At 40.3% G+C, this 282,156-nt stretch overlaps 4 protein-coding genes across 24 annotated transcripts; 1 reads left to right on the top strand and 3 right to left on the bottom strand.

Moving 5' to 3' along the window:
- Window positions 1-3,058: 3,058 nt before the first annotated feature.
- Window positions 3,059-117,196, bottom strand: CLIP1 (CAP-Gly domain containing linker protein 1). 4 transcript variants are annotated; one of them, XM_040250611.1, is made up of 26 exons: window positions 117,088-117,196; window positions 84,846-85,040; window positions 81,076-81,647; window positions 70,316-70,440; window positions 68,870-69,092; window positions 64,975-65,172; window positions 64,020-64,123; window positions 62,017-62,077; window positions 60,545-60,577; window positions 57,009-57,113; window positions 52,477-53,421; window positions 50,363-50,479; window positions 48,131-48,188; window positions 46,851-46,934; window positions 45,765-45,921; window positions 43,763-43,928; window positions 43,462-43,677; window positions 37,462-37,578; window positions 35,293-35,399; window positions 29,966-30,086; window positions 15,377-15,429; window positions 8,870-8,987; window positions 8,639-8,789; window positions 8,065-8,114; window positions 5,642-5,766; window positions 3,079-4,782 (listed from the first exon to the last, which is right to left on the bottom strand). In XM_040250611.1, the coding sequence occupies exons 2-26, from the start codon at window positions 84,928-84,930 to the stop codon at window positions 4,557-4,559; spliced, it is 4,317 nt and encodes a 1,438-aa protein (XP_040106545.1). In that variant the 5' UTR covers window positions 84,931-85,040; window positions 117,088-117,196; the 3' UTR covers window positions 3,079-4,556. The 4 variants fall into 4 exon arrangements, with proteins under 4 accessions (XP_040106548.1, XP_040106545.1, XP_040106546.1 ...); XM_040250614.1 differs by lacking the exons at window positions 57,009-57,113; window positions 60,545-60,577; window positions 117,088-117,196 and adding an exon at window positions 38,681-40,948 and having other exon boundaries at window positions 3,059-4,782; XM_040250612.1 differs by lacking the exons at window positions 60,545-60,577; window positions 117,088-117,196.
- A 26,859-nt stretch (window positions 117,197-144,055) lies between these two features.
- On the bottom strand, window positions 144,056-170,247 carry ZCCHC8 (zinc finger CCHC-type containing 8). Of its 3 annotated transcripts, XM_040250658.1 has the most exons (14): window positions 169,660-170,247; window positions 168,385-168,427; window positions 165,003-165,077; window positions 162,959-163,064; window positions 161,731-161,805; window positions 159,458-159,561; window positions 159,277-159,342; window positions 158,655-158,715; window positions 158,045-158,187; window positions 156,989-157,131; window positions 154,166-154,287; window positions 152,383-152,469; window positions 152,012-152,129; window positions 144,056-150,225 (listed from the first exon to the last, which is right to left on the bottom strand). In XM_040250658.1, the coding sequence occupies exons 1-14, from the start codon at window positions 169,856-169,858 to the stop codon at window positions 149,444-149,446; spliced, it is 2,124 nt and encodes a 707-aa protein (XP_040106592.1). In that variant the 5' UTR covers window positions 169,859-170,247; the 3' UTR covers window positions 144,056-149,443. The 3 variants fall into 3 exon arrangements, with proteins under 3 accessions (XP_040106592.1, XP_040106593.1, XP_040106594.1); XM_040250659.1 differs by lacking the exon at window positions 162,959-163,064 and having other exon boundaries at window positions 169,660-169,799; XM_040250660.1 differs by lacking the exons at window positions 159,277-159,342; window positions 159,458-159,561 and having other exon boundaries at window positions 169,660-169,961.
- A 5,249-nt stretch (window positions 170,248-175,496) lies between these two features.
- On the bottom strand, window positions 175,497-191,865 carry RSRC2 (arginine and serine rich coiled-coil 2). 16 transcript variants are annotated; one of them, XR_005722936.1, is made up of 12 exons: window positions 191,623-191,757; window positions 187,494-187,650; window positions 186,377-186,420; window positions 185,496-185,573; window positions 183,759-183,971; window positions 183,086-183,289; window positions 181,949-182,071; window positions 181,141-181,219; window positions 179,504-179,583; window positions 177,966-178,198; window positions 177,530-177,619; window positions 175,497-176,479 (listed from the first exon to the last, which is right to left on the bottom strand). XR_005722936.1 is itself a non-coding variant. In XM_040250694.1 (11 exons), exons 4-11 carry the CDS (start codon window positions 185,501-185,503, stop codon window positions 176,300-176,302), a joined length of 1,131 nt encoding a protein of 376 aa, XP_040106628.1. In that variant the 5' UTR covers window positions 185,504-185,573; window positions 186,377-186,420; window positions 187,494-187,650; window positions 191,623-191,778; the 3' UTR covers window positions 175,497-176,299. The 16 variants fall into 16 exon arrangements, 6 of the variants coding, with proteins under 6 accessions (XP_040106628.1, XP_040106629.1, XP_040106624.1 ...); XR_005722939.1 differs by having other exon boundaries at window positions 177,966-178,195; XR_005722938.1 differs by having other exon boundaries at window positions 183,759-183,949.
- A 2,485-nt stretch (window positions 191,866-194,350) lies between these two features.
- On the top strand, window positions 194,351-260,617 carry KNTC1 (kinetochore associated 1). Its single transcript, XM_040250779.1, has 63 exons — window positions 194,351-194,525; window positions 197,909-198,029; window positions 199,493-199,608; window positions 200,456-200,534; window positions 201,291-201,368; window positions 202,869-202,903; window positions 203,141-203,251; window positions 204,228-204,321; window positions 204,690-204,742; window positions 204,955-205,070; window positions 205,565-205,619; window positions 206,149-206,247; window positions 207,356-207,399; window positions 207,505-207,570; window positions 207,666-207,741; window positions 212,653-212,778; window positions 212,869-212,958; window positions 213,385-213,438; window positions 214,722-214,783; window positions 217,691-217,802; window positions 218,507-218,650; window positions 218,836-218,892; window positions 218,995-219,090; window positions 220,558-220,674; window positions 220,765-220,908; window positions 221,337-221,435; window positions 222,123-222,226; window positions 222,375-222,474; window positions 222,916-223,050; window positions 223,863-223,982; window positions 225,551-225,623; window positions 226,720-226,787; window positions 230,721-231,001; window positions 232,149-232,321; window positions 232,945-233,042; window positions 233,594-233,732; window positions 234,318-234,374; window positions 234,876-235,039; window positions 235,711-235,815; window positions 236,112-236,240; window positions 236,879-236,995; window positions 238,038-238,147; window positions 239,492-239,699; window positions 241,100-241,189; window positions 242,812-242,983; window positions 243,070-243,128; window positions 243,259-243,475; window positions 244,655-244,728; window positions 245,766-245,976; window positions 246,096-246,205; window positions 248,508-248,554; window positions 249,952-250,030; window positions 251,845-251,963; window positions 252,341-252,476; window positions 253,132-253,227; window positions 253,609-253,665; window positions 255,431-255,485; window positions 255,806-255,869; window positions 256,236-256,365; window positions 257,445-257,534; window positions 258,011-258,156; window positions 259,169-259,259; window positions 260,383-260,617. Exons 1-63 carry the CDS (start codon window positions 194,397-194,399, stop codon window positions 260,398-260,400), a joined length of 6,615 nt encoding a protein of 2,204 aa, XP_040106713.1. The 5' UTR covers window positions 194,351-194,396; the 3' UTR covers window positions 260,401-260,617.
- The last annotated feature ends 21,539 nt before the right edge of the window (window positions 260,618-282,156 follow it).

Raw genomic sequence — 282,156 nt, 5'->3', positions numbered from 1 at the left:
CCAAACATATTTAATTTTAAAATAATATATGGAATATATTAAGAAAAGGTGGCAAGAATTCACAGAACTATACAAAAAAGATCTTCATGACCCAGATGATCATGATGGTGTGATCACTCACCTAGAGCCAGACATTCTGGAATCAGAAGTCAAGTGGGCCTTAGGAAGCATTACTACGAACAAAGCTAGTGGAGGTGATGGAATTCCAGTTGAGCTATTTCAAATCTTAAAATATGATGCTGTGAAAGTGCTGCACTCAATATGCCAGCAAATTTGGAAAACTCAGCAGTGGCCACAGGACTGGAAAAGGTCAGTTTTCAGTCCAATCCCAAAGAAAGGCAATGCCAAAGAATGCTCAGACTACCACACAATTGCACTCATCTCATATGCTACTAAAGTAATGCTCAAAACTCTCCAAGCCAGGCTTCAACAGTATGTGAACTGTAAACTTCCAGATGTTCAAGTGGGATTTAGAAAAGGCAGAGGAAATAGAGATCAAATTGCCAACATCCATTGGATCATCGAAAAAGCAAGAGAGTTCCAGAAAAAACATCTGCTTTATTGACTACACCAAAGCCTTTGACTGTGTGGATCACAACAAACTGTGGAAAATTCTGAAAGAGATGGGAATACCAGACTACCTGACCTGCCTCTTGAGAAATCTGTATGCAGGTCAGGAAGCAACAGTTAGAACTGGACATGGACCAACAGACTGGTTTCAAATTGGGAAAGGAGTACACCAAGGTTGTAAATTGTCACCCTGCTTATTTAACTTATATGCAGAGTGCATCATGAGAAATGCTGGGCTGGATGAAGCACAAGCTGGAATCAAGATTGCCAGGAGAAATACCAATAACCTCAGATATGCAGACGACACCACCCTTATGGCAGAAAGTGAAGAAGAACTAAAGAGCTTCTTGATGAAAGTGAAAGAGGAGAGTGAAAAAGTTGGCTTAAAATTCAACATTCAGAAAACTAAGATCATGGCATCTTGTCCCATCACTTCATGGCAAATAGATGGAAAAACAGTGGAAACAGTGTCAGACTTTATTTTTCTGGGCTCCAAAATCACTGCAGATGGTGACTGCAACCATGAAATTAAAAGACGCTTGTTCCTTGGAAGAAAAGTTATGAACAACCTAGACAGCATATTAAAAAGCAGAGACATTACCAACAAAGATCTGTCTAGTCAAAGCTATAGCTTTTCCAGTGGTCATGTATGGATGTGAGAGTTGGACTATAAAGAAAGCTGAGCCCTGAAGAATTGATGCTTTTGAACTGTGGTGTTGGAGAAGACCCTTGAGAGTTCCCTTGGACTGTAAGGAAATACCAGTCCACCCTAAAGGAAATCAGTCCTGAATATATTCATAGGAAGGACTGATGCTGAAGCTGAAACTCCAATATTTTGGCCACCCGATGTGAAGAATTGACTCATTTGAAAAGACCCTGATGCTGGGAAAGATTGAAGGCAGGAGAAGGGGAGAACAGAGAATGAGATGGTTGGATGGCATCAGTGACTCAATGGACATAAGTTTGAGTAAACTCTGGGAGTTGGTTATGGACAGGGAGGCCTGGTGTGCTGTAGTCCATGGGGTCACAGAGTCGGATACAAGTTAGCAACTGAACTGAATGAGGCTTGAAAAGTTTTGGTCTTGCCTGGCTCCCTTCAATCCTCTATACACTGTTATGAAGAAAGGATGCACTAAGCAATTACCTTGGTGGTGCTAATGCTAAAGCATCCACTTGCTAAGGCAGGGGACTTAAGAGAGGAAGTTTCAATCCCCGGGTGGAGAAGATCCCCTGGAGAAGGGAATAGCGGCTACATACCCAGTCCATCCTAAAGGAAATCAGTCCTGCATATTCACTGGAAGGACTGGAAGGATGCTGAAGCTGAAACTCCCAATACTTTTTAGCCACCTGATCCAAAAAACTGACTCATCTGAAAAGACCTGATGCTGGGAATGATTGAAGGCAGGAGAAGGGGACGACAGAGGTTGAGATGGTGGGATGGCATCACCGACTCAATGGACATGAGTTTGAGTAAGCTTCGGGAGTTGGTGATGGACAGGGAAGCCTGGTATACTGCTGTCCATGGGGTCACAGAGTTGGACACGACTGAGCGACTGAACTGCAATATTCTTGCCTAGAGAATCCCAGGGACAGAGGCACCTGGTAGGCTACATTCCAGGGGTCACAAAGCATCCACCACCACTGAGCGACAAACACTTTCACTTTTTTTTAACATATGAATAAGCAGAGTGGAATTTGGAGGTAATAATCAGTTACACATATTTACATACTTCCACTCTCAACTTGACTCTATAAAAAATACTTGACTCTCAAAACTTTTTGGACTCAGCACGTATCATCAGGATCCAACCAGGGATGGAACCTGTGCCTCCTGAATGGAAAGCACTGGGCCTCAACCACTGGGCAACCAGTGAAGTCCCAAACATATTTAATTTTAAAATAATTTGTTTAGTGTTAGAAACTTTTCTTTTTTAAATGTATTTTTTATTGAGATATGATTGACATTTAACATTCATTTTAGGTGTACAACATGATTTGTTGTATATATATATATATGGAGAGAGAGAGAGAAATGATCTCAGTAAGTGCAGATTAATAGTTTGAGTCTTCATCAGTTCTGTCAACGCTGAAGTCCAGGACTACTGTCAGGGTACTTTTTTGGTCATGTTCAACTGGTCCCTCTGCTTTGGAAATATCTACCTGTGGGGGAATCAGAGCTCATAAAACCAGACTGCTTGGTTCAGTCATCATTTTGGTAAACATCACAGCAGCTTTCACAGAGTTTCTTTCCAAACTTCATTCTTTAATAGGTAGTTGGTACTGCACAGTTCCACTTACATTTCTGTGAGGTAATATAGTGAGACAAAGCAATGGATAACCACCTTGGTATTTATTTTATGCTGAATGGGTCACAGAATGCTTTGAGATCATTTCTTAAAAGCGGTTTCTCAACACACTGCAGTAGAAATTGCTATTTGGACCTCTGGTGCTTGTTCATTTAAAGAAAAACCATTAGGACAAATAAACCTGAGAATAATACCAGTCTACTACACTGGCAAAAAAGAATAACCATTTATTAAAGTAGATACAGAACACTTGTTTGCTTGGATTTTAATACTGCTTTACATTTTGTATTTGTGAAACAGTTCCTATTATGATATGTTTGTTTATAATCCCAAATTTCAACTGATTACATATTTATTTTTCACTTGTCAAACACATAGTTGATAATCTGGAGGGGAAAATACATCAAAGGCATATGTACAATTATAGAAGTTTTTATTATACATGTCTCCTGGAAGATACATTTATTTATTACTTTTTACATATTCTAAAAGACATTCAAATGAAGATAAATAGATTCAAACTGGTTGCTAAACTCGTGGTTGAGGTCCTTCATTTTATTTTTTGTGATAAGAAAATCCAAAACTATTAATGTTGAATTTCTCATAGTACATTCATCTAAAAACACAGTTTTAAAAAAAAAAGTTGTAAAGATTGTAGATTGGTTCATTTAGGTGTTTTAGAGTGGCTTTTTATCTAATTAACCGACTGCTGGGGATATTTGTTGAAGAAGAAAACAAAATCTGGAGAAAATTCTCCCAGTTATTTATTCCTGATAAAGAAAGAAAATGAAAACAGAGAACACACAGCCGCAAAGCCATGTGATGTTGATCCTGGCCTAGCGCGTCATGTCCTGATGAACATTTTAAGGGTTTCCTTTTTCATAAAGATAAAAATCTGAAAAGAAAGACATACTGTATAGGTTTTTTCCCCAAAATATAGATTTTACAAAAATATATACATATAATATATAGAAGCTGAAATTATGCAAAACTGATAAAACACCACAGTAGAGTAAAGTGGGTGCAGCATCGAGATTATAATAAAACGTTCCCACAGCAGTTTGGGGGCTTCCCCCTCCCTTTACCTGTTTCATGATTTTATAATCACACCTAGAAGTATCATCAAGCCTGAAATAAAGGCACTACTGACATTGGGTAGTGCAAAGAACTCAGCTATTTCTTTGACTAAAAATAAAATAAATGAGTAGATGAAAATGCAAAGTGGCGTACTTTTTTTTCAACTCATTCCAGTGTCAAAGCTTAACCCAAACATCTAAATACACAAATGCAGCCTGGAAATATTTTAGTGCAAATATGAAGAGGAACGGCATAATTTAAAGTTAACTTAAATAAGGTCCTGGAAGGGTAGGGGTCATTCTGTGAGGGTCTCCCTCATAAGGACGATGAGTGTAATGGCATCTGGTGCAATGGAATAAGTTTTAAAAATCAAGAAGACAAAAATCAGAGGTGAAAACCCCCCTTATTTATTAGTTTAACTTATAAACTTATACGGGGAGACTAAAAGGGCGCTTTTGTGGAAGATCAAAATATTTTCTTAGATTTGTTGATGGGGGTCAAAAATAGCGTGAGTTCTCCTGAAGTCTGCACGCAGAACGCTGGTGGTCAGTTGCCTACACGCCAGTGCATCGGAGAGAGCCCAGTTCTGGGTGGAAGGCTTCATCAGAAGGTCTCGTCGTCATTGCAGTTGGTAGCCCAGTGCCCAAACACCTCACAGATTTCACAGTAGGGGCGTTCCTCGCTCCGACTGCCGTGGTGTGTGGAGTGGGGCGGGTCCTCGGACATCTGGGCCTGGGTGGGACAATCCTCTGTGTCGTGGAGATCAAAGCAGTCACATATGTCACAGAAGAGGCGGGGTTTCTTCTTGGACTGTTTCTCCTGGTCATCGCTGCAAATGTTACCAATGTGTATGATCAGAAACTCATCTCCCTCAGAAGAAATTCAAGAGACAGTTATCGTTTGTAAGGGATAAAACATAAGCAAGGATTCTGGTGCAGTCTGCGGAGCCTCAAGTACAAGTACTAGGGTCTGCATTTAAAATCTTCAGATCAAACCCTTTCCACTCTCTTGCCAGATTTGTGGAAGTCAGTTTATGGCCAAATAATCACAAAGCAATTGTTTCTCCAATCCACTGGAGAACCTAACTTTTTAAAAAAATATTGAAGTCAGTTGATTTATAATGTTTCATTAATTTTCTGCTGCATAGCAAAGAGACTCAGTTATATGTATATTTTCCTTTTTTTTGTTTTTATTGAATTATAGTTGATTTACAGTGTTGTGAAACCTGCTGTACAGCAAAGTGAACCAGCCATACACATACGTATAGCCCTCTTTTTATAGATTCTTTTCCCATATAGTTCACCACGGAGTACTGAGTAGAGTCCCCTGTGCTGTAACAGTAGGTCATTATTAGTTATCTATTTTATATATAGTAGTGTGTATATGGCCATCCCAGTCTCCCAATTTATCCCTCCTCCCCTTACTCCCTGGTGACCATAAGTCAAGACTGTTTTCTACATCTGTGACTCTATTTCTGTTCTGCAAATAAGTTCATTTGTACCATTTTTTTTTTTTTTTTTTTTTAAGATTTCACATAGGAGCCATATTTGTCCTTCTCTATCTGGAGAACCTAACTTTAAAACCACACACGTATTTAGATGGAGCTTGTCTGGAGAACCTAACTTTAAAGCCACACGCGTATTCAGATGGAGCTAAGGTTCCACTCAGCTTGGTTGAGCATGAAATACCTGTCATAATTGTTCAGGTCGTCCCCGTTCCCATTCAGGGCTGCTTCTGACATCATCTCCACCTTCATCTTGAGGTCCTGATTCTTCCTCTGAAGGTCCACTATTACTGAATTGAGGAAGTCAATCTAATTTGTTTGGGGGGAAAAAAATGTGTAAAATGCCTGAAATATGTCCCCTGGAGCATCAAGAAGTCAGCAATTATACTCAGGCTGTGGATGCAGTGTGCTGAAGTCACAGGGGCCGGCAATGGCCGTGACTCAACCCTTTTTAAATATGTTTATACACACACACACACACACACAATTGTACAAAAAGCACAACTAATGACTTGTTCAGCTAAACTGCAGAACCAATCCAGGACTTTCACGTTCTGTAGATTTGAATAAGCTTATGTAAATTCTCCTCAGACCACAATTTAACATTCACTTATTAGTTATGGTGGGATGGTAAGTGGGTCTTCAGAGAAAAAGGAAGGAGCTGTTTTGGGCCACACCCCATGGCATGTGGGATCTTAGTTCTCTGAGCAGGGATTGAACTCGTGCCTCCTGCAGTGGAAGAGAGGAGTCTTAACCACTGGACTACCAGGGAAGTCCCAAAAGAAAGATTTTAAAGGGAAGACTTAAGCTCCCTTTCAACTGATGCAGGCACACACTGAGAGGGCAGCGTTCAGGGGACTGGGGCCCAGACTCGGGGAAGTGGGGTAAGGAGATGACTGACCACCAGGAGGAAACACTCCTGTCCGACGTTTCAAAGTAAGGGCACTTTAATTTAAAACGGTTTCTCCTCTCTTCTACAAATAATGAAAAGGTCTCATTTCTCTAAATGTCCATCAGGAAAAAAAAAATCCTACTTTATAATTTTAAAAAATATTATGTGTGTCTGTGTGTGTGTACACTCATACATACATATTGGGTTGGCCAAAAAGTTCATTTGGGATTTTTCTGTAAGATGAAAGATCTGAACAAACTTTTTGGCCCATCTAGTATTTATTTTTCAAAGAAATATTTGGCCTTTTTCTCCCACTGGGGCAGTTATGAAACAAAGCTAGAAATCACTGGCTTTGTTATTCTCTGCAGAATATCCCTTCTGACATTGGAGGCAGACCCACTGACTCTTATCTCACTTCTCAAACTGTATTTTGTAAGACTATATCCTGTTGGGAGCTACATATCATATCAGGAAGGGAAAAAAAAAGCCATAAAATGGGAAGTACAGTGGGAAGCCACACATATACACACACTCACATACGTGCTCACAAATTAGGAAACATAAAACAAACCATTTGCTGATGGGAAGAGAAGTGTTGGCAGTGGCAGATGAAACAAACGGAAGCAGAAAGGAAGAGGGGGGAGAGAAAACATTGTTAATCTTGTGCTCATTAGACATGGAAACTAAGCACAGACAACGCTAGCCAGGGTTAAAGGCAGGCTGTTGGTTGAATTCTTACACGCCCTTCAAAGGAGATGTCATAACAATCAAATCACCAACTCACTGAGTTTCTCTTTTATTTAAAAGTGAAAGATGGCTGTTGTACCTTTGAATTTTGAATGGGATAGATATGTCCAAAATATATAATTAAAACTGAAAATACATGTTTATTACTTCTGGGCTATCAGTTCCGATCAGTTGCTCAGTCGTGTCCAACTCTTTGCGACCCATGGACTGCAGTACGCCAGGCCTCCCTGTCCATCACCAACTCCTGGAGTTTACTCAGACTCATGTCCATTGAGTCGGTGATGCCATCCATTTCCAAAAAATAGAACAGTTTATCTCCATGTAATCCCACTTTTACAACTAAAGCTATTTTGATAATTTTGGCTTTAGGAAACAGTTTTCAAGAGCTGTCTTTTTAAGGTAAAGATGAGGAAGGAACCTTTAACAGAGTAATTCTACTTCTAGGAATTAATCCTAAAGAAATATTAGTATAGCTGTAATACGATAGATGTCCAAGACAGTACACTATAGCATTGTTTATAATGCACCTAAAAGATCAGAAACGTCCTAAAAGTCATGTCAACCAAGAAGGACTGATTAAATTATGGTGTGTGTGTGTGTGTGTGTGTGTGTGTGTGTATATATATCCATATAATGGAATACTATACACCTGTAAAAAATAAGAGGAGATCAGTTTATATGCCATTTGTGTAACAAAGGAGGGGAAAGACTGTGTTAGTCTTGGTTTGTATATACATTAAAAAAAACTCTGAAAAAATTTAACAAGATAGTAATAACCCTGATTATCTGTTTAGGGGGTTGGAAACTGAGCAGGAGAGGGATGGTGTTTGGAGGGAGAGTTTTTTTTTTTTAACAGCGTATATATTTTTAATACTGTTCAATGTTCAGACCATATGAATACATTACCTAGTCAAAAGATTAAATGATTAAAAAAAAAAAGTAAGCAAAGCAAAAGGAAGGCATATTACCTGACTCTCCTGGGCTCGTTCATCCTCTTCTGCCTGAGTATCAGTATTACCTTATGTTGAAAAAAAAAAAAGTGGAGGGGGGATATTTTAAAAAATTGCCATCCCATCTTGTTTCCTTGTTCTTACAACGTAAGGGCCAGTGGGAGAAACTCATTCTGGTGTGGAGCCCCCAGAGGCGCCTGAGCCCACGCCTGGAGCTCCGGCCCGCATCTGCCCCCTAAGGCCCGGCGGCGCTCTGGCGGGCGGGCCCACCGTGGGTGGCCTATCACGTCCGTCAGGTTCTCCTCCGGGCAGCGCACTTTCAGAACCCACGGTTGCTCCCGCTCCCGACAGGGCAGCGGTCACCTACTGCCTTATATACATTTCTGCCAATGCTCAGGACCGCGGGAAGGTCCGGAAGTGCGGAGAGGCAGGCGAGGCAGGCACGCCCCCTTTGAGTGGGGTCTCCCTGGATGAAAGCGCGGGAGAGCCCAGGCCAGGGGGGGCCCCCCGGGGGGCGGCGCAGGTGCCTCCTTCCAAGGGCAGCTCTACCCCGGGAAGAGCTCCTCCCTGGAGGCGGCGGTGGTCACGTTACCTGAGGAGCTGCTGAGCTGCCTCTTGTTTTCTTTGAGTTGAAGCTCCAAGTTCTTTACCTTGAGCTCAAGCTTCACCTTATCAGACTCTAGAGACTGAACAACTGAATGCAAGGACTTGGCGGACGCGTTCTCTCCCCTGAGCGCCGTGACCTGAAATACACGGGCTGGCTTAGGCTCGGGGTCCGCGCACAGACAGGCCGCGGGAAGGCTCCCTCAGGAGGGTACCCTACCTCATTTCTCAGTTTTTCCAGCTCGGCATCCTTTTCTGTGAGTAAGGCACTAGTGATACTGATGGATTTCTGCAAGGAAGCTTTTTCTTCATCTGCGTCTTTTATTAACTTGGATTCTCTAAAAGACCAAAGAGTTCAAAAAAAATTCCAGAAATCAACTGGGAGGGTGGTCAGTGTACATGGATCGGAGAAAAACAATTAACTTTAGCTTAATGTAAGGGGAGAAAGTATCACAGGGAAGTTTTACAGGGAGTTTAAGGCTATTATGCTGGCGAAATTTTACTTGAAGTTTTACTTACTGTGAGGGGAGAAAAAGTTTACCTATGCAGAGATATACCAGAATCTGCATATCATTGTATCCGTTTGAATTTAAAGAAACAAGTTAATAACTTCGGAAGATGAATTTAAAAAACAAGACTGTTGCACCCCGCAAAGAATTATTAAAAACAAAAAATCTAACCCCCCTCCCAGATGAATTCTGTTATTTCTTGATTACCAGGCAATAACAACAATTAAAATACACACATGCAAAGCGATTATACAGACATCATGCAGAGCGATTTTATGCTGGAAGTATCGATTGGTTCTCACTAATTTCAGTAACTTTGAGCAAGTTCCCAGAGTGTGTTTTGGAGATCTTATGGGCCAAAACAGTAGTAGAGATTATGACCACTATTCAAACTGAAGGATCATTACTTTTCGTCCATAAAGACTCTGAAGATGACTTTCGCTTGCTCATAGAAATGAAAGGTAAATTACAAAAAAAGCTAGGACAGAAATGTGAAGATGGATTTCCAGCTGCAGAATGGAAAGCTGGGGGGACACCTGGAGGGAGCAGGTCAGTGCACAGGGAGTCTGTTCTCAGGCCAACTCAGCGTCTGGTTATCAGCACAGGGAGGGGCACCAGGCTTTCCAGGAGAGGGAGATGTTTCTTGGAGTCAGGAGAGTGGGAGAAGAAAGGGAGAGATGAAAGGAAGACAGGGAAGGAGGGGACACAACAGAGACGACCCCAAAGGGCAGGAGGCTACTGTGTGTTTATAAATGTGTCTGCTTTTATTTACATTTTTGTGGTGAAAATTCAAAAGTGCCAGCGTCACGAAAGCCGAGGAAAGACTGAGGAGGTGTCACAGATTGGAGGAGACTGAGGAGAGGTGACAACTGAAGGTGATGGGGTCTCCTAGATTGGATCCTGGGAGAGGAAAAAGGACATGGAGTGGAAAAACTGGGGAAATCTTAACGCCTAGAGTTTGGCTAAGGGGACTGGACCAATGTTACTCTCTCAGTTTGGGTCAAAGGACCAGGGGTGCTAAGATGGACATGTGAGGGGAGATGAGAGAAGGGAATGTAGGACTCTGTACTATATTTGCGGCTCCTGGAAACCTCAAATTTTGAAATAAGTTTTTTTAAAAAAAAAATTACATGCAGTGTGAAACAAGAGGAAAAAAGACCTTATATCCCAAAAATATTTGGGGAAAAACATTACTGGTGGAAAATTTCCTAGGTAGCCCTCGGGTCTTACAACCTAAGGCACTGCCTTCACATGGGTAATCATCATTGAGAGTTCACGGTGCAAAGAGAAAAATTGCTCCCGGTTCTGTTGGGAGGAGCTGGGTGAACGTGGAGCACGCAGTGGTTTGGTCTGTCTTAGAACTGACTGGAGGGATCAGAAACTGAGGCCCAGGTTAGAAATGGCAGAATGTATGTCTGGTTAGTGAGACCCAAGATATCCGGCACACGAATTACAGAATTCTCATGGTTTATGGTAAATTGAAGTTCTACACAAAGATGGAAAATATAAGTGTTGTATTTATCTCAGTGTGTGGCTTACACTTATACCCCAGAATAAATAGTAAGAAAAGAATCTGAGACTTAGAGAAAATGTCTTGAATTCAACACCCAAGTGTTATCTGAACACTTGGTGATGTTAAATTACTAATTGCATGACACCTCACTAGGAAAGAGGATCATGCTTATGTAAAGCAAAAAAACAAAAGAACCCCAAAGATTTAAATGAAAGGAATGTATAGGCATCTTTTTCTATCTGGAAAGTAAACATCTATTTTTATCTGAAGATTCAATCAATCTTCTGCTCCTTATGTTTCTATTAAAGGATATTTGGTAGTTCATTCTATTGTAAAATCTATTTCAGTTCCTTGCTGTATACAGCACATTAGGTAAAGTGTAATAAGGCCATTAAAAGTAAGAGCTTGTATTTCCATGATTTGGCCATTTTTACTTTCTGATTCTTTGTAAAATAATAAAGGAATTATTTCAAAGCAAATAATTGAGATTCACTTATAAATTCAACTCAAATTTGAACAATGTGATTTTAAATATTTTTACTGAGAAATACCAGGGTTAGGGGATTAGCAGATTTAGATTCTTCTAAATCTTTGTGTTAGGGAGGATAAGGACGCCATCAGCTGGCAGAAGAAAAAGGTACAGGTGTCTTTTTCTGCTTATCCCCACATACATATGGCCTCTAAGTGAGGCTGCCTTCTAAGAAGATAGCAAACAGTTATTTCTTGGACAAAAGTCATCAAAAGGTGGGTGGTTAAGAAAGGGATCTGGCTTGTGATTTGTATACCAAATTCTGAAGGGACAAATAGACCTTGGCAGCTCCTCTTGGTGACAGGTCTTCAATGTCAGCATCTTAGGCAATTCCTGAGCCCAAATCCCACTGTGCAAACCAAGATGGTCTAAACTAAACTAGTTCTGCCAACATTACTGACACCTGAGTCACACATCACATTGACAAGAGGGCCTGTGTTACTTTAAAGCCACTCTGGCTCGGGTGACTTGGCCTTACTAAAAATATCAAGGAGGGAAGATAAACAACATGAAAGAAGGGCTTCAGGGGCCAGAAATCTTTCCCCCAAGAGAACGTATAACCCAGATTCTTTCCTTACTACTTACATAAGAAATAAATTCCGGTAATGAAGGAAATACCTTAAAGTGTTACGGGGCAGGCTTTAAAAACGCAAGATAACAAGAACCAAATATTAGGAACACGAAGAGAACTGCAAATACAGCAAGGAGAACTAAATTTGCACTAAAGTTCTGTGCTGTATATAGAGATATAAAAAAGATATGTGCGTGTGTGTGTGTGTACTGCTGAGGATATTTTTCAAAACAAAAGCAAGACACAGAGGGACAAAGGCAGCCAAAAAATATATACGACAACTTGGTTTACTAAAAAATATATGAAATTTATTTATTATAACGTGGATAGACTTTCTTTAGTCTTACCATTAAAGACACACAGATAGAGCAAAGGAAGCAAGTGTAGGAAAGGGAAAAGAGAGGGGGTGAGATGAGCATTGATAAGCAGCGCAAGCTAGAGACAGTCAGACACTTAGCAACCCACAGTGAGCTGAGTGAGCTGGAGGGGCAGTGACCTCTTCAGAACGGGCAGGTGAGCCGCCCACCAGTCTTCCTTCCTGACGGGAATCTTGCGGGGGTCGCCTGCAGAATTAATCCTGACTCTACAGTCCGCATCTAAGATTCTGGCTCTGGGCTTCCTTCTCTGACCTCAAAGAGCCTAGAGAAGGGAGGGAAGCCAAACTGGTTCCCAACTCTGCCATAGGCTTTCTGGCCAGAGGAACATGTTTCTCTCCTTCTGTCAGTTAGAGCAAGTCGAGGTTAGCTCTGCTTCATCTACTGGATGCCTTGGAAACTGCTTTGAAAGAGGTCTGCCTAACTCGGAGTCTGGTTTTCCAAAGAAATGATTACATTTTTAGGCTAAGAGAAAAAATTTTACTGCATGTTGCCTGCGATTCAATGTTAGATAGCAAAAAAACCAGAGCAAAGACAAGAAGGAGATACTAATGTCTTAATGATAAATATTTAGTTTCACCCCATGTCAGGAGTAAGTACTGCACTTCAAAATAATGAACAATATAGTCTGAATGAAGCAATTATATTCTTTCTTGGCTATGTATGTTGACTAAGATCTCAGTTCTTGCTTGAACAACCACATTTCAAATATCTTTTGTGATTTTAAGTACTTTCCAGATTTTTTTTCAGGTTTTTTTTTTTTAATGTGGACCATATTTAAAGTCTTTATTGAGCTTTCTACAATATTGTGGTTTTTTTTTTTTTTTTAATGTTTTGGTTTTTTGACCACAGGCATATGAGTGGGATCTTAGCTCTCCAAGCAGGGACAGAACCCCCACCCTCTACACTAGAAGATGAAGACCTAACCACAGGACTGCCAGAAAAGTCACTCCAGACTTTTAAATTAAGGAAGTATCCAGTTTTTTTTAGTACTCTATGCTACATGTACTTATCTGTTACCTACTTAGATCTACATACAAATCCTTTACAAAACTGACTTTCAGAATGCATTCATGGTCCCCCAAAATTAGCTAAAATATATTTGCATCCAGACTTCTCAAATAGACCTAATTTTCCATAAGGGTTAATTAACAATTTGAACCCCTCCCCCACCAAAGTTCTAAATATAAGAAACCATGTTTAAAATTTTTTCACTCCCAGAAAAAATTATCTTTATCTGCATTTTTCAATTAAGAGAATAATTTTCAAGAGAGATTCTCTTAAACATACACAGGACCTAACACGGGAGCAGAAAAATAAGGAGAGAGGGACAGACAAGTATCCAAATTTGTTCTATCTTTTAAAGCTGGGAAAAAAAGTCACATGTCTAATCACACTTGGAGAGGCATGTAATTTAGTCAAAGTCACAAGGAAAGGACTAACAAAGCCTCTCATCTTTCTTTTTAAAAAATATTAAAAAGTAAAAATAAACAAACATTAAATGTACAGTGAGAAAAGACCCCGTGTAAAAAGATCTGAAGTCCTGGGTCTTGTGCCTGCATCTGAGTTCTTAGCCAAGTTGCCCAAGTTTGGGTGTTTGGATTTCATCATTTTTAAATGCAAGCCCCAATATACATTTCAATGATTTGTTTGGAGATATGAGGAATCTGTGAATTACAAGTGCTACATAAATGCAAAGGGATTAACTACATCAGTACTCACATCTGCTGATTTTTATACATTCCCTTACCAGAATGCTTCAGGAGTAAGTGCTATTATATTTTCACATACCCTTGATAACTGCGTATATGGGGTTCTTTTTAAAGAAACAAAGCCTTTTTCATGTAAAATTAAATATCCCAAGGCCCCCATGGGCAGAGCTGAGCTTGTACTCAGGCCCCAGGGTAAGTCATAGCAGGCCAGTCACCACAGCTCAGGAGGGGCACTTCGTGGACACCTGGCTGGACCAGGGGTGTGGCGGTTGTGAAACACATATGCAGTCTGATGTGAAACTTTAAAGAAGAAAGAGTTTAAGGATGTCTTAAAAAAAAAAAAAAGGAGGAAGGCACCCCTGGACTGAGGCCTCATTTCCTTCAGAATGCAGCTTACAGAACCCGCATATCTTTGCGGGCTAAATAAGGCCCTAGATTCTGCAGCAACTACCATGCAGGGAGGAGGAACACTGTCAGCGTAAACGCCTGTGTCGGTGGTCAGTAAGGGAAACTTCCTCTGCCCTGACAATCGAGAACAAGGTGCTCTGCAAGACTGTGAAGGAATTTTTCTTCCCTATTTTATTTTCTTATGTTTTTTAAATTTAGGTATACAGGAATTCTTTTCAAAAAACTTATTTACTTATTTTTGGCCGTGCTGCACAAGCGCCACGTGGAATTCAAACTCGTGCCCGAAGCGAGGAGTCTTAATCACTGGACTGTTCAGGGAAGCCCCAGGAATTCTTGATTGTACTATTTCTAAAGGTTTATTATTTTTCTTTTCACATTTAATAAGACAGAAAAGCACATCACTGTTGTGATGTACTCTACAGCAAACCACTGTACAGCAACGCACAGGCTGTGGGTCTTAAAAACAGTGCACGCTAAACCTGCTTGGCATGCAGAGTAAAGCAGAGAGTTTCTCTAGACACAAACTGCATGTTTTAAAAGAGCAGACAGAGACCGTCAGAAAGCGTAAGCATCAGGCTTCTAAATGATTATTCCTGGGGGCCCATTTATCCTTACTCAAAAGTCCTGGAAACTTCCATTTGAATAGCATTTGATCATCAAAGAATAACAAATAACAAAGCTCTTTTTCAGAAAATAAATAGAAATGTTTAAAATGGTGCTTCCCATTATTGTGAAAAAATTAAACTTTTTATATAACTGAAATTAGTATTTATATGCAGATCAATTACTCTAGGTAAAATGGCAGTATTTTTAGTTACTGAAACTAGGAGGTACAGCAATATGTAATATGAGACAATCTGACTTTAGGATACTTCTGAATAAATGCAACTGAACATGACTTAAAAATCAAAACTCTTCTGTTAGTAATAATTCATACTGAAACTTTGCAAATTTGTCAACTATGAGTACCAAACTATCACAATGCAATTTTCTGAGTATAAGAAGGTCGTATGTTTTCTACAAGTCACTTCACACGGCATGTTCCAACATTTTCCTTATTAAACACGCACACACACACACACACACACACAAATATACACGAAAAGCCTACCTCTTTTTCATTTCTAACAACTGATTATTGAGCACCGATCTCTCTTCTTCAAGCTGGAAAAAAATACACACAGGAAAAAAAAAGTTCAGTTCATAACAAGCCCTCAGAGAGGCTGATTTCTCATCCTGCAGGTCACATTCCCACGCTCCAGTGAAGCTAAAGCAACTGGCTTTCCTGAGAGGCAGTGAGAAAAGACCAAGTGTACATCACCATATGGATTGAACCCCTACCCCTTGCATTCGAAGGGTGGAGTCTCAACCACTGGACCACCAGGGAAGTCCCACAGTTACTAATTTACAAATCACTTATGATCTCAATGACTCCTCTTCCTCGGGGACCTGAGAGTTGAAGTATTAAACAAGACTGTGTACGTGCCCTATCTTAAACATTCAAAAATGTTTCCTTTACTTGTTAGATGTATGAGGGGAAACTTCACTATTAGCACTCTGGTTCCTTTCCTGAAATAATAGAAGGCAAATGTCACTAACTTGGGTAGGGCTAAGAACAGGTAATTTATTTTACAAGGGCCTCATCTTAGGCCTATTATATTCCACTCATTTCTTTCTCACCTATAAAATAAAGTTACAAAAGAATTTCCAGTGGCCCATTAGTTCTAACATTCTGTTCTTCTATGAAGGATGAAAAAAACAAAAGATTCAGCTAGTCAACCTTGTGATGGAGACACACCTCTACTCCCAAACTACACCAGAGTTTAGCCAAATACAGTCACACTGTTAACAACACAAAAAGGTGAACAAACTCTTACAGTTAAAACAATTATTTCTTTTTTGGCTGTACTGGGTCTTGTGGCCATGGGCTTACTTGCCCCGCAGCATGTGGAATCTTCACAGATCAAGGATTAAACCCAGGTCCCCTGCATTGCAGGGCAGATTCTTTACCACTGGGTCACCAGGGAAGTCCATTTTTTTTGTTTGTTTTTTAATCAAAGGATAACAGCAAAGACTCTGTAACGGTTTCCATTTATTTAAGAATTTATGGATTCTAGGATTTAAGATTCTAGGTTCCTAGAATTTAAGCTGCTACTCACAGTAAGTAGTTGTGGTCTTATTTCTGATTACGTGTCAGTTATGTATGTGCTTTGCTATAAAGGTCTTTATACTTTAAAAATTCTTAAATTAAAAAAAAAAAAATCTTAAATAGAAACGTGTATGTTTTGAACATGAGTCTATCAAGAAATCTACAGAGGTTAACATACAGGTTTTTTTTCCCATTATAGACGTTCCTTTCCTAGTCCATTAAGATAAATCCTTCTGGTGCATGAGTAATTCATTTCATGGAAATATTTAGAAATTTTTAAAGAGTAAAAGGAAGGAAAAAGAGTGGGAGGCAAACTTTAAAAAATGAAATGAGAGGGAGAACAACATCTGGAGAGTGGGATATGGTGAGGAGAGGGGCTCTCATTCTCTCTACATCCTTTTATGTGGTTTGTATTTATTTTTTAAACAAGGAAGACTGTTTTATAGTTATAAAAACTGAAACAAAGGAAAAAAACAAGACTGCAAAATGACTACAAGGCAGATACAAATACATAAGTGACATGGCAGGTAATTCACAGCAGAGAAAATACAAGTAATCAGTAAACACTTGGAAAATCATTCAACACTGCAAAGAACAGCATGCAGAGATTCTCCCCGTTTCTTGGCGGATGAAGTTCTTGTGCCTGAATTTCCATGGAACAGAAATTTAGGGTACTTACTGTACTGACTCTTTTATTTATTTTTTGGCTGTGCTGGGTCATCGTTGCCATGTGGGCTTTCTCTAGTTGTGGCAGGTTGGCTGGCATTACTAACTCAATGGCCATGAATTTGAGCAAACTCCAGGAGATAGTGAAGGGCAGTGCTGGAGAAGACTCTTGAGAGTCCCTTGGACAGCAAGGAGACTAAACCAGTCAATCGTAAAGAAAATCACAACGATTCCTATCGCAACTCTTTGTTGCGATATGTGGGTTTCTCACCGCAGTGGCTTCTCTAGGTTCAGAGGACGGGCTCACGGGCTCAGTAGTTGTGGTGTACAGGCTTAGCTGCTCCTCAGCATGTGAGATCATCCCAGACCAGGGATCGAACCCCTGTTCCCTGCACTGGAGCGGGGGTTTCTTAACCACTGGACCACCAGGGAAGTCCTGTACCAATTCTTCATCGGAAATAGTTTTTTTTTCCTTCTGGTCCAGGATCGAATCCAGGATAACAAGTTTCATTTAGTAGTCATATTTCTTTAGTCTAGCTGTTTCCTCATTCTTTCCTTGTCTTCTGTGACCTTTTTTTTTTTTGGCTGCACCACTCAGCTTGCAGGATTTTCGTTCCCCAACCAGGGACTGAACCGGGTTGGCAACACAAATGAACTTCTTGGCCAACCCAAAAGAGAGGCAAAACTATAGCAGCATAGAAGAGGGAAATGGTGTTTAGAGTTGGGAAGTGACTGACTATAAAAAGAGTATGGGAACTTCTTGGGGAGAAGAAAATCTTGATTGTAAGGGTATATCATATGACTGTATATATATGTCAAAACTCACCGAACCACATATCTATGAAAGGTGAATTTTATGTATATTTTACCTTAATAAATATAACTTTGCGGGGAGGGAGGCAAACCTAGACAGTACATTAAAAATCAGAGACATCACTTTGCCAACAAAGGTCCATATAGTCAAAGCTATGGTTTTTCCAGCAGTCATGTATGGATGTGAGAATTGGACCACAAAGAAGGCTGAGACTGAAGAATTGATGCTTTCAAACTGTGGTGCTGGAGAAGACTCTTGAGAGTCCCTTGGACTGCAAGGAGATCAAACCAGTCAATCCTAAAGGAAATCAACCCTGAATATTCATCAGTGGGAATGATGCTGAAGCTGCAATACTTTGGCCACCTGATGCAAAGAGCCAACTCATTGGAAAAGACCCTGATGCTGGGAAAGATTGAGGGGGCAGGAGGAGAAGGGGGCAACAGAGGATGAGACGATTGGATGGCATCACTGACTCACTGGCCATGAATTTGAGCAAACTCCAGGAGATAAAGGACAGGGAAGCCTGGTGTGCCATGGGGTCACAAAGAGTAGGATGCGAGTTAGCAACCGAACAACAACAGGCAAATTTGAGTAATATATACAATATAGGTTTTGTAAAAAACAAAAACAATTATTATATATAGAGAGACTGTTACACAAATGAAGAGCACTATGGAAAGAAACACTCAACCATTTATAATGTTGCCTCAATGAAATAACAATAGAAGGAATGGTAACTTTGAAATGGTATGTATTTGTATTGTTTCATGTTACAAACATTTCAGTTAAGTTCAGTAGCTCAGTCCTGTCTGACTCTGCGGCCCCATGGACTGTAGCACGCCAGGCCTCCCTGTCCATCACCAATTCCTGGAGCTTGCTCAAACTCATGTCCAATTATTTCTAACTGTAAAATAACATTACAATTTAAAAGAAATGAATAATTTTATTTTTTAGAGGTATTAAGTTGTTCACAGATAAAATGATAGTATGTCTAGGATTTACTTCAAATTAATCCATGAAAGAGTAGAAGGTCAATGAGAGTAAAACTGAAACAAGAGTGACCAACAGGGACTTTCCTGGCGGTCCACTGGTTAAGACTTCACCTTCCAGTGTAGGGGGCAGCAGTTCTATCTCTGGTTAGGGAATTAAGATCCCACATGCCTCGAGACCAAAACACCAAAACATAAAACAGACACCAATATTGTAATGAAGATTCAATAAAGATTTTTAAAATTTCTTTAAATTTAAAAATCATAAAAAAAAAACTTTACCAAAAAAAGAATGACCAAGAGCTGACTGTCTTTGGAGTTGGATATCCAGGAATATCTCTGAACTTGTTTGTAATAAAAGGTTAAATAAAAGGCAGGGTTATTTTACAGAAAACTATTAAGAATACAATGTTGCAGGGAAAATATATATTTTCCTGATACAAATGATCATGATTGGAGGGAACAGTGGACCAGAAAACCTCAAAGAGCTCATCTGTCCACAAAACTGTTCTATAATGTGATAAACATGGTGGGTAATTTGTTTAAAATGTATCATTTAAGAAAATACTAGCTTGTGTGACATGAAGGATGTGCTGAAGTTCAGAATCAAGACACACTTCTGCTTCTGCAGGTCCAGTCGAACTACTTTATAATTTGTTTTATATGTAATTATTCTTTTCTTTTGAATTTCATTTCAAAATGTGTATTTTCTGATTAGTATCATGAGCTCTAAAAGGATCAATATCTGAAATTCTCCCAAATAATAAATTTTCAGGATTCAAAAAACAAAAAAACCCAAAAAGCTACTTGAATAAAAATTTTCCTGGAGGGACTTCCCTGGTAGTCCAGTGGCTAAAACTCCAGGATCCCAATACAGGGTCCAGGGTTCAATCCATGGTCAGGGAACTTGATCCCACATGCCGCAACTAAGGGTTTGCTTTCCTTAACTAAAGATTCTGCATTCTGCAAGTAAGACCCAGTGTAGCCAAATAAATAAACAAATGTTTTTTAAAAACCTTCAGGGAGGAGAAGCAACGTGCTGTTTTGTTACTGGCAGGCACACAGTAGGCATTCCCAGGTGGCACAGTTGCTAAAGAATCCATCTCCCAATCCAGGAGAGGTGGGTTAGGTCCTTGGATTGGGAAGATTCCCCAGAGAAGCAAAGGGCAACCTACACCAGTACTCCTGCCTGAAGAAGTCCATGGACAGAAGAGCCCGGCGGGCTGCAGTCCATGGGGTCACAAAAGTCGGACACGATGGAGCACACACGCATGGGCACACGGCAGGCACTCGAGAACTACGTGGCACGTGAACAACTGTGTCAGAGAGTCGGTGAGCTGGCGCTGTCCTCGGGTGTCAGTAGCACTGGCACCGAGGAGCCCGGGTCCTCCCAGAGGGAGCTCTCTGCTCAGCTAGTCCGAGGGAGCCAGGGCTCAGCGGCTGCGACTGTCACTGACTTCCCCAGGGAAGTGGTTCACGCGTGGGCGACTCCAGCCTCTTCTCTAAGCTAGTGTTCTGAGGCCTAAAATAGCGGCTCCACCTTGACGGCACAAGACAAGGCCCCAGCCCCAGAGTCTGAAGACTTCTAGTCTGGCCTCCCACACACACAGACTCCTGCTCTCAGAAGTGGAGAAGGTAATGGAGGGGGGAAGGAAGAGGAGGATTTGGCAATTTCTGTCAAACAGCCCTTTCAGAGAAGAAACAATTAATATTAGCTGTCTTTCCACACACACACACACACACACACACACACTTCTCTTTGTATACAGAACAAGAAGGACAAAAAGAAGAGAAAAAAGCAAATTTAGGAGAAAAAAGCAAATTTAACTTTATACGAATTTAACAGAAGAAATAAAAAAGCAAAGTAAATATAAAAAATGATTGAGCACAGAAAAACGTCCTTTTTTAAAAAAAATCTTTTGGCTGCAACACATGGCATGTGGGGATTCTAGTTTCCAGACCAGGGATTGAACCCCACCCTCTGCACCGGGAGCTTGGAGTCTTTTAACCGCTGGACCACCATGGAAGTCCTAGAAAAATGTTCTTTACCACAAAGACATATTCTTTTCTAAGAACTCCTACTAGGTTTATACTGTACATTTATTTTGTAAAACTTTAAAGTAGAATATATATATTTTTAAAAACCTAAGATGTTAATATCATTTTCTTACATATAAGCAAATTTTACTTTTAAATAATATCAAACATCATCCTGATGTAAAAGAGGAGGAAGTTTGGATACTTCCACTTGCTTTCAACTCTGTCACCTCAAATTTGGTTAGTCATATGCTCTGTGTGTTTTTCTTATTTTTCCTTTGTCTTTGATCTTTTTTTCTTTTTGACTTGCAAATATTTTGAAGTTGCCTCCACTAAATGATCAGAACTGATACCACCAATAATGGGATAAAGCAATAATGGGTATCACTTATGCTATTTTTCTGCTAAAAATGAGTGATCCAAACATCATCATGAGGAAACATTTGAGAAAACCAAAATGAAAGATTTTATATGTACAGGCCTGTTTTGGGGGTTTTTTTTTAGTCATAAAAGACAAAGGCAGAGAACCATTCCAGATAAAGACGACTGAAGAGACCTGAGTCAACTGGGTCCTGAATCAGGAAAAGAAAAAACCCACAAAAACTACAAAGGACACCACCACCAACTGCCTAAACAGGAATAGGGCCTGTACATTAGATAATAGCGTTCCATTTCTTGAATTTGACAATCGCACTGTGGTTAGGTAGAAAAAATTCCTTAGCCTATATGAGTATTCTGTGTTTTGTTTTCACAACTTTCCACAAAGCATGAAATGATTTCCAAATAAAAAGTTGAAATCACAACTCTATTCCTCATCTGTAGTTCCCTAAACTGTCAGCTTAGCTGTCTATTTACCTGGATTTATTACTCACCTCCAGTCCCTTTGCCCAGCTTCCCTCGATCTAGTAAGTCCTGGTTTTTTTTTTCTTTTCCCTTTAATGTTTTGGCTGCATGACATGTGGGATCTTAGGTCCCCAACCAAGGATTGAACCTGCATCCCCTGCACTGGAAAGTAGGTTAACCAGTGGACTACCTGGGAAGTCCCAAGTCTTGCTTGGCTAAATTTTATCAGCAAGTAGCTACTTTCCAGAAGGACTCACAGATGCTGCAGCTTCCAAGTTCTTTCATGTTTGGAAATATCTGCTTTCTTACCTGAATAATAACTGCCTGTATATGATGCTCGTGATCATTTTTCTGTCCATTAGAACTTGGGAAACAATGTGTTACGTTGTTTTTCCTTTTTTCTGGCATTGAATGCAGCTGCAGTTGGCTGTTTTTTCTCCCTTTTTTAAGGAATCTGCTTTTTCTGCCTGGGGACCTGAAGAATCCTCTGTATACTTCAGAAACATCTGTTAGGTCCCTGTCTATTTCTGACATATTTAGCAGTTCTGATACTGTATGGCTTTGGTCCTCAGTTTGTCTCCTTAACTCTTCCTTATCTCCACTCAGCTTGTATTATTTCATCCTTGTCTCTTTAAACAGTTGTTTTATTTATATCACTAAAGCTCTTTTTTTTTAAAATATTTATTTATTTGGCTGTGTCAGATCTTAGTTGAAGCGTGCAGGGTCTTTAGTTGTGGCATGCGAACACTTAGTTGTTGCATGTGGAAATCTAGTTCCCTGACGAGGGATCAAACCCTAGCCCCCTGCATTGGGAGTGCCCAGTCTTAGCCACTGGACCATCAGGAAGTCCCTACATCATTTAAATTTTTATATAACACACAGCAATATTTTACTCTGGGTAATGCTTTCTCATGGCCTGAATTCCTCATCACTCTTTGGATTCCTAGGTTCCTTTCTTTACTTTGTTTCTCTTTTGGTACAGTATGTTTTCAGTTGCTCATCCTACCATGGGCAGCTCTACTTAGACCTTCTATTTGCTCACATGTAATGTCAATGAATTGTCCTTTATGTCCTTCCTACTTTATCTGAGCCCTTTCATCTTCATGTTCAAGCTACAACTGAAAATGGGGTGCTGTGGTCTATACTTTCTGTAGTAGGAGGGCCTGGGGCAAGGATGGGGAGAGTGCAATTCAGTTGATGCGCAGAGTTTGCTATAGGTCTCTCTCTGAGCTTTCTCCTCCAGATCCTGCATCTCACTCACTGTGTTGGGATAGAGGTAACTCTATTACCTGGCAGGTATTACAAGTTGGAAGGACTGATGCTGAAGCTGAAGCTCCAATACTCTGGCCACCTGATGTGAAGAGCCAACTCATTGGAAAAGATCCTGATGCTGGGAAAGAGTGAGGGCAGGAGGAGAAGGGGGCAATAGAGGATGAGATGGTTGGGTGGCATCACTGACTCAATGGACATGAGTTTGAGCAAGCTCTGGGAGAGGACAGGGAAGCCTGGCGGGCTACAGTCCAAGGGGTTGCAGAGTCAGGCACAACTGAGCGACTGAGCAGCATCATAGGTTGGCTCTTTCAACATCTGCTCTCATCTCCTCTGTGTTTCTGTCCCTTTCTGCAGGAATCCAGACTCATCTCTGCAACTGGTGACACTATTACAGAGATCTGGAGGGTCCTCTCCAAATGAAGAGATAAACGCCATGAAGAGGAACCCTCTGCTTGTCCTTCCCCCTGCTTCCTTCCAGAAAGTTCAGCAATGTCTGCATGTTTAAGTCATTGAAAAAAAAAAAAAGACTCACTGAGAGTGAGAGGATGAAAACTACATGCTTAAGGACAGCAGCAGAGCCAAGAGGGAGGGTAGGCTTCCCTGAGGAAGTTCTGGAGTGGCTGGACCCACTGGGACTACCTACCCGTGCATTTATCATCATTTGAAGGGGGAAAAAAAAAAAAACTCCACCCATTCCCATCCAACCCGCATTTACTTAAGCCATTCTGTTGGCTGGACTTGCTGTGGAAAATGACAACTAGCACTTTCTTCCAGGTCTGGTAGAATCCTGAGTGGTAGCAGAGGGCTCCTTAGCCTCAAAGATCTTTCCTTGGCTGCCTAGTCTCTCCCTTCAGTCTAGTTTTCTCCAAACTGGGGCTAAGGGGAGTTAGAGTGAAATTCTGGGAATTTTGCTATCTGCTTTCCTTTCTGTTACCACTATGAACAGAGTTAGGCCACTGTCAATTTCAGTGTTTACAACAGGAAGCTGGTTGGCTTTGTTGGACTTTCCTGGAGCTTTTGTTATTTATTCTTTATTATTTTAAAAAATTATTTAATTTGTTTGTTTACTTATGGCTGAGCTGGGTCTTTGTTACTGCAAGTGGACTTTCTCTGGTTGTGAAGCATGGGCTCTAGGCACTCGCGGGCTTAGTCAGCCTGTCGCATGTGGGATCTTCCCAGACCAGGGATCAAACCCGTGTCCCTTGTATTGGCAAGTGGCTTCTTAACCAGGGAAGACCCTGGAGCCCCTTTTAATAGTTGAAAAAGTGTGTGTCTTTCATTAGCTATTGAGGGAAAGAGATTCTATGATCAACCTTTACTCACGCCCTACTTGCCCATGAGCACCCCCACTTCAGCCCAGATTAAAATTTGATGGCTGATGATCACTACTTTTCCAAAATGAAACATGACAAGCTAAAAATAGTGCTTCCTTCCTAAACATTCAGGTCTGGGAATGCAGGCTTATGTAAAAGGCAGGTAATTATTCATGGATCAGTTGAGACGATAGCCCCTAGTCTTTTGTTTACTGCATCTGTCATATCCTCTAGGAGGAAGAGCTGTTGATGAAACACCGTGACTGAGTCATCTAATACCTGTCCCGTTTCCATAAGCCAACTGCGACCTCATTTTGCGAATAACCAGGGGGAAAAAATCAGCACTGTTCCCATAGTGACAGTTCAGTGTCTCTGCAGCCCTCCTGCGGGGAGAAAACACGTGCAGTTTGGGAATGATAAATCAGACATTCCAAAACTGACTCCCTAAGGTGACTGCCTCTATAGAAGAACTCACATCACTTGGATTATTTTTAGTATTTTCTCTATGAAAAGAAATAATGCACTGCATGGTTTCCTTAATCCTGAAACCACATGACCCTGCCTGAATCCACTGTACGAATCTACCATCCACACGGGGCGCATGGCCCGCTTATGTTGTGGCTGGATTTCCATGAGCTCTCTGCAACAAAGTCAGGAGACTGGAAGTGAGTGGACTCGTGTGAGAGAAGTGGAAGGGGCAAGTCTCACAGTCTGCATCGTCTTCTGCAAAACAGGACCAAAGGGCCTGGCTGAAGATGAGAAACTTATTTCATCACCCGTTGACTCCTTCATTCACTCAACCTGCATGTCTTGCTCTAGGAGTCCTACTGTCTCAGCGCTGGGTGGGGAGAGAGCCTGAGTTCCGAGTGTCACACACAGAGAGCCAAGAAAGAGACTGTGACCCAAACCAGGGAAGGCAGAGGCCACCTGGAGAGCAGAGATGACGACCAGCAGCGAGGCCAAGTGCACCGAGTGGGGGACGAGGAAGAGGACCTGGAAAAGCAGACACACAAATAGCAAGTGATGCGGTGTGGTGGGAGAGGCAAGAGAAACATGAGCAAACGGTGTGGAGGAAGCTGGAGGAAGAGAGTCAGAACGTCCACAGAGGGCGGAAGGAGCCATCCCAGTGTGCAGACACCACAGAGAAGCCATCCTTCACGCCAGAGTGCACTGGGAACGGCAGAAAGCAGACTGGAGGGGGCGGGGAAAAGGGGGGGAGGTGAGAAACAGGGCAGAAAACAGACTATTCAGTCTGGAAGTAAAGATGAGGAGAAGATAGGGCTGCGAGTGTCAACAGTGTGGCTAGGCTGAGCCCTGATTTTAGGAAAACCCGCAGAAGACCCGAAGGGGCAACGAGAGGTAGCAGCTCCTGTCACGGATGGAGGCTTCAGGAGGGATGCGAGGCAGTCTGAACGGAGGAGGAGCCTAAGACACCCGAAGCAAACAAACAAAATGCGGTCTATCCCTCTAGTAAAATACAACTCGGCCACGAAAAGAAATGAAGTCCCGACACAGGCTACAGCATGGATGCGCCTCAATACGCTATGCTCAGTGAAAGAAGCCAGATGCAAATGGATACACACTGTCTATTGCCACTTATGTGAAATGTCCAGAATAAGCAAATATGCAGGGATTAAAAATGGATTCATGGTTGGCAGGGCTGGGAGGATGGAGGAATGGGGAGTGGCTGCTTACGTGGAGTTTTCTTTGGAGGGGGGCGCCGGTGATGATGTTCTAGATAGAGGTGATGGTCACACAGCGCTGCAAATGAACTAAGTGCGACTGAGTTGCACTCTGTAAACTGAAAACAGTACATTTATGCAGTGTGTACTTGGACACGTGCACACACCCAAAACCCGAAGCAGCATGAAACCAGTCGGCCATCAGGCGGGAAATAATGTGAGAGCAAACCGTCCACAGCAATTATAATGACAATCCTCAGAACCGTCCGTCGTAAGAAAGGGTAAATTACGTTATCTAGTCGGTTGAGTCATATGAAATTGCAAAACAACAGCAATTCCATATGTCCAATCTAACATAGCCTCTTTGAAAAGAGGAGGCACTCTGTGACATTTTGTAAGGATCTCTGTTACAGGTGATGCCAGCTAATGCCAACACTTCCGCCTCTCACAACCCTAACTGATCTTGGTTATCACTCCCCTCCCCTCTTAAAATGAAAATCCTGCTTGGGAAAGGGGACTTAAGAGACCCATTTTTCACTGGAAGGGACAATGTCTGATGCAGCAGACCACAAAAAATGCTCACATGTGGGTTCTGCTTCTGGCTTGGTCAGCTGGGTTCTCAAGGGCTACGAGCCAGAGCAGGTGAGCCTGCCAACTGTTCCAACACTTCTTCCAGGGGGGAACATGGCGCCCACGTGTCAATCAAGGCAGATGTGGGTTCTAATGAAGGACAGAGTGGATCATCTCTCTACCTTCCATCAGCCAGTCCTGCTCTCTGTTAGCCCTTGTTATTTCAGAGCTTCCTATATCAGCTTTTAAGACAACAAAAGGAGAGGACATTCTACAAAACCACTGTCACAGGGACACAGGGATTCCTTTATTGCAACAAATCTCACTACCAAATAACACACAGGAAATGAAATAGTTCTCGTCACGAATGGCTTCTTGAGGAAATCAAAACCCTTGGCCAATATTCCCAGTGAGAGCCTTAAGATACAGAACGGATTCTGGGATCCCTTGGGTTTTCTGAGCAAAATAAGTATTTGAGGCAGAAAGAAAAAGTAATGGTAGGATTGAAAGTGCATTTTTATAGTACTATTTGACCCCACCTACTCCATTCCTAGTTCAGAGGGTTTTTCTTTTTTTCTTTTAATCTTAACACTTAATGAAGTACAAAGAAATAAGTTTTATTCTCAGCAAAGGATAGTAGCAGGCCAATGGACTTACGAGTTAGTCAGACATGAGTTCTGATCTTGGCTCCTCCGCTGCCTGGCTGTGTGTCCTTGGTGAATTGCTTCATGTTTGAGCCTCAGCTTCCTTCCTATAATGTAACCTCACTATTGCAGGTATGAAGATTCTATGAAACAATGGCAGAGCAATCTGCTCAGTGATTGAAACACAGTCAGCGAATTGTGGCGCCGCTGAGCAAAGGGAACAGGAAGGAACTCAGGTCCAGGTCAGTGTTTATCTGTCCCACATTCAGTCTTTACTGCCTTCACTTTAGCATGAAATGCTGGATAGTCCTACAGCACAATTAAAATTCTTTTTTTTTTTTAATTTATCTGGCTGCGCTAGGTCTCAGTTGCAGCATGCAGGATCTAGTTCCCTGACCAGGGATCGAACCCAGGCCCCCTGCATTGGGAATATGGAATCTTAACCACTGACCACCAGGAAGTCCCCACCGCCTCAGTTCTTCTTCTGAAATAGGGTTTCTGCCCAACTCTGTAGTATATTTCTGAACAAAGCTGATGGATAGTTTGGCTCAACCATAGCAAGCAACGAAGTGGAAATTCGTCATTTTACACAAGTAAGCGGCTTGTGTAGACTGCTGGAGCCTAGATCTCTGGACTCTTGGAGATTATGTAGTAAGAGTAATAAGAGCCGATGAATGAGTCAATCTTCTTTAGCCTAAGGTTGCTTCTAAGTTACTTTCAATGGGGAGATTCTCTCCACTCTTTTGAGACGTATGCACATCAAGTGAAGTGTTATCTGCAGTCTTCCTCAGTGCTCACCAAGAACAGTCTCGCGTGTCACAGCCTGTCATGGTTTGGTTCCCAGCCGCCTGCCTCTCTCTCCAGAGTAAAACCCAAAGGACAAAACCATCCCCTGTTTAAACGGAAGTCACTGCCCCAGCTGCTGCTTGCAGGTGCTGTTTCCTAACACTCTTCAAAGTCTCCAAGTTTCAAATTTTTAGACACAAAACCTTTTCAAAAGGAAGGTAAATTTGAATCCCAAGGCAAAAGAGGAAGAGCTGGCAGATGGAGAGGAGCCCTGAAAACCTCTGCCTGAGGAACTGTGAGGCGTCCCTCCTAAGTCTTGCCGGTTCTGAGTGACAGACAAGAGAGACGTAACAACGGTCCAGTCAAGGTCACAACATAAGACGAGAAGCTGACCTCTTTGCGTTCCTCCCACTGGTGGGATCCACGCTCTCCACCAAAGATGTTCCGTGAGATGAGACAAAAGGAGACAAACAGACTCAGCACTTGGCTGAGATCCTTCCCTTGCAAGTCCTTACAGACACGCTGATGTCAGAGGTGCCCAGTGTTTCACACACTGGTTTGAGCCAGGAAAAGAACCTTGTCCGGTCCAAGGGCTTCTGTTTTTCATGAACCCTACTCTCTCACATACTGACCAAAGCAGAGTGCAGTGACCCCGTTTAAGTCAACCCACTCTGATTATTTCCCTGACCCAAGTCAGAATCTGACACGCGTCTCCGACACTACCGGCTGAAAGAGGTTGAGCACGTGACTCCCTTCTGGTGCTTCCGTTTCCTCTTTAACACATGGGAGTGGTGACAGTACCGGTTCATGGGAAGTACTGTGAAGATGGGGAGGACAGCTGTCAGGTATTTGTGCCTGTCTCACAGTAAGGTAAGAGCCATTGAGTGTGAGTTATAGTCACCAAGAGCGTCACTTGTCATCCTGGAGTCTGGAGAGGTGGGCCATTTCTCCCACGAAGGAGGGTCATTGTGGAGAGCTCTAATGAAGACTTACAAGTCTGAAATCAACTCTCCAAAGAGTGCTTTCACCACAAATGACGCCATATCAATGGACAGTCAGTACAAATTACTCCAGAATACTCCATCCAAATGAGAATTAATGTTTGCAAAGTATGCTTGGGGAAAAAAAAAGTTCCCCTTGACATGCAAAGCAAAGAATAATGACCACGTGGTAAAATCCTCTTTAAAATGTCTTTTTTTTTTTTTTGAGTTTCTGTTCTGAGGCCAGATGTGGCTAACAGTCCAGCATTTTGATTCAAGAATTAAAAAAAAAGAATAGGGCATTCTTTAAAATCAGTTTTGCTTCACTGTTTAATGAACTTATCAGAAACCTTTATAATTTAAATAGGGAAACAAGTGGGTTGTGGTTAGCTTCTAGTTCATTCCAGGTATAACACACATTTCATAAACCAATGCATCAGTGCACAGGTATACATAGATCCCTTAGGAGCTATTTAAACGTTGTTTTTTACTTAAAAGAAAAGCAGAGTTCTATTTAAAAACAGCTTCCAACCTTCACACCAAATCTGTATTCTTGGAACCTTCTTCTTAAAATCAATTTTGACGAAAGAAAAAAAAAATCTTAGAGAAAAAAAACAAAACTGAAACCAAAGCAAGAGGCAAAACATACTGTCCCTTTCCATTTAAATGCATTGCCATAAGATCATCTGATAAAAAATCTTATTTTCTCCTTGCTTGCAAATTCCCGGTGGTTTTTTTTTTTTAAAAGGACCTGTCAGCTCACTCCTACCCAAGTGCTACAGCAGCATGCTTGAAAATGAGGGGACATAAAACATAGGTGACTTGAGATTCCACTGGAATGACCCAACCACATCAAGCACAGTCTCCGAGGAGCCTCCACGAGCCCTGCCCAAGGCAGCAGCAGATGCTGGCCTGGCAGGGCCGGGGGTGCCCACCCCAACGGACGCCCACTGACCTTTTGGTGACTGGTGACTTCGTCCCTGCTCCTCCCCAGCTCCTCGTTAAGTTTCACGTTCTCTTCTTGCAGCGCTGAGAGCTGCTGGGACTTCTGAGCTGCTGCCTGCTTTAGGGTTTCTCTGCAAGGACAGCGAGTGTGGGGTTACCATAGAAACAAGACAGGCAAGGAAACTGTGGGAGAGGACCAACTCCACAGCACTGGGGAAAATATATCTGGGTCACGTGCCTGATAGGATCTGTAATAACAGGAGGCAGGATTGTCTACCTGCAGGAGGGGCCAAACGGCTTTAACCTCTCAGGGGGAGGACTGCTGCCTGCAATTATTACATTTTTTTTTTTCCAAACCTAATCAACACTACATCTACTCTGTCACCACCCACACTTACCCCACTTCTAAATACTTCCCACACAAAAAAGCAATGTTACTCTCTAAAATAAATGACAGATGAAATGGCCGGTATTCCCTTTGTTTCCATTAGAAAATTAAATTCACTACGTTGATAGTGATTTCCATTGTTGCCACAGTATTCTGCTCTAACTGTACAAATCTTTTTTTTTTTTTTTTTTTAAGGAAGAAATATAAAGCTGATAGTTCCATTTGCTAGCATTTATCAGAATCAAGTGTTGCTGTGAATCTGGGTATATTTTCAGGATGACTAAAGGTGAAATGACCAAAGGAAATGTAGTTTTCTAATTACAGAACAAGTGTTTAATTTTAATTGTATTCTTTCCATACTGTTGACTTGTAATTAAAAGAAGCAAATAAAAATACAGCTTGCTGACCATACATATCATGAATATCAGCATATAAAATGTGAACAGGGTAAACACATGTATTAAACCTCTTCCCATTATTAAACTTGACTAAAAATATACATCCCAAATTATCCTTTACATGTGGATATTCAAAATAGTTTATTGGATTGTTGGATTTTAGTTTTAAACCATAGAAGGTGGTTTTGATGCAATTATGAATTTTAAGTCTGGGCTGGCCACACTCCATTTAGTGAGCTGTCATACGTGGCTGAATTCTGAATCAAGTCATCTGGGTATGATTCCATCTGCTGATGCATGAACACGTCTATTTTTAACCTCAGTTGTCTAATGGGTGGCAGTACTTGGTACCTGCAGTTTTCCTGATTTTTAATTCTCCATGTACCTGTAACATACCTATAGGGCTGACCTTGTGAAGATATAGGGGAATATGTCGACATGAAAATTCTCTTAGCACATTAAATTTGGCATCTGACAGAGATGTTTATTTAGCAAGTGAAGAAAAACTAAGAAGGAATTTTAGACTCAAAAGCTGGGAGGCTTGATTTCAATTATGGATCAACACATACACACACACACACACACACACACACACACACACACACACATACACACACTACAAGTAAAGTTTATCTTCTGGCTAAAGTCTATCAATTCTTGATAAATTCGAGGATTTTACTTATGATGAAATCATCATAAGCCAAACCTGTTATTCCCAAGTGGTCAAAACCTTCATTAGGAGCTATTTGGTCTCAGCATTTGTGTGGCCTGTCAGTGGTAAGTTCTTGATCCTGTTCTTTCTCTCTTATAGATTTTCATCCTTTAAAAAAATTTTAAAACCTTGGTTTCCATTAAGAGCTCCCAGTAAGGAAAATTAAAACAAGGAGTCAGGAAATATCAAGATGCCTTAAGATTTGTACAAATGATATATATTCAATGTTTTAAAATCTACAGTATGATCTCATGTATATTTTCTCATTTCATCCTCAAAGCCCAAGGAGGCTCACGTTATTATTTATATTTTAAAGATGACAAAATTGTAGCTCAGAGAAGTGAAAAGATTTGCCCCAGGTAAATTGTAGAATCAAGAGAACTAGAGGTAGAACTGGGAGACAGACCTCAGTTGTGATCTGAATATAGAAACACTTTTCAACTTTTCTTTAGACCAGAGGAGATATGTACATTTCATAGATGGAGGAGGCTCCTACAGCCCAACTCCTGGACGTACTCTAAGGAATAATTCTGAAAATACCTACAAATATATTTTTCACAATTTTATAAGTTGCTTTTTTTCCCCTATATATATAACAATATCTTGCAAAACAAAAGACTCACTGTTTTAAAACTGAGATGCAAAGTAAACCCTGCTGATACTGACTTGCAAACATTCTACTGAGGAATCTATCATAAATTTAATAATTACCATGCTAAACATATTCTACTTTTTAAAAATATTTATTTATTTGGTTATACCAGGTCTTAGTTGTGGCATGTGGGATTTAGTTCCTTGGCTAGGAGTTGAACCTGGGCCCCATGCATTGAGGGCCTAGTCTTAGCCACTGGACCACCAGGGAAGTCCTAGTATATTCTAGTTTTACTACTGAGCCAGGTGAGTAATTAAAGGCAAAAATTAGATTGCTTATATCATTTTCCCTCAGAGTCAAAAATTACACACCAGAGATACACAATTTTGTTCTCTTTCCAACTAAAAATAGGATCTGGCTAGCCAAAATCAAGAGTTTTCCTAAAACCAGTTTAGGAAATGGCATAGAGGAAAAGGAACGTTTAGTTGCAAGGGCTGGCTGAGTTTCCAGGCCCAAGGGCAAGATCCTTACGGCTAGTTCCCATTAGAACTCGTGGGTTTGCAGAGGTGTCCCTTTTCCTCCAGGAACTCCAGTCCTGGCAGGTAATGAGAAATATCTGAAAAGCTCCGGCAGCCATGAAGATCCCAGGTATGTGGTCACAAAACACAAAAAGCTGCCCCTTCTCTAGCTCAGAGCACAGTGAAATGACTGCGGGTCTCTTTTTGAGCAGCACTGTTCTCATGACACAGTACATTTATATCAGCTGGTCCCTGAAATGTGGCCAAGTCTCAGGCAGGGAACAATGAGTCACTGGGGGTGTGTTTGCGGGGGGTGCTTTCAACCCACTCCTCACACCTCCCTCCCGCGGCTTCTCACGAACGTCACCACTGTGTCTCCCGCTGCCCGTGTCCCGCTCTGAGTCCTGGCCATGCTGTGCCAAGCTACTGACACGAGGCAAGGTTCTCGTAGCCCTGGTGAGCCGGGAAAAACGGCGGACTATCAGTAGCAGCCCCTCCTCGCATGAACTACTCCCCTTGGGGAAGGGAGACACAGGGACCCAGCCCTGGGAGGAAGGCAGGCCTAGGTGAGGTGGGCGGCAGTACGGCCCAGGGGTTTTTGCTCCCGTGGGCCTACAGGCGCAGGCTCAGCTTCTGTTATTCAATGGGGTCTTTCAAAGAGGGGCACACAGAGTAAGCTGCTCTCTTGGAAGGAGTGAGACCACCCCATGCTGACTAGGGGTGGAGACAGAACAGAAAGACTTGAGTGAGGACGGGGACACAAAAACTCTACACCAGTGTGGCGACCCTTACAGTAGGCTCCTGCATGGTGCTGCAGGACAGGGGGATTTTATCTGACTCCCTGGGGCTCTCTGATACGTCCGCTCTGGCCCTGCCCCTCCATTACCTAGTGCAGCCCAGGGAGCTCAGAGGTGGGATTATGGCAGAGGGAGGTTGGTGAGGGAATCTTCTCCTGATGCTCAGATCCTCCCTCACCAGATGCCTGTGTGACACAAATGAGCTGAAGTCAATGTAGTGCTCCAGACCCTCAGGCCAGCAGAGCTACTGTGTCACGGGGCGGGGGCAGATCCGTAACTGTAGCTGAACCTCCCCCATCTCAACAGCTTTGAATTTTTTTCCCCCATCATAGAAAAAGCAATGGCGGCTTCCATTTATGCTGTTTAGCCTTGGCAGACCAGGAGAGTCAAGCCTCTCCCAGTGGCCACCACAACTCTACACATATACATCGGTGTAAATGGAACCGTTGGGAGCTGTTTAAATACCGTCTAGAGAAATATCATTAAAACTAAGGCTGGACGAAAGGATCCACTGTCAGCGTTGTGAGCTGTCCATCTCAGGTAAGTAGCCCAGAGAAGAACTCTTCTAGGAGGATTTTAGGAACTCACAGAAGAACTAGAGATAATATACTAATTTAACCCAAGCTTGATCAACAAGTAGTACTGAGGATGGCAACTTGGAAAGAGGAGTTTGGAATTGATGTTTTTGTCTCTGTTTGAATCTCATCTATTTGTTTGATCAGAACTGGAAATAATTAATACAAACCCTTGAAGGGCAGAGTCCACATACAATTCATTTTTGGATCTTTCCTAGCTCAACTGTACCTAGCAGAAGGGGCTTACTCAAACGTTCACCAGATTAACTGGCTTTAAATGTTCGGTTCACACAGTTGATACAGAGTAGTTCTCAGAACAGATAAGCAAAATGAAATCTACTCTGTAACTATCACTTACAGCGCCAGATAAATAACCATCTGCAGTGGTTATAAGAACCAAACTCGAAAGGCGGTATTGACAAAGGAAACATGGGCAGCCTGTCTGCCTAAAATACAGGCAGCAGACTCATGAGTAAACTTGGATTAGAAAGAGGCTTTCAAAGTTCTGCTCATTTAACGTCCATGCCAGAAGATTAGATTACTCTTAAAATCAAGACTATTTGATACTCTTCAAAGTGTATCTTTCCCCCACCCCCTATTGAAAGAATTTTAAGGGATTAATTAATAGAGGGTCTGATGTTTCCTAATGTTGAAATTGCTACCACATAAGCATACTATTTTTCTTAAATGTTATTATTGGGGTATAGTTGCTTTATAATGTTGTATTAGTTTCTGCTGTACAACAACATGAATCATATATATATGATTTATACACATATCCCTTCCTTTTGAGCTTCCCTCCCACCTGACCCCCATCCCACTCCTCTAGGCCATCATAGAGCACCAAGCTGAGCTCCCTGTACTATACAGCAGCTTCCCACTAGCTATCTGTTTCACACATGGTAGTGTGTATAAGTCAGTCCCAATCTCCCAGTTTGTCCCACCTTCCTCTTCCATGTCCATGTGTCTGTTCTGTTTCTATTCCTGCCCTTGCAAATAGGTTCATCTACCATTTTTCTAGATTCCACATACATATAAACATACTACCTGAAAAAGTTCTACTTCCCCTTGTATTTGCAAAAGGTTTTATCAAGTCACATTTGAATTCCAAGTGTTGTAACTCACCAGCCAGCACATATTTCATTTTGACCCTGTAACTGAGCTATAGTTCCAACTTCACAGTGGTTATAGGGGTGAATTCTCAACGGTTGCAATGGCATTTAGCAGGGCCTGGACAGAGACTATTACTTTGACTTTTTATACACTTGTCGAGTACTTGAAAAAAGTAACTAGCACTGTTTCTACTTTTGCAATTTTAAGTAAGTTCCATAATTTCTTTCATAACAGGTAAACTTACATTTCTTTCTTGAATTCTTCTATTTTTTGGTTCTCTACCGTCAGAAGCTCTTTTGATTTGTTCAGCTCTTCCACGTTTTTCAAGTTGTTTTCTTTAAGTGTATCCAACTTAAAGACCAAGAGAAAAAAACTTAATGAAATTATCTCATTTTCCAATCACATGAGTGGATAGACAAATCATTCATGAAAATGTGCATTAGACAGGTGAAATTAAAATCCTTTGCAAAAAAAAAACAAATAAAAAAAAGATCACCTGGGTAAAGAGATTACAAATGATCAAGTCTATTATAAACTGCAGCCTCCCCCATAGGTTAAGTCAGACATTCCCTGTACACCTGGCCAAAAGGTCAAACTAAATTGCAATATAAAGCAAAAGGTCTCTTTCACTTTTATACAATTCCTAAAATTTATCATTGAGCTTGCTATTCATGTACGGTGCATCTTAAAACATGCATTAGAAAATAAAAACATTAGAAATAAACTGCAAAGGCATGACATCAAGGACTAATTCTTTGTAATGAAAACACATTCCTTTCTTTCCGCAAGACTAGTAATTTACGATATGATATTTTTCAATGTCAGTGCCAAATTTCAATTTATATAATCCTCATTATAAAAATTCCTGGGATATTTGTAGATGGGAAAGATTTAATTATTCACCTGAACTTCAGTCTGAAAACGGAAAGACCACATAGCGAGACTGAAAAGCACTCACTCACATTCAGTCCCATCACCCGCCCACGTGGGATGTGGCCAGCCTACAGCCTGGCCTCTGGTGGGAAAAGCAGACACATTACTGGAATTAGTGGGGACATGACCAACCTCAGGCTCTGGCAGGTGGCTGGAGTTCTAGGTACGCAGCCCCCAAGGACGGGGAGCTTGTCATGGGTGACCCATCACACATGTGTGCTCCTGGTGCCATGCTGGCTTTCTAGGACTCGTATCATTTTGTCTTACCACATGCTACCTGTCAGGACCCCTGGAAGTCAGGAGCCCTGGAAAGTGTCCTGCAAATTTTAACACCACCATCTTCCTTTTAATGCTCCCTAACATTCCAGATTCATGGAATGTTCAGTGAGACCAGAAAATGATTCATCCAGTCTGTATTCTGGCTGTAACGAGACACCAAGGGGTAAGTTATAGAAACACGGGATTCTTCCTGAATCTACCTTCAAAGGTTAGGGACATTCCTTAAAATCTTATTTACTTTAGCTTCCAATCGATTACTATCTATAATTTTTAATGCTTTTATGTTTTCAGCTTAAGTCTTGTTCTCTTAGGACTGTCAACTCAATCATAAATGTACTCTTTTCTACATCAAGTTTTATTTCCCGTCTAATTATTTCAAAATGTTTATGCCTTTATGGATTTCATTCCTTGCCCTGCTATCATGAAGAGACCTGATCTTTACGACAGCTATTCATGTACCTGTCTGGATCTTCCCTGGCTTTAACTTCTTAACATCTCACCTGACTGTCACTTTAAAAAGCATCTGAAGTTCTGTAGAACTTCACATAACTATTTTGGCGAAGCAATCTGCTTTGGATTTACGTAACAGCTTTCCAAAGAAAGAAAGGGCTGGTATGGGGTATGGGGAGGGGGGTGGGCAGGCATCAAAAGAGAGGTGCAAGGATGAGAAATGCTACTTTTGGACAGAATCAAAATTACCCTGACGCCACAAATCTGTCTGAGACCCAGAAGTGACTGATTCAAAATGAGATATAAGGGAGGCAGTACTGAAATAGGCCAAGAAAAAGGCCTATGTCAAACTCAGGGCTGAGGGATGGAATCCGGTGGCTCAAAGTTGGGAGGCAGTTGGGAGAAAAAAAAATGCCCGTGATTTAAGACAAAAAACACAAAAGCTAGAGAATGCCATTGGTACCTCCTCTCAGTAGTTCTGTCAGTAAACAACTATCGCAGAAACCCACACTACCAGGGCTTTCCCCTCCTTTTTTAAAGGTTGATCTTACTAAATAGGTAATGAAGTAATACACTTTATTTCATAGGATCATCGTCCTGGTGTACATGCGACTCCACTAACATAGATCAAACCTGTGTAAGGCCATACTTCAAAAAAAATAAGTAAATAAACCATCCTGAGTTAGTCATCAAGAATTCCACGAAGTCGATAGGCTGTCCTTTGTACAAAAAGCCATTTAAATCTGATTACTTCATTCTGCAGTTTTTCATTTGTTTGCTTGGAATCTTCCAAGGAGGCCAGTGTTTCGGTTTTCTCTTTGGTCATCTGTTCCATTATCTGCATGGCATCTTCAGCGGTTTGAGCGGCCTAAGTGTGAGAAAGCAGTGTGAGAAAAGCGGGCACCCCTTACCAACCTGGGAGAGGGTGACTAACGCTTAGGCCACGAGGCTCAGGATCTGTGTGGTGAAGGGGATCACACGGAGATGGTGAGCCAGTAACCAACCCCATGCCAAGACAGACAGATCAAGACGAACAAGCAGAACAAAGTTATAGACACTTTCTGTGCCATTTTTCAACAAGCCAAACTGAAATATGCAATTTACGTATTTTCAGATCCCTATAAACCTACGCCTTCTAAGTTCTGAGTTCCACTGACAATGGTGCTCATCACTCTGACTTATGTTTGAGAGAAATGTTCACTGAGAAGAAAGGCTTACCTCCTTCTGTGGTCAAATGTTTTCTCTTAATCATATTTACTGTTAGAAGTTTAAAATACTCTTCTTGCTATCCCGAATTTGGGGCTTTTGAAATCACTTGGAATTTCGGTTGGAAACTTTTCAAACAAAAATGGAAATTATTTGGGCAGTTACAGTGTTTAAGGCTCAAGTGTTTCATGAGAAGCACTGAATGACCAAGTCTATGAGAAGCTGTAGGCAATGAACACAAGCATGGCTGTGAATAAAAAAGATAATATACACATGGAAACGAATCCTTAGTTGATACAGTATTGAAAATAAAATCACAGAAGTGAATTAAAATCTTTTAAGGCATTAAAATCCAGCTGCTGAGAATTCTGCCCTTATACCTTCCCAGTAACTGGAGGGAAGATTTATGAAACAATTAAAGCCACATAGAAGATACTAAGTTTTAACATGTGCCCATTTTACCATTGTTCTTAAGCCTTTAAGAACTATGGTTGCCTTTCTCAGAAAAATTCTCCCTAAATTAAAAAACATCTATCCTTTTATTCACAGTTTGCAATCTTTTCTAATGGAGAGAGATGACAGCAATTAGACATTTGGTAAACACTTGCCCTTTCAGGTGGTAACAAACAGCTTGAGATACCTCACCAAGTGATTAAATGGGGTGCGTTTCCTTCTTTGGAAATGAAGGCACGTTCCCTAAGCCCCTACAGGGTTAGTGAACAGGGTTAAGGCCAGGGGCCCAATCCCTGAACCTCCCACTTTACCGTAAAGGACTGCAGAGTCTCGAGCTCTCTGATTTTTAGAGTGAGCTTGCTCTTGTCTTTCCTCAAAATACGGTTTTCATTTTGAGACTCCAGGAGGTTGGCTGAGATGTGGCTGTTGGTTTTGGCCAGCTGGCTGATCTCTTTCTGGAGGAGGAAGTAGCTTTCGGCCAGCTTCTCCTTCTCCTTCAGGAGCTCGTCCTTTTTCAGCATCATCTCTCTTTTCTCGGCCAGGAGGTTTCTGTTGTCCTGCGTCGCCTTGGCCTGCTCGGCCAGGGTCACCTCGTGGTTCAGCTGCAGGTCGTCCAGCATCTTGGTGAGATAGCCATGCAGTTCCTGCAGTTCCAACTTGGACTTGGACAAGGCAGCAAAGTCACTCTTCAGAGTCTCTATGTTGGCGGCCAGACGCGCCGTCTCTGCACTCAGGAGTTCCTTCTCCTTGATGATGTCAGCCACTTTCTGCTCCGAGTTGGTCTTGTCTTGCACGAGCGTGTAGTTTTCAGACTGGAGCTCCTGGGTACAGGTTCTCAGCTTCTCCACCTCCTGTTCCAGAAGCGCCACCCTCCCGTGGAGTTTGTTGCTCTCGTACAAGGAGGCCTCTTTGTCCTGCGTCCTGGCTTCTTTCTCCAGCACGAGGGACTGTTGCATTGTGTGGACCTTCTCGTTTAACTTCTGACATTCTTCTTGCAGATTCAACCCGTCCCTTAACAAGATGTTCTTTTCAGAACAGCAGGCCTTGAGTTCAGCACTTAAACTCTCTTTGTCTTGCAATACGTCAGTGTGTTCTTTTTCTAGCATCTTTTTGGCGTTTTGGGCCTCTTTTAGCATCAGCGAGAGATCGCACTTGGTGGCTGTGAGCTCTTGGTTTTCCTTTTCTCTCTCTTGAAGCTCTTTCTTCAGAGCATCAAGATTGCTGAGCAGTTTCATCTTCTCGTGCACAACGATTCTTCTGTTGGCTGCCTCTTGATCATATTTCTTTTTAAGGTCTTCCATGGCCTTCATGGACTTCTCTCTTTCTACCAGTAAATCCCCATTCTGCATCTCCAGTACCGATTTTTCTTTCAAGAGGTTATCCTGCTGCTTCTTGAGCTTGGTGATTTTCTGACAAACCAGCTCCTTCTCAGAAGTGAGGTACGTGATCTTCTCATTCAGGTTCATCTCGATGTGGGTGGACTCTTCCGAATATCTGCTGAGTTTTTCGGTGATGAGCCTATTTTCATTTAGCAGTTCTTCTTTCTCAGCCAAGAGCCTTCTCTCGGATGAGGTTAAGGTCTCTTTTTCGTGCAGAAGCTGGATGCACTCGGAGTCTGTGATCTCCCGGCTGGTCTTAATTTCTTCCAGCAGGTTTGTGAGGCTCATGTTCGTGGCCTGCAATTGCAGAATCTCCAGCTCAGCCTTCCTCAGGGCCTTGCTGGCCTCCTCCAGCTGTGTGCGGAGCTCACCGGCTTCCGTGCTGAGTAGATGTTTGACCTGGAGGGCAGTCTCCAGACTGGCGTTCAGCTTTTCCTGATCTTGAAGCAGCATGTCCTTCTCGAACTGCAGGTCTTTGCTGCCCTGAAGAAGACGATCTCTTTCGACCTTTAGGGCTATACACATGTTGTCAAGACCTGACTGTTTCTCCAAAGTTGACTTTTTCTCTATTGTGAGATCCTCAATCTCCTGCACCAAGCTCTTCTGATCTTTGACCAGCTCCTCATAGGAGCTCTGAAGCTTCTGAATAATTTCATCTTTATCTTTAGCCAATGCGAGGTTTTCAGTGACCAGCTTCTTGATATGATTCTCCAGGCGATCTTTTTCTTCCTGATACTTCTGAGACTCAGCCATTAGAATATCTTTGGTGAACTGCAGTTCCTCTGTGAGTGCCTGCAAGCTTGCTTTGGAAGCCTGCAAAGACTCGTTTTCTGTATTTATCTTCAAGAGTTCCTCCTGTGCGATATTGATCTCTTTCAGTAATTTCTCTCTCTCCACAGCCAAAGCTGCTCTATCGAGTTGTTCCTGCTGATAAAGCTTTTCAGTGTCTTGCTTTTCTTCCCAGACTTTCTCCTTTTCTAAATTAAGAGTTTCATTTACTGACCAGAGCTTCTGTTGGTCCTCCTGAAGTAAAGTTATTTTGGCCTCCAACTCTACAAGTTTGGACAGAAGTGAACCTTTTTCTAACTTTAAAGCATTCCCCTCCTGGGCAAGAAGCTGCTTCTCTGATTTCAGACCCCTCAGCTCTTCTGACATTAGTTCAATTTCTCTTTTGGCTGATGTTAATAAGTAAGTTAGCGACTATAGAGACAAAAGATGGAAAGAATGGAAACAAAATGAAATCAAGCAGACAAATGCAAGCCCAAGTAACTTAATATAACCTAAGTCATAGAAGTTAAAAAAACGTTTACGGTAAATGTCTTAGAAACTATCTGGATAACAGGGGAAAGAAACTGGATGAACAGAGTTCATAAAAGGATAACGCAAAGCAACTGCAGCTTTGCAAAACCTTGATAACTCTATTGGTTCCTCTTTGAAACAACCTCTGAAGTACTCCTGACAGTTAACTAGAAGATACAAACAGTAGTTTGACATCAGGGCATGGGATTCTTTTCCTGTCATTCCCAATTATCCAGTAATTTCTATCGTAGGAGGGATTCATAGAAGAATTTTTAAAAACACAATCCAAAGGACTACAAAAAGTGAGTATATTTTAACCAAAAAAGGGAAAAGGGAGGAGGTGTTATAAACTGTTGCCTTTCAAACTAACTTACAGACCCTTACTTACTGAAGAACCTGGCCTGAGACTGATTTAGTCTCAGTGATACATATAACTTACAAAAAATGCAGACTGATTTGCTAGGCTTTGATGACCAAAATAAATGGGCTTTTAAAAACATGTATTGGTTTATAAAATAAATTGACCACAGTGTCCCTACCAGCGCTGCCCAGAACTTTCTGCCATGATGTAAAAGGATTTGATCTGCACTGTCCATTGTGGTAGCCACTAGCCACACGTGTGGCGCGTGCGACTGAGAAGGGGAATTTATAACTTGAGTTAGTTTAAATTCAAATGGCCACACGTGTCCAGTGCCTACTGTACTGGACAGCATGGCATAGTTTGCTGGCTATTAAACTAGGGAACACAGGAGCATCGTGGGCTCCATGGACTTCCTGAGATTTCACCCGAAACTGGTTGAGTGTGTTTATCAATTTTCCTGGGGAAAACATCTGAAGGTTTCATCAGCTCTCAAAAGTGTCTGCTGAGCCCTTGCTGCTGACAAACACTGAGGTTCACAGAAATCGGATATTCAGACTACTTTGGAAGGGAAATAATTCTGGCATTTTAACCAAATGATCCTTATGAAAACAACAATAAATAAAATTAATGGGGCTTTACACAAACCTCTAGAATGCTGTGGTTTGGTCAGGCTACAGTATTTTAAGGAAAACATTAGAAAACTGGTGTCTACCAAGATAAAGGGAGCCTCAAAGTCCAAAATTCTGGAAATTATATCCAGTGTTAAGTGTTTCATAAAACTGGAGATATTTCACAGGGAAAAGAGAAAGCCTTGATGGGCAGCAGTAGCTTCCCTGGTACCTCAGCTGGTAAAGAATCCGCCTGCAATGCAGGAGACCTGGGTTTGATCTCTGGGTTGGGAAGATCCGCTGGAGAAGGGAAAGGCTACCCACTCCAGTATTGTGGCCTGGAGAATTCCATGGACTGTGTAGTCCATGGGGTCGGAAAGAATAGGACACGAATGAGCATCTTTCACTTTCACACACGATGTATATTATGATGTGTTCCATTTAATTTAAAAGGGATTTGTTTTGTTGTTGTTCAGTCGCTGAGTCATGTCTGACTCTTGGTGACCCCATGAACTGTAGCACGCCAGGCTTCCCTGTCCTTCACTATCTCCTGGAGCTTGCTCAAACTCTTGTCCATTGAGTTGGTGATGCCATCCAACCATCTCATCCTCTGTCATCCCCTTCTCCTTCTGGCCCCAGTCATTCCCAGTATCAGGGATCTGTTTTAAGTCCTACATATATTCTTCTGTATTTTATTCTACTCAGCTCCTACATGTATATAAACATTTCTCTGACACATTAAAAACAATTAAAGACAATAATTTCCTTTTCTTTGAGCAATTTAAATAGCAGTAAAGAGGGTCAGAAAACATATTGGGACACTGACAGGGTCCTGACACCATAAAATAACATTCAATGCATTGAGTTATACTCGACTCAGTAGTAGGATGTTTTCTCACAGCCCTTCAGTCCAACCTCCTTGTTAATAAGCATTCAGTGCCTTCCTGGGCACATATGAAAGCCGTCTCCAGAGGTCTCCCTTCTGACTTTTTCCTCTGTTCTTCCGACCGGGCTCCATTCCCTGCCCACCTGCCTCACGCGTGGCCTCTGCCTCTCGCTTTTCCGCACGATGTCTCTCCTAACCCTGGTGCAAGGGGGCAGCAAGACAGCCAAGACTAGAGGGACATGCTTTTCCGCGACAGAGAGTCTATTACGAGCAGATGGACAGAGCTCAGGCAACAGAAGGCTCTTTGTGAAGCAGCGTAGGGGGTGATGGCTACACAGTGCCTTCAGGGTGGAAAGACCTGTAGCCACCACCACCTGAGAAGGGAGAGCGGTTGGTACAAAACACCTGAAGCCACAGGAGACATCACTCCCCTTCCTGCCATGCACTCTGAAGGCCCCTGAACCCATGCCATGCGCTGCTGCTTTCTAAGCACCTTACAACCTTGACGCGGGATGCAAAGCTCACTATACTGGGGCACACAGTCCTCCCCACCACATACTCTGGCTCTGTCGGCTTGCTTCCCCAGCTCCTCCAGCTTCTGCAGCAGCTCGCGGTTCTCCTCCTGCGCGGCCTTCAGCCGCGCCTCTGTGTCCCGTAGCAGCTTGTGGAGGTTCTGCAGGACTTCTTCGTGCTTGGCTCTGCTCTTGGAACTGGCTTCCTGGTGCCTGGCTTTCAGATCTTGACACTCGTTCTGGCTTAGTTCCATCTTCTTTTCCTGCAGACACCCCCCATCAGGAGGAAGTCACCTGGCCAAGGCTGTCCTGCCAGCCACCCGCCCCCCTGACTCTCTCTCTCCTTACCAGGTCTGACAGTTTCCTCAGCAGTTCTTTCTTTTCTTCCTCATGCTTTTTAGCTGCTTCTTTCTGACTCTGTTCGGCTTTGAGAGTTACTTCCCTGATACTTTTCTGCAGAAGGCTTGCGTTTTCATCAGCCTTGGTTAGTTTCAGCTGTAATTCTTCTACATTTCTAGAAGGAATTTCAAAACGAAGCGTCAGATTTTTCCAAAGAGTACTTTAAATTCTAGAGTTATACTTTAAAAGATAAGATTGATAATAATTGGCTTAATGATGATAAATGTTATGAGCAATAACATCTAGAATTAGGAAAAAAAAAACAACTTGACTTGTCCTGAAGAATACTTTTTAATGACTGTGATGGTTATAAATACCTTAGAGTAACAACTACTCTTAGTGTGAACATTTATTATTTTATGTCCGGCTCAGATGGTAACGAATCCGCCTCTAATGGAAGAGACCTGGGTTTGATCCCTGGGTCAGGAAGATCCCCTGGAGGAGGGCATGGCAACCCACTCCAGTATTCTTGTCTAGAGAATCCCATGGACTACATGGGCTACAGTCCACAGGATCGCAAAGAGTCAGACATGACTGAGCACAGCACAGCATGTAGATCAATACAGAGAGATGAGCGAAAAGGAAATGTATTAAGTACTTAGAAGTTTCCAAATTTTAGCAGACTAGAATATTCAAGACTCATTTGGGTGCCGCTTCAGAATGCAGATATGAAAATAACAATAAATAATTTGAAGTTCTAGCTTAAAGATAACCTTGTGGTCCAATGAAGAGGTATGGAGGCCATCAGCCTAGAGAGCAGGCTGTCTCATAGATCAGAGGAGGGAAACTTGGATGGAAACACTGGATAAAACACTGATGGAAACGGAACTTCTCCAAGGCTCTGAGCCACAACCATCTGGCAGCTGTGACCACCTCATGGCAAGTCTGGCCAGAGCCAGCCAACCAAGGCCCAGGTGCCCATCACCCACCAGCACTGAACCGTGTGGGAGTGCTCGGCCGAAAGCTTTTGCTGTTATTTTTTGGCCACACCTCACGCCATGTGGGATCTTAGGTCCCGGACTAGGGATCGAGCCTGTGCCCCTGCAACGGAGGCGCATTAATGGGAGAGTCTTAACCACTGGACCACCAGGGAAGCCCCCACATGGCTGGATGTTAACGTAGCTGCCCAGTGTTAACACTTTCAGAATCAGAAGTCTAATGGTGCTAACGTGTCTTCTAAAAAACGTGCCTTATAAAATAAACATTTGATTTTTATACAGCAGCCATTAACACAAATCAAAGCAACAAGAGCCTCAGAATAAAGACAAGAACAGCGAGTTAGATGAAAGAAGCTTTAGTGCTGAGGAAGTATGGTGTAGTGATCAAGGGCAGCGAGGGCGCTGGGACCAGAACTTGCCTAGACTTGAAACCTCAGGCAAGTTGCCTAACCTCATTATGCCTTGATTTCTTTTTCTTTAAAATGGGAACAATAATATACTCACCTCGTGGGATTATCAGAAAAATATACAAAGTGGTCAGCATACCATGTGGCATGTGGTCAGCCCTTCATAATTGTTATCTATCGTTACACTGCAATTGGTTAAAAATATTTTTAACTGCCTGTAAAAGATGTGACTGTCTGGGACTTCCCTGGTGGTTAGTGGCTAAGACTCCATGTTCTCAATGCAGGGGGGTCTGGGTTCGATCCCTGGTCAGGGAACTAGATCCCACAAGCCACAATTAAGAGTTCACATGCCACAATTAAGACCCAGCACAGCTGAATTAATAAGTTAAAAAAAAATTTTTTTTAAGACATTATTGCCATTGGTAAACTACTACCTTCCCCTTAGAAAGTTAAAGAATTGATTCAAGGATACACTGAAACAATAAAGGACAAGAGACAGGCAACTTTTAAAACATAACTATCCTGAAGAGTTTGGCTCTCCTCCCATCTAGATTTTCCTTGAGAGCCTAACCCAAAGCCAGCACTCTTATTAATACTCATACATACCTTTCTTTCAGACGTAGTTCGTCGTTCATTTTTGTCAGCTGAGAAGAATTGTCTCCAGACATTTTCATTATTGCTGCAATGTCATTTTCCAGTTTTTCCTTCGCCTTTATCAGCTGCTCTTCCCTTTCATCTCTCTCTCTAAATTTTGCCTCCATATCTGAATATATATATATATGTATAGAAAAAAAATTGAGCTGTTGTGTTATAATCAACAACAATGTATTAACTACATCCTGTATGCCAAAACTTGTTCTGGGAATACCTGTACATAAAAATCCCTGTTCTCATAAAAATTATATTCTAGCAAAGAAGAGAGACAATTAACAAGAAAGAGAATAAATCATATATTAGAGAGTGCTAAGTGCTAAGAGGGGGAAAAGAATACAAGCAGAGACAGGAGCCAGGAAGGAAGCTGGGGAGTGTGAAATCTTAGAAAGGGCCTCTCTGAGATAGTGACATTTAAGTAAAACCCTAGGGGAAATGAGGGAAGAGGGATGCAGGCAGAAGAAAAACAGGTGCAAAGGCCCTGAGGCAGGAACATGCTTCACAATCGAGCATCACCAAGGAGGCAGATACGGCTGCAGTGGAAGCAACCTGGGGAAGAACAGCATGGGATGAAATCAGAAAGGTAACAGGACCTGATGGGAGTTAAGGACCACAGCCTTTACTCTGAGCGAGATGGGTGCCACTGGGCCACCTTGAACAGAGATGTGACATGATCTGACTGAAAGTTGAAAGCATCTCTTTGGCTGCTATGCTAAGAAAAGACTGAAGGGAGCAAGTGCAGAAGTGGGTAGCCCAGGTGGCCAGCTGCTACTACAGCTCGGACTAAAGATGCTGGCTGGCTGGGATGAAGGGCAGCACTGGGCGTGGTGAGGTGTGGTGGATTCTGACTTGTTTAAAAGCAAGGCAGAGAGGATTTGCTGAGGTTTACAGACCTCCAACAAGATTTCATCACAAGAGAACACAATGAGCAAAGACTTTATGCTTGAACAGTAGATACGTGTAACCACACACTAAAACGATCTCAAATCCTAGGAAGCCTATTATATTTAACGTTTATAATAACCAGAGACATGTTCTTACCTGTTAAATTTTCTCTCAACTTCTCCAGTTCGGAAGACAGTGCGTTAAACTGTTCCTCTTTTTGGTGTAATTTATTTACAGTTTCTATTTGGGATTAAGTTAAAAGTTTAATACATCTCAGAGTTAATAAGCCACCTAAAGCTTGATTGTCTTATAATCACATCAAATCAAAAGTCTGAGATTTGGGGTCACGGGAATACTTAAGAATCCCATTAGAAATCAAACCACTATATAATGAACCTACAGAAGCAAGCAAGCAAGCAATTTTCTGTCTCTCCAGATCTGAAGATTAGGTAGGCACTGAACATCCATTCTCCAGGGATCTCTTGCCTCCTTCCACTTAAAACTCAATAGAGCTACCAATGACTGAAGCTTAAGTAAGATGATACTTTACCCAAGTACATCTACATTTTAACATGAGTCAAGCTTTAGGTCAAAAAGAAGAATTAATGGGAGTTAACCTGACCACCCAGAGTTCATTACTAGAAATATCATGGACATGATCCATTCAAACACCTATGTTGGGGGTTAGTGTTGAATACATGTGCATATAGTTTTGTATGAGCTTCCCTGGTGATGCTAGTCATAAAGAATCTATCTGCCAAGGGGATGGAATTAATGAAAGTTCAACCCCTGAGTCAGGAAGATCCCCTGGCACCCATAGGTTTGTGTAAATGGAACCATGGAGTATATACTATTTTGTAACCTGCTGTTCTTACTCAATGTGTCTTGGGTATATTTGATGGGGGTGAGTCTTTTAATACAACTGGGAAACTGGACTGTATATTTCTAGAAGGCAGGATAGATTTCGGGTGAAATGATTAGGCTGCAGAGGTGACAGCAGTTTGGGAAGGTAAGCTGTGTCTGGATGGTAATGTTGGCTCTTTCCAGTACTGAGAACATGTTGGGACTTCAGGATGGTGAGGAAAGGAGGCTGAAGGCATGGACTGAAGGCTGACACAGCTCGCTTGACTTGGTGATAGTGTAAGAGAAGTGACGATGCCTTTCTATTTTTTTTCAATGTGCACATATTTCAATGTGTTAGACATATTTGCATCTAACAGTAGGTATAATGTAGAAGGGGATAAACTGAAAATACACCCGTATACATTTCACACTGCTCACAAAAAAATAAAGCAAATTAATTGGAGTTTGAGGCTTTAAGAAGCCAAGGGAATGTAGTGTTACTATGCACTGCAGGAACTTTATTTGAGCTTAAGACTGCCTCCCACTTGAGGATGTGACCTCCTCTAAAGTGCTCTTATGTTAGTGAGACGTACCTTGCATACTTCTCTGAAAAGAGATTGCCTCCTCTGAAGCATCAGCAAACTTTTCTTTCTAAAGAAAAACAATCGGACATTCAGAATAGACAGATCTCAAATGATAAGAAGTTTCAATAACTGTAACATTATTTTTTGTTGCTAGTTTTGTTTCATTAAAGCTAACTTATGCTTAAAACATGTAGGTGTCAATTACTACCATACGCGTACCATGCATGTGGGCACACAAGTGAATCAGGTTTATGCCTGTGTGCCTGCCTGGGCATGCACATATGTCTGTATATGTGTAAGGATATGCACACTCATGTCAGTATATGCATGTATGGGTATGTACATGTGGTGCCACGTGTATACTTTTCCTGCATGTTGCTACCCTCAAGTAGCAGAACTTCTCCATAAATCTGCCTGAGACAGCAAACAGGGTTCAGAAATTTTTTTTTTAATATTTCTTTTTTTTTTTGGAAGTTTAGTTGATTTATAATGCTATGTTAGTTTCAGGTACAGCAACGTTATTCTGTTATACACACACCACAATCTATTCTTTTTCAAACTCTTTTATAGGTTATTACAAAACATTGAGTATAGCTCCCTGTGCTATACTAGGTCCTTGTTGGTTATCTATTTTTTATATAGTCATGTGTATACGACAATGACAAGCTCCTAATTTACCCCTTTCTCCACCTTTCCACTTTGGTAACCATAAGTTTGTTTTCTACATCTGTGGATCTGAGTTCTGACATATTTTACATCTAAGAATAATTAGAACCTAGTATCTGGAAACTAGATCTGTGTCAACTACTTTACTTTAAAAAGTCCGTTGCTCACTCATTATCTTTTCTAAACATGACAGGAGGGCAAGATAAAACCACTCTCCTGATTTTCCTGAGATGAATTCTGAGCTAGTGACACCAAGTGAATTTTTAAATGAATATTTGATTTAAAAAATGGGCTCACAAACCACAAGCCCATCAAAGCCCACAGGTTGTCCACCTGCGTTATTCCCAAGGCCACACTTCAGGAGGCATGTTTTCTCTTCAGAGGACGCAGAGGAATACTCTATCTTGAAAAAAAAAAACAGTAAGGCATCCTGAAAGTTTGGGGAGGAGGGCAGAGAAATGGTGCGACACCCAAAATGCATTTTCTTAAAGGACACTATATTAAAAAATGGTAATCTCCAGGCCAACTTTTCTGAAAATGTACCTGAAGTACTGTGCATCAAAACTGTGGGGGTTCGTCAGAACTCTCTACAATGATTCTGTGTTGGTCAGTTGGCAGCCACGGGCCACGTGTAGTTACCAAGCACTTAAAATGCGACTAGCACAATGGAGGAACTGAATTTTCCGTATTTTTAAAAATATTTATTTATTTGGCTGCACCACGTCTTAGTCGCAGCATGCAAACTCTTAGTTGGAGCACATGGGCTCTAGTTCCCTGACCAGGGATCAAAGCTGGGCCCTCTGCATTAGGAATGTGGAGTCTTAGCCACTGGACCACTAGGAAAGTCTCGAATTTTATATTTTATTCAATTTTAATTAATTCAAATTTATAGAGCCAAGTGGATGGTAGCTATCATAATGAATAGTGCAGTTAACTACATATTAACATTTTAAAAAGTAGAAATATGTAAGATTAGCATTTAAATCAAAGAAATATCAAAACACTTTTATCCACCACTGGTATTAGCACAGAGGTATAAAAAGTGGAAAGAAGGCACATGAAAGAACTCCCATTCCAGTATTCTTGCCTGGAGCATCCCATGGACAGACGAGCCTGGTGGGCTACAGTCCATGGGCTCACAGAAAGTCGGACATGGCCGAGCACACACAGACATCACTGCCTTGCTAGTGGAGGGCGCCTGTGGCCCAGGGAGCTTGCTGGCTTTGCTGTCTCAGGGCAGGGAGGACAAGGCACAGGGCCAGAGCTACACGAGAAACCTAACATAACTTGGAAGGCCCCGTGTTTAGTGAAACTAAGTGGTCAGCAACATGTCAAAACGTCAGTGCGTTACCAGAGGCAAAGGACAGATTTAAAAAAAAGCAATACTTACCTTTATTGCTAGTTTGGGTTTGATCCAATTCCCCTGATTATCAGCCAATCAATACTTCGCAAGAGAAAGGAAATAGGTGCCATACTTCTTTCTTTATAGAAATTTGTGTGTGTGTGTGTGTTTTAAACAGGAATGATTCAAATTGGCCAGAAACCTGGAGATTCAGATTCCTGACAGGTACTTACCAAAGTCTGCAGTTCTTTTTCCAAAGCCTCTTTCACTCGACTGACTTCACTCAAGTTTTCCTGAAGGTTATTAAGCATTAGCTCTTTTCCCTGCAGCTCTTTGGTGATGCTACTAGCCTACCAGACAGAGTTACATGGTACAGAAGCCAATGGACCAAAGGAAACAAAAAGGAATGAGAAAGAAAACGTAAGACAAATATGAAAAAAATGTACGCGAAAACAAACACAACCAAACAAAACTGAAAGGAATAAAGGCATGGGTAAAAAGTCAGCTCAGTGTTGTTGCTTCTAGTTCTAAGAAGCCAATGCCTTCTCACACAATCAGTTCTAGATGAGACTGTCCACGGCTATTTTTAAATAATCAAAATACAGTATTTTTCTATACCTAAATTTGGACTATCAGCACGATCTAAAACAGAAAATATAGATGCTTACTGTATATATATATTTTTCTTTTTTGTGGTGCACAGGCCTAGCAGCCCCAGAACATTTCAGATTTGAGTACCCCAAATCAGGGATCAAACCCATGTCTCCTGCACTGGCAGGTAGATTCTTAACCACTGGACCACCCGGGAAGTCCCAGCAGCTTACTTTCTAAATGAGACAGTGGAGCAGTTTCATTTTCTGGATTTTTAAAGACCGTAAGATAGGAATGGTAGTAGACTCATATGACTGTATTTCATTTTCTGTATTTTGTACATGTTTGAAGTTTTTCAACATGTAAAATAAAACTTTAAACATGTACTAGACAATAGCCATCAGAAAAATTGGCTTTCACTGAATCTTCATGTAAAAAAGTAGACCAACCATTAGCTACATATTCTTTATTAATTTAATTTTTGTGTTTGGATTGGTAGTTCGGAACCAAATGAGGAGACTGGAGAAAAATTTTCTGGGCTTGTCATCCTCGGCTAAGGTTACTTAGCAATCTTTGCCATTCGTCTGTCCTCACCTGTCCTCATTTAACCATCACAACCCTTCCTTCTTTGCCAACAGAGCAGCTTTTCCCACAAAAAGCTCACAACATTCAGCATCAGCACCAGCGCCTCAACTAGTGGCAGGAGGACTGGGAAAGAGGATTCCTGCCTCGAACAATAGTGAAAAATGATTATGACATTTAACAAGGCTAGTTAGTAAGAAATGTAGCTGGCAAAGGTTTCTTATCATTTCCTATGCCTTGGTCAAAAGCACACTTGTCCAGAGTTTCCTCCAAAGAGCAAGGAATAGACCGTGCTCTCACTGTGACGTAGGAAAAAACCGCAATGAGACATAAGTAGCAGTGTGGAGGGATCCGGGCTCTTAACCTTCATTTTGCTGTGAATGTTACTGATCACAGCAGGTTAATTCACAAGAGTCAAGTGCACTCAGAGTTCACATTCTGTTTGATCTGTGACTCTTGTTATTTAGTCACTAAGTCATGTCTGACTCTCCTGCGACCCCAAGGACTGTAGCCCACCAGGCTCCTCTGTCCACAGGATTTTCCAGGCAAGAATAAGGGAGTGGGTTGCCATTTCCTTCCACAGGGGATCTTCCTGACCCAAGGATCAAACCCACGTCTCCTGTGTTGGGAGGCACATTCTTTACCACTGAGCCACCTGGAAAGCCTACATATGACTGACAGACAGGCAATGGGAAAGGATGAGATTATCTTTTAAGCTTCTTATACATTCAATTCATTTACCTCAACACCATCATTGTGGGGAGTTCTCTATTTTCAAAAGAGTTTATAGACTGGAATCAAGCTGAAACAAGAGATCACAGCAAGTCCAGAGATAAAATATCAGGTTGGTCAAAAAGTTAGTTCAAGTTTTTCCATAAGATGTTAATGGAAAGACAAGAATGAGCTGTTTGGCCAACCCAATAATAAAGTATTCTGATACGAGGAAGCCAGAATCTATCCACACCCCTGGGTCATTATTTTCTCTAATCTCCTCAGATGAAACCACACTCAAGATGCTCAGAAGATGCTCCACTCATATGGGAAATTAAGTCAGCACCAGTTTTAACTAAGTCAGGAGTCTGGAGGATGAATGACCTCAACTGAAAAATAAGGTACAACGCAAGATAAGAAATGGAGAAAAAAAAAAAAAAAGATGGAGGATGTCGCTACAAACCTTGCCACTTTCAGCATCCTTTTCAATCTCTAAGTTTTTAATCTGTTTCTCAGCTGCCTCAAGCTGCTGTCTGAGGTTCTCGATTTCCAATTTACCTTCGGAGCTGGCTTTCTGAAGCGCATCAAGATCCAAGAGCTTTTCTCCGGCAGCCTTGAGCTGTGATGTAAAATGACCGATAACCTTGGTTTGCTCATTGCATTTGGTTTGTAGCACCTCTAGCTCCTTTACCTTTAGCTCGGCTTCCTGCAGTTTGTTTAAGGCGTCCTCCATTTCCACTAGGTGCTGGTCTTCCGCTTTGTCCAACTTCGACTGGACGGCTTCCAGACTGTTCTCTTTCTCTTTTATGACTTGCATCAGCTTAGCCCTTAGGGCCTCGAGCTCTTTCGTGTGAGCAGATCTTTCTGAGTCTTGCTTGTTCTGCAGATTTTCTATTTCCTGCTGGTAGTCCAGTCTCATTTTCTCTATCTGAGTTTTTAACTCAGCGAATTCAGCCGTCTCGGTGCCGACCCCCTTGCTAAAGGACACCTTCAGCTCCTCCATGGCCTGCTGGTGGGACGCAATGGCTGTCTCCAGCTTAGACTTCCACAGGGCGATCACGTCTGAATTCTCCTTGTTGGCGTGGTCGAGCTTGCTTTTCAGGGACTCATTCTCTTTGGAAAGCTTCTCTGTGGCGGCCTGCAGCGCCTTTAACTCCTTCTGGTGCGTTTCTTCCCGGGCTCCAAAATGCTCCTTCAGAGAAGTGACTTCTTTCTGGTGGTCACTATGGGTGGCTTCTAACTTCTCCTGCAAAGCGCTGATCTCTTGCAAGAGAGACAGTGACATGTCCACATCCCCCGCTGGCTTATTGGACTCCAGCCGCCTCCGCAGCTCAGCTACCTCCTGCACTCGCAATGCAAGGTCTTTCTCGAGTTCCATGATGCGGGACTTTTCTGACACCGTGGCCACCTAGTTAGCAGCAGTCAAGGAGAAAGAAGAGACCATTTAAATGGCGAATCACTGATGATTTTCTCTAACCTTGGAGATCTTTAGGGACTACCCCATCTCAGGCAGCAGTCAAGCCACCAAGAATGTCTATGTGTCAGTCCAGGCCTGACTGTGGCTTAAGCCTGGTTCTGGACACTCCAATTCAAAATATAGCCCAATTACAGTCTTTGGCAAACTTTTCACCATTTTGAGATGCCAAAGGAAAATAAAACTGAGTTTTATTGAGCTTAACTCACCCCCCAAATAGCTCTTTTCCCTCTAAAGAACCTTAAATCAGGAAAAGCACCCATTAACTAGTTAGTTAATATAAACAGTACCTTTCAAAGTTCTTATATATTTGCCTTCTGGAAGAAGAATCTTTGTTTTGCCTACTCTACCCAAGGGGTATAAACGTTTATCTATCTGTTGGCAGTGACTTTACAGAAGTGTGCTGTCCAGTACAGCAGCCATGAGCCACATATGGCTACTCAGCACTTAAAATGAGGCTGTGAGAGTCACGTATACATCAAATAATGACGACTTGGGGAAAAATAGAACATATCTTGTTAACAATTTCTTATGCTGAGTATATGATGAAATGATAATAGTTTGGATATATTGGTTTAAATAAAATGTTATTAATTTCACCTGTTCCTTTTAACCTACACATGTAAATGTGGGTACCAAAAAATTTTAAATTATAAAACATCTGTGGCTCATGTCATAATTCTATTGGGTAGCACCGGCGTAAAAATACCTAGCAAATGTTTCAGTGAATACCACGACAACTGGAGGAAAAATGCCTCAAGTGGATAAAGAACAAATTGACTAGACTTTAAGAAAGGACAAGGAAACAATGGTTACTTCCCTGCAATGGTACATAGGAATCTTACAGAGTCCCTCCCCCTTTTAGAGTTTGTAACCGCTCACCGTCTTGCGCACACGTGTCGCTGCCCTAACCCAGTGGTTCCCCGACCTTAGTGTGCGCGCAAGCAGGCCCACACATGCTGATTCTACCTGAGCTTGGGGACAGAACCTGGGAATCTACTGTTATTTAAGCTTGGACCCCAGGATGAGGAAAACCATTTTCCTAACCTTCGTCCTTTTATTCTTAGGAAGCTATTTCCCTCTGTCGTCTGAGAGGCAGTCAGTTCGGTGCACAAAAAAATGTGGGAAATGGTAGCTTCGGGCATAAAAATTAACTACTGGGCTAACCTGGGAAATAGAAGGGGACCTTGAATGATTTTAAGACATCAGTGAGTCCCAAATTTCACAGTTAAATGTCCTGCAGGGTGAAGGCTCGTTCCCTCACTGCTTTTAACAGAACAGGAGGCAATGGATGTGTGTTTCCTTCAGCCCCGTGGCCCACCAACAGGCTGTGAGGTGGATAAAGACTAAAGGGTTGACCATGAACAAGAAAATAAAGCACTTGGGACTCCCAAGACTGCATGATCAAGTCACTGAACATTTCAGAGCAGGGTCTAATTGTGTTTCAGGACTGTAGGTATTTGAAAGATGGTAATTCATTGACTTAGCTTTTTCTGGGGTGGAGGTGGGGAGGTGAGGACTTGGAGAGCTTGCTACCGCAAAATCAGGTACATTATGAAACTCCATTGCTACGAGGTCTATAATACAAATAAACTGAACCCAACGGGGCACTAATTCTTAATCAGTCACAACAAAACAGTCAAACTAAGGACATGCCAAGTAAAAAATGAGGGAAAATAATAGTTTGATTATGGAGCATTTTCACAGCACTTCTATTTTTTTATTTCCCGAAATCTGCCCTCAGGTAAAACTATCTATGTGTCTGCCTTTCCCACCATAAAAGTCAGGTTACTGTTTTTTATTCTTGCTAATGTCTCTACAGCACCAAGCACACTGTTTATAAACTGGGCTTACTGGCTTAGAGGAATTTTACAGCACTTCCCAAAAAGGAATGTGGGTGATGGGAAATTTATATGGGTCATACTTGGCAGACTGAGAGTGAGGATCAACAAGACTGTTACAGAAAGGTAACAGTTTGAATCTGAAATACTTGAATAAATTGTGCTGTGAATGGATGCTTTCTTATCTACTGAAAATTTAAAAAAAAAATTGTTTGCTGACAAAGCTGTATAGGAGAGCACTTCAGAAGTTAAAAAAAAAAAAATCCTTATTTCAGTAGCCAGCCATACCACAGGAGCCCAGTCTTCCTATCAGTGCCTTGTATTTCCCAGATCAAGTCTGACTCTCAGGTAAGAAGTACATGGCACCAAATTACCAGGATTTTTTTCCTTACCAAATAAACAGAAGACATCTTTAGTTTTGAGGCCAACTGAGAACATTTTCTTTCTTCTTAAAAAATAAAAAACTCATGACTTAGAGAAGAAAAATGACTTGATTTTCTAGATTTTTTTAGATTAATGATTTCTTGAGAAGAAAATCTTTTACAAACACTAATAATTCAAAAGAAAAAAAATCAGGACACCAAATTTGATTAGAGACAGAATAATTTTTGAAATTTTAAAATTAAGGATCTTGGTGATTTAGCTACTGACAGTCAAATTCAGGATTTAAAAGGTATATATACATACATGTTTTCTTATATGTGACTCAGATTAGTTCTTAAATCTTTTAGCACAAAACGACTTCTGTAATAGACAGACTCCATCCTGTAGTGGTTAAGAGCACAGACTTTGGGGTCAAATGGCCCAAATGCAAATGCTGGCCCCACTGTCTCCATTAGCTGTGTGAGCTGGGACATACTAGTTAACCTCTCAGTGCCTCAGTGTCATCATCTGTAAAATGGGGACAATGCTACTACCTCCCTCGTGGGACTGTGGTGAGACTAAGTTAACATCTGTAAAGTGCTGGGAAGAGTGTATATATAAATAAATTTCACTTTTTCATTTTTCAAGTGAACACATGACTAAACCACTGCCTCCTAGGGCCAAACACTGTGAGCTGGGGGCTGGCAGAAGTCATTCTGTTCCCAGCACACTTCTCCCTCCTGACCACTGAAAATTTAACCTACGGGGCAACAGAAATACAAAGAGACCAGGTGCCAAGGGAAAAAAAAAAATGGGGGTGAAAATCTTTAACTCTCATTAAAAGGAGCCAATGTTTTCCATTCTCTTCACCCAAGAGGTCAGGGAAGAAGGCAGAAAAAGAGAGCTAAAGTAAAACAATAACAAAAAAATTACTTAGAAAACCCACTAGGAATATGAGAACAAGAGGACAATTGACTGCTGGTGGCAAACAGGAGAAAGGTTATTTCCTGGTATTCATACAAAGACCCTCAAATGCAGCTGTGGATGTCCATGCAGTCTGTACAGCTGCAGAGTTTAGATGATGAGTTTGGCCAAATTAACCAAAGGAATGAATCTTCACCTTGGACAAAATGTTCAACGTAAAGCACCTGGGCCCACCCCTCAGCCTACAGCCATGAAGACCCGGGTGGTACCAGGACCAGCAGACTCAAGTCGAACCACTGGGTCAGGGCTGTAGGCCAACTGCGGGGCCCGTCACCCGTGGTGTCCATCGTTCACAAACATGGATCGGCTTCGTTAAATAGTGAAAACCATTACCCTAGTGTCTTCTAACTCCCTCTGGAGTTTGTCAGCTTTGGTCTTTTCAAAGAGCAGGCTCTGTTCAAGCTCCTTAATGCGGGCATGCTCCAGTTTGGTCTGCGTCTGTTAGTAAAAAGGAAGAGGAAGAAACACAACAGTGCCACCGTGACATGCCAGCACAGGAGGAGAAGGGCGCGGCATGCAGGCTGAGCCACCAGTACCTTCCGCCAAAGGGTGGACACAAAGGGTGATGGAGAAGGGATGAGGGTGGACTGAGATGAAGAGGTTGGGGGGGGTTGATGATGAATACTATGGACGAGAGGATGAGGTGGGCAGGGGACATGAGCTAGTCTACTGAGAAAGAAAAAATGGAAAACAAGTGAGGCAAGATGAAAAGTGTCAGATGCATGCAGCCAAATATAAGTTATATTGATAAGTGAAGTTTATCAGCACAAATTAGAATAGTTAATATTCCTCTAATCTATCATTTTCCCTCCTCCCCACAACAGCTACTTGACATTAATGTGTATGTAACTGACTCAGTGACTTAAAAAAGTAGATTGGCCCTCAAACTGAACATCCATCACTCAAATATGGACAAGATTAATGTCATAAGTCTACATCTGGTTGGTAAGTTCCTAGCGCAGATCTCTGTACTTCTGCATACAATTTGATGTGAGCAAGGGTCAAGTATTAAACCTAACAAAGGAAGTCTAGGAACTGGAGCTAAGGAAACCACACCAGTGGTGCTGGCTGAGATGAATGAGAAGGATCTGGGATTCTTAGCAACATTCCCATACATGCCAGGTGAGGAGCCATTGAAGTGGACTTTCCAAAGAGTGTCACCAGGAAAAAAAGAAGAAGGGGATTAGATTTAAAAGAGAAAATTCAGTGACAGTTATGCTTGAGAGCCTCCATCCCTGGAGCTCAAAGCAGGAGAAAAGTTTAGCTGGAACTGGGAAGGGGCTCATACTCTTAATCCTAAAACAATCATTTCTCCTCAGCTCAGAGGTAAGAAACATGGTGACTCAACAGAAAGGCAAGAGTTTCAACTCCATGTGAAAAGAGCCAGTAAGATCCTCACATGTTTTAAAACCTCAGATTTTGATGAAACCTGATGGAGAACCTAGAGGGCCATCTCTTTCAAACAGTCTTAAGTGTGGCAGAATTTTAATCAACTTGAAATCATCTAGATCAGTCTGAATGGACCTCTTTCCCCACTCACCTCTCCAACCAAAGAGGTTAGCAATGTAATCAACTGATAAAACCTGTCAACAGAGCTGTCCCCGGCAGTTTCTGGTTATTCTGTGGTCTTAACTAGTTGGATCGCTCCGTCTGGACAATATAAGGGAAAAGACAACAAACCCTAAAGTGACAGAAAGCGGGGCAAAGCTTAAGCAGAAAGTAGAATCTTTTATGTTATAAATATCTTTACTCACTCCAGTGGTACTCTAGGGATTTCAGTGTATTCAAGGGGTCAGTCTGCTTGTGAACCAGGTTCATCTATATGTGCCTTGTGTGTGTATGCTCAATTGCTGAGTCATGTTCCAATGTTTGTGACTCTATGGATGTGTAGCCCACCAGGCTCCTCTGTCCATGGGATTTCCCAGGCAAGAATACCAGAGTGGGTTGCCATTCCCTCCTCCAGAGGATCTCCCTGACCCAGGGACAGAACCCGCATCTCCTGCATTGGCAGGTGGATTCTTCACCACTGTGCCACCTGGGAAGCCCCGGATGTGCCTTAGATAGAGGTTGTTCAATTTACCTGCTTTCACAAAAAAAGAATCTCATCCAGATCTACATTTCAATAATTGGGGTCACAGTAGCAAGAAGAGAAATGCAAAGTTAACAGGAAGAAGCAAAGGCAATAGTACCTTTCTTTCTTGACACGGAGTTCAGTGTTCTCTGGGTAAAGGTCACTTCCCACCAGGGAAGCCTCAAGAACACCAGAGTGGGTAAACATTCCCTTCTCCAGGGGATCGTCCCGACCCAGGGATCGAACCCAGGTGTCCCGCATTGCAGGCAGATTCTCTACTGTCTGAGCCACCAGGGAAGCCCAAAAAGTTGCTACTACTTCCAGATAAAATGCAAATACCCACTGAACGTGATATCCTCCCCATTCTGAGATCCTCTGGGTGTCTCCTGACTCGTGAGAGAGTGCCCACGGATGATCTGAGCTCTGAACTGCACTTGGTCAGCCATCAGTAAAAGGACTAGCAACCTGCTTCCCTGTATGTCATAGAAATGCTCGGCTGGATAGGACCAGCCTGCTTTTAGGATTATTACTTTCTTAGACTAGGACAGAGTGTCCCAAGAGGAGCATCCTGAGGCCATGGAGGGTGGGGGAGTTGAGAGGGAAAGCCAAGGCTCTGCTAGAAGCGCACAGGAGAGGCAGGAGGGAGGCCTCATGCAGACTGACTCTGGATGCAGCAGAAGGAGCCCACTTTCGGAGCAGAGAAGAGACCCAGATCACTGAAGTAGCTGCACAAAAAGGAACCCTTCAGAACGGAGGCTTTAAAAAAAAAAATTCAGTCTTGAGTTGTCTATTTCAGCTGCTGGGAAAAAAAATCCTTTGTTTTAATCTCATTCTCTTGTGGTGGTAAATCAGAAGGGGAAGAAGCTTTCAGGTTTTTTTCAATTGGCATCTTGGCTAGCAGGGTATGCCGTGAAGCCATGCTTTTAAGTGCTCCGGTAAGATTGCTTCTGAGCCACTCTGGTAAGATCTCAACTGGGTGTTTGATACTAAACAGAGGTAGGAAGAAAAAAAAAATCTCCATATCTTGTGGCACTGCTACTAGAAAAAAATCTCACTTCAAGAATAATAAATTTAGAGGGATGGGATATATGTACACTTATAGCTGACTCACCTTGTTGTATAGCAGAAACCAGCACAACATTGTGAAGCAATTATCCTCCAATTAAACATTTAATTTAAGAATAATAAATTTAAAATACACAATGTCTTCACTGAAGAATGCTTGCCTCCAGCTTCACCAACTAGGGGAAACACTGACCCAACAAACTGGAAGTCTGAATTTCTTGTCAGCTGCACTGGCAGTCATTGGCCACCAGCAGGCGCTCACACAAAAGGCAATCAGTCTGGGTCTCCGTGTTCCTTTATTCTAATAGGAATAAATGAAACTTGGGGAAATTTTACCCCAGAATTTCTGTAACAACACAACTTCATCTAATATGTTTTATGTTTCACTCAGCTATCATATACTTTGGAAGAATTCTATTAAAACTAGAAGGCCTTATGAATTAAATGAAGTAGGTTGGGCCCCCAGACATAATTCTTCTTTTTGCCAAAATTCTTTATAGAACAAACATGTGCCTGTGTGTTAGACAAATGGGTTTACAGAACTTAGTCATTACATACAATTTCTTCAGGATTCAAATGTAACTGCTTTGAAAGCCACATGCACAGAAATATTAAGAACAATGTCTCAAGGTCAGATTATGCAGTTAGTATTTGAGTGTATCAATAAGCATTTTAATCTGTAATCAATCTGTGTTAACAAGGGAAGTATCCATACAGTTAAGTGCCCTCTTACATTCTCAGGATCTTCAGAAATCTGGCTCTTTTGCTATCAGTAAAAAAATAAAAAATTAACAACAAAAGAGACATTCAACTAGAGTTTCAATATGTATTAGGGTTTCAGCATAACTTTGTTTAATTACAAGTTTACCGGACACACTAGGCTATCTAGTGCTGATGTCAATATTTTAACTCGCTCTTCCTCAAAACACTGTAGGCTGTATTTGACATGAATTAGATGATGATATGAAACTTCTAATGAGATTTTGGGGTGTTTTTAAAATGGATGAGAACACAGAAGTCAACTAAAGGAATGTGACTCTATATGAAATGAGTGAGGAAGATAGCTATCAAAATTACTCATTATCCATTACATTCTGGGCCTTATAAAAGCAGACCTCAGAAAATGTTTCCCTTACCCTTTGTTGACTGTAAAGAAACATATATTTTAAAAGAAATCAGCCTTCTTATTTGGAAGGGCTTTGAAATTTAAGCATGGTGTGGGCAAACAGTAGACTCTAAAATCGCAATGCTAGCAAAAATGTGTATTCTGAGAACTGCACAGATAAGAAACTTCTACTAAAATATTACAGATTAAAGTACCAAAAATCTGCTAAATTTGAAAATTTTTTAATTTGCATTTGTCATACATCTAGCAGTGGTTTGAAAAGCATCAAAGCCATTTAATTCTGGGGTCTTATTAAAAAACTCTTATGAATCACTGTTGTTGTTTAGTCACTAAGTCATGTCTGACTCTTCGAGACCCCACGGACTGTAGGCCACCAGGCTCCTCTGTCCATGGGGTTTCCCAGGCAAGGATACTGGAGTGGGTTCCCATGTCCTTCTCCAGGGGATCTTCCCAACCCAGGGATCAAACCCGTGTCTCCTGCATTGGCAGGTGTGTTCTTTACTGCTGGGCCTCCTGGGAAGTCCTGAATAACTGTTAAGAGATGAGAAAACTTGATGCTAAAGGAAAATCTCTGAATTTAAAGTATGCCATGAAATAAAAATTGCTCTCTTTTTTTTCTGGTAATAATTACTAATACTTTAAAAAATCAGTTACCATAACATATATTTATTTTCTATAGGGTTATAAAGGATTTATCCTGCTCAATTGAAAACGAAAGCTGAGACTGTTTTGAACTATCATGATGAAATAAAAAAGGCTCTCTAAAATGCCATTCTGGTCAAGGGAGGAATAAGTAGAGTCTCACTTAGGACACACTGCCAGATTTATGACTTGATTGACTCCAACGCAAGGTTTTGAATTTGGAAGCATGAGAAAAGGGTAGTGAAAATTTTACCCGGCTACCAGAGTTGAGATGCACAGTACCAGGCTGGAGGGCAGGCAGCCCCTCAGCCACAGCCCACAGCCCAGAGGCGGGGATTCCTGCCACCCCCTCTGCTGCCTGTTCTGGCCACAGTGGTTTTATCCAAATTTCTGAATACCGCACCCCGAGAAGCTTTAGGTGGCTGGTGGGGTTGTACCTCAAGATCGCCCTTAGTAATCGATTCTTCTTCAACCCGGAACTGAAGGTCCTCAACCTTCCTGTGGAATAAAATCAAAACAAAATACTTAGGAAAGTAACTAAGGAACACCTCTGCCTTATTCCCCAGATTATATATATAAAATTAATGTCCTGATGAATTTAGCAGATGACGATGGAAAGAAATGCCTTAGAGATGTAGCAAATGAAGAAATGCATTTTAAAGCCTCTGGTTTATAAATCCACAAAGTCTTCTCCACTTAGGAAATGCCAAAGTTTTAACCAGGTATGGATCCCAGAAAGGGAAGAGTTGAGAAAATCAACTGGTTCGCCAGGTCACAACCACCAGAAATGGATCTAATCAAGACAAGATCAACCTGGAAGGAAAAGGTCTGATCACCATAGAGACAGGTATGAGAAGGGAAGTCTATAATTTCTGCTTTCCAGTAACAGAATGTAGCGGGGAAAGTAGCACAGAAAACAAATCTGTCTTTACACCACCCACATCAGATATTCCAGGGTGAGGTCAGTACGCTCCCCATGCAGAGAGTCCCAGGACAACATGAGTACCTGTTCCAAGACTGGGAATAATTTGGGAGAGAGGCGATCAAGGATTCTATTTCTTGCTTCTAAAAATGCAAGGTTTTTTCCCCACCCACATCATAAAAATCTCTGATAAGGGCTGTGGGTTTTGATCAATGCCATCACAAAGTCAATGAAATATGATATTAGGAAGATTTACAAGACCTGGGTAACACCCACACTATGAATCTTTACAAAATTGGGTATACGAGAAGGAAGAAAAGGAGGACAAAGTCCATTATCATGCTAAGTCGCTTCAGTCACGTCCAACTCTTTGCAACCCTATGGATTGTGAAAAAAGGACAAAGTCCATAAGCTACATGCAAAAAATAATAATAATAATTCACTAGCATTTCTAACAAAGTTTAGAATAAAAAAAATTCTACTCAGTTGAATCAGAAACATAATCGTAAGTTGATGCCCTCAAGCTTACTGAAGAGCTGGGGGAACATTTCTACTGTCCAGAAGTCAGCTCAGCAAGAGCTGGTTTAAAAACCCAAGCAAGTGGTACAGGGGCCTTGGCCTTCAGAAGGGCCTGGAAGGGTCTGTCAGTGTGTCTTGTTCACTTGTAGCCTTTTTTATGAATGAGATTCAAGGAGGACTTCCCATTGTAGTGCTTCCTTCCCCAGTGGCTAGTCAACTCCTCAGTGAAGCACTGAATGTATGACCCCTCATCCCATACCTCCCACCACAGCCAGTGCTTGTGACCTTCCTGAGCACTTGGTCATCCTAGAGACCCCTGAGTTACATCACTGTGATCAGAAATGACAGCAGATGGCATTAAGTGCAACTGAGGACAAACGTCCCATAACCCTGAGACAGTCAACCGATTTCACGCAGACACCTTTCCCGGAGAGCTTGTTTGCTCATGGCCTCAAAAGACCTTCTATAAGAAGCAAGCTTGCTTTCTCTGTCTCACACAGTTGAGCACTGGATTTCATCCTGCCCTGGATAGTTCTCTGAGAGTTCTGTTTTCCTATAAAGGCAGTGAGTTTCTCGAGGTCAAGACCCTTCTGTCACTACCCAGCTCCCTAACACACATAATTTCATCAGATACTTGGGACAATGTTTCATAAATACCAGGTAACTGGGCCCAGAAAAAAAAAAAAAATCCCCTCTCGAGGAATGGCTCAGGTGGGCCCCGGAGTTGAATGGACTGTCTCGGGCCATCCCCTAGAGGATGTCTGGTGCACAGTCGGTACTCAATACACAGCCACTCAGTTCATCAGGACACATCTGTCTGGTTCCAAACTTCTCAAGAAAGCCAAGTCAAAACAAGCCCTCCTCACACAGTAGGGGGAATCCCATCTCCACTGAACACACAGTCAGTCCTCTGGTTCCAAGGGTTTGACCCCAACAAGGCTGTGGATGGGAAAACTTTCCCTAAGGTGCTTTAAAAAGGAGAGCAGGTTTTGGGATCACCTTTTCTCCTCTTCAAGTTGGTTAAGAAGTTCCACCTTCTCCCTGTCGGCAGCTTCCACCATTGTTCGCAGCTGGTCCATCTTGGCCTCCAATTCCAGGACGTGCTGGGAAAGGCAAGGGTATCAGTGAGTGGCCTCCTCCTGACCCAGATGCTGGCCCAGACGTGCCTCCCAAAGAGCTACAGCTAAGTGGTACAACTGTGGGTTGGCATTAGTCAAAAACCTTGTCACGTTAAAGTGCTTTCTATGATCTCTTATAACAGGTTATTCTTGGCAGCACTTCTGGGAGCCGGATGATGAAAAACCACACCATTAAAGCAAAAGGGGGTAATGCTAAAACAACTCTCATCTCTTTTTAAAAGATTTTTTAAGGTGGACCATTTTTAAAGTCTTTATTGAATTTGTTAAAATACTGGTTTTATTGGTTTTATGCTTTGGTGTTTCTTGGTTGTGTGGTTTTTTTTTTTTGGTCACAAGTAGGATGTTAGCTCCCCAACAAAGGATTGAACCTGTACCCCAGCACTGGAAGGCGAGGTCTTAACCACTGGGCCACCAGGGAAGTCTCCACTCTCATCTCTTTTGAAGCTGAAACTCATACAAAGCATAATCTACAAAACAGGAGTTGTAACCACTACTAAGGTCCTAGTGTTTAAGCTCATCTGACAACAGACAGGCCAAGAGACCTGGATGTAAAGGCCAAAGAGTGCAGCAGACTCAAGAAGAACAGAACTTCATCTTTATGACGATGCAAACTGGGACCCAGGGCACAGCTTTCAAACAAGCCCAGCAAAGATATCTGTGCTCATTTCAGCACGCCAGGGATCAGCTCCCTGGCTCCGAGCACCAGGTATGCTGCCCAGCCTCCTCCCTCAATTCAGAAACCGTTACCGACTCTGCAACAAGATCAGCCTAGAACCCGTCACCATCTCCACCACAAGGTTGGGGCCAGACTTCACCTGGTCATGTCCGTCCCGGGCCAGGGCGAGCTCCTGCTCTATCTCCCCCACATGGCTCGTGGCCTTGGCCACCTCCGCCCTCTCTAGATCCCGTTCGGCCAGCAGCTGCTCAATGTGCTGCTGCTTCTCCTTCAGGGCCTCCTGGAGGGCGGTGGTGCCGGAGATCTTCCTGGCGTAACGGGAGGAGGTTTCGGTCAACTGCAAAGGAAAGTTAAAGACGTGAAGGGCGGCGATGCTATGAGGGATGTAGGGAGGGGGCGGTACATGCAGGGCGGGCGTCTCCTCGGCAAAGTAAAAGCGCTGCCCCTGGCTTGCAGGCTTGCCCGGGCTTAGGAAAGGTTTTCCATCGTGGAGACAAGACGGCGCATGCCTCGGGCCAGTCAATGTCACAAAGAGCCCACCGATGTAAAGAGGCCACAGAAAAACCAGGAAGATGTTTGTGGCTCAAAATCAAAGGTGCCCTGAGCTGGGCTGAGGGGGCCGGGTGGAAAAATCCCGCAGGACCCAGGTCACAAGCTTCTCAAGACTCCATTTCCACCTGGACTTCATGAACAGTTATCTTCTCATGAAGACAGCTTGGCCAATCTTCTGATCCTTAGACTTTAGGATGAGACTTTTTTCAACTTCTTGAGCTTCTACACACCTTTAAGTGACCATGATGTCACCCAAGGAATCACAGACCTTCCTTCAACTGATTACATAGTTTACACACTTGGAACTTTGTCAGATTTGCTTCACCTTTCTTCTAGAACGAAAGGCACAGGTGATTTCACCCAGGGACCCAGCTGTGAGGACCTGATTTCCAGTCCCCAGAAAACATTTACAAGGATAAGATGAAAAGGAAGCTTGTGTTGTGCCTTCAAAGCATGTGTGAATGGGTGAGTGTGCAAGTACACACGTAAGAGAAAGGAAGAAAAAAGGCACCGGGTGGGGGGGGTGGCGGAGAAAAGGGGGAAAGGAGAAGTTCGTGGAGAAAGAGAAGCAGGGGGAGGAAGGAGAGAAAAAAAGAGTGGATGAGAGGGGGAGGCGGGAGGAGAACAGGAGTTGAGGGAGAGACAGCGACAGGGGAGGCGTGGAGAAAATCTGTTTCTGCTCTCATCTCTGCTGTTTCACACAGCAGACACCTCTCAAGGTGCCTAACTGTCATGTGAAAACACAGAGAACAGAACCTTCTGGTAAAGAGTTCAGAGGTCATTTGGACAAGCTGAATAACACTCTTGTAGGCTGGACTCTGGGGGCCTGGGAGGGGCTCTAGACAAAGCTGCAAACCTTTGGCCAGCATTTGTCTGAGGCCATTTACCGAGCGATCGCTGGCTTGAGGAGAATGCCACTGTTTCTACTGAGAGCAATTTCTTGAATTACTTAAACATATGAGGGGGAGGGGGACTTCCTGTTCTCTCTTTTAACCACCTGACCTTGACTTTCCAGTTTCACTATGTGGTTATACTTTCTCATACTAATATTTCCTCCCTTTAAAAAAAAAAAATGAGTTATTTATTTGGCCACGTCAGGTCTACATTGCGGCATGCAGGATCTTCATTTGTTTCAGCACGTGGAATCTTTAGCGTGGCATTTCAACCCTCAGTTGTGGCATATGGGATCTAGTTCCCCAACCAGGGATCGAATCCCGGGCCCCTTGCATTGGGAGCGTGGAGTCTTAGCCAACATTTCTTTCTGAATACACTAAATCTGAGCTTCTCAAACCCTGCAGGGAGACACACCCCAGGGTGCTGCAGCTAACTCCCAGGGAAACAGTGATGCCTGTTGGACATTATGCAAACTACTAGCTTGGGGGGAATTCAGCTTCAACCTTGGATTGTATTTACAATGACACTACATTCCTTTCAGTCACATCTCTCCAAAGCTGGGTTTTGGCCACTGCCAGGACAAAAAGCCCAAATCAATGTAGCACAGAAAATTAGGGTGGCAGTGTTCACTACGAGTCCAAAGTTTGATAGGATGTGCAATGCCCATGAGGAACAACCTAATAGTAACTCATTGTGGTTACTGAAGAATGAATTACAAATACTATTTTTGCTTTCAGCTAATGAGTATCTTTTTTTTTTTTTGGAACAGTAACTAAACTGTGAGGACATAAATATGAAATTGTTTGGACTGAAATACTTAATAAACAGAACTGTTAGCTATTTTTTTTGGCCTATGGGCACTGTGAAAAAATAACAGAGACTCTAAAGGTTCTGTGGAACCGTGATAAATACTGTCAGAAGATCATTTTGCATTTAAGAATCTTTCAGCTTTTTTTACATAGGTACAATGGATCATATTGTTGAGCTGTATTTTTAGGAAATAACGCATTTGATTATTCTGTTTTTCACATATTCATTTATGGTGATTTCTGGTTTAGAAACTATAACCACTCTATATAAAGAGATAAAAATAAGTTGCTTTAAAAGGCAATGAGACTCATTTCTCTTTTGCTAGTTTTCTTCAAAGAGGAATCAGAACTGGTCTAAAAAGTAAGAGGAGAGGTTGGGGAGACAGGATGGGCTTGGGTAATCTCCAAAGAAATGGACACAATTGTAACATAATAAAAACGTCTCAAAAAAAAAAAAAAAAAACCACTCAAGAAAGAATTTCGAATCCAGAATAGACATGTCCACAGAATTGCTCCTGGATTAGCCCTGAAAATGTAAACTCATGTCCTGAAACATAAACTCGATGTCCACATTAGAGCTGGCTGACTGACTCTGAACAAGGCTTCATCCAAATAGAGGATTTTCTTCACCTTCACTTCACTCAAACATTCTAAGAGTTCTTATCAAGCTTTTCTTATCAAGTTCACTTGTAATTTTCACATTGAAGATGCAGGCTTTTCTATGCAGAATAACATAGTCCAAGCAGGTACCTGTATCACCTGAACGTAGGGGAAGAAGTTCAATGGCTGCAGAGGAGGATAGCCCCTGCTATGAAGAAAGATGCCCCCGAAGGCCCCGTCCTTGCCCAGTGTCCACGGAAGGAAGGCCGAGAGAGATCAGGGGCCAGCAGCCTTACTCCCCAGTCGCACCACTTCACATTCTAATTCCTGTCTGCAGTTCATTGTCATGAACCAGAGGCCCAGAATCCAGTCTGGAGTGTAATCGCATGCAATCATGTCAAATTTGAACAGTATCTGCCTCACTTCAAGCGAATAAACTAAAGGGCAAGGAGTGGGGGTGGGGAAGCAAAGCCAAAAAGTCATTGCTTTGGCCCTAAGAAAGCATGACATTAACAAACAGAACAAGATGCTGCCTATTTGGATTCTGATGATTTTATCTTACTGATCAAAGCAGAAAAGGGGAGAAAGGGAGAGAGAGTGGGAAGGGGAGATGGAGAGAGGAGACAACACAAAACAGGGCCTTTCAGGCATCTTTTCCAGTTGTCTGAGTTCTTCTCTGCATCCTTGGGCCTGAGGCAGGAACACTCCACACCCACTGAACTGCTTTCAGTAAATGAGACTGCATGAACACAACATGAAAATTCTAAGAACATGGCTTTTCTCAAAATACTTTTAGTTCCTAGTCTGACAACAAAGAGAAAGAGACCCAGGTCCTTGGGGAAAGGGATCCCTCCAATTTTCCTGTCTTCCTGATGCAAAAATAATATCAGAATGATCAACCATCCCATATGTTAGACTAGGGAGTCGTTACTATCGATTCACCAAGCGCTGTGGTATCTCCCAGTCTTAGGAGTCTGAAAGGAGCTGTTAAAAATTCTTTTGGGTTCTCTTTTGCTGCGAAATGTGTAAGGACGTTCACAAGCTACAGTGAACGAACATTTCATACAAGGGCGAGAGGAGGTGTAACCTTTCCTAAGGCGAAGCAGGCGTGCTGATGGCAGTGGGGGGCATCTGACGTGCCTGGGATGCAGAGACGCACAGACGGGAAGGGAGGCTCACCAGTCCTGTCCGACTGGGCTTGCTGCTCACGGAGGAGGCCACGGAGCTCATGGAGCTGAGAGAGGAGGCAGACGGGCTGCGCTTCATGCTGGCGGGCGTGGTAGCCATCACGCGCCTCACCGCGGCGGCCTTGGCTTTGGCTGGCGTGGTGGAGGGGAAGCCGATCTTGGTGACTTTGTGGACTGGAGCAAACAGGCCATACTTGGGTTGACACTGAAAATACCTTGAGGGGACAACAATTAAGGACAGGAACAAAAAGCAGCTTAATGACAAGAAAGAAAAACTTATAACCAAAAGGTTCTCCTGACTCTTAACTTGTGACCGGCTTGCTGTGAATTCTACCAACCGGCTGGGGCAGTACACCCAACCTGCAGCGTTCACTGGGTGTGCAGGCTGATAAATAACTTCAGTAATGTCTTCAAAGACACAGGAGGAAACAACAGTGTGATACGAAGAGACGGAATCACTCGTCTGTTGCTAAGATTCTATGTAAAAAGGAAGTCATTTCTACTATCTGATAAACACACAGCAGAAGAATTCAGCAACCCAGTGATCCCACTTAATAAAACCTTGCTAAACAAAGGGAAAAAGAAATCGAACAAGCACCTAGCTGGCCGATTCACTCAAGTAAAGGTGGAGAAGTATCATCCGGTTAGTCAGTTATCAGACTGACACTTGGAGTCACATGTTATGACTAGCGAATTTTAACATCTTAATATCAAGAATATGAAGACTATAGCTTCATAATCATCGCAGCACTAAGAGATTTTTGAAAATCTCAAGGCATTATTACTGTATTTGGTGCATAGCATCTATACACTTATAATCATCAGCTGTAATAAATGCATCCCTCCGGATATTGACAATGGGGGGAGGCCTGTGCACGAGGTGGGGCAGGAGGTCGAGAAGGGCTATCTGCATCTTCCTCTCAATTCTTCTGTGAACTGAAAACTGCTCTAAAACAAAAGTAAAATCTTAAAAATAAATAGATACATAAACCCAATGTTTGTTCAGAATCTACTCAGATGCAATGCACATATCACTAAACGAGGGTCAGGGGACTTCCCCGGTGGTCCAACGGCTAAGACTCCGCCTTCCAATAGGGGGAGTGTGGATTTGATCCCTGGTAGAGGAACCAAGATCCCACATGCCACAGATCCCATGTGCTGCAGGGCGTGGCGAAAAATTTTAAAAATAAGTAAGTAGTTTTCTTAAAATCTCACACACACACAAAAATTTTTTTTAAATAGAACAAGGGGAAAAAAAAAAGACCATCTAAGAGAGAATAACTAATCCTAGCGGAAGGGAAAATCAGTAGGTGAGTCTTAGGAAATACAAGTGCAGCTCTTCAAAACGCTCATGTCTATTTTATTACACACACTGGGTGGGGCTGGCTTGAGCATCTTTACGTGCAGGAGGAAGACGAAATTCCAACAGCAGACGCACCTTGTTCCAGCAACAGCCCCGTCGTTCTTCCCGAGAGGCTCATCTAATTCCACGCCACACCACTCCCCCTTGGCGAAGTCTGTCTCCCCAAGAAACCGGACTACACCAGCCTTCGTGCCACCAACCTGGAAGCAGAGACTAGTGAGAGGAGAGGCGAACAAAACTCCACAGCTTAACCCTTTGCAGTTAGAGCCTGTCATTAATACTGTGTTCCATCATTCCTGTAGGCAGCTCTTCTCTTAACCTCCTCTCCAACTGTTTAAAGGGTTCTCTTCAAAGGTCAGCAAAGGTCACCTGGGTTCTGTTGCTAGAGTGATCTGATACCTAGTATAGTCCAATAATGAATTCTTTAGAAAAAGGGAATAATTACTATTATTACTATTACTTCATACCAATAGTAACAATTACTGTTACTCCAGAGGGAGTTTGCTGCTTCAAAATAAATATCTGCTAAAAAAAAAAAAAAAAAACAAAACCATATGTTACTAAAAGAAAAACAAAATTTGTGTATAATCCACTGTAACATCAATACCCATGTAAAGCAATAACATATACATATTAAGGACAAATATTCATACATCCACACATATGAAATATTAATTCTTCAAAATATTTAAAATATTGATATTTTCTACTGTGAGGCTCTTCATTGCTTCACAACTATTAAAATGACAGTTCTTCACATTTTATTTCACATGAACTGGTCAAAGCTTTGAATCTTTTTAAATGTCTCTTTGTCCCAGCTGCTGGCGATATAACATGCAAACATTATTTCCAAAATTATCCCATTACCATTTACTAATCCTTCCTTTGCCATTATTTTTGTTTCAGATACTCATTTTTATCATATTCTCTCTCATGTGAACAGAAAGAGAACAGATCTGAGTCTTTTTAGAGTTTCAGAAATTCAGTATCTGTGCTACTGCCATAGCATTTTAATTACTGCTACTTCGCAACCTGTATCATATTTGCTAGTGCTGGTTTTCCTTACTACTCTTCTTCAGAATACTGATCTTTCTTACTTTTAATTAAGCTTCTTTTTTTCTTTTTAAATTTTTTGGCTGAGCCTCGTGGCTTGCAGGATCCTAATTCCCCCAACTAGGGATGGAACCTGGACACCTTTTTCTCAATTAAAAAAAAAAAAATCCCCCAATTATAAAGGTGGTAAGTCACTGCAGACCACTGAGAACATCACAAACAAAAAATACATGTTATTTGTGTATTCTCAACACCCAGGGACAGTTTCTGTTGACATTTTGACATTTCACTTTCCCCGCTATATTATGGTAGCTGTTTAGTATCCATAATACAGATGTATCACAATACGGACTTCACTCAATTTTTGTTTGGGATGTTCCCTTTTTTCTTATTGACTAAAAAAGTAACTCTTTATAATAAATTAATTCTTGAATAGACAATGCATTCTCACGGTTCAAAAGCTTTCAGATGTTAAGTATACATCAGTACTCCCCTGGAGCTTCAGTGGTTAAGACTGCCTTCCAATGCAGGGGGCACAGGTTTAATCCCTGGTCAGGGAACTACAGTACCACATGTTCGGGGCGCAGCCGAAAATAATTTTTTAGAAAGCATGTATCTAGAGAAGAGCCTCTCTTCCTAGACTTCTGTCCCTAGCTGCCCCCTCTCCCCACCACAGGTAACCTCTGCTATTGATGTACAGTACTTCTTCATGCCAGCATTTCTGCCAGCATTTCTTCATGATCTGAAAGCAAATGTTACTTCGCACTTTTACTCCTCCCTTTCACTATTACACTAAGGCCAGTGTACCACATGTGCTCTCCCACACCTTGCTTTATTCCACATCAAGACACAGAGAACGTCCTGCTTGTGTTTACAGTCGCGTGTTGTTCCACTGCATGGATTCACTCCAGTTTATTAAATCAGCCCTTACTGGGAGACATTTAGGCTATGTAGGTTTACTTATTCAATAAATTTAAAAGTCATTTTGCTTAATTAAAAAAGAGTCCAGTGGGACTGTGTTAAATGTAGATTACCTTGGGAAGATAACTTATTTAATCAACCTTCACAAGGAACCAGCTTTTCAGTGTTTCCTTTTTGTTTTTAATGTTCTCTATTTTATTTAATTCATTCTTTATCTCACTACTTCCTTTTTCTTGCTTCCTTGGGGTTTATTACTCTCCCCTTCCTAATGTCTTAAGATCAATACTGATTTGCTTTTTTTTTTTTTTAATTAATTTTCTTTGGCTGTACTCCATGACTTGCGGGATCTCAGTTCCCCGATCAGGGGGATCAAACCCAGACCCTTGGCAGTGAAAGCGTAGTGTCCTAACCACTGGACCACCAGAGAATTCCCTAATTTGCTTTTTAATACCAAAGCTATTTGTTTCCAGTTTTTCTCCAAACATAGCTTCCTGAGAATTTAGGATGACACGCGTTTTTTTTCCTTTGTTGAGGATGAAAAATATTAAAGCCTCAAAGCTACTGTGTATACTTTTTCTCTGAAAAAGAATCTCTTTGTGAGTGTGATTTGAGGACCCAAAGCAGGTATGGTTGAAGATAGGCAGGCAGGGAGTGTGAAGGGTGACAGCGCGCAGGTGGCAGCCCAGAAACGCCTTGGGGCCGCGACAGGCGCCCCCGAGGAAGACGGAGCTGGAGGCTGGAGAAGACTCCCCGCAGGAGCCGCTGTGTCCGGTGCTGCCACCCACGGCGCACAGCAGAGCGGAGGAGCACTCGGAGAACGCCTGCTGAAGAGACGAAGGCAGACTTCTCCGAAAGCAACTTCACAGCAAAGGCCACTTCCCCGCGTAAACCAATGAAAGGAAAAAGGTATGCGGTGGCTTGAGGTTGAATCTGATGGCTCAGAAGCGAGCGGAGGAAGAGCTATGCTAACCCAGGTTAAGTAAGCATGGGCTTAGATAGATTCACATGCCTGCTCTGTAGGGCTTCCCTGGTGGCTCAGAGGTTAAAGCGTCTGCAGGAGACCTGGGTTCGATTCCTGGGTTGGGAAGGTCCCCTGGAGAAGGAAATGGCAACCCACTTCAGTACTCTTGCCTGGAGAATCCCATGGACGGAGGAGCTTGGTGGGCTACAGTCCACAGGGTCACAAAGAGTCGGACACGACTGAGTGACTTCACTTTCTGTCTATAGATGAGCCAAGTCGCTTAATTTCTAAATCTTAAATTTCCTCATACGTAAAATGGGAATAATTATAGGGCTGTTGTGAGGATTAAATAAAATAACCCACATAACATTGCTTCGTGCAATGTCTGACAGATAGGGTAGGAGTCTGACATATATCAGCAGCCAGTGTGTCCATGCTGAAGAGAGTACTAGTTCCAGATATGGCAAACCAGACTTTTTAACACACTTCCTGGTAACCACGGAATGTATGAATAGCAACCTGCATAGAACTGGCGTCTGTTTCATCCGTCCTCTTATTCCACACCTTTCTAAGCAGCAGACTAACCAACATCACATGAGCAGAACACAGCACATTAGTGAAAGATGAGGCAATCTCTCCAAATAATCTGCTGGATTCTTTGGGGGTGAGTCTTAAGTTACTGTCATTATTACTGTTTTTCCAAGAGGTGTCGGACGGGCTGTGGGCTTGTTAAACAAACCAGCAAACTCTCCAGACAAACCACGGCTTCACTCAGTTCAGAAGCTTTATAGCAAATTACCACAAACAACAGCTCAGCAACGATTCCTCTAAATGCAGGTAACAGACTATATGTCTACCCTAAATGCCACAAAGTTTGTTTCAAATGGAAGATTACTGGTTCCTTCTCCCTCTCCCCTAACCTGGAATTCTTGACTCATATGACAGATGAAATGCTTTCCTTTCTCCTATAAAAGATCCTCAGTGATTATTCAAAATATCCTCAACAGAGACAGAAAGTCACATGAAGTCCTAAATCACTCACTCTTCTGCTTAACCATTTTACAATTTCTTTTCTAAGCATCTAAACACGATTTTATAAAGCTACGTTTTATTTCTCATATGTTGAAGAGAACTCAGAGTATTACATATGTGCATTTACATTAAGTATAAGCCACAATTTTCAAATCTATATTTCAGGGGTAGATAACAAGATAATTAAAAAAATTTTTTAGAACACTGAAACGAAAAAATAGGCAAACACAAATAACTACCATTCATTCTCTTTACTTTTGGAATATATATATATATGTGTGTGTCAGGAGTCATATATATTGCATGTACACACATATATGACTCCTAACACTGTGGTCAACCTAAGTCAAAATTAGAGGTCACCACTGAAGACCTCTAATTAATTCAAACTATACCTCTTAACTCAAACTAGAAACTTGGCTAAAGGAAAACCTACCTGTGCTCAATGCTTTAGCAAATGTCAGATTTTTAAATTCTCATTCATTCATTCAACATATATTTCTTGCATGCCTGGGCCCTTGGATACAAAATAAACCAAAAGAAGTGTTGACCCTGACAGAGAGAAACGCAAACAATTCCAGCAAAAAGTGATAGGCACTTGAAGTTTCTAAAAAATGCTGTGGGACCAGAGACAGACAACCTCCTTGTAAACTTTTAGGAAAAATGAGAACTCTGATAAATTCTGCAGGGCTAATGAACGGGTCCAATAACAGGAAATGGGAAACCTTTAATCCTCTCCCAACCCTCCCATCTATTCGCCATCAAGTCCCAAACAAGCCATTTAACCTCACTGTGCCTCAGTTTATAAAGCTATAAAAGGTCCAATGAGTGGCAATGAAGAACTGTTCCACAGGGCTCTCTGAGCAACAGAATTCTGTGAGGTGGCTGCTTAGCTGCCATGTGGTTAAGTTAAGCAGCTTAATTTAAAAAAGGTAAACATGGCTAACTGGTATTTACCAATACAAATTTAGCCCTGACTTAACACTTAATCACCTGTGAGATGACCTGTCAGTAGTTTATGTCACCTCAACTAGAAAACAATCCAGCTTTGGGCAGCTCTACTGTGACAAACTCCTACAAGAAAGGTAAGGTCCGCCTGGCCTGGTTTTCATCCTCGGGTCCTAACTGCATCTCCCATCATACCTTACAGTGTTACTCCTGCCCTTTAAGGGTGTCATGTGACAACAGTATTTAAAACACTCTTTTTTTCTTTTCTATTTTTTGGCCACATGTGAGATCTTAGTTCCCCGACCAGGGATCAAACCCATGCCCCTTGCAGTGGGAGTATGAAGTCCTAACCACTGGACTGCCAGGGAAGTCCCAACCCTCTGATTCTTTTGAAAACGTTTTATGAGTACCTACTGCATGCCAGGCATTGTTCTAAGTGCTGAGCAGAAAGCAGTGAATGAGACAGAGAGTTTCCAGACTTTCACAAAGCCTAAATTCTGGTCTGGGGAATTGGCCAATGAACAAACAAATAAATGAGGTCATTTTCAGTACATAGAGGGCTGTGAAAAGCACAGCGCCGGGTGGGGTGATAGTGCTGCGAAGGGTCTTTAGTTGGGGTGACAGGGAAAGGCTCCTTAAGGAGGTGACATCTGAGTCAAGGCTCAAGGACTTTGAGACACCGGTCATGCAAAGACCTGGGGGCAGAACATTCCAAGCAGAAGAAAGGGCAAATCCTAAGGTGAGAATGAATCTGGGTGCTGAAGTGACAGCAAGGAGGCCAGTGTAGCTGGAGTGGAGTGAAAATGGAGCCGAGCAGAGAGAGCTGAGCTTGGAAGTGTGGGCAGGGTCCACAGCACCAGCCTCTGCGGGGCCCTGGAAGGAACGGAGACGTTTGTTTTAGTGCAGTGGGTCATCCGTTAGGGAAAACTAGGCTGGCTTTGGTCTCTGCCAAGTCTACAGCACCTAGAACACTGCCTGGCACACACACAGCAGACACTCGGTGTATTCACTGGACGAACTGCAGAGTGTTAAACACTGCTTAGCCATCTTATTTTCTCTAGGCCAAATAAACAGACCCATTCTTTCACTACTCCCTTTTCATCATTTTGAGTCTCCCTATCTACAAAATACGACAGTAAGTAAGTTCTCTTAAAAAACTAAAAGAGCAGATGACGGACATTCTCTTATACTTTTAATTCTCCCTAGAACAAACAGGTAAACAAAAGGTGACATAATGAGGGAGACACCACTTAGAAGCTATGCTTGACTTGCACTTCTCTCTCTTGAAACTAATCTTTCCTTCTGAAAAACATATTAATTCTTTCAGGATTCAGGGCCCCCAAAATATCAAGAAACAGGAAAAAAAAAAGTGCGGGGGGAGAAGATTAACTTGTTACCACAGAGAGTGAGCAATAGAACTGCTTTTCAATATAAGATTATAAGTACCAAAAATGTGACATTTTAAACCATAAGCAAGAATTCATTTAAGGGTATAGACAAATCTATTTGTGGGGCAGAAATAGATACACAAACAGAGAAAACAGACTTGTAGACACAGAGGGGTAAGGGGAGGCAAGGGTGAACTGGGAGATTAGGACTGACACGTACACACTAACACGCGTCGTAAAAGAGACAGCTAGTGGGAAGCTGCTGTATAGCACGGGGAGCTCAGCTTGGCGCTGTGATGACCTAGAGGGGAGGGACAGAGGATGGGAGGGAGGCTCAAGAGGGAGGGGATATATGTACACACATGGCTGAGTCACGCTGTTGTACAGCAGGAACTAACATTACACTGGAAAGCAATTAAACTCCAATAAAAATTTTTAATTATTAAAACTAAATAACTAGGGGAGGAGATGAGTAAGATGTGGTATAACCCCAAAATGGAGTATCATCAGTCATGAAAAGCAATGAACTACATGATGAACCACAAACACTCTGCTGAGTGAAAGAAACCAGACATTACAAAACTACGTAAGATTTGGGGGCGTTTATAGGAAATATAGGCTTCTCTGGTAGCTCAGCTGGTAAAGAATCCACCTACAATCCAAGAGACCCTGGTTGGATGGGAAGATCCACTGGAGAAGGGATAGGTTACCCACTCTAGTATTCTTGGGCTTCCCTGGTGGCTTAGCTGGTAAAGAATCTGCCTGCAATGTGGGAGACCTGGGTTCGATCCCTGGGTTGGGAAGATCCCATGGAGAAGGGGACAGCTACCCACTTCAGTATTTTTGGCCTGGAGAATTCCATGGACTGTATAGAGCCAAAGAATTGATGCTTCTGAACTGTGGTGTTGAAGAAGACACTTGAAAGTCCCTTGGACTGCAAGGAGATCAAACCAGTTGATCCTAAAAGAAATCAATCCTGAATATTCATTAGAAGGACTGATGCTAAAGCTCCAATACTTTGGTCACCTGATGCCAAGAGCTGACTCATTAGAAAAGACCCTAATGCTGGGAAAGATAGAAGGCAGAAGGAAAAGGGGATGACAGGGGAGGAGATGGTTGAATGGCATCACCGATTCAATGGACATTGAGTTTGCGCAAGCTCCAGGAGATGGTGAAGGACAGGGAAGCCTGGCATGCTGCAGTCCGTGGGGATCACAAAGAGACACAACTGACTGACTGAACCCCCAAAACAGGAAATATCCGTGAAAGGCAAATGTGCAGAGACAGAAAATGGATCATTGATTGCCTGGGGCTGGAGGTGCCGGTAGAGAATGACTTGCAGACTGGCAGGAGGAACTTTCCAGGGGATGTAAATATTCTAAAACTGGATTATAGTGACTGTGTAACTGTGTACATTTATTAAAAATCATTGAATGTTTGGATGCATAAATTATACCTTCATACAGCTGCTTAAGGAACAAAACAGATACAAGTTAAATAAAAGGGAGGATTAGCTTAAAATTAAGATGGAGGTGATGGATACATGTTAGAGCAGCAGAGAATGGGAGGGACTCCCCAAGGGGCTGACAATGCAGAAAACTGAACACCATCTGGGTGTCCCACAGCATTTATTTAATTACTTTTTAAAACAAAAGACAGGGATTTCCCTGATGGTCCAGTGACTAGGACTCCACATTCCCAATCCAGGGGGCCCAGGTTTGATCCCTGGCCGGGGAATTAGATGCCACATGCCACAATTAAGACTTGGTGCACTGTTGCAGCTAAATGAATAAATGCTTTTTTAAACAAAAATAAAATCTATTTGTAACTGTTTAAACATTTAATAGGAACCAAAAAAAAAAAAGAAGAAGAACCTGAGACTGATAAAAGTGCAGAATATTTAACTGCAAGAGTCACACTCTTATAGAGCACTAAGATCAAAAAAGTTTAGCAAAGACTCTGGTCTTGGGAGCAGACTCATCTTACTCATAACCATTTTTGAGATGGACTCCTTGACCAACTGTCCCAACTCTCATTTGCTCATGGGCTCAGCACATAACTAAAATTAAAAACATACAGATCGTGGTGCTCCACTCTTTTGAACAGGGGAATTTGGGAAACTCGGAGCCAAATCCTCTTTTGCTAACAGCAGAGGGAGAACCCAGGGCTTCCCTGGTGGCTCAGATGGTAAAGAATTTGCCTGCAATGCAGCAGACCTGGGTTTGATCCCTGAGTCGGGAAGATCTCCAGGAGAAGGAAATCGCAGCCCACTCCAATATTCTTGCCTGGAAAAGTTTCATGGACAGAGGAGCCTGGTGAGCTACAGTTCATGGGGTCGCAGGGAGTTGGACACACTGATCAACTAAACACACAAGCATCAAAAAACCTCCAGTGCAACAAAACTGCAGCTGGGTCAAATTCAAAGTTGGTATAGAAGTGAACTGTAATTGTATTAGTCACTCAGTTGTGTCTGATTGTTTGTGACCCCATGGATTGTAGCCTACCAGGTTCCTCTGTCCATGGGATTCTCCAGGCAAGAATACTGGAGTGGATTGCCATGCCCTCCTCCAGGGGACCTTACAGACCCAGGGATCGAATCTGGGCCTCCTGCATTGCAGGCAGATTCTTTACCATCTGAGCCATCAGGGAGGCCCCCAAGAAGTGAGTACACGCCAAACAAACAAGTTACAGATTGAGCCTTGGTAAGCACTGACGTGCTGAAATGATGCTCTAAATTCTGAAACATCAACTGCTAAAACTCATGACTTTTATAACCGGAAGAAGGAACCACTAATGTTGAAACTAACAGATCCAGAAGGAACTCCTTGAAGGTACAGGTATAAAGGGCTGCCACAAGTATGAGGGGACTCGTGAATTCACAGGATGCTACTAGTCGATGCTACAGGACTGGGAAGCAGAAGTCCTGAATTCTAAATCTAAAACCCGCCTTCAACGCACTGTATGTCCTTGTCTGTAGGACAATATAATCACAAAAACGGCCTATTTCAAAACTACGCAATCAGTCATCAACTCTACATAACAGGTTCTAGAGTAAAAACACCTAAACTTGAATTTGCAGAAACATCCCTCTTAAGGTTGTACAAACTTGGGCAAGTGACTATACTTCTTAAAGCCTATTTTCTCATCAGTTCTGTGGTGCCGCTCCATTCACTGCTAATACAGAGTTCCCTGGTGGTCCAGTGGTTAGAACTCCTTACCTGCTGAGGCTCCAGGTTCGATCCCTGGTCAGGGAACTAAGATCCTACAGGTTGTGCAGCCCAGCCAAAAATAAAATTTTTTAATTAAAAAAATAAATAAATAAAGGATCCTCTGCTAAAACATTAAATGAAATGCACGGGATACTCCAAAGACTAACAGCCATGTTTCTTTTCCTTTTTGTTTTTTTAAAGCAGTTGAACAGATATAAAGGATATTGAAAGAGCACAGGGTCAAAGGCTTCAGACAAACGTTATGCCTTGAACTTAACAAAAGTGTTGAAAAAGTAAAAGAGTAAACCTTTAAATTTTCAGTGAGAAAAAGAGCTACCATTTATTGAGTGTTGACTGCTAAGAATTATATATGTGTCACCTAATGATGAGATGTTTGGACAGCATCTCTGACTCAATGGACATGAACGTGGGCAAATGCTGGGAGATAATCCGGGACTGGGAGGCCTGGCGTGCTGCAGCCCATGGGGTCACAAAGAGTCAGACATGATTTAGCAAGTGAACACCACCAACAACATCTACTTTAACCCTCACAACAATGCTAGAGGTTAGCACCATTATTCAACCTAGTTTTCACAGACAAGAAAACTAAGAAGTTAAATAACTTGCTCAGGCCATAGCAGCAGAGTTAGACTCACCTTATGTTTTTTTTTAGTGCTGCTATACTGCCTATTATGTAAAACAAATAAAAAAAGAATAAACCAATCATCGTGTCAAATTCGGGGCTTCGCGAATGCACAGCATACAGACCTTATACATTGTGTTTCCTGCCTTTTTAGCCCAACAGAACCTAGTGTACATTTCCTTCCTTTTCCTAGACCTAAATCTGATAGTTTAAAAGGCACAGAAGTTCTGAAATAACATCCTGTGATGTCTGAGTTTTCCAAGACACTCAAGAAGACAGGATCTCATATTTATCCACATACTATTCTGAAAGCAAAAATTAAAAACTAGAGAGGGGAAAAAAAAACCCTTTGTTAAAAAACATCTCAGTCCACCTCTCAGCTTGTTTTGTCAGATAAAGCTATCTCAATATTTACAAGCTAAAAATTCAATACTCTTTTAGCTAAACTGGAAGACAAAACTAGGTTGATCACTGCAAACCTATGCTTACACTATATACAAACTACATAGCCAGTTTCTAATCTGTTGCATATTCACACAAACAGAACCAGAAAACCTGATTAATTTCTCTTGAAATGAGTGAACAGAACAGATTCTGAGCCCACACGTGTGTATTTCACCCCCTCGCCAGTGATTCTCTCTTAGGTCAACACGCCGGCCTCAGAAGGTTTCTGCACTCACCAATACTCGGTCTCCGATTTTGAGTTCTCTCTCTCCTTTCTTGATTGAGCCTGCCTCTGAAAGGTTAGAGATAGATTCGCTGGTGGTTTTCGTAAGGTTGCTGATCTGAGACGTAGCTGAAGGTTCCTTTGCAGTTGGTTGGGACGATTTGTGGGGAATATTTGAGGGGGTGGCTGGGGACGAGGACACCATGCTGACTGCCGAAGTGGACAGAGGCGAAGTCGCCCTGGAAGCGTGAGTCATCTGCGGGCCATCAGCTTCATCCTCTGCCTGCACCTTCCTCGTCAACTTTGAAGGTCGGGTAAATATCCCCTTTAGAGGCTCACACTGGAAGTACCGAACTCCTGCTACTGAGCCATCATTCTTGCCTATGGGCTCATCCAAAACGATCCCGGCCCACTGGCCTGGTGCAAACTGGGTTTCTCCCAGGAACTGGATAAATCCAGGCTTATTCCCATTCACCCAAACTCGCTCCCCAACTCGAAAGTCATCCACAAACTCCTCTTGTGTCTCAGAGGACAGAGTGCTTGATGCTTTTTCACTGGATATTGTTTTTTCTACTGGAGCAGCAACTGCAAACAGAAGAAAGGATCAGAAAAGATTCAGTTTCATATTTAAGCAGAAACTCCTAAATTAAGGAAAATAAACTAGAGAAGAAGAGTCAAAAGCAACAGAAGTAGCCACAATAGTTCAAGAGATACTCTGTTTATATTTCTTCTTTTTTTTTTTAGCAAGGAGGTAAAAAGTATTAATACTTGATCCATCACTACTGTTTTCAGTGCTATCAAAACTCAGTGAGCTGATAAGACTTAATCTTTATTTGAAATTTAGATTGGAAGAAGTCAAAAACAAGGGGGAAAAATGTAGTCCTTTTCCCAGAATTTATAACATAGGTCTGATTTCATTGTTTCCCCATATCCGGCACAACATGTGTGAACTCAGACCCATTGAAATGGACTCTATTCCCCCATTTGAGAGGTCACCTAAAAATGACAGGACTAGGCCAATAGTCACAACAGAGATTCTCAATTAACTTGACACAGGAGGAGATTTAGTGCTGGAGTTCCCACCATCACTGTTTCAAGACTATCCTTTTGCTAGCAGAGGTGGAAGTCAATGCAAGGAAGAAAAGAGAGCCGGACTCCCTGTGAAAGCAAGATGACTTTGCAAACTCTACCCAATGGTAAAGACAGAGTTAAAATTTTGCCAGAAATGTGGTATTTCCACTAGAAATACATTCATGCATCCACCCAGCAGCCACTGATCAAATTTTTAGTGTGAACTGGCAAACAGAGCCTGAATTCTTAATGTCTGCCATTTACCGGGCATATCTTGATCTTAGGATGTTACATGACCTGAGTTTTTTTTAATCTGTAAAGGGGGAAAGTAGTGATACCTATCTTGATGGGTTTTTTTCCCCCAAAATGAGAATTAAATGAAATAATGTATTCATCCATGTTATACATCTTTTTTGAGTTCCATCCACTCCAGAACTAGTCCCAGGCACTGTTCTTCACTGGGAGACAAAGCAAGACAGTGTAGTCTGTGCCTTCGTAGAGTTCAGAGTCTAGAGGTAGAGAAGCAGTTAAGAGACACACCAAGCCATTTCAGGTGGTCTAAGTGCTGCGGAGGAGATAATGCCTTTGGGTAGAACAGTCAGGGAAGGCCTCCTGGAGGAGGTGACCTCTAGTCTGAGGTCTGATCAGCAGGAGTGAATCACACAAAGCCTGGGAAGCAGAGGGGCCTGGCTGGCTGAGAGTGGGTGCTGAGCATCTGAGCATCTCTTTACCCTACATAGAAAGGGAGACTAGAGTTTCCATTTGTGGAGGGTTTTTATTGTTTTTTTTTTTTTTTAGAAGACAGTGGGTGTTACCAGATAGAAGAGATAATAATCTGCCAAAGACAGGGGCTAGTTTATTTATTTATTTTTTTAAGAGTTAGTGCCAGCTTTGTACATCAACGTGTCCATGGAGCCTAGTATGCTACAGTCCATGGGGTCGCAAAGCGTCGGACATGACTGAACGACTTCACTTTGACTTTCACTTTGTATATCAACAATCATTCTTCAGAGTGCGGCAAGCATGAATTTCTGAAAAACTATCTTCATAAAAGTGTCTTGAATTTCTTGGCAATGACTTCCTCTCAAGCATATAAGTTTTAGCCTTAATAAGCTACTTTAATCTCATGTGTGCCAAAGAAGGCTGGGGAAACCGAGTTGAATTACATATGATCTGTGGACTCAAGGACTCTATATGCTAAAAGGCATGCACAAAAAATATTAAAAGTGAAAAAGACAATTCTAACAGGGGTTAAGTATAACAGTGGATGGCTTCACAGAAGGTTTGGCATTTGAAGGGGTCTTAAAAGAGGAAAGATCTTGGGGAGAAGAAGGGGATGCCAAAATTAGAACTGATTTCCACAAGGCTAAATAGCCCTGAAATAAATCCATTTCTTCACAATCCTTTGCCTTATTAGTAAAGCTTTCTTTTTATGGCCTCTCTGAAAAGAACCAGGTTTTATCCTGATATATACAACGTAAAGAACTTACCATCTCTAATCAGTCAGTACTTACTGAGCTCCCGTTACATGCCAGGAAATTTTCCAGGTGTGTAGATGGAATACAGCAGTGGGGGAAAAAAAAAAAAAACCACAAAGATTCCTTTCCTCAAGAAAGCCCAATGAATGTCTTTATGAAAGAACTTGAAGAAACAATGTTGGACTTAATAGATTATGGTGGGCACCTGTCTAAAATGGCTGAAAACCTAAGATTTTAGATTTAATAGTACATAAATCACATAAAAAGATGACGAAAGCAAGCATCAGATGTCCTCTCCTCCTGCCTCTCTGATCATTATGGGATGTAAGTGGAAACGGTAGAGGATGAGAAGAACAACAGATGAGGAACAGGTTGCTAATGATAATCAAAGGCACAGGTTCATCTATAAACTGACACAGGCTTCCCTCATGAGCCAGACTTGAGCCACTGTAGTACCTGCTCCCTGATGACAATGGCCAACTTCGGGTCAATGACTGTCATATCTTTTAAGTCTGACTAGTCTTTGCTTTCTCTACATATCCCTAAACCCCGAGGAGAAAGGTCCTGATGGGCTCAGGAAGATACATGGGGAGGAAAACTGAAGAAACACTTTAACACGGTCAGGATCAAATACTGAAGTTAACTTGACAATTATTTCAGCACCGGTGTACCAGGGGTCCCTAACCTCTGGGCCACAAACGAGTGCCCCCTGTCAGATCAGCAGCAGCATTAAATTAGGAATAAAGTGCACAATAAATGCACTTGAATCATCCCCAAACCCACCCCCTCCGCAAGTGTGTGGAAAGACTTCTGTGAAATCAGTCCCTGGTGCCAGAAAGGTTGGGACCGCTGCCTTACACTGAAGACATGAAATTAAGATAGACTCTTCATTGAATAAGACTTCTAGACAGAAAATTTGGGACTTCCCTAGTGGTCCAGTGGTTAAGACTTCCCTGCTCCCAGTGCAGGGGGCCAGGGTTCAGTTCCTGGTCAGGGAACTAGATCCCACATGCCACAACTAAGACCCAGTACAATTAAACAAATAAACATTTTTTTAAAAAGACTTCTAGATATAAAATTCTATGTCTTTTAATTGAAACTTTTTCAAGTATTTTTAAGAATATGAAGTTCTATAAGACTGTCTTCTTACATTTTTCAAATCAAGACTTTCAAATAGAAGTCTTCATACAGGATTAAAATTTCCTTGCTGTTAAAGAGAAACATAAAGCATTACCAGCAGCAGGTGTCTTCAAGGCTGTGCTTCCAGGCTTCAGAATCTTGGTGGGGGCCTTAAGCCCACTTGGTTTTAGCATACTCATCTTCTTCTGTGTGTCAGAGCTGTTTCTCCTTTGCCTGTTGCCACTATCTTTCCCCAGTCATTGATACAACTGTGGGTGATTCTATAGTGAAGTCAGTCTCTGGGTTAAATCTGCAAAGAGATAAACAGAAAAAGAGTTTAGAATCGAGAGAAAAGAAAATAGAAACAATTATGGAAAGCAGCTTTCACAACCTAAAGTCTCCCTTATGTCTCCACAATGAACATAAGAACCTAGAAAACTCCAGATATCAAAAAGATTGAAGATGCTGGAACCTCCTGGTGGTCCAGTGGCTGCGACTCCACGCTCTCAATGCAGGGGTTGGCGTGAGTTCAATCCTTGGTCAGGGAACTAGATTCCACATGTTGAAACTAGGAGTTCACAATCTACAACTAAAGATCCCTAAGCAAACAAAAATAAATATTTTTTAAAAGTCTTTTAGAAAAATGAAGATGCTGTTGAAATAGGTTTAAAAGTAATTTATTATCCTAAAGACAGGAAGCTAAGGCTGGCAATATGCTCACTTTTCTTTATAGTGTCTAACAATATCATTTCAGTACACTGCTCCAAAACCACATAACCCATAAAGAGGTTCAGAAAAATGTCCACCAGACTGAACAGAGTTAGCTTTCAGTTTTCACTTCATTTATTTCTATGTTGCTTAAGATTTATGAGCACAAGCCTATATTAACTATATATATAGATTAATCCACAGAAATATATAATAACAATATAAAACCATATATATGTTAAATGAGAGAGAGGGTTCAATGGCAAACTCTGTAAGAAGAAAGCTGTACCTAGAAAGTACTAAAGGAAAATTATCTTTATTCTGTTTACAGAAACACAATCATCTGTTTAGTCAAGACCAAGTATGAATCTACAACTTCTGGGCTCGCGCAAAACTATAATTTGCTCTTTAAGAGAGAAGGAAGACCTTTGGATTTTGGAATAGGGAAAAATATTTCTAGACATAATACCTAAGAAAACAGAATTCAGAGAGAAAAATGCTATTTACTGACACTCTCTCAAATGTCTGCATTCTGTGCTTTTTTATTTTTTTTCCTGCTAGTCGAGTTTGGGTGACGAGGCACAGACCTCAATCTCTCTTTTACAAGCAATGCGGAGCGTCAGTAAGCAACTCGGCCAGGGCTGACAGAGGTGCTGCTGTGGCCCCTTGGTCCCTGTGGTGGGTTGAATGGCAGCCTCCCCAAAAGACATATCCATCTGGGAATTCCCTGGTGATCCAGTGGGACAAGCCTATATTAACTATAGGCTAATATTAACTATATTAGCCTGTATTAATGGTGGGATGCCATGCTCTCACTGCCGAGGGCCTGGGTTTGATCCCTGGTTGGGGAACTAAGATCCCACAAGCCATGAGGCAAAAAAAAAAAAAAAAAAAAAGACAAGGAAAATCTGTTGATCAAAAGAGATATCCATCTGGACTCTGTGAACAGACCTTGAGGTGAGCGCCTCCTGGATGACCTGCATGCCCTAACCTGAGGATCAGTGTCCTATTAGAAGAGAAGAGCCCAGGGGAGACAGCCAGGTGACGATGGAGGCAGGGATCACAGCCATGTGTCTACAAGCCAAGGGTGGCCAGCAGCCACCGAAAGCTAAGAGAAAAGCCTGAGATGGATTCCCTGAGATGGAGTCTCCCTCAGAGCTCCAGAAGGAACCTACCCTGGCGACACCATGGTTTCAGACATTTGGCCTCCAGAGCTGTGACGGAACAGATTTAAGCCACCAGGTTGGCGGTCGCTTGCTATGGCAGACCCAGGAAACTAATACAGCCATGTACGTTTTTCTATTCAAAGCTAATCAGACTGAAAGGAAATCAAACCAAGACAGCAGCTTCCTCAGGCTCACTCTGCAGATTTCCCATGGTTCTCAAGAGGGTTCAAAATGTCACAAAAGTGGCTTTTTTTTTTTTTTTAAGTCAAAGGTGAATTGTGTGGTTTGGGAGAAGACTGTGATTAACAGATACAGAACTGCTGTGAATCTGAAGACAGTGGTTGCCTATTCTGACTATTAATACAAAATTCCTGGGTTCCTTACTATCACCACCATCACCATCGCTGCCAGGACCGTGGCAGTGGGCTGGGAGTCTCTGCACCAGGTCGGGTGGTTCTGACTCAGATTTGAAACCATGTGCTTTACTGCTAGATCCTCACCACCCACAGTCTGTCAGATGCAAGCAGAGGTAACTGCTCCTGCTACTGCCTTAGACAGATGGAAGGGTTTGGCTGAGTCTCCTCTAGACCAGGGGTCCCCAACCCACCAGGACACAGACTGGTTCCGCTGAGGAACCAGGCTGCTCAGGAGGTGAGCAGCGGCTGAGCAAGTGAAGCTTCATCTGTATTAACAGCCGCTCCCCATTGCTCATATTACCACCTGAGCTTAGGAAAACAAGCTCAGGGGCTCCCACTGATTCTGCATTATGGTGAGCTGTCTAATTATTCAATTATATATCACAATGTCATAATAATAAAGTGCACAAAAAATGTAATGCACTCGAATCATCCTGAAACTATCTCCCACCCCAACCTGGTCCCTGGAAAAATTCTTCCATGAAACTGGTCCCTGGTGCCAAAAAGGTTGTTTGCACGTGCAAAAATGTTTGAGGAGGATGGGGATAAGCTAAGTGCAGAGAATACCAAGGGCTCTGTGTCTTGCCAACGCTTCACCCTGGTCCAACATCATAAAGTGATGACGATCAGGTAGGGAAGGACAGAACAGATGGAGGAGGCACAAACGTCCTGGAAAAGCTATTATAGTGTTAAGAAGAGAGGATGAAGTACTCCTTAAAATATTTCACTCAGGCGCAACAGTGAATTCTTGAGCTCACATCAAGCACTCCTCCCTAAAGAGAAATTCTGAAAACCGCCACAGTAAGTGACTAGGTCAGCCTTAGCCAGTTGCAAACCTTGCAGCTCAACACTCTAAGCTCACAAAACGCTGCCCTCTAAAAGCCTTGGCCCAAGAAACAGAGGTGTGTTGTTATCAGGAACCTAAGAATGGTCATAAACTCGGGGTCTTTAAGTCTTCTGTTGTCTGATCTTTGTGCCTCTGGCTCTCAGTCCATCTGAGCCACTTGAATCCCAAAGCAGGGGAACTGTGACCAAGATTTAAGGAAGGAGAAAAATCTATGTCTCAATAAGAGAATTAGGAGGAACATCACCAATGCTGGCTTTTAAATCTTCCAATTTAAGTTTCTTTCTCATGCATTATTAATGAATGCCATGTCAGGCTTGCTTTTGGGGAAAAAAAAATCAATTCACTGAGAAAGAAAAGATCAAAGTTCTTGGTCATGGTACCCACAAAATGTAATGACCCAGAAACAATTGCTCTGCACAATGTTTCAAGGTCAGTCAATGTCATACTGAAATGAATCAATTCCAAAACACATGCAAAAAGAAAAGAGATGTACTTGCCTCACTAATACATTGAGAATATTTGAAATTCTGATGCTTATATTTGGATCTAAGGGCCCCCTCCACCCTCCCAACAGGTGAAGACCACAACACCAGAATATTATCATTTAGAAATAAATGTTATCCTTATTATCGCAGTTGAGCCTTATAATACTATGATGTGTGTGTATGTGTGTTCAGTCACGTTCCACTCTTTTGAGACCCCATGGACGGCAGGCCCACGAGGCTCCTCTGTACGTGGGACTTTCCAGGCCTGAGTACTGGAGCAGGTTGCCATCTTCTACTCCAGGAGATCTTCCCGAACCAGTGAGGAAACCCTTGTCTCCTGTATTGCCTGCTTTGGCAGGAGGATCCCTTATTGCTGAGGCACCTGGGAAGGCCAATTATTTTCTTTTTTTTTTTTTTAATTTATTTATTTTGGCTGCACTGGGTCTTAGGTGCAGCTCAAGGGATCTTTGTTGCAGCACGTGGGATCTAGTTCCCCAACCGGGAACTATGGTTGCTCAGACTTGGTATCCTGCAGCTATTTCCTTAAAAATGAATCATGTGAGCCTGTCACTTCAAGGAAAACAACTATTTGTTGACAAATAAAATTCAAGTTATTCACACATCCTCTGTGAGCCTGAGAGTGTCTCAGTACTACAGGTGTTTCTCATGACAGTGACAATACTAACAAATATAATTATATTTGCATAAATGAAATGTGCCAATATTTGAAAGATCTCATAACTCAATGAGTCAATTTTTTTCCAACCAACAATGTATACTGTTACAAAATCACATTCATTCAAAGCACAAATTAGACCAGTGGAGTTTTATGTAATGATAGAAGTTCACTCATACAGTTTGAGATTTCACCTTTAAGAAACTACAACCTATCAAGTTTTTGGAGAAGTATTAAAAGAAAAAAATCCATATGTATCTGAAAATGCTCTGCCTTTCCTATAAATCTGGGTAAGGCCAATTTTCTTCATGGACTTCAACCAAAACAAGGTATCATTACAGTTCAAATGCAGGAGGTATCTTTTACTAAGCTTGTCTTCTGTTAAAGCCAGTCATTTAGAGACTGGCAAGAATGTGAAACGATGCCATCTTGTCATTCATTCTTTTTTTACTTTAGAAAATAGTTATTCTTCATTAAAGACATATAACATGTTAGTGGGCTTATTATTATTATTTCTAATGAATTAATAAATATTTTTAAATATTTTCAGTTTTAATTTCTAATATGATAAATATCAAAGGATAAAACCAATATAAATGAAAACTCTTTGGAGACCTCAATTATTTTTAAGGATGTACAGGGGTCCTGAGGAAAAAACATTTGAGAACTGCTACTGTAAGCATTTTTGCTTTACATTTTGAGCCATAGAGGGCTTCCCAGTTCCTGAGGGCTTCCAGAAGCATGTGCTTCTCCTTCAGAACATTTTTAGATCTGGAAGTCAAGTTAGCAAGTACAGGGTTTACTACTGTATTACCTGCATTGTTACAGCACTGTGTTAGGAGCTGAGTGATGGAAGAAGCCTGAACCCTACAATCTATACAAGACCAGATGTAGGTTTGGAAAGCAACGTGAACACAATGATGCATTGACATTGGGGTATCTGTATACATAAGTCGGACATTTCTCTAAGGCAGATATCAGATGGAACGGAGCTAGCAGCTAGCAGCAGCAGCATCTCCTGGGAACTTGCTAGAAATGCAAATTATTTGGGATCTTCCCCAAACCTACTGAAACGCAATCTAGGGGTGGGGCCGGCTATCTGCATTCCAAGCCCTTCAGACAGTTCTGAGGCTAACGTTTGAGAAACACTGCGGAACAACTGATAAGATCAGAGGTTCATTTTCTCAATTACACATACATGAATCACCCACGTGACCGATTTGGCAACTACCCCTACAGAAGTCTTGGTGTCACTCTATGCTTTTGTTTCAGCTTTTTCACTCAGTCTTGAAAGCCCTTTCCAAGCCTGGTCGTTTGGTGGTTCAGTTGCTAGGTGGTGTCCAACTCTTTGCAACAACCCCTTGGACTGTAGCCCACTAGGCTCCTCTGTCCATGGGATTTCCCAGGCAAGAACACTGGAGAGGGCTGCCACTTCTTTCTCCATTTCCAACCCTACTTATTTTCATCTGCTGAAACCCTACTCAAGGGCCAGTTAGGGATGCAGCTGCCCCACAAAACCTTTCACCAATGAAAATGTGTTCATCCTTCAGTTTCCCATAGAACCAAGTCTGTATCTCTTTGCTATCACCTGGCACGCCGAGCTGGGTCTATAAGGCCGTAGATTCTGTATGTGTATGAGTATGTGTTCAGTCGTTCAGTCATCAGACTCTGAGACCCCATGGACTACAGCCCGCCAGACTCTGTCCATGGAATTTTCTAGGCAAGAATACTGGAGCAGGTTGCCATTTCCTACTCCAGGGGATCTTTCCAACCAGGCAACGAACTTGTATCCCCAGCGTTTCCTTCATTGGCAGGCGGATTCTTTACCACTGAGCCACCTATGAAGCACCCTAGAGATTCTACCAGATTAAACACGCCCTGGGGGGGATGAAACTGTGTTTTAATCATCTTTATATCCCTAGTTGTACTTTATAAACAAAGCTGACTATATAAAAATGAGAAAAATAGTCTCAATTGTTTAAATGAGTTAACAAACCAGTTGGGACATACCCAATATTTTAGAAAGTTATTTTTGGTGCTTGCTACAGGTGACAGAACAACATATAGCACAGGCCTAAGCTCAAGAATTTATGATGCACTTGGAGAGAAAAGACCCACAAATATATAATAATTAAAAATAAAATGCCACTCATGAGAAATACCAAACTATGGAATGTGATGGTCCTGAAAGTGTCTTAGAAGATGGCAAAGGTGGAGTGGACTGAGGCAGAAAGAAAAGATTTCAGGGGCAAGGCAGAATTTGAGGGGGTGGCAGTCAGCAACAGTGTTGGACAGGTGTTGGCAGTCAGGATTTTTTTTTTTTAAGGCACAGAGAAAAAATTTCAGAAAAGAAACGAGGGAGGAGGAAAGGTATGGAGCATGTGAATAAGATGCTCAGTATGGCAAACATTAGAAGATTCTTGTAAGAAATCAATTTAGAGAGTTAAATAGGAAAGAGACTTGAAAGAGTTTTAGAGGGAATTCCTTGGTGATCCAGTGCGTAGGACTCAGAGATTTCACTGCTGTGGCCTGGGTTCGGTCCCTGGTTGGGGAACTAAGATCCCACAAGCCACGCAGTACGGCGGGGCAGGGCAGGGGGATTCTCTTTTTTTAACCTACTGGTCCAAATTTTAAAGATCTTTGGGAAAGACTAGAGATCTCTTCAAGAAAATTAGAGATACCAAGGGAACATTTCATGCAAAGATGGGCTCGATAAAAGACAGAAATGGTATGGATCTAACAGAAGCAGAAAATATTAAGAAGAGGAGGCAAGAATACACAGAAGAACTGTACAAAAAAGAGCTTCACGACCCAGATAATCATGAAGGTGTGATCACTCACCTAGAGCCAGACATCCTGGAATGTGAAGTCAAGTGGGCCTTAGAAAGCATCACTATGAACAAAGCTAGTGGAGGTGATGGAATTCCAGTTGAGCTATTTCAAATCCTGAAAGATGATGCTGTGAAAGTGCTGCACTCAATATGCCAGCAAATTTGGAAAACTCAGCAGTGGCCACAGGACTGGAAAAGGTCAGTTTTCATTCCAATCCCAAAGAAAGGCAACGCCAAAGAATGCTCAAACTACCACACAATTGCACTCATCTTACACGCTAGTAAAGTAATGTTCAAAATTCTCCAAGCCAGGCTTCAGCAATACGGGAACCATGAACTTCCAGATGTTCAAGCTGGTTTTAGAAAAGGCAAAGGAACCAGAGATCAAATTGCCAACATCCTCTGGATCATGGAAAAAGCAAGAGAGTTCCAGAAAAACATCTATTTCTGCTTTATTGACTATGCCAAAGCCTTTGACTGTGTGGATCACAATAAACTGTGGAAAATTCTGAAAGAGATGGGAATACCAGACCACCTGACCTGCCTCTTGAGAAACCTATATGGAGGTCAGGAAGCAACAGTTAGAACTGGACATGGACCAACAGACTGGTTCCCAATAGGAAAAGGAGTACGTCAAGGCTGTATATTGTCACCCTGCTTATTTAACTTATATGCAGAGTGCATCATGAGAAATGCTGGGCTGGATAAAGCACAAGCTGGAATCAAGATTGCAGAGAGAAATATCAATAACCTCAGATATGCAGATGACACCACCCTTATGGAAGAAAGTGAAGAGGAACTAAAGAGCTTCTTGATGAAAGTGAAAGAGGAGAGTGAAAAAGCTGGCTTAAAGCTCAACATTCAGAAAACGAAGATCATAGCATCTGGTCCCATCACTTCATGGGAAATAGATGGGGAAATAGTGGAAATAGTGTCAGACTTCATTTTGGGGGGCTCCAAAATCACTGCAGATGGTGACTACAGCCATGAAATTAAAAGATGCTTACTCTTTGGAAGGAAAGTTATGACCAACCTAGATAGTATATTGAAAAGCAGAGATATTACTTTGCCAACAAAGGTCCGTCTAGTCAAGGCTCTGGTTTTTCCAGTGGTCATATATGGATGAGAGTTGGACTGTGAAGAAAGCTGAGCACCGAAGAATTGATGCTTTGGAACTGTGGTGTTGGAGAAGACTCTTGAGAGTCCCTTGGACTGCAAGGAGATCCAACTAGTCCATCCTAAAGGAGATCAGTCCTGGGTGTTCATTGGAAGGATTGATGCTGAAGCTGAAACTCCAATATTTTGGCCACCTCGTGCGAAGAATTGACTCATTGGAAAAGACCCTAATGCTGGGAGGATTGAGGGCAGGAGGAGAAGGGGACGACAGAGGATGAGATGGCTGGATGGCATCACCGACTAGATGGACATGAGTTTGAGTGAACTCCGGGAGTTGGTGATGGACAGGTAGGCCTGGCGTGCTGTGATTCATAGGGTCGCAAAGAGTCAGACATGACTGAGCAACTGAACTGAACTGAACTGACTGAACTGGTCCAAAATGAAAAGACGTCTACAGTTTCCCTTCAGGCTTTATATTTATTTCATTTGTTCCTCTCATTATCTTAACCTAACCACCATTACCAAGCAAAGATTTTAACTGACAGTTGGCAACCTCTTTTCTGAGGACATGTCAAATTTTCATTCATTCCAGCCATGGGTGCTGGTAACTGATCGGGGCTGGCTGCTGAGACAGGTCCTAACCAGCAGGGAAGAACCATGAGCATCAAAAGACAATGATTAAACTACAAACACAAAGAAAGCTTCTCATCTAAAACCCTTTGGATGATAATACCTTAGCCAGGATAAACTTGGGAGAGGCTATAAAGATTAGATACCACTGAATACAAATGACAAATTCCAGACTTTACTACTCTTCACACTGCAGGAGGGGAGGGGGATCAGATATTTCACAAGCTACTGTGGCTTGGTAACTTTTGGTTTCTCACCATAAGCTGCTCACCCTAGTTTATAAGTCTAGCAGGAAGCTAAATATTCTAGGTTTGCACACTCCAATACAGTAGCCACTAGCCACCTGCACTGTTTAAATTCTTTTAAAATGAAATCAAGTTAAAACTTCAGTTCCTCAGTCACGCCAGCCACATGTCAAGTACTCAACAGCCCAGAGCCATATAAGTTCTGTCGTATGCATTGCTGTAGAACCGTCTCCATCCAGGGACCATCTATGTGCCAGGTATTGTCCTTCAAAGTAACCACCTGAGGAAACAGTCAATGTATTTGAGTAATACTGCTTTGGTCAAAAATATTTTTAACTCTTAATTTAGAAATAACTTCAGAGACAGTTTTTAAGTTACACCTTAGTAGTGACCCAAAGCAATAGTGACCAACCATCTCAATGGCTCAATACTCTTCACTGGATTTGGCTCTTAAAAATACTACTAGCCGTCTCCGAAACTTGAATCCGAAAACCTCAAAAATACAATGATGGGCAATTACTGAACATAGCAAACATGTATCCAAGGCACCTGGGCCAATTCCAGGAGTTCCAAAAAGGGTTTATGAATGGCTTATCACTATAATTAGTGAACAATGCCTCCCTAGATGAAACAACTGAAGTTCTGGTGTATTTTTTTCATTTATTTTTAAGTCTGTCACATTATTTGATTATCTCACTTTCCAAACTATAATATTGCAACACATACCACACACCAACCCCCAGAACCTTTTATTTATACCACTGACTGATGCGATAGTTCTTTTTTCAAACCAAAAACCATTTGTAAAATGTTTGTCTCTAGAACTTAGCAGCTCACTTCTGAACAGTTAACATTAGCTACTATTTTGCTCGTATGCTTCTCAAATGCCAGAGAAGAGAGATCTACTTCCGAGAACCAACGACGCGGTGGGGACAAGGGCTCCAGGACACAGGCGGCTCAGCTACACAGTCCCTTGCGCCTCCCTCCTCACTGAAAGGTTGACATTTCCACCTAAAAACAGGAATCACTGTTGTCAAACATCAACACCAGAAGAACAGTTTTGTTTTGTTTCTGTGTAACCTACAAGTTTATTTTAAGAAGACAAAAAAGCCACGCCCGAAATACGCATAAATTTTGAACTAGGTTAATAACCTGTGTTTGTGATTAACTCCAAGATCTGATCTAGAAAACAAACACAAAAGGACAAGATATTTATTTCAGGGAAGCAAATAACCTTACAAGACCTAGCCTCTTTGGTATTTCTAAAAAAGAAGTGTAGTATTGTATTTCTTGAGGATGTCAGCTTTACCTAAAGGTGGGATTTCAGAAAGAAGAGTTATTCTTCCACCCAACAAAAGAGAAATGTCTTCTACCCTCTATGAACTCAAGGATTGCTATCCATTTGTCTAGTGTGTTAGATACTGGAAAATATCAGCAACTGGGGAAGTTTCATGAGATGAAAACAATACCAGGACATAGAAAGCATCTCAAATACCAGCTATTACTATTTCTAAGAATCCAAGCACCCCACTTTCCTCTCAAATAGAACCTCTCTCACTGCATATTACTGCACAGGAAATTACATACAAATCAGTCTCCCATTCTAAACAAGCAAGTTTTCAGAGGTTAAAGATACAGTTCAAGACAAAGAAAGAATTGCTGTAGTTCTTCCTTTTAGTAAGCAATTTAATAAGCAATCACCTATCACCCACCTTGTAAAGGTAAGAATATTGAAAACATCCAGATAAAAAAATTTTTTTTACTATAGTAAGGACGGTGGGTTAGTTATCAGGACCTTGAAAGGGAAATGAAAAAAAAGACCCAGTAATGAAGCCCAAATTTAAAGGTGACTCTACTGCCATCTAATAGTTTATACAAGACACAGAGAGCTGGTACTGCTCCAACTGCCCCAGGAAACTGCCACAGTGCCATTTCAAGATGCCTCTGGGGGCTTCCCTAGTGGTTCAGTGGTAGAGAATCCACCTGTCAAGGCAGGGGACATGGGTTCGATCCCTGGCTTGGGAAGATTCCACATGTAGTGGGACAGCTGGGTCCATGCACCACAACTGCCGAGTCCACACGCCCCAGCCTCCAAAGCCCACGTCCCTAAGGTCCACGCTCTGCAACGAGAAGCCCGCACACCAAAACGAGAGTAGCCCCTGCTCTCTGCAACTGGAGAAGGCCTGCACACAGCAACGAAGACCCAGCACAGCCATAAGTAAATAAAAATAAATATTTTTTTTAAAAGACCCTCTGGGATCACCCCCCTGCACCCATTTGCAAACACACACTACCATTCAGACTCCACCCCAGTTAACACTTCCATGAAAGAGGTCTTGCAAAGCAAACAAAAATTCAAAAGTTAAAGATTCAGTTCTCCCGGCGTTAGAATACATGCTGAAAGCACACAAATGTTTTCAACACTGAACACTGACCTAAAGCAGTTAAACAAGAGCTCCATATTGTACCCATAGATAAAACTGACTTTAAACTGGTGATTTCAGAGGTCTACAACCTACACATACAGGACGACTCATTTCTAAAAAGTTGTCTTCGGACTTCCCTAGTGGTCCAATGGTTGAGACTCTGTGTTCCCAATGCAGATGGCCAGGGTTCGATCCCTGATTAGGGAACTAGATCCCACGTGCCACAACTAAGGTTCAGCAGTCAAATAATTAAAAAATAAAAAGTTGTGTTAAAGACATCCCAGTCCAAGAGACTCATCCGGCACATTTGGAAGGGAACACACCAAGTGAAGCTAAAAAAGGGCTCCTAGTCTCAAAAAATAAGTGTTTTGAAGACTCTAGGTCATATGTTTTTAGGAAAATAGGGCCATGTGACTGTGACAAAGGGGAAAAAATAGAGAACGCAGAGAACAATGCTTTAAAAAGAGGTCTAATCCAGAAACTGAAATGTTGAGTCTCTCGGATACTGACATGCTTTGCAGGGAGAAAAATGACAACAGCAACAGAATTTTGGCCACGTGATCTTTCAATTCAAACTCATGGAACCAAACTTAGAGAAAAGGTCCAATATCTACTTAAATAAAAAATAGCTGGAGGAGGGGCTTCTTTGGAGGTCCAGTGGTTAAGACTCTGAGCTCCCACTGTAGGGGGCACAGGTTCGATTCCAACCAAAAAAAAAAGACAATTTAAAAAAAATAGGAGGGGTTAATTTATCAAGTGCTTAACCCCCAACACACAGGAACACAGGTTCCTGAAGTTTTTGTCTGTCTAAAGAAAGACAATTCTTTAGAAAATTCTATTATGTATTAACCCTCAGAGACTAGATTTCTGGGTATCTGTGTGGACCAACACCTTTTCTTCCAACTCAAACTAAAACATGTTCAAAGAGCAAAGCAATACATTCAAAACCAAATGATGACAACTTCTCAGTTGTGATATATCAGAATTCAGGCCTCCAGGTCATAAATAATTTATACCACGAACAAACAAGTCTAATAATTTCAAACTATTACTTGGCTGGTGCTATAGATATATTTCCACAGAACAAAAAATTGTTATGTTCACAATCCCAAAGAAAGGCAATGCCAAAGAATGCTCAAATGGGACTTAAAAAAAAAAAAAATTGTTATGTTCATTTGCAGGGAATGGGAAAACAGATAGCAAATTTCATAGCAAACAGAGCCACTGGTGAACCACATACCCATCCACACAGTTAAAATATTTCTGCTCTTCTATTGCGTTTTGTTTTCAAATGTCCTGCCAGAAGTGCTTTTAAAACAGTGATCTTCTTACCATTATACATTCTTTTTCAATAAAATAGAGGGCCCAATGTCAACGTGTTTACCTTCTAATCCACTGAAGTTGCAGAAAAGTCAGCACAAATCCAGCAAAAAGAGACAAACAAATACCTCAGGGTGTCTGTAGAATCGGGCCAGACCTCAGCTCATATCCTGGCAGGAGCTGGGCAAATATTTTGAGCAATCCTGGCTGTGAGGTCATGATGCTGACATCACAAACAGGAACTCTGACGCTGGTCAGCCTCTAGGATGCCACCTCACCACATTATAAGAAAACCAGGAGGTTCTGTAGCCCTGAATTTGGAGCTGATAATTCAAAAAGTGTACCTTCTCCCAAGAAATTATCGTCCTGTGTAAAATCAAGCAGCTTGTTCTCCACTACAGACCAGCACAGGCAATGCAGGTGAGCAGAGAACAGCACATCCCCCTAAGTTAAGGATTTAGCTCACTACCAGGCACATATTTTTATATACTTCAAGTTTGCAAGTTGTTATTTCGGTTCAGTTTCAAACACTTTCTCTTATTATTCTTTCCTGGGAAATTAAGCTATGTTTAAGAATTCTGAAAACCGAGGAGGAAGTAAATTATGAACTTAAAATGTCATCTTAGTCTCGCCACTCCACTACATCACTAACTTCACCAAGTCCAATATTTACTTACTGAGAAGACGGAGGGTTCTGATGTGTAAGCTAGAGGTTGATTTCACCAGGACTTCTGGTGGTGCAGTGAATAAGAATCCACTTGTCAGTGCAGGGGGCATGGGTTTGATCCCTGGTCCAGGAAGATTCCATATGTCGAGGAGCAACTAAGCCGACATGCCACAGCAACCGAGCCAGTGCACCAGGGCCTGTGCTCCGCAACAAGAGAAGCCGCCACAGTAAGAAGCCCGGGCACCGCAAAGAAGGGCGGCTCATGCTTGCCGCAACGAGAGACAGCTTGTGAGCAGCAATGAAGACCCAGCTCAGCCAAAAATTTCTCAATAAACAAAATTATTTTTAAAGATAATTTCCCCAGGGGATTTTCCTGACCCAGGAGTCAAACCCGGGTCTCCCACATTGCAGGCAGATTCTTTACCATCTGAGCCCCAGGGAAGCCCTTAATATAAATGAGATTAAAAAAAAAAAAAAAAGAAAGAAAGAAAATGCCAGAAATACAAAGCCTCACCACAGTTCTGCACAGTGTCCCTTTGCTAAGAAAAGCCAAAATTGCCAGATTGTTGTCATTGTTGTGGTTCCCCACCACCCTAGGAGTTCTGGAATTTGCAACCCAGAACAAAGAAAGAACTAGTGACATTTTATTGTTATTTCTAAGTGGTTAAACATTCTTAAATTGAAGGGAAATGTAACAAAGGATCAATAATCATTATCTCCAGGTGATGGGATTACTGGTAGTTTTAATACCTTCTTTGTATTTTCTTGGGTTTCTCAAATTTTATTTACTGAACAAATATAATTATTTATACCTCCTTTGGATTTTCTTGGATTTCTCAAATTTTATTTAATGAACAGATATAATTACTTAAGCAGGAAAAAAATTTTTTTTTTGTTTTTTTTTGGCCAAGACACACAGCAGGTGGGATCTTCGTTCCTCAAACAGAGATTGAACCCACACCCTCTGCACTGGAAGTGTGGAGTCTTAACCACTGGACCATCAGGAAGTCCCAGGAAAGATTTTTAATGACTTTTTTTGAGTCACAGTAAAATGGGATGCTTCCTAAGACCCTCCTTGGAAGAAAAGTTATAACCACCCTAGACAGCATATTAAAAAGCACACACTACTTTGCCAACAAAGGTCCATCTAGTCAAAGCTGTGGTTTTTCCAGTAGCCATGTATGGATGTGACAGCTGGACTATAAAGAAAGCTGAACACCGAAGAACTGATGCTTTTGAACTATGATGTTGGAGAAGACTCTTGAGAGTCCCTTGGACTGCAAGGAGATCCAACCAGTCCATCCTAAAGGAGATCAGTCCTGGGTATTCATTGGTAGGTCTGATGCTGAAGCTGAAACTCCAGTACTTTGGCCACCTGATTCCAAGAGCTGACTCATTGGGAAAGACCCTGATGCTGGGAAAGATTGAGGGCAGGAGGAGAAGGAGATGACAGAGGATGAAATGGTTGGATGGCATCACCGCCTTGATAGACACGAGTTTGAATAAACTCCAGGAGTTGGTGATAGACAGGGAAGCCTGGCGTGCTACAGTCCAAGGGGTTGCAAAGAGTCAGACACGACTGAGCAACTGAACTGAACTGAAAAAGGGTTGCAGCCAGGGAGTAAGGAAGCAGACTCTAGTGTGCTGTGTGCACAGGAAAAAGAAACCAGCACAAGAGGCCAGTGTAAGCAATAAGAACTGGGTACCCAGGCAGACAGGCTAGGTGTTTACCAAGCCTACTTCTTTCTCTTCCTGGAGTCACAGACCACATTTCCCAGCTCCCTCTGCAGCTCAGTGTGACCGTGTGACTGAGGCCCAGCCAATGGAAGGCGAGCAGGGCCTACAATGTGTGTACTTTCAGGCCTTCCCCATAAAATCTTCCCACTCTTGGCCCTTCCAGTGGCTTGAGGGAGATGAGCAGAGTGACTTCAAAAGCATCGATGGAGGACACCGAAGAAACCTGAATCCCTGCATCACTTTTCTTCATTCCCCCGCCATGAAATACCTACCCCCAACTCTTCTATAACTGAAAATAAACTTCCATCCATTTAAGTCATTAAAATTAGTGGAGTATGTTACAGCAGCTAGCTTTTATTACCAAGGGACAAAGAGATCAAAACTCTGCTGAGACCTTGGAAAACACCTCAGCTAAGTAAACTCAAAATAAATTTAAGGATAAGCTCCTGAGACAGAAATGCTTCACACTATAAAAAGCATGATTATATGAAAGACAAGTAAAAGTACTGTGTTTTTTTAAAAGCAAAAAGACATTTTACTGGCAAGAGCAGAAATATGTTTAAAGAACATAAGTGTGACTGTATGTAAGATAAGACTGATGGTGAGTTGATAAATGTTCAAGAGTTAGGTGGTGATGGGACTACTTGTCTACATATGTGAATGAAACTGTCCACAATAAAAAGTTTTTATTATAGAAGATATTTTAGTAAAATCCAAACTCCACCTTCTTCCTCACCCCTCATAACCTAAAGAAAAAAGCTTAAGCACTTTACAGAAGCGAGAAGTTCCTCAAAACAAGCAGTCCCCCACAAGTGTGGTGTAAATTATAAGCCCAAGTGAAAAGGAATAATCATCTTCATAATTCTTATCTGATTTCCTAAGGTCTTGTTTCCTCTTTTGCTGTTGCTTTGTGGGTTTTGTTTTTGTTTAGTGTTATTATCTTTTCAATGTGAAAAAAAAAATGTGGCTCTAAAAAAAGAAAAGTATGAGAAGAGGGTTAGATTGGGAAATGAGACAGCTGGATTCTGTCCCAGCTGGATGACCTTCAGCTAGCACTTAACCCCTTCCTGGAACTCGGCATCCTAAGGATAACTCATTAAATAAGATCAGTTTCTAAGTCTGTCCTTTTGTAGTTCTACTGTTTTGGATTCAAATACAAACTCCCTAAGTGAAAGGGCAAGGATTCAAAACTGAAAGGAAAGCAACCATGACTTCAACTTTGCCAGAGGTTCAGCGTGCCCTCATGTCGGGGAGGAAAGACCCACACCTGATAAGATCAGCCTCCAAAAAGCACTGCCTCTCCTCTCACTCTGCAGCATCCTCCGAGGCAAATCAGATCTGCACTTCCCTTCAGCCCCTTCACAGCCCATCAGCAAAACAAAAATACTATATTTATGAAATCTGGAAATTCTACTGGGAGGCCAAGGAAGAGTTGAAGAATTTGCAATGAATTTAACCTGCCAGGAGAGGGAGTTTAACGCTGAGCCTCCAAAAACAAGGCGCCCACAACAGCAGAGTGGGCACCTGGGCACTCGGATTTCTGCTCAGTCCTGCTGGGTGCTGGGGAAGATACGGAGCATCAGGCAGGTTAAATGTCTTAGCTGCAGGCGGCTGCACACTGAGATTTCTGAGTGCCGTCTAATTCTAAAATGTTAAAAAGTCTATACACTTAGAAGGGAAGGGGAAAAGAAGTTCTGAGAATAAGGCAAAGTCTAGTCGAGAGAAAAGATGTTTCTGAAGCTGATTTCCAAGTCAAGCTAGAGACAGAAACTCACAGGGCTGTGTTCTAATATCCTGTTCTGAAGACTGGGAGCTTCATTCACAGCCTCATCCCGTCCCCTGAAGTCACGGTTATGTAAGTGTCTGCTGCCGGCTGTGTCACTTGCTGTCCCCCACCCCCACCATGGGAGACGCTGTGTAACCTGAGCTCCCCTGCTTCACCCACTGAAAACACTTACACAACACTCTGGTCACTTTCCAAACTGACTCGTATTTATACCAAGGAAAGGCAAGTTACTCAATTGTTTCCATCTTTCAGTTTCATTCACACTGATATATCTGTACATACATTAAAACACAATTAGAGCTGAAGTTCATTTATACATTTTCTTCAATTCCTGAGTAAAACAAGGAAAGTCAAGTGTTTTCAGCTTCACAGAAGGATATCAAAACCCAATCAGTAAGCTGATGGGCTTGCCTGGGCCAAGTGAAACAGTTCTCATCTCCCAGCTGAAATGGGGTGAAAGTCCTCATATGGCAAATGCAGAGTCATGCCTGTTTATGCGCCCAAGGCCCATATTCCACTGCTCCGCACAGCACATCCCCTCATGCCAGGGCTTCCGGGGGACACCGGAAATGACTCTAGAAGAATAAAAAAAGCAGACGCATCATCTCCTCTCGAGGTCTCTTCTGCCCGTGAGCCCTGCCCTCTCTCCTCCTCCTCTGGACTGCCCGAGCCACCATGCAGTCTCCTATAACTGAATGATGAATCAGTTTGGTTTGTACACTTTGCGATGACTAAGTTTCTCCTGGTCAGGGATGAAATTGGTCTCTGCATCCAAAGAGCCTAAAAAAGTACTTGATACACAGTAAGAGTTTTTAAAAGTCCTGAACTGACTCAATGAAACAAGAACCCCTAAAATGATGCAATACTGGGATTTTTCAACCTGAAGCAACCTGTATCTCACCTTCTAAGCATTTGATGAAGACAACAACATTAGAGGGTTTCCCAACCCTGGGATCTCCTTCAAAAAGTAGACCAGTGAGGCTTTGGGCAAATGATTCAATTACCACCTCCAGTGAATGCTGTATAAGAGCTAGAAGTCTCAAATTAGATTTCCTTTGTGGACACAGAGATACTCGCTCTTTGCAACAGAAATTAAATGTGAGGTAAATGTGTAATTTTGAACTTTCTAATCATTGTATTTAAAAATTGTAAATACCAGGTGAAATTAATAATCTATTTTTGTTAACCAAATATATGCAAAATATGACTTCAAATGTAATCAATATAAAACTGCTAATCAGTTATTTTACATTCTTTCTATATTAGGCCAAAATCCAATTGTGTGATTTTTTTAAATTTTATTATTGGAGGACAGTTGCTTTACACTGTGAATGAGCTATATGTACACACATATCCCCTCCCTCTCAAGCCTCCCTCCCCCTCCCATCCCACGCTTCTAGGTCATCACAGAGCGCCAAACTGAGCCCCCTGTGCTACACAGCAGCTTCCCATTACCTGCCTACTTTACACATGGTAGTGTGTATACATGTCAATGCCACTTTTCCAATCTGTCCCACCCTCGCCTTCCCCCCCGCCGTGTCCACAAGTTCATTCTTATGTCTATGTCTCTATTCCTGCCCTGCAAACAGGTTCATCTGTACCATTTTTCTAGATTCCATATGTATGTGATAATATACAGTATTTTTTTTTCTTTCTGACTTATTATGAAGACGCTAGGTCCATCTACATCTCTACAAATGACAGGGTTTTTTTTTTTTCCTTTTCACAGCTGAGTAATATTCCACAGTCCAATTATGTATTTTATACTCAGATCTCAACTTGCACTTGCCAACAGCCATACGTGGCTTATGGCTACTGTACTGGGCAGTGTGGCTCTAGAACCACGTGTAAGGCAGACTCTAAGGATGCTCTCGCCTTGACATAGATAATGAACCTGCCAATCAGATATCCGAGTGTCCCTGGGTATGCAACATTCATCTTTCCTACCACATTACAGGCTTCCCTGGTAGATCACACAGTAAAGACCCTGCCTGCAATATAGGAGACCTGGCTTCGATCCCTGGGTCCAGAAGATCCCCTGGAGAAGGGACTGGCAACCCATTCCAGTATTTTTGCCTGGAGAATCCCATGGATATAGGAGCCTGGCTACCGTCCACGCAGTCGCAAAGAGTTAGACGCCACTGAGCAACTAACACAACACAGCAACAACAATCACATTACAACTCACGTGTGAAAGGAGAAATGGATAAGCTCTTGAATGGAAAGCTGTGAATAATTTAGTTGTTCTTAAGATAAAGATGAAAAAAAGTAACATTTCCAGTAAGAGGACCTTTGAAATATCTATTTGACAGCGATACACTGACAGCGATACACGATGCGTGAAGAAGCCCTGCTTATAGCGCAAGGTACTGCCCAGTAAAACTGACAGCTCAACACCGTTTGAAAACACACCCACGCAAAACTCAAAGCAAAGAACAGAGACTGAGTTGCAGATGAAAATTTAATAAGTGTGTCTCAGGATACAAGAAGGGAACCTGAGAGGGAGCGCCTGGCAGATTTAAGGGCGACGGAGCAGGAGGCAGCGTTTCAAGTACAAAGAGGCGAGTGGACGCATCTTTCTTCTGAGGCGGCTCCACGCTCAGCTGCTTCTGGCATTCTGACTGCAGGAAGCCAACACAGATTCGGGGAAGTGTGGAGAGAGAACGTGCGGAAAGACAGGACCAGGGCCTGGAGGGGAAAACTAATGGCAGAGAAAGAGGGATGAAGGATGAGACCTCACTGTCACTTATTCATTTCCTACTCACCTGTTGTTTCTTCCCCCGTGAACTTTAGTAAGTTGGCTTTGATTTAGAGATAGTCTAGTGGTTAAAATGTAAGACTCAGGAAAAAGCACTGTCTCAATTATCAACACTGGGGAAACGTGTCGGTCTACTGAATGAAGACACAGAACACGTCTTGTGGGATGAAGAGAGGCGCATCTCCTCTGCAACAGAGTATCTGGCAAGTGTTCAATGTGCTGGAACAGTGATGAGTGACATGGAGCCACCTGTGGTCATCCTAAGGTTCAGGCCTCCTGGAAGCTTGCCCTTGAACATAGAGAAAATGTGTGTGATGTCACCAGACACAGTTTAGGGCACAGGCCACCAAAGAGCCAGTGCTTCACATCACTGCAATACCAAGTGAGATAACTAGAATAAAGAGTGAGCAGGGAACTGGAGGCATCTGGGTTTAGCAGCAGCTAAGTGGTTGGCTTAGAGGGTAAAGCAAGAGGTAAGTCTGCTAAGGCTGGGTGATGACAGAGGCGGAGATCCAGATGGCCCCTCTGTTTTTTATTCCACCACCTCCAGCAGAGCATTCCAACCCTAGGGACTAGTGGGGAAGATCAGCCAGGGGAAAAGTCACACAACCCTCCCCAAAATAAACATACACAAGAAGTGAAAGATTGCCACTTTCCCTTGTAGAATGAGAGAAAACGAGAGACTCCATCTTCCAGACAGCTGACTGTCCTGCCGTACAATATGCCTAAAGGTGGGGGCGGGGGAGGGGGTGCAGGGAGGCAGCGTCTGGTATTTGCTCAGGAGGCCAGAGCATCTGGAAACACCCTAGAGAATTCCATGAAGGGACTTCCACGGTGGTCCAGTGGTTAAGACTCTGTGCTCCCAACACAGGGGGCCCAGGTTTGATTTCTGGTCAAGGAACTAGATCCCACATGCCGCAACTAAGAGTTTGCAGGCTACAGCTAAAGATCCCACCTGCCACAATAAAGATCAAAGATCCCAAATGCTGTAACTAAGACCTAGCATGGCCAGATAAATAGTAAACAAAATAAATGTTAAAAGAAAGAGAATACCATGAAATATTGAGACACAGGACAGAGTCTGAAACATCTTAAGACATCCATAGCAGCAGGAGACTCAGACTTAAACTAAGAAGCCCTATACAAGGTAAAAATTGAAATTGAGAAAACTACTATTCAGTATTTAATTTCTCATATAAGTTAGAAAAAGCAGCGTCTCAGTCTAGCCTGAAGATTACAAGCATTCTTCAAAGATCACCTGGCTAAAGACACAGAACCTTCTAAGGACTGAAAGTTGCCTGATGCCTTTCTCACAGTTCATCCAAGTTCCTTTGGTACTGCTTTTGATAAGTTTATGGTTAATCCACAAGCTGAAGATGGAGCTGGTAATAATTTATATTCATGGAGTGCTAAATTTATACTTTTCAGAAATCACTATAAAGCATGACACAAAATAATGCAAGTTAAAGGGAGAGAAAAGGAGACATGGGAGACAGGACTGAAGTTAAAATGTAAAAAATACCAACTTAACTGTAACGCCGCTTTTCAGTGCTCCCACATCTACCAACTTAACCAGCCTGTTTTTATAGGGTTGACTTATACTAACTCCTAGGAGAGGTGCATCTGAGTAAGTGCACTAGCAGCTATTCCTCAAAAACATGGTCCTCACAGGACTTCCCTGGCAACCCACGCTCCCACTGCAGGGGGCATGGGTTCGATCCCTGGTCAGAGGACTAAGATCACACATGGGGCAGGGAGGGGGTTTGTCAAAAAAAAACCAAACAAAGCATGATCCTCACTGTCTTCACTTGCTGACTTGAGATCACTGTGCCTTTCACATGGTAGATTATTTAACAAATATTTATCCAGTATTAAAGACGTGTCTTTTTTTTTTTAATTCCATTGTCAAAAGAATTACTCATAAACACCAGTATTTCCTCAAAGATTTCCAACCCCTGAGTAATCCTTGCTACCCAGAGTGATGATAGCTACAGGACCACCCAGATGTCAAAGAACTCTTGATGGGTTACTGTGGGGTGGAAATCCTTGAGGAAATACTGGTGTTCATGAAGATTCCAGGAGGCATAATTCTGGGTCTTCTTTAGCCTTTTGCCACCTTATTGTACTGGACGACCACAAAGATTCATTTTCACCGAAACTCATCTAGGTAAGTATTTATATATATATTTCATACACAATATATAACTTTTTAAACAGGCCAGACTCCAACAGCCTTAAAATTAATACAAAGATTAAAAAAACACACCACATCTCTAGCCAAGGATAAAGTACAGAAGATGAAAATAGTGTAGTCACTGTTTGCCTGAAAGGATCAATGTGAAAAACCCATTTAGACACTCAGGGCAGACACAAGCAGGGAAGGATCAGAAAATTAATTGGCCTCTTAATTCAAATGGTGCTACAACGAAGTTGTACTTTCAATTTCTAACTGGTAGAGCCCTTATCGAGCAATTTAAAAAGTCAGTCTACCAATCTTAAGTGTTGGTCTGAGAATATCACACAATAGGATGCTGAAGATAAACAGAAAGTTTTACATCTTTCCATCAAAGTCAGAAGTAGAATGTTAAATGATTCAACACTCAGTTAAGGATGCTTGCCAAATAAAGTCAGAAAAGGATGTCAATAGAAAGACATAAACCCCTTGAAAAATTATTCTGTGTTCGAAAATTACACGTTTTTAAATTCTGAAGCATATATGACATAGTACCAAATACAAGTTGTACCCAGAGTTTCAAAGTCTACAGCTGTTTTTGAAAGGAGGGGGAGGATGCCAAAACCCAAGCAAAGCAAAGAGAGCTGGAGCATTCGATGACTTTTCTAAGACGGAACGCTGAGCCATGACGCGTCGGCCTGCAATTATGAGTGTGTCTGCACAGTTCAGTTTGAACGAGGATTTATTTTCTCTTCCTGTTACTTAGATAAGCAGAAAATAAGCAGTCTCCCAGAGTTCCTCCATCTGCAAAGGACTTTTTTTTTTTCAAAGAGCTGAATAATTTGAGCTATTCTGCTCATTTATACAAGTTTTCACAAAATTCCTACTATTCTGTAACTCTAATACCAACAGCTTAGAGACAGATCTTAAATAAGGAATTGAAATGACTAGGCCTGGTTAGTATCTCCCAGAAGAACTTCCTTAATAGGTCGGCAGCAGTCAATTATACTAATGTGTAAAAAGGAGCAAGGGTGCTTAATATAGCATCATAAAATTTTAGAATTAGAAGAGACCTGCAATCTAGTTCAACTTCCTCATTTTACCACGGAGGAAACTAATTCTAAAAAGTGAAACCACTTGTCAAGGTCACAGTTACTTAACGGTCCAGGACTTAAAACCCAGTCTTCAGTTTAAAGACTCCTGACCTTCATCTAAGTAAAAGTTTTCTGGTCTGTTATAAACAGCAATGAGATGAGTAAGTCAATCTCAAGGCAGGTTAAAACTCATTTCCTTTTCCAGCCTTCACAAAGGAATCAAAATTGGCATACTTTTCACTTGCCCTTCAACAATCACACATGGCCCATTCCAAATGCAAAAGCTCACCAACTGTTTCTTCTGAACAGGAAAAGGGCACACAGACAACAGAAGAATCAATGACTTCCTCACTGTTTTGTTTTTTTTTCCTCTTTATAAAAACCTTCTTGCTTTTACTTTGCATATGAGCAATTTTATAAGTTGCAGGCTGGGAATTCCCAAGCGGTTCAGTGGTTACGACTCAATGCTTTCACTGATGGGGGTCCGGCTTCAAGCCCTGGCCAGGGAACTAAGATCCCGCAAGCCAAAGGAAAAAAGAAAATAGTTATAGGTCTTTAGAGGGAATGGAAAAAATAAACAAATTTCAGTTTGCACAATCCTGAAGAATACTCAGCTATTTCAAATTTATTCAGATGTCCCTAAGACAGTTTTCCTGTACAACCACCCCTGAGGTTGTCAATGGAAACTAGGAATTGGTTTCATTTGGATCTTAATAACCCAACTTCATTGTTGGTTATTTTTTACCTTTATAGGTAATCTTTCACACAGACACACGGCAAGTTCTATCAGATCTTACAAAGAAACTCCTTTGAGTTAAACAGTGGGAAATCAAACTGACAAACATACAAAAGGGCCTGAGGTTTGGCAAGGCACAAGTTCTGACATGAGAAGCACGAGTTCCTACCCCATGCGAAATACTTAGCTCCTCATAAATTAAAATTCATCAGTGCAAGCTGTTGTCTAAAAATGTGCCCTTAGACAGTGGCAAGGGACTCTGTCTCAAAGTAATTTTCTATACATGGCAAGAAATAAGGTTTTCATTTCCCAGACTAGTAGAAGTGGGTTTTCCCCCATTCAACTTACATGAGAGAAGAAAACTGAGGTGCTAAACCCCGACTTCCTTTAGGAATGGGCATGCGGGAAGACAGAAGGGATCAAACGGGAGAGAAGAGTTAGGATACTGTTTTACAGATATTAATTCATTTAATCGTCATGACGACTATTTGAAATTCCTTTTATCCCCAGTTCAGAGTTGAGAAAACTAAGTTCTAGAGGTTATCAGTCTGAACCAGATCTTCCAGAAAGCATTAACATAAAGTGAATAAAGTAGCAAAGTAATAACAGAGCTGGGACTGGCTGCTGGAGAAGACTCTTGAGAGTCCCTAGGACTGCAAGGAGATCAAACCAGTCAATCCTAAGGGAAATCAACCCTGAATATTCATTGGAAGGACTGACGCTGAAGCTGAAACTCCAATACTTTGGCCACCTGATGTGAAGAATTGACTCATTGGAAAAGACTCTGATGCTGGGAAAGACTGAAGGCAGGAAAAGGGGATGGCAAAGGATGAGATGGTTGGATGGCATCACAACCCCATGGACATGAGTCTGAGCAAGCTCTAGGAGTTGGTAATGGACAGGGAAGCCTGGAGTGCTGCAGTCCATGGAGTCACAAACAGTCAGATACAACTGAGTGACTGAACAACAACAAATACCCAGAAGTTTTCCTATTTACCACCTACAACCAGGTAGTTTTGAGCAATCATCATAAGAAAGATTTGCAAAAAAAAAAACTTAAATGATTACAAAAATGCTGCTGTGTTGTGCTCAGTTGTGTCTGCCTCATTTCTACCCCATGGACCTACAGACCAATAAAAGGGGCTCCTGCTCAGAGCAGGGAAGCCTCTCCTTGATGCAAACCCTAACGTCTTAGTTTTATTTCCTATTACCTGCCCTCAAAGTACAGAGCAGTAGACTGTCTATCTGCTCTGATCTCAGCAGGCTACCCTTTATGCCTTTGCTCAATCCTATCCAGCCTAGAATGTCTTCTCTAACCCGTCCCTGCCTAGAGACCCTTCACCTCCATCAACGCCAAACACAAGAGCTACTTCCCACTTTGTTGTTACCATTCAGTCGCTCAGTCATGTCCAGCTCTTTGCAACCCCATGGACTGCAGCACTCCATGCTTCCCTGTCCTTCACCATCTCCCAGAGTTTGCTCACACTCATGTCCATTGAGTCAAAGAAGCCATCCGACCATCTCAACCTGTTGCCCCCTTCTCCTCCTGCCCTCAGTATTTCCCAGCATCAGGGTCTTTTCCAACGAGTCAGTTCTTCACACCAGGTGGTCAAACTATTGGAGCTTCAGCATCAGTCCTTCCAGGGAATATTCAGGGTTGATTTCCTTAAGGATTGACTGGTTGGAAGCTTCCTTAATCCTCTCTCACACACACAGAGAAAAATCCCATGGACAGAGGAGCCTGGCAGGCTACAGTCCATGGAGTCACAAAAGAGCTGGACATGATTTAGGGACCAAACAACAACAAGCCATGTGAAACGGACTGTCTTGCACGCCCCGGCACGCCTCCGCTTTAGTCTCTAACTGGCCCACTGTTAGCTGCCTCCCCTGGTGAGACAGCTGCTTATACCCAGCACAGAGTCCTCACAGCTCTCAAGAGATGTTTGATAAATCAGTATTTCTGGGGTTTTTCCTACCCCACAGGACACTTTTGATTGGTCACATTCATCTGAAAAGCTTTACTATAATAAATCTAGCCATTTGCAAAATACGCCAGGTGACTCACAGTCAATCAGTGATACAGGACTGGTCTTTTCTCTGTCTTCCTGGGCCTCTTTGGTATTTGAAAGCGCCAGTGACTCCCTTAGCACTATTATCATCACTAAATCCCCACATTAAGACAGCAACCCCATCAGGTGAACAGGGCAGGTGTTACTCCCATTTTACAGAATGAGAGACTAGAAGTCAAGCAACTAGTCCAACCTCACAAGATTCACGGAGCTGGGGCTGAAGCAAATTCAGGACCGCAAACATTTTTTTTTTCCTTAAATCTTTATTCCCAAGGTTCAAACTTTACTGGAGAAAGCAAATGCTTTATACCAATATAAAAGCATGCATTTAGCTAAGTAATTTGGCACTATGAGGCCTGTGGGATTTTAGTTCTCCAACCAGGGCCAGAACCCTCATCCCCTGCATTGGAAGGTGGATTCTTAACCATTGGACCACCAGGGACCTTCCTCAAACTTAAATTAGTCCTGATTCCCCTCATGTTGGTGCGCTGAGAATATTTCCTGTGAAAATGTTACACTTTTAATTACGTCAAAACAGAAATAAAGGGCTTCCCTGGTGGTTCAGTGGTAAAGAATCCACCTATCAATGCAGGAGACACAGGTTCGATCCCTGATCCAGGAAGATCCCACATGCTCAGGAGCAATTAAGCCCCTGTGTCACAACTAATGAGTGTGTGCTCTAGAGCCCGGGGAGCTGCAACCACTGAGCCCATGCACCCTAGAGCCTGTGCTCCACAAGAGAAGCCACCAAAACGAGACGCCTGCGCACCACCACTAGAGCATAGCCCGCACAGCAACAAAGACCCAGCACAGCCAAAACTAAATATATAAAAATATTAAAATATATATATATAAAAATACAGATCCAGCCATAAGACATTTTTTAAGTATAAAGAAAAAGATTAGAAGGATATACTCCAAAACACTGAGATAATTTTCTCTGGGCAGTAGGATTATGGATAATTTGCTTTTTTCTCTGTCTTTTAATATGTGTGTTTATATCTTATGCACTGAAACCACATATTAAAGGATGACTAGTGTATGTTATTAAAATGCAAAGGTCCTTGTAAAACTGGGATGCAAGGTGAAAATAAACCCGAGAACCTCAAAAAAGTAATCACTTCACTGCTGCTACTGCTGCTGCTAAGTCACTTCAGTCGTGTCCGACTCTGTGTGACCCCATAGACGGAAGCCCACCAGGCTCCCCCGTCCCTGGGATTTTTTTTTTAAATCTAAATTTGACTGATTCTAGAATCTCAATGTCAAAACTCAAGCAAGCCACATATGCCTTACAACAAAAATTAGCAATATACTTTTTTCCAGTCACCCATGTGTGAAAAAACACTTAGTGATAAAAAGTTTTCTTTCACTTAAGCTGTAAAAAATAAAATAAAATTACCCTGCCTATAAAGTTTATTTTTCTATAGTCTGGAAAAGTAGAGTCTATGTATCTTCCTTCCTGCCTTAAGTTACTAGAATATAATGTCTCCAGTAAGAAATCATTCTGTGGAGGAAACCAGATAAAGAAAGAAGGCAGGTGATCAAAAGATTTGATTGAAATATTTTAAAGAAAATTTTCCTAATATCTCATCTTTCCTGAGAAGACAGGGAAAAAAAGTATGCCAAATATTTTAGTGTTCTACCTGACTAGGGAGCTGTAGAACCAGGGAGGGGGTAAAAATCTATTAAAGTTGGCTTCCGTTTTACATCAAACCCAAATTTTGGATGATCTGCACGTCCTGAACATCTGGATCTTCAGGCCTTTAACTTCAGAAAAGATACAGTAAAACAAGCACTTGGCAATTTTAAATGTAAAAAATGGGCAGAGTTAAAACTGGGATCTAATCCAATCTCTACTTAGACATAAGTAAGCAAAAGAGAATACAAATACCAAACTACTTAATTCAAGTCAGAAGTATATTAGACCTTACGCTTATACAAAACATTAGGGCAGCGAATGCCTGTCTGTAGTCTCATTAGGATTCCTAAGAAGAGGCAGATGAGAGTATACTTCCCTAGGGAAAGAGATATAGAAAAGGGTTCCCAATAGGGATTCTGTAATAGGACTACTATTTTGCGAAGACTTCTTTTAAGATTGCGTTGCTGAACCACCATAAGACAAACAATCAAAAAAACAGACCCACCTATTGAGTTAGTGCTAGTGGAATCTGTCTTTCTGTAAGTGCCAGATGGAGATCTGAAAAAAAAAAAGCTCTTTACTAAATGTGGCCAAGATTCCTTGGTACTTGGTGCCAGGGCCAGGATATTAACCCAGATGTCCTAGCCAAATTCAAGGTTGGTTAATTACAGTCTGCCAACCCACCGGAAAAAAAAAAAAAAAAAAAGGCTCTTCTGTTCCCGATTTGAAATCTGAAGAGGTCACTCTTGAAATTCTTGTACAGTACCATCAGTCAATATGTTTTCCCTTAAAAGTGCATTGTAACTCAAGTGCTGATTTAAAGCATATGGATTCCTTGAGTTCCATTTACATGGGAAACATACATTATGTATATTAAAATACATATATAAGATGCTATATTAGTTTAGAACCTCCCTAAACAGTCATCTAAAAAATTCATATTGAGACTAATACCGTCACTGCCTTCCAATTAAGATTGAAGACACTTAAAGGCTTATATCAAACACAAATTTTGAATCATGAATCTTTTAAGACTAAAAAGGAAGGCTTTCCTGCCAGGAGCATAATTCCAGGAAAACGCAATATATGCAAATGTCAGTTACAAGGTCTCCCAGGGCTGAGCAAAAATCCTACATACAAACAGGAAAGTATATTCTTAACAGCAAGTCTGAACATCAAGTACTGGTCTGGCCTTTCTGCCAGCCACTTACTTAAGGTTTCATTGCCAATATAGTCCGTGCATTGCTTAAAATAATATAAACTAAGGTTCAATTTCTAGCTCTCTATTCACTGGCTGTGTGGCCTTTAAGGCAAGTTAGTGAAATTCTTTAAGCTTTACTTCCCCCACATCTTCAACTTTTTCTTCAACAAAATCGCTAGTATCAAAGCACAAAATTCTTTATCTTTCACTATTTTAAAATATTTTAGGGACTTCCCGAGTGGTCCAGTGGCTAAGACTCCAAAGCTTTCAATGCAGAGCAGGGACCTGGTTCAATCCCTGGTCAGTGAACTAGAGCCCACATTCCGTAACAAAGACCTAGCACAGACAAATATGTACATAAACAAAGATAAATATTAAAAATAAATTAATATTTTAATACACATGTATTTAATACATATTTAAGGACTACAACCTTAAATTATCTACAGCCTTAAATTATCTAGCCCCTCCCAAGCTCCTGCCTCGGGACCCTTGCAACTGATTCCTCTGGTATGATCTTCCCTCGGGGATCAACATTCCCTCACTTCATCTAGATCTCTATTTAAAAGCCATTTTCTCAGCAAGGTCTCCTCTCATCATCCTATTTAGAATTTCTGTTACCCTACCTCTTATCTCCAAAACTTGTAGTATTTAGTCTAAATATGTATCACTTTCCAACATACAATAAATTGTATTAACATGGTTACTGTCTGCCTCCCCTACCTGAAGGGAGTTCCAACAACAGGGCTTTCCGTTTTATTTACTGCTGTTATCACCAGCACCCAGAACAGCAACCGGCACACAGCATGTGCTCAATAAATACCTGCTGAGTGAATTCCAAATGAGACCTCAGTACAGCCCACACACAGGTGCACCACAGCCCCACAAACTCCCTTTGGGGAGACTATCACAACACTACAAAATAATACTGAAAAAGAGAACTTACTGGTTTGCAGTGATTACAACAGTGTCCACTCTTTATATTAGAGAAAAACAATCGACTTCCCACCTCATTTGTACAAGAAAGAGGATAAAGAAGCTGATAATTCAGATAAAGTGGAAAATTATTCGAGGTGAAAGGCTCATTTTAGTTAACATTGCATAAAGTTTTCTTTTAATGTTAACAAATAGTAAGCATCTTCCTATGACTTTACTACACTACCTTCAGTTTTGTTTTGTTTCGTCTTTTTCTATAAAACCAGTCCTGGGACTTCCCCGGTGGTCCAGTGGCTAAAATTCTGTGCTTCCAATGGAGGGGACCCAGGTTCCATCCCTGGTCAGGGAACCAGATCCCACATGCTGCAACTAAGACCTGGTACAGCCAAATAAATAAATATTAAAAAATTAAAAAAAAAATCCTGAAACTTATGCACCTCATACTTTCAATTAACTGAATAATAAATACTGACTGAACACATGGGACTCTGCAGAATTCTGTAGAGGGTACTATAAAGTGAAAGTCAAGGTCCTTGAAATATACATATAGATATGTATCATATACATATGTATACATACACACAAATAGCTTGAGATAGATACAAACTCTGGGAAGAACAGAAATGCATCTGTAATAAATAATGAGGAACAGGCAGCCAATATATGACAAATTCAAAAGTGCCTACCTTTTTGTGGAGCACAGGAGGACCAAGCCATCTCTTACATATGATTTGGGTTTGGAATCCCAAAAGAGACAGAACTTAAAAGCAAGAGTCAAACATTACTTGCTTAAGTTCATATGCATTCACAGATCACAAGGGATGGGACAGACTCAATGTTTCACAACAGGTTAAAAAAATTTTTTAAAGGTAAATGAGAAAAGCACCAAATTCCAAACTTATAAAGAACAGAAACCAGATCTGCCTATGTCTCTCTCACTGAAGCACAAGTGCTTAAGCAATTGTTGGGGGTAAAAAAAGAGGGATGGGTGATCTTTATCTTTAGACAGCATACCTTCACAGGGTCCACCCAGTTTGTTGTTCACCCTTTTGAACTAGGCCTAGTGAGAAGCCTAAGCTGTACCTTATGACTTTCTCTGAACCTCAGAAACTCAGGACCAGCCCTTGGCCAAGTAATCACCCACTGTCTTTGTTTTAAGGAGGGCAGACCTGCTCCTTGCACTATACCAATTACCAAACACCAGAAGTCAGAATACCAGAGCTTAAATCCTGACACTACCACTTATCAGCTATGTGACCCAGAGCAAGGTTCCTGACCTTTCCATGCCTCTTCTGTAAAATGGGATAATAGCACTGAATAGCACCATCATTGGGCTAGGTTAATTGAGACAAAACACATAAAAGCCCTGCCCAGAGCTTGACCACAGGAAGCCCTCAATAAACGTTAATATTTCCAGAGAAAAATGCCCCAAAGCTGAGGAGCAACATATACCTGAGGATTCTTGCAAAAGGTTATTATTATACACCCCAAATCCTAACAGACCTGGTTCTCTGGACTTGTACATACTATAGGTAACAGTAGTAATCAAAGGGAAAAAAAAAAAAAAACCGACCAGAACCACAACCATAAAAACAGCGGCAGTAACACTAGTCCTGAGCTCTTACCGGCCAGGAACTGTCCTAACCTGAAACAGGAAGAAGGCAAGACTGCTGAATCCAACAACAACCAAAAAAAGCAGCATATGTTTTCCCCCACCCTCCTTTCTTAAACACGTTAATTGGCGCCCAGGTTTTGCTAAAAACAGGTAACTAAAGGATTACAGACTTAACGTGTAATTTCTTCATACCAAAGAGGTGGGGCTGGGAAGGGAGGAAGGGGTGGTGCTCGGTCCCGGCCAGATGGAAAAGCCACATGAAGTGGAGCACCAGCGGAGTTCAGGGTTTCTCCGCGGATCAAAAACCACAATTTCTGAAGCACGGGACCTCCAAAGGAGGGGAATCAGGAGGCTCTGCTTTGAAAATAACCTCTGAACAAGTGTCATCTGTCTCCGGAGCCAATCCCCTGACGAGGCAGAAGGTTCGGGTTACGGGGCAGCGGTGTAATTTCGGAAATCCCTGTCAATCTTGTCATCCACCTTCTCCAAGAATCACGGTCCCATTCGTGTGGGTGGGGTGGGGGACAAAAGCCCCGGCCGGCCGGGCCCCAGGCCAGCGAGGCCAGCCCGCCGGCCGGCGCCCGCCTCGGAGGCCACGGCCAGGGTGCCCTCCATGCCGGCTCGCGGGCACCGCCGCCAAGGGCCCGAGGAAGGCTCAGGTGACCGCCGGGGCAACAGGTCCCGCCGGGCCTCGGCCCCCCGGGGGTCCGGCCCGCCGCCCCAGGACTGAGGGGAGCTAAGAGGGGCGCCGGGGAGGGAGCGGCGCCTGGGGCGGCGCAGGGGCAAGGAGTCCAAGCTCCATCTTGAGGCGGGCGGAGGAAGGGAAGGCCGGACTCGGCGCTCACGGGGCCGGCCACTTTCCGGCTCCGGGGAGAGCACCCCCAGGGACCCCTGGCCTCCAGGGCCATCTCTCCGGGGCCCCCCGCGGCCCCACGGGGATGGCCCGGTGCGCGGGACTCGGTCCTCCCTCTTGGATGCCGGGCCCGGTCCCCCCGGCCCCGAGCCGGGCGGGCAGGGAGAGAAGGGAAAGGTGAGGAGGGGGTGTGGAAGGGGAGAGGGCCCGCGCCGCGCCCCACTCACCGCCGCCTCGGTCGCCGCCAGTCGCCACCACCTGCCCCACTGCAGCAGCAGCAGCCGCGCGGCCGCCGCCTCCCGCCTCCCGGCTCGTCGGCTCCGGGCGGGGGAGAGCGTGACGCGCCGCCGCGGGGCCGGGAGGGCGCGCGCCGCCTGCAGAAGACGCCGCGGCGGCTCCTCCCAGCGCGCTCCGCCGCCGCGCCCACCGCGGCCAGCCCCGCGCCCCGAACCTCGCGGCCGGCACCCCGCAGCCCGCGTCGGGCCCAAACTACCCCCCCAAAACACACACCGCCTCCTCTTTGTCTACACCCGCCGCGGCTGGAGGCGAACCCCCAGACTCCCGGCGCGCCCGCCGTCCCGCCCTCAGATCCCAAAGAGGACCGGGACGGGAAGAAAGGTACCGGGGAAACCCATGAGGCCTGGACTAAGGGGCTTCTCATCATCTCGCTTCACTCCCCATTTTCTGAAAGTGTGCCCAGAATTTGCAAGTCACACCCGATAGATCCATTCAGCCTGATCACACAGCCGGTTGGTTTAGAGCTAATTTTTTTTCCCTCCTAGTCCCCCAGGGTGAGAAACCCTCTGAAACAAGCTAGGAGGAGCGGCCAACAGCTGGCTAAGTTTCAGGAGCACCCTCTTCTGCCCTCCTTGCCCTCCAGGGAAGACTCGGGATGAGGAATCCCTGCGCGAAACGCTGAAAGGCGCTGCCTACAGCAGGTGAAGCTTGGGAAGGACCATCTCTGCTCTCCCTTTCCCTTCAGGGAAAGACGGAAGCCCGACACTTGCTCTATTACTTTGAGAAAAGCCTTTTATTCGCCCCAGCCGCTTGCAGTGAAGCCCTGGTTAAGGTCCTGGTCCTCCCACCTCCCCCCCGGGGATCTCCTTTAAAAGCTTTTGAAAGGAACTAGAGGAAAGGCATCAGCAGCCTGCTCCCGGCTGGTGCAGCAGAGGGCGGCCAGCATTTCGCTCCCATGGACCATGGCAACCCCAGAAGCTTGGCAGCTCCTGGGAGAGGAATTTGCAGCTGTCAGTGGAAGCCCAGGATTTTGCAGCGACTCAGTGGTGGATAGGGGGCCGGAGGTTTCCTCCGCCTCTCTGCTAGAAGGGAATAATCAGGAAGGTGACCCCTTTGCTGACCCTTATTCAAAGCACCGGTGCTGCTTGGACCAACAGGCGTGCACAGAGCAGGGGAAGGAAACTACATTGAAAATCCATGGAGTTCTGAGCAAATAAAAAAATTCATCTGCGGGCCCCTCCCCTCCAGTCACCTTTAAAGACACAAAAATTCTGTCTCTTAATTCAACATCACATTAGTTTGCAAGTCTTGAAGCCAAAGTGTGGTAGCACCCCGATAGTATGTAGTGGCCTCCCTGGTGGCTCAGATGGTAAAGAATCTGCCTGCAATGCAGGAGACCTGGGTTCGATCTCTGGGTTGGAAAGATCCCCTGGAGAAGATAATGGCAACCTACTTCAGTGCTGTTGCCTGGAAAATTCCATATACAAAGGAGCCTGGTGGGCTACAGTCCATGGAGTCGCAAAGAATCATAACGGAATGACTAACACACACACACACACACACACACACACTCCTAAGCTGGAAGGCACACCTTCCTCTCATCTGAACATTTTTCAGCTCTAATACACAACCTATGTAATCATTGATGCTATAGGAAGAGGCACACAGACCACCATTAATTGTGGGGTACAAATATAAACACTTTGGGGGACTTCCTTGGCCATCCAGTGGTTAAAACTGCACTCCCTTTTTAGAGGGTACAGGTTCAAACCCTGTTCGGGAAACTAGATCCCGCATGGCACAGTGAAAGCAAAAAACAAAACATGTTTTTCTCTTTTTTTCCTCTATTCATTCTCCTGAGCCTATCTTTACTTCTAAATGCCTTTATTTTCTTCATTCTGGGCTGTTTTTTTTTAATATTTTGCATTAATTTTTGTTTTTAAAGTATTACATCAAAATAGTAACTGTCTTGACTACTGAGTTTTTGGTACCCTGTTAAATTTTGTGACCAAGGCCTAGTCCCAGCCCTGCAACCTAGGCATTGACTGTGTTCAATCTCATGATTTGGCTGGTGTTAGGATAAAAGAAGTTTCTCAATTCTGTTTCATAAAAAGCATTCACATTCCACTGTCAGAGATTTCAGAGCTTAGCCACTGAGTTTTCTTTAATATATGTCTGCTGTAAAATTATTACAACTCAATTGACTCTTGTCAATTGTTCGGAAGATGGAGGGAAATGGCAGAAGTTGAAAGCCAGTAGGAGCTCCCAGATCTTCATTTTACCAAGTGGGGAAATCATTAAATACTCTTTTGGGGTAAAAAATAAATAAATAAAGGTTAACTCATAACATTAGGGACAGTAAAGAATCCACCTCCTATGCTGGAGACCTGTGTTCGATTCCTGGGTTGGGAAGATCCCCTGGAGGAGGGGATGGCAACCCACTCTAGTATTCCTGCCTGGAGACTCCCCATGGACAGAGGAGCCTGGCGGGCTACCCTCCATGGGGTCAAAAAGAGTCGGAGACGACTGAGTGACTAAGCACATATCATTAAATTATCCCATAAGAATAACCACAAATAGCGGTAGACCTGTGTGGAGGGAAAGAGGTAGTAGCACTTTAGTCATAACACAAAGTCAATAGATAATGTCTTTAGATGCTAAATAAATAGCAATATAAGTATACTTTTACATACATGGAAGTTACTGCCTGAAGAACTGAAGACAAAAAAATTAATGGTGTCTGTGGAATAGGGTTGGGGGGGATTTGCAGAACAATGTTACCTTTCATTAAAAACTCTGATGTCCTTTATTTTTTTTAATGTGCATGCTATACTTTCAGTTCAGTTCAGTTCAGTCCCTCAGTCATGTCCGACTCTTTGCGACCCCATGAACCACAGCATGCCAGGCCTCCCTGTCCATCACCAACTCTCGGAGTTCACCCAAACCCATGTCCATTGAGTCAGTGATACCATCCAACCATCTCATCCTCTGTCATCCCCTTCTCCTCCTGCCCTCAATCTTTCCCAGCATCAGGGTCTTTTCAAATGAGTCAGCTCTTCATATCAGCTGGCCAAAGTATTGGAGTTTCAGATTCAACATCAGACCTACCAATGAATACCCGGGACTGATCTCCTTTAGAATGGACTGGTTGGATCTCCTTGCAGTCCAAGGGACTCTCAAGAGTCTTCTCCAACACCACAGTTCAAAAGCATCAATTCTTTGGCGCTCAGCTTTCTTTATAGTCCAACTGTCACATCCATACATGACCACTGGAAAAACAATAGCCTTGACTAGACGGACCTTTGTTGACAAAGTAATGTCTCTGCTTTTTAATATACAGTCTAGGTTGGTCATAACTTTCCTTCCAAGGAGTAAGCGTCTTTTAATTTCATGGCTGCAGTCACCATCTGCAGTGATTTTGGAGCCCAAAAAAATAAAGTCTGACACTGTTTCCACTGTTTCCCCATCTACTACTCGAAGTGATGGGTCCGGATGCCATGATCTTCGTTTTCTGAATGTTGAGCTTGAAGCCAACTTTTTCACTCTCCTCTTTCACTTTCATCAAGAGGCTCTTTAGTTCTTCACTTTCTGCCATAAGAGTGGTGTCATCTGCATGTCTGAGGTTATTGATATTTCTCCCGGCAATCTTGATTCCAGCTCAAAAAAGACAGAATGATCTCTGTTCGTTTCCAAGGCAAACCATTCAATATCATGGTAATCCAAGTCTATGCCCTGACTAGTAACGCTGAGGAAGCTGAAGTTGAACAGTTCTATGAAGACCTACAAGACCTAGAACTAACACCCCAAAAAGATGTCCTTTTCATTATAGGGGACTGGAATACAAAAGTAGGAAGTCAAGAAACACCTGGAATAACAGGCAAATTTGGCCGTGGAGTACAGAATGAAGCAGGGCAAAGGCTAATAGAGTTCTGCCAAGAGAATGCACTGGTCATAGCAAACACTCTCTTCCAACAACACAAGAGAAGACTCTACACATGGACATCACCAGATGGTCAACACCGAAATCAGATTGATTATATTCTCTACAGCCAAAGATGGAGAAGCTCTATACAGTCAACAAAAACAAGACCGGGAGCTGACCGTGGCTCAGATCATGAATTCCTTATTGCCAAATTCAAACTGAAACTGAAGAAAGGGGAGAAAACCCCTAGACCATTCAGGTATGACCTAAATCAAATCCCTTATGACTATACACTGGAAGTGAGAAATAGATTTAAGGGACTAGATCTGATAGAGTGCCTGATGAACTATGGACAGAGGTTTGTGAATTGTACAGGAGACAGGAATCAAGACCATCCCCAAGAAAAAGAAATGCAAAAAAGCAAAATGGCTGTCTGAGGAGGCCTTACAAATAGCTGTGAAAAGAAGGGAAGCAAAAAGCAAAGGAGAAAAGGAAAGGTATACCCATTTGAATGCAGAGTTCCGAAGAATAGCAAGGAGAGAGAAGAAAGCCTTCCTCAGCGATCAGTGCAAAGAAATAGAGGAAACCAATAGAATGGGGGAAACTAGAGATCTCTTCAAGAAAACTAGAGATACCAAAGGAACATTTCATGCAAAGATGGGTTCAATAAAGGACAAAAATGGTAGGGACCTAACAGAAGCAGAAGATATTAAGAAGAGGTGGCAAGAATACACAGAAGAACTGTACAAAAAAGATCTTCACGACCCAGATAATCATGAAGGTGTGATTACTCACACTTACGTAGAGCCAGACATCCTGGAATGTGAAGTCAGGTGGGCCTTAGGAAGCATCACTACAAACAAAGCTAGTGGAGGTGATGGAATTCCAGATGAGCTATTTCAAACCCTAAAAGATGATGCTGTGAAAGTGCTGCACTCAATATGCCAGCAAATTTGGAAAACTCAGCAGTGGCCACAAGACTGGAAAAGGTCAGTTTTCATTCCAATCTCAAAGAAAGGCAATGCCAAAGAATGCTCAAACTACTGCACAATTGCACTCATCTCACACACTAGTAAAGTAATGCTCAAAATTCTCCAAGCCAGGCTTCAGCAATATGTGAACCATGAACTTCCAGATGTTCAAGCTCATTTTAGAAAAAGCAAAGGAACCAGAGATCAAATTGCCAACATCCACTGGATCATCGAAAAAGCAAGAGAGTTCCAGAAAAACATCTATTTCTGCTTTATTGACTATGCCAAAGCCTTTGACTGTGTGGATCACAATAAACTGTGGGAAATTCTGAAAGAGATGGGAATACCAGACCACCTGACCTGCCTCTTGAAAAACCTATATGCAGGTCAGGAAGCAACAGTTAGAACTGGACATGGACCAACAGACTGGTTCCAAATAGGAAAAGGAGTCTGTCAAGGCTGTGTATTGCCACCCTGCTTATTTAACTTGTTATATGCAGAGTACATCATGAGAAACGCTGAGCTGGATGAAGCACAAGCTGGAATCAAGATTGCCGGGAGCAATATCAATAACCTCAGATATGCATTACTTTAATTTCTTTTTTTTTTTTTTAAGTATTTAAGGTCCTCAAACAAATGAATAGAGAATATTCTCTACAAAGTGATGCGTGTCAATAGTTTCTTTCTATACAGCTCTTCAGATTCACTCTTTCTCTGACAGCTTTCTGCTGTAGAGCAGGTTTATTTGTTTATTACCTGTTCTTCTCCACCCCTCCTAGCATGTAACTTTCAAGAGAGCAAAGATTGTTGGTTCATTGCTCTTAGCTGCATCCCCAGAATATACTTGGTTCATAGTAGTTTGATTTCTTGAAGGATTTAGTGTAAGACTTCAGGTGCTACGTAACTAGGGACATTTTTCCAGTATTTTGTCTTTATTTTTTTTAAGAACAATAGGTGTTTGTTATTTAAATTAAAACAAGCAAAATGAAGAAAACAAAGCAGTTATAATCCCATACATCCAGAGAAAATTACTGTAAACAATGGTTCTAAATTCATTCATTACTGTCTATTTTAAATATTTCACTAAGGCACAAATAGTCCTTATCACGATTCAGAAACAATACTCAATATAAAATAGTGGTTGAAGAGTAGTTTGTAAATTTCTGAAAGATGTGAGGATTTATATAGCTTTTAAAATGGAAAATGAAACAAAAGCTGTCAAAACAAGAATACTCTTTTAATTAAAAGTAAGTTTTTTTCTTTCTTTTTTTAAGTTCCTGAACTGTAACAGATATCAATTAAAAATATAAATTCCTCAGTTATAAAATAAATAAGTCATGAGGATATAACATGCAATACGGTGACTACAGTTAGTAATACTATACTGCATATTTAAATGTTGCTAAGAGAGTAAATCTTTAAAGTCTTCACCACAAGGAAAAAAAGGTTTTTTTTGTAGCTGTGTCTGGTGACAGATGTTAACTAGCCTTATTATGGTGATCATTTCATAATATATACAAATATTAAATCATTTTTATACTTGAAATTAATATTATATGTCACTTATACCTCAATAAAAATTTATAAGTGTAATTCCTAAGAAATAGTCCATAATTAAAACAATATTTATAAAGAAGACACAGGAATTCATTTTCACTATGCTATTTTTAAAATCACATCTATTTTTATTAGCATTGTTTCAAAAACCAGAGTCAAATTAATTTCATTCACTCATCCATCAAATATTTACTGACCTCCTACTGTGTCCAGGCACTGTTCCAGGTATTAGGGGAGCACAGCAGTGAACATTAAGTCCCTACCCTTCAACCTTGACTTTTACTGCTCTGTGCTTTGCTAAATCAAGGTGGGATAATCACTGTTCCATGAATTTCACTGGTTTTATGTTCAGAGTGGATATAATGCACCAGACCATACTCCCTGTCAATTTCACTCAATTGCTAAAAATGGAAAGATTTACAATGTCATATACAAAAAAAATGTTTAACCTTGGTGTTTAAAGAAATATTAATATTTCTTTGCAAAAGTATTACATGCTAAGTAGCTTCAGTCGTGTTCAACTCTTTGCGACTCTATGGACTGTAGCCCTCCAGGCTCCTCTGTCCGTGGGATTGTCCAGGCAAAAATACTGGAGTGGGTTGCCATTCCCTCCTCCAGGGGATCTTCCTGACCCAAGGATCAAACCTGTGGATCTTACCTCTCCTGCATTGGCAGGTGGGCTCTTTATCACTAGCACCACCTGGGAAGCGCCAAGGTGAAAGTCACTCACTTATGTCCGACTCTTTGCGACCCCATTGACTGTGGCCCACCAGGCTCCTCTGTCCATGGAATTCTCCAGGCAAGAATATTTAAGTGGGTAGCCATTCCCTTCTCCAGGGGATCTTCCTGACCTAAGGATTTATCCTGAGTCTCCTGAATTGCAGGCGGATTCTTTACCATCTGAACCACCACCATTGCAGGTAAATTCTTTACCATCTGAGCCACCATGGAAGCCCAAGGTGCTGGTTCATTTAATCAAAAAATAACTAATCAAGGGACTTCCTTGACTGTCCAGTGGTCAATACGTCCCCTTTCAAGGCAGCCAAGTTCAATCCTTAGCCACATGCCTTGTAGTCAGAAAACCAAAACATAAAACAGAAGTAATATTGTAATAAATTCAATAAAAACTTTAAAAATAGTTCATGTCAAAAAAAAAGAGAAAAAAGGCTTAAAAAAATAAAAACGACTAATCCAGAGCAAGACAGTGTCTTAAACCTCAAAGAAAAGAAACCAAAAAATAAATCCCACAACACAACGAAGCATTTGGACTATTTTGGACTGAAAATTAATTTTATCACTGAAACCAATCAAGACTGTTCGCCATATCTACTTTACACAAACAATGCTGATGGTGGTGGTTTTTTGGAATTTTTTGTAAAGAAAAACAAGAAAAGAATGACAAGCTGCTAAATTTAAATTCAGAGATCACTTCTCAAGGAGAACCATCTGTGACTACAAAAGCCGTATTGTACCCATTCAGTTAACAAAGAACAATATCAGTAGGGCACCACACATCATGATGTAAACTGTATTTAGGGCCTTCTAAATAGACTGCTGCTTTGAGAGCATGTACTTTCACGATGAGGGGGTTGAACAAGATGACTTATAAAGTTCCTATCACAAACATTTTAAAAATTCTGTGACTTCTATCCAGTGAAGCAAAACATTTGTGAAATCAGTAGTTGATACAGCAGTTTTAATCTAATGCAACGAATATTTGTTGAGTACACGAAAAGTTGATTCCGTCTATAGCCAAAAAAAAAAAAAAAAATCAAGCAGACTCAGACAAATACATGTACACACAGGTTCACAGAAACACTATTAACAATAGCCAAAAGGTAGAAGCAAGTCAAATGTCCATCAGTAGATGAAAGGATAAACAAATTGTGATACATATGTACAATGCAGTATTAGTCAAAAAAAAATAAGTACTGATACATGCTACATGAAAGATGGAAGGCAAAAGGAGACTAGGGCAGCTGAGGATGACATGGTTGGATAGCATCACCAACTCAATGGACATCCTCTTGGACAAACTCTGGGAGATAGTGAGAGATAGGGAAGCCAGGTGTGTGCAAAGTTGGACATGGCTTAGCAACTGAACAACATGCTACAAGCTGGATAAACATCGAAAACGTTATGCTGAGAGAAAGAAGCCAGACACAAGAGGTCATATTGTCTGACTCCATTTATATGATATATGCAGAAAGGATATTTATACGAGATAGCCAGAAATATCTAAAGCCATAGAGACAGAAAATAGATTAGTGAGGATTAATGGGGGAGAGGCAAGTTGGAATCAACTGTTTAATGGGTTTATGTCTCCTTTTGGGGTGAAAAAAAATGTCTGGAACTAGATAGAAGCAGTTGTGGCATACTAAATGCTACTGAATTTTATACTTTAAAATGATTAATTTGGGGGACTTCCCTGGTGGTCCAGGGGCTGAGACTCTGAGCTCCTAATGCAGAGGATCTGGTTCAATCCCTAGTCAGGGAACTAGATCTCACATGCTGAAACTAAGACCCAGTGCAGCCAAATACATAAATATTTTTAATGATTAATTTTATCTTATGTGAATAGTATCTCAATAAAAATACACACATAAATAAATGAAAGTAACAAAGGTTAAAAAAAAAGACAAGTAGAAAATATATGAAAACCAGGTAGGTGGGAGATTTTAGAAAGGAGATTTTTTAATTGGAAGAATTAAAGTCCTTCCCAACTCTAATATTCTATTATTTTAAAAATTGAGCCTCTTTCTTAGCGTTCAATATCAACTGTGTTAGATCGAAAAAGTCCAACTGTACAAAAGAGACCAAAATTAAACTTGAACTATAAATTAAGGAAATAAGTACCAGGAATTGTCAGCCGCTGCCAGTGCTTGTGTTCCAAAAAAATGACTAAATCTTGTTTAGATACCTTGTAAAAGGAAAGGCTCAAACCAAACAGCCAGATTTGGGCTTCCCTCGTGGTCCAGTGGTTGGGAATCTGCCTGCCAATGCAGGGGACACGGGTTTGATCCCTGGTCAGGGAAGATTCCACATCCCTCGGAGCAACCAAGCCTGTGTGCCAGAAGTAGTGGGCCTGTGCTCTAGAGTCCATGATGCCCAACAAGAGGAGCTACTCTAACTACAGAAAGCCCTCTCACAGCAACGAAGACCCAGTACAGCTAAAATTAAGTAAATGAATAAATAGGCAGATTTAGTATGCTCCTCATTCTTCCATCCCAGAAATACTAGTTTTTAATTGATTTCAAACAAAAAATACTAGATTAACTAGTTTACTTAACTCATGGATACTAAATTAACTGATTTCTTGCCTCACCATCTGCGTGGGTATATGTGTCTTTCTGAGTATTATTTTTATTATATGTGAAGAGATCAGGAAAAAAGAGAATATGGTATCAAAGAAATAGAGAATGCTGTACTTCCATGCTTGGGAAAAGATCGGGAGAGCAGGTGAGGAAGACAGATCCACAGGCTGAGACCTGGGCCAGGGAGGTGGGGAGTGGCCTCCAGAACAAGGCTGTTTGTGTCTACTCCACACTTGAGAGTCTGGAAGAAAACCCTTAGGCAAGGTGGTAGCTTTATGCCAACGTTGTTAAGAAGATGGGCAGCAAGGTCAGGCATAGCCAAGATACAGTTTGCACTGCTGGGCCTCCCTTAGGCATGAATGGCTGGTTGGGAGCTTTCTGTGCCTGTTCTAGGACCCACTGTGGCAGAGACTCAGAGGTGCCAGTTGTGCCAGGAACAGGAGGGGACTGCTGAGTCAGCAGGAGAAGGCTCTGAGTCCTGACCGAGCCAAGAAAGAGCATATGTTAGGAACAGACTCCACAGAACTAGGACTGCGTCCCTCAAAGAGCTCAGCTGTGGCTGACATCACTGATTGCCTGCCGGAGATCCTCTCCCCTCCTGCGACTTGACAAACCCCAGTCATATCTGACATGGCAACGTGCCCAACAATTAATGTTCAGTTACACTTTTCCTAGCAAATTAGGCTAGAGGTGCTTCTGGGAAAGCTTTTGCTTCTCCGATAGATGGAGACAGACACAGATGTGCTATCTGGAGCCGAAGCAGCTATATTGCCATCCTGAGGTGGTGAACATGGACAAAAGCCAGCAGGCCGAAGTGTCGGAGCAGAAAGATTGAAAGGACAGAATTCCTCTCCTAGAAAGAAAACTGTTTATCTGGGGCAAATATTTGAGAAGAACAAGAATAGAGCTGCTTAGAATGAGAAAATAAATATTTGAGGACTAACGGACTTGTTTGAAAAGGAACTTTGTGAAGAAAACAGAAGTGGCTGGGGGGGATTTTTATTGTTACTATATTTTGTGTGTAACTGTGTTTTACTCCAATTTTTTAAGAAAATGTATATTTTTATGAATTTGAATTGGCTTTTAAGGGAAAGCCCTGTAGTCCTGAATCTGGCTGTAGTGTAGACATGGGCTAAGGGGAAACCAAAACTTAGTTATAGAAGTTTTTCCTTAGTGAAGAGTCCTCAGATGACACTTGCGTGTTCTGTAATGTATATAGTCCATATATAAATAATTGTATGTAATCCATATGAGTAATGTGTGTAATCCATGTGAGTAATGTACATAATCCATATAAGTAATGTATGTTCCATATATGAATACAAGCACAAGTAGAATTTTCACATACAAGTCATCTCATTGTTCTGGACTTTGCCAGATAAAGTAGTTTATCATATTTTTATGTAACTTTCTGCATACCTAGATTGATCTCAGGTTGAACACTAATGCCAAGCATATAAATTATGCATTTTTAAAAGATTTATTTATTTTTTAATTGAAGGATAATTGCTTTATAGAGTTTTGTTGTTTTCTATCAAACCTCAACATGAATCAGCCAAAAGTTATTCATTTTTAAAATAATTTTTTTCTTTTTATACAATTTTAAAGGTTGCTTTCCATTTAAAGTTATTACAAAATATTGACTATATTCCCTGTAAGCCTGTTACATTCAATAGTTTGTACCTCCCACTCCCCCACCCCTAGATTGCCCTATACCCCCCAAAGTACCCACTTCCTAATCACTCAGAATCTACCCCCAGTTTCCCCAAATTGGAATGTCATTTGGATCCTAGGCAGCAAGAAGTAATAAACATCCACTTTCCCTTCTAGGATTTAAGTGTTCCAGTTCAAACCTATCGTAAGGGCAGCTGTTGTATTTGAATAATCATCTCACCAGTCAAAATGGTTAGAGTATTTCATCAACCTTCCCAAAATGTTAAGAATGATAATTGCATGGCGGTGACTCTCATGACTTTCCAATTCCAAAGAAAGGCAATGCCAAAGAATGCTCAAACTTCCACACAATTGCACTCATCTCACATGCTAGTAAAATAATGCTCAAAATTCTCCAAGCCAGGCTTCAGCAATATGTGAACCATGAACTCCCTGATGTTCAAGCTGGTTTTAGAAAAGGCAGAGGAACCAGAGATCAAATTGCCAACATCCTCTGGATCATCGAAAAAGCAAGAGAGTTCCAGAAAAACATCTATTTCTGCTTTATTGACTATGCCAAAGCCTTTGACTGTGTGGATCACAATAAACTGTGGAAAATTCTGAAAGAGATGGGAATACCAGACCACCTGACCTGCCTCTTGAGAAATCTGTATGCAGGTCAGGAAGCAACAGTTAGAACTGGACATGGACCAACAGACTGGTTCCAAATAGGAAAAGGAGTCTGTCAAGGCTGTATATTGTCACCCTGCTTATTTAACTTATATACAGAGTATCATGAGAAATGCTGGACTGGAAGAAACACAAGCTGGAATCAAGATTGCAGAGAGAAATATCAATAACCTCAGATATGCAGATGACACCACCCTTATGGCAGAAAGTGAAGAGGAGCTAAAAAGCTTCTTGATGAAAGTGAAAGACGAGAGTGAAAAATTTGGCTTAAAGCTCAACATTCAGAAAACAAAGATCATGGCATCCGGTCCCATCACTTCATGGGAAATAGATGGGAAAACAGTAGAAACAGTGTCAGACTTTATTGTTTTGGGCTCCAGAATCACTGCAGATGGTGACTGCAGCCATGAAATTAAAAGACGCTTACTCCTTGGAAGAAAAGTTATGACCAATCTAGATAGTATATTCAAAAGCAGAGACATTACTTTGCCGACTAAGGTCCGTCTAGTCAAGGCTATGGTTTTTCCATTGGTCATGTATGGATGTGAGAGTTGGACTGTGAAGAAGGCTGAGCACCGAAGAATTGATGCTCTTGAACTGTGGTGTTGGAGAAGACTCTTGAAGGTCCCTTGGACTGCAAGGAGGTCCAACCAGTCCATTCTGAAGGAGATCAGCCCTGGGATTTCTTTGGAAGGAATGATGCTAAAGCTGAAGCTCCAGTACTTTGGCCACCTCCTGCAAAGAGTTGACTCATTGGAAAAGACCCTGATGCTGGGAGGGATTGGGGGCAGGAGGAGAAGGGGGCGACAGAGGGTGAGATGGCTGGATGGCATCACGGACTCGATGGACGTGCGTCTGAGTGAACTCCGGGAGATGGTGATGGACAGGGAGGCCTGGCGTGCTGCGATTCATGGGGTCGCAAAGAGTCGGACACGACTGAGTGACTGAAATGAACTGAACTGATTCTCATGTTGTTATTCTCCAGAAAAGATTCCATAATTCAACAAGCTTATTAAAAACCTCTTTTCATTTCTTAAGTTACTATTGAGTGCTAAATTGCTTTAGTCCTGTCCAACTCTTTGCGTCCCCATAGACTGTGTAACGTGCTAGGCTCCTCTGTCCATGGGATTTCCCAGGCAAGAATACTGGAGTGGGTTGCCATTTCCTTCTCCTGGGCATCTTCCCAACCCAGGGACCAAACCTATGTCTCTTATGTCTTCTGTAATGACAGATGGGTTCTTTACCATGAGCACCATCTGGGATGCTTGGGCTAAATTATCATTACTCTCTCAAAAACCATAAGCTGATGTTACAACTTATCACCTCACATCCATTTCCCCTGAATGTCCACCAAGCCCTAAGCCTTATAGAATCTTTTTGGCATCTGAAGTTAGTTTCCTATGTGTTGTACCACAGTGCATTTTCACTTTGTAACTATGTGAAAACCATAAAAGCAAAAATTGGCATCTTTGGTGAGAAAGTTAATTTTAGTTTAGAACGTTCCTTTTGTCATTATGGAGCAAGGCTTCAAGCTGCTAATGTTAATTCTCCTTCCCGTGTTTATTTCAAGGAACTTAAGTGCGAAAGAAAATTAGTTTGTTTTTTTTCCCATTATATAATCTGTATACAATGCTTCTGGTCTGGCAGTAAAATTACAAACATTAGCAGCAGTAATAACAACAAAACACACACAAGCGCGCGTGCACGCACACACACACACACACAGGCTTTAAACCTAAATGCACAGAGTCATAAGGCCAATTTTATCTAAGTGAATTTATTCACATATGATATCTCCTTCAGAAAACAGAGCCAGAAAAAGAAAAAAAGAAAACAGAGCAAATGAAGATGTTCAAGTTATATTGCTCAAGAGGAAAAGGTACAATCTCTTCCCAACAGATACCTTTTACTTTCCAGTTACTCACACCTGTTAAAAGCTGCATTAAAGGGATTCCCTGGCAGTCCTGTGGTTAAGGCATTACCTACCAATGCAGGGGGCATGGGGTGGGTCCCTAGATGGGGAACTAAGATCCCACATTCCTCCAGACCAAAAAATCCAGAACATAAAACAGAAATGATATTGTAACAAATTCAATAAAGACTTTAAAAATGGTCCACATGAAAAAAAAAAACTGCATTAGAAAACTACCTCCTAAGAAAACCAGCCAGTGGTATTTTCCATGTCTTCCAGGTATAAATACAACCAGCACAAGAACAAACAATAATGCCCTGCTTTAGATCTCTGCCTCTGAACAGCACAGGCTAATTACTTGCTATAATACTGTGTCCTTGTGAGAACAGGAGGTATAGTATTATTATCCCCATTTCACAGATTAAAGAACTGAGACCATGTAAGTTAAAAGCTCAAGGCTACTGGAGTAACTGAAGGCTGAAACTCAAAGAGTTCATAGGCCTTCCTCTAAAATTGATGACTGTGCTTTTCAGCAGACTCTTGGCAACTGTCAGGCTGAACCAGGTGAAATTGCTGGCAATCTTTTCCTATGTGTTAGTACCTTAGTCGTATCCAACTCTTTGCAACCCCATGACCTGCCAGACTCTGTCCATGGAATTCTCCAGGCAAGAATACTGGAATGGGTTGCCATTCCTTCTCCAAATCTTTTCCTGTAGCCATTCAATATATCTTCCTGTGTGGATTACTGCTTTATATGTGTTACCATTATTCCATTGGATTGTCTTTAATTTTTTAATTTGATTACAGAGGTTCTTTATATATTCTGGATATATATGTTTGTATATATGTATATATATATTCTTTCCCCAATCTGTGGGTTTTTTTTTCACTTTTTGAAAATGCTGCTTTTCTTTTTTTTAATATTTATTTATTTATATTAGTTACAGCATGAGGGTTCTTATTAAGCTGATAAAAAAGTAATTGCAGTTTCAGACCATAACTTTTATTTTTTATTTTATTTTTTTTTCAGACCATAACTTTTAAATCATTATAACCAGGCTCAAACACATTTTTATTAATCAAAATAGGAACCATTACAATCAATATATTTTTGCCAACAAGAAATAAGTTTGTTTATTTCTGTGGCATAAAAATCCATGCTTCAGGATTTGACGAACTCTTGGAAAGCTGCTTTTCAAGACCAAATTTCTGCATCCTGCTGGTTGTGGAAGTTATTTTTCCTGCTAAAAGTTGTCAAGATGCTTGAAGAAGTGGTAGTCTGTTGGCGAGAGGTCCGCTGAGTATGGCAGATGAAGCAAAAGTTGTAGCACAATTTGTTCAACTTTTGAAGTGTTGGTTGCAGTTCAGCGTTGTTGTGGAGAAAAATTGGGCTTATTCTGTTGACCAATGCTGGCTGCAGGCATTGCAGTTTTTGGTGCATCTCATTGATTTGCTGAGCATACTTCTCAGATGTAATGGTTTTGCTGGGATTCAGAATACTGTAGTGGATCAGACAGGCAGGAGACCACCAAGCAGTGATTGTGACCTTTTTTTTGGTGCAAGTTTGGCTTTGGGAAGTGCTTTGGAGGTTCTTCTCGGTCCAGCCACTGAGTTGGTCATTGCTGGTTTTCATATAAAACCCACTTTTCATCACACATCACAATTCAATCAAGAAATGGTTCGTTGTTGCATAGAATAAGAGAAGATGACACTTCAAAGTGCTGATTTTCTTGATTTGCGGTCAGCTCATGAGGCACCCACTTATCAAGCTTTTTCACCTTTCCAATTTGCTTCAAATGCCACATGACCCTACATGGAATGGTCAATATTGAGTTATTTTTTTTTTCTCATGTAGTTGTAAGAGGATCAGCTTTGAAGATTGCTCTCAATTGGTTGTTGTCAACTTCCAATGGCCAGCCAGTACCCTCCTCATCTTCAAAGCTCTCGTCTCCTTTGCAAAACTTCTTGAACCACCACTGCACTGTTCTTTCGTTAGCAGTTCCTGGGCCAAATGTGTCGTTGACGTTGCAAGTTGTCTCCACTGCTTTATGACCCATTTTGAACTCAAGAAAATTGCTCAAATTTGCTTTTTGTCTAACATCATTTATATATAGTCTAAAATAAATATAAAATAAACAGTAAGTAATAAGTCATTAGCAAAAAAAGTGAGAAATGCACATTATAATGATATATAACATAACCACATTTATTTAAGAATGTATTCCAATATCAAACATCAAAGTTCAACAGTGCAAAACCGCAATTACTTTTGCACCAACCTAACCGTTGGAGCATGTGAAATCTAGTTTCCTGATCAGGGATAGAACCCGAAACCCCTACTTTGGGAGCATGGAGTCTTAGCCACGGGACCACCAGGGAAGTCCCTGAAAATGCTGCTTTTCAATGAACAAATGTTTTTTAAACTCTCGTTCACAAAGTATTCTGCTATGCTCATGCTTAGTCACTCACTCGTGTCCTACTCTTTGTGACCCCAGGGACTGTAGCCTGTCATCTCCAGGGAATCTTCTCGACCCAGGGATCGAACCTGGGTATCCTGCATTGCAGGCAGATTCTCTATTGTCTGAGCCAGGAAGCTATTTAAAAATTTTTTTTAAAAAAAATTTAAGGGCTTCCCTGATGATTCAGTGGTAAAGAATCTGCTCGCCAATGCAGGAGACATGGGTTTGATCCCTGACCCAGGTGAACCACATACCTTGGAGCAACTAAGCCTGTGTGCCACAGCTGCTGAGCCTGTGCTCTGGAGCCTGGGGGCCACAAACACTAAGGCCATGTGCCACAACTACCAAGCCCCCTAGAGCCTGTGCTCGGCAGCGAGAGGCTACTGCAATGAGAAGCCCTTGCACCAGAACTAGAGAGTAGCCCCCACGCGCTGGAACTAGAGAAAAAAATTTGCACAGCAACTAAGACCCCATGCAGCCAAAAATAAATAAATGAATTTAAGTTTTGCTTTTCACACTAAGACTTTATTCTCCTGGGACAGATTTTTGGGTAAGATGTGAGGCAGCAAATCAAAATTGTTTAATCTTATTAACAATATACAATCATATACATATAACTAGTTAGTTTATGGGTACTATATAAAAGTTAACATACATTACATAATACATGTTATATATATTAACTTACATACAAATATATATGAACATGCATATATATTCACACATACTATTTAGCTAACACATATATTTGGGAGACAACTCTCTTTCCATGTCAGAAGATGCAGAATTCCTCATTTTTTTTCAATTATTACAGGATCATGAGTGTGCTATGATTTAATGAGACTCCTATCAATAGATGTTTATGTTATTTTTAGTATTTGCTACTACATTTGCTGCTTCATTAAACAATCTTGTACATTGTATATTGTGATATTTGTAGGATTAATTCTTAGATTATAACTATTTAATCTGAAGTATGTACATTTAAATTTCATTTTTAGGTTGCCCTCCAAAAAAGAATCGGAGAAGGCAATGGCACCTTGCCTGGAAAATCTCATGGACAGAGGAGCCTGTTAGGCTGCGGTCCATGGGGTCACTAGGAGTCGGACACGACTGAGCGACTTCATTTTCACTTTTCACTTTCATGCATTGGAGAAGGAAATTGCAACCCACTCCAGTGTTCTTGCCTGGAGAATCCCAGGGACGGGGGAGCCTGTTGGGCTGCCATCTATGGGGTTGCACAGAGTCGGACACGACTGAAGCGACTTAGCAGCAGCAGCAGCAGCAGTAGCAGCCAAAAAAGAATGAATCAATTTACAGCTCCACCAGCAATGTCTGAGAATGTCTGTGCCCCCATACTTGAACCTTTCCTGAATGCAAAATCAATATTACTCCATCAAAGACAGGCCATCAGAACTACCTGGAAATCACTGTGCATAGCTTCCTGTCAGATAAAGCTATTTGAGTCCCTGGTGAAATTCCCAAAGCTAAAAGAAGATAAGGGCGCTTAAATCTGCAGTGGCCAGTCAGATGCAGAGGTTCCTATTCAAAACTCTTGCATTGTTAATAGCGTTGATTTCAGCACCTAGTCTAACTCAGCCTAGCTCAAACAATAATGAAATCTGTTTGCAAAACAGGAATTGTGGAGCAGGGTTGAATTTCAGGTTTGGTTGATTTAGCAATTCAACCCACAAACTTTTCTTTTTCCCTGCCCTTGACAGAAAGAGTCTCTTCCTAAGGCTGGTGGTAAGATGGTTACCAGAGCAATGGATAATACACATTTCCTTACTCATGTTTTCATGTGGCTTTCTAAGAACACACACACACACACATATCCTCTGGCTTGCATCTCTTTGCCTCTAACATACATCTGTCCATTCTGGACATACCACCATCAGGGTAAATTGAGTATTGCTTTCACCACGTGTCCTACACTGCTTCAGTTTTCAAAGGCTATGCTGGAGACTATTAGATGCCTGCCTCCGCCAACTGGGGAGAAAAAAAAAAACTTCCTCTTTTCTGCACCTGAATTTTCCAGCACGTGGATATACTGTTTCTAAATGTGGCCCTGAGACTAAGTCTGGCCAAGCTGAAGTAACATGTGCAATATCCGGGAAGTGTCCTTAAAGGTAGAAGGCAAACCCTTCCCTTTCTTTTTTCCTTCCTGCTGACTGGAATACAGATGTGATGGATGGAGCTGGCATTGTTATGTTGACACCAAGGAGGAAAACCACTTGTTGTAAGTAACAGAGCACCAAGAAAAGAGGGTCCTGTGCCCCTGATAATGGAGGTACAGAAGCATGCTAATTAGCTAATTGGGCATTATGAATCTCACGAGATCACCCTAAGAAAGCACTAGGGACTGAATGGCTTAAGCAGCTGTCATTGTCTCACATTTCTGGAGGAGGAAGTCAGCGAGGTTACTTCCTTCTGGGCACTCCAAGGGAAAACCTGTCCCATGCCTCTCTCCTGCTTCTGGTATTTGCTGGAATTACTTGGCTTGTAGATACATCATTCCAGTCTCTACCTCCATCTCCACCTAGAAGATGTGTCTCTTTGTGTCCAAATTTTCCTCTTTAAGGACATCAGTCAGGTTGTACGAAAGGCTCACCCTCCTCCAGAATGACCTCATCTTAACTAAATATAACTGCAACAACCCTATTTCCAGATAAGGTCACCTTCTGAGCTCCTGGATCACATTCAACTAGGTAATGCCAGTGGTAACATCTTCAAATATAAGCTAAACTGACTCTAATTCTGGTACTAGCTGTGTGTCTTCCTCAGGAACATAGCCCAGCACCTCTAAGCTGATATCTAAGAACCAAGTCTAATCATTAAAGTCATTAATTTCAATAAGCATCCCTTTCACTGTGTTATAGCTTCAAGAAATACAATCTTTTCTCAAAGTTACTCTTGGATTGCTCATCTCTATTTGACTAAAGTCTAATGCATTCTGATTAAATGGCAGCATTCTCGGCCACTCTGAACTTCAGTCATACTTCATGGTCATCATCTGATGTTTATCGTGTCCTGCCACATCGAGTCGTTAATCATGTGCTTTCTCTTTTCTCCCAGGACTAGAGGCCTTATTCCCCTCTGCATAAAGATGTCTCAGAAGGGACTACCCTGGTGGTCCAGAGGTGAAGACTTTGCCTTCCAATGCAGGGGATGTGGGTCTGATCCCTGGTTGGGGAGCTTACAACCCACATGCCTCACAGCCAAAACATAAAACAGAAGCAATATTGTAACACATTCAATAAAGATTTTTAAAATGGTTCACATCAACAAAATATTTTAAAAAAGGAAAAAATGTCTCAGAAAAGTATAATGCATAGGGTAGGTGCCACACAAATATTTATGCCATATACTATCTTTTTCATTTGAATAGGATTCAATTTGTGTCAACTTGAAATTTTATCAAACTAATGTCTCATGTCAGTCATGTGACACAAAATATATGAGTTTAAACTTGGATGTGATATTTTGGGCCAATCATAAGACAAACAATTCCTTGAGTAATCTAGTTTTCCTAGCCAAACGGATAAGGGTAGAATGTTTTCAAAATTTAGTGTACTAAAATTAGGGTGGCTTGTTAGTATTACCATTTGACATTGTTATCCCAGTGGTTTCTGACTTTAAACACTATCTTATTCCACTTAATTTTTTCCTATTCTGGAAGTTACTTGTTTTTAATCTCAATTTCCAAAATAGATGAGTTTCAAAACCATTTTAAAGCATATTATCATTCATACTTTCTAGACTGAACAGATTGCACTAAGTGTTAACGTGATCCATGAGAATTCTCAGTTAAAGAACTGAAGTGACTTACAATACTTTGCTTGAAATATATATGGTAGTAGATTTTCAAAAATAGCCACAATGTTTTATGGATCATCTCCTCAAGATGTGGAATTTTTTTTACCTTTTAAAAATATTTTGGCCACATGGCATGTGGAATCTTAGTTCCTAGATCAGGGATTGAACCCACAACCCCCTACAGTGGAAATGCAGAGTCTTAACCACTGGACTGCCACGGAAGTCCCAAGAGGTGTTTTTTTTTTTTCCCCATCCTTTGAATCTGAGCTGGTCTTTTCAACTTGCAGTAGAATTTGGTAAAAGTGACATTGTGTGAACATCACAGTGTAGGCTCAAGAGACCTATGTGACCGACTCTATGCGACCCTATAGACAGCAGCCCACCAGGCTCCCCCGTCCCTGGGATTCTCCAGGCAAGAACACTGGAGTGGGTTGCCATTTCCTTCTCCAATGCATGAAAGTGAAAAGTGAAAGTGAAGTCGCTCAGTCATATCCAACTCTTAGCGACCCCATGGACTGCAGCCCACCAGGCTTCTCCGTCCGTGGGATTTTCCAGGCAAGAGTACTGGAGTGGGGTGCCATAGCTGACAACAAATACCAAGTGCCCAGCAATGGGAGTGAAGTATCTCAGGCCCTCTGTCTCCAGTCAAGCTACCAACTGAATGCAGCACCCGAATGAACTTCATTGAGATGAGCAGAACCACCCACTCAACCTACAGAATCATGAACAATAATGAAATGCGAATGTTTTAAGTCGCTCAGTTTTGAGATCATGTTACACAGCAATAGGTCGCTTCAGTCGTGTCCAACTCTGTGAGACCCCATAGACAGCAGCCCGCCAGGCTCCCCGTCCCTGGGGTTATTCAGGCAAGAACACTGGAGTGGGTTGCCATTTCCTTCTCCAAGGTAACTGATACACAATCTTTAACATGACATTACTAAATCATTAGCCAAGTCTCAGTTTTACATATCAACAAAAGTCAGAGTTAGATGTAAAATGCCCAGAAAGCAGATGCTGGAGATAAAATCGGCAAAAGTTAAAGAATATGTTGTTTGTTTATTATTTATTAATTCATTTATTTATTTTTGGCTGCATTACATGGCTGTGGGATCTTAGTTTCCCAATCAGGGATTGAACCTGGGCCGCCACAGTGAAAGCACTAAGTCCTAACCATGGGACTGCCAGAGAACTCCTGAAAGTTAAGAATTTAAATTCAACTAAATTGGATAATAAGTACATAACATTTATAAATAAATTTTATTTTGGGGGCCTCCAAAATCACTGCAGATGGTGACTGCAGCCATGAAATTAAAAGATGCTTGCTCCTTGGAAGAAAAGTTATGAATACTCTAGAGTGAGTGAAGTCACTCAGTCGTGTCCGAACCTTTGCAACTCCATGGACTGACTGTAGCCTACCAGGTTCCTCTCTCCATGGGATTCTCCAGGCAAGAGTACTGGAGTGGGTTGCCATTTCCTTCTCCAGGGGATCTTCCCGACCCAGGGATTGAACCCAGGTCTCCCGCATTCCAGGCAGACGCTTTAATCTCTGAGCCGCCAGGGAAGCACTACAATCTAGAGAGCATATTAAAAAGCAGAGACATTACTTTGCCAACAAAAGTCTGTCTAGTCAAAGCTATGGTTTTTCCAGTAGCTATTATATGGATGTGAGAGTTGGACTATAAAGAAAGCTGAGCACCGAAGAACTGATGCTTTTGAACTGTGGTGCTGGAGAAGACTCTTGAGAGTTCCTTGGACTGCAAGGAGATCCAACCAGTCCGTCCTAAAGGAAGTCAGTCCTGAATATTCACTGGAAGGACTGATGCTGAAGCTGAAAAACCAATACTTTGGCCACCTGATTTGAAGAACTGACTCATTGGAAAAGACCCTAATGCTGGGAAAGATTGAAGGCAGGAAGAGAAGGGGATGACAGAGGATGAAGTGGTTGGATGGCATCACCAACTCAACGGACATGAGCTTGAGTAAACTCCAGGAGTTGGTGATGGACAGGCGTGCTGCAGTCCATGGGGTTGCAAAGAGTTGGGCATGACTGAGTGACTGAACTGACTGTGCCCTTTGGCACATGTATATGAGATCACAGAATGGAATATATCATTGCCCTTAAGGTTTATAATGAGATAACTTTCTCCATAATTATTCAATAATAATGAATAACTTCCTTAATAGCTCAGAAAAATGAAAGATGAAAGTTTTTTTTAAAATAATTGTTCAAGGACGCAAGTTCTTAGACGATTGGATTACTATCCACAGACTCATTTATCTTCATTGTATTTTAAAAATCAATATAACATAAAGAGAAAGTTACACACCAATATTTTTAATAAATATAGATATAAAATTCTCAACAAAACACTAGCAAATTGAATCCACCAATATATAAAAAGGATTATACATTATGTTCAAGTGGGATTTATCCCAACAATGTAAAGTTGGCTTAACATCTGAAAATCAGTTAATGGGATACACTGTATCAATAGTGAAAGCCACTCAGTTATGTACGACTCTTTGTGGCCCCGTGAACTATACAGTCCGTGGAATTCTCTAGGCCAGAACACTGGAGTGGGTAGCCTTTCCCTTCTCCAGGGGATCTTCCCAACCCAGGGAGTGAACCTAGGTCTCCTGCACTGCAGGCAGATTCTTTACCAGCTGAGCCACAAGGGAAGCCCTGTATCAATAGAATGAAGGACAAAAACTACACGATAGGGGCTTGCATGATGCTCAGTGGTGAATAATCCTCCTGCCAATGCAGGAGACACAGATTCGATCCTTGGTCTGGGAAGATCCCACATGCCTCAGAGCAAATGAGCCCATGCACCGTGACTACTGAGCCTGTGTTCCAGAGCCCAGGAGCTGAAACCACTGAAGTCCACATGCCCTAGGGCCTGTGCTCCCCAAGAGAAACCACCACAGTGAGAAGCTGGCGCACCGCAACTAGAGAATAGCCCCCGCTCACAGCAACCAGAGAAAGGGCCACACAGCAACGAAGACCTAGCACAGCCACCAAATTAAATAATAGGTACAATTTTAAAAAAGAAAGGTTTTTAAAAAAACAACACATGATAATCTCCATGCAGATAAGGTAGTTGACAAACTTCAATACTGCTTCATGAGAAAAGGCTAAATGAACTAGGAAATCAACATGACCTATCCCATTGTAACTGAGGACTGTTCAATAGATCATGTTCTGTGCCTCCAGTTTTTCACTTTTGTGAAATACACTTGGCTACAACTTCTCCTTGAGAGCACAATATGATCTACCTACCTATGATCTGCCTACACACCCTACATACAGCCGAGAGTGAATCATTCACACAAAGCATGTTAAACATGAGGGGCAATTGTGCTCAGAATAAAGAATGAGCTTAGGAAATTGCTTTGGTTCCTCAAAAATGAAATGCAATTCATGGTGAAGGAAGCCTAAGTGAGGACAAAACCCAGAAATACATTAAGTTGGGAGGGATCTTAGAGATCTTACCTTGTGCATGAATACACTTCTCTGCCAAGATGCCAGCCCATCTTTAAAAGGTAATAAATATGATATTCCAACTTCCAAATCTAGTCACTTAACCAAAAAGGATTTATTGAGCATTTACTAATGCGCCAGGCACTGTTCTAGGTGCTTGGGACATATCACTGGACAAAAAGATTTCTGAGTCTGTGGAACTTAAATTCTAGTAGGGGACAAAAGTCAATAAATAATAACCCAACTAATTCGATAATATGTTAGAGAATGAAAAATCCTTACAGAGAAGAGGAAATCAATATTGGAAGTAATTGGGTGTGTGCATGTGTGTGGAGGTTTATTTTTTTTTTAATATTTATTTATTTGGCTGTGCTGGGTCTTAGCTGTGGCATGTGGGAATCTTCATTGCAGCATGCAGAACCTTTCAGTTGTGGCATATGAACTCTTAGTTGCAGTATGTGGGATCTAGTTCCCTGACCAGGGATCAAACCTGAGCCCCTTGCATTGAGATTGCAGTGTCTTAGCCACTGGACTGCCAGGGAAGTTCCAGGTGTGTGAACTTTTAAATTGGTGGTCGGGCTGGTCTCAGTGAGATGAAATTTAAGCAGAGTTGAAGGAGCTGAGGGACTTAGCCAACTGGATTTCAGGGAAAAAGCAGTCATGGAAGAGGAGACAGTCAGAACAAAAGCCCTAAGGCAGGCACTAGACGCCCCTCCTCGCTGATTGCTCTAATGTGAGGTTCTTAACTATGAGTCACCACAACTGCAGGGTAGAATTCAGGGAAACTGTTTCTTTCAATTATGAAGGTTGGCAACCCTTTCTGCTCCTACCAATGTCTGCTGACTGTCCTAATCTTTGATTCTCTAAATTATGAAACCACATTATGTCATGAAAATACATTGTTTCAACCACTCTAACACAGTAGAGCCTCAGGATTCCTCTGTATATTCTCATATAAAAGCATTAAAGCAGGATAAATAACAAGGTCCTACTGTATAGCACAGGTTTCCCAAGTGGCTCAGCTGTTAAGAATCCGCCTGCCGATGCAGGAGACTCGGGTTCGATTCCTGGGTCGGTAAGATCCCCTGGAGAAGGAAATGACAACCCACTCCAGTATTCTTGCCTTGGGAATCCCACAGACAAAGGAACCTGCTGGGCTACAAGTCCAAGGGGTCACAAAGAGTGAGACACAACTTAGCAACTAAACAACAACAATACTGGATAGCACAGGGAACCATATTCAATATCCTGTGATAAACCATAATGGAAAATAATGTGAAAAAGAATTATATATGTACAACTGAGTCACTTTGTTGTATAACAGCAATTAAACACAACACTGTCAATCAACTATGCTTCATTAATATTTTTTAAAAAATCAACAAAAACAGCCAAATGGAGATGTTGCTTATTAAATAACTGAAAAAAATATTCTAGAATTCAAGAGGATTTTAGCAGCTAGTCATGTAGATTTGAAAATCATTTGTACCTAGATGGTATTGAAAGCCATGGGGTTGAATAAGATCACAGAGGTTTGCAACAAGCAACTGTGCCAGGGCTTTCTTTTGTTCACTGGATGTTATTGCCTATTGTTAATTAAATTCCCAATGTTAAAAAATATCAACAGAAAATTCAAAAGTACACAACCAAAGCAAAACACAAAACCAAAAAAAAAAAAACAAAACCCCAAATTTCCACCACCACCAATACCAAACATTAAAGTAAATTGGACCAATACAAGAAGCAGAACTGTAACTGGTCTAGAGTCAAAGATCAGGACAGGCATGGAAAGCACGAGGTAGGAACAGAAGGACACTTGTTAGAAGGCCGTGAGAAATTTGCCCCAGGTCTAATCCCACAACCTGTCCTAATTCTGTTTCATTTGTCATTCTTGCTTATGACTCATGAACTAGCTTCTGGCATGATGTCACCCCTCTGGAGGAGCAATCTCAGCTGTCTACTGTGACAGAAAGCTGAGTCAGGGTTAGACCCTTGCTTTTTCAGTAATTCTTCATATTACAAAAATCCCAAATGTGGCCAGATTGTTGAATTTTATTTTATTAAAAAAAATGCACTTCCAGGAAATTCCCTGGTGGTCCAGTGGTTAAGAGCTCACCTTGAAATGCAGGGGACACGGGTTTGACCCCTGGTTGGGGACATAAGATCCCATTTGCTTCAGGGCAGCAAAGCCCATGCACCATACTAGAGAGAAACCTGAGCACTGCAACTAAGACCCAATGCTGGAATAAATAAATAAATAAAAATATTTTTTTTAAATGCACTCCTGATAAACAGAATCTCCCCTTTACCATAGATATAATAAAATGAAAGACAATGTCATTGTCTTTCCAGCTTATTCCAAAAGAAAATCCAAAAGAGCATGATATATTAGGGTAGAGTAGACCAAATCTAGACAGCAATTAGTCAAATCTACATGAAAAAAAAAAAAAAAAAAAAGCCTGTTCCCTGGTGGCTCAGAGGTTAAAGGATCTGCCTCCAATCTGGGAGACTCAGGTTTGATCCCTGGGTCGGGAAGATCCCCTGGAGAAGAAAATGGCAATCCACTCCAGTATTCTTGCCTGGAGAATCCCATGGACAGAGAAAGCCTAGTAGGTTACAGTACACGGGGTCGCAAAGAGTCGGACACGACTGAGCGACTTCACCTTACCTTACATGAAAATAAACCTGGAGAATTGCATAGAGGGATAGTCTTACTAATCACACAATTTAAATAGTAGGGATGGCCTTTCCTGGTGGTCCAGTGGTTAAGAATCCACCCGCCAACGCAGGGACGAGGGTTCCCACATGCCTCGGGCAACTAAGCCTGTGTACTGCAACCACTGAAGCCCGTGCAGCCTAGAGCGCACGCTCCTCAACAAGGAAAGCCATCACTAGAAGTCCACACACCGCAGGTGGACACGGGTCCCCGTTTGCCACGACTAGAGAAGGTCTGTGCTCAGCGATGAAGACCCAGCACAGCCAAAAATAAATAGGTGTTTAACAAATAAATACACAAATACTAGAGGGGAAGTAATTTTTCAATAACAGCTTCAGTCAATAGCTACATTATTGGAATATCAGTTGGTGAATATCCTGTAAGAATGTGAAACTTCTGTACTTCAAAGGACACAATAAACAAGTTAAAATGTACAGGACAAATTAAGAACATAATTTTGCAGTACACCTGAAAACAGACAAGTTTTTTAATGAAAGGATTATATATCATTAAGTAAACTAGTATAAGAATGAGCAAAGGATACAAAGACATTGCATAGAAGAATAAAAATAGCCCATAAACCTAAGATATTGAATTAGACTTATAATCTAGAAACGATACATTGCATGCACATATTTCCATATTCAGATGTCATTGTATTATTATAAACAATATTTAATAAAATATGGTACACTATTGTACAGCCATTAATAATAAACATTCAGATTTCAAGTACTGACAAGGGAAGTACAGTATAACCTCGCTTTTGTTAAAAACCGCTTATACATACAACACATTAATAAAAAAATCCTTCAGTTCAGTTGCATGTATTTGCTCAGGGAGACAATATACCAAACTATGAACAAAATTTTCTCTGAAAGTTGTGGTTATAAAGGATGTTTACAGTATTCTATATCTCAATTTATAAAGCAAATGTGTATTATATTTATAAGCCACAACAAAATCAAGAATTTCCATTTGGGGAAAGAAAAATAAGTTTGGGGTTTAGAAAATTATTTGGTAAGAAAATACATTTCTATACCTTATGAAGAAAAAAGGATGTGGGCTTTCTCTATGGGTTATTTTCCTTCAAATTTATGGCTTTGTTATTCTTTCTGCTTATAACTTTAAAAGTAAACATTTTAAACCAAGAGAAATCAAGCATCATATGTATTCTTTAAATGGTTATGAAAGAGTGTAACTTAATTGCAAATAAAAATGTCTTAGAAGTTGGATCCAACTCATAGGCATTGAACATCAGCTAACAGGAGGGTATGGGAGGTGAATTTTACATTTTTTGTGGATGACAGAGACAGGCTTAGCCATAGAGTGATGAAATACAATTTATATTTTAAGGTATAACAAAGAATAGTTAATATAAAAATTTCTCTGCTAGTTTGGGTCTCCTCTCTCCCCTCTAATGTGTACTGTGCATCCACATTGTGTTAACCAGATATTCACAGCAAAAATAACTGCTGAACCATAAAGGTCAGTTTTCCGTTCTGACACCAAACCTAACTCCTTAGAAGATAATTTACTTACTGATGACCTTATTAATGTCACAAGCTATATTATTCGTATTCTGCCTATTTTACAATTTGCCTTCTGCCTATTTTTTTCTTGCATTACCAAATGTGTGACTGAGCCTCTGATAAAAATAATGACTAGGTGACATAATCAATGTTTAGTTCCATAAGATCCATGATTGTAATAGTATAGCTCTAGATATGGGAAGAAGCAATAAGAAGGAACAATTTCCTGGACAATAACAGACCAGTAAGAGAGATTAACAGGGGCCCAGTTCAGCAATGGCACATTGAGAGGCCTATCAACAAAATCCCCATCTGACCTCAGAATGAGCATTCCTAGTGTCATGAGACAAATTGATCACAAAATGCCTCCCAAAACCTTAGTCAAAATTAAGATCAAAAGGGAGGGGATTGTAAAATGAAGAATGTTGCCCCCATCCAGTTCTACAGGAATCAAGTCATGAGCCACTGTAGTCATTGTCCTACAACACACCCTGAAAGGAATTCAGGGCAAAGACCAGGATGAGGCATTTTGTGCTCTGGGAAAACTGGTAGAACTGGCTCTTGGATAGATATTTTCAGGAGAAAACTTTATGAACCCAGTTTCTTGCAGTTTCCCATACTTGGAAAAGGACTCAAACCATTAACTGAGGTGTCTATTCCTTTCGAATAGCAGTCAGTTTCAAAGATATGTGCACATACCCCTTGGCCAAAATCACATATTCCCTGACCTCCACCCTTACCTCTTTGGAATAGTCCTGAGATTTCTGCAAGACTGTCTCACAGGCTATAATCCTCTGGTTGCCTTGGATAAAATATTCCATTTCTTTCTTAGACTGACTATGGATTACCTTTACAAGGGAGGTATTTTAGCTTAATCTTATTTCATAGCCTCACTCCATTTCTCTCATCTCCCTCCCACAAAAGTTGTTTCTTTAGGAGACAAATTTAAAAAGATATTTTCTTTAAGACAGCGGTCACTTTTCCCCCCTCTACTCCAACATTTCAATTTAAACATTCTAGCTAGAATGCTGGTGATTTTCAAAACATGCTTATTCAGAGATCTCCATGTTATTAATAGAAAGAGCTCTGTAATGACGAACTCTTTAGAAATGCTTTAACAAAATAATTTAACCCTAAACATTTAAAAGTGAATTTGTACAAGTAAGTCCAACAAATTCATTGAAAAAAAATTTTTCCTAGAGGCTAAAGAAAAACACAAGTTCTTAGGAACTGAGCCTACCTTATAAATTCACAATTGTTACAACACCCTTGTTGGTTTTATGTGCTAATGATAGTCTACCAAGTATGAGGCAGAAGGGCAAAATGATTCCAGCAGAGAAACTGAAGAACAGAACCAACTAGGAGGAAGCTTCTTGTTGGCACAAAGTAAACTATACTTTTGCCCACGTAAGGACATGCAACCTTCTGAAAAAAGAAATCAGTCCTTTGGTATTTTAGAAAGGAAAGTGCCTTCTTACCTGCTCAAGGAGATGACAAACAGCTAGCTGGCCTTGTTTTAGCAGCCTGTGTGACAATTCACATTCCTTTTCACTGAAAGGCAAAGATTAGATACGGATCCCCACCCTGGCTCCAAGTCCATCCTGAAGTACAAGTGTTTGGTTATGACCTCATCTCCCCACACCTGGAGACTTGTCACAACATGGCCACGTCCAAACAATAACTCACTCCTCCACCCAACACTCTTCCTAATACTCCAATACATGGGACAGAATACATTTGAAAAATGGGGCACCTTCTTAAGGCAACTACTTCCTGCTTTTCTGAGTTCCCTTCCATAAAATGTCTCCTCTCAAATTATTCTGAATTCTGTTTTAGGATTTTCTTCCTCAAATACCACTTGGGTGAGGTCAAGTCACACTGCAAAATCTTCAGATCCTTAGTCTTAATAAAATTCCAACCCACAGTAAAGCAATCAAGAGTCCTTAGCATCAGTGAAGTCTTTTAAGTCTTTTTTCTATCCCTACCATCCTACATTTCTTGAGTGTTCCCTGCCTGGTTTTCCTCATGCCATTTCTTGTATATTCCAATGCTCATTCAGTCTATGGAAATCTGTAGTTCTACCTACCTTTTCTAAGGATTAGCTTAAAGGTTCTTTTTTCCAGAAGTTTTCAAATGCCCTCTAATGAATATTGAAACTCCTGGCTCTGTGAATTTAAAGGCAGTCTTCCCTAGCTGTCTCTCCCACCACCCCAAAATAGCTGAGGTACCTTGCCCACTTCACATGACCGTGTGATGAATCTAAGAGGAAACCATCCATTTTCTCCTACTAGTATCCAAGCTCTTCTTAAAACAGATTCTATTTTAGTTTTCCTCTTTTAAGGCCCCAAAGCACATAGAACAACTCAACACAAGTGTGCCTTTAATACGTAACTGAATAAATCGAGAAATAGCAATCAATTGAGAAACTAGTGCTTTTCTGGAGCTTTTGACAGAGAGGCAGCAATGGATATGGATAGTGCGGGATCTGAGTGATCAAGATTAGGTTCACCACATTACTCCCCTGCTGTGTCTCAAGCATTTCCTCTAAAAATGAAGCTAACGATCCCTACTTAATATGGTGATTGTGACAAGGGGATAGTAATGCACAAAGAACCTCAACACGAATTGTCTGTGGGACATGCTATAGAGATAACTGTTAGCTATCTCTGGTCATAGGAGACCGCAATGCAATGTTTAAGGGGGTAGTTAAACAACTGTGTGTATGATTTAGGGAATGGTCAAGTCTTTAGTTGGACTGGCCTCTCAACAACCACTTTTTTTTTTTTGGCTGTGCCTTGTGGCATGTGAGATCTTAGTTCCCCAACCAGGGTTCGAATGTGTGTTCCCTGAAGTGGAAGCTAAACCCCCTGGACCGCCAGGGAAGTCCCAACAACCACTTCTTGAACGCTGACAAGTCCCCTTGACTTCTCCATGCTGCTGAAGTTTCCTCAGATTATATATATAATGTGAAGAAGACATTTACCTAACAGAAATGTGAGTATGATAATGTATGTAAACACACTATGTAAAACTATGGTAAAAGATCAGTTTTATTATGGACTTTGACTCAGAGAAAAAAGCCAAAAGGATTAAACATTTTATTCAATTTCTAGTATGTTCTATGAGGGCCTTGAAAATAATTTTTCCCTTTTCATATAATTTCCCTTCTCTTTACTGTTTATAGAACACTAAATTTGGATACTCAAAAGTTACCAAAATGAAAACTAAACCTGGAAAGGTTATATTTTGCACCCTCTGCTGGACTCTGAGGAGAATAACATTACCTATGACTAATTCAAGATCATCTATATGTTTATTTTCATGGACTTGACTGTAAAGATGTCATGGCATTCCACATAAAGACAAAAACATAGTTTCAGCTCTATATTATGTATCAGACAATTAAACACAATTTGTGTATGTCTACTTTTTGTTTGTAACAATTATCATAGGATTCAAATCTAGAAAATTATTTTTGTACAAAGGCTAGCTGCCCACCATTTATTTTTTCAAAATAATTACTTTAAAAGATTCTGCTGTTTCTATTGATATATTTAAGGCTGAAATCCACTGAAAATACCCAAACTTGTAACGTCTTAATTTCCTTTGCTACCACTAATATTTGCAACCACATAATTTACTACCAAACTTACAAGGTTGTATATACTAACTGTGAATCATTTTTTTTATATTCAAAGTCTTAGATTATGTATATGAAAACTAATTTATTAAACCTTTGTACACAAAGATGAACATACCTGTATAGCAAGCTTATATGAAGAATGAAGTTACAAAAAAGTAAAAGTGTTATTAAAACGGATGCATGTAAATCATTTACAAAAATACCCCAAATGGTATAAAGCTGCTCATCCCTGATTTTTCTCATTTGGTTGTTAACAGTTGAAATATGAATTTTAAATGGTTAAATTTTTTCTTTTTAAAAAGTGATATATTAAACTTACGTACAGGATAATTAGCAAAATGTAGAAAGGGAAAACGATGTACAAAAGACAGATTAAAAACCATCACTCCTGACAGACATTCACAATCCAAAAATAGTATAAACCTTAACAAACTATCTCTAAACCAGCTCCTACTTACCTCCCCCCAAGTTTTTTATCAGTGAGAATAAAATGTAAACCAGCAAGCTCAGTCTTTCCGTTCTTTAAAAGAGGCCTGACCTTAGACCACAATTAAGCCTTGGATAGATTTTTTTTCTTTTACGTGGGAGGGACAAATAGGAAAACAATTTTACCTGTCCGTTTAGTCCTAATTACCAGAACACAGTTATAATTAAATAGCACTCGGTGCTACGTCAAGCAGTCATTCAGAAGTCTTCTTGTTCTTTTGCTGGTTTCGAGGTGAATTCTTTAACAAGTTTCTTATCCTGAGGTACATTCCAGTAGATTCCGCCATGTTCTCAAATTCAAATGGCGTTATTCCGGTTGCAAACTTGCTCATGTCGGGGATAGCACTGTGGGCCTTCGTGGCTGCTGCAGGACTGCAGTCCGCATGAAGGAGCTGCTGGCTGCTCCCTCCATTCCTGACCTCACTGTTTGACTCGACCCTGCCGTGGTCAAGAGCACCTTTAGGGTCTACCTGAGTGGACTCTTCCTCTTCCTTCTGGCCAAGCAAAGCAGTCTCAGAACCTGGGCTCGAGGCTTGCTCCTCTTCTGATTTCTTTGTAGCAGTGTCTGGTACCTCGGCCTCCCCTGGCACCTGCTTTTCGGATGTTTTTCCCTCTGGGACAGGGAGGTCAGGTTCGTTTGGACAAGGTGAAGAGGCCACCGAATTCCCGGTTAAAGGTGTGTCTACAGGGATATCCGAATCACTGTTGGCGCTCTCGGCCTGCTCCAGGGCCGCCCATATCTGCCTCTGCTGTTCTTCTAGCTCCTCCAGAGTCAGCGCGTCCTCGTCCATAGTCACGGATGCCGATCTCGTCCGAGGTGAGTCACTGGGAGTCAGCGGCGGGGTGCCCTTGGGGAGCGGAGGAGTGAAGATGGGCGGAGGGGTGCCCCGAGGGAGCGGGGGAGGCGTGCCAGGGGGCAACGGGGGCTGAAACTGAAAAGCTTCGCTGTTTGGGGACCCATGTAGGACCTCGGCATCTGAAATGAGGATGTTGAGATACTGAGTTGTCATACAGCACTTGATTTTACTAGCATCTATTATTTGAACTCAGGTGAATCCACAGGTTTGATGGCAAAATAACAGGCTCAAGAGGGGAAAACTGGATCCTCAGATACCCCCTGTGTAAGGTGTGCTCAGTGGTGTCCGACTCTTTGCAACCCTATGGACTGTAGCCCACCAGGCTCTTCTGTCCATGGAATTCTCCAGCCAAGAATACTGGAGTGGGCTGCCATTTCCTTCGCCAGGGGATCTTCTCAACCCAGGAATCAAACCTGCATCTCCTGCATCGGAGCCCCCTGGGAAGCCTACCATCATCATTGCTTAATGGCCTCAGTCCACCTGAAAAGAACATCTGCAGCAGGAGAAGTCAGGCTCTCTGGTGCCAGGAACTCTAACCGAGGGTAACACAGTAGGAAATCTGGCTGGAAATGAGGCTGCCTAGACTCTTGAGTGGGCAGATGTGGAAGAAGCAGCGGAGGAGGCAACTGGGAAACTCCCTGGCCTATTTCCCAGTTCTGTACCCCAGTCTAGATTGTTCAACCAAACTGTGGGTTCATGTGGTCAACTGGTCACTGGTCATCACTATCTGGGTGTCTCACAGACACAAGGGATCTGACCTGTACAAACAAGCAATCTTTTCCTAGAACTCAGACTCTTCCCCCATTTGTTAACTCGTTCACTGGCACCACCAGCAGTATCTGGTTTAAGTCTCCAAAACCGAAACCCAGTCACCAGAGTCCTCCTCCTTTCCTTCCGCCCACACCCAGTCCTTAGCTCTCTGGGGTCCACCCTTTCCCACAGCCTGTCACAGCTGCTACATCATTTTGGGACCATTACTGCTGGTTAGGAATATCAGAGTTGTTCCTGCCTCTCGACTCGTCTTCCTTATACTCATCCTCAAACAATTAGTCTTTCTAAAACACAAATCTGGTCCTACTAACCTTTTCATCTCATTAGAAACCCTTTAGTGCCTTGCCATGATCTAGAAGAAGTTCAATCTCCTCTGTATCATATGAGGCTCTCACAACCAAACACTTGCCTATTTTGACTACGTCATTTCTTATAGCCCAGTGTGTACTCCAACTATCACACTGTTGGTGGACAAACATGCCATGATGCTTCATGCTTCTGTATTTGCATTTCTCACTGTCTCGAATGCCCTAACCCTGATCATCTCACTCTGGTCACATCCCTCAGGACCATCACAACCCTGCTTGACCACAGGTTTCATGGTAAACCCAGAGGATTCAGACAGCAAAAGACTAGGGGAGTACAGAGCGCAAGGCCTTTGTTTCCTTCCCTTGGCTTTCTGAAAGGATGGACTTTCCTCACAGTCTCTCTTTCCTGGGGGGAGATGGGATTTCGTGAATTTATACACTTGGGAAGAATAGCTGAGAAAGCCTGACTCAGTCCCGCCCTTCCTCCTCTTGAGAATGAGCTGCCAAAGGGGAATATTTTCCACCGTGTGTCTCAAAGCACTGCCCATCACGGGGGCCAGTCCAGATCCAGGGCCGCTGGGACTGGGTGCGAAGGTTTGTCTAAGGAGCCCGGTTGGCGGGCCCATCCGGCTCTCACGCCAAGCTATAAGCCTTCCAACTCAGCTCTGACCGGCAATAGTGGGGGTGCTCTGATATCCAAGGATAAAAGGGAAGATTTACTCTTGAGTTACTGCTCATTAAGAGCTTCCTCTTTCTTAGGGAACTCAGCAGCATACAAACTCGTCCTACTTTCTCAATGAAAGCAGAACCACAGGGTGGAACCTACCTGAGTCCAGTTCCATGTCGGCAGGTGAGGCTGCTGCGCTGTCTTCCTTCTTCTGCTTCTTTGGACTACTGGGGCTGGACTGAGACGAAGACCTTTTGCTGCTAGGCTTCATGCTTGGCTAACGGAGAACCAAACCAAACACAAGTGAGTTAGGGGAGACCAAGAATTACACTCCATCCCTCCATTTAAACATGATACAGAGAACCAATCCAGGTAACTGGTGAGTGTAGTTACCTTTTTCCTTTGGATTCATCAGAAAACAGAGCGCTTTATATACAAACAAGAAAAGGCAACAAGATGCCTATGAGTTACAAAACCCCATGGATGAAAGCAATACATTTTTCTAAACCACACTCTGAAAATCTATTTACCGCTTGGAAGTTAGAAGTTAGGTAATTGGCAAACACGTCCTTCTGCTGACACGCCTGCATTGGTATTGACCCAAATATCCTCCATTCCTATCAATGAAAAGAGAAGGGAAAAAGAAGTGTGTATTTGGAAAATGTCATGCTCTGAAGTCTGCTTACAGTAGGTGAAGTGGAGATATCAAATTACATTCCTGCTTCATATGTGACTTTTCCTTTTTGCAGGGGTTGGGGGTAAAAATAATAGTGCGCTGAAAGGGAAAAAAAAAACCAACTCTGCCCGTACAACAGTCAGGACAGGATACTAAAAGACTACTTGACAAAACCACTTGGGCCAAAAAGGTTCTGCCTACTATTGAGAAGTTACAGGCAGTGACGACAGCCTCTCAGCTGCGTGGCTGGTCCCCACGCCCCTCCTGACACTAAGCAGTACTGCCCATAGGCTGTTCCTTGCCCCTTTCTCCTAACTTGCTCACTCATGCTGTTTTCTACCTTCTGTCTTTTCAAACTGAGTAGTAATCACTCCTTTCGCTCTTATTGCCAGTAACACATTCAACAGCGGCTCTCAACAGGAATCACTTTGGGCTCCTGTGAAACCAACAGACTCTAGGGACTAAGTTAAGTCAAAGGAGAGGGGGTGCTCAGGAATGTACACTTCTAACGTGTACCCCAAGGGGATTCTGATGTAGGCTGGGAGTTGGACCCAACTTCCAGAGGCACTGATGGCTTGTACATGCAATTCAGCCAGCCCTTTACTAATTATACACATCTTCAGATCTGTTCACCAGACTCTGAAGTTCAGACCTTTGGCTGCTTCTCTACTGCCCAGTCCCTAAGAATAGCTAGAATGAATTTTTTTTCTTAAGTCATTTACTTATTTGGCTGCACTGGGTCTTAGTTGCAGCATGTGGGATCTAGTTCCCTGAGCAGGGATTGAACCCAGGCCTCCTGCGTTGGGAGCTCAGAGTCTTTGCCACTGGACCATGAAGGAAGTCCCTAGAATGCCTTTTTATTAAAATATCACCACCACCATCACCACTACTACAGTTAGTTGTTGAATCCTGAAACATAAGATAAAAGTTGGAAAAGATTAAGTATAGCAAACCTTTCTTGTATCGGAGAAATTTTACTTTGTGGGGGGAAAAGAAGGAAAAGTAGGAAAAAGTTATAGTACACGCAGATTGATTAAAGGTAGAAAAATACTTCCCGAACAATTCTGTAAAACTTACAATACTGCTTCAAACCACCCCATGTTGTTAAAAAAGAAATAATAATCTTTTAATTTTATAATAGCTTCAGATTTACAGAATCTAATCATTCTATTTTAGTTCCTTAGGGCATAAAGTCAGAAAAAACTGGGTTTTCTTTTTGACGAATTCAGGATTTCATGTAACATTCTAGTCAACACAAAGGAAATTAAAAAGTTAAACTCATAAGTAACACATTTTGTTGTCGTTGTTCAGTTGGTAAGTCATGTCCGACTCTTGACCCCATGGACTGTAGCACGCCAGGCTCCTGTCTCCACCATCTCCCAGAGTTTGCTCAAATTCATGTCACATTTACTATTTTTTTCTGGCCACACTGCATGGCTTATGGGAGCTTAGTTTCCCAACCCAGGACTGAGCTTCCACCCTCAGCACTCCAAGTGTAGAGTCCTAACCACTGGACAGCGAGGGAATTCTCAACCTTTACTTCTTTATGAGACAGTAATTGCTATATAAGGTAACATTTTGAACAATCTACACAAATAATTTTATATTCCAGAAGAATATAAAACCAATATACTTACATCTGGAATTCCTCTGGGAGTAGATATATTAAAACCTGGATAGTTTACCAATTTCGAGAGATCATAAGTGACACTTTTATTTTGCTGTACTTCTCCAGCTTCTGTCTCTCCATCAGCACCATCTATTATGGATCATCAAAAAGGTTACTATTGCTAAGTGCCCATATAAATCCCTCTCTGGACCAAAAGCAGACCTGGAAAGTGCTTGTATTTATGGCCACAAAATTATTCTGAGAATGGCTTTCATTATTTGTCTGAACCATTATATCAGAATTTTTAAACAACATGGACATACCATTTTGATAAAAATATGAATATTGAAAAACTTGGAAAGTTTAGTTCTTCCATGAATTGCTTAGAAGTCTATTTTGCACTGATTTTATGATTTGCCTAATGCTCTATTCCAGTTCTTTTAAGAGACATTTATATAATGGTTACTATATATGAAAAATCTTTTCTTCTCAGATAGTGCTTTAAACAGTTTGTAAGTTTATAAGTATTCACTCACTTATTATTCACAACAACCCTAAGAGGTACTTACTACTAATACCACTTTACAGATGACAGCAATCCTTGAAGGATGGTTGAGAACTACTTCATTCTTTTTGAAAAGTACTAAGTAAAGTGAACATTTATATTGCTAATCCCATGTCTATATACCTAAGGTAACCAAATGGTTGATGAGAAGTTTCTCTTTATAGAAGTTTTCAGGATAATAAGCCAAGAAGTAATGAAAGAATGAGAATACGACCACTGTGCCACCCCCAATAACTAGATATTGGCAACGTTCACCGATGACTGGTTTTACCACCAATTCACAGGAAACAGAGGGACAGAGAAACATACTAAAAGAAAACCACGGGGATGATCAGCACAACCTCAAAAAACCCAAAAGGACAAAATTCAGAGCTTTGTTAAAAACAAGAAAGGGAACTTACAAATTAAAAGACATTTAAGAGACTCTCAATTATCTACAATCATGTGTCCAAAGAATCCCTAGGTGAACAAATAAATTTAAGAAGAGACCGGTGGGGAGACTTCTCTGGTGGTCAGAGGCTAAGACTCTGCATTTTCAATGCAGGGGACCCAGGTTCCACTCTTGGTCAGGTAGCTAGATCCCACATGCCATAAGGAAGATCAAAAATCCTGTGTGCTGCAACTAGGACTAGGTGCAGCCGGATAGATTTTGTTTTTTTTTAGAGAGAACAGCAGACTCGCAAGCACCTACAGAAAGTGGCATGAGTAATGATAATTTGAATGTCAGCATGACTTGGGGATATAAAATATTAAAAGGACTGTGCTAAATATACTTTTTGGTACTACGTGAGAAGGGGGGCTTGGTAAATGTTTTTATTTTAATGACCTAAGTAATATCTAGAAACACTTTCTTTTCTTTTTTAATTTAGAGCATTAGAGATAATACTAAAATCTTAAGAGCAATCCTGTTTTCCCTCTCAGGGATAACCACTGTTGAGTTTCCTGTATATTGGTTAAGACTTTTAAAAATTTATTTACTATCTACCAGATGTCAGGCACTGTGCTACACGATAAACAAATGTGTATGAGCTGTGACAGGGCATGAAGAAAACACACAGGGTGCAGTGACAGAGACTGGCAGGACACGCAGGTGAACATGGGAGACCGACGTTCAAATCAGGTGGTCAGGGAAGGCCTCTGTGAGTCTAAACCCTAAAATCTAGATGGTTCTTTTCAAAAATATCTTTTACAAACATAACTCCTCATAGAAAATATACAGCATGGTTTCATCCACGTGGGATTTTTGTTTTTTAAGATCAACGGTACTGGTAGCAGCAGCAGCAGCAGTGTTAGCGCTCAGTCGTGTCTGACTCTGCGACCCCACGGACTGTAGCCTGCTAGGCTGCTCTGTCCCTGGGATTCTCCAGGCAAGAATATTAGAGTGGGTTGCCATTCCTTTCTCTAGGGGACCTTTCCAAGACAGGAATCAAAGCCGGGTCTCTTTCACTGAAGGCAGATTTTTTACCATCTGAGCCACCAGGAAGATCAACAGTATCATAATAAATAAGCTATCCAGAAATTTATCTTTTAAACTCAGTATTGCATAAGAATCTTGCCATGGGAGCTCCATGGATTTACTCCATTTATTAAATTCTACAAGGATTTTACCCCCTAGATCTACTATGGTTTACTTAGCCATTCTCCCTTACGGCCTTAATGTTGTCTTAAAAATATATATATATTCTTAAAAGCAATTTATTTTGGCTGCGCCGGGTCTTAGTTGTGGCATGTGGGATCTAGCTCCCCAACCAGGGCTTGAATCAGAGTCCCCTGCATTGGGAGCAGAGTCTTAGCCACTGGACCACCAGGGAAGATCCCTTAATGTTGTTTTTTATATTTCACTATCATATTCAATGCTAAAAAGTATTTTCATATACAGACATTTCCTTGGGCATATGTGTGAATATTTTCCTAGATACCTAAGAGAAGTTTTAGATTATATTAATAAGAAGGTTTATTTATTCTAACTTTTATAGATCTCCTGGCAGAGATAGGTCATATTTCTGTTAATATTACTGAGAAAGGCAAGAATTTATGAGGTCTAGCTGGAGAGCTAAGACCTTGCTAGGTAGTCACTGAGCAAGTCCAGATAATTATTTGATAACTCTCAGTGAAGTTTTAGTTCCTTCCTTGTAAAAGAAAGGAAAATCATGATATTTTTTAGTCAACTCAGTACACATTAAACAAGACAGCCATTTCCATTCTATTTTATTGTTATTCTTTAATTTAAAAAAACAGAAAGAGACAGAACCCTTAAGTTGACTTATCTAACTGAACATACTATACCTTTCCCATCATAGAGCGCAAGCCCTGAGTTCTCCAGTTCAGCCTCTTTGAGCCACCCTGGTGGGTATCCTAGCTGGCGCATTCGATATATAAAAGGTGGAAGACTCTTGTCCGTCACACCCAGTGCGTCCTGGAGTTCCTCACTGAGTAAAAATAAAAGAGGAGGAAAAAATACTGTATTCTTGCTTGGATGAAGATACATACTGTTCTAGTATTTTAAACACATCCTCGTCCTTACAGCACAGACTTGTGGACACGGCGGGGGTGGGGAAGAGGACAGGGCAAACGGAGACGGCAGCATGGAGACATACACATCACCATATGCAAACCAGACAGACAACGGGAATATGCTGCATGACTCGGGGAACTCAAACCGGGGCTCTGTAACAACCTAGAGGGTGGAATGGGGTGGGAGGTGGGAGGGAGGTTCAGGAGGGAGGGGACACATGTATACTTGGGGCTGGTTCATGTTGATGTATGGCAGAAAACACTACAATATTGTAAAGCAATTATCCTTCAATTAAAAAAAAAAAACCCAAACCACATCCATGTCTCATTTTACACAGCACGTGGCACAGCAGTGCCTATCAATCACAATACAGTTAAGTCCCCTACATACGAACCTTCAAGTTGCGACTTTCAAAGATGGGACCGCCTCTGTACGCTAGCTGTTGTAGTGTTAACTACTGTCCTTTTCAAGGAACTGTACTATAAGATTAAAATTGTTTATTTTTTGTGCTAGTTTTTTAATGTATTATTTGTGTGAAAAATATTAGAACCCTATTAAGCTATATACACCCAATTGTGTTAGCTGGATACCTAGGCTAACTCTGTTGGACTAATGAACAAACTGGACTTACGAACATGCCTCTGGAAAAGAACTCCTTTAATGTAGGGGACTTACTGTAGATATTTTTTGGATTAATCGATGTACCTTTTATATAGAGACTTGTGGGAGAACACTTATTTCCTGATTATTACCCTGAAGATACACAGAACTTGTTCCAAAAGGTGGGGACATAGAAATGACATTCTAAGGTAAAATGACACAGGTACCTAATAACTCCTGGCTTAAATCTTCCAAATCTCTCTTCTACTTCTTCTGCATGATATCGCTGCTGAAAATTCTGATTGTTTGTCTCACCACAGGCATCCATATACTCTTTTCTCTTTTCACTTATTCGAGCAGCATTTCGAGGCTAAATTGTAATGTGTTTAGAAAGAATGGTATCAAGCAGTGTAGAAATATTTCAGAAATTAAATAAACATAAGCACTTTTCCTAGGTCAAGCACACAGATTATTTCAGTTTTAATGCATAAGGAGCAAGTATAAAAGAGACTGGATAGCTTAGAAAAATAAGCAAGGAAGAGAGGCAGTCCTTCAATTTCTTATTACCTTGGTACTATCACAAAGTTTTTAAAATAAATTGTCTAAACATGAATTCTCATCATGTTTTATTCATCTCAAATAGAGAGCACTGTAATAAATTATTATTTTTTAAAATAATGTCTTAAAACTTATGGACAAATTTGGAAAGATTTAAAAATTAAGGCCTACAGGAAAGTAAGACAGGAAGTTTCTTTATATCACACAATGCTATAGATGCATTGAAAATATTAGAAAGCTCTGGTTCAAAGATTTTTTTTTTATATGAGAAAAATTTACCATTGGGCAATCTTTCATTTGATGCTCTTCAGAACCACAATTGAAACAGTGAGGCTTTGGCCTATTTGGTCAAAAAACAAAGATTTTCACAATGTAAATAGAAATATCAAAGCAAATCAATAAAATTCTGTGTGACAGCAATGTGTATCAGAACAAGAAAGCACGCAGATCACCAATTACTAATATCTGCAGAAATGACCTCACTTTCACCTCCTGTCCTAATGAGTTATGCAAATATTACTTTTGATCAAGTCTTTTAACCAAGAGCCCTTATGACTGATCTGTTACCTCTGAATTTTGTCAATGGCTGATAACAGAAGGATTTGAGGCAAACAGATTATCGTATTTTCTTTTAGGAAACTTGGAAAGGGGTAGATGGTTATAAGACAGCAATCAAAGACAGCAGTAATTAATCCTTTCCACCCACCCAGGCACATCAGGCCTGAACCAATGAGTTGCAATATGAGTGACTTAGAGATTTACTCTATGTCTATGTACTGAAATTCTGGTTTAATCTGTTTATTTATAGTAAGCCAGTAATATTAACTTTTCAAGCTATAAGAGTTTATGGTTTTGGTTAATAAAGAAGAAGAAGAAAACAAAAGCAACTCCCCACACAAACCTTTTTGCCTTTACTTGTATTTCTTGCCCTTCTAGAGAAACAATGTGGCTGAAGACTTGCTGGTACCTTTAGTGAGTTTTATTAAGGAATAGTTATCATAGTCTGCACAATTTGGTTTTTTTTTTTAAAGGTGAACTTAATGGCAAGATGCATAAAGATCTTCATTCACTATGTAGGATACTTGGGTATTTCCCATCCTTCCGTAAGCTGAGGGTTTTCATTTAGTAGCGGTTGCCCCAATTTATCAAGGCAAAAATTAGTAAAATACAGGACACTTCCTACAACCTGCAGAAAACAAGTCAAAAAATATTGCTATGTAAGCGGAAAAAAAAAAAGATGACATTAGATACTGTAAGACTATGATTAATTGTTTTTACCAACTTATTTCTGGATGATGAAATTACTAGAAATAATAATCAACTCCCTAGTGAAGGAGTCACATCCTGATGTGTCAGTAAAATCTCCATCACTGAATTCCCTCATGTTGCCTAGATCATGGAGTTTTTCCTGTTGGATCGTTACTGTCAGGGGCACTCCCTCTAGACGTAAAGAGCAAAAATTTGTCAACAATTCTATTTCCCATTTCTTTGCTTCCTTTTGTAGCAAGAGCCTCAGAAAGCTGTCTTTATTTCTATATTCATTGTTTCCATTTCCTTGTCTCCCAATAGGAGAAAAATCCCATACAAATTTGGAAAAATTTCATACAGAAAAGTTGGAACACCATGCGCCCTCATCTAGATTCAACGATGGTTAACTGACATTTCTGTGTGCACAGCACTCTCTCCACACAAAAACATACTTTTTACTGAGCCATTTTTAAAAAGTAAGTTGCCACCACTCTCACCTTGGTCTAAGCTATTATTTGCTCCTGCTGGAGACTAACGACTTCCTACCTGAGTTCCAGCTTCCACATATAACCAGCTACCACACTGCACCATTCACAACATGGCACCCCTAAATACTTCAGTATGAGCCTCCTAAGAATAAGAACATTCTCCTACAAATCATGGTACCACTGTCACACTTGAGAAAACTAATAACACTTTATATCATCTATATCCTGTCTGTGCTGGGAGGATGAAGAGCCCACAGATCTTACTGAGAAGATTTATAAGACATGGATACAACTCTGCATATGTGATAAAGGCTAATATCTCCAAAGGTATTATGCGAGATCACCCTATAGAGTGCCAAGTGGCAAGACCAGGACCAGTGAGTACAAGAAGCACATTTCAGCTCAACCTTTAGAGTGCAAATTTCTATCAGAGATGTGAAAAATGAAGAAGTATATCTCTCTCTCTTTTGTTTTAAGTGAATTCCACGTTACTGAGAAGAGTCAAAAAAAAAAAAAAAAAAAAAAGACCAGGATGCTAGCTATCAGGGTGCTTTAAAGAAAGATCCCTGACCTTGAACTAGATGACTTCATCTCCCTTCTAAAAAATAAGGTTCTGGGATTTAAGGTGCCACCTGCCTAGGATCCTTGCATGCTTATTAGTCTAAATTGTGGTATGTCAATGGCACACAATACTCCATGAACATGAAAACTGGTCTTCCTTTAATGGAATCCAGGATTCCATCATCTTCTTTAAAAACTTCTTTAAAAGTTGCAAAATCACACACGACACTGCACTGACACTCCTGAACTTTGCACAGGCATCAAAAGGCCTACATACAGGCTCGTCTCTGTTAAAAAGTCTTCTGTTTTTCACTCACTATCTGAGTCTTTCAAATATTTAACAGTCCCAAGTTGCCACTTGTTATACTAGTTATCCCTCTCGGATTCACCCATCTATAAGTTCCACAAGCATGCTTTCTATATTTTCATCCAAGTCCTTGAAAATGATGAGTGGGGAGAGGATGATGAATAGGTGGAGTAAAGAGAATTTTTAGGGCAGTGAAACTGCTCTGTATGAAGGTCTAAGGGTAGATGTGTATTACTGTACAAATCCATAGGCCATACAGTGCCAGAAGTGAACCCTAACATAGACCATGGACTCTGGGTGATAATGATGTGTCACTGTAGATTCATCAATTGTAACAAATGTACCATCTGGTGGGAGATGTTGACAGAGGGGGAGGTTATAAATGTGTGGGGGCAGGGTGTGTGTGGCAAATCTCTGTATGTTTCACTCAATTTCTCTGTGAACTTAAGAAAAATATAAAATCTATTTAAAAAAGAAAAGAAAAGAGAATGAACACATAGGATAGTCAGGAGAAAAAGTCCTCTGAGGTGTATCCATTGTACCCCTAGGTCACAATGAAATAGTTCTTAAAAAGCAAACTATAATATTTAGAAGGCTGAAGTCGACACTGTTGTTTAGAACAAATTTAATGAAAGAATGTGTGATCATTAGATGACACGTGACTACATCAGTTTACCATTTAAATGCTACCCAATGGACAGAGGATAGGAAATATATCTGCAGAATTCAAAACTAAAGCGTCCAAACTTACACTAAAAGCTTCCTTATTATTAACGGCACTGGATTCTTCTACTTTATGGTCCTCTTCTAGCATAACACTGGATGGCTAACACAAAGAAAAATACAAGTTACAAAAGCTATACAATTTTTAACAACTTTAAATTTCGTAATTGAATCTGAACACATTCACTTTATTTTCTAATACATACCATTAAGATATATATAAGTTTGAATTCATTGCTGTGATAATTAGGGGGAGTGAGAAGTTAAGCTAGGTAGGAAAGTTTATGAAAGCTATTTTCCAAGTGAGAAAGTTAAAAAAGATATAAAAGATAGTATCTTCTGAAGCATTAGCTTACACAATGACTTTTATGTTAGTAAATATTAATTATGGAACTTTCAACATTTAAACTGACAAGACAGGCTTTATCTTCAAATCAGATAATCAAAAATTTAAAAATATAAACTTGACATTGCTGGTCAATACTGATACTCAAGGCACAAAATTCTGAAGTGTTTCTTGAATCAAAAATTAAATAACATTCAGTACGGTTTTTATTGGTAAATGTATCCTGTTCCTTGAATCTTTAAAAAATATTATATATAATAGATGAAAACTAAAGGTGACAAAAATTTAGTAAATTAGAACACTCCATTCTCCAACCTCTGAGGATAAACAGCTAAAGATCCTTATTTGAGAGCCTCTACTTACCTTAATTTTTAATTAAAAAAAAAAAAGCCCAGAAATCATAATCCTGATATTCTTGAGATAAATGTATGCCCTAATATTCACACAGTGGAATCTCTCAGATTTCTTTGGGCATGCTACTGATTTTTAAAACAAGTAGAGGTGGGGGGAAAGGATGATATATGAACTTCTTCATTTTAGGGAAAAAAAAAAAAAACAAGAAAATCCATTTTTTATAGTCCCCACGAAAAGAGATGTTTTTCCCTGGCCTAAAATTAATTTTCTGCCCCAAACCATGTGTCCAAGTTAGGGAATGGTGCACACAGGGAAAGGCTCTGAGTGTAGCCAGGTGTGAATATTATCCCTAAGAAAAGCAATCACAATCCAAAAGAAAGCCCCATGGCTGCACTGGTCAGATTGTGGAGAAGGAAGCCAGGTTGCAGGATGGAAAGTGAACAGACAATCTCAACAACCATTTTGGTTTTGATTCAAGAGGATCCCCGGAGCCGCCTAATAATTGGCAGTAAAACGCAAAACCTACTAATCTTAAAGTCTCTTAAGTTTGAAATACCTGGGGCAAAAGATTAAAAGAAGTCTTTTCCACATCATTTTTCTGCTGTTCCTCAAATCTTTTTACTAAATTTGATACAAATTCCTCTATTTCTTGATGATATTGCCTGCATAAGAGGACAAAATGGTCAGAACCCAGACAGAGTAAAACACTGACTTGATTGAAGTCATGCATTTTTAGAAGACGGCATGTGTAAATATTTAGTTATTTTGTTTTTCAGAGTTTATATCAAATCACTGACTCTATGTAACAGTCTAATCTATTTTTTAGGGGAAAAAAAAAACAAAACCCATTTTTGCCAAGTTAACAAAATGATGATGATTATCTAACATAGTGCCTGGCATGTAACAGCTGGCAGATACTTACACAAAGACTACATGGATTTATAAATTTTACAAACTTAATTTGTAAATATATAACACATGAAGATGGTTCAAAATTCAAAAGAAGAAAAAGGGTTAGTTACATAACAAAAAGCCCCCTTCCTACCCTGTCTCACAGCCACTTATTTCTGCCAAACACACACAATCAATGCATTCAGCTCTTCCACAGCCTCTTCCTACAGACTCTTTCTGCACATACAAGGCAACACCTACGTAAATATGACACTGGAGGAAAAAAAAAAAGAGACCAAAATGCAACGCAAGAAAAATGACCGAGGTCTATGTTCTCCAGCTCTCCAGGTCAAGAACCATGTTCATCAAATACTCCCCAGTACTCAGTTCAGAAGGGGCCAAAAGAGCCAAATTCCTCTTCGTGGACTTGATGATTTGTCAGCTCTCTTTAGCCCTCTCTTTAGCCCTGACATTCTAAGATTTCTGCAGGCACAACCCCAGGGGAATGGTGCAGACATTAAGACTGTCAGGAGGGACTTCCTGGGGGTCCAGTGGTTGAGACTCAGCGCTCCCAATGCAGGGGGTGCACGTTTGATACCTGTTCAGGGAACTGAGATCCTACATGCCGTGCAGCATGGCCAAAAATTTTTTGTTTTTAATTAAAAACAAAAGGTCTGCCAGGAGCTTGAGTTAGAAGCTGATGGTGACAGTAGCCCTGGAGTCCCACGTGCCCAGCACCATGCCACTGGCTGTACCACTCCACACAGCCTCAGGTTCTACTTCTGTGAGATAAAGTAGCCAATGGATCTGCCATGCAGATTAACACCTCAATATGCTCCCTTTACCTTGCACAGCGTCTAAGATAACAACATGTGATGCGGGAGAGGGCAAGCAACCATCTGAAATGTCCATGACCATGCTTCAAGCAAGGCATGGGTCAAGGCCTCAAACCATTTCAGAACATTCTAGCAAGCATCATAGGAAAGCACTGAGTCATCCTAGACCCAAGAATACTGAAAACTAGCAAAGATCTAGTTCTGCTATTAAAAAAAAAAAAAAAAATCACGTGGTAAGTTTTGACCATAGTCAACAGGGAGAACTCAGCTCCCTGATTTTGGCAGTGAAACGGTGGTAGCAGTGACTTTTATTAGTGGCCGTCTATTGGGCTAGTGGGGCTTCCCTGGTGACTCAGTGGTAAAGAATCCACCTGCTAATGCAGGAGCTGCAGGAGAGGCAGGTTCAGTCCCTGGGTAGGGAAGATCCCCTGGAGAAGGAAATGGCAACCCACGCCAGTATTCTTGCCTGGGAGAAATCCCATGGACTGAGGAACGTAGTGGGCTACAGTCGATGGGGTTGCAAAGAGTCAGACACCGTTTAGTAACTAAACAACAACAACAACACTGGGCTCTTACAGGTGCTCATTTAGTTACCTAAAAAGTAGTTACTATTAGTGTCCTGTTTTCCAGTAAGGAAACTGATATGCAGAGAGGGTCAGTGACCTCTCCAGGTTCACATATGTAGAAATCAGAGGTAGTCAGATTCAAATTCAGGTTTATATGACTGCAAAGTCCTGGCTCTTATCATGATTCCATAAATTTTAAGTAAAAGAATACAGATGGTATAAATACAGATGAACACAGCATATTTATATAAACATTGTATCATAAAGACATTAGCTCATAATATTTAGGAAAGAAAAAATTACTTACTTTGAAATAACATTGTTCATAAATAGAATCTGTAATAAAGGTCCATCTAACTTAGTATTGTTCACCAATATTCCACTAGAACAGAAGTTAAAACATATTCTTAGAAGACATTAAAGTAAAACTTGCATATGTATATATAAACACTGAACCTTTATCATTTCTAAGTACCAAAGATCATATAATATTTTACGAATAAGATCAAGAACCACCGGGAACTCCGGTTTTCACCAATTTTACATACTTGAACAATTTTATAGAGATTATCTTTTACTTTAGATATATATTTTAAATATTTCATAAAAAATTAAAAGCTGCAGTTCAGTTTTCAACCAAAAAGTTTCTTTACCTAATGGCTGTTTGTTTATAAATTGAGGAGAGGGAGGAACTGAGTAAACCAGCAGGTTACAAAGAATATAATTCTGAAAGAATCAAAATAAATTTGGCTTGGAAATATATAGGAAATGGAAACACTTTATAAATAAATGGGTAGACTCTTTTTGGAGGGCAGAGCACACTGCACTAAACATCTTGGATCCAAAATTTTAAAGTAAAGATGTAAAATTACACTATTCCTGGATGTGACTTTCAAAAACTGGAAAAAATAGAACTAGACTGCAGCCTTGAAATCTGCTATATATTCCTTTGGTAACCTGTGAGCAGCTGTATCTGATTTCTCCACCCCTTCCTCAAATCCGTGTACCTGTACAGCATGTGAAATCAATCAATCTGTATGTGGAACTGCTCACATCAAGTAGAGAAAATTAAAATATGAAGACATCCAGAAACTTGTTTCAATTTGCACAAACTTCAGTTAAAAAAAAAAAAAACAAAACATTGTGGGCTTCCCTGGTGGCTCGGTGGTGAAGAATCCGCCTGCTAATGCAGGAGGCACGGGTTCGATCCTTGGTTCAGGAAGATCCTACATGCCATAGAGCAACTAATTCCACGCACCACAACTATTGAGCCTGTGCTCTACAGCCCAGGAACTGCAACTTCTGAGCCCTTTGTGCCACAACTACTGAAAGCCAAGCACCCTAGAACCCGTGCTCCACAAGAGAAGCCACCGCAATGAGAAGCCCGCACACCACAACTAGAGTAGCCCACACAGCAACAAAGACCCAGCACAGCCAAAAATAAATAAATAAATACAACTATCCAACAAAACAAAACACCATGTTTTTAAAAACCACATGTAATTGTGTGGCTCTTGACTGGAGTTGAGTTTGAGCAATCAGCGATAAAGACATTCAGTTGGGGAAATCCGAATATGGTTGAGAATGTTATTAAGGAAATCATGCCAGTTATTACGTGTGATCATGGTGTTGTGGTAATACATGAAAGTTTTTAGAGAAAAGAATACATGCTGAAATATTTGGGGTAAAATATGTATATGGAATTAGAAGAAGGTGATATGTCAAAATATTATTAAATCTAAGTGATAAAAATATGAGTATTAATTATACTATTCTTTCCACTTTCTGTACACTAAAAATTTTCATCATATAAGAAGAAACAACAACAAAAACCAACTCACAATATTTACTGGCTAAAAGAAAGAGACACTTCAATATGCAAGTTCCAAAAATAAGGGTTAAATCAAGACAAATGGGGTACAAATTTTATCTAAATTTTTTTCTTCCTTGGTTTTCTATAGAAAGTTCTGTCAGTCTCACAATGTGGAAAACCCTAATTCTAAATAAATAAATAAATATATGATTACTCCTTTTTCAGGATACTAATGCTTCCTTCTTATAAATTGGCAAAGCCTATAATGCTATAATCGTTTGAACTCAGGTGATTGTGACCCACTTATAAATAAATATTTAATGTTCAAATGATCGACTCTATTACAAAGCATGCGCGTGTCTAAATAAAATATCTCTACATATATAAAAATTATTATTTTTTTTAGGAATCCTACTCACATTCAATACATTTACTACCTAACCAAAAACAACTGTAGATCCACAGAGTGTGCTCACATAGATAGGAAGGAAGGTAGGGCATAGAGAAATTATTCTTTAGACATATTCTGAAATATGTTTAAATTCTAAAATTTTAGTCACCAATGTAGCAGGTTACTTCAGCTGGTACCAGGGACAAAAAATTCCATATGAAACTGCATCATGGCACCCCAAAGTCTGAAAGCCTTAACATACCACTTTGTGTAATAAATCTGTTTTAACAAATATTTTAGATTTAGTGACTACTAAATAAATGCACACTAAGAAATATTGGGGCCTTCCTGGTGGCTCCATGGTAAAGAATCCACCTACCAATGCAGGAGACACGGTTCGCTCCCTCGTTCGTGAAGATCCCACTTGTTGTGGAGCAACTAAGCCTGTGCGAAACAACTATTAAGCCTGTACCCTAGAGTCCAGGAACCGTAACTACTGACCCCAACTGCCATAGCTACTGAAGCCTGAGCCCTAGAGGCTGTGCTCTGCAAGAGAAGCCACAGCAACGAGAAGCCTGCGCACTGCAACTGGAGAGTGTCCCTTCTCGCTGCAACTAGGGAGAAGGCAATGGCAACCCACTCTGGTACTCTTGCCTGGAAAATCCCATGGGCTGAGGAGCCTGGTGGGCTGCAGTCCATGGGGTCGCTAACAGTTGGACACGACTGAGTGACTTCACTTTCGATTTTCACTTTCATGTATTGGAGAAGGAAATGGCAACCCACTCCAGTATTCTTGCCTGGAGAATCCCAGGGACGGGGCAGCCTGGTGGGCTGCTGTCTATGGGGTCGCACAGAGTCCGACACGACTGAAGCAACTTAGCGGCGGCAGAAGCAGCAGCTGCAACTAGAGCAAAGCTTGTGCAGCAATGAAGATCCAGCATAGCCAACAAATAAATAAAATTACATAAAAAAGGAAATATCAACATGTAATTATCTATTAAAATTACGTGCCTGAAAGCAAATTTACTCACTGTACTTTTTTGAAAAGCAACTCCTTTCTCTTCTTCTAAAATTTACCTTGCATTGTTTCTACTTACAGACACATTTTAATTGTGTAAATAAATCTTCAGCTATATCAATACTGTAACTTGAATTCTAACTTCCCAGAAATGTTCATTGAATAGAAACGTGAATAGGTTGATAACTTGCCTGAAGATAACTTGTTCTGAAGATTAAGTAAAAAATTTCTGGTGTTTCACACGTATTTTCACCCAGTCAGTTTCAAAGCTTAATGCAGTTATGAGAATTCAAATTTTACCCTCACAAATTAAAGGATCATTACTCTGATTTCTTCAGAGTACATGGAACAAATAGAAGTGATACAAAAGTCCCAAATACTTAAAAAAAAAAACAAAACCTGTAATTAAATATTAATATCAGGACAAAATAAAAAGTACATTACAGTGCAAATTCAAGATCTCATACCTTGGTCGAGTCAAAATATTCAATTTTCTTTTAAGTTCTTGATGTTATTACTTGTTAAGGAGTATCGCCCTCATTAAACAGAAATAAGATCATAAAATTCAACTACTAACCTCACTTTTGATGTCAATGTTATAAACATATGTTACAAAAGTTAAAAGACAAATGTTTTGAGGACAACACACTTACTGACCTTTTCTGTTGCAGGACTAGTACCTGGATCTAAAAAACTAAAATACATACCTTCCAACATGGTTTTTTTTTTTTTTTTTTTTCAACATGGTATTTCTAAGACGGGGTCATGTAATTCAAAAGAGACTAACAGACTGAAATCAAAAATGCTATTCAGACAACGGTGTACCGTCAGAAGTTAAACAGCCACTTAAGAAAACGTTCCAGGTCAAAAGCATCATGATAATAAGGTAAATGCAGCATAACAAACTGTTAAGAAATGAAAAATCTAGGATGGAATCTATGAATGTTCACTGTCAAATCCTTTCAACTTTTCTGTCTTTAGAAATTTTCCACAATAAAATGTCCAGGAAAAAGGCATTATGAAAAAAATGGCTTCGAAAACCTTACACTGGAGAAAAGTTCCTGAACCAAAATTGTAAGCTAAGTAAAAATAACAAAAAAATTGAAAATAAGTTAACCCCCACCCGCAAACACCCTCTAAGAACATATTAACACATTTTGCTAGAAAGGCTGTGGACACGTAACTATCAAACGGAAACGTAATGCACATTCCACACGGAAGTTGATTCAAAGTGGAAGAACTTTCAAATGAATCCCCCATGGTCATCAGGCAATGAACCATTTCTCTGTGCATGCCTCGGGCTCCTTAGGAACCTCAACTCCGCAGAATGGAACCACTAAATTTGGCTCCGCCTTAAAGACACATCTGCGCCCAGGTCAAAATAGCCGGTATCGCCTAATACACCACATAGCGTGTATGCATCAACTTTACACTGGTTCCAAAAAAGGAGACCGGATAATGACTCAAAAGACGGGAAAAGACGTGGTGAACAGTCTACAACTGAACAGTTCAAACAGTCCGGAATAGCGCTAAAATCCCGCCCCAGACTCGCGGACGGGAGAAGCGAATGAGGTCCAGGAGACGAATCCCACAAGGGGAGAGGTCTGCGCCGAGGCCTCGAGGACAGCTTGCGCAACCTGAACCCTAGATTCTCAGGGTGAATTCTGGCCCTTGTGGAATTTCCGCCTGCGCCCTCCCCACCACACGTCCCGGTGACAGGGCCCAGCGAACGGGAAGGATATTCTCGGCGCGGAGCTGCTCGATGGTTTCCTCGCACTGCCGAAGCCGTTCCCGCAGCTCCGCGTCGCCAGTCCCATTCTCGTCCTCCTCGTCGCCATCGTCGTCCTTGAAGCGGGTATGAACGGGCTTCGGAGTCGACTCCTCGGGGTGGTCAAACGCCTCGAACAGCTCTAAGTCGCCAAAATCCACCTCCGCCGCCATTTTGGGCTGTGGGAAAGATACGAGAAGAGGCGGAGCTGGCCACCAGGCCGGAGGCGAAGGTTTTGTTGGGCGGAACCGCTCTCTACGGCCCCCAACGCGCTAAGCCACCCAAGCAGCGTTTCCTCCAAACGTAGGCCGCCGAAGTTGCACAAGGGGCGGGCCAGTCCTGTGAGACTACAATTCCCAGAATGCAGTGGCGTCCCCTCTACCCACTTTTGAGATTGCTTGGGACCATGGCATTCTGGGATATGTGGTTTCTAGGCGACTGTTAACTCATTGTTTGCATTGCATACTGGGATTGGTTGGTTTTAACGTGAAAAAAGCCGAACCAGATCAGAAAGTGTTACAATGAGAGTTGTCCCGGTTTTGCCTCAAAAGCAGAGAAAAAAAAAAAAATCAGAGGACGATGCATGGATTGTCACAGATTCTGGTGTTCGTGCCAAACAGCAATAAGGAACTCCAGTTTTGCCACAGACTACCTTTTTTATTCTTGGAGAAGGTACTTCAGTTGATTGGACTTGTTTCACTTTTTCATAAAAAGATAGCTTGATTTTAAATTATTTTAGATTTGTCCCTAGAAGCTTTTGGTGGTATCTCTCCTTCAATCAACCCACTCCAGTACTCTTGCCGAGAAAATCCCATGGATGGAGAAGCCTGGTAGGCTACAGTCCATGGGGTCGCTAAGAGTCGGACACGGCTGAGCGGCTTCACTTTCGCTTTTCACTTTCATGCATTGGAGAAGGAGATGGCAACCCACTCCAGTGTTTTTGCCTGGAGAATCCCAGGGACAGGGGGGCCTGGTGGGCTGTCGTCTATGGGGTCGCACAGAGTTGGACACGACAGAAGCGACTTCGCAGCAGCACTCATTCATTCAACAACATTTATTTATCGAGTTCTGTGTGCCAGGCACTGTTCTAGGGGCTGAGGATGTAAGAGTGAGCGAAATAGAGACGGCCCTGCTTTCACAGAGGGTGCAGTCTAGCAAAAGAAACAAAAGAAAAGTGAAAGTCGCCAAGCAGTTTCCACCTTTGGGACCCCATGGACTGTAGCCTGCCAGGCTCCTCTGTCCATGGAATTCTCCCGGCCAGAATACTGAAGTGGGTAGCATTCCCTTTTCTAAGGGATCTCCCAACCCATGGATTGAACACAGGTCTCTCACATTGTGAGCCAAGTCTTTACCAACTGAGTCACAAGGGAAGCCCAAGAATACTGGAGTGGGTAGCCTATCCCTTTTCCAGGGGATTTTCTGGACCCAGGAATGGAACTGGGGGTCTCCTGCATTGCAGGCAGATTCTTTACCAGCTGAGCTGCCAGGGAAGCCCAAGTTCAGTTCAGTTGCTCAGTCGTGTCCGACTCTTTTCGACCCCATGGACTGCAGCACACCAGGCCTCCCTGTCCATCATCAACTTCCAGAGTTTACTCAAACTCATGTCCATTGAGTCGGTCATGCCATCCAACCATCTCATCCTCTGTTATCCCCTTCTCCTGCCTTCAATCTTTCCCAGCATCAGGGTCTTTTCCAATGAGTCAGCTCTTCGCATCAGGTGGCCAAAGTATTGGAGTTTCAGCTTCAACATCAGTCCTTCCAATGATTATTCAGGACTGATTTCCTTTAGGATGGACTGGTTGGTTGGACTCCTTGTTGTCCAAGGGACTCTCAAGAGTCTAGACAACACCACAGTTCAAAAGCATCAATTCTTCAGGGCTCAGCTTTCTTTATGGTCCAACTCTCACATCTATACATAACTACTGAAAAAAACCATAGTCTTGACTATACAGACCTTTGTTGACAAAGTAGTCTCTGCTTTTTAATATGCTGTCTAGGTTGGTCATAACTTTTCTTCCAAGGAATAGGCGTCTTTTAATTTCATAGCTGCAGTCACCATTTGCAGTGATTTTGGAGCCCCCCAAATAAAGTCTGTCACTGTTTCCACATCTATTTGCCATGAAGTGATGAGACCAGATGCCATGATCTTAGTTTTCTGAATGTTGAGTTTTAAGCCAACTTTTCCACTCTCTTCTTTCAATCTCTTCAAGAGGCTGTTTAGTTCTTCACTTTCTGCCATAAAGGTGGTATCATCTGCATATCTGAGGTTATTGATATTTCTCCTGACAATCTTGATTCCAGCTTGTGCTTCATCCAGCCCGGCATTTTGCATGATGTACTCTGCATATAAGTTAAATAAGCAGGGTGACAACATACAGCCTTGACATACTCGTTTCCCCGTTTGGAACAAGTCTGTTCCATGTCCAGTTCTAACTGTTGCTTCCTGACCTGCATACAGATTTCTCAAGAGGCAGGTCAGGTAGTCTGGTATCCCCATCTTTTTAAGGATTTTCCACAGTTTGTGGTGATCCACACAGTTAAAGGGTTTGGCATAGTCAATAAAGCAGAAATAGATGTTTTTCTGGAACTTTCTTGTTTCTTCAATGATCCAGGAGTTGTTGGCAATTTGATCTCTGGTTCCTCTGATTCCTTTTGGGAAGCCCAAAAGAAACAAAAAATAAACATCAATGTTCCTGATCTTGGGTCAAAATGGATGTTGATGGGAATTCATGGTATTAAGAAACAAATATGCATAATAAAAACACAGGAAATTATTGATATGTAATGAATTTGAGATTTCTATAGGAGTCTAATTTGAGGAATTGAGGTTTGAACTGAATTATGAAATGTTAAGAGGGCAAAGTTGGTTGTGAGCATGGGGGATGGTATTAAGAGTCTTAGGGTGGGACTTCCCTGGTAGTACAGTGGAAAAGAATCTGCCTGCCAGTGTAGGGGACACAGGTTTGATCCCTGTCTAGAAAGATTTCATATGCCTCAGAGCAACTGAGCCCGTGTACCACAACTACTAAGTTGGCTCTGGAGCCCTTAAGCCACAACTACTGAAGCCTGCTCACCCTAGAGCTCGTCTCTGCAATGAGAAGCCACCACATGAGAAACCAGTGCACCACAATGAAGAGTAGCCCCCACTCTCTGCAACTAGAGAGCTTGCACAGCAATGAAGGCAGAGTACAACCAAAAACAGATAAATAAATGAGTGTTAGGCAGAGTGGAGCAAAATGTGGCTGGAACATTAGGCAAATACTCACAGACCACACTAGGGATATTCTTTCCACTCCTAGAATTGGGAAGTCATTTCAACATTTTAAACAAGTGGTGTATCCATGCATGACCCACAAATTTTCACTGTGATAAGATGATCGTGATTCCATGACTGGAAAAGGATTGGCATGGAGCAATAACATTCTGATTGTAGTAGAGATTGCCATTTTGTAATAAAATCAACAAATGTTACCTTGGATTAGGGTAGTGTCAACAGTAACTTCGAGTTGATATTGAAATAAGAGGATATTTAAGCAGCTTCCCTGATGGCTCAGTGGTAAAGAATCTGCCTGCAATGCAGGAGACCGGGTTCGATCCTTGGGTCAGGAAGATACCCTGGAAGAGGGCATGGCAACCCATTCTAGTACTCTTGCCTGGAGAATCACATGGACAGAGGAGCCTGACAGGCTGCAGTCCTTAGGGTCACACAGACTGGAATGACTAAGCAGCAGCAGCAGCAGCAGAGGATATTTATAAGATAAAGTAACAGGTAACTGAAGGGTTGTATATGGGGAATGAGAAAAGAGTGAATTATTTGCCCAGGTTCTGACTTAAGAAACTGGCTGAATGATTGCTTGAAATTGAGAAAAATTGATGTTGACTATGTTTGGGAGTAAAGAGCAAGTTCCATTTTCACTATGTGGTACCCTGAGGCAATTTTATCCTAAGAGATAAGTAACTATTAATAAACTAGTGGAAGAAATTCTTGAAGCAGTGGTGTATTAGTATATTGAAGGTAGAATTTTAGGCCCCACTGGAGGCATGCATTAGTCAGGTATTTGGGACTAAACTCCAGAAAGAGGTCTTAACTATAAGATTAGCATTTGACTGGTTCAAATTTTTATGGAAAGTCAATACAAGGATGATAGGAGAATGAGTCTGCATAATGCAGAATGGAAGTCTGGGCCTGAGTCCTAGAGGGCTGGGATTGAGGATGAGACAACTGCAGAAATTGATGAATGGCCAATGGGAGAACTTGGAGAGGGCTCCAGAGAAATTAAGTACTTATTCTTAAAATCTTTTGGCCTATGAAACATAACTTGGAATGATAAATAACACAATTTGTTTCTACCTCCTACCAACCTACTACTTAAAATGGAATTTACATTAAAAAAAAAAACTGGGAGTTTTATTTCTAATTTAAGTCACAATCATCACCCAAATTGGAACCCTCATCTTTATAAATTTACTTACCCACCAAGCCAACCACATTTACATAATCAGATCTTGCCTCAAATAGTGTGCTCTTATCTTCCTGCCTGCCTAGCTACCATGTCTTTACAGAACCTACTGGACCATTTATGTTCCTGTTGCATACAAAAGTAAACCCAACATCCATCAGAAAGTAACAGGCTTTGAAAAAGAAAACAGAGTAGTAGCCGGGAAAAAGGGGAAACAAAGTTTAACCACATAAAAACTATGGAGTGTAACTTCCTATGAAGTCATTTCCAACTGAGCCAAGCAGTTAACTGTCCCTTGCCTCCAGGACTCCAGTAATTGTCTCCTAAAGTTTAATCACGCAAATTACAATAACCTATATGCCTCCCTCTAAATTTATTGTCCAGGGCAGTTGCCCCTGGCTGTATGTGGCTATTGTAGTCCAAGTCACTCAGTCATGTCCTACTCTTTGTGACCCAGTGGACTACAGCCCACCAGGCTCTGTCTATGGGATTTTCTGGGCAAGAATACTAGAGTGGGTTACCATTTCCTCCTCCAGGGAATCTTCCCGATCTAAGGATCAAACCCAGGTCTCCGGCATTGCGGGCAGGCTCTTTACCATTTGAGGTACAAGGGAAGCCCAAGGTGGGTTTTTCACCACTGGACCACCAGGGAAGCCCCTACTCTTAATGTAGCTAGTCCCAATTGGGTTAAAATACAAAATATCCACTGGATTTCAAAAATAAACATGAAAAGTATGTATTACCTATTCAATTATTTAGACATTATACTAAATGAATCAAAATCAGCTCCCTGTTTAAAACTGGCTACAAAAATTCTTAGAATGGACTGTTATTCATAATGTATGGCTAGCACATAAAATACCACAAAAAAAATACAGGCAGTTTAATGTGTGCTCTCCATAAACCCACATTGCATTACAAGCCCACAGACTTTAACAAAACTGATTTCACAAGGTACAGCTCAACAGCAAATGTGAATTTGGGATGACTTCCAAAATGAAAAACCATGGTGTTACTTTCCCCAGAAACTTAGTCACTTAAGAGGCATCTCTCCCTAGAAATACTGTGCTCTGGGAAAACTAAACATTTATCAGAATGCATTAAGTAGTCTTCCCTTGTTCTACTGGGCTGCTACATTGCGGAGATGTTTTTCAAAGGACTTTTCCAGGGAAAGCTAAAAATTATGAATTTAATAGAAGTAAATGAAGTACAAGTTCTGTAGTCCCCTCCTTCTGCAAATCTATGCCCTAAATTTATTCAATTTAGTGACAAAGTGGTTTTCTCTTTTAGCACTTTAGTCTACGCTAGAGAAGAATTCTAAATGGATAATGAGAAAGGGCATACAAAGAACTTGTTATAAGGCACTTTATTAAAATAAAAGTGCTTACATCCCTTTAATGTATTAATCTGTTTCCTGAATAACATATGGAATATTTAACAAATACTGTACACCAATTCTGTCCCTTATAATAGTAGGAAAACAGTATTATTTTAGTAAGTTTTTTCACTGCTCCCAACTTCCTTTTTACATTTTTGCTCACTATGGTATTGCCTATAGCATAGTTGTTCTTAAAAAAAGAAAAAAGAAAGGAATTTCCAGCCAGTGTCTTCTAACAGAAATTGCAAAACGCCATAGAAACCATAAAACAAATTCAAATAAGAATTCCAGGTAACTTAAATTAACACCAGTCTTGAGAAAACCAATTTTATTATCATTACCACCCAGCTTATTTGTGCTGGATTATGTACCAAATGGCCAGATCTTCTAAAGAACATCTACATAACATTTCTTTCATGTTTCAAGAGATGAAAATAACTGTACAAGGTTAAGTACAAAAGGTACACAAGACAGTGGACACCAAAAATTCATGTATGAGATATTTATCCCACCTGCAGCTTTTATATATTTGAAAAGTAGAATTCATGAACTAAAAAATATTGTCCTTCTATAGTCCTGTCAAGTTTAATGGAAGTGGGTTTAACCTGATTACAACACTAACACCAGTATCACTGATCTGATATTTACAAAAAAATCGTATTTTTCAATAAATTAAAGTCAATGCAACGCCCATGCAAGCTAGAATGCCAGCTGTTCGGTGATCAAGGACCTGGCATCAGAACCAGTCTGTAAGAGTCCCCAATATAGTGTGGTCTTCAAACTGTGTCCATTCCTCGCATCGATGAGGTGAACCCCAAACCCATTCCTCTCTGTGTGTGGGTTTGTGATCTTGCCATTTCATACTGAGCATCTAGATTTCTAAATACTTCTTCCTGCTGTTTCAGTGTCTTATAACTTTCTTCATCAACAGAGCTACATCCAGCTTCATCTTCACTCTAAGCAACAGATACAAAAATATACTATTAAGATGAATTCACCTAGACTAGAAAGTACTTCTCTCACTTAAAAGTCCTGGTGGATCATATTTTTGCAGTATATATTTGATCTCACTTAGTTTCAATTCATCGTTCAAGGCAATGTTCATTCTTGGTACTGGGATAGAAGATGTTAACAAAAATCAACTTCATTCATTGGGAATGAGAAAGAACATGTAGAACACGAAAAACTATGTGAATAAATGTCTGGAAGAAAAGTAAGTAGAAAATGGGGATCGAGTTTCATCTTTTCAATAAAAAACCAACTCCCTTACTAATGACCAATATTTAAACGTTTGTGGACATTATCAGGTTGCTGTACAAAGCCTAATACTGTATTTGTATATCCATACATTATTCAGCAAAAAACCACAACTTTCTACATCTCCTTTAATGGTCCACTGGTTGGGAAGCTGCCTTCCAACAGTGGACACAGGTTCCATCCCTTGTCAGGAAACTAAGACACCACATGCCATGGGGCAATTAAGTCCATAAAAAAGACCCTGCATGCCACAACTAAGACATGATGCAGCCAAAAATTATAATATTAAAAAAAAATCTTTCTTGAAAAAAATAAAGACGGTCTGATGACAGTTAAACCTTAACACTCTATCAACAAATATTTAATCAAATTTAACAATCTCTTGTCAGCCAGTGATAATTTACTGGTCTAGTGTGTTTTCATTTATGTTCTATTCTCAAAATTAACCTAGAAAATATAAATGAAAATGCACTAGATCTATAGCAAAGGGAACTATGCTTAATGTTATGTGGCAGCCTAATGGAAAGGGAAGGGGAGAATGAATACACGTGTATGTATGGCTGAGTTCCTTTGATGTTCATCTGAAACTATCACAACATTCTTAATCAACTATACTCCAATATAAAGTTAAAAAAAAAAAGCACTACAAAGTATCCAGAGATGGCATATCACTAAAATAATATTTGAGAACCAATGTTACCCTAAAGATATAAATTAACATGAGTTTTAATACAAAGTGTGTAACTCACCTTAATACCCATTAATTTCCTAAATTTGACATTTTGGTCCTTGTTTCCAAAATTCAATTTCTCCCATATTTCAGCAGACTGGGATTTGTCCTGTTAAGAAACAATAAACTTTTAGGATATGTAAAATTTAAATATCTTTTATTAGGATACTAAAATTTTCCATAATTCAGCCTAAGTAAAAAAACCATTTATGACATTCTATCAATGGAGTTGGTAATTGTCTTATATAAGACATATAAACTAAGGAACTCTTTCCCTTTAATAAATGTATGGGCATACCGGTTTTCTCTGAAAGTCTGAGTTAAACCATGCATTTTTTCCCCAGTATTAATAATAATAGTAGCAAGAAAGAGAAACCCAAACCAAATTATTCCAATCCAAATGAATTTTTCTAACCTAGAAATCAACAATAAAACAGGGGTATAAGAAAACTTACTCCTTCTTTCTTGCCTTGCCATAGCATTTTCCTTTTTTTCTCTTGTTCAGCAAATTTCATTGGATTCACAGCTGCTGGGTTGTAATAGCTAGGTACAGCTATTCCGGTCTCTGCCAAAGCTTTTGCCTGCAAGGCTGCCATCTGAGCTGCCATAGCTATCTGAGGAGTTACTTGTGTTCCTGACGCCAAGAGGGCAGCAACATTGAGAACAGAACCTCCAGTAGCGGCAGCTGCTGATGAGGAAGCAAGTATGGATTTTAATGAAAACAAGCATCTTAATTTATAGTAACATATTTATATGCGAGAGCTACTAAGGTGCAAAAAGGCAGAATATTTTCACCAAATATAAAAAAATGACTTGAGTGTTAAGCTTATAAAGCAATAACATTCTAGCAAACAATGTATTCATCAATAGACATTTCTGTATATAACTCTTTGTATGAACTAAAACTTCATTTTCTTCTCTGAGGATAAAGAGAATTCTGTAAACGTGAAAAAGGTGTACGATTTCAATGGAAATGAACTATGGTGACTATAGCTAAACTTTTAATAACTTTCATTTGTATGGTTCTTGATAGGTCACAATATGATTTCACTATATATCATTTGAAACTCATAAGAAACATTTAAAACTATTAAACAGGTTGTTGTTGTTTAGTTAAATTATATCTGACCCTTTGCGACCCCGTGGACTATAGCCTTCCAAGCTCCTCTGTTCATGGGGTTTTCCAGGCAAGAAGACTGGAGGGGGTTGCCATTTCCTTCTCCAGGGGATCTCCTCGATCCAGGGATCAAACCCACATTTCCTGCACTAGCAGGCGGATTCTTATCACTGAGCCACCTGGGAAACCCAAACAGGTTATTACACTCACTTAACAGATACCTGGCCCAAGTCTTATAAAGTATCAGGTCTGGTACTTTTACCTTCCAGATTACATTTCATACAAGCTCTCTTTGATCACCTCTAAAACATCCACAGGCAGTGCATTTGTGTCATATATAAAAACTTGGAATCCTTAAGCAGTGATGGCTAACATGCTACGTGAACAACAGTAGTCACTATTGTCAAAATTATCTACACTGACCAAATCAGAAATTCAGCACAAAAAAAGTTTTATGAGGTAGAAAATTACACTAAAAATAACATGTTCAGGACTTCCTGGTGTTACAGAGAATAGAAACCTGCCTGCCAATGCAGGGGAAATGGGTTCAATTTCTGGTCTAAGGAGATTCCACATGCCATGGAGCAACTAAAGCTCATGTACCACAACCAGTGAGCCTGTGTGCTGCCCCTAATAAAGACTGTGGACCTGGGGCATGTACTCTGTAACAAGAGAAGCCACCACAATGGAAAGCCTGAGCACCGCAACTAGAGAAAGCCTGTGCACAGCAACGAAAACCCAGAGCAACCAAAAATGGTAAGAAAAAAAAAAAAAAAAGCTAAACACACACACACACACCAAACAAAAATAACACATTTACAAGTCAGTAATGATTTTTTAAATGCCATACATCCAAAATAAAGAAGAAAGAGTTACCTGCAGCTATTTCCTGTTGTTTTTGTTTTTCAACCATTTCCTTTTCTCTCTGTTCTTGTAATTTCTTTGCCCTTTCCAACCTGTCAAAGACAATTTAATAAAAAACAACATAAAGCCAATATTTATCTCTGTATGTATACATGTGTAGGCACAAAACACTATATAGAATTTTAAATAAATTTAGTATTTTCCCCAAACTGACATCTGCATGTGAAAAAAAAAGCAATCATTCTTAAGATGGTATCACAGTCACAATCCAGTGGTATTTCAATACTGGTTTTAAACGTTTTTAAATTTACTGAATAGCCAACAATTCTAATTGCTTTTCTATACCGTTCCCGGAAAATGGTTAAAATGGTTAAGAGATAAAAATTATTCAGTCTTCATCAGTGCTGGTTACACGAAAAGGATAAAATTTAACCTTGTAAATTTGAAACACTGAAAAAATATATCTGAGTAAATTTTAGGGTATGTTCAATAATTTACAGAATTACCTATAAGCTTCTTAAGTGAGGCTGATTGGGGTAAGGCCAATCAAAACATGCAGATGATATTTATATTTAAACAGACATTATTGGTCTCTAAATTAATGGAAATTAAAAAGGCAAAAATAAAATTTCTAAAACGGCAAGGCAAACCCTACCTATAATCTAATAAAACAGGGAAAAAACTATTAGAAAATTATTTTTAGGAGATGAAGAAATTAGTAAAGGAATTAGAAACATGAAACACAAACTCATCCCCAAGCAAAATAAAAACATTCTGGTTCACACTAAATTCACTAATGAATACAAAATGTGCTGTCATGTCAGCGCCTGCTATATTACAAATCTTAAGTAATGTTATCTTCATAGTAAGTTCCTGAAAGAGAAACCCCTTTTCTTCTCTGAAGACTCCTTGATTTACCAATTATAAGTTAAACACTGCCCCCTCCCTCCTTTTAACATGGTATAAAGAGGCAAGGATTGGGTAAAAGTTTTTTGGGGGAGGGGAGCAGTGGGCACGATGGGTAAAATACAGTGGTAGAAAACTGGCATTCCCTTTAACAATTGACGAAATTTACATAAAAGGAATACAGCAATCTTGCACACATAAAAGAAAGGCATGTAGTAAAGCCTTGAACTTGTCCTTGGAAACAAAAGTTTCTGATTAGAATTAATGTTAAAATGTAGATTTATAAATACTTAAAAATATTTCAAACGCAGTTTTAAAATTCTGTTATTTAAAAACAAAAAAGGAACAAAAAAAGGTCTACATACTGTAGTTTAATGACAAACGATCACCCTTCAAATTTCAAGGTAGCCAAAGGATAATTTGGTATTCTGAAATTAGAGCGTTTCATGTATTGTCATCTGAAAATCACTCAGGAGACTAAGTCACTTTTAGAGGCTAGTCACAGACTCAACTTTAATAAAATAAAAAAATAAAACAAAAAAATTCATGATCAAAGTTAATGGACTATTCTTCATAAAATCAGTTCAGATCTTGTGGAAAATTATTTCCTAACTCCGTTGATTTTAGTTTCAGGAAGAAAGTGATTGACAACTTTTTGTTTGCATATTTTAAATGGCCATTGCAGGTTTGGAATCAACACCATTCACGAAGGTGAATGGAATGAGGAAGGGGTGAGCTCACACCTTTGCTGCTGCTGTTCAGCTGGAGTTTCTGCCAGGCTGGGTTCGCAGGGCAGCAGCCCATCAGGTTACATTGAGATAACTGTATTTTTGTAATGAAAAAAAAAAATACAAACTCAATTTCATAGAGAAAAAAAATCAAAATCAAAAGATTTTAGTTTTCAGAATATGGGAAAACCTGCAAACAAGGGCTTGTATTTTACTTTACTTCTTGCCTCTATCAGGTAGTTCAGTCAATGGTTTTGCAGATTTAGTTAGATAGCCCTGTTGTTGTGTAGTCCCACAGTCACCCATCTTTGAAACATTAGAAAATTTAAAAATACAGTGATCTTTCTATGATACTAGCAGTAAAAATTTTAAGATCAAATAAAGTGGTTTATTATTTGCCACCTTCAAAATAAGAAAATTACTGACAGAATTCTACTTATTGTTTCAGAGACTGTTTTCTTAGGAACAAAGAAAGTAATGACAAAGCAGTTTTAGAGACAAAATGAACAGAGTTCTTAGATCAGATTTAGGATTTTTAAAAACGTTTCTAATTGCAAACTGAAAATATTTATAAGTCTAGATTGGAGAAAAATGAATAAATTAATCATGGAAGAGAAAAAGAGCAACTGCTGCAAAGTACCTTTTCCAGAATTAACAAACCACTTACATAGCTCTGTATCACAAAGGTGCCACAAGTAGTCATGGCTACATTTAGTTGTTTGAATTCTTCTCTGACTGAAAGCATTCATTTGCCCTACACAACTGAGTATCCATTTCAAGATGAAAAGGAGAAAAAAAATGCATCAAACAAAAATATACACACCTCCGAGCTAAAGCTTCTTGTGCATCCATTGCTGTGTTTCTGCCTCTAAAGGGAGGTGGACTAGGAGTTCGGCTTAAACTTCTGCTAAATCTTCTTGGTTTTTCAATTCTCTTCTTCCTATCTCTTTAATAAGTCATATTTTACATGTCAGTATGGCCAAGTAATACTTTACTGAGTCAAATCATGGTTACATAGTTCAAACTGTGTAAGACTAGTTTTCCATAAATTCACTGTAAGCACTCCTTTTTCAGATGACATTTAGGTTGTTTCCAATTTCTTGCTATTATGCCCAATGTGGCAAAAGTTAAAAGACATGTACATTAGTAATTTTACACTTGTGTAGGTCAATATATGTGCTTCCCTGGTGGCTCTGCAGTCAAGAATCAGCCTGCCAATGTAGGAGACACAGGTTTGAACCCTGGGTCAGGAAGATCCCCTGGAGAAGGAAACAGCCACCCCCTCCAGTATTCTTGCTTGCAAAATCCCATGGACAGATCTTGGCAGGCTGTAGTCCATGAGGTAGCAAAACAGTGGGACACAACTTAGCCACTCAACAACAAGGTCAGTATGTAGAATAAATTTCTAGTAGTAGAATCAATAGGTTAACTGATTAATAAGTGTAAGTGCACTTATACCCATATTTCAGCCTTTTATAGGCTGTTTGACTTAAGGAGCAATAAATTAGCAAAGAAGCTTCCCCACTAACTTTATACCAGTACCTGTGAATATAGATATACTATACTATTAGTCCATGGGATCGCAGAGAGTCAAATACAACTGAGTGGCCTAACTGAACACTATTAATAACTGCTTTGTAGAGAATAAAACTATTCTTTGAATACTGATAATGAAATGATCTTCATTGAATTTCCAGTTTCAACAAATTAAAGCCTCCTTCCAATCAAGACAAGTTTGAACTAATAAGCTCATCTTCTGAATATCTGAGAAAATAAACCAGTATGGTGGATTGAGCCCATGTACTGACTTTGCTTTCAGATACATCTGGGACCAGGTCCTAGCTTTACCATTTAAGAACAGTATGATACTGAACTTCTTGGGCAAGTTACTTAACCTCAGTAAGCCTCACCTATCAGACCCTGTTCCTATCTGAGTTTATTCAAGATGAAGAGTACCTACCGACTTCTACTCCTTGTCCTACTTCTGCTTCTACTCCTGTGCCTGTGTCTTGATCTTGAACGGGAACGAGATCGGATCCGACGTTTTCTTTCCCTGCTTCTGGATCGTGATTTCTTCCTCTCTCTGCTTCTGGATCTTGACTTCTTCCTATCTCTACTCCTGGATCTTGACTTCTTCCGCTCTCTGCTTCTACTACGATGACGCCTGAAATTAAAGCACACGAATTTTCAGTTATTTAAGAGTTCTGTGTTCAATTATAAACATTATGAATTATCTGCAGCATATGCAGCCAATACTCTTGTGTTGTATAACTGAAGTTTTTTAATGAAAGGAGTTACACAAAAAATAGAGCTTTGTTCTTATTTGATGATGCTTCCTAGAGAATAACGTGATAATGTAAAAAATGGAATGTTTCCTACCCCAATTTAAGATTTAGTTTAATAGTTAGCAGCAAACAAATCCTATACCAGCAATGTAAGAGGACCGTTATATGGGCAAACTATATGTAGTTTTCAGCAATTATTTTTTTTTTCACTGTAAAAGACAGATAAATCAAAAAGTTAAAGATTCCAAATTTTCTAACCAAGATTTTGTTGTGTTGCTCTGTTAATGTAAACCTTTTATGTAACTTAGAAGTTCTATAGAAGGCATTAATTTAGGAAAAACTACTTACCTTTCACGAGACCTAGACCTTGAGTGACTTCTGCCTCTTGATGATTTTCTTTCTTTGCGTTTGTGTCTATCCTCACCATTTTCAGATGAATTTAGCCGCTCTCTTCCTTTATCAGAAGAATGTTCTTTGTCATTATGTTCCTCAGACTTGTGTCTCTTAGACGACTTATCTTTGGATTCATGTCTTCTTGCCTGTTTTAAGAAGAAGTTGGTTCTTTCAGGAAAATAGTGCAACAAAGAGAGTTAGTATGGGTATCAGAAGCAAAAATGTTGTGATGCAACATTAGTAACCTTAGGAGTGTGTGGCAAATTTTAAAAAAAGATCTAGTTTCACATCACCCAAATGTTGCAAATATATACTACTAATTTTACTTTTTCCTTATACACCCCCAAATGCAGTTTTTACCCCCAAATATTTTCAATATCACAATTAAAACAATGACTTTCAATGTTAAGATAATATCAACCATTATTTCAGAAAAACAGAAATCCCTCTTATTTCTTTTATCTAAAAGGGAAGTACACATGTATCAAAATTTTTTCAAATTTTCAACAAACCTTTTAGAGAAATAGACCATATATATATATAAACACAACAACTTCTAAATCCAGAGTACATAAGTTAACAATAATGAAGATAAGGACACAGAAATGCAGCAGAAAATGCATTTCCAATTAGGTAGTTAAGTAAAATTAATCTAAGTATTAATATTTTCTGCAATTTCAAACTACTTTACGCAGAGTTAAGTGTCCTTTTTATATAGCTATATTGCCACATCCTTTCTTAAAGACGGCTCTTGATTTTTCTCCCAATGTCTACACTGTGAAGCAATCACTTTTCATCTTGCAATATCCCAACAGGCTTGGAGTTCTATTACATTTCATGTACCTAGGGTAGAAAATGGCAACCATATCTTTTAATTTTTATGAAATCAAACTAGGTATAACACAATTAATCCCTATACCATTATATAATACATACTTCCCCCATATTCTGAAGAATTATAAAAACTGAGGCTTTTTCTTTCAGAACATATGCATTCAGAGACTGAGCTAAATCAATTGTATGATCAAGTCTCTACCCTACACTCATTGAATTACAAAGTGCTAAACGTTAGATTCCCCCACATTAGGATTTATTAGATCCATCCTATAGCCAAAGGTTACAATCCTGGACATTTCAGAATCACAATTTTAAAGCTAGAAGGAAATCCTCTAATTCCCCTTACTTTATATACGACTAAGACCTGAAGTCACAAAGCTACTTATTAGGAGAGTTGAAACCAGACCCCGTATTTGATGCCCAGACTACGAGGGGACAGTTAGCTCATAGGTTCCAAACTAGACCTTAGCATATTTCCAAGATTAACTTTTCTTAAAAACAAAAAACTCAGTCAAACATTCTGGAACATGCATGATGATACATCTGAAAAGGGTCATAGTATGTAACTCATTATTTTGCAGAAAAATAAGAGACCTGGAGACACAGCTAAAGTTTAGTTTCAATGCCAGTTCTCTGTATGAGCTTATAAAACATTATTTTCTTGATTTTGCCATATGGCGGCAAAGTGGAAAAGCTTTAAGTGGTTAAGCTTGCAAAAGTTTTAAGAGTTTATTTTAAACCAGTTTTCCAAACATAACATTACTATTATTTTTAAAAAGAAAAAAACCATTTAAAACCCTTAACTGATTTAAGATATACTTAAGGGAAATAGGAGTTTGAATGACTAATAGTTACCTTATCATGAAGTAGGCTTATTATTTTGCTATCTGAGTCTGCAGCGTCTTCAGTTCAGTCTCTTCGCGCATTAGCACGCTGAGTATGATTTATTATAGAAATGTTATCATGTGAGCTAAACAAAATAGTCATTTTCACAAAAACTCTCCTAAATTAAAGATGTAACAGAGCTTCCATTAGGGGAAGAGGTGAAGTCCCTGCCCGCGCTTGCTTGCGGAGCCCCTTGCCCAGCCCCCACGAGACTCTCCTCCCTTCTGGCTTCCACTCCTGCTCCTCCTCTGCCGGCTCGCTCCTGTCTCCTCAGGTGGGCAGGTTATCTCTTCTGCAACACAGCTGCTGTCCTTATCCTCAAGTTTGGCTGCCACTGCCACCTTTCCAGCTGTCCCTCACTGACGCTTTTATTTCAAATTTCAGTATTACTATTAGGGAACTAGTTTACTAGTGAAAAGGACTCTTGTTACCTTCCACAAAGAAAGAGTAGCCCACAGATATCGAAGAGTACTGCTACTTAAGAATGATTGCTATTTAAAAATCCTGAGCAGTCGTAAGGCATAAGGAGACTCGGGACTTCAGATTAATGGAAGCTCTGTGCAACAGGCCTAAAAAACCAATTATATTCTTCACATGAAATTTTTATGGTGAATATTTTCACAACATAACATATTAATAGTTTCTGAATGAACTTTTCATATAAACAACTATCTTCTTGAAAAAAAAAAAAAATGATGAATCCAAATCATGCTTATTTTATAACTCAATTAAACCTTTTAAATTTCAAGTTTTGGTACTTACCTTGACAATATCATATATTCACACAAACATTTCTACCAAATACTTTACAAGTATTTTAAAGTGCCTATTCACTACAAAGTGTTAATTACCTCTTTGCTTCTGCTCCGGCTCCTGTGTTTTCTTCCTTCATTATCTGTAAACACACAAAAATTCACTATAAATAAACATATAAAGACATCTCAAACATAAATTCCAAAACTCACACAAAGAATGTTTCTGTCCACTTGCCTAACTAAAGAATTTATTAAATATTTAATAGTCAAGTAAAGCCTCTAAAGCCTATTTTTTATGGCAGGGGTGGGATTATCCTGTCATATATTTGAAACAAATCAAGCAATCTGAGTAAACCAGAATATAATCAAGTAAGTAAGCAAAAGAAGTTCCACAAAAAGTCCATGTTCTATGACACATGAATTTAGTGGCCACAGATTCTTAGTATTTTACAAAACATTCTGTCCAATCCATCTTGTTTCCTATTACACAGCAAACTTATAAAGAAGTCAAAAGGATGTTACAATTCAGAAAAGTTCCTTTAAAAAGCATTTGTGATGATACTGCACAGTTTCCAATATATAGATAAAAGTCACACTTAAACCATTTTGCAGATGATTATCTGTGGGTACAAAAGATAAATAACTAGGCCCCGGGTCTTAAAACTTTAATTAAACTCATTTCTATTTTACTTCTCGTTTAAGTACCTCATTAAGTATTGATTCATTAGCAATACAGCATGCTTTCTTATGCCACATCAGTCTAGTTTTTAAAAAAAGAAGTTAAAGAGCATTTCAAAACACAACTCTTGCTTTCAGAAATAATCTAACCTTAAGTTAAAAAGAAAATCAAGGTTAAAAATGTTCTTGTAAAGTGGGTCAAATATGTTAAATTCAGAATACACCACTGCCAGACTGCATCTTTCAAAATATTGTTTTGCCTGTGTTAAAAGGACAAAATTTAAACCTCTAGGGCTAATATTACTGTGACACAAGTTTAATCATACAGTTTGAAAAATTATGAAACTTCTGTATGTATTAGGACATTTGTAGTCCTCATAATTGAAAAATTCTCCATCAAATTACCAATGCACTTTTTCACTATTCATTTCTCAATTCGAAGAACACATATTAACTGTATCAGTAAACTAATCTTTTACATTTCCACATGGATTATAAAAATGCTGGTAGTGGTATCATTTCTAGCGATTCTTACCTGACTTTCGTTTTCTTTCTCTTGACCTTGACCGTGATCTTGAATAATGATGTTTTGAGGCTCTAGGAGAAACAGATACATCGGACTGCTCTTTTTTCTTATCTGTATCTGGGGATGTTTTTTCTGGGGCTAGTCCATCTCGTTCTGTGTCACTAGCCTACAAGTTCAAAGAAAAATCTGTAAATTCTTAATTGCTTTTAAAATGTTTTCAATTTCTTAAAAGAGAGAGGAGGAAAGACACTTATCCTTGGGTTTTACACAATTAAAAAAAGAAAATCAAGTAATCAGAACAGCTGATTTCCAAGTGGCTAAATATGCTTTGTACTTGGTAAGTCAGTCTGAGTAAACTGAAACGACTAACCCAATACCAAACAGACGTATGTAACTAGATGGATTTTTTTAAATCATTGTTTTACATCTTTCAAAACAACGAGGAAGAGGAAAATAAGTGTCCAAGTATTTCCAATAAATACTTAAGCAGAGAAGAGAGTCCATTTTAGATCTCTGAATTCATTTAGTTGCCTTTACTACATGAAAGTGAAAGTGAAGTTGCTCAGTCACGTCTGACTCTTTGTGACCCCATGGACTGTAGCCTACAAGGCTCCTCCATCCATGGGATTTTCCAGGCAAGAATACTGGAGTGGGTTGCCATTTTCTTCTCCAGGAGATGTTCCCGCCCCAGGGATTGAACCCCGGCTCTCCCACATTGTAGGCAGACGCTTTACCATCTGAGCCACGAGGGAAGTTCAAGTTACTACATGGGCATAACTTATAAAGGCATTTTAAATGAGCTGTGAAAGGTTAAAAAGTCTGAGGACTGTGAAATCTTAAAAAGCAGAATGCTTCTAGAATATTATACAAGAAAAAACCCCCAGATAATTAACTTACCTATCTGAGAACCCAATCTTAATTTCATTAACCCTCTTTAATGAAAGCCCCTTGGCAGAGTGCTTCTCCAAGTCTGCCTCTCCTCACATATGGAAAAATTGTTTCTGCTTTAAAGCATTTTATAAGTTACACAATATAAACCTTAAAAATGGAAAGGAACAGTCAAGTGTACACTCACTCTGAGAGACCTGATTTACCCGAGAGAGATAGTTAAATCCTTCATTTAACTATCAGCTCTTTGTTTCCCAGTTTACAAAAAGGAACTTTTTTTTTTAAAGGAAACTTTCTGTGCCTTGATCATGACATAGTACTCAGCACAGAAATAAACCAATAAATGAAAAAACTAATTCCAATAATTAGTTTTCCACTAAAAAATGCATTTCTGTAAGAATTTGATTTAAGTAAGTCATAGGAGAAACTAGAACCTTAATGTTCTCGAGTCAGATTCTGATAAAAGGCACAGAAAACGGCTTCAGTATATGTGGAAGGTGGTGACCCATCTGACCAAAGAGGGAATATGAAAGAGTCAATATGCTAATATGCCTGAGGAGCTAATTACTTACGGCATAAATTGGCAAAGTATGGCCCCTAAAAATGACTTTTACATTTTTAAAAGGATTGTTAAAACAAGCAAGCAAGTAATGTGACAAGAGACAGTATGCTGTATGTGGTCCACAATGCCTAAAACATTTACCAACCTGCTTTTTACAGAAACAAATTTGGATTGGATAAATGGTGAATTACTATACATTTTCAGCAGAAGGAATAATCATATAATAATGAACTTCTTCTCTTAGGAAAATTAGTCCAGAAAACAAACACCAAGTAAACTGAATGGACAGTAATTTAACAAGTGAAGTTTGAGAGGCTGCATTATTTCACTGACTTTTTTCTGAGGATCAAAAATGCACCCAACTCACTCAATGCTGGACACTTCAGGAATAAACTAATAAATTTAAAGGGAGGGATTTACAGACTGGGTTAGGATGAAAGACATTATGTGTTAAGCGTGTAACAATATTACCAAAAAACAAGTGGAAGCACATAACTACTGGGGAGGCTCATTCGAGCATACTTGCTTCTTTGTGTGGGTCCTATCTGGAGTCAGAATACTTTTGTGCAGAAAGGCTCTCATCCCTTAGAATTAGACTCAACTTTCATTCCACAGATGGGATTCAGCAATATGAGCTGACTCACCACAGAAGGTACTCTATCTGCTGTCTACTGTTAATATATGATACTCTTATCACACAACAAAAGAGGATTCTGATTTTCACACTAACACTGATTATTTTCTTTTATTCTTGTCCTCCTCACTATTCTTAAGGATTGTTTCTAACAGGTTTATGATGTGTGATGTGTTGGTCAAGTTACACTGAATATAAAATAAAGCAACAGCAAAAACTTCAAGCACTGCTATCTCTTCTCTCAGTGCATGCCACTTTTCTGTCCAACTGAGACAGCATACCTGAAACCACTGGCACGTCTCATTCACTTCTACAGACATCATGACTAGTTAAAAATCTTTCCATGGAAATGCCAGCATCTAGCCCAGGTCTTAAGTTTTCAGTCAATGGTTTATTTAACTACATGCTTAACATTAAGGAAGTCCGGCAATAGGGAAGCCAAATGTCCTTGACCTAAAGGAAGGCACTTTGTAATACGGGGTAATAACACATCAGCCATTTTCATTTGTAAAATATATACTACAAGATGCCAACAAAAACCAACGTATCACTAAACAGATGAATAATAGGTGGCCACTTAGACCACTCTAAGCTTTTATGTCCTTTAGGATATTTTACAGTAGTTAAGATCTCAATTTAGTAAGTACCTGTATGTAAATCTTAAATACTAACTGCAAAAATGCCCTTCACTCTAGCGTTTGCTCTATTAGAAAAACATCATGGTTTCTTAAAATGACGCTCAAGACACAATATACCAATGTTTTCGCAGTGCAAAGAGAAGTACATTGGACTTAATACTAGGCTACATCTCCAGGGGATGGTGTCTTTCTATCAAACAAGGCACAGAAGAAACAAATGTTTTTTAAATATCTGAGTTCAGGTAAAACAATATTCTTCCAAGTCACTATTTAAACAAAAGAAAACACTAAATCGATTATCTGCACAAATACCAAATAGCCTGCCGACTGTTTGAAACTGGTTCTAAATCAGTTACCAAAAAACCCAGTTCTAAATCAAATCGATTAGGGAAGGGGTGACAGGGAGGGGCAGATTAATGATTTCTAATGCCAGATAAGAGTACTCCAATGATTAGGCTGAGTAAAGTACCAGTTTTTCAATATATATAATGATCCTGTTTATTTTCGAAAGCGAGAAAACAACTTTTTAATCAGTGGAAAAGGATGCAAAATGTTTGCAATTTTCTTTTAACCGGGTAAAGTAAAACGAAATATTCCCACAATAATGCGATCCATCTGGATTGGGTATCATATCCAAAGTAGTCTTATTGTACACAAGAGGTAATTGAAAATTTCTAATTTTCATTTAAAATTAAACGGGCCAATGAAGGACTCAAATTTAAAATAACAACGGCAATGATAGGGCTTGATTGTTTCTCAAACACTTCAAAACGGAGCATCATCAGTCCGAATTCGTAGTTTCAAAGTCTTCTCCTAATTAAATCGAATTTCTACTCCCTTCCAGAAACTCGTTCCCTAGATGCTTACTAAGGAATAAACTAAGGTTTACGCAGACGCAACACTAATTGAAATTTTGCGATCAGAATTGTCTCATTGAGCGTAGGCAAAATGATCGCTCCTAGACTGCTCTCTTTTCGCCTTCTGTCCCTTACAGGCACCGCCTTTCTGACCCAATACTTTTCAGAGACGACCCCTGATCCTTTTTCTCTCTTCCCCAGCCCGCTCCCACTGCGAACATAAATGCCCAAGCCTTAACGAAATTCAGCATAACCCACCAACTAGTGTGTAAGCTAAACTGCAGTCAGTCTTGTGAGCCAAAAGAACAAAAAACTGGGAAAGAGACAGGAAAGTTCTGGAAAAAAAAAAAAAGACACTCCCTGCTGCTCCCCACCCCCAACAACAGCGCCTTATTTCCCCCTCCCTACAGCAGCCAGCCATGATGGCGGGCGCAGAAGAAGGCCAAGGCGCCATTTTGTCCACACATAAGCGCGGACAACAGCCCTGGAAGCCGCTCATCCCTTTTTTGGAGAGTAACAGGAAACTACCCATGATTTTAAACTCAAATTTGGCACCCACCGCCATAGTCCAGAGTCTTGGCCGCAACGGCGGCGCCTCCACTTGCCACTTTTCACAGTACTGGCCGCTTCGACGCTTCGCCACAGACTGAATCGCTCGCGCAAGAGACCCGGATGGCACAAAGGGGAAAAGGCACGGCGCACAGCACAGCTTGCTGGGAGGAAAAGGGGTGGGGATGAGTTTCTGTAGCAACGAGGTTAGACGGTGATTGGTTGTTCTTTTGAAGGAGCGGGTAAGGCGGGGGAGAGGGCGGGGCCAAGGACTTACCACAGAAGGCTCTGCATGGATTTCAGAACCGGCGGAATTTAGGGTGGGGCGACTTCCTATTTCGCTTCTAGAGCAATCTTGGCCTCCCCTGGTCGCCGTAGAAGGGGTTGAGCTTGGTTTTCTCCCGCCAATTTAAACCTGTGGCAAAGACCCAAAAGACTTTAGGAGCGGTTGTGGGAGCGTGGATGCGGGGGAGATAAATTTGGGTGTTCTTTAATTTCTTCAATTGCAGGTGAGGAGGGGGAGCCATGCTACTATAGGAGCTGGGGGATGGGGTGGTTTTAGGTCGAAAGAGAAACCTCAGCTCAGTTTGGGGTGTTTTCCTCTTAGGACGCCTTCGGGAGGTGGGTTGGAGTTGTTTCTTGCTGGCCCGTGTCTAACTTAGAGCACTTAAGCAAGGAGGCCTATTTGAAACTTTCATTTCGTTTAATTCGTTTATGTGTTCACTCAACACCCAGAGTAATCTCAAACTTAATCACATCACAGGCCTACTTAGTATTTCCACCCTAGCACTGAGGATGAAAGCCAGTCTTGTAATCAGGGATTCATTGGTTCCACCTGTTGGTTTAGCCCCCGAAATATCCCATTCTTCATATGGCCCTTCAGCAGCTCCAAACTCATTCCACCCTCTGCATCTTTGATTTTCGGCCTGCATCTTTGTGTCCCCTGAGCCTTGCATAGTGGCCTTGTCTTGTTATTCGGATCTCAGCTTGTCATCTCTTTCCCCTCCCAGATTTTTTTATGCGCCACCCCCCATTCACCTGAGCATTATTTGTAGTTGTGCGTTTACTTATTTTTTTCACAGGGAAGCAGTATAACAGTTAATAACTGGCATGAATTGAATCTTGTCTAGCGACATCGTTAACTCATTTTAGGTGTCCATGGCCCTTTATTTAGTCCCTGATTCATGCTTCTCAGCTGTAAGATGGATTACTGTCTTGCCTACTCAATACGGCATTTATTTTTGTCTGTCTTTCCTATGGGATTTGAATTTCATAATGACAAAGACCTTTTCTGTCTTCTTCACAGATGTATTCCCAGCTCCCAGAACAGTGCCTGACACATAGTAGGCATTCAGTAAATGTTTGTCAAACGAGTGTGACATACCTGGGAGGCCGATAATATTTCTCTGTTCTTACAGATGTGGGACTCTGAAACTCATAGAAGTGTTTACTTCAGCCTGTCTTAATCTCCTCCCAATTCCCGCCCAAACACAGCCACTAAAATTATTGTCTATTCTAATGTGCCTTGTCTTCGTGCCCTTGCTTACACTCCTAGTAAGAGCTCTTCCAATATTTAAAAAGCTCCTGTAACGTTAAATACTAGCTCAAATGTTACCTTCTTCCACCAATACAGTAGTGGATTAGCTGCACTTAAAAGTGAGTGCTTGCCATGAAACCAAGCATTGTTTTGTGAACGTTGAAACTGGCAGTGACCTTTCTGGCTATGTACAACTGTATTCCTATTGTATAGAAGAGAATTGAGGAACAGAAAGGTTAAATTACTTGCTTGACCACAACAGATTAATAAATGTAAAAGAGCCCCAAGTCAAAAATCATTTCTTTCCTGTACTGTTACTGTCAAAGATTTTAAAAAATATCTCTGAGCAGTTTTCAAAACAACTGTAACTATTTGGTTATTTTCCCCTCCAGTCTTGATCCAAGCATTGCTTTTCATTTTCGTATTCTACGCCCTGGAGACCCAGTGAAATGAGTTATTTAAGTCCTTGCTGATGAAATAGTTAAGTGACTCCTAAGGTTACCAACACACTCTTTGGTCCAGTCAGAAGCCTAATCTGTTTTTTTCCACCTCTCCTTAACATTTTCATTTATGGTGTAACAATCTTGGAAACGTGAATGGACATGGTTTTTTAAGTTCGTCTGGAACCATAACCAAGGTATCCCAGACGATATGCATTTGGAAACTTCACTGTTTTTTGCTATTCTGGTTAAAGATTTTTTTCAAATGAAAGCTTGTTATAATTTCACCTAGATCTTCCTGGTGGCTCAGATGGTAAAGTGTCTGCCTGCAATGTGGGAGACCCGGGTTCGATTCCTGGGTCGGGAAGACCCCCTGGAGAAGGAAATGGCAATCCACTCCAGCACTCTCGCCTGGAAAATCCCATGGACGGAGGAGCCTGATAGGCTACAGTCCATGCGGTCGCAAAGAGTCGGACACGACTGAGCAACTTCATATACAAAATACTAGAAACTCTAGGACACGTTGGTAAGATCGAAATTGCCCGTGTCCCTAAACCAGTATGTTCTTCTCTAGTGATAATCGTAGTTCTAGTTCCATTTATCTTATTGATCCAAAGTGTCTAGTGACATAACACAGAGAAGTCTCTGTTTATTGGTGTATATATGTATACATATATATATATGTTTTTAATAAAGCCTTTTTATTTCCCAAGGAGCTGGAGTCTATGCAACAATGTAATTTAGTCTGATTTTACAGTTGTCATAGGAAAGGCAGTGATTCCTGACCAGGAAAACAATCTCAGAAACATGTGGAATGATATTGAGCTGCTAACAAATGATGATACAGGAAGTGGGTACCTAAGTGTTGGTTCAGGAAAAGAACACGGAACCGCTTTATATCAAGTAGATTTACTAGCAAAGATCTCCTCTGAAAAGGTAATGGTTATGTCACTGTTTTCATTCACAAAGTTTTTACTGTGTTTAGTAAGACTGGTAGCCACATGGTAGTTGTTTTATAAATGAGTATAGTCCTTTCACAGGCATGCAACATTTAGTGTCAGATTACTGGAAATTTCCATCTGAATTCCCTATGCATCATTTTAAGGTCAATACTCCAAACCTAAACTTTTCATAGCTCCTCTTGGCATTTTAGAAACACAGATGTATGCAAAAATGATACAAAGAATATCTACCACCAGCTTAGGAAGTAAAACATTACCTAGAACTGAAGCAAGCCCCTGGGCTCCCTCCCTGATCCCAAGCTCTTCTCATACTCCTACCACTGAGGTTGAGATTGTCCTATCCTTTCCATGAACTTCTCTCTGTATTTTAACTTTGTTTTTTTAATAACTACTCCACCATTCTCACACCAGGCTTGAAACCTTATTTTCTGCCATCTATGGAAAGTATTGCTATTTGATTTTTGTTCTCAGTAATTTGCTTTTGATAAAATTTTGGTGATCATGGCAAACAAGTTTCTTTTAGAGAGAGTACAAATGATCTTCTGTCACAGTATTATAGCCCAGGATTCCTCTACTTCTCATAGTACATTAATGTAATATTTTAATTAGCTGATTAAGGAAAAAAGTTTTAAAAGAAGGAAAGACCAGATAAGATTTGTAGTTTTTAGAGCTAGAAAGGGAGAGCCTGAGTCTCTGGGAACATTGTTCATCAAAGGTCTCAAAATGTAGGCTTTTGACTTTTGACACTAGCAGATAAAGATTTTCAAAAAATTATTCTTTACGCAACTTGTGTCCTGTTGTCAGCCTCTACTGCTTTATGGCATTTGTAAATCATGGAATTTATAAATATTATGAATAATACAAATAAATTTTAGTCCTTGGTATTTATTTGTAAAAGGCAAGAGTGTAAAGAATACTGTAGGTTCTATAATGAGAAAATGGTGTTTCTTTTTTATTATTATTACCAGCAGCCTTAAAAGATGAAAGTGGCCCAGGCCCCTCTTGATCTCTGAGGGCTACTGTTGAAAAAGAATAGTATGTATGGAGGTTTGAATTCAGTTAAGAACTGAAATTTCATCAGTTGTTAGCTTGGGGCATTACTTGTAGCAAATACTGTGTTGGCAACCCATGCTTGCATTTGGTAACTCTTTTTAGGATTTTTCCTTAGACAGGTCATAGCAGTAAAAAATACCTAGCTGTGCAAGTCAGTGTGTGCTAAATACCAAATGAATGGTACAGACAGTACATGTAGTAGGAGTTCAGAGAATGGAGAGCTCACTGCGGGTTGGGACAATCTAAGGAGCATTTCATAAACTAGCACCTGACTTGGGCCTTCAGAAGAAGGGGAATGAAAGCACAACTTAACCAAAATATGTGGAATGCAGCAAAATCAGTGCTTAGAGGGAAACTGCATGCATATATTTGGAGAAGTCAATGGCACCCCACTCCAGTACTCCTGCCTGGAAAATCGTATGGACGGAGAAGCCTGGAAGGCTGCAGTCCATGGGGTCGCTGAGGGTCGGACACGACTGAGCGACTTCACTTTCACGCCTTGGAGAAGGAAATGGCAACCCACTCCAGTGTTCTTGCCTGGAGAATCCCAGGGACGGGGGAGCCTGGTGGGCTGCTGTCTATGGGGTCACATGGAGTCGGACACAACTGAAGTGACTTAGCGGCAGCAGCATGCATATATTAGAAAAGAAGAAAAACCTAAAGTCAATAATCTTAAGTTTCCAGTTAGGAAACTAGAAAAAATGGACTTTCCTTGTGGTCCAGTGGTTAAGACTTTACGCTCCCAATGCAGCAGGCACAGGTTTGATCTCTGGTTGAGGAATTAAAATCCCGTTGCACGGTGCGGCCAAAAAAAGAGTCTCAAGGTTAAGAGCAATCCAGGCAGAGAAAACAGCCTGGGTTAGATCCCTGGGAGGTGTAGCACAGTTTCTTCTTTGGTGTAACTTTTCACTGTTAAGAGTGTAAGAAGGATCAGAATGTAGTTTTCAAGAATTACACCTGCAGAAGGTGGCCACTGAAACAGATATAATATGAGCCAATTTATCAAGCATATGCTATAGACTAGGTTCCCTTGTAAGCCCTGTGCTGTTGTTCAGTGGCTCAGTTGTCTCCGACACTTTGCAACCCCATGGACTGTAGCACGCCAGGCTTCCCTGTCCTTCACTATCTCCCCGAGTTTGCTCAAACTTGTATCCGTTGAGTCAATGATGCCATCCAACCATTTCATCCTGTCACCCGCTTCTCTCCTTGATCTTTCCCAGCATCAGGATCTAAGCCCTTTATATGAATTAATTCATGACTCTGCAAACCAGCCAGTATTGTAGGCATTATTATTATTGTTTCTGGTTTACTAGAGAGTTAGTTGAGGCATTTGCTTGAGATGACTCAGCTAGTAAGTGACAGCATTCTCAACCACTGAGCTGTCCAGCTGCTTCGAGGTACATATGTGTGGGAAGCTCTAATCAACAGAAGCTGCAAACTGGAGACTCGTATTTGGCTTGCAGTGTTTTTTAAAATGTTGACTGAGCTGCCAATATTTAAAATGTAGAATATTTCACACAAAGATGCAGATTTTCTTGGCAAGTTGGACGCTGTGGCCATGCCAGGGTCACCTTTCCATGGGGCTTTCATTTCACTGACTCTAGTTTCTGTAGGGCCTTGTGTCCTTCATTTCACAGTACACCACAGCCCCCCTCCCTGTTGTAGCCCAGACACTGAGACTTTATGCCAGTATTGGTTCATTCATTTGTGTTAAGACCTGCTGGTTTCTCCAAGCATAAGGTCGACCCTTAGGAAACAAAGGCTTGTACTTGGTAATCCTTTGCCCTCTGCTACGGCAGACAGAGGAGCCTGGCGTGCTGCGGCCCACAGGATTGCAAAGACTTGGACATGACTTTGAGACTGAGCAACAATAGCAGAAGCAACCCTGGACTATATCCCTGTTTTGGGTACTGATGGGATTCAAGATGTATCATAGAAAGAAAAGCTTGGGACTTCCCTGATGGTCCAGTGGCTAAGACTCCACATTCCCAATGCAGGGTTCAATCCCTGGTCAGGGAACTAAATCCTATATGCTGCAACTCAGAGTTCACATGCCACAACTAAAGACCCTGCATGCCACAAAAAGATCTAGGATCCTGTGTGCCACAACTAAGACACAATGTAGCCAAATAAATAAACATTAAAAAAGAAATGCTTGACTAAGAAGTTATATGGGCTCAAGAAAAGAGGCCTGTCTAGTGAAGTTTTAAACTTGGGTTCTTAGGACTATGATGACATTATTGATAACTGTTGTTAAACATATATAAATATGCTTTATTTTAGTCCTACTTTTCCCTCTTCCAGGCCTCATTAAATCCAAAAATACAAGCATGCAGCTTAAGTGATGGGTTTATTATTATAGCAGACCAGTCAGTGATACTGTTGGACAGTATTTGTAGATCTCTTCAGTTACATCTTACATTTGGTAAGTTTAACGTAATGCCGTAAACAAATTGGAAGTCAACTATATCTTGCTACCAATTTCTACAGCATTGCCTTTTCTTTATTATTTATAAGACTTGAAATTAAACTGATTTTAAGAAATGAATCTTGAGTACAAGATGGAAAGGATACTGAGATGATCCTTTCTGTCAATAAGTCTAGGGAAAAGCATACTAGGAGAGACAGTTGATTTGCATGGTTTTTGCATTAGTAGAAAACTGGTCTTCCTTGGTGGCTCAGCGGTAAAGAATCCACCTGTAATGCAGGAGACACAGGTTTGATCCCTGGGTCAGGAAGATCCCCTGGAGAAGGGCATGGTAACCCATTCCAGTATTGTCTGGAGAATCCCATGGACAGAGGAGCCTGGTGCACCACAGTCCATGAGGTCGCAGAGTCAGACACGACTGAAGCGACTTGGGACACATGCATGTTCAAGTTCCTGGATCTTGTGCATAATTTCAATACCATCAAGAGATAGTTGAATACTTCTAGCACTATAAATGTTTAAAAAGTGCTTATGAATGAATTCCTATTGGATTAAAGAGCTTTAAGTATGTATATGCAAATAGGGACTTAAGAGTAAACTAAGGGACAAACAAGTCAGAGGTTTTGTTGGAAAATAGGTGAAAATATTGTGAAACTTTTTCTGAAATTCTGAGAGAAATTGAAGTGTTTGTGTGAGAACAGCTGAAAATTAATGACTTATTTTAAAACAAAACTTAGCTGAAAAGGAATTAGAAGGTATGCACGTGAGAACAAAATCTTGATCTCAATATGGGAAAACCTATATTTTGTATAATCTTGGCATATCTGCCCTGATGGGGCCACAAGATTCAGTTTCACCAATGGAAAGTGAGACCCTGTCTACATATAGTACTCTGTGTACAGATATTGCTAGTGAATAATTTTAGTTATAAACAATTTACATTCTACTGCCTTTTGTCTTAGTCTTCCCCTTGCAGTCTTCACTTCCCCCTGGCCTTCTTGCTGTTGTGCAGACAATAACTTTCTCACCTCCTTCAAATTTTTGTTCAGATCTGACAAAGGGAGCTGTCCTGAGCACTCCAATTAATACCACATGGCTCTTCCGAGCTCTGTTTGCCTCCTCTGTATCACCTTTGTTTGTGTCATATAATTAGATTGTTATGCTGACTGTTTATCATCTATTTCTGCCTTAGCATTTGAGTTCCATGAAGATGGGACTCTTGGTAATATTCTCAGATGTATACAGAAGGCCTTGAACAATGCTTAGCCTATCAGTGCTCAGCAAATATTTATTGGCTAAGAGTCAGTAGCATTCCTTTTGATATTAATCACTACTTTCCTGAAATATTTAAAAGAAGCTTCTTAAATAGTTGACTTTTAATAACAAAATTTGCAATTCTTCCTATTGAAAATAAACATTTTTGGAGGAAGCTTGGCATAACTTTGATTTGAAATTTTCAGATACTGAAGTGGATGTAGTTGGCCTGTGTCAAGAAGGAAAGTTTCTTTTGGTTGGGGAGAGAAGCGGCAACCTACATCTTATTCATGTAACATCAAAGCTAACATTACTCACCAATGTAAGACCTTGTTACCTTGTTATGTTTTTCATCTCCATTATCTAAATTCTAAACTATCTCTTAGCTAAAAACTCTAGCAAAGCATTGCTTGATTTGTGTTTTAAATTAAAAGAATAATGCTTCTTAACGTTGAATTTAAGAATCATAGCTTAGAAACTGAAAAAAATGCACAACCTAAAAGTTGAGAATTATGTTTTATTGGGTGGACTTTCTGAGAACTTCAAGCCCAGGGGGCAGTCTTTCAAGGTAGCTCTGAGGGACTGTCTGAAAAAGTAAGGGAGGAGCTAGGATATATAGGAGTTTTGCAAGACAGCCCATATAGTCGGAACGTCAAAAGAGCTGTTAACTAAAGAAAATCAGGTATCTCAGGTTAATGAATTTAGTGTTTTCTGTGTATGGGAAGATGCAAGAGTGGGCTCACTGAAATCATTCCTTGACTTATGCACCTTTACCACCAAGGGCCAGTATCAGGTGCTTCCCTATCCAGAGTCCCCTCGGTGTACACTTGGGAGTAGCTGCCGTGGCTGAGGGCTGGCCAGTGGGCAGCCTGTTCATCTCCATCCTGAGTTCCCTCATGGCTGGATGTGGCCGTAGCATCCTTTGTTTGCTGATATGGCAGGCAACATTTTTTTAATCCACAAAACATGACATAAGTGCAAAACTGAAAAATTACAGTTTGAAGACTGTATACTTGTCCATAATAGTTTTCCATTTCAAGACTAAAATGTTTGGGATATAGGTAGAATTATTGCTAATGATAATTGATAACCCTCAAGTTTAAAGAAAATAATCTTTGATTGTGTTTTCCTGGGTTTAATCTTATCATTTGATATTAATTTGTAATTAGGCATTTGTTCAGAAAGCTAACGATGAAAATCAGTGTACTTACCGGAATCTTGTTATTGAGAAAGATAGTTCAAGTGAGGGTAAGTTTTTAAATTTCTTTTTTAATATCTTCTTAATAATGTTCAGTCAAAAAATCAGATTTGTACTTAATATATTAGATAAATTAATTTGCGCTATGTACCTGCAATGCAGGAGACCTGGGTTTGATCCCTGGGTTGGGAAGATCCCCTGGAGGAGGAAATCAACCCATTCCAGTATTCTTGCCTGGAGAATCCCCATGGATAGAGGAGCCTGGCAGGCTATAGTCCATGGGGTCACAAAGAGTGGGACATGACTGAGTGACTAACACTTATACAAAGTTAAACTTCTGGGGAGCAATTAATATTGTTTTAAAAAATAAGTTTATTTTAGATCTTTTCAGAGGCTTAAATGTTAACTCTTCTTAAATAATATATCATAAACTTTTTTTATAGTTTTAAGAGTTCTGTAGATAATTAAGGATACATAATATTCTTTTAAAATGTTCTTATGGATTTTAGTATATTTATTATATTTCTTTTTAACAAATGTTAACTGGACTTTATTTTGATGTAGCTGAGATTATTTTTTTCTGGCGAATGAAGTTTGGTTTATAAAAGTTTCTAAGAAGTAATTTTGTTTTTACAGATGATTTACCAACTCTTTATAAATAACTTTTATCTGTGTTGCTACTATATTACTTGGTTATTAGACTTTAAATGAGCAAATGGACATATTTTTAAGCTAGATCCAGACTCTGGTTTAAATTTTATATTGATGTGCCTTTTAAAGAAGCTGGCTTTATTTTATTTTAATAGATACCTATTATATGCTGCTTCTTACAAACAATGGACTTTTTTGTATTACGAACCTGCAGCTTGTAAAAATTCAACAAGGTAAGTAATGTATTATTTTCTTATTACTGATTTGCAGTGAATTTTTTTTTTGAGCAAAGGGCTCTCTTTTAATCGATAATTTTATTAATTTTTTGTTTTCCCTGGGTCTTCGTTGGTGAGCATGTGCTTTCTGTATTTACAGAGATCAGGAATTCTGCTCTCCCGTTGCGATGTGCAGGCTTTTCATTGTTGTGACTTCTCTTCCTGTGGAACACGGGCTCTAAGGGTGCATGGGCTTTAGTAGTTGCAGTTCCTGAGCTGTAGAGCACAGGCTCAATAGTTGTGGTGCACAGGCTTAGTTGCTTCTTGGCATGTGGGATCTTCCCAAACCAGGAATTGAACCTGTGTCTCCTGCATTGGCAAGCATAGTCTTTACCGCTGAGTCACCAGGGAAGCCCCACAGCAATATTTCTTACGAGTTTTCCAAGTGATTTTAATATAGTCTCTTTGAGAATATTTTAGTGTAACTCTATTCTTTGATACTGGGTATACTTTGAGTATTTGTAATATACTTATTCTCCAAGTTAAGACTGCAACAGAATCTGAAGAAATACTTATTTATAGCCTTCGAGGACTTTCCTACTTAGTCGGAGAGACGAGCGATATGCTAGCATAGTAATAAATGCTTTTTGCTGGAATGAATGAACCCGTAAACTGAAATGATTATGTTAATAATTAATAATACAGAGCAGTAATCTAAAGTGTGTTAGTGAATTGTGTGGATCTTATATCCCTCTGAGCTGGCAGAGATTGAGGAATTGGTTCCAGGCATGTATTCATCAATTGTTCTTTTAAAGATCGACTATGTGCTAAGAAGGCTTCCCAGGTGGCACTAGTGGTAAGGAACCCGCCTGCCAATGCAGGAGACATAGGAGATAAGAGTTCGATCCCTGGGTTGGGAAGATCCCCTGGAGGAGGGCACGGAAACCCACTCCAGTATGTTTGCCTGGAGAATCCCATGAACAGAGGAGCCTGGTGGGCTACAGTCCATAGGGTCACAAAGGTCACAAAGAGTTGGACCCAACTGAAGCAACTGAGCATGCATGCATACCTGTGCTAAGAATGTGCCAGATCCTGGGGATATGAGGAGATTTAAAATACACGGTTCTCTAAAGTTTGATGAAGGAGCCAGACAAGTGAAACAGCTCTTCCAAAAGGGAGAGCAAAGTGATGAAGACACCACAGGTAGCGCTTCAGAGCTTGACTAGGAGAGTTGGGACAGGGAGAAGACTCTGAGTAGGAAGAACCTTGGTGAGCGAACGTGTGGAGAGGCACTATAAGGATGTAAGACACGCTGGCGGGTGCCCTGAGTGCAACATGCCATGACAGTTTATTTCTTTGGTCAAGGGCAAAACTGAAAAGTCACCAGCACTTTATTAACTTCTGACCAGTTGTCTTCTCACTAGATTGTATATAATTTCATCTTGACACAAAAGGGGAGACTCGTATATATTTTATGTCATAGTATAAATTTAGCCTACTTTCTCTTTTTTCATGCAGCGATTGAAAAGGCAGACTTCAGTACAGCTAAGACGGTAAGAAGAGAAAACCACACTGTCTTCTTAAAACTTAAATGCCAGTTTAAAAAAGTGTTTCTGCATAATTGTCTAATGGTTGATTTTGGGGAATTAGCATGATGAAACATTTTAATGACATTCCCATTAAAAGATACATTTGTAACTGTTGATTTAACTGATTTTTATCAGTCTTGCCAAGGAGTTTGGAATATGGAGCATATATATAACATTCTTATTTTTTTTTAAATCTTGCAGTTACAAGGACAAATCAAGTCCAGCTTTATTTCTACTGAGAATTATCATACTCTCGGTTGTCTCAATCTTGTGGCTGGTGATTTAGCAAGTGAAATCCCTGTGATAATTGGGGTAATTCTTTTTTTAATAAAATTTCAAATTTCTTTTTCTGAAATGTTTCTTCATTAAAACATAGTTTTGGCAAAATTTTGAATTTGTAGTGTATAGCAGAAACAGGGAAATTAGAAAATTTCATGAAATTAACTCATTAAGTTAACTAAGTTTCTACATTGGAAAAACTATTGCATCTTTATTTTCACTAATCTCTGCCTGACATTTAGCATGTCTTTCAGTTAGGGCTTCCCAGGTGGCTCAGATGGTAAAGAATCTGCCTGTAATATAGGAGACCTGGATTCGATCCCTGGGTCCAGAAGATCTGTGCCAGAAGGGAATGACTTCTAGTATTCTTGCCTGGAGAATTCCATGGAGAGGAGCCTCATGGGCTGTATAGTCCATGGGGTTGCAAAGAGTTGAGCGACTAACACTTTCACTTTTCACTTCAGCTATTAGTGCAACAGCAGCGAACAAAACATCTAATATCATATTCACGGAGTAGGCAAAACTTCTATATTGTATTATATTATTACAGCATTTACAACATTTTTGCTTGCCAAATTTATATATTAAGCAGGCATTTTTCCCCATCTAGTGAGTGTATCCTGTTCAGTATTTCATTGGGCTTCAAATATTTTGAAATGAATATTTATGAATTTTTTTCAAATAGTTGTTTTAATGACAATACTTCATTAAGCACTGTATTTATCTCATAACTCTAGAGGAAGTCTTAAAGCTTATCTGGTGTCTCTAAGTTCCCTGAACGTGCCTGCTCCTTATTAAATGTTCACGTGGTAGGAGTTCCCTGTTCTTTCCATTCTGTTCTCTTGAAAACTAAGAGAGGAACAGGATGATAACAGCTAGCTGAACCTGAATATATATAAATATATTTTGAAATTAGTCACATGTACAACTTTGATGTTTCTTTCTACTTGGGAGAGAACTTGGGTCTAAAACCAAGTTTGTAATTGACATACTGTTTTCACTTCTATAGGGAACTGGCAATTGTGCATTATCAAAATGGGAGCCAGATTCTTCAAGGAAAGGGATGACAGTTAAGAGTGTTATTGATTCAGAAATTATCAAAGGTAAAAATAAGTTAATGAAACTACTTTTGGTAATTGAAACTGAGTTGTTATTTTCATGTCAATATGCTAAGTCTAGCATGTGGATGGGCCATTTTAGCAAATAACTCTTGCACACAAGCCAGCTTATTAGTCTATGATTGTCTGCATATTTGACTTCTTGGAGTGTTGCAGTTGTTACTCTTCATTCTGGGAGGTTTTTTGTTTTAGTGGTCATCCAGAAAAGTAGAGTGGAGGGAATAAATGGGAATGGAAACTTCTTGTTTACGTATACTTCTGCCTTTTCATAAATATGTTAGTTTACTGTCTTAAATATGGCAATACGTAACCCAGAAACGTAGTCCTTACACACCTTGCTTTCTCTTTTGTAGGTGCAAAGAAGTTCCAGCTAATAGACAACCTACTTTTTGTTCTTGATACCGATGTATGTTTCTGATACTTTGCCTTAAGTATTTTCACTTGGTATTATATTTAACAGTGGAAATATTGTTAACTTAACCAAGACAAGGACTTTAGCTGGGGTGAATTACTGTCTTGTGTAATGTACTTTATTTCAGTTATATATCAAAAGATAGATTCCCAAATGTAAATTTTTAGTCATTAAAAGGATGTATCAATGAAATGTCTCTTTTGCAGAACGTGTTGAGCTTATGGGATATTTACACCCTAACTCCCATATGGAACTGGCCTGTCCTTCATGTAGAAGAGTTTCTTCTCACCACAGAAGCAGAGTCACCTTCATCAGTCACCTGGTACATTATGACACTCACATTGATTTCCCTTCTGTTAGAACCAGGTTTCTTGCCTGGTTCTAATCAGATCTTTGCTACCCCGTGGTCTGTACAATCCATGGAATTATCCAGACCAGAATACGGGAGTGGGTAGCCTTCCCTTCTCCAAGGACTCTTCCCAACTCAGGGATTGAACCTAGGTCTCCTGCATTGCAGGCGGATTCTTTACCAGCTGAGCCACCAGGGAAGCCCTAATATGTGTTAAATTCCAAATAACTGTGAACAGACTGACAGGGTAAAGACTATTTCATTGTTAGCCATTAAGAACAAATAGGTTAGGCAAAAACCTCCAAGTGAAAGTGTTAGAAAGAGTGTCAGTCTAGGCCATAAACATTGAAAAGTCAAATTCATTATCTTCTGTGTGAATAAATTTTTGTACAAGGATATTACTTTGACTTAGCTTATGCCTAGCAACTGGCTTATGTGATTCACTTAAACCTTCTTTTCTCTTTCAGGCAAGGGATTATAAATCTCAAATTAGTGGCTCTGACAACTACTACTAATAAGAAGGTTTGGGAGAATTTTTTTCATATTTGTCCATATTATGTGTTAGAAATAGCATTAATAACAAAACTAGTTGTTAAGTAGTGCTCGAAATATATTAGCTCTTAGTTCATACAGGTACTTGACAGATCAGAAATAACCCTGCAGAGCTCTTTTTTCTCATCTAAAAAAAAAAATAGTATAAATTTCTGTTCCATACTTTAATTGGAGCATTTCCACAAGAAAGTGCTTATTATAGTGATACTTCATGGTTCTGACACTGAGGAATTACATTTGCCTTACATTTACATTTGTCTTCCAGATTACATTTGCCTTAGGTTCAAATTGTAAAATGGACTCCAGGTAGTGGATTTAGAAGATGGGATAGGATGTAATTTTATATGTAACCTTTAAATAATACAGTAACAGATTTACTTATTTTTTCACTTAACTTTGTATCAAATGTTTTCATCTATGTCCTGGATTGTGAAGTGCTGTCTTGTGCTTATAGGTTTATATTGACCTAAGACATTCATTGCTGTCCTGTTTTTCTTAGATGAAAAACCTTGTGGTCTGTTCATTACCTGCGATGGAAATACTGTATTCTTTGGAAGTATCTAGTATTTCTTCTCTGGTGCAAACAGGAATTAGCACGGTAAGGTGACATGCATTTTGAACTACTTTATAGCAACAACAAAAACAATTACAAATAACTGAGTCAAAAATGAGTGGAACCTAGTGGAATACCTGGATAGATCTCAGGTTTATAACCATATTTATTGTTAGCAGAGGTCCTGAGATACATTTATTTGTAGGAGGTCAGTTTTCATTTAAAAAGACAAGAAAATTAATTGACTAAGACGTCAGTCAATTGCATATTCAATTTTCTTGTCTGTTCACAGGGAATATAAATTGATCGTTAATTTGGTAGAGGTTATCACTTTTTACTTATTTTTTAACTGTTATCCTAAAAAAAATTTTTTTTACTGTGTTTCATCTCTTTTTTATACACACGCCCTGTATTTTTTCCAAACCATTTGGAAATTACTTGCAGACATCATAACCTCGCATCTCTAATTTCAGCAGGTATCTCCTGAAGAGTCAAGCCATTCTTCTAAAACATAGTCATCACACTCAAAACATTTAACATTAATGCAATATTATTGTGAAATATGCCGTCCAAATTCAAATTTTACCAATAGTGCCAATTACTTGAGAATTTTTTTTTTCCTGACCTGATTCAGTCAAGCATCACAAATTGAATTTTGTTGTTGTGGTCACATGGTGGTTTACTTTAATCTCTAAAACTTCCCTAGTCTTATTTTGGTCTTTTCCAACGCATTTTCTTGAGTACCAGTAGAATGGTTGAATGTTCCTCCATTTGGATCTGTCAGCCTCGTCATGATTAGATTTGTGCTAAGCTTTTCTGGCCAGGATCCTGCATAGGTGATATTATGTCCTGACTGGATCACGTTAAGGGACTCAAGTTTACTTGTCTTGTTATTGGTACTGTTAAATTTAATCACTTAGTTAAAGCAGATCTACCAGATTTCTTCCTTGTAAAGGTATATGTTCCCCCTGGTAATTAGTAATTTCTGTGGTACTATTTTGAGACTATGGGAATATTCTTTTCCTCAACAGTTTTTCCCAGTAATTTTAGAATCCTTTGATGGATAATTTCTGCCTATACCAGTTGTTACTGTAGTAACTATAAAGTGAATTGATTCCATTTCTCAATTTTAAACATGTTTTTGCTCTTGTAGGATACCATATACCTTCTGGAAGGGATTTGCAAAAATGATCCAAGGTAGGTCACATTTTGGTTATCAGATACATCATTAAATAACAGCACAGTTAAAATTTATTTACTAATATTAAATGACAAATGTCAATACTAAAATGTTTTTTTCAGTCTGTCTGAAGACTCCGTCTCCGTTTTAGCACTCAGATGTCTTACAGAAGCTTTACCAGAAAATAGGTAACTTCTCCTTTTCTTCTAAGCCTTACCTTAATGAAAGACTTGAATTCCCTGATTAATAAAAGTTTTACTGAAATTTCTTTTCAATTTTTCAGATTGAGTCGGTTACTTCACAAACACAGATTTGCTGAAGCTGAGAGCTTTGCCATTCAGTTTGGACTAGATGTTGAGGTAATTATTCATGTATTCATTCATGCATTGAAAGCATTTCTTCACGTACTAGAGGCTGAGGAGACAAACAGGTAAAACATGATTGAAATTTAGTGTGATCAGACCTGTAATTAAGATGTGATGAAAATGGAGTAAGGGATTCAAAGGAGAAATTGAACTTTTAAGTAGGGTGGGAAGACTTCCTGGAGGAGGTAATGTTATGGCATATCTTGAAGATATTCCTGATAGTCCTGGGAGAGGAAGGGAATTCTAAGTATTAGGACTCATGAAGAAAGTGAGGGATGGGACTTCCCTGGCAAACCAGTGGTTGGGGCTTCACCAACCAAAACGGGTGGGTCTGCAGGTTTGATTCCTGGTCAGGGAGCTAGGATCCCTCATGCCTGGAGTCTGGAACACCAAAGCATGGAGCAGAAACAACATTGTAACAGATTCGGTGAAAACTTAAAAAAGAAAACTTCATCCCTTATTAAAAAGAAATTCACACACATATTAAAAAGAAAGAAAGTGAGAGAGTCTTATGGTTTCCATAAACTCCTAGTAATTAGTCAGGACTAGCATATAGGTTCGGAGAAGGCAATGGCACCCCACTCCAGTACTCTTGCCTGGAGAATCCCATGGATGGAGGAGCGACTTCACTTTCACTTTTCACTTTCACTTTTCACTTTCATGCATTGGAGAAGGAAATGGCAACCCACTCCAACGTTCTTGCCTGGAGAATCCCAGGGACAGGTGAGCCTTGTGGGGTGCCGTCTGTGGGGTCACACAGAGTCGGACACGACTGAAGCGACTTAGCAGCAGCAGCATATAGGTATGTGCAAAGAAAGAAAAGGAGATGATGGAGAAGAAGGTCAGAGTCTGGAGGGCTTTGTGTGTACTGCAGAGGATTTAGGTTTTGTTCTGCAGGTGATAGGGGGCTACTAAGAATTTCAGTGTATAAAGAGGGGAAATTGATAATGGGCTTGAACCCATATCTCAGTTGGAAGACTGAGCCAGTGCAATGAGGTAGAGACGTACAGGAGGGAAGGCCAAGAGAGGTGTGTAGAAGGTAGGAGCAGTGGGGCTCAGTGATCAAACGGGGTGATAATGTCCGGAAGGGACTTGTAGGACTCTGCTCAGCACACTAGTTGGAATGCGATGATATGACTTAAAATGAAGAGTGCTGTGGAAGAGTTAGAGATAACGTATAAAGGGTTCTGCCTATGAACATTGCATGTGTGACTTCCCTAGTGGCTCAGTGGTAAAGAATCCGACTGCCAATGCAGGAGATATAGGTTCAATCCCTGGTCCCGGAAGATCCCACATGCCAGCGAGCACCTAAGCCCGTGTGCCACAGCTGTGGAGCCTGTGCTCTGGAATCGGGGAGCCGCAGTTACTGAAACTTTGTGCGCCCTAAGGCCCATACTCCCCAACAAGAGAAGCCACTACAGTGAAAGGTCCATGCAGAGAGTAGCCCCCCACTCACCGCAACTAGAGAAAAGCCCTCACAGCAGCCAAGACCTAGCACAGCCAAAAAATAAAACAAAATTACACATTTGAAAAAAACGTTGCATGTAACGATCTTATAAAATGAGGCTCTCTGATAGGAACCTGGAGAGTGATCTGAGCTGAATCTGGAGGTGGATAACTCAGGGGAATGGCTCTGACCTCTCAAGGAGAATGTGGAGAATCAGAAGAGATCTGAGTACGAGATACAGGGCACCACCACACGGGACATAGAGGAAGAAGGGTGATAAACACACTTGGGAAGAAACCCACACAAATGTGCAATTGAAGAAGCCAAGGAAGAAGAAACTTTGAAGTTTAGGGAGGAGAATCCCTGGCAGTCCAGTGGTTAGGGCTTCTTGCGTTCACTGCTGAGGGCCTAGGTTCAGTCCTTGGTAGGGGAACTACGTTTCCCATAAGCCATGAGACGTGGCCAAAAGACAAACAAAAAGTTGAGTGGAGAGTGATCAGCAGTTGCAAATATTACCGATAAAATCAAGCATAAAAACTGAAAGTTGTTGAATTTGGTGATTACGAATTCATTGATATCCCCTGAAAAGTCATGGTAAATAATGAAGGAGGAAGCCTAGTGGTAGTGAAGAACTAATATTTCCTTTGTGGGTGGTGAGTATCCACCTGTTTGTTGTTTAAAAAATGTAGCATTTGGGGGACTTCCCCACTGATCCAGTGGCTAAGACTCTAGTAATCCCAATGCAGGGGGCCCAGGTTTGATTGTGGTTAGGGAACTAGATCCCCACATGCTGCAACTGAGAGCTTGCATGCTGTAGCTAAAGATCCTATGTGCCACAAAGACCTGGAGTAATAAATTTTTTTAAAAAGGAATGGAAAAATGTAGCCTTTTATATTACATAACAACCTAAATGGGAAAAGAACTTGAAAAAGAGTAGATGCAGTGCATATGTATAACTGAATCATTTTTCTGTACACCTGAAATCATCACATTTGTTAATCAACTATACTCCAATAATTAAATTAAAAGTTTTAAAATATAGCATTTTAAAACGCACAAAAGAATTCCATTTGTTGTTTAAAAGTGTATATGAATAAAGAAGTAAGTAAGTTAATGGGATAACAAGCACCAAAATCAAGATAACAGATACTTGTAGTTCAGGGAAGGAGGATGACGTGTTTGGAAAAAGAGAATGAGATCTTAAACTATGTTAGTAATTGCTGCGGCCAGCACAGCAGGTAGGGAATCGAAAGTGGTCAACGCACAGTTTGGGAAAAGGAAACTAGAGACAGAATTAAGTCTTGAAGATGGGACCGGGGGACTCAAGACCTCTTGAGCCAAGAGCCCTGTCCCTTGGAGCCACACCGCTTTTATTTAGTGCTTTGGCAAGCAGAGAGTATCTTGTGTTACGATGAAGTCCGCCTCCTGTGTCCCCGATCACGTCACCCATTTTATTGATTACTGTAAACTATCTTTGTTATTTTCTTGTATAAGGGCTATCGCCTAGCTTGAGGTCATAGACCCGCATATGCCTTGGGAAAACATCTTAGTGTGTGCACAAGCAGTGTTCTGAACTTGCGCTGACTCGGCACTCCAAGGTCCACAGTATGTTTTTCCTTAGCTTAGCAGAGTGTGACGACCGCAACTGATCAACCCGATGTTCTTTTATTTGGGTTATACTGTATTGCTATATTTTGCCTTTATTCTTTTCCCATGGCTATTTTCTCATGGCTTAGCCAGAGCAACAGACGGCTATTAACCCTGCAAGTAATGTGCTTTTTTTTTTTTTTTTTTTTTGAGTGAAAAATATACAGGTATTTGTTATATTTTTATCTTTTTAAACATCTGAGAGTTTCTAATTTTTAAAAAGGTAAATAGAAAAAAAAAAGAAAAAAAAAAAAGGTAAATAGAGCAAAAAATCAAAACCAGTGAAACGTGTTTTCAGGTACTGGAGACACAGAACTAGAGAAACTACTCTTTCATATCTTTTTTTTTTTTTTTAAATTTTGTTTTTCTCTTTTAATTAAAAAAAAAAATGGGTGTACATGTGTTCATATGTACATCATGTGTACATATCATTTTTAGTTTTTGGAACCAGAAAGCCCATGTTAAAATTGATATTTTGTTTATAAGAAAGGAACCTGAAGTACTTCCCTGGCAGTCCAGTGATTAAAACTCCATGCTTTCAAAGCAGGAGGTTCTTGTTTGATCCCTGGTCGGGAAACAGATGCCACATGCCCAAAAGATAATTAAATAAAATTAAAAGAAAAAAGAAACCTGAAATTTTGGCTTTGTCTATATTCAAGTTGTTTCTAGCTGCTAAAGAACCTTTGATGGAAAACTAGACATGAAACATAATTGTATGGTCATCTTCTAAAAACCAGCTGCATTTATTAAAAATTTTTTTAAAATTAATTTGGCTGCGCTGGATCATAGTCGCAGCACATGGGGTCTTCAGTCTTTAGTTGCAGTATGTGGGATCTTTGGTTGCAGGGTGCGAAGTCTTAGTTGTAGCATGTGGGATCTAAATCTCTGACCAGAATCAAACCTTGGCCCCTTTCATTGTCAGCATCAAATCTTAGCCACTAGATCACCAGGGAAGTCCCTCCATTAACTTTTGAACAGCATAATTTCAGATCCTCTCTTGAGTTTCAGGTTTTTTGGAGGGGGTTTTGAAATTTTCATTTTGTTTACTTATTTATTTTTGGGTGTGCTGGGTCTTCATTGCAACATGCTGGCTTTCTCTAGTTGCAACACATGGGGGCTTGTAGAGCACAGGCTCTAGAGTGTGCAGGCTCAGTAGCTGTGGCTCATGGGCTTCTCTAGTTGTGCCATGCAGGCTTAGTTGCCTCATGGCATAGGGATCTTATTTCCCTGACCAGGCATTGAACTTGAGTCCCCTGCATAGGAAGGTAAATTCTTAACCACCAGAGCACTTGGGAAGTCCCCAAGTTTGTTTTCTCAGCCATACAATAGGGATCTTAGTATTAACTCGTAGGATTATGATGAGGTTCAAATGCTTACTTAGGTTTTTATGAGAATTAACTGAGATAATTCACATAAAGCTCTTAATACACTACTGGTCACGTCTAGTGAGGACTCAGTAGAAATGATTTATATAACTTTGCAATCTGGATTACCTTTCAGTTATCTAAGTGTTACCTTTTTTAATGCTTTAAAAAAAATATTTATATTTATTTATTTGGCTACACCAGGTCTTAGTTTTGGCATTCGGGATCTTTAGTTGCAGTATGTGAAATCTAGTTCCCTGACCAGGAATTGAACCCAGGCCCCTGCATTAGGAGCATGGAGTCTTACCCACTGGACCACCAGGAAAGTCCCAATGCTTATTCTTGAACTGCATGAATATTCACTTTTTTTTTAGCATACAGCATAAGGTTTCATCAACAAGTGTTATTTTGCTTCAGGTTTCTTGATGTAGCATGTTTATATTACAGCTTGTTTACAAAGTAAAATCAAATGATATATTGGAGAAACTAGCTTTGAGTTCTCTGGACACCAGTGAGCAGACTGAATGGCAAAAACTTGTAAATGAAGCTAAGGAAAATCTACATAAAATCCAGGTATGTTTTCGCTGTTGCATACTAGAATATTCAGATCGATGGACTGATCTGCATTGTATTGCCTTACCATGCCTGGCATTTATGCAACAGGATGATGAGTTTGTGATGAATTACTGCTTGGAGGCTCAGTGGATAACCTATGAAACCACCCAGGAAATGCTAAATTATGCCAAAACCAGGGTAAGTTTTTCTAATGTTTGTTCATGTTAGTTTGTCTTAGACAAAAGAAATAATTTCCAGAAAGCTGAATTATTTTTCTTTCAGTGATCTTTTTATTTATTTATTTTTCAGTGATCTTTTTAAAGTGCATTTTTAATATATATATATTTTTTTGCTATTCCAAATGATGCCATTTTTTGCTATAGATTGTTCTCACTGATCTTTGAATGAATACTACTGCTAGTTATATTCCTTAAAATCAAGGTGTAATAGATGGGCAAAATGTGAGCTGTTTTCATGAAATGCATTGTTTTTAAGATATATAATTTCTTTATTCATCTCAGAGTTCAGTGCAATTTAATTTTTAAAAATGATTTTTTACTTTAATTCACAGAATGGAGAACCTGATATAGCCAATATTCTAACTATGTTTCTTATTCATCTTAGCTTTTGAAGAAAGAAGATAAAACTGTTCTTGTCTATTCTGATGGCTTAAAAGAGGTAATTGCATTAGATTTATAGGTTAATTTGGGGATGAATGTACTAATAGAATATGCTTTTGACTCCAAGATAGGTCTGTACTTTTTCAAGAGCAAGTTACTTTAATACATTTTTCCTTATTGCAAAATGGGAATAATAATAGTACTTAAGGGTTATTTTGAAATAAAATGAAATATTTCCTCTTACGTACTTTTACATAGTGATTGCTACCTCAAATAATTATAAATTATGATGATAGTTACGATGGTGTCAAAAAATGTGTGTGTGTGTACATGTACATACAGGTCTTCTTAGACTTATGATGGAGTTATGTCCTGACCAACCCATCATTAAGCTGAAAATATCATAAGTCAAAAATACATTTAAACTTTCCTGGCAGTCCAGTGGTTAAGACTCCATGTTCCCAATGCAGGGGGCACAGCTTCCATCCCTGCTCGGGGAACTAAGATCCTGCATGCAGATAAAAAAAAGTACATATAATGCATCCAACCAACTGAACATCAGTTTGGCCTCGCCTACGTGCTCAGAGACTTACATTACCTAAAGTTGGACAAAATCATCTGACTCAAGGCCTACCTTGTAATAAAGTGTCAAATAGCTCATGTAATTTATTGAATACTGTACTGAAAGTGAAAACACAAAATGGTTGAAAGGGTATCAGTTGTTTGGGATTATGTGGCTGAAGGGGAGCTATACCTTCTTAATTCTTCCCAGCATCACAAGAAAGTGTTGTCTTGTATATTGTCATTAACACAGGAAGAGATCAAAATTTGAAGTGTGGTTTCTATTGAATGCATATTGATTTTCCACCATCATAAAGTCAAAAAAATCTTAAGTTGAACCATTGCATGTCAGGGACCATCTATATAATTTTTAACTCTTATCTCAAAGTAAATGTTTAGTATAATCCAGCTAGGTTTTACCAGAAGGTCATATTTATAAATCAGTGGGAAAACTAATTGATTTTGAAAGATACTTTCCCTGCTAAGCTTTAGGCACTTCCTACATCATCCATTGGGATTGAAACATTTGGAAGGCAGATTTAAAGGCACGGTTCCTCCTCTTTGCCGTTTTATTGCAATGACTGTGATTGGAAATGTTTCCATCAGTCCAAGTTTTATGTTTTGTGCTAAATAAAGGCAGTCATATTTATGGGTATTGACTTGTAATGCAGGATAAAAGGAAAATATGTGCAAGACTTCTAAAACAGAATGCCTAATTTTGGGTGTTTTTTATTTTAATGTTACTGCACACAATATTCAGACTGTCGGGTTTCTTTTTAGGTACTAAGGGCTCATGCAAAATTGACTACTTTTTATGGAGCATTTGGACCAGAAAAATTCAGGTGTGTACATTCCCATTTTTAAGTTTGGACTGTCATAAAAGATACAGCAATGCTTTGAATGAATTTGTGTTTCTAGGGAGTGAATGATGGAAAACGTTATCTTCCCTGCTAAACTTTAGGCACTTCCTACCTCATCCAGGTAAGGCAGACCACTTTACCTGCCTCCTGAGAAATCTGTATGCAGGTCAAGAAGCAACAGTTAGAACCAGACATGGAACAACAGACTGGTTTCAAATTGGAAAAGGAGTCCTCAAGGCTGTATATTGTTACCGTACTTATTTAACTTATGTGCAGAGTACATCATGTGAAATGCTGGGCTGGATGAAGCACAAGCTGGAATCAAGATTGCTGGGAGAAACATCAATAATCTCAGATATGCAGATGACACCACTCTTATGGCAGAAAGTGAAGAAGAACTAAAGAGCCTCTTGATGAAAGTGAAAGAAAAGTGAAAAAATTGGCCTAAAACTCAACATTCAGAAAACTAAGATCATGGCATCCAGTCCCATCACTTCATGGCAAATAGATGGGGAAACAATGGTAACAGTGAGAGACTATCTTTTTGGGCTCCAAAATCACTGTAGCCATGAAATTAAAAGACGCTTGCTCCTTGAAAGAAAAGCTATGACCAACCTAGACAGCATATTAAAAAGCAGAGACATTACTTTTCTGACAAAGGTCCGTCCAGTCAAAGCTAAGGTTTTTCCAGTAGTCATGTATGGATGTGAGAGTTGGACTATAAAGAAAGCTGAGCACTTTAGAATTGATGCTTTTGAACTGTGGTGTTGGAGAAGACGCTTGAGAGTCCCTTGGCCTGCAGGGAGATCAAACCAGTCAATCCTAAAGGAAATCAGTCCTGAGTATTCACTGGAAGGACTGATGCTAAAGCTGAAACTCCAGTACTTTGGCCACCTGATAGGAAGGACTGACTCTTTGGAAAAGACCCTGATGCTGGGAAAGACTGAAGGCAGGAGGAGAAGGAGACAACAGAGGATGAGACGGTTGGATGTCATCACCGACTTGATGGACATGAGTTTGAGCAAGCTCTGGGAGTTGGTGATGGACAGGGAAGCCTGCATGCTACAGTCCATGAGGTCACAAAGAGTTGGATGTGACTGAGCGACTGAACTGACATTATCCATTGGGTTTGAAACGTTTGGAAAGCAGATTTAAAGGCACATACCTTTGGCCGTAGCAATTCACTTCTGGAAATTAATTTTATTAGATATACTAAGGTGTACCAAGAAAGCATTTATAAATATGCAGTATAGCTACTTCAAACATAAGTTTATTTATCATGATAAACTAACAACGAAAGAAGCTTTATTTTTTTCCTTGTGGCTCTTCAGTTATCCCAATACTATCATTAAACATTCTACCTTTTCCGTGCTGACTGAAAATGTTACCTTAATTACATATTAAAATTCTCATGTGTATTTAAGTTTCTGGAATATAATTGTGTTCACTTGATCTCATCTCTATTCATTCACCAGTATCCAATAGTTTTAATTAAGGTAGCTTTAAAGTGTCCTATTAACTGATAGACTAGTCCCACTATGCTTATTTTTCAGAATTTGGGGGATTACTCTTTTCTGTATGAAAGAGTCAGAATCAGCTTATTCAGTTTTTTAAAAATCTTATTTTTGTTGGATTTTTTATTTTTTTTGAATGGGAATGTGCTGAACCTAAGATCAGTGTGGGGAGAACCACTATCTACAATATCAAATCTCATATTTAATGACAGTATGTGTCTTCCTTGGAGGAGGAAATGGCAACCCATTCCAGTATTCTTACCTGGGCAATCCCACGGACAGAGGAGCCTGGTGGGCTACAGTCCGTGGGATCACAGAGTTGGACACGACTTAGCAGCTGAGCCTACATGCACGTGTCTTCCTACTCATTCTGTTCTTTTCTTATATTCCTGAGTGATAGCTACTCAGTTGTCTTCATGTAGATTTTGTATACTTTATGGGAATTTTGTTCTTTCTTCCTACGATTACAAATGGAACTTTATCATATTCTCAAAAGAATATAGAAGCTATTGATTTTTTAAAAATTACTTTTAAATCAGTTACCTTATTGAACCTTTTTTTTTTGCTTAGAGTTAATATTTCAGTTAATCTTGCTTTTTCTAAGTATATTATTATATATGCAAATAATGATAACTTTGCTTCATTTTTTTCCTCATTTCTTGCCCAATTTCGTTGACTGATACTTGTAGAACATTATTAAATAATGGTGGTAAACAGACATCCTTCTGCTATTACTGATGTTAGTGAAAATGCTTATTTTGTCTTATTTAATCATGACACAGGCTTGTAGAGTATTGTCTTTTTGTCATTTTAAGGAAGTGTTTATCTTGTATTTCTGAGCTTTAATTAAGACTGGGTAGTCACTACAGCATTATTGATTATAGTAAAAGACTGGAAATAACCCTAAGATTCACCTGTGGGGGGTTTAGTTAGATTATAGTAAATCCATGCCATGGAATCATATGTAGTCCTTAAAAAGAATAATAACTATATTTACTCATTTGGTACAATGCCAAGAAAATATAAAATGAATTTTTTCAAGTATAAACAGTATATATTAAAAATTCATGGAAATCATTCATTTAAAATTTAAAATGGTTGCTTGAATATGTAGTGATTATTTCAGAAAGGGTCTATAAGAAGAGGTGTGCCTTCTGGGGGAGGGAAATATAGGAATTCTATAGGTCTGGATAAGAAGGAGACTAACTATATAATCTTTGGTATTTTTTTTTAAACTCTGAGGAAAAAAAATAGTTAAAATGCGTAATGATATCCACTTGTATAACCTTAATATATATTTTTATTTTTTATTTTATTTTATTTTTTAATATATATTTTTAAACTATTAGCTTCTTTCCTCTTTTTGACTTTGCAGTGGTAGTTCTTGGATTGAATTTCTGAATAATGAAGATGACCTTAAGGATATTTTTTTACAGCTGAGAGAAGGAAACCTTGTTTGTGCACAGTACCTCTGGCTGAGACATCGGGTAATTTCTTTTGCATTTTTTTCTGAATGTCTTTATAGTTCCCTAGAGATGTTATTGAATCAGTATTGGAAACAAATGAGGTGGCAGGAGTGACTGGGCAATGGGGCATTTTCAGACTGTTTTGATAAAAGAGAAAACCGTCCTCTGATGATATTAACTCAGAGGAAATATGATGATAAAATAGGAATTTACGTTGTCTCATCATTCAGAGTCTAGTTGGCTCCTAAACTTAGCTCAAGAGGTAACATTCTATTAAACAGCTTATTGACACAGTTTATTCACACCTTCTTTGTTAATGGTGGAGAGGGTAGTCCTGTTGCAGCTCAGATAGTGGTAAAGCGTTGCTTATTAGAGTTGCTGCTCTAAATCACCTGAGTAGTGATATAGGATATTAAGTCTGAAGAGCAGGATCTGGGTGTGAGGCTGTTAAAGACACATGCTTGTTAGGGTTTATACTGTCACCTTCAGTTAAGGTTTCCCTAGAATGGCATCTCTGCCAGTTCCTCTGCCTCGATTTATTAGCGTGTACTTGCTGCTGTGAGGTTTCATGGAATTTGGCTACCAACCTGAATCATTTGCTTTAAGGGTCAGTATTAAATCAGAAAAATATTTCTTGAAATAATTTCCTAATAAGTCTTTCCCTCTTGGGAGGCTCTCAGTTTAAATTTGTCAGATGAATCTTAGTTTCTCACTCTATGATTTAGGCAAACTTTGAAAGCAGATTTGATGTGAAAATGCTTGAGAACTTGCTCAACTCAATTTCTACACCAGTCTCTCTGCAAAAGCTTTGTCCATGGCTTAAAAACGATGTGATCCCATTTGTGAGAAAGACTGTACCAGAAGGACAGGTAAGTTGTTGTCAATGTTTCCACTCTGGATGATTCAATTTTATTTTTTACTTTATATTGTTAAAGATTAAGTCATGCTGACACCAGGTAGTTCATTTTAGTATCTCTTTTGAAAGATTATTATGGAAGTTCTAAATGATTTCAGTGATTATCTATTTGTACTTTATATGATGTGTCTATTTCAGAAAATTCTTGCAAAATGGTTGGAGCAAGCAGCCAGAAACCTTGAATTAACTGATAAGGTAATACCAGTATACTTAGTAGTAAAGAGACATTTCAAGTACTCCCCATTTTATTTTAAAAATAAAAACATTATTTTAATGGTTTCTAATATTTTTTTAAAGGCAAACTGGCCAGAAAATGGGCTTCAACTGGCAGAGGTATTTTTTACAGCAGAAAATGAGTTGGGATTGGCATCCTCTTGGAGTTGGAGTTCCTTGGTATGATACAAAAAAGAAATTTTTAGTAATAAAATATTTGATTCTTTACCGTCTTAGCCTCCAAGGAAGCCCAATTAAAAAGTATTTAATTTATATTAAAAAGTTTGTCTCTGTAGTTAGACATATCTGCCTCTTACATTTTCTTTCTGTGTGTTCTTTTGTTGTGTACATTTACAATCCACAGAAAGGAAAATTAGCTTTTCTTCTTCCTAATGTTTCTGTCACAACTTCAACCTGTCCTAATGCACTGTTTCTCTTTACTGAACCAAAGGGAAACAGTATATAAACAGACTCCTAAGTAGTCTAATGGGGGTTTTATGCATCAGTAGCATTTCATAGTCCTTTAAAAGGCAAAACTTAACAATGCATTAGGATTAGTTTTTAAAGGCTATATCAATCAGGTTTGTTTTTATTTAAACTAGTAAACTACTTCTAGTTTTGATTGCCTTTCTTAGACATTCCAACAGTCATAATGGCTTAAGAATCAAAGAATTTTTTAAACGGTCAAATTGAAAAAAGGTTGGAACTTTCTGACTGACCAAAAAAATAGTGACACTAGGAGAACTAAGAGCAGAAATATTGATGTCACATATAGTGATAGTTTGAGATTAATGAACTGAATTTATTATTTGGTTTCTAAATTTCTTAAGTTTATTGATTTTCCCCTTCATATTTCTGAAAACTAGAAAGCATTCATTGTATTAAAAAAAAGTGCATTCCTGTATTTTAAAAAAATGTTTATTGGGGGAACCATAATTTCGTTTGGGGTTTTGTTTATAAACGAATATTGAGACACCTCAATATATAATCTCAACTCTGAGGTATAAAGTACTTAAGGACCAGAAGGTATGACTTTTTAAAACATATGTACATTATGAAATTACACTTATTCCTTAATCCTGCTTTCTGATATAGCAGTTTCTTGTTGTTATTTATATTTAGCGATGATTATATACTATTAAGAATAAAATAAGAATTTTTTCTGTAGGTTGCAAGCAGTATATTGTTATCATATAATCTTATAATGTATAAAGTATATTGATCATTATATATGTTTTTCCACAAGAGAGCTTTTCCTCTTTCTCTTTTCCCTAATTGCCTTTTATCAATTGAAAATTCTGTGTCTTGTATATAGCTCTAGGAAATGTCATAGCTTTATATCTGGTCTTAATCTGTAGCTTTATATCTACATGGTTGGAACATTGAGGACCATCTAAATGATGTTTGTGTACCTAAGTATACTTGGGGTTCTGAAAAAATATTACACTGTATTAATAGTTTTTTCTATTTTTTAAGAAAGAAAAATTTCAGAGTTCTGTTGGACTCTGATCTGTTAATTTGTACTAGTTAATTTTAGTTAGACTTATACAAAATTTAAAGGCATAAGTTATAGGTTTCCTCTTATTTGTCTTTCCCTCACACATTTATTTCATATCTGTAACAACTTCAACACTTTCGTTTTATAAGGATAATCAAAACACGGAGGAAGTATGTCAGTTAAGGACTTTGGTAAATAACCTTCGAGAGTTAATCACACTGCATAGGAAATACAACTGCAAATTAGCCCTCTCTGATTTTGAGAAGGTAGGTAAAAGTCTAGATTTATCAAAATTATTTTACCATAGTCAACATGACTAGAGTTTGCATTTATGCCATCTTTATGTTGACATCCAGGAGGATACAACCACCATTGTATTCCGAATGTTTGATAAAGTCCTGGCCCCTGAGCTTATTCCTTCCATCTTCCAGAAATTTATAAGAGTTTACATGCATGAACATGACTTACAGGAGGAGGAATTGCTCCTTTTGTACATAGAGGTAACTTCTTTTTTTCCTGGATCCGTGCAGTGTGTGGTTGTATTGAATGTTTAACTCTTTGAGGAATGTGGATACTTAACATTAGGATTTGTGCAGCATATTGTTGTTAAGAATGTGAGTTAACTCTGCTACTAATTGACTGGTAACCTTGACACAATGGGATAATATTAGGACTTTCTGCAAATGGCTGTTGTGAAATAATAGAAGTATAAACAAAGTTTTCTGTGCCATGTAAAACTGAAGACCAAGGTTTTGGCAATTTTGCACTGTTGACCATTGTTCATCATTCATAGCTAAGTAGAAGTTTTTGGTTTTTTTACGTATCCATAAAAGCTGTTTATCTAATTATTTATGTGTGTGGGGTTTGGTTTTGTTTCTTTGTTTTCTAGTGAGTTTTAAATTTAAACAAAATGTTTGTCTCATTTTAGGATTTACTGAAGAGATGTAGCTCAAAGTTCACCTCACTCTTTGATACAGCCTGGGAAGCAAAAGCCATGGCAGTAATAGGATGTTTATCTGACACAGATGTAAGTAAATAGTGATCATGTAGTTTTTCTTCTGAGCATTGCATCCTTTCTTAAAAGTTTTTTTTCTGGTCACAAAAGCAGCAGATGTTTTTCGCTGTTCACCTGAAACTGCCACAACATTGTTAGTTGGCTATATTCCCCAGTACAAAATAAAAGTTCAAAGTTTGAAAAAAATACATATTAAAAAGTAAAACCAAGAAAAAGCAATACATATTTGTTAGGAAGAATTTGTATAATATAAAAAAAGAATAAAAGTAAAATCACAATCACCCATGATTCTTTTTTCTCATGAAAATAAAAAGTGGAAAGTCTTCTCATTCCCACCTGCAGAAATACCACATTGATATTTGAATGCATGTATTTCCAGCATTTCTATGGTCTTACAAACATACAGTTTTTAATATATTTATCATATACCTTTATTTTGACTTCACACTGTTTTTAGTCATTATTGTAAAATGTGAATAAAATCATAAAAAAGACATTTTTAAACAGACTATAGAAAATAATGACTTAAGATGTGTGAATATTGGAAGAAATACATGGTTTTGCTGTCAGAAGATGAAATATTCTCAAGTTTCCATACAGTAGATACAGGGCCCCTGCTGTAGATTGAGCAGCATTGTTAATTTGCATGAAATGTAAATCCAAGGGCTATTCACTGTTGGTGTGTGTGTGTCTTGGTAGCTCATATTTGATGCTGTGCTCAAGATAATGTATGCCGCCGTGGTCCCCTGGAGTGCAGCTGTGGAGCAGCTGGTGAAACAGCACCTAGAGATGGACCATCCCAAGTAAGATTACAGTCTCTTGATCTACTTTTTTGGTGTTGGATAAACTATGTTTTGAGTTGAAATTAACATTTTTTTCTATCCTTTACTGTGTCTCTTAGTATTTCATAACAAAGACAGTCCATGTTAATATCAGTAAATTTACTTTTAGGGTCAAGCTATTACAGGAAAGTTACAAACTAATGGAGATGAAAAAACTTTTACGAGGCTATGGAATAAGAGAGGTGAATCTCTTAAACAAAGAAATAATGGTAAGTCCAATAATTGAAGAATCTTTTAACACCTTTGTTCCACTTCTAGAATACCATGGGAAATGTGACCGGGTTTTACATTCTTAAAGATTCATATACCTAGGTTCTTCACTACTTTCCTTTTGTTAGATAGGATGTTAACAGAGTGTTTGATTGGTTATTAAAACAGTAAAGACAACAGATAATTAAGGAGCTAAAGAAGCAGATTACATCATAATTTTTGTACCGTAAATATATATTATTTTTACTTATCAATTAAATCTCAATAAAGCTAAGGGGAACAAAAAAAGTGAAAGGATTGTCATTAAATTCAGAATACAAATTGTGTTTTAATTCTTCATGCAGTTTAGTTTTTGCTACATTGTTTTAATTACATAAACATGATTTCTGGGTTCTCTGTGAGATTTCATAACAAAGAAATATGAATTGTCTCTATTTCAGAGGGTGGTTAGATACATTCTCAAACAAGATGTCCCATCTTCTTTAGAGGATGCTTTGAAGGTGGCCGAAGCATATATGTTGCCTAAAGATGAAATCTACAGTCTAAGGATTATTGACCTGATTGATAGAGAACAGGTGTGAAAGTTTTATATTATTCTTACTTTTATCCATATGTGGTTTCTTTGTTTTCAGTTTTTAAAGATTTAACTATCAAATTATACAAATAGATAATCATTAAAGCAAATTATACTAACATTAGGTGTTAGATTGGCCTCTATCTATAGTTTTTCTTTTTCTTTTAAAGTATTTTGTGAGTACCTAAAGAGCTTTCATGGGAGAAGGCAATGGCACCCCACTCCGGTACTCTTGCCTGGAAAATCCCATGGACGGAGGAGCCTGGTGGGCTACAGTCCGTGGGGTTGTGAAGAGTCAGACATGACTGAGTGACTTCACTTTCACTTTTCACTTTCATGCTTTGGAGAAGGAAATGGCAACCCACTCCAGTGTTCTTCCCTGGAGAATCCCAGGGATGGGGGAGCCTGGTGGGCTGCCGTGTATGGCGTTGCACAGAGTCAGACACGACTGAAGCGACGCAACAGCAGCAGTAGCAAAGAGCTTTCATTGTCTTTGGTAGCTAATAAAACTTAGCTCATGTTTTATATATGCTATAGGATCCTTTGTTTCCAGAATAGGATGTGGGTTTATTTTTGTATTTTTAAGTGTCTTTATATAATTCTAAAACTGTTAGGCATACCCAAGAATTACAAAGGGTAGTATTTTAATTTTTTTGTTTTCTGTCATATGAAACGATTTTTAGATGTTTAAACCATGGAATCATAATCTGTTTTTCAAAATATCATTTCATCTTTAAATAATAAAGTTAAGAGGTAAATCCAAATCATTCCTTGACAGTACCAGCTGTTTTTTTTTCCTTTCAAACTCTGTAGGGTGAAGACTGTGTCCTTCTGTTGAGGTCTTTGCCTTTTGCTGAAGCTAAGAAAACTGCAGAAAGAGTAATCATATGGGCACGACTGGCTTTACAGGAAGAACCAGATGCTTCTAATGAGGTGAGATTTTTACTAAATGAAGATAAATCCAGTTTTTATGGCTATTTATCAATAGGATAGAAAAGACAGACTCACAGGTAAGAGTATTTGTCCTTCTCACTGCTACAGTGGCCTAATATGAAAATTTCCCATTTACTGTGTCAAAAATTTATCATATAGAAATAAAAAACAAATATGGCTGCCTTGGAGCAATGCCTCTGTGCCCACACTAGGATCTGCAGATCAGAAGGAATAATTGAAGCACCTGTTGGACATAGAGTTTTCCCTAATGCCTTAAAGTGTAAACAGTGTTTTACATTGCATGGGGCATAATCATTACTCTCAAGTAAGGTCAGCCACAGAAACAATGTATATCTAATCTGAGAACAGAACCTTGAAATTTAGAAGCAGTTACCAGAAAGCCAATTTGGGATAGAAGATAAGGGACCGGAAAACCTAATTTATCCAGGGGAGTTGAGTTTTTAAAACCTTTGGATATACTTACTTCCCAGTCTTTCTCAGTGATTCACTTCAATCTTTTTCTTTTTTTCCCATTGCAGCCTTTTTTTTTTTTTTTTGGAGGTGGGGGCTCCTCCTGGTCTTAGTTACTGCATGTGGGATTTAGTTCCCTGACCAGGGGTCAAACCCAAGCCCCCCTGCATTGGGAGCATAGACCACCAGAGAAGTCTCCACTTCAGTCATTTTTTTACCTTTAGGGAAATGATTTTTTTAAACACCTAAAATTTATTATCCTCTTATTGTTCCCTAAGCATTAGAGTACTTCAAATGGATTACCATTTCTTCCTTACAGTAAAGCAGTGAACATCGCTGTGACGGAGGCCCTGTTGTTAGCTCCTTACTGATTGAGTTTAGAAACTAAAATTTTAAAATTAGTGGCTTTTCCCAAGAGTATTTGGAAAGTGGCAGCACCTCATTTAAAACTCTGTGTTCTCAACCACCAGCTTCAACTACAACCCATGATCAAAATGTTTGAGTACTTCATATGAACCCGACCCTTACTAAGCCTTTTACATACATCATCTCTTTAAATTAAAGCTTTTCCCTCGTTGGTTTTCTTATCTTAAAAAAAAAAAAATTATTTTTTTCTTTTTTGGTCTTGAGGATAATGATTATTTCTTAGACTTCTGATTTCTATACTAAACAAGTTCAGTTCTTTTTAACTTTTCCAAAGAGCTTTATCCAGATATTTTTTCAAATAATAAGTATAAGCTATTAAAAGAAACAAAATCCAAATGCTTGTTAATTACAGTGTAACTGAAAGGTGATGTGGGAGATTTGCATATTCTGTGGTATCCCTAAATCATACATCCAAGAGTCCATTTGGTATTTCTCATATTGGGATCACACAGAGTCGGACACGACTGAAGCGACTTAGCAGCAGCTTATATAGTATTCATTTATCATCCTTTCCTTGAGTGCCCAACTCCCTATTACACAGACCTTTTGACTGTTCAGCCATTTCTATTATTTATTCTGATTCTGTGCTTTTTATGTATTTGTTTATATATGTAGTACCTATATAATGGCAGATACAAGAAATGGACTTCATTTTGCATTTCTCTTTTTAGGACAAGGCCTGGAGACTGTCTGTAGCGAAGACATCAGTGGACATTCTTAAAATACTTTGCAACAGTCAGAAAGGTAGTTTCCATTTCTGTTCCCTCACTTTGGTTTAGTTCTAAAACTGATCCTTTTCCAGGAGTAGGTATCAGTGACACCTGCCATACTGGTGCACAGGCTCTCATTGTGTCTTTTTGTTTGTTTGGCTCTGACTGTATGTTTTCATTTGTTTGTTTGTAATATTTACTTATTTGACTGCGCCAGCTCTTTTTGCAGCATGTGGGATCTAGTTTCCTGACTAGGGACTGAACCCGGGCTCCCTGCATTGGGAGTGTGGAATCTTAGCCACTGGACCACCAATGAAATCCTCTGATTGTCTTGTTTGATCCCACACATTTTTCTTCAGGAAAAGCCTTCCTTGCCTTATTCTTTTGATTAGCAGTGTAAGAGCAGAATCATCTAAGAGTAGCTCATCATTTGTACATACTTCAGTGACTGTTTTAATGCCAGGCTAGATTTCTCTGGTGCCTTACACTGTTTACTCACATTGCTCATTTACCATTTGATTATGACTGAGGAAAAAACCATTTAACCTTGAACTTAAAACAGTTAGCAAGGGACTTCCCCAGCAATCCAGTGGTTAAGACGCCACCTTCCATGGAGAGAGGGCTCAAGTTTGATCCCCGGTCAGGGAACTAAGGTCACATATGCCTTGAGGTGTGGCCAAAATTTTAGAAAAAATAAATGTACTATTTCTAACAAGAAAAGTTAGAACAGACAAATAATTACCAAAGTAACTCTCTTGGGGGGAAAAAAATCTAGAATTTATTTCAGAAAACTTGCCATTTCTCATGTAACCAAAAAACTTCTCTTTTCTACTTTCAAAGAGAATACTTAGGTTTCTTCTTTTTTAATTGGAGGACAGTCGCTTTACAGTGTTGTATGGTTTCTGCCATACATCACCATGAATCAGCCATAGGTTTACTTCTGTCCCCTCCCTCTTGAACCTCCCTCCCTAGATTTCTTTTTGTGCTTACTTAAATTGTCTTCTATCAGAATCTGAAAAGAACTACTGAAGATTTGAGAAAACCAAAGTGAATTAAAATTTTAGCTTTTAAAAATCCTGATACTATCAGAATTTGGATGTCTTCTATAACTTTTAAAAATTGAATTACAGACAATCTACAGAAGAGGGATGAATGGGAAGAAACCTTGAAACAGTTTAAAACTGTTGCTAGCTTACAGGTAAGTTAAGCCACGTTGGACATTGTTACCTGGCTAATCAGTGCATTTGACATAAATGATCAGTTCCTCCTCAAGATTTTCTGCACCAGCCTTCAGGAACTGTAGATACACTGGTTTTCTTTTTCTCTTTTTTAAAAAACTAATTTTATTTATCCATTTACTTTTGGCTATGCTGAGTCTTCCTTGCTGTGCAGGGTTTTTCTCTACTTTCCAGTTGCAGTGCTCAGCTTCTCATTGTGGTGGCTTGTCTTATTAGCGGCGCATAAGCTTTAGTAACTGTGGTGCAAAGGTTCAATAGTTGTGGTTCCCGGACTGTAAATCATAGGCTCGATAGTTGTGGTGCCCAGGATTAGTTGCTCTGCCACTTCAATCCCGAACCAGGGATTGAACCTGTGTCTCCTGCATTGGGCAGGCAAATTCTTTACCACTGTCTCTTTTTTGGAAGCAGCGATATAATTCACATACCATACATCTCATCCATTTGAAGTGTATGTATAATTCAGTAACTTTTTCGATGTACTGCATTACTGATTGTTTAAATCATGGTAAAATACATACAATGTAAAATTGGCTATTTTAACCATTTTTCAATATAGAATTCAGTGGTGTTGACTCCATTCACAATGTTGTACAACCATCACCAGCGTCTGCTTTTTATCACCTCAAGCAGAAACTTTGCATCTGTTCAACAATGTAACTCCCCATTCCTCTCTTCCTGCAGCGCCTGGTAACTTCTAATCAACTTTTAATCTCTATGAATTTGCCTGTTCTAGAAATTTCATAAAAGTGGAATTTTGCAATATTTGTCCTTTTGTGTCTGACATTTTTTGCTTAGTATAATGTTTGCAAGGTTCATTCATGTTGTAGATGTATAGAACTTCCTTCCTTCCTCTGAATAACATTCCACTGTACAGCTCCATCACATTTTTGTTTATTTCTTGATGGCCCCTCAGTTTGTTTTCCCATTGGGGCTGTTGTGAATAATGCTGCATTGCCCATGGAGGTACAAATATCCATTAAGTTCCTGCTTTCAGTGCCTTTGGGTATATACCCGGGAGAGGAATTGCTGAGTCATATGGCAATTCTGTGTTGTTTTAACTTTTTAAGAAATGTTCTCTCTTTTTTGAACTAGTCAGTTGTTCCATGTAAGATTCTAACTGTTGATTCTTGACCCGAATACCCGCATATAAGCGAAGAGGAACTAAAGAGTCTCTTGATGAAGGTGAAAGAAGAGAGTGAAAAAGCTGGCTTAGAATTCAGTATTAAAAAACTAAGGTCATGGCATCTGGTCCCATCACTTCATGGCAGATAGAAGGGGAAAAAGCAGAAGTAGTGACAGATTTTCTTTTCTTGGGCTCCAAAATCACTGCGGATGGTGACTGCGGCCATGAAATTAGAAGACAGTTGCTCCTTGGGAACCTAGGCAGCGTATTAAAAAGCAGAGACATCACTTTTCTGACAAAGCTCTGTATGGTCAAAGCTATGGTTTTTCCAGTAGTTGTGTAGAGATGTGAGAGCTGGACCATAAAGAAGGCTGAGTGACAAAGAATTGACGCTTTCAAATTGTGATGCTAGAGAAGACTCTTGATAGTCCCTTGGGCTGCAAGGAGATCAGACCAGTCAATCCTAAAGAAAATTAACCCTGAATATTCAATGGAAGGACTGATACTGATACTGAAGCTGAAGCTCCATTACTTTAGCCACCTGATACAAAGAGCTGATTCGTTGGAAAAGACGCTGATGGTGGGAAAAATTGAAGGCAAAAGGAGAAGAGAGCAGAGGATAAGATAACATCACTGACTTAATGGACATGAACTTGAGTAAATTCCAGGAGACAGTGGAGGACAGAGAAGCCTGGCGTGCTGCAGTCCATGGTGTTGCAAAGAGTTGGACACGACTTAGTGACTAAATAACAACTCTCTTTTTAAACTATATTCTATCAATCGTTTATGCCTTTTTAAAAAAACTATTTTGATTTAAGGTATCTGTATAGATTATTTAATTCCAATGATCCTGAATGATGGCTAACAGTAGCCATCACTTACTCAGTTCTTACCATGTACTATACATGATTCCAGGGGCTTTTCATGTGCTATCTAATTGTCAGAGTAGCTCCCCACAGAGGTTACTATTACCATTCTCCTTTATAGAGGAGGAAACTGAGAAACCATAGTGTTTCAAAATATTGTGAAAGACAGCAAATTTTATGTAGAAACTGGTCCAAAAGATGACTATCTACTTCATAATGTCTTTACTTTTTTTCTATATAGTTTCATTCTAGGCACTTTGCTTTTTCTTGAAAATTAATTTCTGTTCACTTTGAATGGATTAACTGTCTTCAGATGTGAAATTTGAAATTAACTTTATTTTGGCTCCAGGTCTTTCCTAATGTGAAAAGACTTTGTAAATAGAAGGGCTATCAGGGCTCGCCGATAAGTAGGAAATGGAGTACATACAAGGATGTCTTTGTGAAAACTTGAAGTAAATGGCAAATGTAACTCTAAACTGTTTTATCTCGAAGTATGGGAAGAAGAAATAATTTATCACAATTTATTGTACCACAGTTTCTCAAAGAATAGCCCATGGAATCCCAAGGGTCTCTGAGACCCTCTCAGGGAGTCCATCAGATTAAAACTATATTTATAGCAAAAATAAGAAGTGATTTGTTCTTTCCATCCATATTCTCTCATGAGAGTAGTGGGGTTTTCAGAAGCTTCATGCTGTGATAACATTGTCACTCTAAAGGCTGATAGAATGTGCATTTTTATATGCTCACGTATTTTAAATTTTTGTTTAATTTCCAATACAGTAAATATTGATAGATATCTCATTAAAATTTGGAGGAGGGCCCTATTTTGCTTTTTGGTTATGCTGGGTCTTCATTGCTGTGCAGACTTTTCTCTAGTTTCAGAGAGGAGGGGGTACGCTCTAGTTGTGATGTTCAGGCTTCTCATGGTGGTGGCTTCTATCATTGGGCTCTTGGGCGCTCAGACATTAGTAGTTGCAGCTCCTGGGCCTAGCTGCTCCTCGGCCTGTGGGGTCTTCCCGAACCAGGGATCGAACCTGTCTCCTGCACTGGCAGGCAAATTCTTGACCACTGAGCCACCCGGAAAGCCCCCCTCAATAGTTTTTAAGAGTATAAAGAGGTGCTGCACCCCTAAAGTTTGAGACCTTCCATTTTAAACAATAGATGTCTTCATGTAAAGCACCCAGGAGTCAGCATAAGTTAACTTCTCCACATTCTTGTTAAATCTGAAAATTGCAGATCTTTTAAAGCAACAGTTTTGATCTAAGCAAAGTCGTGTTTAGTTATGCTACTATTTGTGGAGCATTCCTTGTGCCAGCTGTAGTGGGGAGAGGCCGAGGATGCTGCTAAACAACCTCTTGTACCCAGACAGCCTCTGCAGGAAACAGTTATCTGGCAGGTAGAGAAACGCTGCTCTAAAGTGTGGTGTCAAAAAAGTCCCCCTGACTGCCACTGCCTCTTGGTGCCCTTCCTTGGGCTTCAGGAGGACTTTTTTTATTGGGTTGGAAAAATAAATCCTAGTTCCAGAGTTAGAAGCCAACCAGGAGTTATTACAGAAAACAGCACAACTGGCTTCTTCAAGCTGCCAGGATGGAATTGCACAAACCTAGTACTTAACCCCTTTCTCCTGTTCAGGGTTAGGTTTAGAATTACTGAGAATTGCAGTAGGTTTAGAATTACAACAGAATTACTGAGCCAAATACACTCAGCAGTGCTGAGGTTAGGAAAACCCTGGGTTAAAGTGATATTTTCCCCTGTCCCAACCTTTATATAAGTTACTTTTGAAATATAGAGACTTAAATTCTTAATTTACAAGGGAGAAAAGAGAGATTCATGACACACCAGTGATGTTCAGCCATGGATGAACTGAACAGACATGGGGCTTTGTCTCGCTTGCCTTACTGCAGGAGAACTTTGAGGTCTTTCTTTCATTTGAAGATTATAGCAAGAGTTCTCTGGTAGCAGAGCTCCGGGAACAACACATTAAAGCTCACCAAGTTGCACAGGCTAAACACAAACCCTGGAGGCCAGCAGAGCCCCGGGCTACTGAGGAGCAGAGGCTGAGCGCTGAGTCCAAGCTGCACCGACAGGCGCTGACCCTGCAGGTGTCCAGGCAAGAGCTGGAAGCTGAGCTGACCTTGAGGGCCTTGAGCGATGGGAACGTAGAAGCTGCATTGAGAAAATGCAGGTGAGTTCTTAGTCCCCAGATCACACAGCTCATCAGAAAGGAACACCGACTTCATTTATTTCTTTGATGATAAGGATAGGGCTGGTGGTAAGTCAGAAAGAGAAATACAGATACCATATATTAACACATACATGTGGAATCTGAAAAAATTGGTATAGGTGATTTTATTTACAAAGCAAAACTAGAGACACAGACGTAGAGAACAAACATACGGACACCAAGGGGAATGAGGGAAGGGGATGAATTGGGAGATAGATGACACATATATACTATTGATGCTATGTATGAAATAGAGAGCTAATGGGAACCTACTGTATAGCACAGGGAACGCTGCTTTGTGGTGACCTAAACGGGAAATCCGGGGAAGGCGATGGCACTCCACCCCCGTACTCTTGCCTGGAAAATCCAATGGACAGAGGAGCCTGGTGGGCTGCAGTCCATGGGGTCGCTAAGAGTCAGACACGACTGAGCGACTTCACTTTCACTTTTCACTTTCATGCATTGGAGAAGGAAATGGCAGCCCACTCCAGTGTTCTTGCCTGGAGAATCCCAGGGAGCCCGGTGGGCTGCCATCTATGGGGTCGCACAGAGTCGGACACGACTGAAGCGACTTAGCAGCAGCAGCAGCAAAGGGGAAATCCAAAAAAAGAGAAAAGAGTATATGTATGTATCTATACTCATATATATACAAGAGTATATGCATGTATATATAAAGAGGATATATGTATACATATAGTTGATTCACTTTGCTGCACAACAGAAACTAATACGACATTGTAAAGCAACTATAATCAACAATTTTTTTTAAAGCTATAAGCCTAATTTTCAATAAGCAATAAAAAATTTAAAAAGGTAGGGCTGGTGACCCTTTCACTTCCACAGAAATGACTCTTGGTTTCTCACCCTGAGAGCCTGTCTTGGTTGCCTGAGTCAGAAAGAGGGAGCGTAGAAGTCTAGTAACTGACCCCCAAGTAGTGTAGGTCATCTTGCACTACAACAGTGCCCCAAGCAAGTTTTTGCTGTAGACTGTGAAAACATTTAAAGACATTGTATATGCTGGTAGTGATTATGTATTAGTCTGAGTAAGGCAAACACATCTGCTTCCCATGTGAGTGTTCTAACTTCTGATACTTGCTTTCTTCTAAAGGGACTTGTTTAAATATCACTGCAATACCGACACTGGGCAGTTCCTGTTCCTAACGTGTCAGAAGCTGTGTCACATGTTGGCCAGTGGCATTCCAGTGACAGTACCTGTGGGTCTAAATCTTCCCTCCGAGATACACGACCTTGCATGCCAGGCTGCCACCATCTGCAGTCCAGGTGACAAGATTTATAATCTACATAGTTTTATGTTCTCTGCTTCATTCCATTTTTGCGTAGTTAATGCTCTCCTCTTATAACTGGCCGTGTGAAGGTATGGCGAGATCGTTACCCCTTTCACAAAGGGGCACTTATAATTGAATCTCTGTGGGGATTACTATTTTTAAATATTTCCAAAGTTAGCAATGTCATTTTTAAAAAATATTTATTTATCTATTTGGCTGTGCCAGGTCTTAGTTGTAACAAGCGGGGTCTTTCGTTGCAGCGGGTGAGATCTAGTTCTCTGACCAGGGATCGAACCCAGGCCCCCTGAATTGGGAGTGTAGAGGCTTAGACTCTGGACCACTAGAGAAGTCCCAGCAATGTCATTTCTGACTGTTGACAATACTCACTTTCAGGGGATGGTGAAATTCCTTTCCTCCCCATATCTGATCTTACTTTCCAGTCAAGCTTAAGAAAAATATTGACCTGTATTATTTAGGGTAGTCAAAGCTATGTCAAAACCTTTCTGTCTACTTTGTGGCCTGTCTTAGGATTTTGAATGGTAATTATTAAAAAGATTTGTTGTTGTTGTTATTCTAAACACATGAAATAATAGTTTAATGATTTTTCTCCACTTTCAGATTTTTTGCTGGATGCCTTAGAACTCTGTAAATATACTTTGATGGCAGTAGAGCTTTCCAGACAGTGCCAAATGGATGATTGTGGAATTCTCACGAAAGTAAATTGCTCTGAATTTCTTTCCCTTAAAACCCCAGCCCAATCCATTATATACCACTTTTAAATTATTTGCATAGTTTATAAAAATACTGAATCAACCTCTTATATTTTCTTACTGTACACCAGAGAACTACTTAAGGACGTGAGACCACTTCTCTTTTCTAGTCACATTTATTGGCTTTAATTTGCTGCACTCTTTTGAAACATTGGGCCTCAAACAAGGCATCTCTGGACATTGTCCAGAGTAACTATTTATTTTATTTTATTTTTTGGTCTCACGGTTTGTGGGATCATCCCTGACCACAAGTGGTACCCGGACCCCCACAGTGAACACACCAAATCCTGACCACGGGACTGCCAGGAAATTCCCTGAGCAATAATTTAACTTAAAGCAGCAGTATTTTAAGCCCTCGACCAGAAGAGACAGACTTTATAGTCTGGCTAAAATTACATTTGGCTCTAACAGGTCTGATTCTGGATTCTACTCAGTGAAGAGGGTATCTGTCCCACAGTGTCCTTTTCTATGTGTTCTCTGTATACTTTGATATTTAGACTTCTTTTGGAACTCATAAAGATCCATATGAGGAGTGGTCTTACTGTGACTTCTTCAGTGAAGATGGAATAGTTCTTGAGTCACAGATGGTGCTCCCTGTCATCTATGAATTGATTTCGTCACTTGTACCTCTGGCTGGTAATTCTCATCTATGTAATATTTTTTTTCTGTGTATTTCTGGGTTTGGAACTGGAACTACCCAGTAACATGGATGAATCACTTGTAGGCATGAGTGTGTGCGTGCTAAGTTGCTTCAGTCATATCCAACTCTATGTGACCCTGTGGACAATAGCCCGCCAGGCTCCTCTGTCCATGGGATTCTCCAGGCAAGATTGTTGGAGTGGGTTGCTGTGTTCTTCTCCATATTACAGACATAATGCTGAACAAATGAAGGAAGGAATAAAAGAATACATATTGTATGATTTCATTTACTTAAAGAACAAGCTATAAGGAGGCAATGCTGTTGGAAATGAGGATGGTGGTTACTCTTGGGGGTTGACCAGAAGGAGACAAGGGGGCGGTTTCTGGGAGCTCTTAGTGTTCTGTTTCTTGGTCTGGATGTACACTTTTCTGTGTATTTTTCTGTATGTATACTTGGGTTTTTTTTATTGTTTAAGTAGCAGATTGCTTTAGAATGTTATTTGATAAGAGCACAATATTAAAGTATCCCTGGGACTATTTGTTTTATGAAAGAGTTATTATTGAATTTATTCTGTTTTGTAGAAAGCAAGAGATATCCCCTGGATTCTATGAGTTTACCATACTGCTTCGCCAGTGAAGGTATTTGGCTTCAAACATGTATAACCACTGTTTCAATTTTGTAAATATGCCAGTACAGAAAGTTCTTTAAATCCTGAATATGAACCTGATACAATGTCCTAGTTTCTTAGTTACTACTGTTACATTGTTACTCTTCAAACAGTCAGGAGAGTGGGTCATTTGGCTTATCTAGTGTTAACTTTTGTGAACCTGTTCTACATTTTGGTCTTCCAAGTGGAGAAGTGGTTTTCTTCAGCTCATGACGTAAAGCACCTCAGAATAAGCAAGTTAAAATCAAAGTACCTCCATACCCATGTACTTAACTATTTTCCGGTTTCAATCAGACCTCTTGTTAACTCTCATTTACTAACTTTGAGAACCAATTCTGACTATTATGTGCATTGAAGAAGTAGACCGTCCCTGAAGACAGTTTCCAAATATGGTCTTTGTTTAAAAAAAAAAAAAAAATCTAAAGATTAAAATACTTTTATTCAAGTAAAATTCTTTTTTATCACTTCACAGGAGACAGCCTGATGTTACCTGTTATCCATTCCATCTCTTCCTTGCTTCAGAACCTTCAGGAATCTAGCCAGTGGGAACTGGCCCTAAAATTTGTGATTGGTTCCTTTGGTACCTGCCTTCAGCACTCTGTGTCAAGCTTCATGAATGCCAGTTTGAGCGAAAAGGTATTATTTCGAGAACAAATACTTTCAGTTTGCAAGAATATAGATACAAAAGCACTGTTAAAAGAATTGGGGCCCACGTTTTCCCATTTGGCTTTGTAGTGAGGAAATTGATTATTTGCCAGGTTTAGGAAACATCTGTTGAACATCTACAAAAATGTATACTTGCATTTTATCGGAAATTGTCCATCTGCTCTTTGTTTTTACTGTGGCCCAAACTACTGTAATTATTACCTGACAACATTATGAAAAGACTCTAGAAGACAAGCTATCTATTGATAACTTGCTTATGAAGCTGGTCTCAGAGGGAACTGCATTCATTTCTACTACTCTATTGATATTTACTAAATGCCAGTTTTTCTTTTAAAAAAAAAACCAGTTTATTGAAGTATAGCTTTCAAAATTAAAATGCACGTATTTTAAGTATGTCAACCAATGTATTTTCACCTTGTCGCCAACACTATAATCAAGGTACAGAGTATTTTAAAAGGTTCTATTTTTGTCCTTTCCCAGTTAATTCCCCTTCACGTCCCAGCTTTCTGTCATTATAGATTAAATGACAGTGCTATTTGCATAGGATGGTGAATTTTCAAAGTTCCTTAATATTTAAGGAAAGTTTTCAAAGCGCTCATAGAAATGGACCTGAGGATTCTTCCCTTTTTTTTTTTTTTAAGTTGTTTGAAGAGGCCCCATTAGTTAAATCCAGGCACCTTGTTATGGAATTGAAAGAGAAAGCTGTTACGTTTATCAGGGGAAATGCCACCACACTCTTGTACAAAGTGAGTATTTGTTTGTGCTAAGTTCCTCTCCCGCCCCACTGCCCCCACCCTGATTGCTTCTGAAGGTGTGCTCTGTCACATAGAACTTGCTAGAGTTGCTTTCCTTAAATTTGTAGTAGTGATAAAAGACATGAAATCTAAGCAGCAACTCAGAATTATTTTACTGTAAATAACTTTTTGTGCAACGCTTGTTCTTTCTTAGTCTAAAATTAAATTTAGTGGCAAATCAGCCATTAGAGACCGAGTTCTGTTTTAATTGTGAGGAACTTGCTTCTCCAGGTGCTTTCTCTCTACAGGTATTTAATTGTCGCCTGGTGGATCTCGACTTGGCACTGGGGTACTGCACTCTCTTACCGCAAAAAGAAGTCTTTGAGAATCTCTGGAAGCTCACAGATAAAGCATGGCAGAATTATGACAAAATATTGGTATGACCTAAGGAGGCACACCTTTGGTTCCTGAAGAATTAAAGATTTAGCAAAAGAAATAAAACTGGCCTTGCCACCAAATTTTCAAGATTTAGCAGAAGCATCATCAAGCTAACTCACATGGTTTCTATTAGCTTTTCCTTAACTAGTGACACACCAGAGATTGCATATGCAGATCCTAAGCATTGCTTAACCCAGGGAATTGTATTTTTTTATTTCTTAAATCTGTATGCAGCCACAGAACCTCACTGCCTATTCTTATTCTAGTGTATTTGAAACCTTAGATTCACGGGCCAGTTCTTTTTCACAGGACAAGTTTAATGGATGCGAAACTTGTCTTTAATGTTTGTTTTAAAATTTGCCCTTTGTGGGGATTTTACTTGTAAGATAGCTCAAATTGGGCCTTTTCTTATGAAAGAAATCCAGCCTAAATTTATGGCATCACACTAAAAGCCAAATTACCAAAGTAATTATTACCTAAGTGTAAGTCATGATGGTTTACAAAGCAACATGTAACATTCCAACTGTTACCATAAAGAAAGACTGAAGATTATGGTTTTTATTGTTGAGTTTTGCATAAAAAGTATTAAAACATTGTCTATTTGCAACTGAATTTTAATTCTATTTTAACTTTTTAGGCAATATCTCTGGTGGGGTCTCAGTTGGCCAGTCTCTGTCAGGAAATAGAAACGAAGTTTAAGTTCTGTGAACTCAGTACTGATGCCCGGTGGGGTATTCGTCTTAGTAAACTTGGTGTGAGTATTCTTCAAGTGCTGTGAAGTTTCATCCATTCTGATAATTACCCAGTTGAAAAATGTAAAACAAAGGACTCATTGTCCTTTGCTTTTGGAGAGGTTGCTCTGGCTCGTGCTCAGTAACTTTAGTTGTGTCCAAATCTTTCACAACCCCATGGACTGTAGCCCACCAGACTTCTCTTCTCTGTCCGTGGGATTTTCCCAGCAAGAATACTGGAGTGGGTTGCCATGCCCTCCTTCAGGGGATCTTCCCCACCCAGGGATTGAGCCCACGTCTCCTGCTTTGCAGTCAGATTCTTTACCAGTGAGCCACCAGGGAAGCCCTTTGGAGAGGTTATATGTAAATATAAACTATGGCACATAAGTTTTAGGTAAATGAAGTACCCACCTTTTCAATCTCAAAGAAATAAGGACCTTTTGCCTCATTTTCATTTTGCTCTATTTTTAAATAAATTAGAAGCTTGATATTTCATCTACTAAGCCTTCTCATTAGGAATGTATCTAGTATTAATTGACATTTAAAGCTATTCCAGGCCTGCCCTTTAACCTCGTACTTTATTGTATGTTAGTAAGTTAAAGATAATATATATAAATGTAAATACAGGTATACTAAGCTTCAGCAACTCCTCCCAGGGAGAAGCAAGTGGCCCTTGTTTTTCAATTTGCAAATACAAAATCCTGTTTTCTTTACTGTGAATGTAAAGCATTTTATTTTATTTGCAAATAGTTGGCTTATCAGGAATGGAACCACTGTAGAATATATTTTGAATATGTATTTTGAAGCCTCATTCCTATTCCAGAATGGGACTGTTTGTTGCTAACTGCCATACTTTAGCGATGAAGCACCAGGGGTTAGTATGACTGAGATTTTGGACCTGAAATTTCGGAGTGATGCTCAACGTGAGTAAAGTAAAAGTTGAAGGAGCTGTAGAAAAATGTTTCTGTATAAAATTGGACAGTGAAAGGGCACAACACGATGGTACCCTTACTCTGATACATTTTCAGTTTAGCAAGTTTTTTCTTCTGCTCTTTTTATTTCTAGATTTCTTTCCAGCCAGTTTTCAGGCAACATTTTCTCACTAAGAAAGACCTCATCAAAGCTCTTGTGAAGAACATAGATATGGACACAAGCATCATTCTGGAATATTGCAGGTAATTCTTTAAATCTCAATGGTATTTTTGCTATTAGCGCAACAAACTGGTAATCCTAATGAGAGAACACAGTGATTAACAATGATTATTACACATGACCCATGACCTCTGATGTTTTCTTTTGCTCAGCCCTACACTGAGTAAATCCAAACCAGATTAGATTCTCTTATATATCACCTTTTAAATTCACTGTTTAGTGTTTTCCCAGCTTGCCTCATGATAAGCATCACCTAGGGCCCTTAGTTAAAAATACAGATTCCTGGGTCCCTCTGTTGGTTCTGATTCAGTGGATCTGAGGCCCAGGAATCTGGTCTTAATAGGTGTTCCAGAATCCAGACCATTTACATGATCAGAGAAGCTTGGGATGTTCTAAGCAAGTAAACTTCTGTATCAAATCAACTTAGGGGCTCAAAGCAATCTTAAATTAAAATTGGTGAAAGTATGATTTAGGGAGAATTTTTTTTTTAAATAACTTAAAAAATCTAAGACTAAATGTTGTTTATAGATACAGCTTAGTGTAATGAGAACAGTCAAACGATTTGTCATTTACATTTGAGTTTTATTTGTCTGATAAATTTAGGTATTAAATCTGCTGGCCCATAATTAGTTTCAAAGTGGTTTTCCACACATCATCTCATTTCACTTTTATTGTATATTATCACCAGTTTACATATGAGTGAACATACCCCTCTCAGGTGCCCTGCACAAGGTCAGATAATAAGTGATCATTTCTAAAATACCATGGATGGTGTAACCCTCACCCAGTTTGTGACAGATGAGTGGAATCTTGAGTTCTTGATAGTGAGACTGCTGAGTCCCCTTCCTCACCAGACAGGGATCTGGTTCTTTGTCCTTGTGGATGGTGGGGAGTATTGTCCCTGGCTGTCACCATCCTGGACTTGCGAGTCAGGAACTGGAGGCTACTCACAGCTCTAAGTAGCTCTGATTTACCTGTACTCTGATGTAACAAAACTGCCATTCTTCAGTTTGGACTGCTGCAAAGCCAGAATGAGGTACACACACCCCCTCTTCTTTTTTAATTGAAACTGGGAGATTTTTTGCCTGTTGTTTTCTGGTATTGACCTCTTTTGTGAAATTTAAAGAGCTCTAATTTTGTCAGGCTCATTTCACCATCTTTATGCTCACATGGCGTCGGTGATTTTTCTTTGGTTGACAGTGACTCTTTTGCCTCAGGCATTCCCACTGAATAAATTTAGATGACCTTTAGAATCTCAGGGAATGACTTTAAAATTGTCGTATGTAAACCTGAGTTTTCTGTGAGAAGCTCTGTCTAGAAAGGCATGCATTCTGGGAGATTCATGGGTAACTGAATACTCATTTCAGCACGTTTCAGCTGGATGCTGATGCGGCCCTTCAGCTGTTCATTGAAACACTCCTCCACAACACGAATGCCAGCCAGAGCCAGGAAGATGTGAGCACAGGATCCACAAAGCAGCAGCGTTCCAAACTCCTGGCCAAAGCCCTCGAAATGGTTCCTTTACTGACGAGCACAAAAGATTTGGTCATCAGTCTTAGTGGAATACTGCATAAGGTAGATGAATGGTGAAATGAATGCATCGGGTCATTTCAAACAGCCCTCCTACCCTTAACTAATCAGGTATATATGGTAACAAATTGGAAAAGTAAGTCCTATATTTTTTTGTAAGGTATTTTCAGAAAATTTTAGATTTCTGTATTCTTATTATAATTTAATATAGTACTTTTCCTGTCTTCCCCCCACCCAAATAAAAATAGCCCTTTTTCCCCAGACTTTTAAAAATAGCACACATTCTTTGAAAAAGATCAAACTACAGAGAAGGATATAAATCAAAAAGTAAGTTTCCCCATAATCCCATTCCTATAAATAAAAAGTTAATAGTTCGGTAGATATCTTAGATCTTAGACTAAATATACTATCTTTTTACTCTCTTTCATTTAACATATTTTACATGTCAATAAATAGACATCTCTCCCATTTTTGGTAGATATGTATTTATTATTCCATTATGTGGATGAAATATCCTGTTTAACCAGGCTTTTATGAATGGACTTTTATATTGTTTGCAAATTTTAATTACTCTAAGTTGTTACAAGGAATATCTTCATACACACGTATTTGTGCTCTTGTCTGGTTTTTCTTTTTTTTTTAGGGGATCTTCTAAGAATTGGAACTTTGAGGTCAAGGGGTAGTTTGATGGGGGAATGAAGGTGGATGGGTGGGGAAATAAAACTATATGACTACAAGAAATACTTCAGTTAAAGTTTTGTCTGTAATTCAGCCAAAAATAATATAGACTAGCTCAAAATTTATAGGTACTATAGAAATCATCTTCTCACTTTGTTCAGTGTTATTATTCATGTGAATTTAGTTGCCATTTAAATTGTTTTTTTTTAAGTAATGGTATGTGGGCAGAAATGGAACAAAGGAAATATTTCCTTTCTCTTTATAAGCATATATAGATACCACCCAGCTAGTTTTTGTAGCTTGTATGTGATTATAGCTGTAATGAAGTCCTTTGAAAAGGTTTTACTGGGAGGCCCACACTTTTAATTATGTCATTTCAAAAAAAAGGTCAGTTTTATCCTGTTCTAATTTTTTCATCATAAAAGACAGAAATAGAATTTTAATTTAAAAATCTTATAAAGTTGTAAAATTTTTATATGTTTATTTTTCTAGGCTTTTAGTCCCTTAAGAACATTTTTCTTTATTCACCCAACTTTGCCTCATACAGGTTTTTTTAAAAAGAGCTTTCAAGATGTTTTAAAGCACATGTGTTTATTCTAAGAGTTGATTTTAGAGATGAGAAAATGTTAGTTCATTTTTTAAAAGAATAATTTAATACGGTAATGCACTGAGGTGTTATATTTGTAATCTGTGCCAATGAACATAACTGGCAACATCAACCAGCATGGCAACATCTTCAGTTTTGATGTATTTTTGTTTTTATGCAGTTGGATCCCTATGACTATGAGATGATTGAAGTTGTCTTGAAAGTCATAGAAAGAGCTGATGAGAAGATAACCAACATTAATATTAATCAGGTAAAACAAATATATCATAGATTTTAAAATTATGTTTTTAATTTAGATAATTTTTAAAAAATTACTGTTATTTGGTGTCTTTCTGAACTGTTCTCTGAGCTCCTTTGAAACTGTACATTTTTTTTTTTTTACTCTATTTCCTTTTCTTTAAAGGGATACAGAGTAAAAAGAGTTTTTTATTCTCCATGCCTTATCTTATTTTATTTTTTGGCCACACCTTGTGACATATAGGATCTTAGTTCCCCAACCAGGAATTGACTCTGCACCCCTTGCTTTGGAAGTATAAAGTCTAGTACAAAGTCTTAACCACCAGAGAAGTCTATCTTAATCCAGTTTTTGCTCTACTGGGGCAATTTAAAACTCACCAAAAGTACAAAGCCATTAAAAGACTGATATAGAAGAATTAAGGCAAAAATGTTTGTCATCTGGCAAAAAAATCCCAAAGCATGTAAGACCCAGAATCAGATTTAGCCTTCTATATTAGGTAGGTCCTGGACTTAATTCTATTTGAGTACTTGCAGTAACTTACTGGGCTTCCTCCCTGGTGACTCAGATGGTAAAGAATCTACCTGCAGTGCAGGAGACCCAGGTTCAGTCCCTGAGTTGGGAAGATTCACTGGAGAAGGGAATGGCCTCCCACTCCAGTATTCTTGCCTGGAGAGTCCCATGGACAGAGGAGCCTGAGAGCTGCAGTTCATGGGGTCTCGAAGAGTGGGACACGACTGAGCAACTAACACTTTTTTAAATAACTTCCTATTCTTTTACATATTTTGGTCATAGGAGCTTATATATTTTCTCAAATTAGCTTTTAAAAATCAAAAGAAAATGGGTTGATTTAAAAAGTAGTACAAGCCCCAAGGATTTCCCAGGCGTTCCAGTGGTTAGGATGCAGCACTTTCACTGTCAGGGTTCAATTCCTGGTTGGGGAGCTAAGATCCTGCAAGCCTTTAGGTACAGTAAAAAAAAAAAAAAAAGTTATACAAGCCCCCAAAATATAAGATATAAACTTAAAAGAAGATGTATGTGTGCACAGTCACTCAGTCGTATCCAACTTTTTGTGACCCCCATGTAGTGTAACCCACCAGGCTCCCCTGTCCGTGGGATTTTTCAGGCAAGAATACTAGAGTGGTTTACCATTTCCTTCTCCAGCAGATTTTCCTGACCCAGGGATCAAACCCGTGTCCCCTGCATTATCAGGCATATTCCTTATCACTGAGCCACCTGGGAATCTATGGAAGCCCTAAGAGAGGACACAGAGGATTGATTTTAGGTCTACTGCCTATGTACTTAAAGTAAACTCGAGTATTTTTAAGATACACCTAAAACTATTTGAAGAGACTATAGAGAACTTCGAACTGTGGAGTTTAAGACATCCCACCAGCAACAGCATTGTGGTGGTTTAATTTCCAGTGGAAATTAGTGTAATTTCTTTAATAATCACAGAAGTTATGGTTTAGAAGAATAGTATAATAGTTTTAAAGGTAAAACTACAAAAGGTTTTGATCATCTTTATGAGGAGAGACTGTCCCAGGAGTGGAATCCTGTGATGGTATAGAATTAGACATAAAACTCTTAACAATTAGTTTAATCTCACAGGAAAAAACCTTTTTATTTTAATACAGGCACTAAGTCTTCTGAAACACTTGAAGTCATACAGAAGAATTTCTCCCCCAGTGGACCTAGAACATCAGTATATGTTGGAGCACGTCATAACTTTGCCATCAGCTGCCCAAACTAGACTGCCTTTTCACCTAATATTCTTTGGCACAGCACAGAGCTTCTGGAAAATTCTCTGTATGTTCATTAACCTCTTTTGAATTGTTCTGAATAGCCAAAACCTTTTCCATAGGTAAATCGTACTATCTTTGTTTCCTTTCCAGCTACAGAACTCAGTGAAGAATCCTTCCCAACCTTGCTCTTAGTTTCCAAATTAATGAAGGTAATGGGTTAAAACTGTGAAAGTGGTATCTTTGTTCTGTAATTCTTTCAGCCCCTCTGCAGAAAAATTTACGTAAAGCCTGTAAAAGTGAGCATATAAGTCAGTCATATAACTTTTCCCTTCTTTGAAGTTCTCTTTGGACACTCTGTATGTGTCTACAGCCAAACACGTATTTGAAAAAAAGCTGAAGCCCAAGCTCCTGCAGTTAACGCAGGGCAAATCCTCAACACTAATTAACAAGGAGATAGCCAAGATCACTCAAACCATCGAATGCTACCTGTTGTCCATAGTTAACCCAGAGTGGGCCGTAGCCATCGCCATCAGTCTTGCCCAGGATGTCCCAGAAGGTATGGATTCTTCCTTTAATTGAGCTTCAAATGGTTGGCTGTGTTGTTTTTGTAACTTGTAAAAAAAAAAAAAAAATGATGGTTCTTTCATTTCCTTCTGTTTCTTTTAAGGAGAAGAAGTATAATAGCTTAGAAAGGTATGGGCGGTCCAGTGGTTAAGATTCCATGCTTCCAGTACAGCGGGAGGAGTTTGGTCCCTGGTCAGGGAGTTAAGATCCCACATGTTGCGTGGCATGGCTAAAAAATTTTTTTAATAAAAATAAATAAATATATTTGCCCCCCTGTCCTCACTTGTAGCACTGTCATATGTTAAAGAGGCACCAGTGAGGGGACTTCCCTGGTGGTCCAGGGGCTAGAACTGTGCTCCCAGTGGCAGGCGGTCTGGGTTCAATCCCTCGTCAAGGAATTAAGAGCCCACATGCTGCAACTCGAATATTTTTGAGATAACATCTAAAACTATTTGAAGAGACTATAGAGAACTAAGAGTTCAAACGCCACAACTAAAGATCCTGCCTGCCACAACTAAGACTTGGAGCAGCTAAATAAATGCATTTAAAAAAAAGAGGCACCAGTGAACTAAGCAAGGTGCAGTGTTGCTTGCTTGGGGCTTAGTGCCAGAGGCACTGCCCAACTTGAGTATAAACTCATACCTCTCATGTCCAATCATACGTACTTTCTATAACGAAACCTTAGACACTGTCACATGGTCAAACAGGTACACAAACACTTATTGCCATGTTTTCAGTTGTAACAAAAGTCGAAAATAAGTAATTTTTCTAAATGCTCATTTGTCAAAAACTGGTTAGAAAAAATAAAGCGTATTCATAGAATAGAGTACTGTGTAGCTGATTTGGAAAGATATCTGAGATATATATTAAGTGAGAACAGCAGATTATGTTCCATATATGATCTTATCCCATTTGGGATAAAACGCTTGTACACACGTGTGCACACTTGCACAGAGAACTTCCAGAGGAATGTAGAGGTCTAGGGAATAGGAATAGAAGCTGAAGAGATGGCCCTCTGGATTGCTTCCTACTTTGTCTCCTTCTGTCCTGCTTAAATTGTTTTTTAACAATGAGTATGCCATTCTGTTGTTTTAAAACTGGCTATTTTGACTAAAATACATAGTCTTGAAAGGATTATGATTTTCTTTTAAGTCTTTCTTTATCTCTTTAGGTTCCTTCAAGATGTCCAGTTTGAAATTCTGCCTGTATTTAGCTGAGAGGTGGCTTCAGAATATTCCATCTCAGGTGAGTCTGAACTGTAAGATGGGAGGCTGTTCTTTCCTTCTTTTTTAAACTGAAGTATAGCTGATTTACAATAGTAGTTTCAGGTGTACAACATACTAATTCAAAATTTTCATGGGTTACACTCTGTTTATAGTTATTATAAAATATTGGGCTGTATTCCCTGTGCTGTACAGTATATTCTTGCGGCTTATTTACTTTACTCATAGTAGTTCATGCCCCGCTCCCAGCTTTCCTCTCCCTACTGGTAAGCACTAGTTTGTTTTCTCTATCTGTGAGTCTATTTCTGTTTTGCATATATACTTGTGTATTTTTTAGATTCCACAGATAAATGATGACATCATACAATATTTGTCTTTCTCTGTCTGACTTATTTCACTAAGCATAGTACCCTACAGGTCTGTCCATGTTGTTGCAAATGGCAAAACTTCATTCTTTGTTATGGTGGAGTATATTCCTTTATATATATATATATATCTCCAATACTCTTGCCTGGAAAATACACACACACATCACACACTATATCTTCTATAGCCTTTTCTCTCTCAGTGGACACTTAGGTTGCTTCTGTATCTTTGCTATTATAAATAATGCTGTTATGAGCATTAGGGTGCAGGTTCTGCCTTTTTTTTTTAGGTTCACATTTCTATTTCTTTTTTAAAACTTATTTTTAATTGGATGATACTTGCTTTACAAGACGGTGTTGGTTTCTGCTGTACCACAATGAGAATCAGCCATAAGTATACATATATTCCCTCCTTCTTGAACCTCCCTCCCCTGCCCTCATCTCACCTCTCTGGATTGTCAGAATCCACTTTCTTTTTAATTTAAGTTGTGCTCTCTAGCATCCCTTTTCAGCCCACCTTGGTGATAGATATTTTCAAGGGTTGGAGACCTAAACTGGAGAAAGAAGATGAGGCTTAGTGTAGATACTAAGGTTGTAACTAAGGCAGGAAAGGACCTTGATTGATAAAGATGGATTCTTAGTCTCACTGAAGATTTAGAAAACAAGTTTCTGTTTGCTTGGAATTTTTTAAAAGGATGAGACACGTGAAAAAGCTGAAGCTCTGTTGAAGAAGCTTCATGTTCAGTATCGGCGATCAGGCACGGAAGCTGTGCTCATAGCCCACAAGCTGAACACTGCAGAGTATTTAAGAGTGATCGGAAAACCAGTACATCTCATTGTCAGTCTGTACGAACATCCCAGCATAAATCAAAGAATTCAGAATTCATCTGGGAAAGATTATCCTGGTGAGGGCAAAACTCTTTTTGTATCTTTCCATCCAAGGAGAATTATCCTTTTGATTCCCTGGTATCTTGCACTGAAAACTTGGGGTTCTTTTTTTAATTCTTTATCTTGAATATCTTAGATATTCACACAGCTGCTAAAGAAATAGCTGAAGTCAATGAAATTAATTTGGAAAAAGTCTGGGACATGTTGTTGGAAAAATGGCTGTGCCCGTCTGCCAAACCTGGTGAAGTAAGTGCTTGCTTTGATGGTGTCTGTTGTTGAGTATGAGCCAGTGGCGTCTTCTCAAAGAAGAGGGTAATTATTTGTCTTGCCATGATATGACTTCTCATTAGAAGCACAGAATCTTAGAAGGAACATTTGAGCATTTTAATACCTTCTGTTATCTGATGAGTTTTAATGAAGTTGTTTACTTTTTCTTTTCCTTTAAATATTATTTTGCAGCTAGTCTATCTTTTCTTTTTTCACTTGCCAGTATTTTTTTAATTGAAGTATAGTTGATACATTCTTTCTTTTAATTGATGATTTCAGATGAACTGTTATATAATAGAAGTGGCCTATGCTTAGACTTTAGGATCATATGATTATTTTTTATTTTGAAATAATTTTAAAGGTACAGAAAAGTTGCAAGAATAGTACAGAAGAATTAGCTTTGTATCCTCCACCCAGATCTGTCAGTTTTTAAACATTTTGCCACATCTGCTTCTTAGTTCTTCTTATAATATGTTTACCCATAACATTTTTCCGAACCCTCTGAGAGTAAATTCCATGTGTCATGCCCCTTTACCCTTAATAATTAGGGGTATAATTCAAAGAGCAAAGATTTTTCTCTTATTGAACCACAGTATAATTATAAAAATCAGACACAATTTTGATACACTATTGATAAAATACATATATGTATATGTTTGTATACTTGAATTTATGGTCCATGTTACAGTTTAACCAGTTGTGCCAATGATGTTCTTTACAGTAATTTTCTCCTCTGAGACCAGAATCTAATCCTGGATTATATGTTGTATCTGTCATGTCTGTAATTCCTTTCACTCTAGAACAGTTCCATAACTTTTCTGTCTTTCATGACACTGACATTTTTGAACAGTTCAGGCTCGTTATTTTGTCAGCAGCCCCTCCCCTTGGGCTTTTCTGTGTCCTCATGATAAGACTGGAGTTTTGCATTTTGGGCAGTATGTTACCTGGGTGATAGGGTGTCCTTCCCAGGGTATGAGGTTTAGAGGCACATGATGCCTCTTTGCCCAAACAGAGGATGTGAATTTAGATAACTTTGTTACACTGTTGTCTATTTCTCTCAGACACAGTTACTATATTTCCTTTTGTAATTACTAAGGGAGGTGTTTTGAGACAGTGTAATATCCTGCTCTTCTCCAAATTCCTCCCTGTACCACCCATAGCCCTGACTTAGTCTCTATTGATGATTTTTTACTTAACTCTTTTATCTGTGCTGAGACTTTGTCTTTTTTGGAGGGTGCAGACTCTTTGGTTTGCAAAATGTCTCATTCTGGATTTATGTTTCTGATGTTTCTCATGATTAGATTCAAGTTATGGATTTTTAGCAACAATATTCTATGGGTGATACATTTTCTTCAGTGTATCACGTAAGGAGACACATAATATCAGTTTTTTAGAAATAATATTAACATATAAATTTGTGATGGGATTCAGCAATTCAAATGCAAAATTTTCTACACTGTTTCTTCTGAGTTTTCAGGGAGAACTTAATTAAGGAGATTCTGTAATTCTTCTGTTCACCTAGGCAGGTATCGTTGGAAAAAAATGTATTTGTAAACAAATAGTATAACTGATGTGACATTAGCTTTAAGTGTTTACCAAGAGCAAGGACCATGTATCAATAGAAACAGAAGAGTTAGAAGCATATCTAGGCCACATAGAATCTACGGTTGACACTCAAACTCCCATGTTTTAACATAGGCATAAATCAGGAACACTAAACTGAAATCCCTGTGAGACTAGGAACTGTATTTATACACCTAATGCACCTTAATGCATTTCTGTGTAAGTCCCCATAAATATATACTAAATGAATGGACAACTCATACAATTCACAGTCCTTTCCTTTTAAAAGTTACCCAATGAATGTAAACCCCAGGAGGACAAGAACATTTGTTGTATTCACTCAGGGAACCCATGTGCCCAGAATTATGCCTTGTGCATGGTAAGCACTCAGTATGTATTTGTTGACCGAATGAATTTGAGTAAACCCATTTTTAAAGCAAGAATCTTCTCATAAAGTGATGAATTACACTAATTTCTTATCTGTAAATGTAATTGTTTTAAAAATCTTTTTTTCCCCTTTGTTGTCATCAAACATGGAGGTGCTGGGAGTTGAACCCCAGGCCTTGCACACGCTAAGCGTGTACTCGGCCACTGCACCACACCCCCTCCTGTAAATATAATTTTGCATGTTGGACTTTTTCATTTAATAGACTTTCATAAGTTTATGTAGTCAATCAATTTTCTTCTGTTTTTAACTTGTTTATCCACTTTTTCAAAGACACCATCAGAATTGTTTGAACTTCAAGAAGATGAAACGCTACGAAGGTATTCTTCCTTTACTTATTTGTCTACACCCTGTTCCCCAATAGGAATCTTACCAATGATTTTAAAACCAATGGTTTTAAAAAAGGCTTTCTTAGTATAACTTGCATCAGAACCTCTGAGAAGAATCAGTTCATTGACACATGACTATGAGTGTGTTTAAATATCTCCAGTCAAATAAATAAGAAACAACCAAGATCCAGAGTTTCTGAATCCTCTGTGAGTTCGTACATTTAGCAGAGAATGTACCATGAGCAAAGGAAAACTCTTACGTAGCCAGGACTCTGACCCCAGACTTGTACATGTTCTCTGTCCGTATCAAGCTAGGCTGGTTCAGATATGGGCCACCAGGATTCCTCTTTCACTTCTAACCTAAGACTGAGACCCAGAAAGGCACACTGGTATCACGTACTATAAGTCTGATTGGTAATGGCTTGCTCTCTTGAGCAGACTCTTATCGTTGCTCAAATCAGAAAACATGGTAATCCACTAATGATGCTTGGCTTAGGCATGGGAGAGGGAGTGGTGGCATGCATGCCAGCTTCTTGCCATTATGGTGTAGGCCAAAAGTGTCAATAGGTCGGGTTACTCATGAAGCTCTACCCCCTACGTCAGCCCTAGAGATCCGATAGTGAGAGAGGATATAGGAAGATAAATCCCAGAAAAGAATTTCTCCTGATCTGGGCAGAACTGGTCTAGTACCCCCTCCAGGCTCTCCTTCCCTCTGGGCACTCCCTCGTCCTTTGTTAGTCCTTCAAGAGCAAGAACACCTTTGTCTGAGCAAGAGGAAGCTCCTGGAGCATCTGGCCGAAGCAGCCAACATGGAAAAGCTTAGGGGGAATAGGTCATAGAGAAAACTCCCAAGATGGAGATCCCAGAGAGTAATTCATGGCAATTTCATAACTTCCTGTCTTTTCCCACTGGAATCTCTATCCCTTCTTCCTCCAATTTGCCTGATCCATCTTTCCCTTCTCTTGGGGGCCTGGGGGAAGGCAGGCAGTCTTCCCTGAGTCCCAAGGTTAAAATGTGCCACTAACAAGGTCCTATGAATTAAAACACAAGTTTCCATGTATAGTGGTGTTCAGTGTACTTTGCAGCTATGGTTTGTATTAATTTCTTAACCAGAGAGGTTTAAACTATCAGAGGTTGCTTAGCCATTTCCTAGGTGAGAAGAGTGAAGCCTGTCTTTTGTGTCTTTATTATCTTCTTTAGCTGTGAAGGAATCCAAGAACAGATTAAGCATCCTTTAAAGGGGAAAATAAACAGTGGCCTTGACCCATAGCCCTTCAGGCCATTGTTTGAGCTGTCTGATGCTGTTTTTTTATGGATAATAAAGCAAATCTCTTGTTTTGCTAATCATTCACTAAATTAAAATCTAAATGTAATAAATATTTTTTCAGAGTCCTGTATCTCCTTCTGTCTCGTCCAATTGATTATAGTTCAAGAATGCTGTTCATCTTTGCAACATCAGCCACAACCGTAAGCTCTAAAAACTTGGTTAAAACTCATCTTTGTATCTCATATCTAGCTTAACATTTTTTCCCCACGTATTACTATTGACAGATGAGTAACATAATGCTTTCTCTGTACTTACTCGAACTACTCTGTCTTACTCTGTAGATGAGGTTTGTAGTATCTGCTGAGTTCCATTTAGTGCTGGCTGCAGAAACATCCTATTTTGCCAACTGAGTGGTACAACTGTTGGCTGTTCCCACGGGTTATCCACGTTTACTGTCCTAACACCCTGGTCCAGTGTTAGTCACTCAGTAGTGTCCAATTCTTTGCAATTCCATGGACTGCAGCCCACCAGGTTCCTGTGTCCATGAGATTTCTCAGGGAAGAATACTGGAGTGGGTTGCCATTTCCTTCTCCGAGGGATCTTCCCGACCCAGGGATTGAACCCAGGTCTCCCTCATTGCAGGCAGACTCTACTGTCTGAGCCACCAGGGAAGCCCCCAGTCACATTCCTAATACCAGGGACCCCCAACCAGCAGGCCTGAGAGAAGTCTCCACCCTGGTCTCCAAGCCCTGCCTGACCTGTCGCACCCCCTCCCCACTAAACTGTTAACTAGTCAGAACTTCCCCTCATCCGTAAAAACATGTGATTGACCTTCAGGCTTGTCTGTATAGGAATGCTCTCTGGGGAACTTTCCTGGCAGTCCAGAGGTCAGGGCTCTGCGCTTTCAGTGCCGAAGGCTCAGGTTTGCTCTCTGGTCAGGGAGCTGAGGTTCCACAAGCCACAGGGCGTGGTCCAAAAAAAAAAAAAAAAAAGTGTCTCTGAGGCAGTTGGAGCTGAGGGAAAGGAAAGATGTAGGTCCAAGAATGGAAGGAAAAAGAGGGAAAGGCTAAGATGCTGATCGTTTGTCCTTGATGACAAGCGGCGGGAAGGAAATCCCTCTTTCTCTTGCATCTTAGTTTATCTGATAGTTATCCTGGCAAGTAAGTAAAAATGGTGTTCCTTGAAAAGTACCAGCTTCAGCCCCCAGCTCAGTCATACAAGTGCTTTGCCCTGAGAAAATCATCGCACTGCCTTGTGTTCATGTGGACTTCCTGTCGTGTCACGTAGACGTTCATGAATACGTTTTGGTTAACTAATAACGTGTATGCAAACGTGAACTCAGTTATATATTCAGGAGTTGAGGGTCAATAAAATGAACTTTTATTGCTTCATCAAGAACCCTCTTAAGTGGACATGTCTCTTGTTTTCAGTACTGAAAATGTGAAGAAGGCGGCGGCTGTCACAGCCGTTCCTACCGTTTACCCACCAGTGCTTTTGCAGAATGAGTGCACATACTGGGTTGGTCAAAAAGTTTGTTCAAGTTTTCAATGTTAAATAACGTCTTATGGGAAAAACCTAACCTTAACTTTTTGGCCAACCGGTATTAACAAAGTGTAAATGGTAGAGTCCATCATGGTATTATTATGAAAGTGGTTCTCACCCTGTTCTTTCTGAAAGACTGTGAGGAACCCTTCAGCCCCCAGGCAGGGTCCCGTGGAACACAATTTGAGAACCACTGAACCCGCTCCCTCAAGGGCAAACATAGACTTCAATCTTTCTTTTTTTTTTTTTCCCTAATTTGGCCATGCACATGGCTTGAGGGATCTTAGTTCCCCCACAAGGGATTGAACCTGAGCCCTGGGCAGTGAAAGTGCATAGTCCTAACCGCTAGACTGCCAGAGAATTCCTGGCTATAATCTTTTGAAAACCAACGTGGCTCATGTCACCTAGGCTGAAGCTCAGTTACCCAACTAGAACCCACGGCTGCAGCTCTGAAACCTCTTTGGTCTTGCAGATGCTCAGCATGCACCAGCTCACTTTCGCCCACAGAACTCGAGCCCTGCAGTGTCTCCTCTATCTGGCTGACAAGGAAACGATAGAATCTCTCTTCAAAAAATCCATCGAAGAAGTGAAGTAAGTGGAATTTTAAAAATTGTGTTAATAGAGAACGGCTCACTCTTTGGAACCATAACTTTTAAGCCTCTTAGTTCAGAATATTGCATTAGAGGGGGCTATGTCAACAAGATGCTCTTGTCTTGAGAGTCCTTATTCAGGCAGAGAGGAGATAGGCCCTGAAGAACATCTTGTCTCTCGAATCTTTGAGACTTTCAGAAACTGAGTGTTTTCTTCATTTTCCTCCAGTTGATTTCTTTCTAATATTTCTTGACTATATCTTAGAAGCCTAAAACAGACATGTAATAGACCAGTCCAATATTTCTAAGTGTTGGCTTTTATCTTAAACATAAATGTGGCTAGTGAGGAGATTCCCATTTCCTGCCTCTGTTTTCCAGATCTTACTTAAAATGTATAACTTTTCTGGCATCATTTGAGGCGCTGAATATCCCCATCACGTATGAATTATTTTGCAACAGCCCTAAAGAAGGAATGATTAAGGGTCTTTGGAAAAACCACAGCCACGAACCCATGGTATGTACACCAAGATACCTGCGGTGGCGGCCTCTATCCTCTAGTGCTGCCTGCCAGCACTCAGATCCCTGAAAGACAGATCCAAAGAAACCCTTGGTTCCTGAACAGGTTTGCTGCTCTGAGAGCTTTTGTGTTTTCCTTTCCTGGCAGGTGACACGGCAACTTGGAAATCGCCTTACCTCTCACCCAAAAGCCTAAGGCCTGAAGCCATCCCTTCCTACCAGGGTGGGGTGGTGTGGGGAACACTTCTTTAATCCCCTCCAAGCCTGTCTGTCCTCATCTAGACAGACTGTCCTTGTGCAGGAAGGTTTATTCCTCTTCCTTCTAGTAAGTTACCAGTGGGAGTTCAGTCTCTGAGGCAGCTGGAACCCAGGGCAGGAAGGATATGGGGCCAATAGGCAAACTGTTCTAGGACACAAGAAACAAAGAGGGGAGGAGGAGGAGCCTGAGATGCTGTTTGTGAGTCCATAACATCAAGAAAGAAAAATAATTTTTTTTTTCTTTCCCTAGATAGATGAGGGTCTTCATTGAAATTAGGCAGTAGACACAGGTTGGCTGTAAGCATATTTTGTCTTCAGCTATCCTACCTTTTCCAAAGATGGTTGAATTTACTGGTGTCTTGAAACAGTATGATTTTTTTTTCCCCCTGCTTCAGGCAGTAAAGTTGGTGACTGAGCTTTGTTTAGAATACAAAATCTATGACCTGCAGCTTTGGAATGGACTCTTGCAAAAGCTTCTTGGCTTCAATATGGTAAGTAAAACTCAGTGCCCTAGACTGCGGTATATTTTAAAGATTTTGTGCAGCACCTCCTAAACATTTTGCACTGATACTTGTTACGGAACAGATGTATGCAGAAAATTTTCACTCTCATTTGTTTCATGCCCAACTTAAAGAATGTGGCATGAGGCCAGAGAAAGTGTAGTCTCAAAACTGACGTAAATTTCATTAGAAACAAACAGAAGATTCCCTGACGTCTTTTGATGTTTGTGGATTTATAAGTGGCCTTCTCTGGCAACCCTCAGAGAAGATACATTTTCCTGATATTCTTTGTGAAAGTTTCGGACTCCTAGATTGGACTTTGGAATTTTTTATTTGGGTAATCTTCAGAACTTTTCTGTTTTATTTTTTCAGATTCCTTATCTAAGGAAGGTTTTAACAGCCATTTCTAGCATCTATCCTCTGTGGCAGGTATGTAGTTTTCTAAAATAAATTTTATAGAATTTAATCTTTAGACTCACTGACCTTGTGACTCACAGGTACCCTGGATTAAGTAGTCAGTTCCTCAGTGAAGCTGCAGGGTTCTGTTCCTTTATAATGTGCCTGGACCAGGAATACTCAGCTCGAAGTTTGCCTTCCCCAAGACATCACTTCCCCCAGTCCTCTAGGCCTCATGAATCACATCTCCATTTATGCCCTTAACACATGGGCTCAACTATAACACTGGTCATGGTATAATTTATTTATTTTTAAAACATTTGTTAACTTATTTATTTGGCTGCATCAGGTCTTCGTTGCGGCATTTGGGCTCAATAGTTGTGGCATTTGGGCTTAGTTACCCTGCAGCATGTGGGATCTTAGTTCCCTGATCAGAGATAGAACCCCTGTTCCTTGCATTGCAAAGTGGATTCTTAACCACCAGACACCAGGAAGGTCCTGGTATAAATTATTTTAATCACACATGTGACTGCCCATCTTGGACTTTGAAGATTCCTAAAGTCAGAAACCCTGTCTTATTCATCTTTTCTGAATTTCACATGTTGTTACATACACAATCACTGTACACATATGTAATACATATAATATATAATACGTGAGTGCTGAGTCACTTCAGTCATGTCTGACTCTTTGTGACCCTACGGACCGTAGCCCACCAAAAATATATATTTTATTCTTAGCTTAATAACTTAGAACATACGCTAAGTAAAACATGAAATTTTTCCTTTACTACTTCCCTTCATAATCTCCCCAGGAGTGACTATTGTTGACAGTTTTCTTTGTTCTCTTCTAGAGTTTTCCTGTTATCATATAAGCAGGTGTATATATACATGCATGTGTATATTGTGTGTGTGTATGTATTCATTTTTGTACATATTAAATCACATTACAGATGAAATGTTTTTTTCCATGGTATCTTGGAATGGTACCTTGGATGGTATCTTGGAGATTGTTTCCTATTAACACGTACAGATCTCCTTTTTTATTGAGATATAATTCACACGTAAAATTTACCCTTTTAAAGTATACAATTAAGTGGCTTTTAGTATATTCACAGACTCACAGATAGAGAATACAAAGAAGTAATTACCAGAGAGAAACGGGGAGTGGCAAATTAAGGATAAAGGACTAAGAGATAGAACTGCTGTGTATAAAACAGATAAGCAGGACTTCCTTGGTGATCTAGTGGCTAAGGCTGCACTTCCGATGCAAGGGGCCTCTGTTCAATCCCTGGTCAGGGAACTAAACGCCACAACTAAGAGTTCACGTGCACAGTGAAGATCAAAGATCTTTCATGCTGCATCTAAGACCCAGTACAGCCAAAATAATAAAAACAGATAAACAGCATGAACATACTACATAGCATGCGAATTATAACCATTATTTTATAATAATCTTTAGTGGAGGATAATCTGTAAAAATACTGAGTCACGATGTTGCATACTTAAAACTAATATTATCAATCAACTATATTTCAGTTTTTAAAAATATAAATAAGAGAGTATTTTGCAGAGCAAAAAACAGTAATAATAAATCAGCCAGGATTATGTGTTAATATCCTAAAATATATAGTATGAGGAATATTCTAGAATCTTGATGATCTAGAACAGGGAGCTAGCAACTTAAGATTTTGGTCTTAAGGTCAAGAATATAAGCTCTAAATGTATATGGTCTGTGACTGCAAAACAGAGTTCCTAAGATCCGAGACATGAGTTCTTTAATACACGTGTTTCTACAGGTTCCCTACTTCAGCAGAGCTTGGCAATGTGTGGTTCAGATCCCGCTACTTTCAGGTATTTTTCTGTCCCCTGAAATGTTGACAGTAGCATTTTATAGTTTTGTATATAGACACGTTATTGGGTTTGTTTTGGTTTCTTTGTGTGTGTGTGTGTGTGTGTGTGTTTTAGTGTGGACCATTTTTAAAGTCTTTCTTGAATTTGTTACAATATTGCTTCTGTTTTTTATGTTTTGGGTTTTTGGCCACAAGGCCTGCTGGGATCTTAGCTCCCCAACCAGGGTTCAAACCTGTGTCCCCTGCATTGGAAGGCAAAGTCTTAACTGGTGGACCACCAGGGAAGTTCCTAAACACATTATTGTTGCTTTTTATTTTCAGCCTCTTGTCCTTTAAGCCCCAGTCAGCTGTCAGATTGTTGTGAGTGTCTCATTGCTGTTCTAGAGTAAGTAAACTATTTTTCCTACCCCCCAAATCAAATTTGTTGCTTATAAAATTCCTTTCTAATAAACATACCTTATGAGTAATGCCTTTTTCCTAGGAAGTTAAGCACACCACGTGATTGAAAATAAAATATCTCTATTATTTTTACAGTGTCTACTTTCTATGTGCAGTGCAGCTAATGAACTTATATTCAGTACGCGTTCTCTAAAATTTGTACCTAGTTTTAATGTAAATGTAGAGTACCTTTTGTGACTACTGTAAATCATGTAGTTACATCATAGATTTTTAGTCTTCTAAGTATTTGTTGCTCGACATGTATAGACTTGAATCTGACAGGTTATTAACTAATTAACATGCTCTCTTGAAGATGTCCAGTTTCAGATGACCTCGACATGATCAGAGTGGCCAGACAGTATGTCCAGTTAGAGCTTCCAGCTTTTGCATTAGCGTGTCTAATGCTCATGCCCCACTCAGAAAAAAGGCACCAGGAAATAAAGGTATCTGACAAATTACTAATCTGGGGCTGCCAAGGAAGTGGAAGGTCTCACGTTGCATGTCCCCTGCCAAAGATTGCACTTTCTTTTCATCAAACCTGTAAAGCATGAGCAGGATAGAAGGTTTGTGTTGGGGTCTAGTGGGACGTATGACTGAAAGATAGATGAAGGCTCATCTCAGAAAGCCTTAAGAGGAGTTTGGACCTTATTCTCTGTCAGTGGAAAACAGTGAATTTTCCTGCAAGTGCAAAGTGAAATGCTCAGGCAGTATTTAGAAGGAAGTAATCCACTTGGGCTTGATCAGAAGAGAGAGGGAGCAAGAAGTAAAACTCCTAGGAAGCTCTTGCATTTGGATAGAAATTCATCTCACCTGATGCACGTACAACAGCCTCGTGACTAGGCCAGGGAAGCTTGAGGGGGTGAGTGCCCAAAGGAGGGTGGTGGCAACAAAAACAGACCAGAGGAAGATGGCTTGCGTGCAGCTTGACTTGGTGATTAGTCGTGGAAAATAGAAAAGTCAGGTTGTGTGTGGGTGTCTAACAAAGGCACATGAGCATTCTGAGGACAGAACTTTTAAAAATAGCTCCCGTCCCCTTTATACTATAGAATAAATAGAACAAAGCATTTTGAACTGTTTTACAATGATTTCCCCATGGGTAGATAAGCCAGTACATAAAGATCTATATAAATGAACATACATATTTTTTATTTGTCACTTGCTCTATTCGTTTCTTTTTTTTTTTCAAAGCCATCTGTGCCTGTCCTTGACTTTCTTCTCTTTTGACTAGTCTTAAACTCATCTGTTGATGCTTTTCAGAGTTTTAGTATTTAAATAGATTCCTTCTAGCACTTAGGATGACAAAATGTTTATTAAACAGCTCTTTGCTGTTGAAATAGGTATTTGTAAAATGCTTTTTCCTTACTTCAGTAATTTTGTTGTTATTGATGGAGGTGGTCTTTTTTCTGTACTAGATACGCTTTAAGATATTTCAAATGTAAGTACGAAAACCTTCCAGGTTTGACAGAAATTAGTAGTGATTATACTTTTCTATTAATTATATTTTGATTTTTTTTTTCTCCAGAATTTTCTGGGCTCGTGTGACCCTCAGATCATTTTACAGCAATTAGAGGAGCATATGAATACTGGCCAGTTGGTAGGGTTTTCACATCAAGTAAGTGGCAGTTTCCTCTCCCTTTTGTTATGAAAAATTTGTTATTAGGAGGTAATCAATTTTCCCCAAACCAAGATTAAGCTGAAAAGTCACCATCTCCATCTGTTTGTTAATGTATACAGTTACGTCGCTTTCATTAAAGCCTCAGTAAATTTTTAAAAGTCAGAGACCCTGGGTGTCCTGTTTACTTCTGTGCACAGTGGAAAATCTGTAGCCTTCAATGCTTGTCACTGTGAACAGATTTTCCTCAAAAAAAATATCCCGAAGTGCTTAACAACAATGACTTTTAATTTATTCACTGTATGCTGAAATGGGCCAAAGCGATGCTCCCCACCCCCCAGCCCCCTCCTTCAAAAGGAAGGCTTAGTCACAGTGCAGTGATAATTAAAAATCTAATTGTCAGAAATGCTTTGGTATTGAAAGAGACAACTGGCATTCAACACATTTTGAATATAATGATACCTGTTATTCTATAGATTAGAAGTCTGGTGCTGAAAAATATCATAGATAAGAAGGAGTTTGGGATTTTGGCAAAGACAAAATACTTTCCAGTGTTGAAATCACACATGATGAATACCGACAACATCACTGAACTCGTAAACTATTTGGCAGATGAATTAAGGTAAGTTGATAAAATTTTTTTAAAAACAACTTAATGAAAAAGAAAAAAAAACTTAATGTAGAATATCCTAAAATTTATCTTTACTTTGGAGGAAGATATCCAATAATTATGAAGCTATTTGGTTGTAATTAAAGGCTCTGAATATTAAACTGTAGAATCACTACATTATACATACCATACTGCTAACACATACTCAGAAGTAGCTATTTTGTAACCCAGTCTCTTGGAACATGAACTTGGAGTCAGACAGTTAATCAAGCTGCCTGAAATCCCCAAATAGGTATCTCACAGTCCTGCTCTAAAACCCAACATGACAACTTTACTCCTTAGACACTTAAGGCAATGACAACATCATTTTTGCTAAGCTTATCTAATTTTCCCGTAACCACAAGTTTAGAAATAGTATCCCTTGGGATGGTGTTGGGAGCAGATTTGGAAATTAAAAAGAAGGGCACAATGAGTTGACACTGAAGAAAGAGAAAGCTCAATCAGGACTGAAATCTTTCCGGATCCATCCCTACGTTTGTTTGGTCTAACTGTGCTGATCCCTGGGAACTATCTCTTTCTCAGTACTACGCCATGGATTTCTTTTTCTTTTCTTTTTTAAATTTTTATTTCTTTTTTCATTTGGCTGTACCGGGTCTTAGTTGCAGCATACAGGATCTTTAGCTGTGCCATGTGGGATCTTAATTCCCTTTCCAGGGATCAAACCCTGGTCCCTGCATTGGGAGCATGGAGTCTTAAGCCACTGGATCACCAGGGAAGTCCGATACCATGGACTTCTTTCTGCTTGTTTACCGCTTGTGATCTAGCCATAATTACAGGTTGTCATTTATGAACAAGTAATATTTTTTAAGGTAACATTGATATGTATACTGAGCTGCACATACTTTAGGCGTGTCATTTGATAAATCTTGATGTATACCTGTGAAGCCACTGCCATAGTCGAGATGGCAGACCTGCATATCACCCCTACATTTTCCTCATGCCCTTCTTCTCTCTGGTTTCATAGTTTAGATGATGCTTCAGTCTTTATAACTGAATATTACAAGCATTGTGGGAAGCCCATACCACCAGGCACCACTCCCTGTGAAACTCTGAAGGTAAATCTGGCCTGAGTTACTGGGTTTTAACCTGACACCATTTCTATTTCTAGGGTCTTGCTATTGAGCCAGCCTGTTCTGAAGATAGATGTATTTTTATGTGCAACTGCATGTATTTTCACATTTCACTTTTTGTATGACAAGAGTCCCAGACTTGGAATCAAGAGGCTTGGTTCCACTCTCATTTGTGCCAGGAAGCAGCCGTTTGGCCTCAGGCCAGTTGCTGAGTGGCCTGCGGTTTTCAGATCTGGCCCTCCCAGGCTTCAGGTGCTCTCAAGAATCACAACTCCTTGTGGAGTCTTGTTTTTAATACAGGAGCAGGTGACAAACCAAGTTTTATTGTATTTACTTATTTGGCTGTACCTCGAAGCTTATGGGATCTTAGTTCCCCACCGAGGGACTGAACCCCGGGCCCACAGCAGGGCAAGTGCAGAGTCCTAACCGCTGGACCACCAAACTAAATTTCAAAGCACATTGATTAATGTTGTGCTGGAGTTTGCATCGCTTTTCTTTCTTTTTCTTTAATTAGCTAAGACATATATGTCCAGTATAGAAAAACAAAAATCTGGAGGAGAAAAAAATAATAATAACAAAAAAACTGACCACTTGAAATCTCAGTAACCAGAGATAAGATCACTGTTAACATTTTCATGTGCATTCTTCCAAATGCTTTTGTGTATAAAAACTGCACATAAATCATTTTTACTCTTGTTCTGAACTTAAGTATAAGGTAAAATTTTTCATTTTGATCTTGTTTTGGTAGTTTTAGTAAACATAATTAGGTTATTGTGGTTTTTTCTTCCCTTGGTCCAGATCAAGCATATTAAAATATTTAGCCTACATTTTGTTAACATCCATTAGTAACTTCCTTTGTTCATTTCCAGTCTGTTGTGATCAATGGCATAAGATTACTTTTTTCAAAAAGGGAGAGTATTGATTCAGGAGGCAAGTTTGTGGCCCTTAGAATGTATCTGTTTTTCTCTGATCATAGTTGTCTAAAATGCAAAATAACCTTTTACATAGATTTTTAGCAATATAGTTAAGCCTTTTCTGTAGTTTATCAAACAATTATCTATTTAAAACACTGACACTCATAAAAATGCTTGTGTTTCTTCCCATTTAGATGTTTAATGGATCCTAATAGATGAAAGTTTTTTCAAGAAGAACAAGAAGTTTGGAATCTGTTAATAACTGACACTATTTATTACAGTTTTTAAATTGTGCAATCTGTGTGCAATAGCTATTGTCAAATATTCCCCAAGAAGTAATAACTAAGATGCTTAATAACAGCAGAACTGCCTGATAAACAACTCATGTCCCAAATTAATAAATCTTTTCCTTGCCAGTTACGTGCATAACTTGTAGAAACTCTGTTTTTTTGTACTCTCTATGAAGAAAAGTATTTTGCTCTCCCAATAAGTAAAGCAACTGCTTACATCCTTCTCTTCCACCTATGTAAATAAGAATATCAGTCTCTTTTTTTTTTAAGTCTTTACTGAATTTGTCACAGTATCGTTTCTGTTTTATGTTTTGGTTTCTTGGCCACAAGGCATGTGGGATCTTAGCTCCCTGACCAGGGATCAAACCTGTGTCATCTGCATTGGAAGCTGAAGTCTTAACCACTGGACCGTCAGAGAAGTCCCAGAATATCAGTCTTTCTAACTGATAGTCATTCAAGTAAATATGTCTATAATCTTTGCTGCCATGCGTATCCATCAGTGGCCAGCCAGATGTACAGAAACCACTCTAGATAGTTGAAGCAGAGAAGGATTGAGTGTCAGGAACTGATTACAAAGGAGTCAAGAGGACTGAAAGGCAAAAGGGAGATGAAGAGGGGCACTGGAGAAGCTGAAGGGAAGGGGCTATTAGCCTAACATCAGAACCTGCCTTTGGGGACTTCCCTGGCGGTCCAGTGGTGAAGACTCAGTGCTTCCCATGCAGGGGGCTTGGCTTCCATCCTTGGTCCGGGAACTAAGATTCCGCAACAGCACATAAAGTGGGGAAAAAAAGAGAAGAAGCTGCTTTGGCTCTGAGCCGGGGGTGGCGCTGTTCCAGAGACTGAGCCTCCTCCCCCTGGCAATGCTGCCCCTGCAGCCTTTGGTTATCCTCTGCTACTGCTGCACTGCCAACCCCTCCTCCAGTAGGGGAAAAAAAACAGCAGCATTTTGCTTTCAGCAACCTTCTAATTCCCGTGCCTGTGCCAAGAAATGACAGAGCTAAACAGAAGCCATCTGGCAAGGAGCCTGAGAGATGAAGGCTGTAGGCTGTAAGCCCCTGGCAGGACAGGAAGGAAGCTGGCTGGAAGGGCTGCCTGAAGGTGCAAACCTTCCACCCAGCACACAGAAATGTTAATCAGACTTCTTTTGGTTCTACTTGTGAATAAACTGAGGCTGATAATACTAGAATTCATTTGCCTTTGTTTGGCTTGTTGAGAAAAATATTTCTGTATAGGAAAGTCAACGTAATATGATTAAAAACATGGGTTTTGGGTAAATAACAATCTGGGTTTGACCCCCCTGGTTCCATCACCTACTGTGATTTCCAAAGGTCTTCACGAAATCCTATTCCTACCAGAAATAGACGTCTCCTTTACTGCATCCTCCCAAAAGGTGGGCGGTTTTTCTTTTTAAAACTTTTTGCTAATAATTTGATCAGTGAAAGTAGTGTCTCGGTATTTACGTTTGTATTTCTTTAGCATCTATGTGATTGATCCTTAAGAAAACTGTAATTATAAGGCTGAGCTCACAAGTAGAGCCTGTGATTGTTACTCTTGGGCATAAATGTGCAAGGAACAAAAGGGTCATGTGGTGGCACTAGAACGTAACAAATGGAAATGACCGTTCCCACTTCAGCCGCAGTCCTCAACTGTTTTGGCACCAGGCACTGGTTTCATGGAAGATAGTTTTTCCACAAATGGGGGCCTGGGGGTGGGTGTGGTTTCGGGATGACTCAAGCACATTACATTTATTGTGCACTTTATTATTATGACATTGTGATGTATAATGAAGTAATTACATAGCTTACTATAATGCAGAATCCGTGGGAGCCCTGAGCTTGTTTTCTTGCACTCATGCAGTAATGCGAGCAATAGGGAGTGGCAGTAAATACAGATGAAGCTCCACTTGCTCGCCCGCTGCTCACCTCCTGCTGTGTGGCCTGGTTCTTAACAGGGCACCTGCCGGTACTGGTCCATGGCCCAGGGGGTGGGGGACGCCTGCACTTTCTGGACTCAAGCTGGGCTAAAAAGGATTTTTTTCTCCCTCTTAACACTGGTTTCATTGTTCAGAGTAAAGTTCTGGATGTTAACTAGATTTATTGTGGTGATCACTTCATCAAATATACAAACATTGAGTTATGTACACCTGAAACTATTATTACATGTCAGTTATCCCTCAATACAATAAAATAATTTTAGATTAGGAATCATATCAAATAAGTTGGTGGAAGATGAATAGACATGCACACAAGTTCTGATAGGTAGCAGGTTAGCTTCTTTACTTCTTTAAGCTTATTTTTCGGCTGTGGTGGGTCTCCGTTGCTGCATTCAGGCTTTCTCTAGTTGAGGCGAGCAGGGTCTACTCTTCGTTGCAGGGTTTAGGCTTCTCATTGCAGCGGCTTCTCTTGTTGAGGAGCACAGGCTCTAGGCACACAGGCTCAGTAGTTGTCATGCAGGGGCTTAGTTATTCCTCAGCATGTGGAATCTTCCAAGACCAGGGAGCAAACCCCCATGGCCCTTGCATTATCAGGCGGTTTCTTAACCACAATACCACCAGGTAAGCCCAAAGGTTAGCTTTTAATATGCCAATGAAGTGGTTTTTTGCTATTGGGCTGGAAGAAGCACAAGCTGGAATCAAGATTGCTGAGAGAAATATCAATAACCTCGGATATGCAGGTGACACCACCCTTATGGCAGAAAGTGAAGAGGAACTAAAAAGCCTCTTGATGAAAGTGAAAGAGGAGAGTGAAAAAGTTGGCTTAAAGCTCAACATTCAGAAAATGAAGATCATGGCATCTGGTCCCATCACTTCATGGGAAATAGATGGGGAAACAGTGTCAGACTTTATTTTGGGGGGCTCCAAGATCACTGTAGATAGTGATTGCAGCCATGAAATTAAAAGATGCTTACTCCTTGGAAGAAAAGTTATGACCAACCTAGATAGTATATTCAAAAGCAGAGACATTACTTTGCCAACAAAGGTCCGTCTAGTCAAGGCTCTGGTTTTTCCAGTGGTCATGTATGGATGTGAGAGTTGGACTGTGAAGAAAGCTGAGCACCGAAGAATTGATGCTTTTGAACTGTGGTGTTTAAGAAGACTCATGAGAGCCCCTTGGACTGCAAGGAGATCCAACCAGTCCACTCTAAAGGAGATCAGTCCTGGGTGTTCTTTGGAAGGAATGATGCTAAAGCTGAGACTCCAGTACTTTGGCCACCTCATGTGAAGAGTTGACTCATTGGAAAAGACTCTGATGCTGGGAGGGATTGGGGGCAGGAGGAAAAGGGGACGACAGAGGATGAGCTGGCTGGATGGCATCACCGACTTGATGGACGTGAGTTTGAGTGAACTCCAGGAGTTGGTGATGGACAGGGAGGCCTGGCGTGCTGTGATTCATGGGGTTGTAAAGGGTCAGACACGACTGAGTGACTGAACTGAAATATATTTGAATTTAAGTTCAAATACATAATTAGGATCTTTTTTATTATATCTATTGTATTTTTATTAGCCATGACCATTATTATTATTTTCCACTCATCTCCATACAGCCATCCTCCATCCCCTTCCCTAAGCATATTCTAAAAAACTCAGGCTCAGTGGTTGTGGCTCATGGGCCTGAGAGCTCATGGGCTCAGTAGTTGTACACAGGCTTAATTGCTCTGAGGCATGTGGAATTCTCCCAGACCAAGGATCGAACCCTTGTCCCCCATACTGGCAGGCGGATATATCCACTGCACCACCAGCCATGTCAGTAGACAAAGATCTTGATGAAGCTTTTAAAATTTTATATTCTGGGACTTCCTGGTAGTCCAGTGATTAAGACTCCATGCTTCCACTGCAGGGGTGCTGGTTTGGTCCCTAGTCGGGGACTTAAGATCCCCACATGCCCATGTAGCATTGCCCCAAAAATTATATTTTAAGACAAGAAAAATTGAAATGAAACTATCTGCTTGTGTTGGCCTCCTCCCTCCCCTCCAGTATGCACCATGCGTCATTATGCATTAACCAGACCTATCCTGTGGCAGAAATACCCGCTCAGCCATAAAACCCAATTTTTCTTCTGCACTAGCCATGTAACTAGAAGATACCATTCCTTTCTCAGTCCTGTAAAGTGTCATGATGACCCACCACTCACATTGTATGTGCAGATATTTTCAGTGAGTGCTATGTAAAATGCCAATATATTGGTTTCCTTATAACGATTGGTTCAGTACAGACTGGTCAGATGACCTGGGAAGATACTGGGCCACACCTAATGGAATTTTTTAACTTAAATACTTAATGACCTTATTGATGTTACTAGCTATATTATGTGTATTCTGCCTAATTCACAAGATTATTGTTTCTTGCATGGCCAAATGCGTGATTGGTCCTCAGATAAAATGATGACTAGGTGACTTTGAGATGATGGGTAATATTGTTCTATAAGATCAATGATTGTAATAGTGTAGCTCTAGATATGGAAAGAAGCAACAGGAGAGAACCATTTTCTAGACCACAGCAGACCAGTAAGACAGGTAGTGCAGAGGCCTTTGGTTATACTTAATAGGGCCTAGTCCAGTAACGTTTGCGTGTGTGTACTCAGTCATGTCTGTCTGTGACCCCATGGACTGTAGGCCCCCAGCTTGTGTGTGTGAGTGTGTGTGTGTATGCACGCTCAGTCATGTCTGACTGTTTGTGACCACATGGACTGTAGCCCACCAGGCTCCTCTGTCCATGGAATTCTCCAGGCAAGAATATCAGAGTAGGTTGTCATTTCCTTCTCCAAGTCCAGTAATAACACAGCACCCTGCCCTCTAAAAAAGAAAAAAAAGGCCCATCAATGAAATCCACACCTGACCTGGAAATGAACATTCCTAGCATCATGGGACAAATTGGTCACAAAATACCTCCCAAACCTTGATTGCAATTAAGACTGAAAGGAGATATAAAATAAAGAATGGTGCCTACCATCCAGTTCTACAAAAATCAAGTCATTAACTGCTGTAGTCAGTGACCTACAACACACCCTGAAAGGAATTCAGGGTGAAGATCAAGCTGATCTTTGTGCTCTGGGAAAACTGGCAGAACTGGCCCTCAGATTGTTAGATATATTCAGGAGAGAATTTTGTAAACCCAGTTTCTCATCTTCCTATACTTGGAAAGGCTGCTATGGTGTCTGTTCCTGGTAACTAACTGTAACCTTCTACCAATATGTCTGATAGATTTCATGTCTCCCTTCACTGAAATCACATATATACTAACCTCCCCCTTACCTCTTTGGAATAGCCCTCAGAGCTATCTGAGTCACTGTCTCCCAACCTATAATCCTTAGATTGGTTGGAGTAAAAGTTTTCATTTCTTTCTTATACTATTGATTTTTTTCATCAATACTCTCTAGGAAGATTTTCTATAAAAAAATATAAAAAGTTCTTTAAAACTTCCCTGGCAGTTCAATGGTTAAGACTGTTTCCACTGTAGGAGGTATGGGTCTGATCCCTGGTCAGGAAATTAAGATTCTGCAGGCTGCTTGATGCAGCCAAAAATTTAAAAAAAATAAACAGTTCTCAGTAGATCTACCAGGAAAAGGCACCCCTCTTTGGAGGGTCACATTCTTTTTTCTTAATTTGGCTGCACCAGGTCTTCGTTATGGCACGCAGGATCTTTCGTTGTAGCATGCGAACTCTTAGCGATGTAGTTCCCTGACGAGGGGTGGAACCCAGGCCCCCTGCCTTGGGAGCACAGAGTCCTAGCCACTGCACCACCAGGGAAGTCCAGGATCACATTTTTTAAAGCACAGTGTTTAAAAACGGTCTCAGTTGCAGCCCAGTATTTCCTGCCCATATACACCATGACTTACACGTGGATCCAATCCACCTACCTTTCTAGCCTCAATGTTCCCACTCTTCCCTTTTCTCTGGCCAGCCTCTCCCCTCTCCCAGTCACTTACTAGGCCATAACCATATGTACTTCCTTCCCAAAACTATTAGAAGTTACCTTTGTCGCCTTCTCTGTTGATCATCTCACTATCATTAATTTGTCCCCAAACCTTAGAACTGTGCCTCATGTAGGAGACTTTTAATATGTTTGTATGAGATAAGTAAATTTTGGCTACCCATTTTTCAGGGTAAAATTCCTTCCTTGAATGTTTCATGATCACATGCACCCATGAAGGCACCTCATTACACGTAACAAAAAGAGAAATTTAGCAACAACTAAATAAGTAAAGACACTATATTTAATTTTCGTGACTCATGCACAGTCTTTCATCATCTCTAGCTTTGCATGAAGTGGCTCATTGCCAATCCTTTGACTAGTTGGAGTCAAGAATCTAATTAGTGGGGCACCCTGCTTGCCCTTCTTAGGGATGGAAAAGCTGGTCTGACAAGATGGAAGATATTCAGTCCTTGTACTGTTTCTTCTGGGGCCCAGAGATTTGGAACCTACTTGCTGTGCTTATGTAAGCACATTGGCTGCCTCCCCTGGGTAGTTTTTGACAGAGCTTTAAGTAAGAGAATAAGACCAAAGAGTTTGGGTGAACACGTCCGTCCAGATGGGAGTAGCCAAGTAAGCACACAGATGTGCTTAAGATAACCAATGGGTTCTTTTTAGTTATTGAATGCTGGTGCCCTAGATATAATAGGCTGGTTGTCCCCCAACTTTTCTATGGCATGCCCTTCAGTTAAAACGTTTGAATATGTACTCCCAATGTTTGTTCCTTTAGTAGAGGTTTTGAAAAGAGGAAATATGAACACATTCAATATCTTCTAATAACCTATCATGGGAAAAAACCTAAAGCTATATACCTGAAACTAACACAATATTGTAAGTCAACTATAGTTAAATTTTAAAAAAGACAAAGAGGGACTTCCCTGGTGGTCCAGTGACTAAGACTCCTCACTCCCAATGCAGGGGGCCTAGGTTTGATTCCTGGTCAGGGAACTAGATCCTGTGTGTCACAACTAAGGCCCAACACAGCCAAAAAATAAATAAATAAATATTTTTTAAGAGAAAAATAAAAAATTGAGATTCTAATACTTTCTCCCTATATCCAGTGGATTGTCCTGCGCACTTCATATTGGAAGCCTCTGGCATAGACAACTTTACTTTGCAGTACTCCTAATATTAAGGTGTAATTTACATATGATAAAGCACACAAATCAAAGTTGGGTTACTTTTTCCCTGTGTCTACAGCTGTACAACGATAATCCATATCAAAATATAGAACATTCTAACACACCAGAAGACTACCTGGTGCCCCTTCCTAGATAGAGCATATTTCCCCCATTAATAACCATTGTTCTCACCTCTACCGTCATATTATTAGTTTAACCTGGTTTTGAACCTTCTTTAAGTGGACTGTTACAGCATCTACTCTAGAGTCTGACTTCATTCCTCAACATTTTAAGAGTCACCTATATTATTTTTTTATAGCAATAGCAGTAGTTCATTCTTTTCCATCCTTGTGAGTATCCTATTGTATTAATAATGTACCTTTATTTGTCTATTATCTCTCTCTCTCTCTCTCTTTTTTTTTTTTTTGGCCAGACAGAATGTGGGATCTTAGTTCCCCAACCAGGGATCAAACCCAGTACCCCTGCATTGGAAGCTTGGCGTCTTAGCCACTGGACTGCCAGGGACATCCCTACCCATTCTACTTGCTTTTTTCTTGTTTCTGCTGGGTCTTCATAGCTGTGCATGGCCTTTCTCTGGTTGTGGTGAGCAGGGGCTACTCTTCACTGAAGTGCACGGGCTTCTCATTTCATGGCTTCTAAGGAAATGGCAACCCACTCCAGTATTCTTGCCTGGAGAATCCCATGGACAAAGGACCTGGCAGGCTATAGTCCATGGGATCGCAAGAGTCAGACATGACTTAGCGACTAAACCTTGTTGTAAAACACAGGCTTTAGGCTCACAGGCTTCAGTAGTTGCAAGATGTAGGCTCAAGGGTGCGTAGGCTTCAATAGTTGCAGCATGCAGGCCCAGTAGTTGTAGCTCTTGGACTCCAGAGCACAGGCTCAGAAGTTGTGGCACACGGGCTTAGCCTCCGTGGCATGTGGGATCTTCCCGGACCAGGGATCAAACCAGTATCCCTGAACTGGCAAGTGGATTGTTATCCAGTGTACCACTAGGGAAGTTCCCCATTCTACTCCTGACAGATATCTGGGTTATTACCAGTTTTTGACAATGATGAATGAAGCTGCTCTGAGCACTCCTGTACATGTCTTTGATGGACAGAAGCCCTCATTGAGAGTTTCCCTAATGGCTAGAGAGTAACCCCCGCTTGCCACAACTAGAGAAAAGCCCATGCAGCAATGAAGACCCAGCACAGCCAAAAAATAAATAACATTAAAAAAAAGAAGAAAAAGAACACTCACTGACTGTGGGTGTGTTTCCGGGAGTGGAAGTGCTTTAGTAAACATTGCCAAACAGTCTTGCCAAAGTAGTTATACCATCTACACTCCCTCCAGCCATGTGTGAGAGATTACCCCACATCCGTGACAAGACTTTGAATCATCAGTCCTTTTAATTTTATTATTTTTATGTATTTTTAAAATTCATATCGGAGTTTAGTTGATTTACATTGTTGAGTTAGTTTCGGGTGTACAGCAAAGTGTTTCAGTTATACATATATGCATATTCATTTTTTTCAGATTCTTTTCTCATATACGATATCAAAGATATTGAATAGAGTTCCCCGAGCTTTACAAGTAAGCCCTTGTTGGTTATCTATCTTATATATGGTAATGTGTATAGGTTAATCTCAAGCTTCTGATTTATCCCTTTCCTCCCCATTTCCCCTTTGGTAACCATAAGTTTGGTTTCGATATCTGCTAAGAAACACAAGCTGGAATCAAGATTGCCGGGAGAAATATCAATAAAAATAACCTTAGATATGCGTATGACACCACCCTTATGGCAGAAAGTGAAGAGGAACTAAAAAGCCTCTTGATGAAAGTGAGAGAAGAGAGTGAAAAAGTTGGCTTAAAGCTCAACATTCAGAAAATGAAGATCATGGCATCTGGTCCCATCACTTCATGGGAAATAGATGGGGAAACAGTGTCAGACTTTATTTTGGGGGGCTCCAAAATCACTGCAGATGGTGATTGCAGCCATGAAATTAAAAGATGCTTACTCCTTGGAAGAAAAGTTATGACCAACCTAGATAGCATATTCAAAAGCAGAGACATTACTTTGCCGACTAAGGTCTGTCTAGTCAAGGCTATGGTTTTTCCTGTGGTCATGTATGGATATGAGAGTTGGACTGTGAAGAAGGCTGAGCGCTGAAGAACTGATGCTTTTGAACTGTGGTGTTGGAGAAGACTCTTGAGGGTCCCTTGGACTGCAAGGAGATCCAACCAGTCCATTCTGAAGGAGATCAGTCCTGGGTGTTCTTTGGAAGGAATGATGCTAAAGCTGAAACTCCAGTACCTTGGCCACCTCATGTGAAGAGTTGACTCACTGGAAAAGACTTTGATGCTGGGAGGGATTGGGGGCAGGAGGAGAAGGGGATGACAGAGGATGAGATGGCCGGATGGCATCACTGACTCAATTGACGTGAGTCTGAGTGAACTCTGGGGGTTGGTGATGGACAGGGAGGCCTGGCGTGCTGTGATTCATGGAGTTGCAAAGAGTCAGACACGACTGAGTGACTGAACTGAACTGAAGTCGGTTTCTATTTTGTAAATAAGCTCATTTGTATCATTTTTTAAAATTAGATTCCGCATATGGTATCATATAATTTTGTTTCTCTGTCTGACTACTTCACTCAGTATGATAATCTCTAAGTCATCCAGTTTGCTACAAATGGCATTATTTTGTTCTTTTTTATGGCTGAGTAGTATTCCATGGTGTATCTGTACTACATCTTCTTTATCCATTCATTTGTTGATTGGCATTTAGGTTGCTTCTGTGTCTTGGCTATTGTAAATAGTGCTGCAATGAACACTGGGGAGCATGTATATCAGTCCTTTTAATTTTAGCCATCCTGGTGGGAGACCTTGCAATACTCTTGATTAAGTGGGAGAAAATGCCAGGACAAACACCTTATCGTCCAATCTGGTTTATCTCCTCTCGCTTTTCCACTTGAGATTTATGGATGAGTTAAATCCACAGTGTATCTGTACATCTCAGAGTCCAGTGTCCATCATTCAATATGATCTCAACTGGGAAGCATGACAAGATTCTAAATCTGAACTCACAACAGCTAAGTCTCACCATAAACTTTAGAAAAGATTAAAGAGCTACTCAGTGGGTTTTTGTTTTCTTTCTGGCACTCTTTAAATATCCCAAAACAACCAGAAAACAAGGGTTTATGCTTTTCAAACAAACAAGGCTTAGTGTTTTTTAGAGGGAATGAAGACATTCCTAGAGCAATTTCTCATTTTGAACTCTCCTTCCAACATCCATAGGACCAAAGAATACAACCTCTAAACTGACTTTCCATTGGTAAGTAGTCCACAGCTTGAGAAAAAAAGGCTTTTTTGAGATATGGTTCACATACCATACAATTCACCTATTTAAAGTATACAATCCAACTCTTTTGAGTACATCACAAATATATACAACTATCACTACAGTCTTCCTTGGTGGCTCAGATGATAAAGAATCTGCCTGCAATGTGAGAGACCTGGCTTCAACCCCTGGGTTGGGAAGATTCCCTGGAAGAGGACATGGCAACCAACTCTAGTATTCTTGTCCGGAGAATCCCCATGGACAGAGGAGCCTGGTGGGCTACAGTCCATGGGGTTGCAGAGTTGGACACGACTGAGCAACTAAGCACACATATCACCAGTCAATTGTCGAACATTTTCATCACCTCTAAAAGAAACCCCATACCCGTTAGCTATCATCTCCCTATCCCCCTTCCCAATCCACACCTCCCAAGCAACTGCTAATCTACTCTGTATGGGTTTGCCTCTTCTGGACATTTGAATATGTAAATAGAATCATGATATGTGGCTTTTGCAACCACAAGGTTCACCCATGTTGTAGCAGATGTATCAGTATTTTATTCCTTTTTTATGGTGGAATAATATTTCATTGCATAGATAGATTATGCATGCCTGCTAAGTCGCTTCAGTTGTGTCTGACTCTGCAACCCTTTGGACAGTAGCCTGCCAGGCTCCTTTGTCCATGGGGTTCTCTAGGCAAGAATACTGGTGTGGGTTGCCATGCCCTCCTCCAGGGGATCTTCCTGACCTAGGGATCAAACCTGCCTCTCTTACATCTCCTGCATTGGCAGGCGGATTCTTTACCACTAGTGCCACCCGGGAAGCCCTGTAGATAGACCACACTTAGTTTATCCATTGATGGAAATTTGGGTTGTTTCCACCTCTTGGCTATTATAAAGAAAGAAAGTCAAGTCGCTCAGTCGTGTCCGACTGTTTGCAACCCGTGGACTGTAGCCCACCAAGCCTCTCTGTCCATGGGATTCTCTAGGCAAGAATACTGGAGTGGGTTGCCATTTCTTTAACTACTGCTATATTCTGTAGCTTTTTAGTCACCTTGATACTTTTAGGGGCTTTTGTTGTTGTTTTCAATATGTACACATATTGACTTACTCATCCTTAAGATATCAGTTAAGACTCTGTGATCAAGAAAAAAATCAAAATATGCATAGAAACGAATGAAAATGAAAACACAACAACCCAAAACCTCTGGGATTCAGTAAAAGCAGTACTAAGGGGAAGGTTCATAGCAATACAAGCTTACCTCAAGAAACAATAGAAAAATCAAATAAATAACCTAACTTTACACCTAAAGCAACTAGAAAAAGAAGAAATGAAGAATCCCAGGGTTAGTAGAAGGAAAGAAATCATAAAAATTAGGGCAGAAATAAATGAAAAAGAAACAAAGGAGACTATGGCAAATATCAACAAAACTAAAAGCTGGTTCTTTGAGAAGATAAATAAAATAGACAAACCATTAGCCAAACTCATCAAGAAAAAAAGGGAGAAGAATCAAATCAACAAAATTAGAAATGAAAATGGAGAAATCACAACAGACAACACAGAAATACAAAGGATCATAAGAGACTTCTATCAGCAACTGTATGCCAATAAAATGGACAACTTGGAAGAAATGAATGAATTCTTAGAAAAGTATAACTGTTGGAACCTAACCCAACCCATGACAGGCTCAACAGGCCACATTAGGCCTAAGATTCAGGTTCTTGTAAGCGTGAGTCATAATTCTAGGAAACTCCACCCTAGGAAAGTCCCGCTCGCGCCAAACAGGAGCCAATCAGCGTTGGGGTTTGGATTCAAACCCCAGCCAATGAAAGTTTGTGGAGTGTATAATTTGAAAAATCCCGCGCATGCACATGAATTAACCAATGATGCTGTTTGCCAACTCCGTCTTTGTTCTAAACTTATAATTACTGCGGTAAATCTGGGCTTGGGGCTCTTGCTCCACTCCACTGCGTTGGATGTGGCGAGAGCCCTGTCTCGAGCTAGAAATAAACCCCTTCATGCTTTTGCATTGCCATGGACGTCTTGTTCTCAGTTTTGGGGACTCGGACTCTGGGCATAACAATAACCTTCCAAAACTGAACCAGGAAGAAATAGAAAATCTTAACAGACCCATCACAAACATGGAAATTGAAACTGTAATAAAAAATTTTTTCCAATAAACAAAACCCCAGGACCAGATGGCTTCACAGGTTAATTCTACCAAAAATTTAGAGAAGAGCTAACACCTACCCTACTCAAACTCTTCCAGAAAATTGCAGAGGAAGGTAAGCTGCCAAACTCATTCTATAAGGCCACCATCACCCTAATACCAAAACCAGACAAAGATGCCACAAAAAAAGAAATCAGGCCAATATCACTGATGAATATAGATGCAAAAATCCTTAACAAAATTCTAGCAAACAGAATCCAACGACATATTAAAAAGATCGTACATCATGACCAAGTGGCTTTGTCCCAGGGATGCAAAGATTCTTAAGTATTTGCAAATCAATTAATGTGGTGTGACACACCACATTAACAAATTGAAAGATAAAAAAACATATGATTATCTCAATAGATGCAGAGAAAGCCTTTGACAAAATTGAACATCCATTTATGATTAAAAAAAAAAAAAAAAACCTCCAGAAAGCAGACATAGAAGGAACATATCTCAACATAATAAAAGCCATATATGATAAACCCACAGCAAACATTATCCTCAATGGTGAAAATTGAAAGCTTGTCCCCTCAAGTCAGGAAAAAGACAAGGGTGCCCACTCTGATCACTACCATTCAACATAGTTTTGGAAGTTTTAGCCACAGCAATCAGAAAAGAAAAAGAAATAAAAGGAATCCAGATTGGAAAAGAAGAAGTAAAACTCTCACTGTTTGCAGATGACATGATCCTTTACATAGAAAACCCTAAAGGCACCACCAGAAAATTACTAGAGCTAATCAATGACTATAGTAAATTCGCAGGATATAAAATTAACACACAGAAATTCCTTGCATTCCTATACACTAATAATGAGAAAACAGAAAGAGAAATTAAGGAAACAATACCATTCACCATTGCAACATAAAGAATAAAATACTTAGGAATAAATCTACCTAAAGAAGCAAAAGACCTATATATAGAAAACTATAAACACTGCTGAAAGAAATCAAAGGTGACACAAATAGATGGAGAAATATACCATATTCATGAATTAGAAGAATCAATATAGTGAAAATATGAGTACTACCCCAAAGCAATCTATAGATTTAATGCAATCCCTATCAAGCTACCAACAGTATTTTTAAGAGGATTAGAACAAATAATTTCACAATTTGTATGGAAATACAAAAAACCTCGAACAGCCAAAGCAATCTTGAGAAAGAAGAATGGAACTGGAGGAATCAACCTACCTGACTTCAGAGTATACTACAAAGCTACAGTCATTAAGACAGTATGGTACTGGCACAAAGACAGAAATATAGATCAATGGAACAAAATGCCCAGAGTTAAATCCACACACCTATGGACACCTTATCTTTGACAAAGGATGCAAGAATATACAATAGAGAAACAACAATCTCTTTAACAAGTGGTGCTGGGGAAACTGGTCAACCACTTGTAAAAGAATGAAACTAGAACACTTTCTAACACCATACACAAAAATAAAATGGAATAAAGATCTAAATGTAAGACCAGAAACTATAAAACTCCTAGAGGAAAACATAGGCAAAACACTCTCTGACATAAATCACAGCAGGATCCTCTCTGACCCACCTCCCAGAGTAATGGAAATAAAAGCAAAAATAAACAAATGGGGCCTAATTAAATTTAAAAGTTTTTGCACAACGAAGGAAACTATAAGCAAGCTGAAAAGACAGCCTTCAGAGTAGAAAATAATGGCAAATGAAGCAACTGACAATCTCAAAAATATACAAGCAGTTCATGCAGCTCAATTCCAGAAAAATAAACGACCCAATCAAAAAATGGGCCAAAGACCTAAACAGACATTTCTCCAAAGAAGACATACAAATGGCTAACAAACACATGAAAAGATACTCAACATCACTCATTATCAGAGAAATGGAAATTAAAACCACAATGAGGTACCATCTCACGCCGATCAGAATGGCTGCTATCAAAAAGTCTACAAACAATAAATGCTGGAGAGGGTGTGGAGAAAAGGGAACCCTCTTACACTGTTGGTGGGAATGCAAACTAGTACAGGCACATGGAGAACAGTGTGGAAATTCCTTAAAAAACTGGAAATAGAACTCCCATACGACCCAGCAATCCCACTGCTGGGCATACACACCAAGGAAACCAGAATTGAAAAAGAGACGTGCTCCCAAGTGTTTATCACAGCACTGTTTACAGTAGCTAGAACATGGAAGCAACCTAGATGTCCATCAGCAGACAAATGGATAAGAAAGTTGTGGTACATATACACAATGGAATATTAGCTATTAAAAAGAATGCATTTGGATCAGTTCTAAAGAGGTGGATGAAACTGGAACCTATTATACCGAGTGAAGTAAGTCAGAAAGAAAAACACCAATACAGTATATTAATGCATACATATGGAATTTAGAAAGATGGTAATAACGACCCTATATGCAAGAGAGTAAAAGAGACACAGATGTAAAGAACAGACTTTTGGACTCTGTGGGAGAAGGCAAGGGTGGGATGATTTGAGAGAATAGCATTGAAATATGTAAATTACCCTATGTGAAACAGATTGCCAGTCTAGGTTTGATGCATGAGACAGGATGCTCAGGGCCAGTGCATTGGGATGACCCTGAGGGATGGGATGGGGAGGGAGGAGGAAGAGGGGTTCAGGATGGGGGATACATGTACACCCATGGCCGATTCATGTCAATATATAGCAAAAACCACTACAATACTGTAAAGTAATTAGCCTCCAATTAAAATTAATTAATAAAAAAAAAAAGACTCTGTGATCAGGGAATTCCCTGGTGGTCCAGTGACTGGGACTTGAGTTCCCAATGCAGGGGGTCAGGGTGTGATCCCTGGTCAAAGAACTGGATCCCACATGCCACAACTAAGACCTGGTACAGCCAAATAAATAAATATTTTTTAAAATATATGATCAGATTTTTTCCACTCCCAATCTTGTCTCTGGCAGCAATTCTCTACATATACCATGGTATTTCAAGACTTTGCTGCCATCCCCTCTTTGCCTAGCTAACTCCCACTCATTTTTATTTTATTATTATTGTTTTTACTTTCTGGTCACACCTTGAGACATGTGGGATCTTTTGTTCTCCAACCAGGGATTGAACCTGCACCCCTGCAATGGAAGTGTGGAGTCTTAACCACTGGACCGCCAGGGAAGTCCCCTTACTCATTCTTTATTCTGTGATGTTTACTCAGTATCCAAGTTCATTGGAACTACTTCAGAGAATATCTTGTTTATATGACTAGGCATCTATGTATGAAGCGTTAGGATAATCCTTGCATTCAAATAAATAATACGATGAACCAGGAGAAATGGCATGTCACCAGAACTATTGCCGACTTATTTTTTTCCAACGTTCTTTATATAGACTTGATTTTTTAAGTCTACAGAGGATGTTACTCATAACCCATACTCTGTTTCATACCTCAAAAGAAGAAGTGGTAATTTACAAAATTTCTTCCTCTTCTTTCCACCTCGTAATATCACATGCCCTGTGGTTGGTGATTTTTTGGTCATAATGGAGCCAGAATATCTAGGAAAACTTTTGTAATCAAATGATATGAATGCATATGCTGGTGCTTCGATCTCTCTTTCTAAGATGAATCTTAATCAGCCACTGTATACAACATTGATTGTAATAGTTCTATCATTTATAGGTTTGCCATGTAAAGATAAGAATTCTGGGGACTTCCCTGATGGTCCTGTGGTTAGGACTCCACACTCTCACTGACAAAGGCCCAGGTTCAATCCCTGGTCAGGGAACTAAGATCCCACAAGCTTTACAGTGTTGCCCCCCCAAAAAAAGAAAAAAAAAGAATTCTACGTGCTAGTATTTTAATGGGTCGCCTTTTCTTGGCAAGTTCCATGCTTTTGGTTCAACCTAGATTACTGGTGAGATTTTTCTATATTTTCATTTTTATTTCTGGGCTTAGCAAGAATAAAAAGAAAATGTGAGTGGTGAGGGTTGAATGGAAGAGGGAAAGGAAGAAAGAACCAGAATGATGAAAGCCAGTGGCCAAGCTATACCACCACCATCTTCACTGAGCCTGCTTAGTTAGGTCTCTCGAAAGGCATCAAGAGAATACTCAAGTTTCTCTCCAATTTGCCCAAATATCTCTATATTCATTTTCTAGGGCTGCCATACCTAATGATCACTAACTGGGTGCTTTAAAACATCAGAAACCTATTCTCTCACAGTCCTGGAGGCCAGAGGTCCAAAATAAAAGTGTCAGCAGGACCATACTCTCTCCAAAGTCTCTAATGGAAAATCCCTCCTTATCTCCTGCAGCTTTTGGTGGTGCTGGGTGTTCTTTGGCTTTGGCAGCATCACTCCATTGTCTGTCTCCATTGTTGCATGGCCCTTGCTACGTGTCTCTCTGTCCTTTTATTTTATTTGTTTATTTGGCCTAACTGTGCCTTGTGAGATCTTAGATCCATGACCAGGGCCCCTAGCAGTGAAAGTATCGAGTCCTAACCACTGCACTGCCAGGGAATAATCCTTTTCTGTCTTTCATAAGGACACTTGTCATTGGATTTAGGGCCTATCCTATTCTGTAGGATCTTATCTTAATCCTGACCTTAATTACATCTACAAAGACACCATTTCCAAGGAAGGTCACATTCTGAGGTTCCAGGTGGACATGAATATTGTGAGGAGACTATTCAACCCACTCCAAACTCCTTCTTCAAATTCTACTGCTTCTGCCTTTGGATATAGTATATACACCTTGAAGTGATAGTGAGCTGTCTACTTTGCCACTAATAAGAAACAGTTGTGTTACAAATTTAGCAGAAGTAAACTAATGTACTGGGGGCCTTCCTGGTGGCTCAGATGGTAGAGAATCTGCCTGCAATGCAGGAGACGTGGGATTGATCCCTGGGTCAGGAAGATGGCCTGAAGAAGGGAATGGATATCCACTCCAGTATTCTTGCCTGGAGAATCCCATGGTCAGAGGAGCCTGGTGGGCTACAGTCCATGGGGTTGCAAAACATTGGTCATGACTGATCAACTAAGACACACACAAACTAACATACAGAAGAGTATGGAAATTGCAATGGATTTTTCACAAAGACAACATGCCCATGTAGTAAAACACTCAAATCAAGACATAGAACATTCCCAGTATAGATTAGGAACCATAATCTCTCTTTTTTCCATTAAAGAAAAAATTCTAATTGTGGTAAAATACAACAAAATATACCATCTTAATCATTTTAAAGTATACAGTTCAGGGACTTTCCTGGTGGTCCAGTGGTTGAGAATTCACCTTGCAAGGCAGGGGACTCAGGTTTGATCCCTGGTGGGGGAACTAACATCTCACATACTTTGGAGCTACTGAGCCTGCAAGCCACAATTAGAAAGTCTGAGCGTTGCATTGAAATATTCCCACATGACGCAACAAAGATGCCATGTCCTGTAACTAAGACTGAAGGCAGCCAAATAAATAAACTATACAGTTCAGTGGCCTTAAATACATTCACATTGTTGGGCAACCACTCCCACCATCCAGTTTCAGAATTTTCTCTCATGTGAACTAAAACTCTGTCCCATTACACAATAATTCCTTATTTCCGCAGCCCCTGGTAACCACAATTCTACTTTTGTCTTTCTGAATTTGACTACTCTAGGGACCTCATGAAAGTGGAATCATACAGTATTTGTTGCTTTGTGACCGGCTTATTTCACTCAACGTAAATCAAATCCTCTATGATTATACAGTGGAAGTGAGAAATAGATTTAAGGGACTAGATCTCATAGATAGACTTCCTGATGAACTATGGACAGAGGTTTGTGACATTGTACAGGAGACAGGGATCAAGACCATCCCCATGGAAAAGAAATGCAAAAAAGTAAAATGGCTGTCTGGGGAGGCCTTACAAATAGCTGTGAATAGAAGAGAAGCAAAAAGCAAAGGAGAAAAGGAAAGATATAAACATCTGAATGCAGAGTTCCAAAGAATAGCAAGGAAAGATAAGCCTTCCTCACCAATCAGTGCAAAGAAATAGAGGAAAACCACAGAATAGGAAAGACTAGAGATCTCTTCAAGAAAGTTAGAGATACCAAGGGAACATTTCATGCACAGATGGGCTTGATAAAGGACAGAAATGGTATGGATCTAACAGAAGCAGAAGATATTAAGAAGAGGTACAAGAATACACAGAAGAACTGTGCAAAAAAGATCTTCATGACCCAGATAATCACGATGGTGTGGTCACTCACCTAGAGCTAGACATCCTGGAATGTGAAGTTCAGTGGGCCTTAGGAAGCATCACTATGAACAAAGCTAGTGGAGGTGATGGAATTCCAGTTCAGCTATTTCAAATCCTGAAACATGATGCTGTGAAAGTGCTGCACTCAATCTGCCAGCAAATTTGGAAAACTCAGCAATGGCCACAGGACTGGAAAAGGTCAGTTTTCATTCCAATCCCAAAGAAAGGCAATGCCAAAGAATGCTCAAACTACCGCACAATTGCACTCATCTCACACGCTAGTAAAGTAATGCTCAAAATTCTCCAAGCCAGGCTTCAGCAATATGTGAACCATGAACTTCCATTCCATATGTTCAAGCTGGTTTTAGAAAAGGCAGAGGAACCAGAGATCAACTTGCCAACATCCGCTGGATCATGGAAAAAGCAAGAGAGTTCCAGAAAAACATCTATTTCTGCTTTATTGACTATGCCAAAGCCTTTGACTGTGTGGATCACAAGAAACTGTGGGAAATTCTGAAAGAGATGGGAATACCAGACCACCTGACCTGCCTCCTGAGAAACCTATATGTAGGTCAGGAAGCAACAGTTAAAACTGGACATGGAACAACAGACTGGTTCCAAATAGGAAAAGGAGTCTGTCAAGGCTGTATATTGTCATCCTGCTTATTTAACTTATATGCAGAGTACATCATGAGAAATGCTGGGCTGGAAGAAGCACAAACTGGAATTAAGATTGCCGGGAGAAATATCAATAACCTCAGATATGCAGATGACACCACCTTTATGGCAGAAAGTGAAGAGGAACTAAAAAGCCTCTTGATGAAAGTAAAAGAGGAGAGTGAAAAAGTTGGCTTAAAGCTCAACATTCAGAAAACGAAGATCATAGCATCTGGTCCCATCACTTCATGGGAAATAGGTGGGGAAACAGTGGAAATAGTGGCTGACTTTATTTTTGGGAGCTCCAAAATCACTGCAGATGGTGATTGCAGCCATGAAATTAAAAGACACTTACTCCTTGGAAGGAAAGTTATGACCAATCTAGATAGCATATTAAAAAGCAGAGACATTACTATGCCAACAAAGGTCCATCTAGTCAAGGCTATGGTTTTTCCATTGGTCATGAATGGATGTGAGAGTTGGACTGTAAAGGAAGCTGAGCACTAAAGAATTGATGCTTTTGAACTGTGGTGTTTAAGAAGACTCATGAGAGTCCCTTGGACTGCAAGGAGATCCAACTAGTCCATTCTAGAGGAGATCAGTCCTGGGTGTTCATTGGACGGACTGATGCTAAAGCTGAAACTCCAATACTTTGGCCACCTCATGTGAAGAGTTGACTCATTTGAAAAGACTGATGCTGGGAGGGATTGGGGGCAGGAGGAAAAGGGGATGACAGAGGATGAGATGGCTGGATGGCGTCACTGACTCGATGGACATGAGTTTGAGTGAACTCCGGGAGTTGGTGACGGACAGGGAGGCCTGGCGATCTGTGATTCATGGGGTCGTAAAGAGTCGGACACGACTGAGTGACTGAACTGAACTGAACTGAATGTCCTTTGGGTTCATCCATGTTATAACACGTCAGAATTTCCTTCCTTTTAGGGCTGAGTAATATAGGAACCATATTCTTCTGAAAGGTGATAAAAATGTCCTCTGGATTTTAATGGCTAAATCTTTACTTATTTTCATCCCTGATTCCAATTGGTAAATAATGTTTGTTTCATTTATGTTTTCTTCTTTGGCAATTATAGAGTTCAGGTTTCAGGGGTTTAAACCAGAACCTAGCCCTTTGCTCTGGATCCTGTGGCTTTGACTGGGTTACCCAATCTCATGTGCATTTTAAGGATCTCATTGAATTTATAGAAAAGCTAAAATAATCAATGGCATCACCAACTCTATGGACATGAGTTTGAGTAAGCTCCGGGGCTTTGTGATGGACCGGGAAACCTGGCGTGCTGCAGTCCATGGGGTCGCAAAGAGTCAGACACAACTGAGCAACTGAACTGAACTGAAAAGAATCAACAGCTTTCAAAAGTGGATGCATGAATGCTAATTTGCTTCAATCGTGTCCAACTCTTTGTGACCCTTTAGACATGGCTCCATCCTGTGGCTCCTCTGTCAATGGGATTCTCTAGGCAAAGACAGTGGAGTGAATTGCCATGCCCTCCTCCAGGGGATCTTCCCAACGAAGAGATCAAACCTGTGTCTCTTCTGTCTCCTGCACTGGCAGGTGGGTTCTTTACCACTAGTGCCACCTGGGAAGCCCGCAAAAGAAGAGACAAATAACCCAAAGGGCAGGTCTCAAAACATAATTGTTCATTCCTCTTTCCTTTCCCTTTCTTTGCAGTTGGCTCCTAGGCAGAGCCCAAAGGACCTTGGCAGTGGTTTAGTCCTCATCCTTCCGCCCATCTGAAAGTCAGCGGGAGTCTGTGTTTTGTTTCCTTTTATTTAAGCACACTCACTCATTGTTTTGGAAATACCTCACATTCCAGGCAATTCAAGACTTTTGGAATAAACAAGTCATCTCTTAAGAGATAAGAGCCATTGAACAAACGAATCCCTAGCTGAATGGGAAAAATGAAACAACCAAGATGTGGAGACTGAGGGGAAGGTCATTCTGTATCTTTGTTAGAGATTCTCAGAGGGATAGTCTAAATTCACTTCCATCATGGCTAAGCACCTTAATTAGTGTGGGCCCAGGACCTAGCTCCTTCAATCCATCAGCTGTGAAACAGGTTTTTACTGTAGGCGATTTAAGTCATTTATTTTCATAGTTTTGTTTACACATTACACAATGACTTAGAACTTAGTGCCAAGAAGTATATAGTAAAAGCAAGATCAAATCCAA

The sequence above is a fragment of the Oryx dammah genome, unplaced genomic scaffold, assembly GCF_014754425.2.
Source record: "Oryx dammah isolate SB20612 unplaced genomic scaffold, SCBI_Odam_1.1 HiC_scaffold_12, whole genome shotgun sequence".
Lineage (NCBI taxonomy): Eukaryota > Metazoa > Chordata > Mammalia > Artiodactyla > Bovidae > Oryx > Oryx dammah.
Note: the sequence above shows the minus strand (reverse complement) of the source record. Positions and strands in the feature narration are given on the sequence as shown.

Bases quoted from the DNA above. Each gene is read 5' to 3' on its own strand.
- CLIP1 (XM_040250614.1), bottom strand. From the start codon at position 84,930: ATGAGTATGCTAAAACCAAGTGGGCTTAAGGCCCCCACCAAGATTCTG. The intron at 8,790-8,869 runs GTAGGGTACCCT...CGTGTATTTCAG, and splicing joins TGGAAAAACTGAGAAATGAG to GTCACGGCGCTCAGGGGAGA. The intron at 8,115-8,638 runs GTAACGTGACCA...TTTCAACATAAG, and splicing joins GCAGCTCAGCAGCTCCTCAG to GTAATACTGATACTCAGGCA.
- ZCCHC8 (XM_040250658.1), bottom strand. From the start codon at position 169,858: ATGGCGGCGGAGGTGGATTTTGGCGACTTAGAGCTGTTCGAGGCGTTT. The intron at 158,716-159,276 runs GTTTGTGTGGGG...TTGACCAAATAG, and splicing joins ATACAAGTAAAGGCAAAAAG to GCCAAAGCCTCACTGTTTCA. The intron at 152,470-154,165 runs GTAAGTATATTG...TTTCATTGATAG, and splicing joins CTCCCAGAGGAATTCCAGAT to GAATGGAGGATATTTGGGTC.
- RSRC2 (XM_040250690.1), bottom strand. The intron at 183,290-183,758 runs GTAAGTAGTTTT...CTTTAATTTCAG, and splicing joins AGGTCTAGGTCTCGTGAAAG to GCGTCATCGTAGTAGAAGCA. The intron at 176,480-177,529 runs GTGAGTTACACA...TCTGTTGCTTAG, and splicing joins GGAAATTAATGGGTATTAAG to AGTGAAGATGAAGCTGGATG.
- KNTC1 (XM_040250779.1), top strand. From the start codon at position 194,397: ATGTGGAATGATATTGAGCTGCTAACAAATGATGATACAGGAAGTGGG. The intron at 212,959-213,384 runs GTAAGTTTTTCT...TATTCATCTTAG, and splicing joins TAAATTATGCCAAAACCAGG to CTTTTGAAGAAAGAAGATAA. The intron at 256,366-257,444 runs GTATCTGACAAA...TTTTTTCTCCAG, and splicing joins AAAGGCACCAGGAAATAAAG to AATTTTCTGGGCTCGTGTGA.